This window comes from Podarcis pityusensis, assembly GCF_964106645.2.
Source record: "Podarcis pityusensis genome assembly, chromosome: 5".
NCBI classification, from domain to species: domain Eukaryota; kingdom Metazoa; phylum Chordata; class Lepidosauria; order Squamata; family Lacertidae; genus Podarcis; species Podarcis pityusensis.
The window spans coordinates 94,761,842-95,050,199 of record NC_138032.1 but is presented as its reverse complement, the minus strand read 5'-3'; the positions used below and the strand labels follow the sequence as shown (position 1 = coordinate 95,050,199).

Sequence of the window (288,358 nt, the reverse complement as noted above, 5' to 3'; positions counted from 1 at the left end):
TCCAAACGAACTTCTTCTTACTGCTGAGACAGTCCGTAATGGGCGCCGTCAGGTGGGCAAAGTTTCGGATGAACTTACGATAGAAGTTCCCAAATCCTAGGAACCTCTGCACATCCTTCCTTGTTTTGGGTGTTTTCCATTCCAGCACCGCCTGGACCTTGCCGGGATCCATGGCCAATCCCTTGTCTGACAGGCGATACCCCAGGAATTCCACCTCCTTGGTATGAAACTGACACTTCTCCAGTTTCACCCACAGCTGGTTGGCTTGCAGCCTGCTCAACACTTCTCTGACGTCTCTCACATGCTGCTCCTCATTCTCAGAATACACCAACACGTCGTCTAAGAAGGCCACACAATTCTTGTAAAGCAAAGGCCCCAGGACATGGTTCATAAACGATTGAAAGCACGCGGAGCCTCCTTGTAGGCCGAAGGGCATAACTAAATATTCAAATGCCCCCAAAGGGGTGAACATGGTGGTTTTCCATTCATCCCCCTTCCTTATTCGTATCAGGTTGTACGCCCCCCTTAGGTCCAGTTTAGTAAAAATCTTTCCCTTCCTGACCCTTGTCAAAATGTCGTCAATCCTGGGCATAGGGAAAGCCACTGGTTCTGACACTGCATTTAAGGCCCTGAAGTCACACACAAGCCTCGGCTTGTTCGTGTTTTTTTTATCCACAAAAAACACTGGGCTGCCCCCCACCGCCCTGGACTCTCTGATGAACCCTCTCTTCAGGTTCTTGTCAATGAACTCTCTTAGCTCCTGCATCTCTCTGTCTGACATGGCGTACAGCTTGCCTACAGGGAGCTGTGCCCCAGGGAGTAAATTGATTTGACAGTCAAAGGGTCTATGCGGGGGTAGTTGGTCAGCTTCCCTTTCGCTGAAGACGTCGCGGAGATCTGCGTATTGTCGTGGTACCTTCACGTTCTCCGTTACTTCAGTCCCTGCTAGGGTGGCTTGGGCCCCTGCCAAACCCTTTCCCTCTTTGCAGTGTTCTAAGCAATGTGCTGAACCAAAAGAAACCACTCTCTGATGCCAGCCCACCAGCGGATCATGTAACGCTAGCCAGCTCATCCCCAATATAATGGGAGCTCCTCCCAAGGTGGCCACATTAAACGCTATCAGTTCGGTGTGCCTTGCCACCTTCATTATCATTGGGACGGTCTGCAAGCTGACTTCTCCTCCCAACAGCTCCCTGCCATCGATCGTGGTCACCTGCAGGGGGTTGCTTAAAGGGATCGTCTGTATCTGGTGTTCAGCTGCAAACTCTTTGCTCATGAAATTGCAGGAGCTGCCTGAGTCCAACAGCGCCTTTATCTTTAGAGGGTGTCCGTTTGGCAGCTCTAGCGCCACTTCTATCACTAGGGCGGGTTTAGGAGGTTCTGGCGTGGGCACTTTCACTGCTCTTTGGCCTGGCTGCTGTGCCCCGACGGTGGCAGCCAGGCGTTGGCTTTTACTTGCTTCGGTATTTCTTCCTCTCTTCCCTCCACAGCTCCTACCATCCCTTGCCATTCCTTCCTCTGGGGGCAGACTCTGGCAAAGTGACCTGGCTGTTGGCAGAGATAGCATTTCCGGGCGCCTTTTCCCTCCTTCTTTCCCCCCTCACTGGGCTTTGAAACTGCGCGCGCGCGCGCTGTTCCGATTTCCATCGGCTCTGCCGGCGGGAAAGTTGGCTCTGGAATGTCTGGAATGCGGAACTCCTTCCAACGTTCCCCCTTCCCTTCCCGCCTCTCCAATGCTCTCGCCTCCTGGCGCGCTCCTATGGTCAGCGCTGATTTGGTCAGCTGGTCCATAGACTCCGCCCTGGGCGCCCGGGAAAGTTCGTCTTTCACAGCCGAAGAAAGCCCTTCTTCAAAGAGCATTTGAATGGGTTCCGCCGATAGATCCCACCCCAATTTATGGATCAACATGGTGAACTCAGTCCAGTACTCACGGACAGATCGGCTCCCCTGTTTGCAAGCCATTAACTGTCTGCGGACCACTCCCTGTTCAATATCGCTGGAAAACATCAGATCCATGGCGCGAAAGAACTTCATCGTGTCCTTTAGGACGTCACTATTCGCTGCCATCAGGGGTCTAACCCAGTCTCTCGCCCCCTTTTCAAGATGCCCAATCACGAAAGCCACTCGTGATTCCTCGTCAGGGAATTCATCAAACTGCAGATTGAGGGCATATTGCATCTCTGTCCGAAAGCCATGATAGTCTTTGGGCTCCCCCCCAAACTTCTGCACCAATCCTGGTACCTTTCTGACGAGCTGGGTGTCTTTCCCCTTTTTGTCTGCATCCTGAGCCCTCCTCTCCTCAAGCCTCGCCGTCTGCAGCGCTAGCTGGACCTCCAACACCCGGTACCTTTCTTCCAGGCTTGGACCCGCTCCAGCTCCTGCTTCTCCGGTTCCGGCTGGGTTGCTCATGATGCCTTCTCCTGCACAAGCTGCTCACGAAGACTGTCGGAAAGCTGTGATGGGACGATGAGCTGCTTGTGTGTAAAATCCTAGTCCCTCAGAGTTTGGTCAAGTTTGCAAACCTCTGTCTGTAACGGAGCCCCTTAAACATGGCTCCGTCAGTCGCTGGCAGATTCCGACAGTGGTTGCTTTCGGAATCGCTTCCAACATAAAAGCTCCTTAACGGAAACACGTCTTCTGGACTCTCTGCGTGACAGTTTCCGGCGAGGAGTGGGTGTCCCTACAGGAGGTCCTGAAACCTCCCCACTGTTTTCGCTGGAAGTGTCTCTGAGCCATCCCTCCAGCTCCCTTTCCCTCAGCTCAGCTCCTCTCCCCCTACTGGTTCCCTCTTCAGCTGCTGAGTCTCTCCCAACCTGTGTGAGCCCTTTCACTTCCCTTCCTTCCGATGGCAGTTCCCTGACAGTACCAAAACCCTTTTTTTAAAAAAAAAAATTGTTAAAGGTTACTTGTAACAACTTCATGGTGAGTACCATTCCATTTTTTCTATATTGAAAAGCACTGACTGCATCCTTCTTGTTGAAGTGTTTCTTCAAGCTACAGCTGAAGGCATAGGATTTTGGGTAAGCTTAACTCACTAAAGAAGAATATCCTGCCACAAATAATATATGTGCCACATGGTATTTCTCTAAATATTCCCCAAGCATGTTTTCAAAATATTAATGTGCTATTCTGAAGTTTCTTTGGGCCAATTCTCCCCGGTACCACGGTACCATTCAACACCAGAAGCTGGAAGTCCCCCTTCTAAGGTCTTTCCAAAGTTCCCCACTTCCTCTAGCATAGAAAGAGACCACATGTTTGGTAAGTTAAAAATGGTTTACTTACAAGCTCTTCAAAGGTCAGATTCATGTGCTTTTCCATACAGCAGCAAGAAAAGACAGGCAGTATAAATTAGTTTCGAAAATGGTAAGAGTTTCTAAATTACTTGTGTAGAAACACAAAAATGGCTTGCTAAAGCCATGTGGTCTAAGCTTGGAGGATTCAGCTTACACATCCTTACTGGTCAGTTAACATGGTGAAAAAGAAAGAGAGAGAAACAAAGGTTTTGGCAATGGTCTTAACCCTTTCATGCATTATTTAGAGTTAAACATGTTGGTTATAATAACAATTATATGAGGCTGATTTACATCAGATATTATTATTATTATTATTATTATTATTATTATTATTATTATGCCTCGGGTTACAGAGGCTTCAGGTTACAGACTCCGCTAACCCAGAAATAGTACCTCGGGTTAAGAACTTTGCTTCAGGATGAGAACAGAAATCACACGGCGGCAGCGGGAGGCCCCATTAGCTAAAGTGGTACCTCAGGTTAAGAACAGTTTCAGGTTAAGAACGGACCTCCAGAATGAATTAAATTCTTAACCCGAGGTACCACTGTATTTTTATTATTATTTATTGAGTTTATATACTGCCATATACCTGGAGATCTCAGGGCGGTTCACAGAAGAAAATCAAAATATTAAACCACAAATACTGAGGGGACTATGCAGAAAAAAAACAAGTACTCAGTCTCTATGGTTCTAAACTAAAATAGCATGTGTACACAGCCCTAGTTAAAATCTATAATCCCACATTTGACAATTGCAAAGTTATATCCAGTGAAAGAGACAAGCAGTGAGGAAAATAATATTGCATTCCCCTCCTTCTGGTAATTCTTCACCCACAAACTAGGATGTCAGATAAGACTTCTCCACAGAAATGTCAGATGTATTTGCTTTTGATATTCAAGTCATCTTGGTTTGGAGGAAAAGACTAAAGATCTACAACAATGCCGACTTCCCCTTGACTAACTGCAAATGAAAGCTACCCAAATTCTGCCTTAAGCAAAAGCAGTTTTTCTTATCTGGCAAAAAAGGCTTCACCTCATAAAATTTTTGCATTGGGAAGTCACCTTTTCCTTGTGGTTCTTAGTTTAATAAACACGTGTGATGAGTGACGTATCTAGATCAGAGATCATCCTATCCTGGTTTAAACCACATGGGAAGGAATTTTCAGCCCCTTGGAAGTTGTTTTCAGAATACAATTCAAAATGTGGAAATGACCAGACCTCAACTTGCACCAATACCACCATGTTTCAAAACTGGGAGTCTTAATGATCTGAACTTCCAAGATGAGGCTGATGACCCAGGCAATTTCATTGGATTCCAAATGTACAAATAAGATATCTTTATTTATTCATTTATTTCATTAAATTTGTATTCCACTCTTCATCCAAAGATCACAGGCTGGTTCACGGCATAGAAATACAAAATGAGAACACAAAATACATAATGAAAAGAAACCAATAACCGCTGCTCCCAGAAACACAGTTTGTGTGTGTGTGTGTGTGTGTGTGTGTGTGTGTTTTGGGTTCTGCTCCTGAGTGGAAGCATCCATCCCCATCAAAAATACACACCATAAGGGAGCCTCCAGTGGGAACTGCAGGTGGGTCTCCAAGTGGAATTCTGCATCTGCAATAGCATCACATGCTGAAGAAAACGTCCACACAAAAACACACACATGCGCGCACACACTTATTTGCTGAGAACGGGAGCTCTTATGCTCAGCGCTTTTATGGAGAACTTACTGAAGGAAAAGCCCTTCTCCCACTGGCAATTTTAGTGCTTTGGAGCAACTGCTTAAACTTCTTCCCAGTAATTAAAGCTGGCAGTTAGTACAGGGGAAAGATGCGGAGGGGAAAACAGAAATGGTCACCTGTTGGGAATAGAAACCGATGACTGCCGCCCATTAAACAAATCTGTTGAGCAGTCCATTAAGTGGGTCCCTTTAGCACTGCTTTAGGGTTTTTTTTCTCCCAACAATGGAGAAATGCAACAGCCTTCAAAAGTTACACTGGGAAAGGAAATGTGACAGAGGCTTAGGAAACTGTCTCTCTGAATTAACAGACCTACCTACAGAAAGCAGGCAAAGGAAGAGGAAAGACACACTTTGAGGCACCTCACAAGCTCCAACATATGTACTAAAACAATTAGGTTAGATTGTCACCCTTCGACCTTAATTTACTTATTTTTTGAGAAACCCACCACTTCCTGCAACTGTAAAATGAAAGCCATCTGTAATGAACAAACAACCTAACCTTGCACATTCACAAGCTTTTTATTCTATCTATTCTCCAGTTTTCCTGCAGAGGCCTGCCAGAAAGACATTCTCAGACATGTACCCATATCATGCCTACTGTCCAGAATTTCGTGATAACAAAATGGCAAGCAGCACCCCATCTCCAAGCTGTGAGGACCTTCAGATAACAATAATAATATTATAATAATTTATTATTTATACCCCGCCCATCTGGCTGGGTTTCCCCAGCCCCTCTGGGTGGCTTCCAACAAAATATTAAAATACAGTAATGCATCAAACATTAAAAGCTTCCCTAAACAGGGCTGCCTTCAGATGTCTTCTAAAAGTCTGGTACTTATTGCTCCCTTTGACATGGGGGGGGGTGCGTTCCACAGGGCGGGTGCCACTACCGAGAAGGCCCTCTGCCTCATTCCCTGTAACTTGGCTTCTCGCAGTGAGGGAACTGCCAGAAGGCCCTCGGAGCTGGACCTCAGTGTCCGGGCAGAACAATGGGGGTGGAGACGCTCCTTCAGGTATACTGGACCAAGGCCATTAGAGCTTTAAAGGTCAGCACCAACACTTTGAATTGTGCTCGGAAATGTACTGGGAGCTAATGTAGGTATTTCAAGACAACAGCCGATGTCCACATTTCAGTTGCAGTGAACACAGCAGAACTTTTGAAACTAACAAAACAAAAGCCATGCATGATGCTACACGTCAAGCTACATCACAGCAGAGGCAGATTTAAGGGAGCCCAACTGGTTCGGTCAGCTTGGGCCTGGCACCTGTGATGTAGAATGGAAAGCGAGAGGCAGGGGGTGTCGAATGTTGTCATTGCTCAGGATGCTGCTGAAATCACAGCAGAAGTGATGGAAATGGGTAAAACGAAGGAAAAGAGGGTGACCTGGCTTTGTTGAAGAATTACATGAACTTCCATCATTTCTTTTGTTTCCAAGCACCCTGTCCATGCTCACAACCATAGGCAAGCTATGTTCTTGCCTAGCCACATGGCAGGTTGGATTATTTTAGCTTTATAGGTGGGGAACTGGCTTTCTTTGGCAATGATCTGTGGCTGGGGAAGAGAGGTCAGGTCAGTAAAATGGTAGGACTGGAAAAGGGCAGAAACTGGTAGGTGAAAAGATGAAGGAGCAAAGGGGACTGCCCTGTGTCGACTCTTTATACTGGAACAGACTTGCAGGGTGCTTTGAAGAAAAAGGAAAAAGTACCTTCAGTTGGGATGGATTTGAAGGGTAGGATAGGATATTAATATCATTTATTAATAATATTAATAATAGGATATGATATTAATATTATTTATTAATTATCCTTCTTCTTCAGTTGAATAAGATTAACATCTAGTTTAACAGAGTTAAACATGTGCCGTTCTTTGCAGAATTAAAACAGAAACAAAGCTGTGTAGCTTTCTACAATTATCTAGGATGCTTCAGGCAGACTGAATCTTCCCCTTCATTCAACCCTCTAAACAGAAGTCTGTAATGCCGGAGATAAAAATATTGTTTACTTATATAACGTTGCAAAAAAAAAAAAAAAAAAGCAGTAAAATAAGTCAGGGAAAATATGCTTCATAATTACAAAATACATGGTGTCCGTGCTCAACATCCTTTTTCTATAGCTGCCTGAAGAAAAAGCGGATGTTCTCTGAGCAGGAAGGCAGCAGGAAGGATTATTTTCCTATAGTTCTCTTCCCGCCTTGTGCAAATACAAGGATGCACCCTCTAGGAATTTACAAGGAACGCCACGTGTCTTAATCCTTGGCTCAGCTAGAAAATGGAATTTTATATTTTGACTGGAGCATCATTTCCCCAAACCTTCTTCTATGACTGGCCTCTCTACAGTGTGAATAAATTATACTGCCAGCATTTATAAACGTAGCACTTTAGTGTCTCAGTCAGTTTTATTGCACATAGCCAAAGGCTGCCGCAATGTACACAGAATTATTTGACAATTAAAAGAAAATATACTGAATTGGTAAAAAAAGACTTAAAAGGACTTAAAACATTTATATTATTAAAACATTACGTACTCTAAACAAAGCTATAAAAGTACCCCAATGTACAAATAAAACATTAAACAATAAAATTCATAAGCTAAAATCATCACATGGTCACTAATGTTAAAAACAATATCAATTAATACAGTGTGCAATTTATACTCAGAGTTTGGTGACAAAGATAGAGCATAGCTTGAGGTAGATAGATGGGATGAAATAAATTCATCTCCTTTGCAATTAATGGCTACCTTGGCTATATAATTTGCTCTAATTTTCCTAGCAACAGTTGCAAAAAGTGCTACCCGCCAGGTCACATACTTATCTGTGTCTTCAAGGAGATATAACATCATGTCAAGGGGGTTCTGGCCAGGGGACCCTGTCACTATAGGTACCAAAAGTCTTTTTCTTGCATCATTATATAACGGACAGTGCAAGATATAATACATAAGGTCCTCTACTTCAGAACATCCCCTAATGCAAACACGTTCGTTTTTTGATATGCCTCTATGTCTCCCATCTCTATAAGCAGATGTGTTCAGAAGACTTGGCATACCTTGTTCCACATATTGCACCACTTGCGTGTCGAGGTCCCCGAGCCACTCCAATAAAACACAATTCACACAGAATTTTTGTTTAAGGTTTTTGGCATAATTTTGGCCACAACTTTATTAAAATACAAAAAATGTGAGTGATTGCTTAGGCATTGGTTGTGACTATCTGTCCCCGCCCGAGGACAGACTGACATTCGCACACCTGCGAAAGTCAGAAAGGGAAAACATTTTGGGGAGAAAGATGGAGATGGGTACCATGCCCTCACCTCTCCCCAAATGCTCCCAGGGGCTCTTGCATGTCCCTAGCCCCTTGACAGGGGTTCGGATAAAAGCAATGCGAGCCCCTGGATTCCTATAACGGAATACCCTTGCAGCAGCAGCATTGGAGGGGCAGGCACAGCCAATCCATGCCCCTCCACCAACCAAAAAATTAACCAATGCCTAACTGCAACCTTACAAGTTGTGACGATTTGCTACGCAGTAGGCAAAAACCAAATTGCACCAGCCAATCTGCCAAATGGACAAAATTCCTACCAGGCCCCTGCCCCAAAAGCAGACTAGCCCATGACAGGCATAGCAAGGTCAATGTGAACAACCCTAAATATAGAGAGGGTGGGCGGGTAATCTGATGCGTGCAGCGAAAAGAGGAAGCTCAACGCTGCATGCAGGGAATTAAAAACTTCTAGGCTGTCAATGATAAAATGGCAACATTGAATTCTCCCCAATGACAAAGAGGAGCCCAATCGCAATGGTGGCAAACAACAGTTACCTGCCCATTAACAGTGGGATGTCTTGTTAGACCCCATCGCAACACGTGCTCTCCATGAAGGAGAACATGCTATGTGGAAGGTAGGGCAGCCCTATTTTTATTCTGCATGTCACGGACGGGGTGTGGTGTGCAGAGGGAGAAATGGCAGGCTACCTCATGAATTCAGGGTGCAGGCAAGATCCAGACCAGTTCAGACTCTTAGCTATTTACTGCATGAAGCTCAGCTGAATAAGGGAAGAGAATAAATACAACACAAAGACACAGAAGAACATAATAGGGACACGGCTTCATACTGGTTGCTTTTCTGTTGCTATAAATAGTTTGATTTCCAGGATATTGAAAGGCTTCCTCAAAATGGTATTGTGATGGGACGATGAGCTGCTTGTGTGTAAAATCCTAGTCCCTCAGAGTTTGGTCAAGTTTGCAAACCTCTGTCTGTAACGGAGCCCCTTAAACATGGCTCCGTCAGTCGCTGGCAGATTCCGACAGTGGTTGCTTTCGGAATCGCTTCCAACATAAAAGCTCCTTAACGGAAACACGTCTTCTGGACTCTCTGCGTGACAGTTTCCGGCGAGGAGTGGGTGTCCCTACAGGAGGTCCTGAAACCTCCCCACTGTTTTCGCTGGAAGTGTCTCTGAGCCATCCCTCCAGCTCACTTTCCCTCAGCTCAGCTCCTCTCCCCCTACTGGTTCCCTCTTCAGCTGCTGAGTCTCTCCCAACCTGTGTGAGCCCTTTCACTTCCCTTCCTTCCGATGGCAGTTCCCTGACATCCACCTCCCCTCCAGGGCCCCCTTCATCCCCTCTCGCCCCCTCCTCTACGGGCGGTGAGGAGGCAAAACCCCGGAATGAACTTCCTTCATCTTCCGATGTCCCGAACACTTCTCTCCACCTGTTGCGGTTCCTGGTCTCGAAGTACTCCTCCTCCTCAGAGTCCATCTCCCCTTCCCCTTCCGAGTCCGAGAATCCTTCCAACTCCTCCTCCTCATCGGTGGTCCCAAAGTATTCCCTCCGGAACCTCTCCACAGGCTGAGGTTTCCTTGGGAACCTTTGATGGAACGTTTCTATCAATACCTCGTCATTGATATCTTCTGCCATTACCCAAGTGTTTTCTGACTCCGGTTCTCCTTCCCACGCTACCAAATACTCCACCTGATCCCCCTTCCACCTGGCGTCGAGGATTTCTGCCACATGGCTGCTGCATTCCCTTTCTTCTATGACCGGTCCCCGAGTGGCCATCCCTTCTCGTCCCCCCTCATACGGTGACAGTAACGACCTGTGAAATACTGGGTGCAGTTTCATGTGGTTGGGTAACCGGAGCCTGAAAGCCACTGGGTTGACCTGTTGAATGACCTCAAAAGGACCCAATCTCCTGGGTCTTAATTTCTTACAACCTCCTTTGAACGGCAACCCTTGGGTTGACAGCCACACCCTATCTCCCACCCTTATGGTTTCACCTTCCCTTCGGTTCTTGTCTGCCTGCCTCTTGTATTCTTCCTTCGCCCTTTCTAAGTTGAGTTGGAGCTGACGATGGATTGCTTCCATTTCTTCTACAAAATGCTCGGCTGCCGGGACGCTCCATCTCTCCCCTTCTCCCCCTGGGAAAGCCCTGGGATGACACCCATAATTAGCCAAGAAGGGGCTCATCCCTGTGGACACATTCTCGGCATTGTTGTAGGCAAATTCCGCCAGCGCCAACTTTTCTACCCAGTCATTCTCTCTGTCATTGACATAACACCTCAGGTATTGCTGGAGGACACCGTTTGCTCTTTCCGCCTGCCCGTTGGTTTCAGGGTGCCGGGCAGTCGAAAAGTTGACCTCCACCTGCAGTAAGCTCATGAGCTTCCTCCAGAACCTGGAAGTAAATTGTTTTCCTCGGTCTGAGACCACCCTCAATGGCACCCCGTGCAACCTAAAAATGTGTTCTACAAATAACTTCGCTGTCTCTTCCGCCGTGACTGCATGCGAGCAGGCTACAAAGTGGCACATCTTTGTTAGTAGGTCTACCACCACCATGATGGCTGTTTTCCCCTTGGACTTCGGCAGATCAGTCATAAAATCTATCGACACTGCCTCCCAAGGTCGTTCTGGGGTTGGTAAGGGTTCTAATAGCCCCGCCGGTGCCCGCCTCTCCCCTTTGGCTCGCTGGCATTGCTCACACCCTCTTACATACTCCCGTACATCTTCCCTCACCTTAGGCCACCAAAATTCCCTGGTGACCAACCACATGGTTTTGTGTTGTCCAAAATGCCCCGCCGTGGGGCTGTCGTGCAACTGCTTGAGTACCCTCCCCCTTAAGTCTCCTTCAGGGATATACAGTGCCCCTTTGTAATACAAAGCTCCATTTCTTTCCTCGAAACCCCCTGGTTCCTCTCCCTCACCCCTAAGACCTCTGAGCTTATTCTGGGCGTATTCATCATTCTCTGTTTCCTCTACCAGTTCTCTTTGTCCCACAAATGCCGCCCCACACACCCAGCGGTCCTCTGGAATGACATGTCTCTCTTCGGGTGCTCCCTCCCCCTCCAAATATTCAGGTTTGCGTGAGAGAGCGTCCGCCCTAATGTTCTCTGGGCCTGGCACGTAACAAATCTCAAAGTTAAATTTGGAGAACTCCTGGGCCCATCTCACTTGCCGTTGGTTGAGCACTCGTGCCGTCCTCCAATACTCTAGGTTCTTGTGGTCAGTGCACACTTGCACCTTATGTTGTGCGCCAATTAGCAGGTGCCTTCATCTCCGGAACGCCTCATGAATGGCTAGTAGTTCTCGGTCATACACCGTGTAGTTCCTCTCGGATTTGTTCAGCTTTCGCGAAAAAAAGGCACACGGTCTCCACTCTGACTCCTCCTTCCCTGGCTGCAGAAGCACCGCCCCAATCGCTCTGTCTGATGCGTCAGTTTCCACTCTCATCGGTTTTTGTAAATCCACATGCAGGAGTTGTTGTTCCGAGGCGAAGGCCCTTTTTAGTTCCTCAAATGCTCGCTCCGCCTCCTCAGTCCAAACGAACTTCTTCTTACTGCTGAGACAGTCCGTAATGGGCGCCGTCAGGTGGGCAAAGTTTCGGATGAACTTACGATAGAAGTTCCCAAATCCTAGGAACCTCTGCACATCCTTCCTTGTTTTGGGTGTTTTCCATTCCAGCACCGCCTGGACCTTGCCGGGATCCATGGCCAATCCCTTGTCTGACAGGCGATACCCCAGGAATTCCACCTCCTTGGTATGAAACTGACACTTCTCCAGTTTCACCCACAGCTGGTTGGCTTGCAGCCTGCTCAACACTTCTCTGACGTCTCTCACATGCTGCTCCTCATTCTCAGAATACACCAACACGTCGTCTAAGAAGGCCACACAATTCTTGTAAAGCAAAGGCCCCAGGACGTGGTTCATAAACGATTGAAAGCACGCGGAGCCTCCTTGTAGGCCGAAGGGCATAACTAAATATTCAAATGCCCCCAAAGGGGTGAACATGGTGGTTTTCCATTCATCCCCCTTCCTTATTCGTATCAGGTTGTACGCCCCCCTTAGGTCCAGTTTAGTAAAAATCTTTCCCTTCCTGACCCTTGTCAAAATGTCGTCAATCCTGGGCATAGGGAAAGCCACTGGTTCTGACACTGCATTTAAGGCCCTGAAGTCACACACAAGCCTCGGCTTGTTCGTGTTTTTTTTATCCACAAAAAACACTGGGCTGCCCCCCACCGCCCTGGACTCTCTGATGAACCCTCTCTTCAGGTTCTTGTCAATGAACTCTCTTAGCTCCTGCATCTCTCTGTCTGACATGGCGTACAGCTTGCCTACAGGGAGCTGTGCCCCAGGGAGTAAATTGATTTGACAGTCAAAGGGTCTATGCGGGGGTAGTTGGTCAGCTTCCCTTTCGCTGAAGACGTCGCGGAGATCTGCGTATTGTCGTGGTACCTTCACGTTCTCCGTTACTTCAGTCCCTGCTAGGGTGGCTTGGGCCCCTGCCAAACCCTTTCCCTCTTTGCAGTGTTCTAAGCAATGTGCTGAACCAAAAGAAACCACTCTCTGATGCCAGCCCACCAGCGGATCATGTAACGCTAGCCAGCTCATCCCCAATATAATGGGAGCTCCTCCCAAGGTGGCCACATTAAACGCTATCAGTTCGGTGTGCCTTGCCACCTTCATTATCATTGGGACGGTCTGCAAGCTGACTTCTCCTCCCAACAGCTCCCTGCCATCGATCGTGGTCACCTGCAGGGGGTTGCTTAAAGGGATCGTCTGTATCTGGTGTTCAGCTGCAAACTCTTTGCTCATGAAATTGCAGGAGCTGCCTGAGTCCAACAGCGCCTTTATCTTTAGAGGGTGTCCGTTTGGCAGCTCTAGCGCCACTTCTATCACTAGGGCTGGTTTAGGAGGTTCTGGCGTGGGCACTTTCACTGCTCTTTGGCCTGGCTGCTGTGCCCCGACGGTGGCAGCCAGGCGTTGGCTTTTACTTGCTTCGGTATTTCTTCCTCTCTTCCCTCCACAGCTCCTACCATCCCTTGCCATTCCTTCCTCTGGGGGCAGACTCTGGCAAAGTGACCTGGCTGTTGGCAGAGATAGCATTTCCGGGCGCCTTTTCCCTCCTTCTTTCCCCCCTCACTGGGCTTTGAAACTGCGCGCGCGTGCGCTGTTCCGATTTCCATCGGCTCTGCCGGCGGGAAAGTTGGCTCTGGAATGTCTGGAATGCGGAACTCCTTCCAACGTTCCCCCTTCCCTTCCCGCCTCTCCAATGCTCTCGCCTCCTGGCGCGCTCCTATGGTCAGCGCTGATTTGGTCAGCTGGTCCATAGACTCCGCCCTGGGCGCCCGGGAAAGTTCGTCTTTCACAGCCGAAGAAAGCCCTTCTTCAAAGAGCATTTGAATGGGTTCCGCCGATAGATCCCACCCCAATTTATGGATCAACATGGTGAACTCAGTCCAGTACTCACGGACAGATCGGCTCCCCTGTTTGCAAGCCATTAACTGTCTGCGGACCACTCCCTGTTCAATATCGCTGGAAAACATCAGATCCATGGCGCGAAAGAACTTCATCGTGTCCTTTAGGACGTCACTATTCGCTGCCATCAGGGGTCTAACCCAGTCTCTCGCCCCCTTTTCAAGATGCCCAATCACGAAAGCCACTCGTGATTCCTCGTCAGGGAATTCATCAAACTGCAGATTGAGGGCATATTGCATCTCTGTCCGAAAGCCATGATAGTCTTTGGGCTCCCCCCCAAACTTCTGCACCAATCCTGGTACCTTTCTGACGAGCTGGGTGTCTTTCCCCTTTTTGTCTGCATCCTGAGCCCTCCTCTCCTCAAGCCTCGCCGTCTGCAGCGCTAGCTGGACCTCCAACACCCGGTACCTTTCTTCCAGGCTTGGACCCGCTCCAGCTCCTGCTTCTCCGGTTCCGGCTGGGTTGCTCATGATGCCTTCTCCTGCACAAGCTGCTCACGGAGACTGTCGGAATGCTGTGATGGGACGATGAGCTGCTTGTGTGTAAAATCCTAGTCCCTCAGAGTTTGGTCAAGTTTGCAAACCTCTGTCTGTAACGGAGCCCCTTAAACATGGCTCCGTCAGTCGCTGGCAGATTCCGACAGTGGTTGCTTTCGGAATCGCTTCCAACATAAAAGCTCCTTAACGGAAACACGTCTTCTGGACTCTCTGCGTGACAGTTTCCGGCGAGGAGTGGGTGTCCCTACAGGAGGTCCTGAAACCTCCCCACTGTTTTCGCTGGAAGTGTCTCTGAGCCATCCCTCCAGCTCACTTTCCCTCAGCTCAGCTCCTCTCCCCCTACTGGTTCCCTCTTCAGCTGCTGAGTCTCTCCCAACCTGTGTGAGCCCTTTCACTTCCCTTCCTTCCGATGGCAGTTCCCTGACAGGTATGCATGATTTATTTATTATTATTTTTTTAAGAGTTAGGAAGACTAGTTTCCAAAATTAAATACAAGTGGCTAACCAACTTTGTTTTTGTCTTAAACTCCCTGGGGCTTTTATAAAAATGTCTGATCACTTTTCATATTTCGGAGGTAAGAAAAACCATCCAATGAGCTGTCTCATTGACATGCGTGGCCACAAAGAATGAGTCAATCTATAGAAACAGCCCGTTCCACAATGGCTGATTACTTGCACCACAAGGAAGCAGCATGATGAGGCTAAAGGAACAAGCTGTTTTCTTCTGCTCACAAAAGACTGAATTCAATATCAACATTTAAAGCCTTGAGGAAATTTTCCTCCTATACCCTTCCATCAGCATAATGGCGTAACGAAAATGTGCAATGTGCAACATCTTAGAAATCAAACTTAATCCCGAACTGAGTAACTGGAACACTGATCATGATATCAGAAAGGTAGAACATGCAGACAAAGGAATTTCTGCAGCAAATCCAAACCCTTCATTTGGAGCCAGGATTAAATTCCAAATGAGAGATACTAATTTAAATTAACAGGAAACAATTGTGAAATATGTCTGTGATGTCATGGCACTTTTGCTGTGTGGCCTCCAAAAATGCCTGATAAAATACATACATTTCTTTTATATCAAATAGTTTCTTACCACAGGGGAGCAGACAAGTAGTACAAAGAAGCCGCTTCCTTTGGTTACGGCAAACCTCTTTAATTAGCAAACCAAGGCATGCAAAGGGCCTCACTTCATAGATGACATCATGTTTTATTTGGGATCTTTCCTCTACCCTCAAAAACAGGCATGGGGTGAATCTGGGGTTTGAACTTGAGATGTAGAAAGGTATATAAAATTACCATATTTTTTGCTCTATAAGACTCACTTTTTCCCTCGTAAAAAGTAAGGGGAAATGTGTGTGCGTCTTATGGAGCGAATGCAGGCTGCGCAGCTATCCCAGAAGCCAGAACAGCAAGAGGGATTGCTGCTTTCACGACGCAGCGATCCCTCTTGCTGTTCTGGCTTCTGAGATTCAGAATATTTTTTTTCTTGTTTTCCTCCTCCAAAAACTAGGTGCGTCTTGTAGAGAAAGAAAGAAGTCCCCCCCCCCCCCCCGCTTATAGCACTAGAAGCCAGAGGCTACCCAATAAAGCTGGAAGACCCAGGACAGACAACAGAAAGTACTTCCACAGCAAAACTGTGGAATTTTCTCGTGCAAGAAGTATTGCATTGTGATGAATTTACAGCTTTCCTGGTCCTCTTGCAAATGAATGGTGGTAGAGAGATCGGGTCCTCCCTAGAAAAGGGCACGTGTTGCGGTGAGACCTCGCACCCAAACCCTGTGTGGTGGGTGGGTTCGATTGAATAGCCACAACACCCAATTGGTAGGTCCCTTGATGCTGGGTTGAATCAGGCCAATGGGACGCAAGCTAAACAGATCAAGGGACCTATATTAAACCCATGCACATGACCCAGAACTTCCTTTCAGTGCATGCATTGGAACACCTGCCCACCTCTCCCTACGCCATCGTGTGTCGTCTGTCATTGGGACAGGGCTACGGCAGGAATTTCCTCCACTTGGCTGATTGACTGTTGTCATTTGGGTTTTGCCTGCCATGTAGCAAATCATCACAACTTATAAGGTTGGGATAGGCACTGGTTCAGGTGATAGGGATGGGAGAACGCTCTCACCATCCCTATGTGAAGGGTATTCCATTAAAGGAATCCAGGGACTCAATGGTTTGGTCAACCCCTGAGAGGGGGTTGAGCCTGTGCCTGAGTCCAGGGGGACATTTGGGTGGCGGAGATAGCCTGTTCCCAGCTTTCTGCTTATCCAGGTGTTCACCCTTGGCTGACCTATGCTGGTGCCCTGGGTCAGCGCTACCTGCATGGCAGGGAGCTAGTCGAACCAGAGCCTATGCAACCACTCACCTTCTGTAATCAATAAAGTTGTGGCCTAAATTCTGCCAAAAACCAAACCAAAATTTGAGTCTTGTCTGAATTTATCTAAGGGGGAGGTTTAAAGATCTGAACACGCAATTGCTATTTGAACATCCTGCACGTGCATACAATTTCCGCATATTTTGTGTCCCCCCCTTTAAAAATAGGTTGAGCCAAGATTTGAACATCAAATGTAGAATAATGTGGTAGGAGTTGTACCAAATTTCATTCCAGTATCTCATAGAGTCATAGAATTCTAGAGTTGGAAGGTAACCCAGGGGTCATCTAGTCCAATATAGCAATCTCACTTTTAAAGTGTTAATGTGCCCATAATGTTGAGTTCCCCAGTTAAACTAGAGGCCTAATTTTCCAGGGACTTTTAGAAAGAAGATATCATGTTTACAGTTTATTACCATCTAGAACAGCACATATTTTATAAATGTCGGTAGTTCAATAATCCTTACTTTTCCATGTGTCCAATGAACCTAGCTTTCTAATATATACTTTTTCAGAACTTCATTTTATATAGCAACAAATCTATTGAGCCAAAGCCAAAGGAGGTGATATTCTGCTAGCAAAACCAAGCAGGTGGAGGATATACTCCATTATTAGCTTCACAAATCTGGCGCACACACAAAAGTACTTTCCAGATGCTACCTCAGCAGAAGTACTTTCCAACAGGCTAATCCAGCTGATGTGCTAACACCTATACTCTACAGTGGAGCCCTAGGCAACAACGTGAAGTTGTCTAACAGATCTGCCAAGAACCTCAAGCTTGTGATTGCAAGAGCGTAATGTCCAGTCATCCTTCATGTCCTTCTGGTGACTTCTACAATGACTGATTGTGTTGCACCCGTGAAATACTGTGTCCCATCCCAAAAAGAATCAGCCACAGGAAGCGGTGAAGGAGCTTGAAGTGCATAAATCTGAGCTTTGCTTTGCAAAGAAACCTGCACAGCGTGATGGCTTGGCACTGGGATGCCAGCTCTAACTGGGGAGCTGGATAACTGGGGAGAACGTCAAAACTCAGCTGCTCTAGAAAACATTTCCAAGACCTGTTTACCTTTCATAGGAGATTCAGTCTTCCTATCCATCTACCCACCCTCCTGCCCTGTTTCATTCAGACCAGATGTGATTAGGACTTGGGGTATTTCTGGCCCCTGTACAATGACTGATATGAAATCAATCAGCTTATATAAGCAGGCACAAGGAACACACCTTTCCTTCCAAAGAAGAGTGTCTGCTTGTCTTATGCTGATACATTTCCTATAGTTATGGGCTATTGAAAAGACAAAAAAATGTGACATTGGACCTACCACGTAGGTCTGCAGCGGATAGAAAGGATTATTGGATGAATTGTCCCTCCCACCTGCTCCACTAGGCAGGACTGAAGATTTGCTGCTCTTTCCTGAGCAGGGAATCCTTTCCCCTCTTCCACTTAAATAATCAACTATTTTAAAAGTCTGCGGTGTTTCAAGTTTAACTTGGGCTATATCTAAGAGTAGGGTGTAAGCCTACTCTTCTTACCTTGTCACTAATTTCAAAAACGATTGAGAATCTAAAGTGGAATTCTAAAGTGAAATCTAAGCCCTGAGCATACCATAAAGGTAGAATCATTATTCTCCGAGTGTTTTCATTCTTGGTGCTTAAATTGCCTTTCAGCCGCTCAGGCGTTATGCATTTGAACTTTGATCAGCCTGGAAAGCAAGAGAGAGGCATTTATAATGCAAATCATTATCCTGGCACATGTAGGTTCTGCAATTTCATCACAAACCCAGCTGAAACAAGAACCAATTTCAGGCTGCAGCCATGGGCACGTGTACCTGGGAGTAAGCCCCGCTAAATACAGTGGGACTTGCTTTGGAGTAAATGCACATAGGATTGTGTGGTACTTCTCACAAGTAAAACCATCTCTTTTCTTTTCTTTTTTATAAAATATTTATTAAAATTTTCAAAGTGTTACAAAGTAAAATAAAAGCAGAGGAAAATGCAAAATAAAAATAGTTAACAGAGTAGAAAAAGAAAGAAAACAAACCCCTTCCAACCATACGGATACAAATTCAAAAATAAGAAAAAGAGACAGAAAAAAAGATACAAAAATACACCACAGACAATTAAGAACATTTAAAAACAAATTCATTATTCTCAAATCCTCAACTGTCATTGCCTTCTTTCTTTGACCTCCTCCTCCTCCCTTTCTTTGTATCCTAGTTATTAATTATCCCAGCAAATCCTTTCATAATATTCTGTCATTACATTACCCTAAACTGTTTTAATCTTATCTTTCTATAAGAAAATAAACCTTAAAGCTTAAAACTTAAATCTTATCCTTACCAACTTCTCATAACCATAATATTCTTTCATAATTCTTTAAACATCTTTACTAAAGCCAAGTAATTTCATTCCAACATTTTTCTAACATTCATCAATTTTATAAAACAGTTCTAATAGTAGAAAAAAGAAATACAAACAGATCCAACTTCATCCGACGTCCCTTCCTCCTGGTTCCGGGTTTTGTCAGTCCTTATTATCCCATCGATCTAGCCCATTAACCTGGCAACCTTATATCCGAGGCCCTCAAGTCTCTTCCATGTCCCTTCCGCAGCTCTTCTTCATATTTGTAACTGTATTTTCCCTTGTCTCTTGCTCGTGGTAACTCCAGCTTGGCAAGATTTTTAACCCTTCTCGACAGATCAGCCCCATTTCCATATTCAGCACTGAATTCCATGTGGTATTTAAAAGCATGTTTCAAAGACCCTCCAAAATTAAGCCATCTCTTTTCACTTTCATCCTTCACAAGCATATGGGGAAATGAATACACTCATTTTGAGACAATGTTATGGTAAGCAGGAACATAAATATATACAACATGAATGGGATTTTTTTAATTAAAAAAATGCAGGAATGCTTTGCTCTTTTTTTTTGCTAAGCAAATGACAGTTTATATAGGAGTAACTCTCGTGCAAAATTGGTTTATGTATACATTGTTCTGAGAATCTGTATTTCGGATTAGCAAAGTAAGATATATGAATCTAGCTGTAGTCAGCCTGGTGACCTGGTAATTCATTTCAGGTCAAGTTAAATGGTATTAAACTCACATGTCAAACCATCTATTTGACTGATGTGTTGAAATATGAAGCAGATAGAAATCAGTGCAGAGGCAGGCAAAGAGAGTAACGGAAAATGGACAGATCTCAGAATTATCTCTTTCTCAAGCTTTCAATGTTGAACTCCAGATTGATATGGCAAATTATATTAGCATTTGATATACACACAGAGAACATTCCAGTGTCAAATGAAAGCCAAGCATTGTTTACCTACCAAACATGAAAAAATTGCCAAAATTTGCCATGTCTCCTAGTTCCCCACAATGAGAAGATCTTCTATCTTCACATGAAAGCACAAAGAAAGAGATTGAATTTCCCTCTCATTGTAACACAACATGATATCTTTAGAGGGGTGAAATATTCTTTAATCTGCTGGGTTCATACACAGTTTCTTGTTTCCAGCCATTATGATACTTAAAATCAGATAAGTATGTCAGATACATTTGTTGTTGTGCTTTACCTGAACAGCAAAAATGAAACATTTAAATAATGGGACATAGCTAATGTCAATCGCAGGAGGTTAAAAATAAATAGAGAGTTCATTATTCAACTGGATAACTGGGGTGGGGTGGAGAAATCAAAAGTAAGCCCAGAAGCATCAGCTACTAAGAGCTGCTGTAATATTGTGACCTCAAGAATTTTAAATCTCAGCTCAGCCAACAACTGAGTAGAGGACCTTAGGTAAACAACATAAAACATATCCAATCTACATTGAAATAATCCTGTGAACAGAGCTCCAATTTTCAGCACCCTTAACAAGCTACAGTTCTCAGGATTCTTCGGGAGAAGTTGTTGCTGAAATCCTGGAAGCCAAGAACCAAGTTAGGGGCAAGAACTCTTTGATGAGAGCACTCCAGCAGAGATTTAACATCACAAAACATGCACCACAGAAAAACATGGAAATATAGGCTGTAAAAACTACAGAGATGTGCCCTTCTAGTGAGTCCCAAAATGTCCCCTCTTTCGAAGCTATCCTACTTCCCTAGCACAGACACAGACCCCATGTTGGGTACCTCATAAAATGCTTTTATGAGTGGCGCTGTGGGTAAAACCTTTTTTTATGAGTGGCGTAAAACCTTTTATGAGTGGGTAAAACCTTTTTTTATGAGTGGCGCTGTGGGTAAAACCTTTTTTTATGAGTGGCGCTGTGGGTAAAACCTCAGCGCCTAGGACTTGCTGATCGCATGGTCGGCGGTTCGAATCCCCGCGGCGGGGTGCGCTCCCGTTGCTCGGTCCCAGCGCCTGCCGACCTAGCAGTTCGAAAGCACCCCCGGGTGCAAGTAGGGACCGCTTTATAGCGGGAAGGTAAATGGCGTTTCCGTGTGCTGCGCTGGCTCACCAGATGCAGCTTGTCACGCTGGCCATGTGACCCGGAAGTGTCTGCGGACAGCGCTGGCCCCCAGCCTCTTAAGTGAGATGGGCGCACAACCCTAGAGTCGGACACGACTGGCCCGTATGGGCAGGGGTACCTTTACCTTTACCTTTTTAAAATGCTTTACTTACAAAACTCTTCAAAGGTCAGATTCATGTGCTTTTCCATACAGCAGTCAGAAAACATGCACAGGCAGTCAAAACATTGCTTAGTTACAAAAAGTAAAAGTTTTCAAACTATTGGTAAAGAAAAACTCTAGTTTGAGACTCGGTTCTGGTGTGAAGCAAGAGAGGCTAGTTAATGCCATGAGGCTGGAGCAAACAACTCAGAGTGCCTTACATAATGAAATTGATACGGAGACATGGGCTCATCTACTATGAAACTAAGGATTGTTAAACTTCATGACCCCTAATCCCAGAGGGCCCCCAGAAGCGCCTATAGTCCATATTGCTAAAAAAAGATTGGATCTAGTAGACCCAATTTGAGTCACACAACTCAATTTGATTAATTTTTTGCTGTATATATTTCAACAATCCCAAAGTTTAGCACAGATATTGCAAAGATGGTGTGTCACAGTAAGTTGGCTGTTTTGCTGAAGAGTGCTTAAATTCTTTATGTATATTATCTCTAGAAAATGGCATTGCAAGGAAGCTCTCATATGATGAAAGTGTATGTGAATATGTTGCTAGGAAAACCAGAAAAAATAGTATTTTGTAAAATGTGTTTCATGTAATATGAGGCAATCCGGTACAGCAATTTTAATCAAAATCTGAGAAGTAGTAGATTTTTTAAAAAATAAATAAAAAATAAATTGTGGTGACCTGTCGTGGAATAACTCCACTGAAGAAGATAACAGGGGTTACCTAGCATAGCTGTCAACGTTTCCCTTTTCTTGTGAGAAATCCTATTCCCTATTCTTGTGAGGAATTTTTAAGGGAATTTCCCTTTAAAAAAAGGGAAACGTTGACAGCTATGGTTACCCAGACCTCATTGCTAGTTGAAAAGGGGCCCCCATAACAGTTAAAACTTCATAGCCCTCAAAATGTAGGTCCATCACTACATGGAGAAGGAGAGAAAACAAAGGATTGGTGACCCGATTCCTCTCAAGGTGAGGGGAATCAAGGTGAGGACAGCTGACTCTATGGTTTAACCCCTTCATACACAAATTAGATTCAAACATGCTAAAGTTATATGAGGCTTCAATTCTACAGTCATGTACTTTAAATATGAGTTGGATTACTTTAAGGGTATTCTCAGCCCTTCTGAACACTCTAAAGAACCATGCAAATGGCACATAGTATTAGTCCAATGGAATCTTCTTGTTGGTTTTATACAATAATACACTAATTTATGGCTAAACTAGAGAGTGGCCTGGTTTGCACATAACCCTAAACCAAGCCATGGCTTAGCATGAGTGTGTGAGCATGTGGGACCCCAGAGAAGGGAGAGTGGCTGCTTAGTGCTTCCCCATCATTCTGCTGTTGTGCTGAGCTGAGCTGTGCATGTTGCCCAAACATGGATTGTCAAATAAGAGGAAGAAGAAGAAGAAGAAGAGGAGGAGGAGGAGGAGGAGGAGGAGGAGTTTGGACTTATCCCGCTTTATCACTACCCTAAAGAGTCTCAAAGCGGCTAACAATCTCCTTTCCCTTCCTCTCCCACAACAAACACTCTGTGAGCTGAGTGAGGCTGAGAGACTTCAGAGAAGCGTGACTAGCCCAAGGTCACCCAGCAGCTGCATGTGGAGGAGCGGGGAATCAAACCCAGTTCACCAGATTACGAGTCCATTGCTCTTAACCACTACACCATGCTGGTGTAAATAAAACTTTAATAAACAAAGCAAGACATGCAAGATTACAAGTCACTGGAGATACACAGCACTGCAGTTCTGGTGAGTTTACTGGTATCTTCCTTTAGTTCCATACCCAAGAGGTCAACCTATCCCTTGTCTCACTTCTCCATGATTGGGATTGGGAGGTGTTCAAGAAAAGGAATTCTGACGGGAATTCTGCCTTTCTTCCTTCAGCCTGGATCTGCTTTGACTTTTCAACAAAGTGTGTTCTCCTTCATGGAGAGCACGTGTTGCGGTGGGCGCCGCCAGGACACTCCAAAGTTGGGGGCGGGCTAATTGTTCATTGGCCACTGATGCGATTGGGGCTTCCCTTGTTGTTGGGAAAAGTTAATGTTGCCATTTGTTGATTGACAGCCAGAAATGCTAAAACTCCTTGCACGAAGCTAGGGCTTCCTCTTTTTGACCGTGCATCGGATTGCCCGCCCCCCCTCCCTAGAATTAGGGTTGTTCACTTTGACCTTGCTATGCCTGTCATGGGGTCATCTGCTCTTGGGGCAGGGGCCTGGTAGGAATTTTGTCCATCTGGCTGATTGGCTGGGGCCATTTGGTTTTTGCCTACTGCGTAGCAAATCGTCACAACTTGTAAGGTTGCGGTTAGGCATTGGTTTATGGTTTGGTTGGTTGAGGGGAAGTGGTTGAGTGCCTGCCCTTGGTAGGTTGAGTGCCTGCCCCTCTAATGCTGCTGCTGCAAGGGATTCCGTTAAAGGAATTGGGGGCTAACTATTGCTTGTCCACTCTGTCAAGGGGGCTCGGGCCATAGCAATGAGCTCCTGGTTGCATTTGGGGTGAGGGCAGGTTCCCTGCTCCGCGTAACCCCCAAGTGTATTCCCCTATTCTGACTTTCGCATCGTGCGGAATGTCAGTCTGTTCCCCATGGTGGGGGCAGATAGTCGCAACCAATGCCTAAGCAACCACTCACAAATTTGTATTTTAATAAAGTTGTGGCCAAAATTATGCCAAAAATCTTAAACAAAAATTTTGTGTGATGTGTGAGTTATTGGGGTGGCCCTGGGGACCTCGACACGCAAAGGGTTTTTGTTCCAGTTCCCCAGTGTTCTTCTGGGCCAGAGCATCCAGCTGTCTCCAGTCTTCTGGATTTTTTGACCCACCCCTGCAGCACTGCTCCACATTTCCTGCTGCATCCTCAGCTACCACCGCCTCTCAAGTCACCATGGGTTAGCATGGGCATCTCCTGAAAAAGGCATGGCCTCTGCTCCCATGGCTCCTGGTGTCATAGTCACCTCTGGGAGCTTGCAGAGCCTTGGGAGCTTGCAGAGATGAGAATGTGACCCACGCTGATCCTTCACAAAGGCTCATCTTATTGAATGCTTCCTCATGTGAAGAACTGCTTGGAAAGTAAGATTCCAAACCGTCATAAAGAAGTCATAGGGAGCTCTCCTTCTCACAGCCGAAGCTTCTCATAAAAGCCATCTTCAGGTTTTTAATATAAAATCACAATATGAGGCTTCCAAAGCAAACAAGACAACATCTTTGAATAGGAATGAAAAATATGTTTTCTAATAAAAAGAAAAGAATAGCCTCCGGCTACCAAATGGTGCTTCTGCAATCCATCTTCCAAACTTCAAGCCTGGACATCTTGTTTCTCATGCAGCAGCCGGAAATCCAACTCATAACATGAAGCCACATCATGGACAAAGCTTTGTTCCCTGAGCAAACCATTTTTTAAGTCGTGTGATGGAAAGATTTTAAATTCTTATTTTTCAAAAACAAAAAAAAACCCTTTCATGTAACAAAATAATTAACAGAAGCAAAACTAAAAGTTCACAGGATTAGTTGTGCTGGTGACGGCAACTGTTCATTCTCAAGATGGTCAGGTAAATGTGTTTGTTCCTTATTCCTTCTGCACCAGCTAAACTCAGAGCTATCACATTGCTGCTGTGTTTCTTATGGAGAAAATTTATAAAAATGAAAGGGAAATGCAAATTTCTAATCACCCAGGAATCACATGTTAGACACACATCAGGGAGCTGTGATCGACTGTGACTCCCTGTGTCGCCAGGTCAGAAACATCCCAGACCCTGAGATTTCAGCGCCCAAACCTGAGACCTAGGGGTCCTTCCCAGTGATGTTGGGAAAGGGAGTGGACCCCCAGTGAAGTAATTAAGCATGGCACATTAAGCATCAACCATTTGAGAGAGAGTACATCATTCAAATAAAAAAATGCGAAGTCTAACAAATGAGCAACCATGTCGCTGGTTGAAATTAAGCTCAAGGGGCATAACTATTCTTGTTGTGAACTGCTGTTCTGAACAGACGGTGTTACTGTTGCAATAGGCAGTCACTACTGCATGCATTTTGTCTCCTTCTGACCGCACTGTGTATGCGACCCACACTGACGTACAGTCATACCTCATCTTACGTTTGCTTCATGTTACGTTCTTTCATGTTACGTCCCGCGGCAACCCAGAAGTACTGGAAAGGGTTTCTTCCGGGTTTCACCACTCGCGTATGCGCAGAAGTGCAAAATGACATCACGCGCATGCGCAGAAGCGCCGAATTGCAACCTGCGTGTGTGCAGACGTGCTGCTGTGGGTTGCACTCTTTTCATGTTGCGAACAGGCCTCCGGAACGGATCCTGTTCGCAACCAGAGGCACCACTGTATATTCTATGACTTCTATGGATCTGTTTTGTGTCTAGGCAGCTATTCCCAGGTCTATGGCTCTATGGAGCTGCTGCCGCAACAGGGGGCCATTCCTCCTCCAGCAGCTCATGTATCTTTGCATGCAGCCGAAGACTATGTCTGTGTGGAAGCTGCCTCTGCTCTTCTAGCTTCATTTCTCTCCTGGTTCTTAGAGGCATTAGAGGCATTGGACCCAGCCCTTTACCTGCCTGACCTGCCTCTTCCCCTTCTTCCTCCTGTGCTCCATCCTCCAGCTTGGAAGCGTCCCCTACCTCTGACTCTTGCCTCCTGACAGGTCCCTACAAATCACTGCCCCTCTCTCCGAAGTCAGACTCCAGCCCCTTGGTGCACACTAGCCAGCGTCCTGCCAGTCCCTGGCAATGACCTTTAATACGAGTCGACAGACCCTCCTGCCACCCTAAAGGTGCCTCAAGGAACTTACCCATGCTTATTTGCCAGCCTCATTTCCCATACTGCCCTGCTGCTGTGACCAGCCTATTTACAATGGAGAGCCTGTCTATACATGGGCAGCAGTGAGTGAGTGGTTTGACTCATAGAATCATAGAATCATAGCGTTGGAAGAGACCACAAGGGCCATCGAGTCCAACCCCCTGCCAAGCAGGAAACACCATCAGAGCACTCCTGACATATGGTTGTCAAGCCTCTGCTTAAAGACCTCCAAAGAAGGAGACTCCACCACACTCCTTGGCAGCAAATTCCACTGTCGAACAGCTCTTACTGTCAGGAAGTTCTTCCTAATGTTTAGGTGGAATCTTCTTTCTTGTAGTTTGGATCCATTGCTCCGTGTCCGCTTCTCTGGAGCAGCAGAAAACAACCTTTCTCCCTCCTCTATGTGACATCCTTTTATATATTTGAACATGGCTATCATATCACCCCTTAACCTCCTCTTCTCCAGGCTAAACATGCCCAGCTCCCTTAGCCGTTCCTCATAAGGCATCGTTTCCAGGCCTTTGACCATTTTGGTTGCCCTCCTCTGGACACGTTCCAGTTTGTCAGTGTCCTTCTTGAACTGTGGTGCCCAGAACTGGACACAGTACTCCAGGTGAGGTCTGACCAGAGCAGAATACAGTGGCACTATTACTTCCCTTGATCTAGATGCTATACTCCTATTGATGCTGTACTCAGTACAGGACATTTCGTAAACGCCAGCCTAGGGCTCAGGTGGCTGATGTAGCCCCAGGCTCCACTGCCTCCATCAGCTGGCATGCTGGTGCCATGGGCATCCAGCCACTCAATGCAAACTATGCATCAGACGGCTAACTTTTTCAGCTCAGTCAGTAGCACTAACTGACAATCACTCATTTAGACCATGAAGATACCATCAAATTGCTTTAATTACACATCTCCCACACCAAATTACTATTTCTCAAGGACTCTACCTTTCTATATTAACCCTGCTTGCTGCAATTATGCTGGAAAATAAGTTTTTAATCAGATCGAAATGGGATTTTATGCATTTTATTTTAAAAAGAAAGAAAGTCAACCTCAAAAACCTAGCAAGAGAGGGAACTATTATTACCTTGGAATGCAATGTTCAGAGATTATTAATGTATTAGTTACAATAATTTTATTTTTCAACACTTTATTTTTAAACTACCTCCCCAAATGAATCATGATGTGCTCCTTAATTCTTTCAAGATCTTCAACCACAGGGCCAGATTTAGGTTTGATGAGGCCCTAAGCTACTGAAGGTAATGGGGCCCTTTATATGTCCAGCTGTCCTTTGTCAACAACAAATTGTCGCTGTTTTTTGTGTTGAATAAATGCTATATAGTAATTTATGGACCTAATAGGCATCTAAAGCCATTTGCACGTAACAAATAGGAGCCTACACAACACAAAACATTGTTGCTGTATGTAGGTTTTATATTATTTGTTCTTTATCTTATATTTTGGAAATGCACATCCAGTTTTTTGTCCTTTAAATTTTTGGGGGGCCCCCAAGAGAGTGGGGCCCTAAGCTATCGCTTGTTTAGCTTATACGTAAATCTGGCACTGTTCAACCATGACTGTTAAAGTGGTATAAGAGTGCATTATAAGTATAGTGCAGATGTGACTGTAATACACCTGGCGCCTATTGGAAACATTTATATGAGATTCTTCTTACAATGAGATGTCCTTTCTTCCATCTGGGTACCTCTAGAACAAAAAGGGCATGATCACATTACCGCTTACTCCACGTAAAGTGTGCTCTTCCTACTACTTTGTGAAACTGCATTTACACATTATCTACAATCCATATCCCTCCTGTAGTTGACAAACAAGTGCTATTTGATGCACTCCATTCTTAAAGCAGCATCAATCCGGCTAGAACAGTTAAGCTGCATTCGCTGTTGCACATGTGCAGATGAGAACTTCATGAGTAAAAGTTTGGCGGTGGTGGTGGTGGTGGGAGCTGCTACAGCAGGGTAATGTACATGGGGCAAAGACATCTCTCTTTTTTAATTTTTATCAGATTTTCCACAATAATAACAAAAACCACAAAGCAGAATGATACACAAAAACAGAAAAAAATAAAAATACATCAATGAACGAAATAAAAGGAACAATAAACAGATAAACAATAACAACAAACTTAATTCTTTACAAATCCAACCTTTTAAACATCTTGGTTGACTTCCTCTAGTCCCTCCCTTCTGAGTTTCCTTGTAGTTGAAGGTAACAGCTTTCCTTTCCTTTCCTTTTTTTTTTAAATGATATTTATTAAAATTTCAAAAACAAAAAATTACATAGTTAAAGAGAAAAGAAACAAGGAAAAAAATAAAAAAGCAAAAAACATACAAAGTACAAAGTACAGAAAAAACAAAGATAAAAAAAACACTTAAAAACAAATCAATCCTTCCGTATCTTACATTTCATTTCCTTACTTCCCTGACCTCCTCTCACCTCCCTTTTTTGTATTCCAGTTCAATTGGTTAATTCAGCAATTCCTTTCCTTCTTTATTTTTGTCTTAGTCCTTTAAATTAATATATTATAACTTTAGATTCTCACTTATTAGCAATCCATTTTTACATACACCTTTAAGACATTGCTGCTAAAACCACTTAACTTCATTCTGACATCATTCTAACATTCATTAATTTTGCAATATTTCCGTAAATAGTCTTTAAATTTCTTCCAATCTTCTTCCACCGACTCTTCTCCCTGGTCTCGGATTCTGCCAGTCATTTCCGCCAGTTCCATGTAGTCCATCACCTTCATCTGCCATTCTTCCAGAGTGGGTAGATCTCGTGTCTTCCAATACTTTGCAATAAGTATTCTTGCTGCTGTTGTGGCATACATAAAGAAAGTTCTATCCTTCTTTGGCACCAATTGGCCGACTATGCCCAGGAGAAAGGCCTCTGGTTTCTTCAAGAAGGTATATTTAAATACCTTTTTCATTTCATTATAGATCATCTCCCAGAAAGCCTTTATCCTTGGGCACGTCCACCAAAGGTGAAAGAATGTACCTTCAGCTTCTTTACATTTCCAACATTTATTATCGGGCAAATGATAGATTTTTGCAAGCTTGACTGGGGTCATGTACCACCTGTATACCATTTTCATAATATTCTCTCTTAAGGCATTGCATGCCGTAAACTTCATACCCGTGGTCCATAACTGTTCCCAGTCAGCCATCATTATATTATGTCCAACATCTTGTGCCCATTTAATCATAGCAGATTTCACCGTTTCATCCTGAGTATTCAATTTCAACAGCAAGTTATACATCTTTGACAGAATCTTAGTTTTGGGTTCTAACAGTTCTGTTTCTAATTTCGATTTTTCCACCTGGAAGCCAATTTTCTTGTCCGAATTATATGCCTCCATTATCTGATAATAATGAAGCCAATCTCGCACTTTGTTTTTTAGTTTCTCAAAACTCTGCAATTTCAATCTATCTCCCTCTTGTTCCAGAATTTCCCAATATTTCGGCCATTTGGCCTCCATATTGAGCTTTTTCTGTGCTTTTGCTTCCATCGGTGACAACCACGTTGAGGTTTTGTTTTCCAATAAATCCTTATATCTTATCCAGACATTAAACAATGCTTTCCTGACAATATGATTCTTAAATGCTTTATGTGCTTTGACCTTATCATACCACAGATATGCATGCCATCCAAATACATTATTGAAACCTTCTAAGTCCAAAATGTCTGTGTTTTCAAGAAGCAACCATTCTTTCAGCCAGCAAAAAGCTGCTGATTCATAATAAAGTTTAAGGTCTGGCAGGGCAAATCCACCTCTTTCCTTTGCATCTGTTAGTATTTTAAATTTTATTCTGGGCTTCTTGCTCTTCCTACTACTTTGTGAAGTAAAGTGTGCTCTTCCTACTACTTTGTGAAACTGCATTTACACATTATCTACAATCCATATCCCTCCTGTAGTTGACAAACAAGTGCTATTTGATGCACTCCATTCTAAAAGCAGCATCAATCCGGCTAGAACAGTTAAGCTGCATTCGCTGTTGCACATGTGCAGATGAGAACTTCATGAGTAAAAGTTTGGCGGCGGTGGTGGTGGTGGGAGCTGCTACAGCAGGGTAATGTACATGGGGCAAAGACATCTCTCTTTTTTAATTTTTATCAGATTTTCCACAATAATAACAAAAACCACAAAGCAGAATGATACACAAAAGCAGAAAAAAATAAAAATACATCAATGAACGAAATAAAAGGAACAATAAACAGATAAACAATAACAACAAACTTAATTCTTTACAAATCCAACCTTTTAAACATCTTGGTTGACTTCCTCTAGTCCCTCCCTTCTGAGTTTCCTTGTAGTTGAAGGTAACAGCTTTCCAATATCATTATTAAACTAAAACAATTTCCAATTATAGTCCATCTTATTCACATTTCTTAATATTCAAAATTCCATTTATTTAATTATAACTTAGTTTAATCCTAGGCCTATTTGTTTCTTTCAAGTAATTTCTAATTTTTTATATTACAATATTTGTTCAAATAGTCCTTAAATTTCCTCCAGTCCTCTTGAAACTCTTCTTCTTTCTGGTTGCGGATTCTTCCAGTCAGGTCAGCTAGCTCCGAAAAGTCCATCATCTTCATCTGCCAATCTTCCACTGTTGGTAGTTCTTGTGTTTTCCAATTTTTAGCAAGTAATATTCGGGCGGCTGTTGTGGCATACAAAAATAATTTAACATCTTTCTTGGGCAATTCCAGACCTGTTATTCCAAGAAGAAAGGCCTCTGGTTTCTTAATAAATGTCTATTTCAACTTTTTTTTTCAGTTCATTATAAATCTTCTCCCAGAAGTCTTTCACCTTGGGACAAGTCCACCACATATGGAAAAAAGTACCTTCTTTTTCTTTACATTTCCAACAAAGGTTATCACTATTGTGATAAATCTTTGCTAGTTTTACAGGGGTTAAGTACCATCTATACAGGGGCAAAGACATCTAATGTGAACATGCCGTAAGTTGCTTAGCATTTTCCCTTAAGCTCAGCCATTTCCTTTTCTCTCTTCTATTTTACACCATTAAATGCGCAACAAACCATGAAGGAGTTGGGCCCGTTGTTCCCAAGGAAAAAGAGAAGACGCTGGCCAGAAGACCTAGGTTTTCACCTGCCTGCCCAAGAAAATAAACGTCAAGGTCAAAGTTCCTTGAATTCCTTGCATCCTGCTTTGCAAAGGAAGGACAGGATGCAAATGTAACAAACAAGCCGATAAATGTTTGCTTTCATTGACAAGCTGATGCCATGACTGGGATAAAATGGACTGCAATAACACCTGCTCTTAGCTCCTTGGAGGAGAAAACAACAACGGGAGAGAGTTACAAATGTTATGAACAAATAAAACTGAATACACGACTCCAGCCGAGAGAAGTAAAATGTTAGGCGTTGTTTTCAGAGCCTTGCTACTGCGATTTCGTTCCTACTCCTGTCCTCATCTACATTCCTGAGATCAGCTTGCACTTCAGTCTTGAATTTCCTTGTGGAATTGGGGAGTGCTGCTCGTTTCCATTTCCCCCAAGCCCCTTATCAAATGCATAAAAAAATGGCAAAGACTTTATTAAGTCATCAAGTCAAATTTCTTGGCATGTTTCAAGATTGTTCCCCAGAGGTAACGTCCTAGCACTTGTTTGAGCAAGTCCTGCGCGATAGAATAACCCAGTGACTCAGCCTTGGGAATAGATCTGTCATCTTAAAATTGTGCTGTCAGAAGGATTTGCATCATATGCAGCCAGCAACAGACATTACTTTAATCCCATTACTGAGGGTCAAACTAGAAGTTATACATGAGGCACATGAACACTCTCCAGTTAGTTTCTCTCTCTCTCTTTCTTCCTCCCACCCCAGGAAGTAGCAGAGGGATGCTAAAAGAGGAAAGCCACTTCCTGCACTTTCCCTGGGAATGACGCTGGGTCTCTGGGCCCAGGGCAGTCTGGGAAAGGAAACAGCAGCCAGAGTGTTGAAGAAAGAGCTTCTGCCACCCCAGAAAGCCAGTAGCACAGAAGGAAAACAGTCTTGATGGAAATAGCAGGTGCTGGAGGGATCTAACATCCCATTCCCCACTTAGCGTAAGGGCCCCACTTCTCTGCATTCCAGTTATACTGGCAAATAGTTGGAACAATGCTATTGTTGCTCCTCTTTATGTGTGTTGTGGGGGCAGTGAGAATACAGCGCAGGATGCACGGGGCTGTGAATGATAGACTCAGCCCAAACATTCCCACATGTGGTCTAAACCACTGAACCTCTTGGGCTTGCCGGTCAGAAGGTTGGTGGTTCGAATCCCCGCAATGGGGTGAGCTCCCATTGCTCTGTCCCAGCTCCTGCCAACCTAGCATTTCGAAAGCATGCCAGTGAAAGTAGATAAATAGGTGCCACTGTGGCGGGAAGGTAAACAACATTTCCGTGTGCTCTGGTTTCCTTCACCGTGTTCCGTTGCACCAGAAGCAGTTTAGTCATGCTGGCCACATGACCCGGAAAGCTGTTTGCGGACAAACGCTGGCTCCCTCGGCCTGAAGCGAGATGAGCGCCACAACCCCATAGTCACCTTTGACTGGACTTAACCGTTCAGGGGTCCTTTACCTTTTACTCTGTCCTTAACCTTCCCACATTTTATGGAAAGGATTCTAAGCAATGATGGCATATAATGGCCACTTAACCGTCTTTGCAGTGAGCAGCGGTTGTCTCCATCGCCCCCCAGAGCCTTGCCATGTGGGCCCTGACTGTTGAGAGGTCCTACCCAGCCACTGCAGAGCATCATTGGCACCGCGGCGGGGTGAGCTCCCGTCGTTCGGTCCCAGCTCCTGCCCACCTAGCAGTTCGAAAGCACCCTTAAGTGCAAGTAGATAAACAGGTACCGCTTTATAGCGGGAAGGTAAACGGCGTTTCCGTGTGCTGCTCTGGTGCCGGTTCGCCGGAGCAGCTTCGTCACGCTGGCCACATGACCCGGAAGTGTCTGCGGACAGCGCTGGCTCCCGGCCTCTAGAGTGAGATGAGCGCACAACCCTAGAGTCTGTCAAGACTGGCCCGTATGGGCAGGGGTACCTTTACCTTTTACAAGGATTCACAAAATGTTTAGGGATATGTGTACCCCTGCATCCCCCCAGACGAAAAGCACTGCCTGCATCTGAAAATCAATAAAGTTGTGGCTTTTTAAATCCCATATCAGTTGTCTTCTCTGTTCATTATTCCCTCTAGTCAGCTAGGCTCTCTGGGGCAGGGAGCCTGGGGCTGGGCACACAATGGGGTATAATGTTCTGCACCCTCTAAATTGAAGGCTCCAGGTGTAAATATGTGTAAAACAAGCCATATTTCTCTCTTTTTTTTAAATAATATTTGTTAAAGTTTCAAAAGAAGAAAAATCACATTAATAAAAAGATTAACAATAAAAAGGAAAAATACAAAGTAGAAAAAAAGAAAAAAGAAAAAACAGTTAAAAACAATTCCATCTTTTCATCACTTCTTTTACGTTTACTTGTTTCCCGGACCTCCTCATACCTCCCTCTTTTTGTATTCCAATTCAATTTGTTAATCCAACAATTCCTTTCCCTCCTTTTTAATCCTAATCTTTAATCTTGATATATTATAACATTAAATTTTTACATATTAAAAACCAATTTTTCCATATTCTTTTGTACCTGTACTGCTAGAAACCACTTAACTTCAATCCAACATAATTCTAACATTCATTAATTTTGCAATATTTCTGTAAATAGTCTTTAAATTTCTTCCAATCTTCTTCCACCGACTCTTCTCCCTGGTCACGGATTCTGCCAGTCATTTCCGCCAATTCCATATAGTCCATCAATTTCATCTGCCATTCCTCCAGTGTGGGTAAGTCTTGTGTCTTCCAATCATATTTCTCAAAGACACTAGTGTCCACTGTGCCATGATTTTCCCAGTGGAAACGTGACCCTAGGTAAGCACCTGGAACCCCCCTTGGAGTCGGCAGAGATTGGGAGTGGTGCACAATCTTCTTAACACTACTTTTCCATCTTTTGGATGAATGGAGGCTCCTTCTCCTTCTTTTCTTCTTTGTTTACCAGCTGCTTATTTTTGAGGCATTCTCTCCATTCAACAGATTGGTTTGGTTATTTTCTTTTGGGGTGGATGAGAAAATTGAAGTATTTTCCTTCTCCAAGCAAAACATATACAAAAATGTAATTTTAAAACCTTCCCCTTCCCCTCTCCATTCTAACAAAGAGCCTGAACTAAACAAATATTAGTGTAACAGAGCTGGTTTCTTTTCCGCTGCGGCTTTAAGAAAAAGATGGATTTTATTTTAAACCTGCTTCTGTGAGCCAATTCTTGTTTTTCATATTGGGTTTTGTGCCCAGAGGATCTGGCTGTGAGGCAACTTTTGCAAGAATGGGTTTGTGTCTATTCCTAGTATGAACCTAAAAAAGTCTTCAAAATCGAGAGATGATGGGCAAATGATAATTTCCTGAATTAACACTTTGGAATGAAAACCAGTGCAGTATACTAGCTGGGTTGGCGGCGCATACAGTTCATTCACCTTGGGCAAAAGAAAGTTCAGAGCCTGCAAATACTTACACACCTACTTGCATACACTTTGGCAAAAAAAAAGCCTCTCTTAGCTGTAATTTATTTATTAAATTTATTCATCACTTTCTACAAGATAACACCTCAAAATGACTTACCAATCCATAAAATAGAAAACAACTCCATGGTTAAAACAAATTGCATAATAAGTAAGATACATAGAGTAATATTTGCCTCCCAGGGGTTGGGTGGATGAGGGTTGGGGGATGAGACAGCCTTTCATACAACATTCTGAACATCATGGAGGAAAAGCTGGATTTTTTTTTTAAAAAAAAGATAAATAGAACAAAGCAGTGAGTGATTTATCTAGAGGATGGGCAATGTCTCCAGAAAACCTGAAACCGGAACTAAAAACTGATATGTAAAAGGTAGCTCAAATGCGACCCCCAAGCCAAGGAGATCAGTAACTATACAACCGTTAGAAGACATCTGAAGGTAGCCCTGGAGAGGGAAGGTTTTTTTAAAAAAATGTTTAATGTTTAATTATGTTTCTATACATGTTGGAAGCCACCCAGCGTGGCTGGGGCAAGCCAGATGGGCAGGGTATAAGTAGTAGTAGTAATAATAATAATAATAATAATAATAGAATAGGACATTTCTATTTCCCTCAGATAAATGTTGGAGGGTTTGAAGTAGGGATGGATGAATCTATCATGATCAGTTTCTCTCCGTTCTTCACCTCTTGACAGTCTTACATTCATCTCACCCGTTTCCTCGTTCACTCTCTCTGTCTCTCTCTCTCTCTGTGTATTGCAAACAACCTTCCCCTAATAGAATACATCGCCATATGTTTCTTTCATTAAGATAAGCATTTTTGTATGCATTATTTGGTTGGTGAACTGCAACTGTGGAATTTGGAGAAGTGTGAATTGGCACGGAATTGCAATGCCAGCTCCACATGCTGCAGAGGGACTTCCAGGCATTCTAGTCCTAGCACCCATGTCTGGCACCCCACCTAATCCAAGCCTGATTTGCCATTCTTCACCCTCCTCCTTTGCCCAGCCAGGAAGGTGGTTGCTGCTCTGTGGCAGCTGCTCAGGGTTTGGCACTGGTAGGCTGTGAGACAGGGAGAAATGTAAAGTATTGCACTTGGGCAAAAAAAATGAGAGGCACAAATACAAGATGGGTGACACCTGGCTTGAGAGCAGTACATGTGAAAAGGATCTAGGAGTCTTGGTTGACCACAAACTTGACATGAGCCAACAGTGTGACGCGGCAGCTAAAAAAGCCAATGCAATTCTGGGCTGCATCAATAGGAGTATAGCATCTAGATCAAGGGAAGTAATAGTGCCACTGTATTCTGCTCTGGTCAGACCTCACCTGGAGTACTGTGTCCAGTTCTGGGCACCACAGTTCAAGAAGGACACTGACAAACTGGAACGTGTCCAGAGGAGGGCAACCAAAATGGTCAAAGGCCTGGAAACGATGCCTTATGAGGAACGGCTAAGGGAGCTGGGCATGTTTAGCCTGGAGAAGAGGAGGTTAAGGGGTGATATGATAGCCATGTTCAAATATATTAAAGGATGTCACATAGAGGAGGGAGAAAGGTTGTTTTCTGCTGCTCCAGAGAAGCGGACACGGAGCAATGGATCCAAACTACAAGAAAGAAGATTCCACCTAAACATTAGGAAGAACTTCCTGACAGTAAGAGCTGTTCGACAGTGGAATTTGCTGCCAAGGAGTGTGGTGGAGTCTCCTTCTTTGGAGGTCTTTAAGCAGAGGCTTGACAACCATATGTCAGGAGTGCTCTGATGGTGTTTCCTGCTTGGCAGGGGGTTGGACTCGATGGCCCTTGTGGTCTCTTCCAACTCTATGATTCTATGATTCTAGGCTTTCCCTGAGGTGCTCAGCAGCTGTCTGACATCGCCAGCCTCTGAAGTAACATCTGCTTAGAATGGAGTTCTATCCCTATCTTCTAAGTCTAGAGACGCTGCAGTTGCTCAGGAGTGGTGAGGTTAAGGTAGTCTGCACATGCTTAGAGACACCTTTATTCAGTAATATTACTTCCAGTCTCTTTCAAGAAGATGGAAGACACCGGTGGTAGATGGGGAAAGGCTACAGGAGGAGATGCAAGGCTACAAAACCAAGTTTTTGTTGCCGTCGTTACCTATGCCCCTGGCTTGAAGAGAAATTAAAAGAGGGAAACCTTGGTACAAGTCCAGAAGAGAAATTAAAGAAGAAAAATTGCTAACCTGAAAGAGCCTGCATGCAGCCTAGAACAGTGGAGAGTTGTTGGACTAATCTATGGATGGGAAGATGAGAACAAGAACTTAATTAACTGACATACAGAGTTCACCATATTAAATTCATCCAGAGAGTTACTTATTTTCTAGTCCTATATAAATTGGAGAAGGGATTATTTTGGTTTTCATTAGCAAGGCTCAGTGTAATAAAGGAAGACTTCCATTAAGCTTGGTCATATATGATATGTTACTATTTGGAGCATTTTTTTTCAAATTGCATCACAATCAATCAAGCCAGGTAAGTCTGCAAGCAACTGGCAAAATTCACCCAGCAAGCATCATAGCTGGCTGGGAAACTAAAACCTTCAACTGTCTAGGCTTTACTTACTGCATTCCAGTTCCACTCTACCGTACACCTAAAAATGTAACATACATATCTAGCAAAGGTGCTTAGAAACATGTCTATCACATGCATGTGGAGACTGAGTCTCACTGTCATGTGTACATGTGGTGGCAGATATAGATTGCTGCCACCTAATGTGTAAATGGCCCCTACTTTGACACTTCCAATAATAATAATAATAAACATTGTTGTACTGTAGCCCTTGCTTTCCAAACTTTGATATGGTTTCCATTTGAGGTATATGTAACATACAAGTTAAAATTCAGATTGATAAACTTCCAAAAAGTAGAGCAGTGTAGTGGCTAATTACATCAGAATAATCAAGTGCCTCTGAGCATGTGCAAGGTTAATTCTTTGCTCCTGCCATGAACTGACTAGGCATGCCAATGTGTGTCGGCCTCAGCTCTCAGAACACATATGATAATAATGGGCTAGCTTGTTCAGGTTCCTGAGATATACAAAGTGCTTGAGCACTCAGAAAGTACTATGTAAATCCTGCATTACTATTTCAGCCCTATTCAACAAAGGTGACCATGACATGGGTATTGTGCATAAAATATATCGCATGGTTTCAACAAAACATTGTACCCTTTCTGGTCCAGTTCTGCGAAGAGACATATTTGATCAAAGCCAAGACTAACACATCCGTTGGCTATTATGGTTCTGAAGTGCATCCTTTGGATCCTAGAATGATAGCTAAATTCAAAAACCTGACACTGTGTTATAAATTGTATGAGACATATTTATTACAATGCTGTGTCCCGATATTGATATTCAATACCATGGCGAGTTGCTTTGGGGGTTGTTGCCTGTTCACTGAGGTAAAACATGAAAGCTGATATTTTCTAGCTACTTGTTATTAAAGGAGCTGTTGGTCACCGACCGCCCTGCCGTTCAACATTTGGCTTTCATTATGATAGTTAGAAAAAAATAGAAATCTTAGAGCAGGTAGCTCCACATCTACTCATGTTTGTTTTTTCTACGTTTTGCAGTAGGCAAATATAACTTGTGAACAGCTATTTAGAGTTGGCTTTCAGTCTGCAGAGTATCAGAGAGGAAACGGCCCATCAGTCTTCATCGCTTAAGTGGCATTTCATTAATAACATTAATTAAAGTGTAAGGAATACCTCATGTGTGGGAAAGCTTTCATTAGCTAGAACTATACCCAATAGTGCCATCTGCCCAGGTAAAGTATGTAGGATGTGTTGAACTGAAAATGAGTAAATGTTTGTTAGGATTATTTAATGATTTTGAAAACCTACCAGTTTAAGATTAGACTGAAGGCTGTCTCGTGATGGGTGAAGTGTCACAAAGTCAAGCAATGAAGGAGGAAGGAGATGCTCATTTCTCTTTATTTCTTCAGTCATCTCTTTTCCTCAACAGGCCAAGTGGGCAGAGGGCCCTCTCTGAAGTCCCTGGCAAACTTCTCTCTGGATGGGAAAGCCAATGGGAAGTTCATGAAGCAAGTGAAAGCTGCACACACAAAAAGGAACATTTATTCTATCGCTTTCTCAATGCTCCAGAAAGTATTTCAAGAGCTCCTTGCACGGGGGCTTTTCCAGAACAGTCCAGACAAATCCATTTTCTCATTTGCTCTAAAATGTCTACCTTTGAGTCCATCATTTTCTGAGCTCTGTAAATCTCTCTATTCAAAGGATCTTGATTTGAGCTGCTCCCAAAAACCTCATTATGAGCTTGATTTGAATGGGGGGGGGGGAGTTTCCACAGGATGGTGCAGCTGATGGAGCCAGCAATAAGAGCAACAGAAGAGCCCTGCAGGATCAGACCAAATCTTTCGGGTCCCCCCCCCCCCCCCGAGTAGCTAGTTGGATGCTTATGTGGCCCTAACAAGCTGGTATATAAGTACAAGAACACTCTTTCTCACTTTCCCCAGCAGAGAGACAGGCTGCCTCTGCTACTGGAGGAAATACACAGCCATTGTGACTAGTAGCTATTGGTAGCCTTGTGCTTCAGGAATTTGTCTATTTCCCTTTTAAATTAATACAAACCAACAAGTAAGTCTGTGGTAGAAAACATGACAACTTAAGTTGCTTTCCTGAATTGGGCTATAGTTACTATCAATATTCACTGTGGTTATTTCCAGACACTTATTAAGAAATAGTGTCTTCTGAATGTATTCAGCCAGAGGCAGTTTATCTAAGATTTGTCTCAGGACTTGTACCCTCTGGCTAGTTTGATTTTTTTTAAAAAAAGCAATGAACTATGAATGTTCCTCATTATAATTATCTTTCATAATATAACATATATATTAGTTTTTCAACTAGTCTCTCTCTCTCTCTCTCTCCACACACATACATCTTTCCTCTCTCCTGTCCCAGATTTCTAGCCAGAAAGAAAACAAGGGATTTTGGTCTTGCCCTCAAGTGATCTCTCTCCTGAAAGGCCATGGGTAAGAGATGCCCTCTGAGTATTTTACATGCTCTGCAACACCTTTCCCTCTCTTCTCCCCTCTCTCCTTCCCAAGTCTCCATCAGTTACCTGCTCTGGGCAATTTCTGAAAACACATCTTTGCATATCACTTTTTAAAATGATAAATTGGATCGCTAACTAGCTAACAAAATAAACAAACTCCCTACACCCAGTAACAGCAGCAGCAGCGGAGGCAGAATAAGTTTGCAGGTAGTTTGCTTCTGCAAGAGAGCTTGGCTTCCTAGAAGGGCCCACTAGGCTGGACTCACCTGTTCCTGGTTGCAGACACCTGTGTCTGCCTTTACCATCATTTCCCCAGGGCTCAGAAAGAGCACAGCTGCTGTGGGCCCTGGTCTGTTAGCACTACCTGCCTCCAGCAGAGAGGGACAAGAAGCCTGGCTAATCTACCCAGGTAAGGCACAAGGAGTGGACTCCAACATCCCTTGCCTGCTGCCTCTGCTGCGGTACTCGTGTTGGGCAGTTTGGGGAATGAGGAGAGGATGTGCAGGTGTTAAGCAGGCTGAATTCCTGAGAAAATGGAAGGGCTGCAGGTGGTTCCCATGTCTGGTGGTGAGGGGCATGGCCTGTCCTGGAAGTTGTTGCGCTCCCTTTGCCGGTGGGTGCTCTTGGGCTCCAACTGGTCACTGGAGACTCAAGTGGCTGCAAGTGTTTGTGCACAGCTTAGACTGGCAGGACACCCATGTCTGTTTGTGGAGCTGGTTAGCCATAGCCTGGTCTCTACAGCTAGAATAGGGGGCAAATGATCAGAACTGCGCAACTGTAGGAATGCTAACAAAGCAAAGGCCTATCTTCTTGTTACTTTTCCAGAGTATCTGCCTTTAAATCTGGGGTGGGGAAGCCAAGGCCTTTCAGATGCTTCGGGGCTCCAGCTCCGATCTGCTCCAGCCAGCATGATGGCCGATGGTCAGGGATGATGGGAGTTGCTCAGGTTCCTGAGCCAGAATGGTTCTGGTTTCATAAGGCTGTAACAAACAGATGCGAGAAAGGGGGGGGGGGGCACAGACTCATCCTCAAAGGTTGGTTGTGACTTAACTTTAATGCCAAAGCAGCAAGGATGCAGTTTCAATTTCCCGATGCAATTTAAGAAGGATTTAAAGCCAGTCAGGCAGGGATCTAAATATATTTGCTGGGAAGGCTTTGCCATTTCTGTGATATTAGAGATTCACGTTCAAGTTTCCCTCAGCGTCCACATTGGTGCTCCACTGAGAATCACTCCTGTGAACCAGATTTACTTAAGCATAATTTAGATGCCATTTTCCTGCAGATCATTTCAGTTGTTTTATTGGTGAGACATCAACTGAAGGACAATAACAGCGATACCTGTCACACCATAGCCCTAAACCTTTGAGCAAGTGCATTTGCCCCTTGCAATACTCACAAACATAAAAGACAAAGTTTGCAACATTCTTGTTGCTCCCATGAAAGAAGTTATGCAGTTCCACCCAGGGTTGAACTGTGTTAATGTGGGCAGGGAACTTGCAGGAATCTGTCCTGGTTCCATTGTCATTCTACATGGCCTCGGCCCAGTCTACTGAAGGAGCATCTCCACCCCCATCGTTCTGCCCGGACACTGAGCTCCAAGAGCCTTCTGGCAGTTCCCTCACTGTGAGAAGTGAGGTTACAGGGAACCAGGCAGAGGGCCTTCTTGGTAGTGGCCCCCGCCCTGTGGAACGCCCTCCCATCAGATGTCAGAGAAACAAACAACTATCTGACTTTTAGAAGATGAAATATACTCAGAGTCGCAAAGTGATTTCATGCTCTTTATTCAGCTCATAGTGGTGAGGAGGAATGAATAAATGTCCCCTCACAGTATCTGCTTTATATACATTATTTACACAATGGGCTGCACGTGATTGGCTAATTCTGGAATTCTACTGTAAGCCAATCAGGTTGTGGATTCACTTCTATCTGGAGCAGGATTGGGTGGTTCCTGCCAACCAATCATACTGCTGCATTGTTCTAGGACCAATCAGACTGCTGCATTCTGAATCCTATTGTTCTAGGACCAATCAGACTGCTGCCTTTTGGATCCTATTGAACTCAGTACATAACACCCCTCCCCTCTAAGTTCCAGTCCTGCCCGGGAGGTCGCATTCATAGTCCTCAAGGTATGCCGGCGGCCTACGTGTGCGTTGTGGCCTGGGGTGTTCCCTGGTCCGGGCTCCGGGTTCTGGCTCGTGTTCCAAGGATGCTGGCTGTGATGCGGCTGTTTGGTCTGGTGCAACCGGCTCGCTCAGTCGTGGTTCTGGTTCCGGTGTCCTTTCGGCCTCACGGGTCCTCTCTGTATTTACTGATTCTGCCTCTCCTGCTGGCCCCTCCTGCTCTATGGGCCTCACTGCCCCGCTGTTCCCTTGGGACTCCTCTGACCTGTCCTCCTCCTGGTTTTCTCCCGGGAATCGTCGCCGTATCTGGTCGCAGTGGCGGCGCCAGCATTGCCCCCCATCCGTTAGCACCTCGTACGACACGGGGCCAGTGACCCTGGTGATTGTGGCGGGTACCCATGCTGGGCCTGCCCCAAAATTCTTTGCGTACACTGGGTCCTGGGCCTCGAAGGTCCGGGGGTTCCTGCCTTCCCCCACCACTACCTCATCCTGAGCTCTATCGGGGTGAAGGCGGTCCAATCTGATTGCAAGGCGCCGACCCATTAGTAGTTCAGCGGGGCTCCGGCCAGTCGTTGAGCTGGGGGTGCTGTGCTGTGCTAGAAGGAATGTGGCAAGGCGGTACTCCCAGTCCCCTTGCGTCATGCGGCGAAGGGTGTCCTTGGTGGTCCGCACCATGCGTTCTGCTTGGCCATTGGTGGCAGGGTGGAACGGCGCCGAACGGATGTGGCGGATGGCGTTCTGCGCTGTGAAGGTTTGGAATTCTCCTGACGTAAATGCAGTCCCGTTGTCTGAGACGAGAGTGTCAGGGAGCCCGTGGGTTGCAAACAGCCTGCGTAGTACCCGGATGGCTGCGGACGTGGAAGTGGACGGTACCAGTGCGACTTCCAGCCATTTGGTGTAGGAGTCCACCACTATGAAGAATGTTTTCCCCTGAAAGGGGCCAGCGAAATCCACATGCAGGCGTGACCATGGTGCTCGGGCGGACTCCCAGGACTGGACTGGGGCCCTTGGGGGATCTGGGCGGGATTCTTGGCAGGCCTGGCAGTGTTTGACCCAGGCCTCTATCTCTCCATCGATCCCCGGCCACCACACATAACTCCTGGCAAGGGCCTTCATTCTTACTACCCCTGGATGTGTCTCGTGTAGGGCTGTGAGGACCCTTTTGCAGAGGGGCTGGGGAACAACGACTCTGCTTCCCCATAACAGGCACCCCTTGTGGGCCGACAGTTCATGTTTGCGGGTTGTGTAGCCGGCGAATTCTGGCCCGGGGCTGCTGCTGGGCCATCCCCTCCACACCCAGTCCAGGACCCGGGAGATGACCCTATCTTTCTTGGAATGGTGTGCAACTTCTTGTGCCTGAATGGGGCGGTCGGGAAGCAGCTCCAGGCTCATAACCTCTTGTGCAGGTGCTGGGTCAGGGCCTGTTTCCGGTAGTGGTAGCCTGCTGAGGGCGTCCGCATGGCCCATCGCCTTCCCAGGTCGGTGAATCAGTGCATACTGGTAGCTGGCAAGGAAAATTGACCACCTGAGGACGCGAGGAGACAGCACTTGGGGGGTCTGCTTTTCGGGGGCAAACAAGCCAAGCAACGGCTTGTGGTCAGTCACCACGGTGAAGGGCCGCCCGTACAAGAAATCATGGAATTTTTTTACTCCCTTTACGATTGCCAGACCCTCCTTGTCGATTTGCGAGTAGTTCCGCTCGGTTGTGTTGAGTGTCTGGGAAAAGTACGCCACCGGTACCTCTCTTCCATCCGGGAGTTGGTGCCCCAGGACAGCTCCAATGCCATAGGGTGAGGCGTCGCATGCTAGCACCACCGGCAGCCTCTCGTCGAAGTGTGCCAAGACCGAGTTTGAGACAAGCAAGTCCTTGACTGCCTGGAATGCGGCCTCCTGGCGCTGGCCCCACACCCAAGGGGCCCGCTTGTCCAGGAGTCTGTGTAGGGGCTCCGCTACCGCCGCCTTGTGGGGAAGGAAGGAATGGTAAAAGTTCAATAGTCCCAAGAAGGCCTGAAGTTCAGTCTTGCTCTTGGGCGCTGGGGCGTCACAAATGGCCCGTACCTTGTCCCCAGTCGGGTGGACCCCTTCTGCGTCCACCATAAATCCCAGAAAGTCCACCTGAGGCACTCCTAGTAGACATTTTTCCCGCTTCACCTTGAGACCCGCCGTCTGGAAACGGTGCAGAACGGTGCGGAGGCGGTCCTCAAACTCCTCTGGTGTGGGGCCGGCAATCAACACATCATCGAAGAAGGGGGTGACGCCAGGAATCCCTTTAAGGAGAGAGTCCATTATATTCTGGAATATGCCTGGTGCCACGCTGACACCGAATTGCAGCCGCTTTACCCTGAACGCTCCTCTGTGCGTCACAATCGTCTGTGCCTCTGCTGTGGCCTCATCTACTGGCAGCTGTTGATATGCTTGGGCCAAGTCCAGCTTGCCAAAAATTTTCGACCCAGCCAGGGTGGCAAGGACATGGCTGACCACTGGCACTGGGTATGCGTGGGCCGTGAGGGCCTTGTTTATGGTACATTTGTAGTCTGCGCAGATGCGGACCGAACCATTAGGCTTGACGGGTGTGACGATTGGGGTTTCCCAGGGAGCATTAGGCACCGGCTCCAGCACTCCTTGCTCTACGAGTCGGTCCAATTCCTCGTCTATACGGGGTTTCAAGGCGAACGGGACCCGGCGGGCCTTGAGCCTGACCGGTCGTACTGCGGGGTCAAGCTGTAGCGCAATGGGGGGGCCCGTATACTGTCCCAATTTCCCATCGAAAACCCCTGGAAATTCCTTGCATATGGCGTCCACGTCCACTTGTAAGCTAGTGTGGTTCACCCCGGTGACAGCTAGCCCCAGTGGTCCAAACCATGCCAATCCCAGTAAGCTAATGTAGGGGCCCTTGACCACAAGCAAGTCCAGTTGCCGCGTCCGCCCTCGGTATTGCACCCTGAAGGTCCCCACCCCCATTGTGGGGACCTTACGTTTCTGGAAGTCCCGGAGGGTGAATGGGGCTGGCCTGAGTTTGGGACCCCCAGTGGGACACAGTTTCCTTAAGGTCCTTGCCGAGATTATGGATAGAGTTGAACCCGTGTCAAGCTCCATGCGGCATGGGGCCCCCTCTATCTGTACCTCTACATAAATTTTCTCTACGTTGGGGTGGGGCAACTGGTATACCTGGAAGTCCGTGAGCTCCGTCGAGTTGCCTTGGTGCGTTGGGCCCCGGGACCTGGGGCTCTTGGATTGGTCATCTGATGCCTGGTGTCGGGTGGGCCGAGCCCGACACACCCGGGCGATGTGTCCCGATTTTCTGCACTGCCTGCACTCTGCGTTGCGGAAACGGCAGGTCCTCCTCTCGTGACTCTCCCCGCAGCTTGCGCAGTTCCCTCCTTCTCGTCGAGGCAGCTGTGGTCTGTGCGCTGCTTGAGTGCGCTGCTGTACTCGGTGCACCTCCTCCCTGTCGGATCCTGAGTCGTCGGTGAGGTCTTCATGGTGGACCCTCGGTTGGGATGGCAGGCTCGGCCGTGCCTCTTGGGTCGACCTCTCGGCAGCTTCTGTTGCCAGGGCCTCCTCCAGAGCGACCTGGAACGTTAGGTCCTTCTTAGCGTAGAGGCGCCGTTGCAGCTTCTCATCCTTCAGGCCACCGACGAGGCGGTCACGAAGCATGTTCTCCAGCTCTGAGAAGTTGCAGAACCGGGCGGCTTGGCGGAGAGAGGTCACAAACCCAGTTATGGTTTCCCCAGGGGCTTGCCGCTTTGCGTAGAAGGCATTTCGACGAGCCACCACTGAGGGCTGCGGCGAAAAGTGCCCCTTCAGCTGTTCCATTATTGTTTTGTATGGAACAGTAGCGACGTCTTCAGGCGCAAGGAGAGCCCGGGCGATTTCAAACGTCTCCTCTCCGCAGACGCTGAAGAATATCGCCCTCTTCTTGGCGTCTTCTTCGTCGGTGACCCCTTTGGCTTCTAGGAGGAAGGTGAAACGGGAGGCGTACGCTTCCCAGTCTCCAGATGCTGGGTTGAATGGCGAGAAGCTGCTGTTGGCTGCCATTCTGAGTTCCTTGTGCCCCGGAGCTGAAGCCTGGATACACGGTGCGAGGCAGCGGTGCGGCAGTTGGCGGTGCTGCGGTGCTGTGTGTGGCAGTCAGCTCAGCGGGATCCCACCCTCGTCGCCAGTGAAATATACTCAGAGTCGCAAAGTGATTTCATGCTCTTTATTCAGCTCATAGTGGTGAGGAGGAATGAATAAATGTCCCCTCACAGTATCTGCTTTATATACATTATTTACACAATGGGCTGCACATGATTGGCTAATTCTGGAATTCTACTGTAAGCCAATCAGGTTGTGGATTCACTTCTATCTGGAGCAGGATTGGGTGGTTCCTGCCAACCAATCATACTGCTGCATTGTTCTAGGACCAATCAGACTGCTGCATTCTGAATCCTATTGTTCTAGGACCAATCAGACTGCTGCCTTTTGGATCCTATTGAACTCAGTACATAACAGAAGACATCTGAAGGCAGCCCTGTTTAGGGAAGTTTTCAATTTTTGATGTTTTATTCTGTTTATAATGTTCTATTGGAAGCTGCCCAAAGTGGCTGGGGAGGCCCGGCAAGATGGGTGGGGTATAAGTAATAAATTATTATTGTTATTATTTATTATTACACTAGCAGTGTGGCCTTTTGTAATGAGAAGCCACAGTGCAAAAAGATACCTTCTGCCTTCAGACTAATTTCATAACTGTGCCAAAGCACTCTTTCTACCCATCCACCCATCTATCTAATAATTCCTAAATAGGGTGGGTGGGTAGATGATAGAAGACAGATTGTAAGATAAAATCTGGGATTACTGTATGAGCTGGATGGCTACAATTCTGCTTTCAAACCACGTGGAAGCGTTTGCCAAAGTGCTTTATTTCTGTCATTTCTGCAGGACAGAGAACAATCAATGTATGTATTCCGCTGAAAATATTTAGCTTCAGCCACAGGCAGGTTTGGCCTATTCCCTTGTCAATTTCTGCTCCACCCCTCGCCACGGGAGCTAGAAAATAGTCTTGCAAAAAGATGAAATTATCTGCATGACAATTCCAGCTCTGTATCCCTCATGAGGAACGGCTAAGAGAGCTGGGCATGTTTAGCCTGGAGAAGAGGAGGTTAAGGGGTGATATGATAGCCATGTTCAAATATATAAAAGGATGTCACATAGAGGAGGGAGAAAGGTTGTTTTCTGCTGCTCCAGAGAAGCGGACACGGAGCAATGGATCCAAACTACAAGAAAGAAGATTCCACCTAAACATTAGGAAGAACTTCCTGACAGTAAGAGCTGTTGGACAGTGGAATTTGCTGCCAAGGAGTGTGGTGGAGTCTCCTTCTTTGGAGGTCTTTAAGCAGAGGCTTGACAACCATATGTCAGGAGTGCTCTGATGGTGTTTCCTGCTTGGCAGGGGGTTGGACTCGATGGCCCTTGTGGTCTCTTCCAACTCTATGATTCTATGATTCTATACTTGGGAGACGTTACTTAATTCCCTTTATAATGGACTAAAAGTATCGGTGTCAGATTTTAGAGATTCATACATATCAAGTTGTAAGAAAGAAAACGGTAGAGTTCAAAAATACTGCTTGTGCCCAGAGATATTCTTTTTACCCAAACAGAACATCAGTTAACTTTGCCAGAGCTCATCTGCTTTTTCCATCAGAAGTGTAATGAATCTAATTTAGTATAGCTTTAGTAATCACCATAGATAATTACAAGAGAGAGAAGCCAGTCATGCATTGATTAGCAAGACTGGATTTTAATTTTGGTCACATTAAGAAACAAAGATCAGTTTGCCTTCAGTCACCAACTACTCTTAAATATATAGGCAAAGCCTTAGGTTATTTTATCAATTCCTGGTATCTTATGTTGCTCCAGAATTCAATGTTTAGGAGACAGCTGAACAGGTGCAAAGTTTTCTCACACTTTTTTCTGCACACCTGGCTGCTTAAAAGTATCATTGATTTCTTAGTTTGTGTCTTTAATTTGAAAGCTATGGGGCAGTTGACTTTAACAGGATGCTTTGTAATAAAAATATTTGCCTCTCCCTCTGTGTGCGCACACGGACACAAAAGTGTGTGTGTGTGGTTTTTTTTTTGTTACAGCATCTACAGTAACATCAATAGTTTAGTTTGGGTGTGTGAGCCACAGGCTTCCTGTGTTCCAACTGTTTTTCATGGTTCATGGTAAATTTTGTTTGCCATGATACCCAAATTAAGCAGGTTATGGTTACCACAACCCAGTTTGCCTCCCAACCCATCCTTCTGGATCTCTCCTGCTTAATCCATCACAATATCCAGTTGAATTTTAGAAAAAATGTAAGAAACGATCTCAGCAGGCACCAGAAGACCCATAGTAGGTGATGGCCAGGATGATGATGATGATGATAACAATAATAATTCTATTTACCGGTATATCCCGCCCTCCGCAGCCGAAGCTGGGCTCAGAGTGGCTAACAGCAATAAAAGTAACACAATTTACATAAAATCACAATCAAGTGATTGAAATGCATTCTAAAACCAATTTATTCTAAAATCAATTCAAAATCAAATTAATGGCAACCATTGGGCTAGAGTTCTGTGAGGATTACCAAAGGAGGGGGTCAGACTGTGCCTTGGCCAAAGGCCTGGTGGAACAGCTCTGTCTTGCAGGCCCTGCGGAAAGATGTCAAGTCCCACAGGGCCCTAGTCTCTTGTAACAGAGTATTCCACCAGATCGGGGCCACGGCCAAAAAAGCCCTGGCTCTGGTTGAGGCCAGCCTAACCTCCCTGTGGCCCGGGATCTCCAAGATGTTTTTCTTTGAAGACCGTAAGGTTCTCCGTGGGACATACCAGGAGAGGCGGCCCTGTAGGTACAAGGGTCCTAGGCCGTATAGGGCTTTAAAGGTTAAAACCAGCACCTTGAACCTGATCCTGTACTCCAGTGGGAGCCAGTGCAGCTGGTATAGCACCGGGTGAATGTGATCCCGCGGCGAGGACCCTGTAAGGAGTCTCGCCGCGGCATTCTGCACCTGCTGGAGTTTCTGGGTCAGTCTCAAGGGCAGCCCCACGTAGAGTGAGTTACAATAATCAAGTCTGGAGGTGACCATCGCGTGGATCACAGTGGCTAGGTCAGGGCGAGAGAGGTAAGGAGCTGTGGGTCCTAGCTTCCATACATTGGGGCTTCTGGGGCTTCCTGCTGTCCTCAGCTCCTTCTGTCCCCAAAACCATAGATTTGGATTAAAAACAAAACAAAACCCTGCAGTGCTGCAATGGGAAAGAAAGATCTGGAAAGACACAGGGCTGCATAGATGTTTCTTTCCTTCAGGCAACTAACTTTGTGGAATATACTTTGCCATCTCAATTCATAGGGTTCTTTGATGAAGTTGGTAGGCGTACCCTGGACTATTTTCAGGTATTTCTGCTTGTTCCTGAGAGGAAGACCTGCAGACGGTTGTGATAGGGAAATGTGCATCGCTTGCTCTTGACACTTCTTGTTGGGCCCACAGACTTCCTTCCTTCCTTCCTTCCTTCCTTCCTTCCTTCCTTCCTTCCTTCCATTTCCTCAGCTACAAGTGTCTGCTGCATGAAATCGCAGAGTGACAGGTCATCAGTTGTCACGTGGTGTATCTTCTTCCTGTATTGGAGCTTATACAGTGCCTGGCCATAACTGGAGGCTGGACATAGAGCAGCCTTGCCTAACCAAGCTATGTTGGACTACAAATTCCATCGGTGGTCAAGGATAATGGGAGTTGTAGTGCAAACATCTGGCGGGTGTCAGGTTGGGGAAGGCTGATCTAGCAAATGAAGTAATGGCTGTCAGAAGATTCTGTCAGGAGGTATGTGGACTGAGATACCAGGTTGGGAAGACTGTTGTCAACCTTGGCATCCTTCCAGAATCTTCATCCCTCCTCATACCCCACCCCAAATTCTGCTTAATGAAAACGTCATTAGAAGACAACCAGAGGTTCTCAGTCATGCTTACATCAAAATTTTGCAACAAATGTGTCTGGTTCAGGCAGAAAGGAAGCAAAAAACAAGCCTTCTTGTCACCTGTGACACACTTCTGAAGCTCCCCCTGGAAATAGTTCTCTCTCTGGTGCTAGCTTTTATGATAAAGCCAGCAGAAGGGTGGGATTTTGAGTGTATTTTGTCTGCTTGACTCATAGGCTCTATTATTCCGTTTGAATGTTTTTACAGGGGTACCTCAGGTTACAGACACTTCAGGTTACAGACTCCACTAACCCAGAAATAGTACCTTGGGTTAAGAACTTTGCTTCAGGATGAGAACAGAAATCGTGCAGCGGCAGCGGGAGGCCCCATTAGCTAAAGTGGTGCTTCAGGTTAAGAACAGGTTCAGGTTAAGAATGGACCTCCAGAACGAATTAAGTTCTTAACCCGAGATACCACTGTATTCTGTTTGGATGTCTTTTTACATGCTCTTCTGAATTCGTGTATTCTGAAAGCTGGCACAGGCAGACTAAATAAAAAGGAGTATGTAAACATATGTTTGGATTTATTACAGATGTTGGCTAAGATCACTGATCTCCCGTATTGGACCAGAGGGTGCTTCCAGACAGAGATTTATTGTAGAACTGGTGTTGCTTATTATGCACACAAGTTTGCTGTTCTTTTTTGCACTGTCCAACCACCGCCATCATAAAATATATTATCATAAAAAAATTGTAAAAGCCTTCCCCCCCAAAAAAGGCACCTCAGTTTTTCCTGTCCTGTCCCACACATGTTTTATACTTGAAATTACAGAGGTATAATTTATGTCCATCAGTTTTCTGTGCCACTTAGTCAATCCTAATCGAAAAGAATGGCTGTGGTGAAGAGATCCCTCTTATGAGTCTCTAGGCTTCCTCAACCTCGGCCCTCCAGATGCTTTGAGACTACAATTCCCATCATCCCTGACCACTGGTCCTGCTAACTAGGGATCATGGGAGTTGTAGGCCAAAAACATCAGGAGGGCCGAGGTTGAGGAAGCCTGCTCTAGGAGGACTGCCATTTTTTTAGCTCCAGAGAGAAGCTTCCCCCTGGCTCATTTTATGAAGGCAATCCACGTTCACTGCATTGACTGGGAGAACTGAGGCCCTTACAGCCCTACCAGGATCATACATACATTCTGAGCATGCTCAGAGCTGTTTCCTTGAAAGCCAGACCTTGTCATAAGAGAAGCAACAGGGAGTGTTTCCTACTTGGAGGAGCTTTTCGTTTTGTGCTGTTTGTTTTGTGAGCAAGCGACAGTTAACACAGTAGGAGTCTCCTTCCACAATAAATATTTATTTTTTTACTCATCTTGCACTTATTTTCATTGGATTGGGAGGAGAAATTATGGCTGGCTTGTGTGTGTGTTAGCAACCCTTTCCCCTTCATTAACCCTTTAGAAGTTGCAGCAGCTGTTGAGTGGGGCGTAGGGAAGATTGATTTGCCTATTCCAGAGCACCTTCCAAACTATTTCATAGAATCATAGAATCATAGAGTTGGAAGAGACCACAAGGGCCATCGAGTCCAACCCCCTGCCAAGCAGGAAACACCATCAGAGCACTCCTGACATATGGTTGTCAAGCCTCTGCTTCAAGACCTCCAAAGAAGGAGACTCCACCACACTCCTTGGCACCAAATTCCACTGTCAAACAGCTCTTACTGTCAGGAAGTTCTTCCTAATGTTTAGGTGGAATCTTCTTTCTTGTAGTTTGGATCCATTGCTCCGTGTCCGCTTCTCTGGAGCAGCAGAAAACAACCTTTCTCCCTCCTCTATGTGACATCCTTTTATATATTTGAACATGGCTATCATATCACCCCTTAACCTCCTCTTCTCCAGGCTAAACATGCCCAGCTCCCTTAGCCGTTCCTCATAAGGCATCGTTTCCAGGAAAAGTGCATGGATCTGCTCCCAGCAAGCCCCCCCAACCCCCCCCCCAGTTTATATCCAGAATTACTTGAATGCAGAGGAATGGAGGGCAATGTGGTCGCTGTTATTGTAAGCAAATCGAGACCTCAGCCGGCGTGTTTCACAGTGGAGCAGGAAAAGGCTTGCTGAAGTCTTTGCGGATGATTTGCGTTTCTCGTGACAGCTGGAGACAAGGCTCCATGATTTAGGGGCCTGGTGGCTTAAAGTTTGATTTCAGTGGAAAATTTAATTTTGTGTGCTTGAGAGCTCCTTCCACTATCTGGGGTCCCACAGCCTTCTGCATTTACTTAAGAAGCTATGAAGGAAGGGGGGGCATCTGGCATAGGATTAGACCATTTTCTCTGCTTCCCACTCTGTGGGCCATTAGTTTCCCCACATCACTTGGCCACTTACTGCTCTCTCCATCATGTCCCTCTGCTGAGTTGTCCAGCTCTCAGCTGCTTCCTTTGTGATATTTTCTTTACTCTGGCTCGTCTTCCAAACCAAGCTGTGTCAAATATGACCTGCCTTACTCAGTTATGCAGCCCATGTGGTATCTGAAATCTTGGCTACAAGTACATTTCCTCAGAAACCTTTTTGGGGAAAGTTCAGTTTACACTAGCAAATTTGAAAAGAAACATGTGGCTTATCCACCATGAAATGGCACTACCAAAAGCATACACACAAATTCGGTAGTATGCATAATATCAAAACAGAACCCCGGAGCTATTTTTGTAGATCGCAACCTGGTTTGCAACATTCTGACTCGTTCTCCCAAAACTCCATCAGACATTTGTGTGGACTATGGAGCAGAACACAGAACAGGGCCGTTAGATAGGAGCAGATAGATACTGAGTGTTGCTCAAGTGCAGTTACAAATCATAGCCTGTTGTATTATGGTTCTTTTTACCTTCCATTGCTTTTGATTGTAAGATGCTTTGGACTGACTCAGTAATATAAAACAGGACAAACTGTGAGAATCAAGCTGCCCAGCCTTGTGGAGAGATACACCAGCGGACACCAGCTGGACATCTTTGTCAGGCATGGGTTTGGGGTCTCCGGCAGTGCCCAAAACAGCTTTTCTGACTATTGTTAATGACAAACCGAGAAATAATAATAATAATAATAATAATAATAATAATTTATTATTTATACCCCGCCCATCTGGCTGGGCTTCCCCAGCCACTCTGGGCGGCTTCCAAGAAATATTAAAATACTGTAGTACATCAAACATTAAAAGCCTCCCTAAACAGGGCTGCCTTCAGATGTCTTCTAAAAGTCTGGTAGTTGTTGTTCTCTTTGACATCTGGTGGGAGGGCGTTCCACAGGGAGGGCGCCACTACCGAGAAGGCCCTCTGCCTGGTTCCCTGTAACTTGGCTTCTTGCAGTGAGGGAACCGCCAGAAGGCCCTCGGAGCTGGACCTCAGTGTCCGGGTAGAACGATGGGGTGGAGAAAGACACTAACATCCCTAGATTTAATCAAACCTACGCCAGCAGCTGGAACTTCCTGGGGATTTGGCAATACTTCTGTCCCCAGCATTTTCCTTTTGCTCAGGGCCAGCCCACCCATGAGGTAAAGGTGAAGCAATTGTTTCAGGCACTAGGGTCCACCTGGGCAGCAGATTCTGATGTCATTGAATCATAGAATTATAGAGTTGGAAGGGACCACGAGGGTCATCTAGTCCAACCCCCTGCAACGCAGGAACTATTGCACAAAATGGGGCTTGAACCCACAACCCCGAGAGCCTCATGTTTTACTGACTGAGATATTCCTATGTTGATCTTTCATCCCTTCTGGTTACTGTTATACATCTTCCCCAATCCCTTTCACGCTGGTGGGGATGGGGGTGCCATTTTCGGGGCCACCTCAGGAGCCAAAATGTCTAGGGCTGGGTCTGCTTTTGCTGCTCTCAGCCTCCTCTGAAGGAAAAATAAATGGGGGAAGCCACTGTATGCCCTCTAGCCTAGTGAGAGGACCCCGTCTCCTCTGAACTGTATTTAAGCCAGGCTGCTGAGGCCTTTGAATTGCAGCAAAAGTAGCACCTGGAACTTAAGTGTCAGTTAGCTTTCATTTTATACTCACGTATTTAAATTCTTTGGCAATGCTGTATTTGTTCCATAATTGCTAAATTGTTGGTTGGTTGGTTTTTGTTTTTGCAAAATGCACTCCTCTTAGCCCAGTGCTTGTGTTATTGTGATATTTTGAAGTTTGTGGCGGGTCTACACAGGGTGGGGAGCAGGGCTGGGTGGCTCGCGGTGCTTGGAAAGCCATGAGAAGCGTGTCACCAGAAATAGCCCCACACACCTGCAAGCCCCTGCTGAGGGCCAGAAGACATGACCAGGACTGTTCTGAAATCATGCCTGGCCTCCTGGGAGCCTCCACACCCATGGGGGGGGTGCTGGGGTCCCACGTGGAATTTCCCTCGCCCTCGTGGGTGGAGGACGGACATGTCTTGTGCCAAGAAATGGCTTTTAAAGGGAGCTGCTCCGCTGCATACAAAACACTGACACAGAACCAAGCTATCTATGGGCGATTTAGCTGTTGGCTCCCCATTCATATGCAGTGTGCTGCAGTAAAGAGGTGGCCTCTGTCTGGTATACTCCATTCCTGAGATAGGTGGCTCCCTCTGCACCATCAAATAGCTTCAAATGCACATTTCTGGACAAATCTACAAGCCACAGTTTTGGACAAACCCTACATTATTTGGAAAGGGTGTGGAGTCAGTTCCAAAGGTTTGAGAAGCACTGCGTTAAATGTAAGACATTTAGGAACACTCAAACATGCTGACCTCGGGGTGCTTACAACATTCTTCCTTCCCGCCCATGTTTCTCCTGGTTCCAAATTACTTCTTTCAGGAATGGGATCAATGTGTTAACAATTTTGAATCCCAGATTTTGTTCAGGCAGCGGCACATGCGCAAGTTTTCCAGCTGCAGATAAGGGTGCTGAAGTGCAACAGGGAAATTTAGGGAAGCTTTTAATGTTTAATAGGTTATTGTGTTTTGTTGGAAGCCGCCCAGAGTGGCTGGGGAAACCCAGCCAGATGGGCGGGGTATAAATAATAAATTATTATTATATTATTATTATTAAATGTAGCATGTCGGCATTTAATACCAAAGCAGTTGTAAATGACTGGGCTTACCTGATATTTTTCCTATTGCAATTAACCACTAGATGGCAGTGACGCACCTTTAAATGTTTTAAAGAACTTTTCATTCCTTCTTTGAGTCTGCAAAGAACCTATGCTTGCTTGCCTCCAGATGGAGGGTTTTTTCCTTGATATGCAGGTGCACTTAATCTTTTGAAAATATATGAAAGGCCCATAAAACCCTTCTTTGCTGCATAAGGTCTAGCACATTCCCTGGAACTTAATGTGTACCTAGGAGTACTTCAAGGCACCAGAAGAATTATATGGTGAAAGGCGGAAACCTTTTACCCTGAAGGAGCAAGGAGATTTGTCCGTTGTCTCCTTCAAACCCTGCCACCAAGCAATTTCCTCTTTCCTGTTCTGCAGTTTAATGTATGAGGAGCAAACTCCAGCAAGAGAAAAAACATGCTCTTTCCATTAATGCTTGGGTAAAGATATTATGGGGACATGGGTGGCGCTGTGGGTTAAACCACAGAGCCTAGGACTTGCCAATCAGAAGGTCACGGTTCGAATCCCCACAACGGGGTGAGCTCCCGTTGCTCGGTCCCAGCTCCTGCCAACTTAGCAGTTCGAAAGCATGCCAGTGGAAGTAGATAAATAGGTACCGCTCCGGCGGGAAGGTAAACGGCATTTCCGTGCGCTGCTCTGGTTCGCCAGAAGCTGCTTAGACATGCTGGCCACATGACCCGGAAGCTGTACGCCGGCTCCCTCGGCTAATAAAGCAAGATGAGCGCCGCAACCCAGAGTCGGTCATGACTGGACCTAATGGTCAGGGGTCCCTTTACCTTTACCTTTAAAGATATTATGCCCAAAGGACTTGGGTCATTTAATCCTCACTAGTCTTCTGAGGTGGGTTTCTACGGTTCCCATTTACAGATGGTTATGTCCACAAAATGGAAGCTGGCAAAATGGATCCGCAAAGATGTGCTCTGCAGGGAAGTGTCTTCAGGGACCAGGCCATTGGCAGATCAATTCATTTTTGTTTTTTTTAAAGTGTTTTAAATGCTTTATAACACTGTGACTCCAGATGCCGCTGTAGAGTTTGATCCTTCAGCAACATGATTTCCCATTATGAGCTCTTCAACGCGTTTTCCTGAAACGTTTTTTTGATGTGTCTAGATCCACCCCAAACCCTGCTTTACAATGATCTCTGCAAATGTGAGATTAAGGCTGGCAATATTAACCCTGCCATGTGGGAATCCCTTGCAAATGACCACAGTGCCTGGAGACAGGCAGGTCAAACATCCACAGCAGTGACCGGAGGAGGAATGGCCGCTGGGAAGAGTGTAAAGAGAAGAAACGCCCTGGCGCATCTGCAGCAGCAAAACCGGACACCTTCCTCTGCCCCAGCTGCAACAAAACATGTCTCTCCTGTATCAGTCTCTACAGCAGGGGTCAGCGAACTTTTTCAGCTGTGGGCCAGTCCACTGTCCCTCAGACCATGTGGTTGGCCAGACTATATTTTGGAAAAAAAAGAAAAATGAACAAATTCCTATGCCCCACAAATAACCCAGAAATGCATTTTAAATAAAAGGACACATTCTACTCCTGTAAAAACATGCTGATTCACGGACCGTCCGCGGGCTGGATTGAGAAGGCGATAGAGTTGCATCCGGCCCCCGGGCCTTACTTTGCCTGCCCATGCTCTACAGTCACAACCTTCCAACAGTTTGACTTCACCCCAAAGGCAAACTCTTCCACTGTCTCCTGTGACAACAACAAAATGTATGCTATCTTTGTGTAGGGCTTGGATTTGAGGGTGGGAACAACAACACCACGCATCACAACACCACACAACAATAGGTTGGATGTGCAAGAGAACCACTACACCCCTGGCAGAAGTGAGCACGACATAAGTGTATAAGATCCCATGTTCATTCTGCACCGTCTCCAGGTAGGGCTGGGAAACATTCCTGTCTCAACCCCTGCTAGGCTGCATCAAAGTGGACCAATGGCCTGGCTCATATGTCGGAGCTTCCCATGTCTCATGTTGCTATGCTTCCCTTTTGGGTATTCACCTGAGCACACGTGGGCTGGGGGGGTGCCAGACACACGCAAGTCCCACCCCCATTACTCCCAGACCTGTGGGCTCCGCTTTCAACCTGGCATGCTCAGCCTGTGCAGGGTTTCTAAGCATGAAATGGGACTGGCCCCTCCTGTAGATCCTGCACCTGGAGGTGAATAATAATAATAATAATAATAATTTATACCCCGCCCATCTGGCTGAGTTCCCCAGCCACTCTGGGCAGCTCCCAATGAAGTGTTAAGAACAATACAGCATTACATAGTAAAAACTTCCCTAAACAGGGCCGCCTTCAGATGTCTTTTAAAGATACGATAGCTGCTTATTTCCTTGACATCTGGTGGGAGGGCGTTTCACAGGGCGGGCGCCATTACTGAGAAGGCCCTCTGTCTGGTTCCCTGTAACCTCACCTCTTGCAATGAGGTGACTGCCAGAAGGCCCTTGGCGCTGGATTTCAGTGTCTGGGCTGGACGATGGGGGTGGAGATGCTCCTTCAGGTATACTGGACCAAGGCCGTTTAGAGCTTTAAAGGTCAGCACCAACACTTTGAATTGTGCTCGGAATCTTACTGGGAGCCAATGCAGATCTCTCAGGACTGGTGTTATATGGTCCCGGCGGCCACTCCCAGTCACCAGTCTAGCTGCCACATTCTGGATTAATTGCAGTTTCTGAGTCACCTTCAAAGGTAAACCCACATAGAGCACATTGCAGTAGTCCAAGCGGGAGATAACTAGAGCATGCACCACTCTGGCAAGACAGTCCACACGCAGGTAGGGTCTCAGCCTGTGTACCAGATGGAGCTGGTAAATAGCTGCCCTGGACACAGAATTGACCTGCGCCTCCATGGACAGCTGTGAGTCGAAAATGACACCTGGTCTTTCAGGGGCACAGTTACCCCATTCAGGACCAGGGAGTCCCCCACACTCACCCGCCCCCTGTCCTCCAAAAACAGTACTTCTGTCTTGTCAGGATTCAACCTCAATCTGTTAACCACCATACATCCTCCAACCACCTCCAGACACTCACACAGGACATTCACCGCTTCACTGGTTCTGATTTAAAAGAGAGGTAGAGCTGGGTATCATCTGCATACGGATGAACACCCAGCCCAAACCCCCTGATGATCTCTCCCAGCGGCTTCATATAGATATTAAAAAGCATGGGGGAGAGGACGGAACCCTGAGGCACCCCACAAGTGAGAGTCCAGGGGTCTGAACACTCACCTCCCAACACCACTTTCTGGACACAGCCCAGGAGAAAGGAGCAGAACCACTGTATAACACTATAATCCCAGCCCCTCTAGATGGTCCAGAAGGATGTTATGGTCAATGGTGTCAAAGGCTGCTGAGAGATCCAGCAGAACTAGGAAACAGCTCTCACCTTTATCCCCAGCCCACCGGAGATCATAGACTAGCGCTACCAAGGCAGTTTCAGTCCCATGGTGAGGCCTGAATCCTGACTTGAAGGGATCCAAATTGTCCGCTTCTTCCAGGCGTGCCTGGAGTTGTTCAGCAACCACCCACTCAATCATCTTGCCCAAGAATGGTAGATTTGAGACTGGGCGATAGTTGGCTATATTGGCCGGGTCTAAACAGTGGTGTAGCGTGGGGGGTGCAGGGGGGGCGGCCACACCGGGCGCAACATCTGGGGGTTAGGGTTAGAGGGCACAAATCCACGGGTTAGGGGGCGCAAATTACTTGCCTTGCCCCGGGTGCTGACAACCCACGCTACGCCACTGGGTCTAAAGATGTTTTTTTAAGAAGTGGTTTAATGACTGCCTCTTTCAGCAGGTCTGGGAAGTCTCCCTCGCCGGCTATCGATGGCCGCAGCCAGAGCGGCTGTGTTCTGCCTCCAGAGATAGGATACTTCTGAATGCCAATTTCTGGAAACTGCAAGATGGGATGGTGCTCAGCTCCTGTTTGTGGGCTTCCTATAGGCCTCTGGTTGGCCACTCTGCATCCTGGATGATGGAGGAGATGGGTCCCTGGCTGGATACAGGAGCCCATCTTATGTTCCTACGCTGTGATTTTTCTGAGTGAGGCAAAGGGGGGAAATGCTGCTTAGAACTTGGGCTGATCAAAGATTTCGCTGCCACTGAGTGGAAAGCTTCTGATATATGAAGCACAACATAGTTTGCAGCCATTCTCCCTGGCTTGGCTCCTTGGGAAAAAGGCTAAGCACCACCATATATCTCTGTGGTGGCATGTATCAGTCAGCCATAATAAAACAAACAGCTGCATCAGCTTCGTGCATTATGAAAAGACAATGCAAATTCTTCCCACAGGGAGTTGCAGAAGGTCACTGAAGATATTGCAACTGATTCTTTACAAAATGCTATTCCACACACCCCTCTCTCTCCTAATTCTTTGCACGCAAGGCAGCCATAAAGTGTGTGTGTTGGGGGGGGGGGGCGAACTGAGCTACCCTTCCATGTTGTGATTGACAGAAAGCAGCGGGAGAGCCTTGTCATCCAGCCGTGAGGAACAACTATATGATCATTGTGGAATTTCTAAGCCCTCCCAACCAGAAATGACCTTCTGTTGCGTCTGATGTGCAAATCCACTTGGATACCTGACTTCCCCCTAGTGAGGCTTCCAGCCCTTTCTCTCCTCTAGCTGCCTCCGTGCAGCACATCCCCCGCAGAAACATGCAACCCCCTCAAGTGCAAACCAAGGCATATGGAAAAATCATATTTCTCCTCCGTTTGATCAAACCTCTTTCTCAAGCCCATAAAGTATGTGCAATATAAGGAAAGAGTTGGCCAAGGCCCATACCACAAGTCATTTCTGCCATGGAACATGATAGCTTTCAAACCGAGTAATCATACCAAATATATGAAAATGTAGAGGACATTCATACACACACAGAGAGAGAAAGACTTTAATCAAATGACCTGTGGCATAAAAGCCTACCTGGCTTGATATTAAATATATTGTCTACAGTACGTATAGCTACAAACACACACACAGTCCTATGATTTATCAGTAGCACATGTGGGCAAACATGTGAAGTAAAATTGTAATATTCTCTGGCCATATCAAAATCTCCACTGCTCCCCCACCCTCTCAATATTTCCGTTACCACCATAGCCCAGTTAGGCAAGTGAGATGGGGCTGTTAAACTGGGAACTACAGGGACACGGGACCTTTATCTGTCTGTTTAAGACCATTTCCAAACTGCTTAATATCATTTTACGAAACCCTGAGTGGTCTACCGCAAGACTCAAATGTAAAATAATTCCATCCGCACAAACGTCAAAGGCGCAGTACAGGATCCTAAATTACAAGACAGCAGGGTCCATCTTTAGTTGTCGTGGGGATGCCTGAGGCAAGAGGAACATCTTCAGAGGACATCTGAAACTTAGGCAACTGATGGGGCTTCCCATATTGCAGGTGCAAGAGAATTCCAAAGGGAAGGAGCAACAGCAGAAAAGGCTCTTCTGTGATTCACCGGCATACAATGGCCTATAATACCCCATGCCATTAGTAGCTGAGATTACCTGGGGGTCTCTTATCTACCAGGTCTATAATGGGGCAAATAACATCCAACCCTCTAACGCATGGGTAGGCAAACTAAGGCCCAGGAGCCGGATCCGGTCCATTCACGTTCTATATCTGGCCCAAGGACGGTCCGGGAATCAGCATGTTTTTATATCAGTAGAATGTCACCTTTTATTTAAAATGCATCCCTGGGTTATTTGTGGGGCATAGGAATTCATTCATATTTCCCCCCCCCCCCAAAATATAGTCCCCCCCCCCACAAGGTCTGAGGGACAGTGGACTGGCCCCCTGTTGAAAAAGTTTGCTGACCCCTGCGAGTCTAACACTATTGCAATAGCTCAGTCTCCCAAGCAGCTGATATTTGGCAACAGCCCTGGCACTGTATGCCGCGTGTAAGGTCCCCTCTTTTTAAAAGAGGAAGCTGTCCTCTGCCCTTTCACCCTCGCTTCGCTCTTGGTGCACATTCCTGTGTTCCCTCCTAATCCAGCCTGAGCACCGTGCATGAAGAACTTCTCCAGATACAAATAAATATGTGTTTCTGTTCCTGTATTAATAGATTTACACCCCCCCTCTTTCTCCCTCATTCAAAGCATCTGAACAAGAAGCATAGAAGCAACACCAATCTGATCACTAAAACACAAATGAGCAAAACTGACAACAGCAGCCAAAGCACAAAGCACAGCTTTAACCAGCCACCTGCTAATGAGTGACAAAAGGCAAAAGCTTGTCTGTAAAGAAAAGTTCTCAATTGCTGGCAGAACACAGATAAAGAGGAAAATAACCTCACTTCATCTCTTTAGGGGCAGGAGGTCTACATGTGGGAGACCAGTGCAGAAAAAAAAGCCTTTAACTTTACTATTTGCAGGCACCTAAAATGCCAATTGTATATGTAAGTTTGTGAGACCAAATAGGCTTGCACAAGATTTGGAACACATGTTTCTCCTGCCCCCATTTGGATGTTAAATATATAGGAGGATGAGATTCAAGAAGCTGCCTTATAGTCAGCAACAGCCACCACCTTTTCTCTAAATTGTGAACAAAGGAAAGGAGAATGTCTTGGGACTGACCTCCCTCACCCAAGGCTTTGTTTGCCATCTACCCTAATAGCTGGCATTGGCTGTGAGCACTGGGCGCACTAGATGGGCAGCTTGGCTGATGCAATGAAGCAACAACTAATGCACTTACGTTTCCATCAAACTAAATGTCAGGAAAGAAGTTAAAAATAAACTCCAGGCTGGCTTAACATTCAGACCAAGCCTTTTTATGATAGGAAAATGGACTTCTTGGTAATTCAAGAAGCTCAGATTCCTAGAGGTGTTGGAATGGAAACCCAATTACTCCACGCAGTTTTCCATGGCAGACATACCTGCGTCTTTGAGAGAGGCCACCAAGCGAAGCAACACTCTCATTTGCCACAGCAGAAGATGAGCATTGCAAATACTAGCATTTTTGCATTTGGGCTGGAAGATATACGACGAGGAAAATCCAGAGTTGAACAGGAGTATAAGGTACCTTCTCTCCTTCCCCTGGCCAATCTCTTGAGAAAGTTTCGCCAACGTAATTCTGGAACGCCTTCAGCAAGATCTTATCCCAAGCTCCGAGGGCTTTTTAAAAAGCTATCCTGACCAAGCTCTTGTTTAAATTGGCTCAAGTCAACTCGAACCACATATTTATTTGCATCTATAATAGTTCTTCAAGCAGAGAGCTCTGTGATGACCACTCAGCCAATTCTGATCTACACATGTGGCAGAACGAGGCGCAAATGAGCCTTGGTGCCCTGTGCCCTCAATTTGGTCCTTAGCATAGGCACAGGTTCCATTCGGTCTCAGACATTCTGAAGTTGGATCTTGAACCAGAATTTGATATGCAACTGATACTGAATCTGACGCTGCTTGGGGTTGCCTATATTGCCCACCTGAATAACAAATAGAACCCTTGGCAGACGGTCTGTGAATCCGACCTCATTTTTTTAATAAAAAAACCCCTAACCACTGCATTCAGCACAGTATAATGAAGTCAGGGGTCACATATGAACAGAACCAGCTATTGCTGTTGCAAATGTAGCACACATTATTATAACAAGTTGCTACACCAGGACCACATAAGAAGATAAAATCTGGATTAGAATGTGGGAGTTCTCGGTTTAGTGACGCTAGACCACTATTCTAAATATAATCAACATAGAAGCGAAAAGCAAACACTTTTGGCTTAGCGAATGGAGAGTTAAAAGAAAAGTGACAGGCTTATATTGGCAGTAATGCACCCCACACTTCCATTAGGTTTACAGGGAATATTTCCATGTAAACAGTCAGGACAGCCAACTTCAAATATTTTGAAGAAATGTTTATTTAACAACTAAATACATGCTAAAAGAAATAATTTACAGCAGCAGTTTTATTACATTCCCTCCCTCTCACTTTTCTCCAGTTTTCTAGTTCCCATCTGAGCTGGAGCAATATAAATATAGAAGTGGCATTGTTTACTTGGAAGGAATGCACCTTGTGGAACGGACCAGAGCGGCTGTGATGTCGAAGCCACCCTTTTCCTCGCAGGAGGGGCAAGATCTTATATCTGAGCCTTCTGGCACCACAAGGGAGCCTTGTTGGAGAGCAGTGCTTCTTCACGCGGCGCCTCCTTGCTTGTTGAAAAGGATTTCCATCTCTGCTGGCTAACGGGTAGCTAGCAGAGACCGAATTGGTAAACTCATTCAATTGCTCTTGGTAAATAAATATTTGTAGAAAGAGGGATTCCTAACTGAGTATTCCTATGCATTGAATTTGCTTTGGGGATTTTTAATTAATATAGTGACACGATCCACTTTAGCTTTCTGAAACTGTTCACACTTAAGATTGCAGCAGAAAGGAGGTTAACCAAAGAACCTCTTTGAAAAATCTTTGGGTGCTCATTCCATGGTGAGACACCTCCCCCCTTATGTCTGCTCTTTTTATACCATCACGAAAGCAGGACAGGGTGGTGGTGGGAGTTTCTTGGAAGAGTCCTGCAGGATCAGGTCAGTGGGGCAGCTATTCCAGCAGCGATCTCTTACGGTGGCCAACCAGATGTTTGTGGGAGAGCGCCAAGCAGAACCTGAGACCAGGAGCCCTCTCTCTTCCTGGGGTTTCCAGCAGCTGGTAATCAGATACACTGCTCCCTCATATCGTGGAGCCACAGCATAGACACCCTGGCTAGTGGCCATTGATAGCTTTCCCCTCCATGGATTTCTCCAGTCCTCTGTTGGAGCCATCTAAGTTGGGAGCAAAGCTCCACAGTTGGATTCTGCTTCATCGGATGCCACAAGAGTCCAGAGAGAGGGAAAAGAACATTTTTCTATCCACTTTGCACAACCAGGCGGCGACAGCCCCAGCCCCAGGGATCATAAGGAAGCAATAAAGACTCTGACAATGTACCGTATTTTTTGCTCTATAAGACTTACTTTTTCTCTCCTAAAAAGTAAGGGGAAATGTGTGTGCGTCTTATGGAGCAATTGCAGGCTGCACAGCTATCCCAGAAGCCAGAACAGCAAGAGGGATTGCTGCTTTCACTGCACAGTGATCCCTCTTGCTGTTCTGGCTTCTGAGATTCAGAATATTTTTTTTTCTTGTTTTCCTCCTCCAAAAACTATGTGCGTCTTGTGGTCTGGTGCATCTTATCGAGCAAAAATACGGCATACGGAATTGAAATTAGGCCACAACTTTATTAAACTTCCGAATGAGGAAGACCTTGGCTTAGGCCTTGGAAGTGTATCCCTCCCAGCTAGGGGGAACTGGGGCTTATCAGGGTAAATAGGATATGGGGGTGCTCTGCGAGTTGTAAGTATAGCAGGCAGCCCAGCCCATATCCCCACACGCAGGGTAGTTCCCTGATGACCTTTCGGTGTATGGCCAGTGGCACCCATATATATATATCCCCTTTAAGAGGGGGACCCTGGAATTGCCACCACAGGGGAGTGAGTCACCACTTCATACCCCCCCCCCCCAATAGGGAAGAAAAGACTAAAGGATTCCACCCAAGGCCATAACCGGCAAAGTTGTGACGAATTGCTACAGGGAAGACAAAACCTGCCACTGCAGGAAAATTTTTGCCCGGTCCTTCAACAGCAACCAGTCAAAGACCGTAGCAGCGCCCACTAAACAGGAAGAAAAAGTTAACCTGCAAACAAGAAACATAAACAAAGGGAGGGTTGGGTGGGTGAAGCTCCTGAGCCAACTGCCTGGATACTGTCGGCTCCACCCCCTTATATATATATAGGACTGGCCCCACCTCCCAGCAATGAAACCTGCCTACTGAAGCTGGGCGTGAACCTCCAAAAATTAACACTGAGAGGCAGGCCAGTCCCTGTTTGCCAGTAAGTTCCCTGGGAACTGTAGCACCATGTGCAATCCCACAAAGGGCACCCACAATGTAAAGTGTGAGTGCTCATTCCCCATAATATGCATTATTTTATGAACTTCCGTCATGTCTCCTTCGACTCACCTTTGCTGGAGTGGGTCGATCTTCCACCAGAGGATCTATTATCAAAGGCAGGTTGAGATAAAGAGTGAGAGAGTTATCCTTATTCCATAGTGGGTGTGTTTAGGATCGCAGCTTGTCCGATTTCATTGAAACAATGGGCTGTCATCAATGTCCCCCCCCCCCAAGAAAAAATGTGTGGGAGCTCACTATGAAGTTGTCACAGTAAGTCACAGGGCAACTCGGGGCAGCCCTGAACAGATGCCAGTTTGACAACAGCCGCATTCACCACCCGTGGAGGTGCTAAAAATGACAATAAGTGGCTCCGTAGCTGGTTTGGGGACTGCTCCTGGTTCTGGGGCAGGTCAGATAAATGTGACTCTGCCTCTCTCATGTACTTAGATTCAGGTAGACGGTTGGGTGTCTTGGAAGGTTCCTCATGCAAATGCGCACATGTGCAATGGTAGAGGCCGGGCGGGAGAGCTTAAAGTCTGCTGCTGTTACACAGGAGATGGATTAAAGAAAAGGGAATATGAATTGGTCCCTTAGCACGGCTAGGTGCTAGGTCAGGGGTGTTCAAACATTTTTCAGAGAGGGCCAGATGTGATGAAGTGAACATGCATGAGGGCTGACCAAAGTTGCTGACACCTTTTTTTTAGGATTGAAGTTGCTGAGGTGTTTTTTGGATTTCCCCCCAAAGTTGTTGACCTTTTGTTAGGGTTGAAGGTGCTGAGCTTTTTTTTGGGGGGGGGGGGTTGCCCAGGAAATAAACTGCCACAAGGGCCAGATTAAACCGACAGGCAGGCTGGAATAGGCCCCCGGGCCAAAATTTGGACATGCCTGCGCTAGGTGGAGTGACAGATATTTTTAAAAGTGTAGACTTGCACATGCTGGCCAGCTTCTGTTTTGACTTCATATGTTTTGGGCTTTTCAAAAGTACGTAAATGCAAGAAGCAGGAGGGGAGCTCTGGCCCACAGTGGCACCCCCTTGAGAGGTGCCGGAACTGGTCTCTGGGGTGCTCTGGCTGAAGAAAAGCACTGGCTGTCATGTCATAATTTCCAGAGAGGCAGTCGTGTTTAGTCTGTTGAGGTAACAACACCACAAAGATTCTTGTTGCATTTGAAAACTACCATCCACATAAGCTCATGCCACAAGTCTTTGAGCTGCCGCAGGACTATGTGTTCTTTCTCTTATCGATGCAGGAGAAAAACTAATAGGGGAACTTCAATGTTCTTGTCGAAATTCAAACCATGTTCAGAGAGTTTGTGGTTACAAATAGTGGGCACTTTAAAGTCCAGTGTAGTTCAATGAGAGAATCATCTAAGTATGTGCTTCACCCTCAGTGAAATAACAGGGTCATAAAATGTCTTTGGCCTTCAGCTAGAACATGCTCTCCCCCCCCCCCATTTCATTCTGCTCTTCTCCATAAATTGAACATGAATCTAGTGATGTCTTACTAAACTGAAACAGTGCATTTATCTCAGCAAGGGTATCTTCCAAAATCTCATACCTGCTGGGAATTCGTGTTCTTTTGCATAACATGAAATACTCTGTGTGCACACAGGGCATTGCTTCTCCCACCTGCGAAACAGTCCTTTGCTTAGCAATTTGTGTCCTCCATCATGGAGAGCACGCATTGCGGTGAGATCACCTAAACTGCCTCCCTGTTGTGGGGCAGGACCGTTTGGATAGCCACAACTCCCCATTGGTTGCCCCTCGGTTGCTGGGGCAGAAATTTGGCCTGTTGGGTCATCTATTGGCTGCCAAGGGGCTGTTTAAGCTGCTGCATGTTGCTGGGAGCTCCTCTTTCTTACGACGTGCATCAGATCACACTCCCTCCCTCCCTAGATTTAGGGTTTCTACCTTTGGCCTTGCTATGCCTGTCTAGGGGTCGTCTGTTTTTGGAGCAGGGGCCCGGTAGGAATTTTGCCATCTGGCAGATTGGCTGATACCACTTAGTTTTTGCCTACCATGTAGCAAATCATCACAACTTTGTAATGTTGGCTGTTAGGCATTGGTTCAATGTTTTAGGGAGGGGATATGGTTGGCTGTGCCTGCCCCTCCATCGCTGCTGCTAGGGAATTCTGTTAAAGGAATCCAGGGGCTCGCCTTGCTTTTGTCCGAACCCTGTCAAGGGACTAGGGCCATGCCAGAGCCCCTGGGAGCATCTGGGGTGAGCTGTGAGATCGAAGCCAGCTTCTCGCTCCCCCAGGATGCTTTCCCTTACTGACCTCTGGTGGTGCCCAGTGTCAGTCCTGTTCCTGCCACTGTGCAGGTTCAGGTAGTCTGGAACCAATGCCTAAGCAACCACTCACATGCTGTAATCAATAAAGTTGTGGCCAAAATTTAATGCCCCAAACCTTAAACTAATATCTGTGTCTATTGTGTCTTCATTTGGGGGTCTTCACACAGGGCAGTGTTCCTCCCACCTGCAAAACAGTCCTTTGCTTAGCAAATGTTTGGAAGCTCCAGCGCATGCTTGCATGTGCTACCTGACTGCTAGCAGATTCAGTTAGCTGCTGTGAGAGGGAAATATACCTTGTGTCTGATGCACAGGGGCGGTTCTGGTCCAGGGATGCAGAATTCTTCTGAGTCTAGGCAGGCGCTCCTTCCTGTTAACCCTTCTTTAACTTGTTCATCAAGAACAATTCTAGCTGATTAATCTTTGAGGGTTAATTTTAAGTGGCAAATATAAATAACTTGCACTGAAAGGGCATCCATGGCTCTGGCTGCTGTTATCCATAGGGAATTAGAAAGAAATTAAAAGACAGCTTTCACTCATTACATTCTAACTGTTATTATACTTCAGCATCTCCAAAAAAAAAAGGGATACCAATATAGAGGCCTGGGTAACATGCCTGTTTATTTAAACTACCAGTGTAATTCTAGGCCTGAATACTATGAGGAAAGTCCCTTTGAGTTCAGTGGGGTTTGACTGAAGTCTGTGGGACTTATTTTCAAATAGGTCTGTGCCAGACTGTGCTCTAAGTGAGTCAAGGAATACCTGAATTACAGTGATACCTCTGGATATGAACGGGATCCATTCTGGAGCCCTGTTCACATCCTGAAGCAAACGCAACCCGCTTCTGCGCATGACGTCATTTTGACCGTCTGAGCATGCGCAAGTGGCGAAACCCGGAAGTAACGTGTTCCATTACTTCTGGGTCGCCGCGGAGCACAACCCGAAAGCGCTCAACCTGAAGCAACTTCAAGGTATGACTGTAGTTTCATGGCAGATGCTAAATCAACTAAAGCTAAAATCCTTTAACTGGTTGGCAGCTCTAGCTTAAAAGGCACCTTTGAAATGAAAGAAACAGAAATTGGGTGGTGATGATGATGAGGCAGCTAAACGGTTAGATGGAATTATTTAAAATATGCTTTTTTGTAATTCTGAGAAATAGGAGGACTAAAAAGAGGCCTGAATGGATAAAAGAACTATATGGAAAGCATTTGATGATGAATTAGTATCACATGTTTCTGTAATCTTGGTTAAGTTTTATAACAACAGTTTGGATAGGGAAATAATGGTTTATTTTATTTTTTAAAGTTCTTAGATGTAGTAATGTCTGTGGCACAACTGTGTACTATTGCAGTTCAATGGAAAGATGGGGAAATCCTTAAGGAATGGTGTGGCCACACAAACAGCAGTTTTATAGCCTGAAAACTAAAAAGGAAATGGCAAGTAAGTGTGTCTATAAGAAGGTGTTTTAGGGAATGGGGGAATAGCAGAAACATGCAAACGAGAGAGGGGGGGCAAATTCCAAAATAAGTTAGCAAGAGCTTTTGCGAAGCCTTGAGAAAGATTTATGCCAGTATCTTTTGATGCTGGAGGAAGAGGGCACTCTTTTACAGGGAAGGTAGCCTGCTAAGACCATGGTTAATTCTTACTTCTATTGTCACAGTTTTGGATTTGATGATTAGTAATATTAATTATTAGGGGACGTGGGTGGTGCTGTGGGTTAAACCACTGATCCTAGGACTTGCCAATCAGAAGGTTGGCGGTTCGAATCCCCGCGACGGGGTGAGCTCCCGTTGCTCAGTCCCAGCTCCTGCCAACCTAGCAGTTTGAAAGCACATCAAAGCACATCTGGCGGGAAGGTAAACGGCGTTTCCGTGCACTGCTCTGGCTCACCAGAAGCGGCTTATTCATGCTGGCCACATGACACAGAAAAACTCTCTGCGGGAGCAGACAAATGCTGGCTCCCTCGGCCTGCAAAGCGAGATGAGTGCCGCAACCCCAGAGTCATTCGCGGCTGGACTTAACTGTCAGGGGTCCCTTTACCTTTACCTTTAATATTAATTTCAGAATGATTGCAGCCAGTTCCCTAAGCTGCACATCAACAAAGAGGCTCAATGGTCTGGAGCAAAAGGAATTCTGCTTCAGTCTCCCTGGAAACTTTGCCCTTCTTTTGTTTTAAAGGAATCCACAAGGCCACAGATGGGTGTGTCAACAGCAGGAGCAATCTCTGTGCAGGTCTGAAGAATGGCTATTGGAGCAAGGAGAAGAGCTGAACAGGATTAAAGGGGGCACAGGTGAGTGTCTTCTTCCCACAGAGGAGCAAGTGCTGCATGAGGCTGTGCTGATTTGGAAAAGCGCTTCTTCTAATTAGGCAGTCTCTAATGTGCACATAGATAAAAGACACCACTGTCATTCGTGCATCTGATGCCTCATTTTGGCTTTTTCTGGGTGCAGGTTTGACTAGAGCAAGAAACAAATGTTGAACGTAGGGGCCATGGGCCATGATCCCTTTACACTTCCACCTCCAAGTTTCTGAGACCCTTTCATCAGTGCACAATTTCTGTGCTGGCTGGTTGACAATTTTAAAACATTTTTAAAACTGGGATAAAGTGGAAGATCGTGTTCTAAAATAACTGATTATGGAGGTAATTAATTGAATAGTTCAAACTGGAGGTATTGCTGTACTTTCTATTCAGTTGAATCAAGTACGTTCAGATTCCAGTTTAATATCTGTGCAGACTTGTTTGCTTCAGGCAGAAAAACCAGGAAAGTGCTAAAATTTTAGCACTTGCTTAAATGCCAGTGAAGTCAAATAAAATTGATTGAACATAAGAGTTAGCAAAGAAGATAGAAATCAATGTCTTCTTTAAAACTGGGTAGAGAACTTCTTTACTGATTGAGCATCATTAGAATACAAATAACCCACTTTAGCAGAAAAAAAGCATTGGTGCGACAAAAGGATTTGAATTGCCTTCGTGAAAGAATGTGTTTGTTATATAGACTTATATTTACTGCATTATGAGTCATAGGGAAAATGGATTATGGAGTGTCATGAAGTCCCATCTGATGGGATTGTATTGATTTATAAAACTGTACTTGGCAAACAAAAATGCTTGCCAGTGCACATTTTCTTCTGCAGTATTAAATAGATCAACCTTACTTAATGGTTGAAATGGGAATGAAGGGCCATTGTGTGAGTGGGGCAGGTGAGGGAAGGAATGGGGACCACTCTGAAGTATGCCAGGTGGGTGCAGAGCCCAGGAAACTCCAGAGGGCAGCTCCCACCATTTCCTCCCTAGGCGTAGGAAGAGACAAGCCATGCCTTCGATCTGCTCAGAAGCCAGTATAGGGGTGGTTTTGCCCAGGAGGCAGCAGATCTGGCCTACAAGGGGGCAGTGTAGCCGTGGCATTGGGCAATGTATTCCTTGGAGGCTGGATTCGCTGCTTTTGTGGATCCTGCCACCTGAGATGGTCACCTCACCTTGCCTCGTGTGTGGAATAGCCCCACATACTACATATAATCTATGTACCCTGAATTCTCCTCTGCTGTACCCTCCTTTTTCTAAAATAGCATTTCAAATCTGCCAACGTGTTCTATAGCCTGTCTATCCTCACAGCAACCCTGTAAAGTAGACCGTAGAGCCAGTACTAGCACCTTAGCGACCGACAAATTTATTGTGGTGTAAGCTGCCTTGGGCTGGGAACTTTTTCATCAGATGCACCATTCTTGGTAAGCCATGGCAGTTTATGCAATATTACATGACTTGCCAATCAGAAGGTTGGCGGTTCGAATCCCTGTGACGGGGTGAGCTCCTGTTGCTCGGTCCCTGCTCCTGACAACCTAGCAGTTCAAAAGCATGTCAAAGTGCAAGTAGATAAATAGGTACCACTCCAGCAGGAAGGTAAACGGCGTTTCTGTGCGCTGCTCTGGTTCTCCAGAAGCGGCTTAGTCATGCTGGCCACATGACCCGGAAGCTGTACGCTGGCTCCCTTGGCCAATAAAGCGAGATGAGCGCCGCAACCCCAGAGTCGGCCACGACTGGACCTAATGGTCAGGGGTCCCTTTACCTTTACCTTTTTTAAGGTGCTGCTGGACTATTATATTGTTCCTAATGTAAAACCACTGCTAGTTGGAAATTCAGGGAATGCAAAAGCTGGATGTAGATGGCACAAATTTGGCCATGGAAATACGTTTGCAGATACCAGTAGGGATAGCTAAATAGGGATAAGAGATCCCATATCCAGTAAGGAAATATTGCAAAATCCATTCTACTTGTGAGTGCATTCTGTACTGCATATATCTGTGTGGGCTTGTGTGTATGTGTGTACACAGTCTTTTGGTACCCCTGTTATTCTCTGGATAAAGGTCAACACTTTGCTAATCCAGCAGTTTTCAGACCTTCTACTTTTGGGGCATTGTTTTCACATTAACTTGAAAGCCCTGGAGGCTCTATTGCGTCAAAGAGATTCTGGGGCATGTTCCAATTTGTGTTGTCCACACAACCACTTGGCCCAAGTCCATTAGGCTTTATGATTGCTTTCTGTGTCATACATACCCAATATTACCCAGGTGCAGCTCTTCTCATTGAGATACCCTAGACATCTCCAAAGAATACAAGGCACTGCCAGAATGCCATCTGAAAACCACGACATTGACTGTATGAGCAGGTCAGATGGATTCTGCATCTTACAGTGTTGAGTTTTTGCCATCCACATAATGAGGTCATGAGCAGAGGAGATATTTTAATGCTATTCACAGTCTTTTGAAATTAAAAATAAAATATACAGCTTAAGTCAACCAAGTTTCCCTTCATTGCTTCAATCCATTTCTGTTTGTATCAAAGTATTATACAAGCTGAAGTCTTTCATACTGAACAATTAGGGAGGAAAAAAAGAAAATCTGTCCATGCAATACAGACTCTTTTGCCAGAAAAAAACTTGGTTTGGAAGGATAAATCAGGTTGGAAGTTACTCATCATAGAGAATGTCTGGCAAGGAGCTGAGTTTGCTGACTGTGTTGAACAAATGTTTGATAACAGACATTTAAAATTGAGCAACAGAAACCTTTGTTTTCCCTATTTAAAATAATTAAAAATTAGAATATTAGAATATTGTCAGACAAAAGCCTATTCTATTTCCTCCCCCACCCACCCACCAAGAGCTATCTTTGACTGCATATTGGTTGTGGTACATTTAAATAATTGTTTTAATAAAATACATCTTTAGGTCAAAGGTTAGGGGTGTCATCAGTAGTAGGTCAGAATGTTCCACTTGCTGCTGCTTCAGATAATTAATGGTTCTTGGCGCTCCGACTTCAGTAAGCAATCAAGCACAGTATTGATTTCCTTCTTCCAGTACATATCTAAACAAGAGGACTTGTAGACCAGAAAGGGGGGGACGGGACAAAAAACAGTCATGTGTACAACCAAGTGGGAAGGTGTTCATCAGCTGGATAAAGGTCCATGCAAGTTTTTAGGTAAGTTCAGGAAAATTAGCATGGCTGATGAGAGCTGTTCTGCACCTCCCTCTTTTATTCTTTTTCAAAATGGCAGAATGGCAGGTGACACTTTTATACCTCAAGTCCAAAGGGGATTGCCGAGACAGCCTTGCTGCAGATCCCATGAAACAATAAGTTAGTTTCGGAACAAGCTTATGTCCCCAAAATGCTGGAGAGTAGAGGTTCAGTGGTTTGTGTGTTTTTTTAACAAACAAACTGGGTTCATTTCAAACAAGATGGAAATTGTTTGAGCCTCCTAGCTCTTTGTAAACATCCACATAAAATGCCATGGGGAAAGTTCACGTATATTGCATTTTATTTCCAGTTATCTTGTCTATGCAAGTTTCTACTTGGATGAAGTTCCTAGAGGTAACTGTAGCTCAGACACTCCGTGGCGCCCTCTCAAACTCATGGGTCCTCCTATTCCTGCCTTTCTTGTTCTCTTGTAGATGCTTCCACTTGTTTGTGTTCGCCTGGGCATTGGCGGGCCTCTGGCGCCGTTGTTTGCGGTCCCTTTTCCACACCTGCTCACAAAACTCATCCATGGTGTTGAGGTTGGGGTGGTTAATGAGCTGCATGAAGTCTCTGTACCAGACCTTCTGGCTTGGGGTCATGCTGTTAGAAGCTTCCTTGATCTTGGAGGTATCTCCCTCTTCCTCTTTATGAAGCAGCTCTTCAAGGTGTTCCGTGTCGATGATCTCCAGGGTCACCTTGAGGAGAGTTTGCATGAAGCCGTGCTCCACAGCGTGGCAGAAGTAAACGCCTGAGTCCTTCCGCTGCAAGCTCCGCAGCAGTAGACCTTGCTCTGTCCGGATCAGGCGATCATCTACTTTGATCTGTCAAGGAGGCAAAGAAAGGGGTCACTGTTCTCAATAGTCCTCTCCGGCTCTCTCACAAAGCCTCAACACTGTGTGGCAGCATCGCGTAGTACACTTGGATAGCAGAGGACCAGGATTTGAAACTGTACTCAGCCATGAAGCTCACTGAACAAGACTTTAGGTGATTTAGCCTCAACTACCTAACAGAGGGGGGCGCGGGTGGCACTGTGGGTTAAACCACAGAGCCTAGGACCTGCTGATCAGAAGGTCGGTGGTTCGAATCCCTGAAATGGGGTGAGCTCCCGTTGCTTGGTCCCAGCTCCTGCCAACCTAGCAGTTCGAAAGCACGTCAAAGTGGAAGTAGATAAATAGGTACCGCTCCGGCAGGAAGGTAAACGGCGTTTCCGTGCGCTGCTCTGGTTCGCCAGAAGCGGCTTAGTCATGCTGGCCACATGACCCAGAAGCTGTATGCCAGCTCCCTCGGCCAGTAAAGCGAGATGAGCGTCGCAACCCCAGAGTCGGTCACGACTGGACCTAATGTTCAGGGGTCCCTTTACCTTTACCTTTACTGAAGGTGCTTTGATATAAAAACAGAATGCTACTCTAAGGTTTTTTGGAAGGAATGGGGATCCAAATATGATAAACACCATGCTCTCTGAAACCAGTCAAGAACTCGCTAAAACAACCAAGCATATTATGAGGCTGTTTGCCCTGAAATGGAATTTCCAGCACACCTCGTCGTATGTTACAGTGTTCAGAAATGGAGAAAAAAATGTTACAGGGCAGAAAAAAATGTTAGGATTTCAAATGGCTACAAAAATGAATCTATGGGAATCAGGGCAGTGAAAGAGACCTGCATGCATGCAGCTTCCCACTTCAAAAGTTTAATCGGAGCTTAGGAGATGTGGGGCAGGAGCTGGAGTCCTCTGGTCCAAATCTAGGTCTCTAAGTGAAACCATGTCTCAATGAAGAAACAAAAGAACTTTTCAGCCACAGCTTATGTAGTAATGGTACCTGGCCAGAGATCATTTTGGGAGACACGGACTAGTGAAGATACCTGCCTGCCATCTTCCATTTCTTTGCCAAAGGGGACTGTGTGTGTGTGTGTGTGTTTGTGTGTGTACATTTATAACACAGGCGCATACACTGGCTGCAATCCTGTGTACACTTACCTAAGAGTAAGTCCCACTTAACCCAGTAAGCATGATTCTGAGTGAACATGTGAAGGATTGCACAAATGATAAAATCCACCAACTTTATCCATGTGGCTAAAGAAGGGCAAATGCCAGATGCTATTTTGTACCATGACGGGTCTTATAGAACATGCTCTATTCTTCCCACCCCTTTTTTGGGGGGACACACACCCAACCCTCAAATAATGAGCTTTTAGAAACTTAACTATACAAAACCTCTAGCTGTGAATAAAATATGTCCCTTGGATTCTTCATGCAAAATAACATTTAACTGTCTCTTTCTTTCTTTCTTTCTTTCTTTCTTTCTTTCTTTCTTTCTTTCCTCTCCCCCACCCTCAGGTGGCGTCTAGCCAGCAGGGGAAAGGTTATTCTGTTAAAAATGAGGTGATGAAGTGGCCTTCCAGACTTGTAGGATGTCTACATTCCTACTAATCCCCCAGAGCACCTGGGGAAATGAAAAGCACAACCATATTATTATATAGGTAACCGTGCAAGGGCAGGAGCGGAGACACCGAACTCCTCACTTAACCATTTCCGTCTATAACGGCCAGGAAAGCTTTTTGTTTCCATGGGGATTACATCAGAAGCTAAGCATCCTCATGAGGGTCTCAGGGCGTCTTTGTTGCTGCTGCTGCAAGGTGCAAAGATGGCGCAGATTGAGGATACGGGAACGACATTGCTTTGAGCTCCTGAAGTGAAGATCATCATGGAAGCAAAAAGCAAATGACCACCATGGAGGAATTTTAAGAGCTTACACTAACAATGGGTTTAGCACAGCAGCTGAGTCCCTGAGCTCAAGCTATTTACTTCATAAGGATGGGAGAGTCGGGCTCTCTAGACATCTTAAAGCTGGTGCCCATCTAATCACTGTTCCTTATGAGGTAAATATTGGGCCTTGCGGCAGGGATATAGAAGCTGCCACCTCCCAAATGCCTCCACAGTCTCTCCTAAAACTGGCAGGTTTGGAAACAGCCCAATTTCCTTGAGATGTTTCCACACCCAACTCTTCTGCTTTCTTGTGGGGGGGGGGGAGTGAGCAAGAAGCAGGGTGGAGGTAGGAATAAAACTACAAACTTGTGCCTTGGTCATTTCAGACAGAAGCTGGGGCCCCACAAAACTGAATTTTGCTTTATTTTTATTTATTTTGTAAAGGGCCCAGCAACATGTCAGGGAGAAAGCTAGGCTATAGCCTTTCTCCCTGACATCTCATCTATGTAGAAGGGTGTTTTTTTGGGGGGGGAGGGGTGGTGGTGTTGTTGTATGCAGGAGCATTTAATCATGTGAGTCCTGCTGCTACAGACTGAAGTGAGACCTATGGGTCCCAGATTCTTGAGAACCTGGCCAGAGAGACTGAACACACTTTTGAACCAGAAAGTCCTGGGATGCACTTTCAAGAGCCCATACCTCTTCCTTTCGGTCATCGTTTTGCTTCTGGAATTGCCAGTAGACCAGAGCACGCTGAGATTTAGGGCTGCATTCCAGGAACGTGCTGCTGTTCTCCACTCCGTAGATGATCTTCTCTTCCAGCCCATGTCCACTTGGATTATCTGCAGGGAACAAGGAAGGAAAAACAAGGACATCTGAATGTTACTAGAAGAACTGAACGTCAGGCCCTGGATTGACTCTGCCCACCCAGGCCGGCCACTGCATCCTTCTGGGCAGGAAGGAGTAGAAAGGGCTTCCTGGTCCAGCTGAGACTTTCTTGACCAATGAAGACATCTGGTGAGTCCCTGTCTTTGGAGAAGGGCTGCAGCACAGTGGGACAGCTTGGCAGGCGCAAGCTCCTACGTTCAATCCCAGGCATCTCCAGGTAGGACTGAGAAAGACAGCCACCTCAAACCCTGAAAAGCCACTGCAGATCAGAGCAGGTGATACAGAGTAATATGGAACTGACAGTCTGACTCAGGATATGTATAGATTAGCGGTTCAAAACACAGCAACGCTGTTTCCCCGTCTACATGTCAAGTTGCATTAGCCTGCTGCACCAGAGCGGAGATGTCTCCACCTGATGCACATTACCTGCTTGGCTTCTCCACCCTTGAAACCTCTCCAGTTGTCACCTGTGCATGGACAGTGACTGTCTCAAACATACACACCTTGGCTTAACGGAACATGGCTTGAGTTTCCCTTTCGGGTTGAAGCTGGTTTGAGGGGAACCACCTAAAACAGTAGTATTTCTCAATAAACGACAGGGAAATGTCATGTGTAGACCAAATCCTGAGCCAGCAGTGGGAGCGGACTGGAGCCAGGGGAAAAGACAACATGTGCACAGCCTCCGGGCCATGTAGCTTCCTGGTCTTGCCTCTTCTTCAGTCCTGACTCGCTCTTTGGGCCCAGCTATTGGCTTGTCACAGTAGGGATGCAGGTAGCACTGTGGGTTAAACCACAGAGCCTAGGACTTGCCGATCAGAAGGTCGGCGGTTCGAATCCCAGTGACGGGGTGAGCTCCCGTTGCTCGGTCCCAGCTCCTGCCTACCTAGCAGTTCGAAAGCAGTGCAAGTAGATAAATAGGTACCGCTCTGGCGGGAAGGTAAATGGCGTTTCCGTGCGCTGCTCTGTTTCGCCAGAAGCGGCTTAGTCATGCTGGCCACGTGACCTGGAAGCTGTACGCCGGCTCCCTCGGCCAATGAAGTGAGATGAGCGCCGCAACCCCAGAGTCGGTCACGACTGGACCTAATGGTCAGGGGTCCCTTTACTTTTACCTTTATTGGCTTGTCACAGAGATTATGGTCCTGGGTCACCTCAGGCTGACATGGTCCTGCCCTGACCTTCCAGAATTTGTGTCCCAGAAGGGAGAGGGGAGGGAGTGCATGATCCCAGAGGATATTTTAACTCATTTATGTATTACTAAACCCTCAGGAATGACTGCACTAGTCCTAAGCATGCTCTTTTCTTAAATGGGAGTCAATTATATTAAAAACAAACCAAAAAAACCTCACATATCGTGGGCATTAATTAATTATTATATGACAAAGATTTTTAAAAACAAATATATTAATTCATGGCACAAGTTGACTCACTTTATCCCTTAGCTTCATTTCATTGGCTTAAAAGATGAGATATTTTTTCAAATGCGTGAACAATTTTTCAATAGTCTGGGTGTGGTGTCAGAAGATCTAATTGTGCCTCAAGAGGTCTATGATCTACTTCAACATAAAGCCATAAAATGTAAGGCTTTCAAAAATAAAATAAAATACCAAAGTGCGTTTAGGTTATATGGCACTGCAGTTTGCTGCTGCAGCTGTTAATGACCAGAAATCTTGTTTTTGTGGAAACATTATTCAATTAATCACTTCCTCTTGTAAGCCGTAATAATTTATGGAAACATAACAAGCCTAATAAACCAGACCTTGCGGACGAGTGAAAGAAAGTGAAATAAATTACTTCCTTTTTGTAACAACATTGTTTTCAAGTTATCCATCAATTTGCAAGAAATGTTGGCTTGCCTTTGGATTTATATGGCAGTTGCTTCTGCTGCAGCACCACAAAGGCATTAAGGTCTAAGATTTCAAGACTTCATTTTAACCGCCCCCCTCCTTTTAAAATGGGATTTAAATTGCAATGGCCCAATAACTATTGGGAGCAAATACACAAGAAAGGATAAGCAAAAACAGAAAGGCTGGTTTACACCGCGTGCTGCATGTTTTTCTACTTGCGAAATCGGTTGCCCAAGAAGCAGAACAATTACCTCCTTACGCCAAAGCATGAAAACTGCTTCCGAGTCCACAATACTAGCCCTCTTGGGCAAACATTTTGAAAAGGTGTTAATGTTCATTTCCCCTCTGCTCATGGCTCTTAGGCTGCCACAGAGGGCACATTGTTAGACGAGAGCCCAGGAAAATAAATGGATTACTCTAAAGTGTGTCATGGGATTGCTGAACATTTTTTGTGCTGCAATGGGCAACACAGCCCTCAGCAATGCCCAGGGGTGTTTAGATCGTGCAAGGTTACTTTGATTAAGATTGGTCTTTTTGGTGGTGGGGGGTTGCTTCAGGTTCAGAATCTTTACAGAACCCCATTTTTGTTTGTTTGTTCTAGAAATGAGGGCTATGTGACTAAGAGCCTCTTGCAGTGTAATCCATTGTCAAGTCTTGTTTGACTTCATGCTGGCTGTGCACTAATCTAGCAAACAAAAAGCTGTTTGCTAAACTGTGCTGCCAAAAGGAAAAAAGCTGGCAGGCCAGTTGCTCTGATGTTGACACAGGAATTGTACATTAACAACATGCAGCCATCCAGATGCAAGTGTGTGTTGGGGGTGAATAAAATGAATTATTGCCACCCAGCTTGTAAAAATGAAATATCAAGTCATCAACAGACACCAAATCAATAAGAAATGAATTGTTCCGGTTTTCTTTTCTCTTTGGGTTGTGATAACTTGATTCCCAGCAAGTAAATGGAATACTCCCTCAACAGGGGGATGAGCAGAGCGACCTTTGAGTTTCATCTTTGAAATGTTTCTACTTGAGAAGCATTGTGTCAGGGATTTGGAATGAACATCAACACAGAAAACTTTATTTGTAATGGCAGCAGAACAGAGTCTTAATGGGCTGTGTACACACTACAACTTTAAAGCACATCCAGAGCACATTCTCTCCCTCTAAGAATTATGGGCCCAATAGTTTGTTAAGGGTTGCAGGGAACTATGACTTTGTGGTGGATAAACTACGGTGACCCGATTTCTTTGAGTGGGTGGGAAGTGTGCTTCAAGCGTGCTTTGAAAATATTGTGTCCAGGGCCTGGCTGTCTGCCCATTCCTGTTTACTCTGCATCCAGTGTGCTCCCTCTCTTGGTTTGGGAAGTGGTGTGAGCAAGACATAAGCCACAATCTATATCTGTGGTGCTGGAGGAGACTCTTGAGAGTCCCATGGACTGCAAGAAGATCAAACCTCTCCATTCTGAAGGAAATCAGCCCCGAGTGCTCACTGGAAGGACAGATCCTGAAGCTGAGACTCCAATACTTTAGCCACCTCATGAGAAGAGAAGACTCCCTGGAAAAGACCCTGATGTTGGGAAAGATTGAGGGCACAAGGAGAAGGGGACGACAGAGGATGAGATGGTTGGACAGTGTTCTCGAAGCTACTAACAGGTGTTTGACCAAACTGCAGGAGGCAGTGGAAGACAGGAGTGCCTGGCGTGCTCTGGTCCATGGGGTCACGAAGAGTCGGACACGACTAAACAATAACAAAGAACATATCTATCCTGTATCTGTCTTCGTTTTTTTCTATTGCCTGCACATGAAGGATTATCTAGTCAGACTCTATGTCTAGCATAAAACCAGGAATAGCTGCATCTCTCCAGTAGAGGGCAGTGCTGCATAAGATCAAAAGCTGTATTTTCCACTCCTGTACTGTACTGGAATGTGAATAATTGGTGAACTGGGAAAAATGGTTTATGTCCCATCCTTTGCCTGGCCTGGGAATTTTAAATCAATAACAATATACTTTATAGCGCTCTTTAACTGCCCCAATACAAGCAAAATGAAGAGAGACAAGCAGCTATCAATCAACTAACCAGAGTGAACAACTGTGGAACCAACACAAGGTTGCTGGCTGGTTTAACCAACTAGTCCCAGTTAGGCTGCAACCCTCTAGGCTCACTTTCCTCATTGAATTCAGTGGACTTACTTCTGAGTAGGCGAGCACAGAACTGCGCTGTAAGTGATTTTATATGGCCTAGGACCCTTGTACCTAAGGGACCGCCTCTCCTGGTATGCCCCATGGAGGATCTTAAGGTCCATAAATTCTTCATCTTCAATAGGAGTTATTCCTACATAAGTATATCATAGAATTCTAGAGTTGGAAGGGACCCTGACGGTCATCTAATCCAACCCCCTGCAGTGCAGCCATCACAATCAAAGCACTGCAGCTTTAGGCTACAATTGTACACACATTTACTCAAGAGCAGGGCTTTTTCCCCCCTAAAAAAATGTTTATGGGTACTCTCAGGGCTGGATTTAGGTTTAATGAGGCCCTGAGCTACTGAAAGTAACGGGGCCCTTTATATGTCCAGCTGTCCTTTGTCAACAACAAATTGTCGCTTTTTGTGTGTGTTGAATATATGCTATATGGTAGTTTATGGACCTAATAGGTATCTAAAGCCATTTGCCACTGTTGCTGTGTGTAGGTTTTATTTTATTTGTTTTTTATCTTATATTTTGGAAATGTACATCCAGTTTTTTTCCCCTTTAAATTTTTTTGGGGGCCCCCAACAGAGTGGGGCCCTAAGCTATAACTTGTTTAGTTTATACGTAAATCCGGCACCGGGTACTCTCATTTTTACTCAAGAAAATCACCATTTTATAGTTCAGATTGGGGGAAAATAAATACAGTACAAAGATTCACAAAATGTTTAGGGGTATGTGTCCCCCTGTGTCCCCCCAGAAAAAAGCACTCATTTTGAACTCAGTGGGCTAGACTTCCAAGTAAGCATACATTGGAGGCTGTTATGCTTGTTTTCCTAGAGGTAAAGAGGAATAGATTTGCTCTGGTTCCATTCCTGATCCTTTCCTTTGGCTGAGTAAGGATCACGTAATGATCAAGCGTCTTACCATGATGCTGTAAGTCAGAGCAGTGAGTCAGAGGGTCACCATTTCGGATATCTTGTCGTCTAGTGCGTCTAAAGGAAACATATTAGAGAAACCAGTAAATCTCCATTGCATTCATTCACTGTATTTTTAAATATATATAAAAGCAATGACAAACATAGACAACATCTTAAAAAGCAGAGACATCACCTTGCCAACAAAGGTCCGTATAGTTAAAGCTATGGTTTTCCTAGTAGATATGTATGGAAGTGAAAGCTGGACCATAAAGAAGGCTGATCGCCGAAGAATGGATGTTTTTGAATTATGGTGCTGGAGGAGACTCTTGAGAGTCCCATGGACTGCAAGAAGATCAAACCTATCCATTCTGAAGGAAATCAGCCCTGAGTGCTCACTGGAAGGATGGATCCTGAAGCTGAGGCTCCAATACTTTGGCCACCTCATGAGAAGAGAAGACTCCCTGGAAAAGACCCTGATGTTGGGAAAGATGGAGGGCCCAAGGAGAAGGGGGTGACAGAGGACGAGATGGTTGGGCAGTGTTCTCAAAGCTACCAGCATGAGTTTGACCAAACTGCGGGAGGCAGTTGAAGACAGAAGTGCCTGGCGTGCTCTGGTCCATGGGGTCACGAAGAACTAAATGACTCAACAACAACAAAAAAAGGGGGGGGGAATGCTTTAGAAGGGCAGCCTGACCCACAGAAACTGAGCTGGTGAAGATTTTCTTGGCTTAAAAACAATTTGGGGAAATCCTGCTGGATGCCTCTGTCAGGAAAGCAAATGGGTCAACCAGACAACGCTAGGGATATTATTAGTTATATTCAGAGAGAGATGTCACCCAGAGATATGGATGCTTGAAGGAAATGATCCATTCCTTTTGTGAACAAAAGTCCTAACCATTTTCTGTCAGTGTTCGCATTCAGAAGTCAATAATTCCAACCCAAGGGAGCATTGTTGTTGCAGTAGCCAAGGCCCTGAGGGGTATTGATTGCAACTAAATTAAGTGTCTGAGATGCAGGCAGTTGGATTCAGGAGAGTTCGGCGTGCGCACCAGGGAGCCATGGCGTCCTTCAATCTAGAGTACGGCCATATGCACACAATGCCATTAAAGCACATTCAAAACACATTCCTTCCCTCCAGTAATTCTGGGCACTGCAACTTTCCCCTCTCAGAGTTACACCTCCTAGCAACCTGTATCAAATGGCAAGCACACAATTCTTTGAGGTAAATAACACGCTTCGAATGCGCTTTCAGTGTGTGGCATGGATGCAGCCCAATCTCAAATGCGGCATCTTCTCAGAGAAAGTGAGATCAGCCAAGATTTCTCTAACCCAGTCTCTTTAGATTATTTCATTTCATCAACAGTGATTCAGAGGTAGACAGGCTACGGGTAGCTAACACCTGGCCCAGGGAAGATCCACTCCCTCAAGTGGTTATTCCCTCTTCTTGGTAACCCAAACCCCACTGGTTTTGATGGCAACAAAATCTTTTTTAAAAATTAAGTAGACACAGTGCAAATTAAACCTCCCAATGACTGGGAAGGGGGCAATAACTGTCCTCTTCAGATGATCTGCATGGATCAACTGGGAGTGGGGGGGGGGCTGTGAGCCTGTGTGGGACACCCATTTCTGGCAACACCTGCTGCTGGAATGTGACCAAGGGAGGCTGCCAAAAATGGCTAAGCATCTGCATTCTAGACTGCAGCGTACGTAAAGGTAAAGGGACCCCTGACCATTAGGTCCAGTTGTGGCCAACTCTGGGGTTGCGGCACTCATCTCGCTTTATTGGCCGAGGGAGCCTGCATACAGCTTCCGGGTCATGTGGCCAGCAGGACTAAGCCACTTCTGGTGAACCAGAGCAGCGCACGGAAACGCTGTTTACCTTCCTGCTGGAGTGGTACCTATTTATCTACTTGCACTTTGACGTGCTTTTGAAATGCTAGGTTGGTAGGAGCAGGGACCGAGCAACGGGAGCTCACCCCGTCGCGGGGATTCGAACCGCCGACCTTCTGATCGGCAAGCCCCAGGCTCTGTGGTTTAACCCACAGTGTACATGCCATACCTTTAAAGCATGCCTCAAGTGTCCTGGGAACTGTAGTCTGCCCTTTGCAAAGCTACAATTCCCAGCACCCTTAACAAACGGCACTTCCCAGGATTCTATGGGAGAGAAAAAATGTGCATAAAAGGTATGAGTTAATAGTTATTCAGTATGGCTTGGCCACCAGTTTGGTGATGCAGAACAATGAAGTACTGATGACTAGAATCAGAATTTAAGTAAACCTCAGGTGCTTGGGTTAAATAATCTAAAGCAATGCTTGCCACAGAATAGGATGAATTATATGTCTTGGTTAGAACATTAGGTTAAAAACTAGTCAGTGGGTTGAATAACTACCAAAAATTATTATTACAACCCATAGCAACATGTCTTTAAGCAACACCAAACCACCTACTGGATCTCTCTTTCTTTGCTTTAATAATGTTTTGTACCTTTTCAAAAAGAAAATGTGCACTGTAGAAAGGAGAACTATGTCTGTGTTTGCTTTGTCCACTTCCTTTGTATCAAAACAGTAGTGGCAAAAAACTTCCTGTTCAACCCATGGAAAAGAGATGCCTTTGAGCAGAAGAAAGAACAGGGCAAGCAAAGATGTTGTGAAGAGGCTGAACACTTCGTTTGGAGAAGAAAAGAAACAGCGAAGGAAGAAGAAGTCAGGCAAGTGGGTTGTGGGGGAGAGAAGAGAGGATTAGGTGTCTGAGCAATGACGGAAGCTCATCACGGAAGCAGAAGTCAAGAAGCCAGGAAAAAACCTCACATTTTTCACCCCTGGCATCTGTTGTATTCAGTGAAGCTTCTTTGGATTTAGTCAAAATCTAAAAGATATTAGGTAAATCTAAAAGATATATTAGATAAATCTAAAAGAAATATTAGGCTGTATTCAGTCTAAGTACTACTTAGACCCACTGAAATTCATAGACATGGCCAACTTAGGCCTGTTGCTTTCAGTAGGTTTGCTGCTGAAACATAGCTGAATACAACCCAGTGGCTTTTGACATCAGTGAGCTAGGGTTATACCCATGGATCTAGTCCCACGCACAAATATGGGGGGAAATTATACTAATTAGGAAACCTGCTAATCTAAATCATTTGTAGGCTCAATATGAACAGACAAACTGCAACAAAACATGTCTCTCCCATATCGGTCTCTACTGACACATCAGGCGCTGCAACCTCCCAATGGTTTGACTTCACCTCCAAAGGCGGACTTCTCCATTGTCTCTCAAGACAGACAGATGCCACCATGAATGGTGTGTTCAGGAATTTTCTTCAGCACAGGAAGGCTTTATCTCTGGAAATTCTCAGGGACTTGCATGAGGGGATTGGTCCAATGTCCTCAGGTGCACAGACTCCTCTCCAGATAGTTGTATGCTTAGGTCTGAAGATGGTTTCTAAGTGAAAAGTCTGAGTGATCTGGAACCGTGACTAGACAGGGCTCCCAGGTGTCCAGCAGAGAATGCTCAGAAACAGTCTTCAGACCTTTGCGCTAAACATGCAAAGACCAGAAGTGGAGCCTGCGCAGCCAGACTCATTGGCGCAGACTCACTGGCACAAGACTTCAATGTGCCCCCCTGCCTCCATTCCCAGGTGAAGCCTTCTTGTGTTCAGGTGAACACCTGAATGTGGCCACAGTCTAAGCCAGGAGTTCCCAAATTGTGGTGGTTCATAATGTGTCCAGGAATCGGTGGTTGAAGATGCCCACTGAATATTTATACTGATTAGTAACTGCATGTTCACTGTGTTGCTTATTTCTATGCATTCTTCTGTGGAATCCGTCATAGCGCAATAGAATATAAAAAATAAAAACGACAATTAAAAATAGAACTAAGAATCATACAGCACTTAGCACAGCACACTGCTGCAATGGGCAGAAAAATCATGAACCGATCTGCCTTTTTTTTTTTTTTTTGGCAATTTTCAAGTGGTCCGCAGGGGGAAAGTTTTGGAACCAAGGGCCTAAGCAGAACCTGGGTATCACTTGAAACCAGTAGTGGAAGATGGGGCAGCAGCACTCACCTGACTGCTGGTCACAGGGCTAAGTGATGGTCAGGTGGAAAGCCTGATGGATTGGCTCCACCAGTGCATTTGCCTCATGCCATGCCACACACACCACACAGCAATGCAGGTGTCCGACGGTCAGGCGTGCGCTGCTGCCCCCCCCCCATGGGGCCCACTACTGCTTGAAACCGTCACTTAAGGAATCAGGTGAGGACCTTGAAGGAGAAGTGGAAAGACACTCAAATCCATCCTTACCTCTTAGCGGTGGGAAAGTAACGAGAGCACGAGGCACCATCCCAGGCGCAGTATGGGTCCCTAGCAAGGCAGCACTCTGCACATGCTTTACCATACACATCGCAGCGGTGCAAGGGAAGCTGTGAAACGCCAACAGCTGAGCCAATGTAGAGCTGTTGCTGTTTGTGGCAGGGGAGAGAGAGAAAGAGAGAGAGATGGTAAGTAAGCCTTCTTCATTCAAAAAGAATCTCCTTCATTTATCTCTCAGCACTTTTGGCCCTTACAACATACCGCACAAGTTCTAAAATTCAGAATCATTCGACTCTTGCTTCTTCCTTGTGTTATTATGACAAGAAAAGGATCAGAGTTGGTTAAGAAATTCCATTTGTATGGATTCCAGTGTGGACCGACCTGTCTCACTCCTCCCGGACTAATGTGCGGACCACAATTCTTGGCTCAAAACGTTTTAGGATAAAACATATTTAAAAATGCATCCATTAAGATAAAATTATTTCAATATGTGTTCTGCAATAAGATATGTAATTACAACTGTATTTAAATATTCTTTTTAAAAAACCAAATAGGATTTTGCATGCATTTTTTAAATAAAAAAAAAGGTAAGTTGCAGATAAATACGGAAACAGGATGGAATAGACTTTTAGGAACAAATATATGCAAATTTGATACAGACCAGAATCCATCTATCTTTAAAAAGGAATCTCCCATAGGGAGAGTCATAATTTCCAGCTGTGCCTAAAGCGCTGCAAGGCCCTTTTTGAACATTACATCATGCAGCTGAACATGGGGATGTGGATTCCTGTACATTTCCATAGTCCACACCTGCCTACCTGCCCATCCTCCCTTCCAGGTCAACTGAATCCTGAACACCACCTCCAGCCTCACAAATTAAGGTTCCTCCTGCATGGCAAAACCCTTTGTTGTTGTACCTGAACTATCACAGAAGTATCAAGCGTTTCATAAACTTGATTCATTTGGAAGGTTAACTAACAAGAGTCTTCTGCCACCACCTGATTAAGCAGAAAAACCTGGAGAAAAACACGCTGCCTCGACTCTGGAGGTCTGCAACTGCCCCTCTGCTCCCACAGAGCATCTGCAGGCTCAAGCTCCTCTGTTTGCTTCAGTGGGGAGGGAGGCAGCCAAGGGATGAGTTTTGGGAGGCTGCTTTGATTGTTATCTTTTGCTCTGCACGGGACGTAAAGTTCATCACGTCACTCCATGAAAAGCTCCAAGTTCACAAAGAACAATGCATTTAATATCTAAAGCTGGGAGTGCTCAAGAATCAGGAATCAACATGCTCTCAAAAATGCCTCTAATTCAAAGATGCAATCAATGCCAGAAGCTTGTCATAGTGCATCACCTACGTGTATTGTTTTCTTTCCTCCTCCCTTCACTTGGGGCTACACCAACACTTTATAGGCTTCACTTTACGTGAATAACTTAGCTGGAGAAAACTTTTAATATTGTAAATTTGTTTTCCGAGGGATCAGGGAGAATTGTAATCCCTTCTGAATACATAAAGGGGCCTTTGATCGAGAAGTTGTGCTTAAATGCATGGTTCATTATACAGTGTAATCTGCTCCTTTAAAAAGAATGTACTTGTAAAAATAATCAAAAGCAGAGCATTCTGGTACTGTACCATATGAATATATATATATATATCACTTGACAGCTTTGTTTTGAAAATAGTTTTCTCTAGAATAGCACATTCTTTTAAATCTCCCCCTACCCCTTGTTGTTTTAGGTGATAAACTGTGCGAGGGAAGTGGCCCCAAACAAAATATTTCATGTCAAACTCATTCATTTTAGGCAAGTTTCCAGTACTCAATGGGGTTCCTAGCTGGACTGCCCAAAATTCTGACTATTGAGATGGCTTTACCCCTTTCTCATCGAAAGCTATATCAGTGGCTGATATGATACACATCTGTTTTCATATCTTTAAAAAGAAGACCAAACATATGCATCTGAAAGATTTATTATAAATTTAGAAAAGTTACAGAAATAGAACATGGGCTTGTGGTGTATCTGCCGCTTGCCTCAAGATGTTCCAGAAAGGACACAAAAAGGGTTTCCAAACACCTATCCAAGTCTGTCTCACAAGTTTCATTTTTACAAAATGTGTTCGTTTCAGCCACCATTACTCTAGTTGTTGTAAGAAGATCCTGTGCCCAAGCGTGATGCTCCTTATTTACGTTAGAGACTCAGTACAATGCCTTCAGCAGCAAAAGAAGCCTAATTCCGATATGTAACTGTACATTATAAAAACAGCCCTGTACAAAGTCAGACCAACAGTCCACGGGTGAGTCTGCTGGATCTCCCTGGATATGCTGGGGATTTAACATGCAGAGCTAAGCTATGGCCCTCCCTCAGAGCCTTTGGCCATCAAGGCTCAATTTTAATGCAGCTTCATCTAATGGATAAGAGAACTCTCACATTTTCTCCCCAACAGATTCCATGGTGAGCAGCTTTAGAGACAGACAGGCCAGTCTTCCCATGGTGCAGAGGGTCTAAAGAAAGTGGCCTCACTCTGCATCTTCAGGCTGCTTCAAGGATATAGGGTGGTGCAAGGCATAGCTGTCAACTTTCAGATTTGAAAATAAGGGATCAGCAGCCTCAAAATTAAGGGATCAGCAGCCTTACCTGTCCTAGGGAGCCTCGAAAATAAGGGATCAACAGTCTCACCTGTCCCGGGGACAGTCTATGGGATATCTAACAATCTGGGATAGCAGCAGGAAGCAGCGGGAAATGGAATAAGGGAATTTCCCACAAAAAAAGGGAAGGTTGACAGCTATGGTGCAAGGTGCCAAAGTGTGCTATGGGAACCAAGCCCTCTGGGTTCCTTTGCCAGAATGGCCCCTCTTTCAATAATGCATTTGGCTGGCATGCATATTTGTGGTATGATAAGGTAAAAGTACATAAAGCGTTTAAAAAATCATATTGTTAGAAAAGCATTGTTTAATGTTTGGATAAGATATAAAGATTTGCTAGAAAAGAAAACCCCAAGATGGTTGTCACCAATGGAAGCGAAGGCACAGAAAAAACTCAATATGGAGGCCAAATGGCAGAAATATTGGGAAATTCTGGAACAAGATGGAGACAGACTAAAACTGCAGAGTTTTGAAAAATTGAAAAATAAAGTGCGAGATTGGCTCCATTATTACCAAATAATGGAGGCATACAATTTGGACAAAAAAGTTGGTTTCCAGGTGGAAAAATCAAAATTGGAAACAGAACTGTTAGATCCAAAAATCAAGAATTTGTCAAGAATGTATAACTTGCTGTTGAAATGGAACACTCAGGATGAAACGGTGAAATCAGCTATGATTAAATGGGCACAAGATGTTGGACATAATATAATGATGGCTGACTGGGAACAGTTATGGACCACAGGTATGAAATTCACGGCATGTAATGCCTTAAGAGAAAATTTAATGAAAATGATTTATAGGTGGTACATGACACCAGTCAAGCTTGCAAAAATTTACCATTTCCCGACAATGAATGTTGGAAATGTAATGAGACTGAAGGTACATTCTTTCACCTTTGGTGGACATGCCCAAGGATTAAGACATACTGGGAGATGATTTATAATGAAATGAAAAAGGTACTTAAATATACCTTCCTGAAGAAACCAGAGGCCTTTCTCCTCGGCATGGTCGACCAATTGGTGCCAAAGAAGGATACAACCTTTTTTATGTATGCAACAACAGCAGCAAGAATACTCATTGCGAAGTATTGGAAGACACAAGATTTACCCACCCGGGAAGAATGGCAGATGAAGTTGATGGACTATATGGAACTGGCGGAAATGACTGGCAGAATCTGAGACCAGGGAGAAGAGTCGGTGGAAGAAGACTGGAAAAAGTTTAAAGACTATTTACAGAAATACTGTAAAATTAATGAATGTTAGAAAAATGTTGGAATGAAATTATATGGCTTTAGTAGAAATGTTACAAGGAATTAAGTATAAATAGATTAATAGAGTATTAAAGGAAAAAATAAGGTTAGAATGTGTTAAGACAATTATAGGATAGAAAACAGAGGAAGATGGAAAGGAATTGCTGAAACAATTAACAGAAGTGGAATACAAAAAGGGAGGTGGGAGGAGGTCGTGGAAATAAGTGAATGAAAGGTAAGATATTGAAATTGTTTGATTCATTTTAAACTGTTTTTGTTTTGTTTTGTTAGTTTAATGTATTTAATGTGTTTTATGTGTCAATGTTATGTAGTGTTTTTTATTGTATTGTATTGTATTGTTTTTGTAGTGTTTAAATTGTTAGAAAAGTAATAAATATTAATTTTTTTAAAAAAACAGAATGGCCTCTCTTTCATGTCTTCCCTTCGTCATCTCTGAAGTGCCTCCCAAATTCTGAGTGCCAAAGTACTGTCATACATTTATGGAGGGCCACATTCCCCTATATTCCTGAGTCCAATCAAAGTAAGACTCAGTCAAGGCTGGGGGAGTTAAATCTGTGCCAAACAAGGGACCCCTGAATTTAGCATGTTAAAACATAAGCTAGGCTGGCTTCCTGCATCCTGGAAATCACCAGCTCCAGATGGGTAGCAATTGCTTGACATTGATAGCATGACAGGTCCCACTTTGTATAAAGCAGTTGCTATACACTGAACACTTCCATTGTGATCAATGGGTCTTTGTAAAAGTGAATTTTGCACATTCATTAGCCCCTAGTTCATGGGTAGGCAGACTAAGGCCCGGGGGCCGGATCTGGCCCAATTGCCTTCTAAATCTGCCCGCAAAAAAATATAGTTTGGCCCCCCACAAGGTCTGAAGGACAGTGGACCGGCCCCCTGCTGAAAAAGTTTGCTGACCCCTGCACTGAACACTTCCATTGCGATCACAGGGTCTTTGTAAAAGTGCATTTTGCACATTCATTAGGCCCTAGTTGGTGTTATAGAGGAAGAAGCAGGTGAGAAGGAAGCCCGGTAGTGATTGTGCCAATGCTGGAGAACAGGAGATTTGACCCTCATGACCTGCAGCCAGTGACTCCTGGGGAATACAACATCTCTAGAGCTCGGAACAAGGATCTTTGTTTCAGAGACTAATTAGGCAGTTCATTTCCACTTCATAGCTAGCGAAGCACACGTCAAGACTTTCCCTCTTCTTTGTCTGTCAGAATTTCCATAAGAAACTAGAAACATTTATGAAAAGGAATGGGAGGCAGCTGGCACCAATATCTTTTCAGGCAAGCAAGTTAAGGTCTCTGAAATATGGGACCCAATAACTATTTAAGAGTCTCAAGACTGTATGTACAGTACCTGCTTTGTGGAAATCTTCATGGCTGAAATAGCTGTGGGTTCCTGGAAAAGAGAGTTACAGTTATAGCAAAGATGCTTTAAATAGCTGCTTCCCTTAAGACGATGAGAACTGGGTGCCTCGCCGTGGATTGCTCTTACTGACTTTCACGCTGAAACACCGTTGTTGCTATGGATGCATTCAAATGCATTTGTGCCTGCGCAATTCTGCATGTTGAAACTCAACACAAGGATAAATCAAGCATGCATTCTACAAAGGTCCAGTGGAGGCGTCATAGCAGACCTGCAAAAATAGTGGTTTGCAAATTGGGAGCCAGCTTCAGGAATGCACACCTATGTCCCTATCTCAGTGGGAATTATCCCCCCCTTTAACCATGGTTTATCAGGGATGCTGGTGGTGCTGTGGGTTAAACCACAGAGCCTAGGACTTGCCGATCAGAAGGTTGGCAGTTCAAATCCCCGTGACGGGGTGAGCTCCCATTGCTCGGTCCCTGTTTCTGCCAACCTAGCAGTTCAAAAGCACATCAAAGTGCAAGTAGATAAATAGGTACCGCTCCGGCGGAAAGGTAAATGGCGTTTCCGTGCGCTGCTCTGGTTCGCCAAAAGCAGCTTAGTCATGCTGGCCACATGACCCGGAAGCTGTACGCCGGCTCCCTTGGCCAATAAAGCGAGATGAGCGCCGCAACCCCAGAGACGGTCACGACTGGACCTAATGGTCGGCGGTCCCTCTACCTTTACCTGACCATGGTTTAGCATCATACTGAAGCTAACCAGGGTCCCTCTTCTTCAGGGCTTATCAACTGCTGTGTGATTCCTTTGCTTCATAATATTGGCAACTGCTAGGGGGACAGAGATCATGATGATGCCGCCATACCAGTAAATATGCAAAATGGTATGTAGAGGGGTTAACTCCAAGCAGGGCTGCTATTTCTGGTAGGAATTCCACACTGAGGAATATGTGTAGATCTGTCTTATGGATTGTAGAACTTTCTATTTTCTTATAGTTTCTTCATACGGGCTCAGTTTCTATCAAGGTACGCTGACATAGCCTGCTTCAAGCTTTCACACTTCACCCCCGGCGAGCCTATGGGGAACTGGATATGGCTCAGTAGATGCTAAGCATGCAGACTCTCCAGTGCAAATGGGTTATTAAACTTGGTATTGGAAGGCATCAATTACAGGCCTTACCGAAATGTTTGCTCAGCTGTTCAGGGAGACACTGCACAAATCAGGTTAAAAAGGCATTTGTTATCAGTGCAATACATCTGGAATGCCTTCGGTTTGGCTGGAGCTGTCAATGGAAAGTGTTGTGTTCGGCATTCTGCAACTCAGGCTGTTAAATTCATTCTTTGGTGACATAAAATTAGATCCACCCACCCCAGGGATATGTGGAAACTCAAAAGTGATGGGTTGCACTGAAACTTCGTATCAGATTTCTACCTAGGACTCGATTCCTTTGGCGCATTAACCAACCCCCCTTCAAACTCCAGCTGCACCTGCAAGGAGAATAATTTCAACAGTATTTTATGGCAGCTGATAAGGAGCTCTTGGGTTCATGCTGAATGTTGAGGTGTGTGCATCCCCAGGCACCTTCACACCAGGATGTTCACCGCGGCAAGGGAGCAGAGGAATTGCAATGCCTCCTTCTAACGGTTTCTGGTGGTCCCTTCTTTCCACCTTTTCTTTTTGCCCTTAAAGGGCAAAGTAAGGGCAAATCTGCACTGCCACGCCAAATAGCGCCTTTGCCAAGCCTGTCTTTCTCCTGCCACCTTCTCTCCTGCTAAGCCACTTTGGACTTTGGAAGTAGCTTGGGACAAGTGGAAAGCAAGAGACAAGGAGGTAGCTAAGCACCCGTCCTCTTGCCCACATGTGCAAAGGCCACTAAGGGTGGAGTTTCAGCCTCAATGTCAGCTGTCAAAGATGTTTTTGCTGTCAGTTCCATCACTGAGTTCACCCGTTTTTTTTGGCTAAGGACTCACCTCGCCAGATTCTGCCAGCCTCTGTTTTTAATTGATCAGATACTGCTCTGGCTCAGCCCCAGACTTGCATGGGTCAACTACTAGTCACAGCTCCATGCCCACCCCAGCACAGGTGGTGGGACTAAAAACCAAAAGTTGGAAACCACTTTTTCAAGGCTGGAAAATGTGATACAATGGTCTCTCTCCCCCCCCCCACACATCTGAGTCACCATAGCCTACCCCTAGGCATCTGAAACGTAAGGCAAAAGCCTCCAGGACAGAAGACATGATTTGTTCCAGAAAGTGAGACAAAGCACCTCTCCTTTTAGAAATCAAGCTCTTGGCTTGTCTCTTTAATTTTTGGCTTAACGGAGCATGGCATTCATTTTGTTTCATTTGTAGAAGCTCATGCAATGGCCAGGTCCCTAGACTGCTTTATACTATAAGTAGCCGATTTGCTGCAAGCATCAGAGAAAACAACCACAGGCCACCAGCTACTCTTGTGATTTCATCTCATTCCTTGAGATTTATTTTTTGTTCAAAACCAGGGGTTCAGATACCCACTGCACAATTAACCAGAGCCTGACAATGAGGCACACCTCATTGAGTCAGTGACTCATTCACACACAGGTTGCGCTTCCGATGTAAAGCCCAGAACGTTGCATGCAAACAGTCCTAGAATACATGGCCCAAATAACATGGTGCCTATTCATAAGGCAAAGCAAGCAAGTGTTGGGATGGGTGGAAATCAAGAAGTCTCGCTTTGTAGGATGCTGCTTCTAGGATTTGTCATTTTCTTTCTTTTTAAAATCTTAGCCAGTTAAATTTTAACAGTGACAATTAATTAATTAAATTTACAACAATTTGCAGGTGAATAAACAAGAATTCTGATGAAACATAGGAAGCTCTCAGACGCTTGGTCCATCTAGGTCAGAAGCATCTACAACGACTGGCTCTGGCTCTCTGGGGATCCAGTCAAGGGATCCAGGCATCACACCTGAGGCCCTTCAATCTCTGTGATCTACCATTGAGCAAGGAAAACAAACAATTCCCTTTGTTTCTAGACAATGCTTCCATATGCTGCAGTTGGCATCATCTTTATAAAGGCATCTCTCGCTGCGTAGAAGAGATGTGGAATCCCACTTCCAAGATAATTTGTAAATTCTTACATTAAAGTAACTCCTTTTTAAAAAATCTGCCTGGCTGACTATGGGAGAAGTTTTTAACTGATCAAAATGTTTATTGAATCAAGTTGATTAATCGGCAGTACAACTCAATCTCAGCTTTATCTTCTCATTTTCTTCATACTCCCCAGGATGGCACGAGATCAAAATCCATTTAAACAAAAACATGCATTGGAAATCAGCTCCTAAAACCATGCCAACTTTCGCCTACATTGTGTACTTCTTCAAAATTATTCTTAATTGTCATGTCATAGAAACCCTCAATGTCAGATAACAGACTTTTCACTACGCCTTTGTCTTCATGTCATATGCCCAGATGTAGAATTAATTCTGTATATTTTTCTGGGGAGAAGACAGGCAGCAAGACCTTCAAATGTTACAGATGGTTTTCACTGTAAATTGCAAACAGTCATATCTATTGGTTTTAGCGGCCCAGTGAACAAGGGGGGGGGGAAGGAGGGGAGGAGAGTCAGCAATATAATTTTTGCTATTAGCTCACAACTGGCACTGAAAGCTGTGAGGTTTATTTTGACTAGTGCCTGAATCTCTAATTGAGAAGCTAATTAGAAAGGTTTGCCGGACTCTTCCACAATAAACCCCGTCTCTGCAGCTGCCTGCAGGGGGTGGCGGGGGCAGCAGCAGCAGCAGGGGAGCGAAAACAGATAACCAACATTTCAATCACACTCACCCGAAAGACTGTCATTTCTTCCAGCAAAACTTCCTCCAAATCATGCCAGGTCTCTTTGGGGATAGAAACTACTTTCAAAACTGTCCCAATATCTGAAATAAAGACAGATACCATTTTCCCCCTTGAGTCCAAGAGCAGTCCAATCTCAGATCTACAGAAGTTTTATGTTTCCCACAATACAAATTATCGTATTTCAAAAGGGGGATTATGCAGCAATGCGTTCTTTAGAGTCGGCTCCATACAATACCCACTTACCTTCAAAATGATCTCAAAAGTTCTTAAAAGTTTCCAAAGAAGGATTATATTGAAATCTTTTAATTGCAAAAAAACCCCCAAAATCTGAACCCTGAACCCATTTTAGCTGTCAGCAAATGAACAGGGCAGTGTAATGTTACCAATGAAATGTCAGCTGCCACAAATGTGTATTTAAAGCCAGGAATACACAGGATCAGCCAGGGCTACATTTTATGATTTATTCTCAAGTCCAAAGTATTCCATGTTTCCTTTTCCTTTTCCTTTCTTTTTTAAAATAATAATACAAGGGCAGATGTGAAAGTGAGACTTCATGGGGACGCACAGACAGCTGGAGGGTGCTGCCAAATTAATTAAGTTGTCAGATCTGTTAGGAATCAGCTGGTGATTCCGAACAGTGCAGAGTTTGAGTTGAGAGTCCTGCATTGGACTATATGACCCTTGGGGTCCCAAGTCCCAATTTTATATATATATAATTTCTATACCACTCTATACCCGAAGGTCTCAGGGCGGTTCACATAAAATATAAAATACATAAAATCAAAACAAAACCAGCAACCCAATCAAAAAACAAAAACCCAAAAGAGCCAGCATTTTTAAACAGGGTATAGGATGTAGATCAAGTCAGGCAAAGGCCTAGTTGAAAAGGTACATTTTTGCCTGGCACCTAAAGGTGTACAGTGGTACCTCTGGTTGCGAATAGGATCCATTCCAGAGTCCCGTTCGCAACATGAAAAGCCCACAACCTGAAGTGCCGTATCTGCGCAGGTGCGTGGTGTGATTTGGCACTTGTGTGCATGCGCGAAGCGTGATTTGGCGCTACTGCGCATGCGCAAGCGGCAAAACCTGGAAGTAACCCTTTCTGGTACTTCCGGGTCGCCACGGGAAGCAACCTGAAAAAGTGTAACATGAAGCAAACGTAACATGAGGTATGACTGTACAGTCATACCTCGGGTTGAATGTGCTTCGGGATGAGCGTGTTCGAGTTGCGCGTTACTTCCGGGTTTCGCCGCTTGCGCATGTGCAGATGCTCAGAATGACTTCACGCGTATGCGCAGAAACGGCGAAAAGCGACGCGCGCATGTGCAGACGTGCCGTCGCTGGTTACGTTTGCTTCTAGATGCGAACGGGGCTCCAGAACAGATCCCGTTCACATCTAGAGGTATCACTGTATAGTGATGGTGCCAGGCGATAGCTAGTCTGTTGCAGGTTTTCTGAGAACTGTTTGCAAGGGGCAAACTAAAGAGCCCAGAATTATAGGGGAAATAATTTCCTTTGGATGTGCTTTAAATGTATCCTGTGTGTGCAGGATTACCGACTTTTTGCCTTGCCGCTGTTCATCTGCCTCCAACGGCAGCTTCTTTTTTTTTTTGGCAGCCAGTGATAACATTTCTCCCTCTACTGTGAAAAGCTTCCCCTGCCGTAGGCAGACAAATCACTTCACCCAACACTGCAGAATAACTGACCTGCAAATTGTCAGTTTTTCTTAACGGAGTATTCCAGGTGGAAGAGGGGAAGGGGATAAAAACACTTTACTAAGCTTAGAAGTTGTGCGGGGATGCGGGGGGCAAAGGATGTCATTCGGAAGCTACCGTTTTAAACAAAGTCTATATCAATTTTGTCAGCATCAAAGACTGGAAGATTTAAGTTCTTGCAGCAGGAGGAGAGACCACTACAAAGTAATGGAGAACTGGATTATTGCCACGTTTAAAACATTTTGAATTCTACAACAGAGGTTTGACAAAGCCAAAGAAGTCAGCCTAGCAGATAGGCATTAAATCTTTAAGATAAATAGTTCTATTTTAAGATGGACCTCCCCCCCCCATTAGTGGTTTGCTGCTCTCTAAAGCCTCTGAGGTCAAATGCACAATGTGTTAAACCCTACAGTGTCTCTGATCAGGCCTCAGGCATCCAAAGCGAAGCTTTATCTGTACTCAAGATCAGACTTACGTGGAATAATATTTCAAACAATTTCACACAAAGTGAACCAGGCCCCTCATTTCAGATCAGCAAGCTTTGGCGAGTAACTCATCTTACAAGATAAAATTACTGTTATTAATTCACGTTTACTGAAAGATGGACTCGAGACTGTGTTAAATGATCCGCTCCTGCCCTCAAGTCAAATTATGAGGGCAAAAATTTGCATTTTGGTCTGCTGGAGAGGGATTGAAGTGAACCATCACTGAGGTGAGAGTTAGAGCAAAGTATCCAGATGTATACTTAAAACAACAACAATGCTGAATTAATCACATTTCCTTTCCACTAAGACTCAGGGAAACAACATACTTCCTCCTTAACTTGCACTAGACCTTGGGAAAAGATGGTGGTATTTTCATTTAGCATTTATTTTTGTTTAAGTGACGCTGCTGTGGCCAAAGCAACCCGATAATCCCTTGCTATAGTGGGAATTATAATCTCGCTCTCTGAGATTAATCAACCAGACCACATTGCCACATTGCCAACTGTCAGACTCAGATGAGATTTAAGATGGAAGCCTGCTGGCGCTCCTTGTGAGCTGGGTAGGACTGCAGACCGGAAGACAAGGAGACAGTCTTGCTTTTCCAGAGATCAGGATAAAAAAAAGACTGAAGTCACACACAGCTTGAACTTAATTCAAGCTTTAATTGAATTAGTATTAAATTGGGAGTCCCCAGGGGTTGGCAGCTGCTGGACCAGAAGGGAGAATACAGAACTAAAGGCTGCTGCATACAAGATAAAACAAAGTGTTTTGGACTAGTGTGCTCTCTAACGTGCTGTATTCAGGACATTTATTTTGGGGAAGTATTTTGGATATGGGAAATTATTCAAATGTGCAAGCCCCAAGCTACAAACTGAAATGGCATAGTCCGGACACAAGTTGATCATCCAGTGAGAAATTGGGTCTAGAGTTATTTAAATGGATGTGGTCATTACGTCAATCAAGTAAATTGCAGTCCACCCAAAATAGCGTCGAGCCTTGCTTGTAAACAATTCGGTGAGCCACACTAGAAGTCAAGAACAGGGCTCTTTTTCAGCAGGAACCCACCGGAACTCAGTTCCGGCACCTCTCAGGCAGGTGCCATTGCCATTCAAAGAGAACAAGGGAGGTGTTCATGGTGAGTTTTGGCACCTCTTGATTTAGAAATATAGCACTAGCTACTTTCCACCAAAAACTGCTTTGGTGCAAGTCCATTCATGTTGACGGTACTTGCACAGAAGGAATGCTAAACATCTTGGGCTCTTCTGCTCTGCTTTCCATTCACCGTCTAAAGAGGTTTGCGGAGCCTTACCTGTCCCAATGAACATGACGTCATACTGGCCATCCTCTGCATCTACCCGATCGACCACGATTTGTGTGAACTGGTAATCCAAATCTGTTTTGATCATTATGGGGCGATTATTGATGGGAAATACAGGGTTGTACATCGCTGGGTGGCTTCTTGCGAATGTGATGACTTCATCAGGAAGATCCTTGGTTGAGTCAAAGCCACCAAATGTTTTGCTTGGACACTGGGGAGGGGGATGGCAAAAGAGAATATTGTCAAGAGATTACAACAGTGAAATTCCCATTTCCTCGGTGTATATACTGAGGTCTTCACAACAACCTTATTTTTTCACATGCTGCTGCTGCATCATCATCATACTGTGTCCAATGCTAGTCCTGCTCAGAGGTTTTATTAGTAGTGTCCTTTATTCTAATAGGTCTACTCTGAGTAGGACTAAAGTTGGTTACAAGCTAGCATCGCCAATATAGAGACAGATGAGTCAATCTGTGTTGGGATATACAATCCCTCCAGTATATGCAAGCCAGTGACTTGCTGAATTCAAATCTCAGCATAAGCAAAAGATTGCCAAGTTTCTGTAGGTAAATTGCATTTTATGGGGATAATAAGAATACTGGCCTGAGCATTCAGATAAATCGTGCTGTTAGAGAGTTCCAATCAAACATCTGATTTGGCTTCCACTCTGCCTTCACCTCTTTCTCTAACTCCAAACAATTCTTAGCTTAGGGAAGGGGGAGGTGGTACCAGGTGAATTTGGACCAAGCTCAAAGGGGGTTTTATTTAACCTGAATTGGGGCAGCCCTGTTAAAGTTCACATTTCAAGCTTCCCTCTCGCCTCATTCCTAAAGACGTGCAAAGTGCTTTGAACACTTGAAGTGTAAAATATTGATAGCATTATTATACTTTATGTTCATTTCCTTTGATTTAAGAACACAAATGCCCTAGTGTTGCAATAACCTGCATCGCCTATGTATTCCTAAAACATACAGCACTTGAAAGCCAAAGTGTAATTAAACAACAATCCTGATCTTGCAACACGCTCTGTAGGGAGAAAAATCAATTATCATGGCTATCATCTTATTAACAATTCATCAGGGAGGACATTAAAAACAACAACACATGTCTTTTAAAAGAATAGGAAGGTGTCCTCCATTGCAGCACCAGTTCTATGTAGCCTGGTTTTTATCATATATTAGGTATCATTTTATTATGTGCTTTTTCCTAGCAACAAAACTCAAGTATCCACTTTTATTAGTGAATATCAGAGCCTGAGATAATTGTATATCAAACACAATTAAAAACCAGAAAAACTGCAGGAGGTTCCCGTCTTCTGTTTTTTGTTATCAATGCCACATTCTAGCAGTTAAATAATACCAACAATTAACAACAGCTTTTTTCATAGCTTATAGCAATTTTGCATTAAAAAAAAATCCATATTTCACATCCCAAAGGCAATCTTGATTTTCCAGATGGAGTGCAATACTGATTACTTGCATTAATTAGATAATGATTAATCGGATAATGTATGAGAAGTGCTTTGAACAAGAAAAGTAATTTAGAAGTGCTAAGTATTGTTAATGCAGCTGGGAATTCATATACAAGAACATGTGTGAATAATCTTTTTGGATTTTCTAAATGGACTGTCTCGGTCATTTTCAAGCAGCCATCTATAAACGTTGAATTTACAAGGAACGAACATACTACGAGGCGTCCAAGGACGCTGTGGGCATTTTCCCCTCTCAAATTCCCCAGTTCAATGGTGCACTGGGATCCCTTAGGAAACCTAAGTGCTAAATCATTTCAAGGAATTCATCCTTCATATACTGTATTGATTTCTTGTTTGCATCCCTAGTGCTTTAAATGGAAGCTGTGAAGCTAAAAATCCATGTTGCCTCTGGATAATCCAGGGCCTACCAAAAGCTGACCTTAGAGCAGATTAACATGGCCTGTTCCTCTGCAAAAGGTATACCATATTTTTCGCTCTATAACACGCACCCGACCATAACACGCACATAGTTTTTAGAGGAGGAAAATCCGTAGGAATGCCACCCGTAGGCATTCCCTCCATAACACGCACAGACATTTCCCCTTACTTTCTAGGAGGAAAAAAGTGAGTGTTATGGTGCAAAAAATACGGTGTTTGGGGAGGCACCAGCCTCGTCTTTCCTAGAGCTGAACTGTCCTTTCCCCCTGGTTGTGTGCAATTGTAATTATCATTTCAATGATTGCTTCATACCACTTTTAAATATTTTTTATCTTGCTGTACACAAGCCTGATGTTTTGTGAGAGGGCAGTAGACAAGAACTTTAATACTTCTGTGAACCACCCTGAGACCTTGGGGTATAGAGCGGTATATAAATTCAATAAATAATAACAATAAACAAACAAATATAAATTATTTGGCTGTGCAGACAAGCCTGTGAATCTCAATGGAGCACGGGTTTACTGCACTTAAGGGGGCTGGCAAATAAAAGATTACTAGAGGTGTGCAGTACAGTTTCATGCATGTTCACTCTGAAGTCATCCGCAGTACATTTAACAGGTCCAATGGCCAAATTACGTTTGGTTTTTGCTACATAGTTCTGTCCTTGGATGTTGGTTTTTTTTTTTGTTTTTATCAGTACAGTATACTAGGGTTGGGACACATATTCAGAAAAAACACATGTATGGATGCCACTTCATAGTATGTGGAAAAACACACTGTGTTATGGTTACAGGCAGGTAGCCGTGTTGGTCTGCCATAGTAGAAACAAAATAAAAAAATTCCTTCCAGTAGCACGTTAGAGATCAACTTTGTTATTGGTATCTGCTTTCGTGTGCATGCACACTTCTTCAGATACCACAAAAGCTCATACCAATACCAAACTTAGTTGGTCTCTAAGGTGCTGGAAGGAATTTTTTTATTTTGTTTCTAGACTGTGTTATGGTCCTCAACACCAAAAATCCCCTGCCCTTTTCTCTGAATGTATTGATTGACTCAGAATTTATTTTTATTTATTTTTTATTATTAGACTTCTCATCATAATATCTCAGGGTGGTTCACAAGATCAAGGCATTTAAATGAGATGTCTTTCACAGTTAGAAGGCATGCAATACTATTTCAATAGGCAACTGAAATTCCTGCACTGCTTTGGGTGGATGAAATCAATGGGCATGTTTCTAGAGCGATTCCTCAACAATTATCCCTACAGAGAAAACAGTGGTATTTCCCCCCAGATAAATGCCTGCCGATACTGCTTGGACACCACCTGACTGCCCAGTGAGTAGGGCACTTACAGTTCCTGGCCGTGGGTATGGGACTCTTCCTTGGTAGGGAACCCATTGATAGTTGGGACCATCTCTGTGAGCATATGGACCCAGAAACACCCTCCTCACGTCCGTCATGCTATACATGCACACAGCCGATCCTTTAAAGATGTTGCTAATAATAGACAGGGTGGAAAAACAGATAGGTGGAGAGAGAAAAAGAAGCAATTGTTTCTAAATTAGAGAGGTTCTAGAAATACCAGCTTTCCATTTATTTATTTTCTGTCGCCAAAAAAAGCCGACAGCAACCTTGTGCAATTGTCTAACCAAATCAAAATGAAATGCTTTGAAAATGGGATTCAGTCGAAACAATTTACTTTGATAGAGAATTATACCCACATTTTAATTTCCCCTTCCCTCCATGATCTTCAGGCATTTACTGCCCTTTAAGTCCCCTTCTTCTCCCTAGCTCCAGCACCAGACCAGCCCCCATGGGGCTCAGCTTCCTTGAGCGCTTACAAACCAGGCAAGTGACAACCCTCTGAAAGGGTCTGGAGTTGTTGCTTGTATGGTGTGTAAATTCTCTCTGAAGAGCCAAAGCAAAAACATAGGGACAGGATTTGGCTTCCAGGTCAATGGAAACAAAAAGTTTGCATTCAAGACGCACCAGACGCAATTAGGCCTCCTATACAACACATACTAAGAAAAGGGTTAATGCAGAAAAACACACACACACACATTCTTTTAAACTGTGTGGCCGCAGACTTCTGAGCGATTATATATATATTGCTCATAGGAAAACTCCAGTTCATTAACCTCTTACATCTACTACTTTTCCAGCAGTTCAAAGGTTGAGAAAATGCCTTCTCTTTTAAAGGACCATGTTAACAAAGAAAGCTTTTAAAAACGGGCAGCCTCCATGCTCTCCCCCACAAGAAGCAAAATGATATGTCCGCTACCTGGAAGTTGTAAACACTCCATAGATGATTGGGGTTTTAGGGTCCTTTGAGTTCATTAGAAACACATCCTCTGTCAAAATAAATAAAATAAAATAAGGGGCAAGAAGCAAAACCAGCCGCCAATTTAGTAATGAGCATGCAGCTGGCCAGGGAGAGAATGGCTCTGTCTTCAGAAACACTTTGACCACTTACGGAGCTCATCAAAATGAGTGTCAATGCCGTTGGGACCTGGCACCGAACAAATCAGGCGTGCTTTGAGGAAAGTGGTCCACTTGTTGACAAGACTTCTGTGGCCACCAAAGTCATTCTACAAAAGAAATAGCTCATGTCAGGACATCAAAACAGAGTCGCTTATTGTGTAGGAAATCTCGGACTGCACCTGGAAAGTGTGGAGGAAAAGTCAGTGTGGAGAAGCCCTCAGTGAAGCTGTAGTGACACATGGGAGTTCCCACTTCAGTGCAGCCATGTGTAGGGTCCCACCTCCTCCCAAATAAGCCTGCTCCTCACATGGCCTTGTCCAGTTAGGAACTGGAAGCGGCAATATAGCACCAGAGGTTTGTGACTCTCTGTGCAGAATCGCCATGAGGTTTGGAGGGGAGGAAGAAGGTTTGTAGCTGGCTACAATCCATCGGCCTTGGGTACAGGTAGCCTCTGCTGCTAGTTTTCCAAACTTTACCCCAAAGAGCAAAGGTATATCTCACTTAAAGACAACGAGAGCATTTCCAGACTGTTGCTGCTGCTCTACAAACATTACACCTGCTTTCACCACAAGCTTCCCAAAGGAAGACTGGAATATAAGCCTAAAAAGAGAAATAACTGTTCTTACATGAAGTTGGAGTCACAGGCCCAGTTCAGGTGAACAGAATGCCTCAGACCTGTGCATTACCATGGGCTTCTCTACTTCTTTGGCTGTGAGAGCAGGAAAGCAAAAGCTTCTGCTTTTATTTCAGCACAAACTGCAGTTCCATGTTTTGTTTGAACTCGGGAACTGTGGTTTGTTCGAACTAAAGTTAGTTTAAGCAAACCAGACTCAAACTGAGCCCAAAGCTCACCATTGTTAATTCCTCATCACATCACATGGATATGGCCATTGTTAAATACCTTCTTATACCTATTATTTGACACATTCACCCACAATACTAAATATACCGGTATTAGTGAAGTGATCTTTCTTTACAATTGGAAGAATATGATTGTGAGTGTATTCATCATCCAGTCACAGTTTTACCTTGCAGATCTGTCCTATCCTGGCATGTGTAGCTTTTCCAGAATGCTCCCCATCAATTGCATTTTCCCGGAAGAAAAAATAGATCTTGTCATCCTCTGGGTTGTCACTTTCAGGGATCAGGTGAGCGCTAATAAACCGAGGATCTGGAAAAAAAAGCAAGTGTGTACTACAGTAATGATAGATGGATTACAACAAAGGATCAGAGGGAGTTGGGGAATGGAGCTTATAAATATTCATTGCATAAGCTTTGGGTCATTCAGATTGTAGATCTTCCCAAGACTTGGTGAGGGATTTCACAGTTTCTTCTTCCACAAAAACTCTAGCACTTACTACGATTTGCCCACAGGTCCCTGAAGACTTAGCTACTACACTTTGAGGGTGATATGACTGAGCTGTAATTAATGTTCATGATATGGACAAAAACAAGTGGATGAAATTTTGAGGAGCAGCAGAAGATAGGGCAACGTTAGGACCAGCCAAAATTGCAAGTTGATTTATGATCCTTGGCGTGAGTTAGAGTGAGCAATCTTATTCTTCAGTTTCTAGTCATCACCCATTGCTGAGGAGAGTTTGCCCATCACTTTAGCGGGAAAATAAATAGGGAGACACCAATCACAGGGAAGTGAAAGGAGGAAACCTCCAGCAACATAAAGGGAAAAGGCTTCTATTAAGTCCAACCTGTTTCAAACCAAATTCTTTCTCAGGATCAGTGGTTTTTTTCTGGGGGGATGCAGGGGTACGCATACCCCTAAACATTTTGTGTGAATCTACATTTGCAGTATTTCAATATGAGTGGGAAAATGAGAGCACCCCTAAACATTTTTTAAGAAAAAAGGCACTGCTCAGGATCATTATGAATATAAACAGTATAAAACTATTAAACACACACACACAAACAAACACAAACACAATCTTTGGGGCACTTGTAATTTTATCAGCAAAGGAAAGAAAAGGGATTACTTTTTTTTTATCCTTTAGAATGTTCAAATTTCATACTAAAACACAATATTTCTTTAGTTATGCCTAACCAATGTAAATAACACATAAAGAAAATGGTGCAAATTAACTTCAGCAGCATGTGCTTCCTGGCCCTGATCCAGCTTTACTCATACACAAAAAGTCGCACAGAAAGAGAACCTCCAAATTTGCTTTGAATTTTGCTACTAGTGGCATCAGCTGGGAGGGCAATATGTCTCTACACCGTATCATCAAAGGGCTCAGCCAGCAAGTTTATTGGTGGCAGCTGAGCACTTCAGTCCAGATCTCTTCTTTTCATCAAAATCTGTTCGATTTTGAGTTGCTTAATATTGAGTTGCTGAAACGGAAAACAAATACTATGAGTTAGGGGAGTTCTCTTGCAAAACACCGGAATAATTTTAAGGGAATTCATTCTTAAAGCAAAATTTAAAGAAAATTTGGAGGTTCTCTTTCTGCTTTCATGGAATCGGAGGGATTCCATGGGAAACCAAGAGACTCACTACATTACGTAAAGAGGAAAGCTCCTCAGCTGTTCCAGAGTAACTATGCATGTCACTGCATGAATAAATGGCTTTGGAAAGCATTTTCACTGTTTCTGACTGGTCAAACTTTCGGGCAGTTTAGCCACCTGGATAAATCAATATATTTCAAATCAATGAAAGAATGTTTTCATGTCAGCTGCGCAGCCATCTGTGCTTTTGATCATTTAGTTTCTGTTCTCTGTAGCTCTGCAATTCCTACATAGAGTATAAGAAATAAACAAAGCCGATAGGATAGATCTAAAGACATGCATTTATAAGCATGCATGCATTGCATATGAAGCAACTCAACAGCACAACAGAAGCTTTTCACGTTTATGATGACCTACAAGAATGAAGAGAGCACAAAAAATATTTCAACATGTGCGCGCGCATGCACACACACACACACAGTCTGCTCTATCTGTTAGTTTCCATCATGTTGCATTCAAGCAATAGCAAAGCTCCAAACAGCCTCACTGAAAACAAAAACAAAACCATCTGCTCATAACTCTGCTTTTGATAAGCAACAGGAAGTGACCCCCAAGTTTAAAAGTCAGAATGTAAGGCATTTGGGGATGTATGAATATAATATTTTAAAAGTGATTTGAAAGGAGAAGAGTTCACTAGTGTAAACATATGCAGCTGCCTTATATTGAGTCAGATCATTACCCAGCAGAGTCTCTCTTCTTACTGGCTGTGTCTCTCCAAGTGCACATCAGATTCTGATGAATCCTAAATCCTAAGCTTAGGTCTCATGCCCAGAAAGCAGGGGGCCAAGTGGTTGTCCGCTTGTCCCGTGCTTTCTAGGTCCTCATCTGAGTTTTTCTTGCCACTTTCCCCTGGAAAACCCACTCTTTAGCGCTAAATTGGAACAAACAGCAATCCACACAACACCCAATTGCCAATTGTTCCAATTCAGAGAGTTCAACATTGGGTTCCCCTGGGAGAAAGCAGAAGGGCAAACAGAGGGGTGGATGGGTCCTTCACTGAGCTGATTCACAGAAATTCAGGATATGTCTGCGGTGAAAATGGTTCTCCTTCAAATCACTTCAGAATGAATCTGGGGGCACGTGAAGCTTTGTGAGAAATTCTGAGTCCACCGGAGCTGCTCTGAGTGTGATTTCCACAAACTCCCCATATACAGAAAATACCAGGGAGGGGAAGATAGGAGGGGGGCGGGGACAGATTTGTGACTGACAGCTCTTGCTTCCAACCAAGGGATAACTTTACCAGGGCTCTCCTTTTACTTCCAGTCACTGTAATTCTGGGAGAAATGCAGAAGGATGGAAGAAAACCAAAAAAACAAGCAAGCAACTGTTGAGCTGTTTATACACACACACACATATATATATACACACACATACTCTGAATAACTCCTTCACCCAGGCACTAATCCTTCTGAAATTTTGCAGGATACTTCCCTAGGGGCACATCAACAGTGCATGCTATTTTTCATGCAAAGGGGCACCCACTTTGACTTTCAAGTGTTATAACTGTCTTCACTGCACCTCAGCATGCCACGACATCATCCCGTATGGTAGTATCAACAACAGACTTGTACAAAATCCAAAACAAATACAACTTTAGAATTTCTCCTCCCTAGTCACAAACAATCTGTGTTGAAGTGCATTAAAAATAACAAACTTCAAAAAAAGAAAAAAAGAGAGAGAGGGGAAAATGTCTAGAACATGATTAAGCATGATCAAAGAAGGATAGAGCCACAGTGGTAAGCTTTCTCAACTTTAACCAGGTCTCTGATCTCTATGCCAAATCTAAAAATAGACCTTGGTTTACAACAATCAAAGCAAATAATAAAATAATGTATACTCCCCCCCCCCCAATCTCTTTTCTTTAACAGGAAAAAAAAAATATTTGTTGTAACTCTAACAGTATTTCCTATAAACACTACATTTTGGGTGCCTCACTTCCATTAACAGTTCTTCCCAATTTTTATTGGCAGAAACCACAATTAAGGCATTCTTGATCTAACAGATGCAACTTTAAGAAGAGGCACAGAGCAGACTCTAAGATTCATTGTTTTCTTAAGCAATAGCAACATGTTTTGCTTGTCTCAGCATTTCAAGCTCAGATGAAGCCAGGGATATATTTTTTTTTTTTAAAAAAATCAATCTAATACTCTTTCTTAAGTGTTTCTTGCCAGCTACATGACTAAACTACAAAAGGAAAACCAACACAAGAACATAAGGTAGTATTCCCAAATGAGTTGTATTGAGGATTTTAATTGTGACATATACAACAGATAATATGGACTTTTGTTGTTAGTTATCAAGGCATTCTAACAGTACTGAGCAAACACACATCCCGGAAGTCTAACAAGGGGCATCTCTTGTATGAGATGGCTTTCAAGAAGACTGAATTAATGTCCTCTTCATGGTCTGATTTTTGCCCAAGCGATAAATTAAGTAAAAGAATTAATTTTGGAAATGTTGTTTTACCATTTGGATGTTACAATTACTCTGGTTTAATGTATATTATTGGAGGTGCAGTTACAGTAAAACGATAGAGTGGAAACAAGACGAAGGCCAAGGAAGCAAAAGCCAACAGTGAGCAACAGAAACAGGAAGCAGCTTGGACGTACGAAATAGTCTCTTTTTTCCTTCTTTTTGATCTGGATTGGTGAGAGAGGCACGGAGAAGGAACCAAAGTGTCCCCAGAGAATCTGAAGGTGCAACTCAAGCTCAGAGGTTGCCAATGCAGTGAACAAATGCACCCACAAAGGTCTTCCCTGGCACCCTCATGGTTCTCTCCCCCATATTTGAAATTAGGGCTAAAATACGAAGTTCTCTTGTTTGCTAAGGGCAGCATCCAAACAAAGGGAGATCATCCAGTTCCAGAGATGCTACTTCCAGTCTATCTGAAGGAGCGTCTCCACCCACATCATTCAGCCCGGAAACTAAGATCCAGCGCCGAGGGCCTCCTGGCAGTTCCCTCCCTGCGAGAAGTGAATTTACAGGGAACCAGGCACAGGGCCTTCTCAGCAGTGGCGCCCACCCTGTGGAATGTCCTCCCACCAGATGTCAAAGAAATAAACAACTATCAGACTTTTAGAAGACATCTGAAGGCAGCCCTGTTTAGGGAAGCTTTTTATACTGGATGAATCATTGTATTTTAATATTCTGCTGAAAGCCGCCCATAGTGGCTGGGGAAACCCAGCCAGATGGGTGGGGTATAAATAATAAGTTGTTGTAGTTGTAGTAGTAGTAGTAGTAATAGTAGTAGTTATTATTATTATTACTGATGTTCTGAAAGGCACTGACTGGTTGCAAGTCAAACACCTCCATATAAAGCTAATCTCCCCCCACTGCCAGCACACCCTATAAGCCAGGGTGGTTCAACTTTTCATGCCAAGTGGACTGCAAGAGTACTTTGGCACAGAACACGTGGGCCACACACTGCCTTGTCGTGCGGGGGGAGGAGAGTGAAGTCAAAATTTGACGCTCCCCTCCAGCTCACTTGCTGCCTTCCCAAAGGCTTCGGGAAAGAAGCATGAGGCACTGGCAGGGTCCTAGAGCTCTCCCATCCAAGCTTAGGGAAGGAGGAAGGACGACTCCAGGGCCTTGTCAGAGCCCAGTGCCTCCTTCCCCAAAGCCCAGCGCCTCCTTACCTGACTTTGGGAGGCAGCAAGAGGGCAAGGGGGGGGGGGACAGGGGCATCAAATGTTGCCAAGCAAAAAAGGCTTTGAGGTCTGCATGCACTTTGGACCCCCCTATTATAAGCAATTGGCTATGAGCTTGAGGTTGCAGGTGATTTGCATCATATCCATTTCTCATTCCTGAAGACAGCAAATGGCACACCGTGGTTTGTAGGAATATTAGCCTTGATCTATGTTCTGCAATATAATTCTTTTGGCATTATTTCCTTCAGATATACAGTGGTACCTCGGGTTAAGAACTTAATTCGTCCTGGAGGTCCGTTCTTAAGCTGAAACTGTTCTTAACCTGAGGTACCACTTTAGCTAATGGGGCCTCCTGCTGCCGCCACGCCGCAGGAGCACGATTTCTCTTCTCATCTTGAAGCAAAGTTCTTAACCCGAGGTACTATTTCTGGGTTAGCGGAGTCTGTAACCTGAAGCATATGTAACCTGAAGAGTATGTAACCTGAAGTACCACTGTATTCTCAAGAAACACCATAATATATTGAATTAGAATTCATGGCAGATGAAAAATAGATTGAAATGGGTCTTTTTTGTACTTGTCCTTTCATTTCAAACATTCATCTCTACCACAACTGATGTATTTGGGCTATGAGGGGGATTGTTTAATCTACATTTTTACGGATTTTTTTACAACTGAAATCACTTGCTAAGGCAATGAAGAAGGGAAAGAGGAAGACTGGCCATTTAGGATTTCCGATTTGTTTTACTAGTTGGCGGGTGGAGGGGGGGAGAGATAATACTTCTTTGTCTGGAAAATTGTCAAATGCCACACTTTATATTCAGAAAAGCCTGTTGAGAAAGAAAAAAAGCAAGAAAGAAAATGTTGAGCTGTGGTATAATTATCAGTTCCCAAGGCCTTTGTTCTTAAAGAGACAACAATAGTTTTGATTCTCTGTAATGACTAATTATATGATGAAGAAAAAATGAACACAGAAGTTCAGTGAAATTATACTGTAATTCTCCAAGTAAATTAGGTTTCTCACAAAACATCCCATATCAGCTGCCTAGCTTGCTTAATTTTAAGAAGGTAATTATCAGTGCTCACCATGTTTAGATGTGCTAGCACACTCACTATATAAATAAATCTGAATTTACACTGCTGAAGTTGGGTGATCTGGCCATGCATGGCCAGATGAGATGACTTATTAACGATGAGATGATGCCTTGCATGTGTCAACCAGCCATTGCAGAAAGCATGTTCAGACTTGTGTTCGAACATGTGAATGTCAAAGTGTGCCATGCAAGCCCTGCCCTCAATGCCCTTGTGCCCATCTGCCCCAGACGGGGAGCATCTACGAGCGGCTTCTTCTCATGTTCACTTGACTGCAAGTAAAGCCCACCATGACACTGGCTCCCCGATCTTGCAGAGGGCTCCGCTCATGCTCAAGCGAATGTGAGCCATGCAAGTCCCATGCAGATCTTCCCTGCACACAACACAGGGAAAGTTGGGCACTAAGCAGCTTGACGGATGCTAAGATTCCTGCATTGCAGGGGATTGGACTAGATTAGGGGTCAGCAACCTTTTTCAGCCATGGGCCGGTCCACTGTCCCTCAGACCATGTGGTGGGCCAGACTATTTTTTTTTTTTTGGGGGGGGGGGGATGAACAAATTCCTATGCCCCACAAATAACCCAGAGATGCATTTTAAATAAAAGCACACATTCTACTCATGTAAAAACACCAGGCAGGCCCCACAAATTCTACTCATGAAAAAACACGCTGAATCCCGGACCGTCTGCGGCTGTATTGAGTAGGCGATTAGGCCACATCCGGCCCCCGGGCCTTAGGTTGCCTACCCCTGGACTAGATGATCCTCGTGTCCCTTCCAACTCTTCTATGATTCTATGCGCACAAGGTTGCTAGAAGTAGGGTTTGTGTGCATGCACCTGCCCCACTGTCCAAACTCTGCCATCTATGTGTTCTGGTGAATGCCTGAATATGCATATATTAGTCCCAACTGATTGACTTTTCTTATCACCCAATGGTGACTCAAACAGTGGAGTCAATTACTACATCTGGTTGTGTCTTGAAGCAATGAAGATGTATTCATGAAACAAACCCTTTATTGGCAAAAGCCTTTTGGAGTCCTGTGGGCACTATGCCCTGGGTGTGCCCACCTGCTTGCCCCTGTCATGACTGCCCCATTGCTTGTCCTCTCCATCTGAAGCACTGTCCACAATGACTGCCTATTAATTTATTTGTATAAAGGTAAAGGGACCCCTGACCATTAGGTCCAGTCGTGGCCGACTCTGGGGTTGCGGCACTCATCTCGCTTTATTGGCCGAGGGAGCCGGCTTACAGCTTCCAGGTCATGTGGCCAGCATGTCTAAGCTGCTTCTGGTGAACCAGAGCAGCGCACGGAAATGCCGTTTACCTTCCCGTCAGAGCGGTACCTATTTATCTACTTGCACTTTGACGTGCTTTCGAACTGCTAGGTTGGCAGGAGCTGGGACCGAGCAATGGGAGCTCACCCCATCATGGGGATTGAACCACGACCTTCTGATCGGCAAGTCCTAGGCTCTATGGTTTAACCCACAGTGCCACCCGCGTCCCAATTTGTATAGATAGCAGTATATTAGTATGTCTATATAATCTGCCCATCCATCCCTCATTTTATTTGGATGCCGCCTTTCCATAGTTCAAAGCTGCTCAAGGCTGCTTGCAACATTAAAACAATCACATAATTGCAAAAATAACCAAAGTACTCATAAACAAAACATAAAACATCAGAAAGTACACAACCAAACTGAGAAATTTTCACATAAAACATATTAATATTATTTTTTGTATCTTTATTTTTAAATTTTATTAACAACATACTCCGGCCGCTCAACAAAACCCCCTAAACAACGCTCCAGCCCAAGAGTCTGTTGAACAACCTCAGCTTTTGCAGCTGGAGTCAGTCTGGGCCCCGCCCTCCCAGGCCAGGTGGAAAATGACCTGCAGGGCAGAGAGTAGATTTTCCAGGACTCACAGCCATGATGCTCCATCACCAAACAGTCCCAGGGGAAGTTACAAACAGACAGCAATGAAAAGGCATGCAATGTACATTTAAAACTATCAATATCAGAGGAACCAAACATTGCCTGGAAGTGGCAGCAATGAGGGCTCTGGGGTCCACCAGCAGGTGTCCACAGGTACCAGCCCCATATGCTGTGGTGCACTTTGCATGTACCCCTTTGAATTAATAGGCATGTGGCTCCCTATTAATCAGAGGGCTGCAAGTGCCAAGCGCAATACAGTTTTCCTCTGGGTTCCTGGGTGGGTGTAGGTAAGCAGGAGTCCTGGAACCATAGATGGTATCTGAATGCCCAGCAACAAGCCCACTGAAAAGAGAGAGGATGCAATGAAAGAACTGAGGGAACATTCAGCACAATTCTCCCTATCACAAATCATATTTGAATGCATTTCAAAAAAGTAAACACACCAGGTATCTCTGAATGATACTGTTAAACTTGTTTTGAGATTGCTACATGATGATAAAACACCCCGAAGATCATGGCCACTGGTCCCATCACCTCCTGGCAAATAGAAGGGGAAGAAATGGAGGCAGTGAGAGATTTTACTTTCTTGGGCTCCATGATCACTGCAGATGGTGACAGCAGTCACGAAATTAAATGACGCCTGCTTCTTGGGAGAAAAGCAATGACAAACCTAGACAGCATCTTAAAAAGTAGAGACCTTGCTAACAAAGGTCCGTATAGTAAAAGCTATGGTTTTCCCAGTAGTGATGTATTGAAGTGAAAGCTGGGCCATAAAGAAGGCTGATTGCCGAAGAATTGATGCTTTTGAATTATGATGCTGGAGGAGACTCTTGAGAGTCCCATGGACTGCAAGAAGATCAAACCTATCCATTCTTAGGGAAATCAACCCTGAGTGCTCACTGGAATGACAGATCCTGAAGCTGAGGCTCCAATACTTTGGCCACCTCATGAGAAGAGAAGACTCCCTGGAAAAGACCCTGATGCTGGGAAAGATGGAAGGCACAAGGAGAAGGGGACGACAGAGGACGAGATGGCTGGACAGTGTTCTCGAATCTACCAGCATGAGTTTGGCCAAACTGCGGGAGGCAGTGGAAGACAGGAGTGCCTGGTGTGCTCTGGTCCACGGGGTCACAAAGAGTCGGACATGACTAAACGACTAAACAACAGCAACAACAACATCATGATGAGCTACCTAAAGGATTCTTGGGATATTGCCTACCTGCAGCTGTCTTCCACATTCAGTTTGTCTTGTGTAAAACCATCACACTGTATCTTCTCCATGCCTGCCTTAACTCCTGTACCTGAGATTCATTACTGTAGTTTCTTCATGTTCCACTTACCCTCAACCCTCACATCCCTTTCTTCATTCACATTTGCATTTTAAACATTTAGTGCTTTCTTCTTTGCAGACTCAGAGCTGCAAATCTGGGGTCACATTGAATATATTTTTGTGCATCTTACAATTAACTTTCACAGCTAGAGTAGACAAACTTGACACAAAATCTATTAAAGGAAGATTAAATCCACGGCGCCAGTTAAGTTTGAAATAAGCAATGGTTGAATGATTGTGGTTGGTTTTTTTTACACTAACCTGTCATGTTAGTGAAATAACACAAAATTCATCAAGAGATAGAAACAACAGTTGGCAGAGCAGAGGACAAAAAAAATATTCTTCATTACCCCTTTTGGTATTCAGTGTTATCACATCAATTATGACAGCCCTGTTTGGTATTCATGTGGCTAGAATGTGTAATTTCAAATTTAATTTAGCAACAGAAAATGTGAAGAATAAACACCGGTATTTTAGCTCAGAGGATCTCATTAATGGGCTTATCACTGATGTGATATTGCTGAGTTTTTTAAAAAATATATATATGAGCAAATTCGGAGGGGGGAGAAGGGGGAAGTTGTTTGAATCAAAAGGCAAAGATACAGAACAGGCTTGTTTGATCACACAGTCCATCTTCCTGTCACTGTATGAGTGTTCTCTCTCTTTTGTACTTTAAAGGTCAGCTCTAGTTTACTAAAGTCTGTCAAGTTTCTTCCCTAATGCATACATGGAAAAAATCAACACTGATATGCATTCTTGTGACTTTAGCAATGCAGCGATTTTGCAGCTTATCACAACCCCAAAGCCAGGTGTTATTTCTGCAAAGGGGAGTGTGTGCTCTGTGTGGAAATGTTGCATTATAAGTGAGAAGACAGCACTTGTGTAGTCACAAGACAATTGTGAAAAAGCCCAGAAAACAAATCGGCTCTGACTGGTTTGTATTTAAAGCAGGCATTCTATTTTTGTTTAAACCAAGTCTCTGCCATTGGACAGCTGCACACAGTTTAGGAGACACAGTGCAACTTGCTTCTGCCAGGGTCCTACTCGAGAGTAGGATGATCTCCTGACAACAACATGCACAGAAATGCACTTGCTTGCATGCTGCCGCTGGAACTGGAAGCCTTTTGTTCAGTTCCCCCCTTCTGTTTTGCAACGTGCCCTGATGTCCTAAGCATTCTAGTGCCACATCAGCCAGACATGAGGAAGGTGGCCAGGAAAATGCAGGATATTGTGACGCAGAAATATAGGCAGATGTATAGGTACATCCGAATATGGGCAGATCTGTGCTTAGCTCTGCCCACTGGAGGTAGCCGTACCCATTTAGGGCACCACCACCCTGAAAAGAAAGAAGAAAGTTGGGAAGGAGTGACTAAAGGATAAAGAGAGAGAGAGAGAGAGAGAGAGAGAGAGAGAGAGAGAGAGAGAGCGCACAAGAGAGGAATGAGTAATATGGTAAAAAATACCGTATTTTTCGCTCTATAAGACGCACCAGACCATAAGACGCACTTAGTTTTTGGAGAAGGAAAACAAGGAAAAAAATATTCTGAATCCCAGAAGCCAGAACAGCAGCAGTCCCTCTTGCTGTTCTGGCTTCTGGGATAGCTGTGCAGCCTGCATTCGCTCCATAAGACGTACACACATTTCCCCTTACTTTTTAGGAGGGAAAAGGTGAGTCTTATAGAGCAAAAAATACGGTAAATAAAAGTGAGCCCCATGTTGTCAGCTGAAGCAAAATATCAGACAATCTAGAAGACTGATAGGAAGCACCACTGTGGTATACAATTCTTTGTGTGCCTGAAAATGCATCCGCCTGCAGAATACAGATCAGGGGCTACATTATATAAATGAAAATATCCCCCAAGATTAGTAGTCACGTTGTATCCTTCCACCTCATCTATCTTGCTGCTAAAGTAATTGAAAATACATTTTCTTTACAAAATCAAGACAAGCTGTGCAAGCAAGGAAATAAATCATCATGTACATAATTCTGACAGCACTATTGTTGGCTAACTTGTTGGGCTCTAATGCAGAATGCATACGGATCATTTTCTCCAGGCTACAAGGCTAGGATACGCTGCTGCCGCTGCTCTCCCTCCCTCCCATGTTTGTAGATCTTATTTTAACCTTTTAAACTCACTTTAGGATACTTTTATTTGCCAGCTTTGCAAGACACTGTATCTGTCTGCTCCCCAATCCTCCTTTTTACAGTTATCTTTAAATTTTTTTATTATTTCCTGCTATGTTTGCCATAAAGTCAATCCCTCCTTTCATCTTTTGATTCCCTGGACTTTGATTTCCTGCATGGAATCCTCCTGGTCAATTTTCAGTCTTCCAACCAGTCAAGGAAATGCTGCCTTCATATTTCTATTGTGGAAGGGGACGATGGATCTGTGGTGACGCATATATGTTGCAGACAGAAGGTGCCAAGCCCAACCCCTGGCCGGTCCATTTCAAAAGACCGGCTAGCTGATTCTGGGAAAGTCACCGACTTAAGACTCTGGGTAACCACCTCAGCCTTCAAAAAAGTGTAGACTGGGTGAAGGCAGAAACTCAAAACTGAAACCACGTTCTGTAATTACCCTTAGAGTCCAGTTGTTGAGGCTGCAGCTTGAAGACAAAGGGCTTGTCCATGCTTTTGTTTAATGTGGATGGTAAGCTTCCTTGTATGCCCTTTCCCTACCAGGACAGACTTTGCTCATGTGCTCAAGACATCGATTCCATAAAACATATTTTGTTGCACTGTGCAAAATATGAGCAAGCCAGGGCTGAACTGATACTACCCTTGCTGGTACCTTTCCCGGGAAAATCAGAGGCTCACTATGTCAGGTTCCTATTGGAAGACCGGACAAATACTAGAACATTAGCAGTGGCAAAGTTTTTATCAGTGGTTACAAGAACCTATGATCCCTATATTCTGAACAAAATGCTTGTTTAACCTGGAGGTAGGCTGTATGAATTGTGTATTGCTTTGTAACAATTTGTTGGGTCTCTGGACCGTAATAAAGATTGTTGTTGTTGTTGTATGCCCTTTCATTGTCCATATGAGGTTCTCTAGATCACTGTTTACTCAAGCTTTTCCCTCCTTCGATCTGGATTTTCTCATGCCCTCTCCTTTTTGGAGTATCCCAAGTATGAGAAAAAGCTAAATTAAGGAAGGGGAAGCGTGGGAAGGCAGTGATGTAGACAAGAACATCGTATGGATAAAGAAGGTACAGGAAGCTTATTGTCCTCATGGCACATCAGTATGGATGAGGCCAAAGATGGGAGCAGGGGCCTCTTAAGGCTCTCTTCCAAGACTGTTCTGCCACAGAAAACCAAGCATTTGACCAAGGGGGGAAATAGTCAAGGTGTTTTCTTCTAGAAGAGCCTGGGTAAAATGTGAAGAAGCTCCTTTCTTTCCTATGCTGGTCTTCCATTCAGCGGCTGCATTGTGTAAGAAGAGGATTAAAAACAAAACAAAGCCCTAAAAATGGGACAAGTAGGAATTCCCACAGCGGAAAACCATTGGAGATTCTCTCTGATAAAGTAACCTTGAACCATAGTTTCACAAATGCCTTCTCCCTGCAATGCAGGAATCTCAGCTAGATCATACATCCAACCTCTGTTTATAAACCTCCAAGGATAATAATAATAATAATAATAATAATAATAATAATAATAATTTATTATTTGTACCCCGCCCATCTGGCTGGGTTTCCCCAGTCACTCTGGGTGGCTTCCAACAAAGATGAAAAATACACTAAAATGTCACATATTAAAAACTTCCCTGAACAGGGAGGGCTGCCTTCAGATGTCTTCTGAATGTCAGGTAGTTGTTTATCGCTTTGACATCTGATGGGAGGGCATTCCACAGGGTGGGCGCCACTACCGAGAAGGCCCTCTGCCTGGTTCCCTGTAACTTGGCCTCTCGCAGTGAGGGAACCGCCAGAAGGCCCTCGGAGCTGGACCTCAGTGTCCGGGCAGAACGATGGGGGTGGAGACGCTCCTTCAGGTATACTGGACCGAGGCCGTTTAGGGCTTTAAAGGTCAGCACCAACACTTTGAATTGTGCTCAGAAACGTACTGGGAGCCAATGTAGGTCTTTCAAGACCGGTGTTATATGGTCTCGGCGGCCACTCCCAGTCACCAGTCTAGCTGCCGCATTCTGGATTAGTTGTAGCTTCCGGGTCACCTTCAAAGGTAGCCCCACGTAAAGTGCATTGCAGTAGTCCAAGTGGGAGATAACTAGAGCATGCACCACTCTGGCGAGACAGTCCGCAGGCAGATAGGATCTCAGCCTACGTACCAGATGGAGCTGGTAAACAGCTGCCCTGGATACAGATTTGACCTGTGCCTCCATGGACAGCTGTGAGTCCAAAATGACTCCCAGGCTGCACACCTGGTCCTTCAGGGGCACAGTTACCCCATTCAGGACCAGGGAATCCTCCACACCTGCCCGCCTCCTGTCCCCCCAAAACAGTACTTCTGTCTTGTCAGGATTCAACCTCAATCTGTTAGCCGCCATCCATCCTCCAACCGCCTCCAGACCTTCACCACCTTCACTGGTTCTGATTTAAAAGAGAGGTAGAGCTGGGTATCATCCGCATACTGAAGGAGAGGTCCACCACATACTTTGAGTAATAATAATAATATAATAATAATTTATTATTTATACCCCGCCCATCTGGCTGGGTTTCCCCAGCCACTCTGGGCAGCTTCCAACTGAATATTAAAAACAGTACAGCATCAGACATTAAAAACTTCCCTAATGAGGGCTGCCTTCAGTTGTCTTTTAAAAGTAAAATAGTTGTTTATTGCTTTGACATCTGCTGGGAGGGTGTTCCACAGGGCAGGCGCCACTACTGAGAAGGCCCCCTGCCTGGTTCCCTGTAACTTCGCAATGAGGGAACTGCCAGAAGGCCCTCGGCGCTGGATCTCAGTGTCCGGGCTGGACGATGGGGGTGGAGATGCTCCTTCAGGTATACAGGACCGAGGCCGTTTAGGGCTTTAAAGGTCAGCACCAACACTTTGAATTGTGCTCAGAAACGTACTGGGAGCCAATGCAGATCCCTCAGAACCGGTGTTATGTGGTCCCGGCGGCCACTCCCAGTCACCAGTCTAGCTGCCGCATTCTGGATTAATTGCAGTTTCCGGGTCACCTTCAAAGGTAGCCCCACGTAGAGAGCATTGCAGTAGTCCAAGCGGGAGATAACTAGAGCATGCACCACTCTGGCAAGACGGTCTGCGGGCAGGTAGGGTCTTAGCCTGCGTACCAGGTGGAGCTGGTAGACAGCTGCCCTGGACACAGAATTAACCTTTGCCTCCATGGACAGCTGTGAGTCCAAAATGACTCCCAGGCTGCGCACCTGGTCCTTCAGGGGCACAGTTACCCCATTCAGGACCAGGGAATCCCCCACACCCGCCCACCCGCTGTCCCCCAAAAACAGTACTTCTGTCTTGTCAGGATTCAACCTCAATCTGTTAGCCGCCATCCATCCTCCAACAGCCTCCAGGCACTCACAAAGGACCTTCACCGCCTTCACTGGTTCTGATTTAAAGGAGAGGTAGAGCTGGGTGTCATCTGCATACTGATGAACACCCAGCCCAAACCCCCTGATGATCTCTCCCAGCGGCTTCATATAGATATTAAAAAGCATGGGGGAGAGGACAGAACCCTGAGGCACCCCACAAGTGAGAGCCCAGGGGTCTGAACACTCATCCCCCACAACCACTTTCTGGACATGGCTCAGGAGAAAGGAGCGGAACCACCGTATAACAGTGCCCCCAGCTCCCAGCCCCTCTAGACGGTCCAGAAGGATGTTATGGTCGATGGTGTCAAAGGCCGCTGAGAGATCCAGCAGAACTAGGAAACAGCTCTCACCTTTGTCCCTAGCCCGCCGGAGATCATCAACCAGCGCGACCAAGGCAGTTTCAGTCCCATGGTGGGGCCTGAATCCTGATTGGAAGGGATCCAAATGGTCCACATCCTCCAGGCGCGCTTGGAGTTGTTTTGCAACCACCCGCTCAATCCCCTTGCCCAAGAATGGTAAATTTGAGACTGGGCGATAGTTGGCCAAATTGGCTGGGTCTAAATATGTTTTTTTAAGAAGCGGTTTAATGACCGCCTCTTTCAGCAGGTCTGGGAAGGCTCCCTCACAGAGGGAAGCATTCACCACCCCGCGGAGCCCATCGCCCAGCCCTTCCCGGCTCGCTTTTATCAGCCAGGATGGGCAAGGATCAAGGAGACAGGTGGTCGGTTTCACTTGTCCAAGCAGCCTGTCCACATCCTCGGAGGTAACAGATTGGAATTGATCCCATGTAACAGGACTAGACAGAACTCTAGCACTCTCCCACCCTGGCCCTGCTCCCACGGTGGAGTCTACCTCCTTCTGAATCTGAGCAACTTTATCTGCAAAAAAACTTTGCAAAAGCATTGCAGGAGATCTTGAGAGTAAAATGGAAAATGAAGCAAAAGCAAAATGCTTTGGGGAGTTTCATCTGGAACTCTGTTATGGTGATCTGCCTGGAATGGAGTGCTCAAGGAGCAGGACAAAGTTGGTAGTGGAACACTTTCAATAAACTCTTGAAATTGATGCTCCATCACACACACACATCAAGGGATAAAAGCTCTGATAGGACTATTCCAATGAAAATGCAGCTGTTTCATTTAAAAAGCCCAATGCACACTGTAATTTTGCTGCCAGTTTTTCTGTAATGCCATGAAACTGTACAGTATTGTATTACATGATATAGTAATTGTTCTTCTTTATGGAGTAGTTAGCAGGTGGTCCACCAATAAGCCAATAAACTATGGCGCATCTCTGACTTCACCATAACATTTTAACTGTGCGATAAGTTTTATTTGGCTTTTTATGACTCAGGAAGATCACTTTTATCTCTCTCCTCCGCCACACAAATAAAACCAAAGGTGGGGTGAACATGCATAGATGTGTTTGCTGAACCATTTTGGGGAGCCTGATCATCTCTCTCTCGCTAAGGCCTGCCAGAGAGATGAAGCAGAGCCAGAGAATCGCCTCGAGTGATAAAATGGGAGGGGGGGGGAGATGCAGGTGGGAGTCCACATTTTAATGCTCCTGGGTAAAAAGAACCAGGCCATTTGTAAATGAGCACATACAGTGGTACCTCAGGTTAAGTACTTAATTCGTTCCGGAGGTCCGTTCTTAACCTGAAACTGTTCTTAACCTGAAGCACCACTTTAGCTAATGGGGCCTCCTGCTGCTGCCGCGCTGCCAGAGCACGATTTCTGTTCTCATCCTGAAGCAAAGTTCTTAACCTGAAGCACTGTTTCTGGGTTAGCGGAGTCTGTAACCTGAAGCGTCTGTAACCTGAGGTACCATTGTACCTCAGAGAGAAAGCTTTTATACAGTCTGAACCTCATATGTGTATTTTTACTTGCAATTCAATAATAATAATGCATGTAAGGTTTTTGTAACACTGAGAAGCACTCCAAAATTGTAGAAGAAGAAGAAGAAGAAGAAGAAGAAGAAGAAGAAGAAGAAGAAGAAGAAGAAGAAGAAGAACCACTACCACCCACACTCTCCCAATCTGAAGTAGTAAAGCTCAGAATGCTATCATTCCAGTCAGGTTGGTACACAAGAAGTTGTGGAACGGACTGTAAATGCTAGCTTTTAAAGGGTATAAAAAGTTATTGCAAAGAGAAAATTAACCACAGCTCTAGCACATCCCTTTGCAAATTCTGCATTTTAGGCAGTCTATGCTTATTTTTGTTTTACATAGGAAACCATGAAAAATTGTTTCCAGCACATGCAGTGAGAAGGGGTGATTCCCACATTACCACCTCATTTTGTTGTATGCATTGCTATTTTCCTAGAAAAAGAGGTGCCGGAACTCACCACAAACGCCTCCCCTGTTGTCTTAGAATGGCAATGGCGCCCACCTGAGTTCCAGTGACTTCCAGCTGCAAAAAACTCCCTGGTTGTGTGTGTAAGCTAGGTCTGTTTCTGAGGTAACCACATCAACATAAAAGCTATTTTCTGATTCGGAGTATAAACTGACATTCCAAAAATGCATTCAAAACTCTGTATAGCACAACTATCTGAATGGATGCAGATTCAGGTCCACAAGGGTATGTTTTCATTTAGTTTCCATCAATGTGCTGTGATGTCAAAACCCTCATGCATTGGCCAAATTCAGTTCTCCAAAGCATTCGTCGATGGAAGATTTACACACCCACAGATTCTTATGCTTTAAATGCAAGCGAGTTTTAAAGCAATCTCATACCAGCTATCAGTTTGATATCATCCATGACATTATTTGATTTTCAGAATGGCGAAGGTTGAGCTCACTGAACTATAAACAGTTTGAAACATGGAGAGCAATCCCATGACATGTCTCGGCACAAGCTGTAATTTAAATCACGTTGTATGCTAAGCCGAAAAGGCAGCACAGCTCTCAAAGGACACAAGGAAATTTGCAGTCATATTTCCGCTGCAATCCTGTAACTGCAAATTTGTTGTCTTCCTTTAATGCAAAAGGCAGACATCTGTAATTGAGAACAGCATTCAGTTCATGTTTATTCAGAAGCAAATCCCATTGACTTCTACTTGAGGGTGTACTCCTTGTGCTGTGCATTTACATATGGAAATGCTCACCCCCAAAGCACTGTCATGGTTCCTATATGCATTGTTATGCATGACTTTCATATGCATATTTCTCATCCAACTGATTGGGCCTGCTGTCTTCTACCTGGCTCAACCCAAAGGGTTTTGCTGATGGATGGCACCTGCCAAGTCCTGAGCCATCAGACCTGATGATCAGCTCCTTGTCTGGTCTTCTGAAGCCCCTTGCAAAGCGTTCTGTAAGACCTGACTACCCACTGACTGTTGAATCTTGTGGAGCACCTTGGTAGGTGCTCTGCAGACTGTGTGTTTGCCCACATGGTCTGGTTTCAAACTGCAGGCAAAAAAATTTCACCTGACACCACTGTGGTGTCAGGTGACTGACATGTGGGTGACCCTACCCACCTGTCAAACTTGGCCTGAGGTTGGGCTGGAGTCAGTTGCAATCTGGCCAGCAGGCGAACTTGCCCATCTCTGCCCTACAGCGTTCTTTTCAGTTTGTTATTCAGTACTTTGCAATGTACATGTGGATCAACTTAATATCTGTTTACAAAGCTCCCTTAATGAAATAAGTGGCAAGATTTAGAGGAATAATAGATTGCCACAGGGTAGGAAATATTTTTAAGCTGAGCACACTCTGTCCTGAGAAGAACTATTCCACGATGGAGCATCCTTTCTTATAGGTGAGTGATTGATGAAGGATAGGATAAGCCAGTGGTCTATGTCTATACACACAGACATAAGTACAGAAACACACACATACACACACAAGTTAATTTGTCTAGATTTCTTGGTAACGGGTGAAGAACTGAATTCAAAAATATATTCACTCTTTTTTTTATGCGAGTCATGGAAAATATTGGAGGTGAAGTGGGGTGAAGGTGCACAAAATTAAAAAATAGCCACTCTGGTCCGGTAAAGGATACTTGCAATGAAATCACTTACAATGAAATCCTATTGAAACAGTTTAATTAAAATGGTTGAAGATTTAAATCCCAATCGCAGGTTACTTTATATCGGCATTTCTTGTAAGGTAGAATCCAAAATGGGTTTGGAGGCTCATCTTTGGGTAAAAGGTGTGAGGAAGCTAAAACAGTTTCAATAAGACAAACAAAATATTCATGTGGGGAGGATCAATTTCCATAACTTTTGTAAACAGAGAATATGATGAATATCTTGAAGTGTTTACTTGAAGAAATCACCCACCATCAGCTATGGAAGTATGTTTAAAACATATTTATTCTTGTGTGGTATTTTTAATAATGTGCAAGTATGAATCATAAAACCCCATAGGTGCAAACCACATGAAAGTTTTATTCTGAGAAAGAATGCAAAGTTTGCACCCTGGGAATGTTATCTCCTGTTTCCTGTCTATTGTTGCCAGGTGGTGACCTCCTTTTTGCCACATGAATCATCCTAATGTTTTTGGAGGAACTGAATTTATTGACAAATAAGCTTTGTCAGCTCATTGCTACTTACAGATAGCAGCTTTACATCACACTGGGCAAAATTCAACAGGAAGCTGACCTGTGTAATGAATGGGAAGGATGAAAAAACACAGTAGGTCTTCACTGTGTAGCCTTTGCAGTTATATTTGGGTATTTTGAGTGTTTCTGAAAAGTATGGCCATGGCAGCTGCCGGTAATTTTCAAAAAGAAGGCAAGCTCTGGTGTTTCTGGTAATTACCGTATTTTTTGCTCTATAAGACTCACTTTTTCCCTCCTAAAAAGTAAGGGGAAATGTGTGTGCGTCTTATGGAGTGAATGCAGCCTGCGCAGCTATCCCAGAAGCCAGAACAGCAAGAGGGATTGCTGCTTTCACTGTGCAGTGATCCCTCTTGCTGTTCTGGCTTCTGAGATTCAGAATATTTTTTTTCTTGTTTTCCTCCTCCAAAAACTAGGTGCGCCTTGTGGTCTGGTGCGTCTTATAGAGCGAAAAATACGGTAAACAGAACTTGTCTTCTTTTTGTTTCCATTTTCTCAATACTTTTTCTCTCTTTCTGTCCACCCATAATTTTCAGACTGAACATATACACGCAAATATCATTTTAAAGGTTGACTAATGAGATGCCACTTAAATAACTTTACATAACCCCATACCAATTCCAGTAAAATAAATGCTCGGCGTAATATTGAAGTATACCTACACATTTTAAAAGGTAAAACCACCCCATCATAGGAGCAAGCTTCTTGGCTGCTACTACAGAATTAATTACCTGTCAAATTATTTTAGTATTTGTATTAAAACACAGATACAAATTTCAGCAATCGGGGACTACGCTGTTTTTAATTAAAATTACCTGATTGTGCCCATAGGCTTCAGACAGACTGTGGTTGCAATTTTATGCGCACTTGAAAGTTCTGCTATCAGACAGACATACTTCTGAGTGAGCAGGAAAGGGATTAGGCAATTAAACTAATTTCAAAATCCTTAAATTTGGATTGAATGTGTGCATTTCCTTTCTGCCTCTCTCGTATTTCCCTTTGGGACAATTTTTACTGCTCGATTAGAAGACATACCCCATTGCAGAGCCTCACACTCATCCATGTCTCTGCTGCTCCAAGAGTCAATTAGCATTAACCAGCTTCATGCAGATGAACATATCTAATCCATCTCTCCCCCACTCCACCCCACCTTTATGGCTCATGCGCTCCAGCCACATCACACTTAACCTTTGCCATGGTGTCTCCAAAGAAGAATTTGTTTTACTCCATTCATGTCCTACCCTGTTTGGCAAACCACACTCCGGTGTCGCCCTGGGCCTTTGTATGGAACACACTAATCTGATTGTTCTTCCACTCTACAAACTCTGGGTCAACAATCAGGCTCTTGCCAGAAACTAATTAATTTGCAAACAGTCCCTGTTTTCACAGAGGGGGAGCTATTGAGAGCGATGTCAGCAGAGGCGATTGCGCTACGGTGACATGCATTGTTTTCTGTGCAATTCTCCTCACTCATTTCAACCACACACATGAACTCCAATTATGCAGTCAACAGTAAATCTCTTAATGCCCACCAGACTCTGACCATGGTGGCCAGAAAAGAGGAAATTCATATTGACGAGGTCAATGCTAATTAAACTAATTGTCACAGAAGAAGGAGGGGAGGGGGAGGGAGTCAAGTCAGACATTCAAGATCCAGTGACGTCGTCGCCCATGATGCTTCTTCTCCAACTGAAGTCAACATGGTTAAGATTCACTTCTCTGTTTATGTCTTCAGACTACTTCCCTGGGTTCAGGAATAAACCACACCTGAGCACAAGCGTCTGACTCAAAGATACTGGGGGAACCGTTTCCCATTGGCAACTTTTGCTCTTTCTGGACTGCCTAGCAGAGCTAGCCCAGAAACTGACACAGCTATTAAACATGCAGGAGCCCAGTGGCTGTAACTTCAGATGACTTAGTCAAGGTAGCAGAGGGCTCTCATAATGTCCTCAGGGATCAACGGATCCAGAAATGGAAGCATTCCATAGACATCCATCAAAGGAAGTTACTGAAAAATATTGCTAGAAAGTGCTGTACACCTGAGGATCAAGGCCATGTTTCCCATCCCAGAGGCTGTGAAATTATGAGGGCATTCCCTCTCTCTCTCACTCACTGAATACTCACTCAACTTCTATAGTACTCAGCAGCTTAAGGACAATGTCTCTGGAGAACTTGGCATGGTTATTTTCCCACTTAGTTTTTTTCTTTTCTTTTTAAAGCCACAGAGAGTATGGTATAAACATCAAGAAGCTTTACAAAACTGAATAAAAAGCAAGGACATGATGAAAAAATCCCATAACATTTCTCTCTCTCTCTTTTAAAAAACCTCAGCTCTGCATAAAGGGAATACAACCATTTATTTCCTTGCAGAGAGAAGTGGAGGGAGTTGGACAAAAACATCTATCTGTCTGCCCCTAATATTGAAATTTGCTGAGCTTAAGATTTTTACAGTGAAAGCTGCCGGTCTAAAGATTAAGAACCTTTCTGCCCAAAAAAAGGAAAAACTGCAAAAAAGCAAAAAACAAAGTTTGTGTGTGTGTGTGTGTGTGTGTGTGTGTGTTAAGGATGAGGGAGGAATATGTTCAATCTGCACTTTGATGCAAACATACCAGATATGTCTTCCCCGAAGGAATATATGAAATGAGGCACAGTTCTCCTTCAAAACTAATCCAAATGGAGATGCAGTTCTTCAGCCAAAGAATGCATTCAAAAATGTGCACATTAATGAAAAGCACATACAAAGAAGTGTACATTAGTAAAAAAATAATGTGCAAAATGCATTTTATTATAGGAAAATTGCTTGCAAAAAGTGTGTTAAAATTAGCAAGAGTAGAAGTGTACATGAAAATGCATATGAATTTTCATAGGTTGTTGTTGTTTTTAAAAAACAACCTCATGCATAGGCAGATATGGGACATTTTATTACTATTATTATTATTATTATTATTATTATTATTATTATTATTTACCACTGGATAAAACAGAGGAACCAAACTTGAGAGATTCTTCCCTCCCTTGTATGCATGTGGATGGGAGGGGGGAAGAGAGGTCTCTCAGTTCCCTAAAGTAGCCGGAAAGGACTTTAATGGGGGGTGGGAGGATGTCCTCAGCCCCCACAGCCCCTTCAGCCTGCAGAAAGAGAGGCCTAACAGACAGCTGATTTCCCCCATGAACACAGAACTTGCCCTAGAAAGTGCTGTACAATGAACTGGGTTTCCAGGGCAGACAAATCGACCTGGAAAGGGTCCCCTGAGTTTGAAAACTATTACTCTAAAGGCACCACGTGCAAGGAGTATAACCCAATAGCCTCCCTTTGGTAAGTCAGAGGAGATACACACATTTGAATTCCATAAAAGCTTCCGGCTTCTAAAGGCTTTGATATCTAGAGGGGTTGCAAGAAGCTCTGGGTAGGTAATCTTACCCCCTCTCTGTCCTCAGGCCCTTTCCATTTCCTGATCCTCTCAGATGCATCCTTAGTGCTAACTTGGGAAAAATCAGTGCTCACATTCAACGCTGAGAGACTGGTGAGCGCAATTCAAAGGGAGAGAGGGGAATGCCACAGTTTCGGCACTGAGCCATGGGGACAGTGGACAATGACTGCGCTCTCTCGCTGCATAAATCCTCCTGACTCAGCTGTCAGTGTGTGGATCTACAATACAAAAGCAGCTTTTACTTGCATGACTGAGCTAGGGCAGGTTATCCTTGGGATCAATCAGCTGGGGAGAGTAAAGATAGTATTCCGGAAGATTCTTTGGTTATAGGTCCACAGAAAGCCAAAAGAATAATAATAATAAACATCTCCCTTTTCACCAGTTGACATACTCTGAAGTCCAGCTATCTTGACTAAAATTAGAGTGAAAGTAAAACCAAGGAATAACCGTTTCCAATGTATTTCTCACAAATGGCACACACACCGTTCTCAAGATGCTAACATCGAGCAGCGCCATATGTTTGGCAGAGGTTCATAGTTGTTATTTATATTGCGTTAGCGCCTACAGGGCTCCCAATCAGTGAGTCATTACGTCTGGCACAGGGTGCCCGTTGAATTAAAAGGCATTCCTGCCCCCCCCCTTCCCTCATTGCTGCTTCTGCCTTAGTTTACAGTACAAGTCCAAAGCCATTGTGGAATTTCCTTGTGACAGTGGGCAGCAATTGGTTCTCAAAGGCAGAGCTTTTGTGATTCCGACTTCTGCAGCTGGAAAAGTGTGAATTGAGAAAAGATGGAAGTGGGAACCCAAGAAGACACCAGTCTGGGGCTTTGTGTGGGGCTGCGTATGGCTATTGAAAATAAAAAGGCCTTTCCTCTCTGACAGCATGGTCCGGATCGGTGCAAGGAGGAGCAGGAGGAAGAGCAGGCACAGTTTGCACAGTGGGATGGAGCTGTGCCATGTAGGAAGGGGGGGCGGAGGGGGCGGGCTGCCCCAGGTGCCACTCTGGGAGGGGTGACAAGATGGCCCCTGCCTCCCCCCAGCTGTAGAGCGACCGAGGGCGCCTGCAGTCCGTATGGGCGTCTCCATCCTTCCCACAGGATTTAGTGGAAGGGGCACACTTCAGCCCCCTCCACAAAATCCCAATGCTTCATTTCCCCCATAGCAATGACTGGCAACAATTCATTTCTATGGGAGATAATAGTGTACTCCGGGATACTGGTCCAATTTTCATGGATCTTGGATTTTGTTTCTTGGCCATGTTAGAGAGCGACAGAAAGCTGGAGGATGCACAATATGAGTGGTAAGGGAGAGAGAGAGATAGTTCCTTCAAGCACCTTTCCTGAACACCTGCTGGGATTCAGGTCTCTCCTGGCTGAAAGGTCATGTAATGTTCTTCTTGTCTCATTCTGCATATATCTTGGGTATTGATTAAGAGCCAAAAACTATTTTTTATTTACTTGCCCTAATAATTTGCATGGATATGTATGGTCCTTGTCAGAAAAGAACTTAGTAAAGTTCTTCAGGGAAGACATCCTAGAAGAAGCCAATGTGTTGCCCAGCCTGAATGTCATGGGTGCAAAGCTTAATCCTTTCAAGGTGCCCACTGAAAAACATTGAACTTAATGCACTAGAGGGCTTGCATGGGAATATCCCAAGCTTAGTTGCTCTGTGTATGGTGGCTACTGCTGGTTGAAACTCTCCTCAGCTTGATTAAAAAATTGAATTGACCATTGTGAGCAATATTAGAGAATATTAGAAGCAAAGATTGGGTTTTCCCTAGAGTTTGGGACTAACACGTAATGTTGGCTGCCCTTATGCTGGTTTATAAACTTACTATTGTTTGACAGTCCCTTCCATTTTGTTTAAGTTATGGACACCATCACGGCTCAGAGGGAGCTAAGCAAAACACCCCCAAGTGGTAACTGAAGGGAACAGAAGGAACTGGAACCTTAGCAGAAACTATGGAAAGTGGATAAACGATATTCCTGACTTACCATTAAGCCACCGGAAGTCGTGCTGCTCTGTCCTGATTGGGTGATTGAAAATAAAAAGGCCTTTCCTCTCTGACAGCATGGTCCGGATCGGTGCAAGGAGGAGCAGGAGGAAGAGCAGGCACAGTTTGCACAGTGGGATGGAGCTGAAGGAACAGCCATGTAGGAAGGGGGGGCGGAGGGGGCGGGCTGCCCCAGGTGCCACTCTGGGAGGGGTGACAAGATGGCCCCTGCCTCCCCCCAGCTGTAGAGCGACCGAGGGCGCCTGCAGTCCGTATGGGCGTTGCTCGTGTGGCGTCCATACAGGCACCCGTACGGGCTGCCTCTTGCCATTGCGTGCGAGCGGCAGCCCGTATGGTCGCCACACGTGTATAGTCCATACAGAATGCTGCTCATGCAGCAGTCTGTACAGTCACCGTGCAAGCGGCAGCCCATATGGCCGTCCCGTGCGAGTGGCAGCCTGTATGGACTGCGCTTGTGCGGCATTCTAGACAGAGTGTGCATGCATGCGGCAGCACAAGCGCAGTCCATACGGCTGCGCTGCGCCGGGTGCCAGAGAGGGTTCCTCCACCACTGAGCAAGGGCATCACTATGGAAGGCAAGGGACAAGGCGGTGACAAAATCTGAACTTTGTGGGCTCCACTGGTGTGCCTGCACAGTCCCAATTCCACTGCTGCCTTTTGCCTCTTCACCTCCCCCTCCCCATAGTGATGCCTCTGCAAAGAGGTGAGCCGCAGCCACGGAAGAGGCTCTCAAAGGCCAGGCATTCAAGGCCACACTGGGGTCACCAGGATACTGTAAGGCCACTGGAACATAGTGGTGGTGGATAATATCAGGCCAGCCCCCCCTCCCCAAAAATGCTGCCCTCCAGTCTCTATCTGGGACTCATCTAATACAACAGCCCTCTCTGGCTAGCTCTATGTCCCTCCCCAATTTATTCCATTAGGTTCAACTCATTGTCTGCTGCATTTGGCCCACCAGAGGAGGCTGCATTAGGCAGATCACATACCATACTTTTCCATCTATAAGGCACCCCCATGTATAAGATGCCCCCTATTTTGGGGGGCTCAAATTTAAAAAAATGGGGGGAGATGGCACAGAGTTGTTGAGCTTTTTGGGGGGAGAATTAACCAGAGTTGTTGAGGTTTTTCTTTGGGGGGGGGGTACCCACAATTGTTGAGTGATTTTTTTTGTGGGGGGATGCTGAACCGAATATCACTCACCCAACTGGCCAATGCTAACAATCGCAAGCGACGCAATCCAAATTGCCAGAACAGCAGCTAATGCAAAGCAGCCATTTACACATCCACAAATAGGCCACCCAATTGACAAAGCAGCAGCCAATCTAAAGCAGCCCTTGCGGCAGACACCATTCACCCACCCAATCACTAGATCCTGCTCGCAGGTGCAACCAATTGCCAGTCCCCCCCCCCCGCACTACCCATGTATAAGACGACCCTCCCATTTTTTACTTTATTTTGGAGTAAAAAACCCTTGCCTAATACACGGAAAAGTACGGTAAGTTTCAACTATAATCTCAGCCGACGCTCAGCCTCAATCCACAGGTAACTGCACTTCACTCAGCTAATCCTGCTAAACGAGCTATTCTAAGGCTGGAAATGGATCCACCCTTAAATGTTAGCAGATCCCATTGGACTGGCTCAGGGGGGAAAAATGATCTACTTTTTTCTGTTTGGTGTGTCTATGTAAACAATCAACATAATTTCTGAGATCATCCAAGGAGTGCTTTAGAGTTGAAACAGATTATACTGAAACAGGAAAGGTCTTTTCAAAATCAGAGAATGGGGACTTGATACCAACAGCTTGCTCAATAATGCAATTCTCACTGGCCGTCCTTTTCTGTGTCTGTGGTGAAACTTTCCCCCAGGAAATTTGCTTGTCTTGCAGAAGCAGAGCTGCCTAAGGCCTTCCAGCACGGTTTAAAGGCAGGATAGTTAACTGGTGGCCTATGAACCAAAACTAACCCCTAAAAAGATTTTTATCTGATTCCTGGAGACTCAAAAAATTTAATCACAGTATGATAAAAGAAAAGAAGTTACTCATGGCTTTGTTAATGAAGAACAGAAAAGAATGTCTCCCAGTTTTAAGCAGCAGAGACATTCTACAATTGCATGTTTTATCTCTCGTTTTGATATCTGTATGAAACATGTACATCTAAATATTGGCATGTGATCATATGCCTGAGCCCATGTGCTTCACAGCTGGGAAGACCTTAGTGCTAAATGTGCCAATTTTATTATGCAGTCTGACTCCACAGTGCATGGGGATGTCGGGGCGGGGAATCGGTTTGCAGAAGAAAACATACTTTTGGTTCTCAGTTCACAGCTCTCAATAATACAGAAGCTGCCCATCTCCATATTAAGGCAAAATCCACACTCTACAAATAACAATGGAATTAAAATCAAAGCACACATAAAATCAAGCCCAATTAGTTTCATTCATTTGTGGCAATAGCAATGTGGTGCTGAGCGACTGTGAATGAGTGTTGCACATTAAAGTTAATTAGCCATCGTTTAAAACTATGGAAAGTGGATAAACGATATTCCTGACTTACCATTAAGCCACCGGGAGTCGTGCTGCTCTGTCCTGATTGGGTGATGGTGCCCCAGCGTACGGAAAATGGCAAAATCTCTGCCCATGAAATCTGCCGCCGTTCCGGAATAAAGCTCACCATCTGTAACATTGCATGAAATTGCACGGAATATCAGCCACTCAGTGAACCTATCAGAATTTATTACAAAGGAGCAAACAGAATGCCAATGCACAACACGCACGATGGTTGAAAGCTATTTGCACGGGCAAAGGTCTGGCATATACATTTCAGGACCTTCCGTGTTTACCGCTTTCATTCCAGCTTTTTGCAGAAAAACTTGAGGGGGGAATGTTGCCAATATATGCCTTGCTTATGATACCTGGTTATTTAGAGGAGGAGACAAGCATCTAGGTGGGCAACGTTATTTTCTGGTGAATCTCAGAGGTGTCCAAGTGATAAGCGCTGCCTGCCTTGCAGCCCAGAGACAGGAAATGTGTCAGCCTCAACAGAAGACTTCGCTCCTCACTTCCTGTTGAGCTTCAATCCATCTCCCATCTCAAATCATAGCACACACTCCTTTGGACTTTCCTCTCCTCACTGAGAGTTTCTTTTGACATCGTATTTTTCTTTGTCCCCCTCCTAATCTGTGATTCCTGCATTGAGGGGTTGGATTAGATGACACTTTGGCTCCCCCCCAACTCTACAGTTCTATGATTCTAGTTTCTTTCATTTCTTTTACAATCAAAAAAGCCCCTCCTTTTTACCACAGTTCCTTCCTTCCTTTATCCATCTTTTAGAACATGCCCGTATGCCACACTTACAATTTGGAAAAAAATTATCCATGTCGCAAAAAGGACAAGCCGAGGACATATGCTGCTAAACATCAACCACTTTAGGATGTGTGGTTCAGAGCTCCCAAGCGCACAATTTACGCTCCACTCACTGAAATGTCATGGGCAACTCTGTGCACAGACGGCATTGGCTTTGCGCCCGTGCCATCGCAGGATTAGGCTACAGTGATGATGGAAAATGTCTATGGACTGTGACAGAAGCAGCTAGCTGTTGCAAATTCTGTTGAATAGGCCAAGGGGCCAAGGTCAATAGGTGGTCTACAAGAGAGGGAGTGGAAAGAAAGTCAACAAGGCAGGAGCCAAAGCAAGGCACCACATTGCTCTAGCAAAACACAGAAGATTAGCCTGATACCTTCCCAGAACCAAGACTGAGGAACTGAAGCAGATTGTTGGAATGTAGTTGCATACCACAGATGCATACCTAGGCTCCCTTGCGCAAGGAGCTGTATTGGTGCCACACACCCACCCTGGCAAGGAGATGTCTCCAAAGCCAGAAGAGACCATGAGCCAGGAACTCAAAAAGTTGGCTTTTTTTCACCTCTCCCACTTGGCCAATGACTTCTGTGGCCAACGGTGTTGGGTCTGTTCTGCTCTTCCTTTGTCAGTCTGCCTGGCTTCCTGCCTCCTTCATTCCCTCCACTACTGATTTTACTCCTAGCCACTCTGAGCCAGAGTGGAGATTTTAGGGGCCCCTGAGCCTGCTCTTTTGGTGGGGCTATTCTGGCCATCCCCTAGGTATGCCTCTGGTTGCCAGCAGTCACTTGGCTTGGGGGCTCAAGGGTTCTGGCTACAGATTTCTGCCCAGATGCTTCTGAGTGTCTGCAGACCCCTTCAGCTCCCCTGGAAGCACAGCAAGTGGGCCTTGGCAACTGGCCTGCCAGAGTTTCAGGCCAACCCTGTTGGCCCACAGCTGAACCTGTTTCTTTAGTATACAGGGAAGTGCAGTTGACACTGGAATGACCGTGCTTGCTTTGATTCTGCTCACGGAGCACTGAATAAGGATCTTTGCCTTTCAAAGCAAAAATCATGGAATGAATTGACCGGTTATTAAAGTTCAGGTATTCCATTTATCACGGCCCCAGCAAATGCCCTCGACAGAATTTAATATGACTTTGTTGGAAACAAGCTTATTAGTTCCAAGGCATGCTCGTATTTTCCATGCCAATTTTAGAATACGTTTCCATGGCGGGGCAGCCATGTCTGATCATGCCTGCTGGGAAAGTTGAGCCGCTTTCCCTTGAAAGGCTGCAAGCAGGGCTGCGCGTCATAAGAGTCGGAAGGGGAGAAAACATGATAGTGGAAATAGGTGGAATGAGAAGAAGATTAAAAGCAACAAGGCCTCTTCTCCCCAGCAGGAGGTATAATCAAAATCGAGTGAAAGAGAACAGCACATTAATTACCTATTTATCATCTTTCTGTCTCATCTGCCACTTGCTATTTTTAAAAGGAGAGACAATCACTTAATTATAGCTCTTATTATGTACTGTGCTTGAGAAAATGCCTTTGATGCCTCTGTTAGCCTTTACTTAACTTTACCCCCATTTGCTTGTCAGCTCTCTCCAGAGACTTGGGAGGAATCAATATAAATCAAGGGAAAGACAAGGAGGCTGCTTTCATTTCATCGTTGTCAAAGAGGGGAAGAGGTCACCCAGAGCAGGAGATTTCAGAAGCCAAAGTATGTGCGTGTGTATATATATTCATTCATGTGCATTTGTATATGCATGTAGTACTTGTGTGTGTGTGCATTTAAAACAAGACGTTTGCAGTATTTTTTATACATTATGGGGCTTGTGTGTGAAAGGTTTGTGCTCTGTGCAAAGATAGACACTGAGGTCTCCATCCTTCCCACAGGATTTAGTGGAGGGGGCACACTGCAGCCCCCTCCACGAAATCCCAATGCTTCATTTCCCCCATAGCAACAATTCATTTCTATGGGAGATAATCCAATGGTGCACTCTGGGATACTGGTCCAATTTTCATGGATCTTGGATTTTGTTTCTTGGCCATGTTAGAGAGCGACAGAAAGCTGGAGGATGCACAATATGAGTGGTAAGGGAGAGAGAGAGATAGTTCCTTCAAGCACCTTTCCTGAACACCTGCTGGGATTCAGGTCTCTCCTGGCTGAAAGGTCATGTAATGTTCTTCTTGTCTCATTCTGCATATATCTTGGGTATTGATTAAGAGCCAAAAACTATTTTTTATTTACTTGCCCTAATAATTTGCATGGATATGTATGGTCCTTGTCAGAAAAGAACTTAGTAAAGGTATCCATACATTCAGGGAAGACATCCTAGAAGAAGCCAATGTGTTGCCCAGCCTGAATGTCATGGGTGCAAAGCTTAATCCTTTCAAGGTGCCCACTGAAAAACATTAGAGGGCTTGCATGGGAATATCCCAAGTTTGGGTGCTCTGTGTATGGTGGCTACTGCTGGTTGAAACTCTCCTCAGCTTGATTAAAAAACAGAATCGACCATTGTGAGCAATATTAGAGAATATTAGAAGCAAAGATTGGGTTTTCCCTAGAGTTTGGGACTAACACGTAATGTTGGCTGCCCTTATGCTGGTTTATAAACTTACCATCGTTTGACAGTCCCTTCCATTTTGTTTAAGTTATGGACACCATCACGGCTCAGAGGGAGCTAAGCAAAACACCCCCAAGTGGTAACTGAAGGGAACAGAAGGAATGAACCTTAGCAGAAAGGGAGTCACACAGTCTCTGTGTCTCATTAACCAAGCACAGAGAGCTTTCTCCATATCAAAGTAACTACAGCTGATGCAAGCTCTCTTATGTGTTCTGTTTTTTCAAGGCTGTTTTCTTTGTTCTCACTAACTTATGGTGTGACCAAAGGCGTCAAGGGTTTTTATATTCTGGTTGATGCTACTCTTACTCACTGAAGTTAATAGTCGTAACTAGCTTAGCTTCATTAATTTAAAGGAGTCTAATCTGAGTAGGACTTAGTGGAATACAGCTCAAGACATCGAATCCATAAAACATATTTTGTTGCACTGTGCAAAATATGAGCAAGCCAGGGCTGAACTGATACTACCCTTGCTGGTACCTTTCCCGGGAAAATCAGAGGCTCACTATGTCAGGTTCCTATTGGAAGACCAGACCAATGCTAGAACATTAGCAGTGGCAAAGTTTTTATCAGTGGTTGCAAGAATCAATGATCCCTATATTCTGAACAAAATGCTTGTTTAACCTGGAGGTAGGCTGTATGAATTGTGTATTGCTTTGTAACAATTTGTTGGGTTTCTGGACCGTAATAAAGATTGTTGTTGTTGTTAAAGGAGTCTAATCTGAGTAGGACTTAGTTGAATACAGCCCAAACATTTCTATATACATCTAACGGTAGGAGATTCAAATCTGAATGGGCGCAGTCCACAGGAAAGTTATTCTGCGCATCCATCATTGGGATGAATGGGCATTGAACAAGAGATTCAGAGCTCCTGCTCCACAATTCAGTGGAGCTTGCTAAAGGGAAGCCTAGGTTGTGTCCTTAAAGAAGAACAGATTGTGTAACCTTAGCTTTGTTCATTAATAAATAATCTCCATTACAAAAGTACCATAGAAAAATATGCAATTCCCTCCTCCCTTACTCTTGTTTGGTCTTTAAAATGTTCTCGTATTCTTCCTGGACCAGGTAAATTTGATGTGGAGACCTCCTCATGGACACACCTTGGGAAGATGTGCTTGGAGCAGCCTATTAATAATGAATTGCAGCTAAATGATGCCTGAGAGCTGCGCACATCTCTGCCACAGCTGGCATTTTGCTCAACACACCAGAGTAACGGTTATCATAAATGAACAGCTCTTAAAAGTAATGAAAATCATTTGGAAGGAGATCGAGCAAGAAACATTTAGGGCAGAGGAATTAATAGCTATGAAACATTTAAAAATATTATTGAATTAGGAGTGATTAAAGAAACAGCAGTGTGCCCATTTGTGTATTTCAAAAATGTTTTGAGCTTACAAGATTCAATTCCTGATGACGTAGCTTGGGGGTGGGGGAGTTTCTGTTTAGCTGAGATTCCAGTTCACATATTTGTACCTGGCATTGAGTATGCAGGACAGATTAGGGATTCTACTGCTCAATAGTTTTCCTACCTGAGCTGATAAGATACCACTGTTTGATGCATGTTTTTCTTAAACCAACTTCACATGGAATTGAGTCTTTAAGCTGTTCTAAATTTGCAGTGGCAACTGATAGCCAGTGAGACTGGTGGGGTGGGAATTAAGGAGCAAAAACAGAAGAGGGAGCCAGAATCATAACAGGTTCAGCTGAATGATTCTAGTTTTGTCCCCATCCTCCTCATTCCCGCAAGTATAAGACTGACAGTCACAATGACCCCCTGAATAGATTTGATGTTAGAAGGTAAGCAAGTGAGGGTTGGCTGATGACAGAGAGATCTTGGTGGTGCACAAGTGGACCAGCCTCCCCTGCTCATTCACCTCTAGCCAAGGCGCACGCTGCGCTGATGTGAATATCTATGGATGCGGGTGGCACTGTGGTCTAAACCAATGAGCCTCTTGGGCTTGCTGATTGAAAGGTTGGTAGTTTGAATCTGCGCAATGGGGTGAGCTCCTGTTGCTCTTTCCTAGTTCCTGCCAACCTAGCAGTTTGAAAGCATGCCAGTGCAAGTAGATAAATAGGTACCGCTGTGGCAGGAAGGTAAACGGCATTTACATCATGGTGTTCCATTGCTCCACAAACAGTTTAGTCACACTGGCCACAGGACCCGGAAAGCTGTCTGCGCACAAATGCCAGCTCCCTCGGCCTGGAAGTGAGATGAGTGCTGCTGTACCTCATAGTCGCCTTTGACTGGATTTAACCATCCAGAGGTCCTTTATCTTTACCTTTTTCCATGGGTGAAAGAGCTGTGAAACACACTGGCGCACAGGGGCGGGGGGACGAACGACTTCACTGTGCTCTAAGGCATCAATGTGGATGCCCTCTCAGGTAGAATAGACAATATGAGGCTTGATGGGTGAATAATCTGACCTAGTATAAGGCAGCTTTTTGTCCTCCTGAATACGTTAAAAGCCATCACCTCTGCTCTTCATATTGATTTCTCTCTTCCTTAACACCTTGCCTCCAATTCCATATGTCTTCCACACAAGAAGAAAGGATTTGTGAAAAAAGAAAAAAGAGAAGAAAATCCAAAAAACCCAAAATCATTGTATCATTGTAAGTCCACATGAAAAAGGAATGCGAGAAGACAGCACTCCATTGACTTCATTTGGCTACATGCCATGAGGTTTGCGTAAGACACCCTTGTCATCGTATTCTTTCTTGACTGAATATTAATGCAAATAGGGAAGTCAGCCTCTCTGGAGAAGCAGCACCACAAATTAAAGTTGCCCCAGGCACTAATTTATATACCCGTCTTTTCAGACGTACTTTCTCTCCCTTCTGTTTTGAGTAAATACAGGGTGCAAGTTGCAGCAAGGCCGGGACCTCAGGGGAGTAATCACCTGAACTTTCAGAGGCAGGAAAAAGCATCAAGCGTTGGTTAAAAGTCAGAATTACTCTTCTTAAGTGCAGAAGAAGAGACACTCATATTGAAATGCTTTCCGTCCCCTGAAGAACATCTAGAAAATAGGGAGCAATGTTCTTTCTTTAAAATGTGTATCTTTGTTACTCAAGTAACATCAAGCCACTAATCACTTTTTGAATTTTCTGTGCCTTCATGATAATGAAATACCAATTGCCTCCACACATGTTCAAATTCTAATTTTGTTGCATGTCCACAATTTTCTAGCAAGGGCAAGACCCTCTGAGGTTTTTGAATAGGAACCTTCTACAGCCTATTCAGGCACCATGGCTCACAGAATTATTCCTGGGTAAGGGGGTAGAGTGGGACGCAGGTGGCGCTGTGGTCTAAACCACTGAGCCTAGGGCTTGCTGATCAGAAAGTTGGCGGTTCGAATCTCCGCGATGGGGTGAGCTCCCGTTGCTCGGTCCCTGCTCCTGCCAACTTAACAGTTCGAAAGCATGTCAAAGTGCAAGTAGATAAATAGGTACCGCTCCGGCGGGAAGGTAAACGGCGTTCCCATGCGCTCTGCTGGTTTCGCCAGAAGCGGCTTAGTCATGCTGGCCACATGACCCGGAAAAACTGTCTGCAGATAAACGCTGGCTCCCTCGGCCAGTAAAGCGAGATGAGCGCCGCAACCCCAGAGTTGTTCGTGACTGGACTTAACTATCAGGGGTCCTTTACCTTTAAGGAGGTAGAGAATGGCACAGGCACTTTGCTTCCTCTCTCATGTTCCTTCCTGCCGCTGCTTATGCACGGGGAGAAGCACACAGTGAAGAAAATCTGAAGGAGAGAGTCTGCCCTAAACACAAAGACCATGTGCATGATTTAAGAACCAGAATTTTGCACCGTTGCCATTGTCCATAAGTTCACATTCATAGTGTAATGATTGCACTATTGTAAAGACTGGAATTTCCCAAGTGGCATGTCTATCATCAGAAATTATGGGTTGCTATTGTTGTGTTGGATTAAGCGTGTCTTCACTTGTGGTGCAGCCAAACAAAACCACATTCCATTTCTCCCTGGGAAGATGTTGAAATAAGGAAGCAGAGCCTCTGATAACCATCAGGAACAGGAAGAAGCAGGTACCTATAGATAAAGCCTATTTTATGAAAATAAACAAACAAATAAATAAATCCTACCTATTAAAAGAGAAGCTGTCAGCAGTTTGGGGTCATAGGGGCTTTTTCCTCTGCCGTTTTCATAATGTGAATCTTCCAGCTTAAAAATATTGTCCTGCAGAGGAAGAAGGAAGAAATAATTAATCTAACCAAGCATGGAAACAACTAGGTATGAATTATTAGCCCATCAGTTCAGCACGCAAACTTAATTTTGTTTGTTACCATGGTATGCATTTTTGTGTTTTTGTATTATATTGTATTGTATTATATTGTAGTATTGTATTATATTGCCCTGTGATTCCCATATAAAGTGTGGTTCAGAAATTTAATCAATAATAATAAAAGAATAAATCCCAAGTTTTATGTTACTTCATCTACACTTCATTTGAGTTGGCTTGTTTTTCTACTTCTGCATGCAGAACTTTTGAGAACTAGACTGGAAAGCCAAAGAACGTTATTTTCCTCCCAGTACCCTTAGCAGAAATTGGCCCTTTACTTGTTAGTGTAGAATTACCCTTTTCTACAGAGGTTATCCCACATTCACGACCTCATATGCATAGCTGCACTAATCCATCCCCATGAATTATGGGATGCAAAGTGCGGAGATAACGGAAGTGAAACAGTTGAGGGAAATGTAGGGCAATTGCCACAAAAGAGCAGTTGTCTCGAGTGTGTGGCTGTGGGAAAACACACCAAAACATAAGGTTAATTTGCACATTCTGTGGGTGATTTGGGATTGTTTAGGTTGACGTTTAAATGCCAAGGATTCATGTTTTTATTTAATTCAGTTTACCCATGTCATTAGTAGAACAGTAGGACTCACTTATTCAGACACCCCAGAAGGGCAAGCTGAGGTTTTTTTTTTTTTTTTTTTTTTTTTTTTTTGGAGGGGGGAGACTCATAAAAGGGAAGGGTGTCTGGATCAAAGAATGAACTCAACAAATTTTATTAATGAAAGCGCTAATGAGAAACAGCCATCAAAAGGAGGGAAATCCAGATTAAATAAATTTGGACAAGAGAAGCATTTCTGATGTTTGACTCAGTCTATAGCAATATGTTTCATTTTTGTTCTGGTAGTTAAAAAAAAATTACAATATGTACTATTTTCCAAACTGGCTTAAATGGCTGAAGGCTGATTTATATATTTAGTATAATCATATGGTACAGCCTTCTGGGGCTATTATTCTCCAGACTGTAGGTAATAGATTTTTTAATACTTCTTGGCATAAAAAACAGGGAGAGGACTTAGTGAAAACTTTTTTGCTCTATGCTAGTTTCCGTGTGTGTGTGTGTGTGTGTGTGTGTGTGTGTAGATAGAAGATAGATAGATAGATGGTCGATGTGGTCCCTTCTCATAATCTGAAGTGGTACAGGCCTGAAAAGACTGAATGTGTAGTTAGCTCTGACTTCTCAGGAAAGGTTCACCTGAGTCTTTGACTTCTAGGCCATACATATCTACATGCATGGTAGTAAAACACTAAAGAGGAATTCCTGCCTCCTCTTGGCTCTGATTTGCAGCAGCTCCTCCAATGGTTAGGCAAGAATCTTTCCCATCCAGATTTCATTTTCATAACCATGGACTGCAGTTGGGGACCTTCCGCATCCAAAGCATGTGATGTCTTAACCTATGGCCCAAGAGATCTCCTTTCTGCTTTGGCAAATAAATTAATAGTTGCACCGCACACAAAACACACACTCCATGTTGTAAATAAACTGCAGAATCTCACTTCCAATTTTTTTCACCCTTAGATTGATCTTACTCATTTTCAGTTTGTTTTCCCTTTATGAATCTAATCCCAAACTGTTTCCCACCCCCTGAATTTAGGAGCTGTTGGTGAGGTTGAGGAGGAGAGAACAAAGGAAGTTAAACTGTCTTCCCTCACCTGCATTTTTGGGTGGTGATGGCAAAAGTTGTGGTTGGGACATGGCTGCTGCCATTTTGTTTTGACTAGAATGCCCTTAGAATGGAGTTACACAACACAATTCTGGACACAACAAAATGCATTCGGGAGGATAGCTATTGACACCCTGTTCACAAAATTCACTCCATCTCCTGAAATAACTGAAATTCTCTCTCTCTCTCTCTCTCTCTCTCTCTCTCTCTCACACACACACACACACACACAGAGAGAGAGAGAGAGAGAGAGAGAGAGAGAGAGACAGACAGACAGACAGACAGACAGGCTTTTGTGGCCTCTGAATGGGGCTATGAAATTGGGTGGGAGGAAAACATTTTCCTGCAATAGCTTTTGCTATCCTGAGACTATTATTATCTTTATTTTCAAACTCTAGGAAGTGACTGGGGATTTCAAGGGTATGTTTTCTAATCTCTAAGCCTTTCAAAGTAAATTAATATAACAACATTTTATGTCAATGCCTCATGACAGTAATAGAGAATGGCAGAAGTCCTGCAAGCTGCTGTTAAACTCAACACCAATATTCTTTAAGATCTTTTGCATCACCAAGGCAAGTTATTGCTTGACCTCGGTTGGAATGAACTCTGAAGAGGGTGACTAAAACAGAGTGTTCCTAAAATAATGTAGTGTATAATGAAAGGATGAATAAGCCAATCTAAAACAACAATAACAGTGTGATACAGGAAGCAACAACAAACCACAGCCATGTGATAAAGGAACCTGGTCCTTCTTGATGTTATGTTGGTTTGATGGGGTGGAAGAACAGCTCAGTTAAGAGAAGAATACAAGGACCATGGTCAAAACAGTTACTTTCAGTATTTCCATGGGTTTAGGAATCCCTTATGGATGTTTTGTGTGTGTGCATAATCAGTTTTGGGTGTGGCTTGCCATTTGACATGATAGGAGGGAGTGAGCTTGAGAAGGTCCCTTTCTGGCCTGCAGTTTGCAGAAGGGGCCCCTTGTCTCCCCTGTTGTGTGATCAGTCGTGGTCCTTCATGGCCCTGAGATGCTATGGTGGCAGCTCCCTAAAGGGTTGGCCCCCAGCCATCCTCTCCAGCATTAGGCATGCCCACCACCCCATCTGTCCCTTCACAATTTTGCGGTATGATATCAGTCGCCATCTGGGACTCAGTAGAATTTCCCCTCAACTTTCTAAAGTCCTTTCCAGCACCCACTGACTCTGCACTGTTTTTTATTGTTTTTAATTCTGAATTTTAACCCAACATGTGAAAGGCAGGTCATCTAGTCCAACCCCCTGCAAAGCAGGAATCTCAGAGAGGCATCCAACCTCCAAGGAAGGAGAGTCCACCACCTCTGGAGGAAGTTCACTCCACAGTCAAACAGCTCTTACTGTCAAGAACGTTCTTCCTGATTTTGAGCTGGAATCTCCTTCCTTGTAACTTGAATCCATTGGTATGGGTCCTACCCTCTGGAACAGGAGAAGGAATGTGGGGAATGAGGGGTTGACTCCCAGCTCAGACTATCCACCTGGGTTGGTGGGGGGAGCCCAGAGGCGCATCCTCAGCTTAGCTTTCAAGGCAAGCAGGCAAATATCATTATTTCATTATTATTATTATTCATCTGAACATCACAGGGCAGTTTACAACATAAAAACACAAAATGTATAACAAAAACACCAAAGTAAACCAATAACCCCCCCTCCCACAAACGTGTTTAAAAAGCCATAGATTGTTTGACCAGTCAAAGGCCTGCTTGTAGAGAAACATGTTTGCCTGGCACACGTTGGTTCCAAACGACACCAATGTGATGTCACACATCTGAAGGAAATTGTGTCCTCCAAATCATGGAGAGCCACGTGTTGCGGTGAGATCACTAAACTGCCTTCTTGTTGCTGGGGCGGGCCCATTTGGATGTCCTCTGCACTTCATTGGTTGCCCCTTTGTTGCTGGGGTAATTTTTCTGTCTGTTGGGGTTTGATTGGCATCTAAGGAGCTATTTAAGGGGCTGCGTGAGGCAAAGTACTTTCTCTATCGCATTGTGTAGCGGATCTCCCTCCCTCCCTTTAATTTAAGGTTGGTTTTTGAGCTTGCTATGCCTGTCTAGGGGTCATCTGTTCTTGGAGCAGAGGCCCGGTAGGAATTTTGCCAATTGGCTGATTGGCTGTTGCCATTTGGTTTTTGCCTACCATGTAGCAAACCACCACAACTTTGTAAGGTTGCCGGTTAGACATTGGTTTATTCTTTGGTGGAGGGGATTACGGATTGGCTGTGCCTGCCCCTCATTTTTGGTTGCTGCTGCTAGGGAATTCCGTTAAAGGAATCCAGGGGCTTGATTTGCTCTGTCTGATCCCCTCTCAGGGGTAGGGCCATGCCAGAGTTCCTGGGAGCATCTGGGGTGAACTAAGAGGCGGAAATCTGCCTCTGTGCTCCAACAGTATGTTTTCCCTTACTGACCTGTCAGTCCTGTTCCTGCCACCATGCAGGTTCAGATTCAGGTAAAGGTAAAGGGACCCCTGACCATTAGGTCCAGTGGCGGACGACTCTGGGGTTGCAGTGCTCATCTCACTTTATTGGCCGAGGGAGCTGGCATACAGCTTCCGGGTCATGTGGCCAGCATGACTAAGCCACTTATGGTGAACCAGAGCAGCATACGGAAATGCCGTTTACTTTCCCACTGGAGTGGTACCTATTTATCTACTTGCACTTTGACGTGCTTTTGAAATGCTAGGTTGGCAGGAGGTAGTCCGAACCAATGCCTAAGCAACCACTCACATGCCTAAGCAACCACACTCAATAAAGTTGTGGCCAAATTAATGCCAAAAAATCTTAAACAAATATTCTGTGTCCTGTGCGATTTATTTTGGAGGGGGTTTGGGGGTCTTCACATGCAAAACAGCAGGACAGCACCCTCATGACTCTCACTTTAAGCATTAAAGAAGCACAGACTTTTTGGTTGCAGCTCAGTAGGTTTTGCAATGCTTTGCTTATTTCATACCCATGGAAGCTTTCATGAAGCTGTGGTTCCTTTTAACCGCATATATATCTTGTGTCATCATTCTGACATGTGGGGAGAAAACACGTCCAATGTTCCCTTGAGTGCATAGATATAGCTGCACAATTCTTTGGATTTAAGAAACACACACATTCCCTTTCACTCTGTATGGGAGTTGTGGGGAGAGGAGCCTGACAAGAGAAACGGATGGATGGAGCCTCTGAGCTAGCAGGCAGGACATCTCAGCAACTCATTGAATCAAAGTATTTGATTAGTTTGATATACTGTTGGCTTCTTTTTAATGGACTTGTCAAATTTCTTAGCATGAAAAATCTAAGTTGCTGAGATCTTATGTATATGTTGCTGAGATCATTTCAGAGAAAAAGGATCCTCCAAACGCCAAAGGATCTCATGCTTCTTCCATCTGAGTGACCAACTTAACCCAGCAGTAACAGAGCAATCCCAAAACTGCATGAATGTCATGTTATCCTTGACTGATTAGTAAGGACTTAAAAAATGCCATATTCTCGGTATTCCAGACATAAGATACCATCAAGGATATTGAACAATTCTCGGAGGACATTGAGAATTGGAATCTCTTTGTGTAGCAACATTCAGGGTTGTCATGTATAATATATCACTTGTGCTGCTGTCTGGCTTACATATGGTGACCTCTGGAAAAATAAATGCTATGCTTTTGCAGCGAGTGTTCCTTCTAGGCAAATTATTAAGTGGACAGCATATGCAAGCAATAAGATCCACTATCCTAAAATCAATCCAACTGAGCGCTTTCCTTATTAGCCTTGTACCTTAACTTATTCTCTTCCCCCTCCCCAGTTTTCATGATACATTTGGATGAGGAATTGTGGGCTGTAATTGCTTTAACAGAGAAGTTGCTACTTTGTTAAATAACTTATTGGCGTATATACAAAACTGCAATATCCAATTATTATTATTTTTTAGCTTTCAAGATCACCCCATTCCACTTTGTTTTTGGATTTCCTATGTACGGTGAGCCTATGGAGAGATGGAGAAAGCTCATGCATCACAGGAAATAACAGCAGAACCAGCACCAGCTTTTTATTAATTATTGAAATCTAGTGATTCAAGGGCTGTCTTTCTACAAGACTCTGTCTTCAGCCTTGTTGAAAATAAATGCATTTCCCAGGATGCAATTTTATTCAAAGTTCTGATAAGGCAGAAAAGGACACTTGTCAACACACCCAAGAAGATGTGAGGCAAGAAAGATGGGTAACAAGTTACAGTTATTAAAATACAGTATAACAACTATAGAATCTGCCAATCAGAATAATTCAACCAAATTCACCAAAACCAATGAGGTTTGGGTGGTGAGGTGGGTTGATGGGAGCATTTCAGCTCCCAAACACCACTGTGGCTCCAATATTAGTCGGATATTTTCTAAAATCCACTCACCCACCCAGACCAAATGACAATTAGCCAAATCCTAACCAAACACCACTCCAGTCATGGTGACAAAACCCAACAGTGTGAAGTAGGCAAAAATAATGTGACATGCACCAATTAGTGTTTACCCCCCCCCAAAAAAAATCCTACTCAGTACCCTCAAAGAAGGCAACTAGCAGAGCTCACACTGAAAAAGGGGTGGGAGGGTAGGTGTCTCAGTGAGAAGAGGAGGGAGTGTTGGGCGAAGCAGGCTTTCCCCCACTTCCCCCCATTGGGCAAATTGCCCCATGTCCTTGCCCACATTACCCCTGAGGGGCTGCCCATTTATCCTCTTCTTGCAGGGAAGGAGGGTGTAGAAAATGTGTCCCCTTCCCCAATACGGGAATTAACGGAATTCTCAAGAGGAGGGGATTCAGCAAATTTAATCCAAAGTTCAACCAAACAAAGTCAAAGTTGTTAGACTCAGAATTTGCACTGAAGGAGCAAAAGACCAAAATGTCCTAAATATGAACAAAAAGAAACTTAGGAGTAACGATGGAGGAGTAGTTCCTTGGGACTGCTTTCTGCAATCGACTGACTCCATCTGATACTCAAATTGCCTGTGGATCAGAATTGAACTACTAATTGGGTTATGAACTTCTCCAGATTTTATAATGCTGTTTGGTGCAGAGATAGTGCAAATAAAAATACATATTTTATGTATTTTTAAAAAAGGATCTCTCCTTTCATAGTCACTAGACCACATTCTAATAAAGTCATGAAATCATAGTCAGTCACATGTGGACTGGTCAATTAAATAATCAATTAAATTTGCATATTTTGTTTTGATTCATTTATAGAAGTATTTATATACCACCCACTCACATAAAATGCCATTGTGGTGAACAACATAAAATATGGCAAAAGAATATAAACACAAGAATGACTGGCCCATCTAAGAAAGGGAATTATAAAGAAATGAATAGGACTGTTGGCCTGAAAAAGTCTTACAGAGGGATGTTTCTGTATTCTACAACTTGGGCCTGGCGTCAAAAATAATTCTTTAGACCTTAATATTTGGGAGACACTCCTTCCTGAGATAGGAGGAGACATGTTTCTTTTAAGATGATGTAAAATACATTAAAATTATTAGTATTATTATTATTTTTAAAATCAAAGTTGACTCCCTAATTAATTATAGCACATCAAAGTTGTTTAGTGAATTAGTTTTAGCAGATTAATCAAGTAAATGTTACAATCCTAATATTTACAATGTCTGAAACAGAGATCCACATGTATTTTATGACCCTCCCCATTAATATATAAGGAATGTTGATAAATCCCTGCACACCAGCTAAGTTCATATATTAGTGACTGGGATAACCATTGCACCATGTGCAAAGAGCATGCTTCAAACAGCCTTACAACCTTTGATCTTCACACCTATTGTTGGTTAATTGCCAGAGGTGATAATAGGCAACAATCCACGATGATTTATTATTGCATGATAACATATAGAAGTTTCGCACATTCAAGCAAGACAACATTATCTTGTGAATAATGTAAGACAAGAACCATGGTGATCAAAAGTGCTGGAAATGTCAGTCCAATTAACTTAATAGCCACAAGATGTTAAAACATCATAAATTTGGGTTTGATTATTTCAGAGCACATTTGCAACTCCAGGGGCTGGAGGTTTGCATTTTAATATGGACAAAGCGATTTTATCAGCTGCAAGAAGAGACCTCAAGTCAGAGGAAAGTGTTCTTGTGGCATATGAGTCATAATGCCTTCCTGCCTATCACAAAAGCATTTGTCAAATTTGACACACCATCGTATCAAACGTCCTTGCTGCCGCTCTTGCTCTAATAGGAACAATTAATTTTGGACACAATTACGTGGCAAAATAAATTTAACAAATGTTACTATACAGCTAGTGGGCAATGGCAAGAGGCTAATTAAAACAGGAGATCCCCCTACCAATTGATCTTTCCAGGAGGTCTTTCATAAATAGAAATTCATTATGAAATAGATTAACAAAATTACAATCACTGACCATGAGAGAAAATTCATGAAGCTGTGCATAAGGTAGGCGCGTAAGATACAACATCAGTGTCTACGGTTTTCCTATGATCATCATTAGTCCCATCCACGTCTACTGGGCTTTGTCTTGTCAGTGGAAGGTTAACATCATGGGGCTCTTACTAAATCAAGTCATAATAACTTCACATCCTGTGTTAAGCAATGCCTTTCAGGCACAAGTCTTCATGAGACTATGAAGTAATACTCTGGAGTTACTTGGGAACATGTTCACACATGAACGTTCATCACAAATATTGAGACTGTGCACTGCCCCCCTGATCCAGCCCAGGGCCTCAATCTATGCCCCCCAGTTTGGGTGACCCATCCTGGGCAATCAGGGACCGCCTGCCCTGTATCCGAAGCAATCTGGAGGCAGGACTAAGGGTTTCTAACACCCTATTTTTAGCATGAGGTTGGAGGTGGGGAAAGGAGGAGATCCTATGTATTCTTCTTCCCTCCTCCCAAGCAAGAGCAGGCAAGTTCAATCCTGCAAGGGGCTGTCCCTTTGTGAGGCGCTTCACTGTGAGCTCGGAGGCTGCTCAGGTTTATTTTCCATATCGCCCCCCACTCTGCCAACGCCAAATTGTGAAATTTGTATTTACGAGACACGCTGCCAGCCCAGCTTACACCCAAATAGTATCCACTTTGGGAATGCAAAGGGTATGGATGTCAGATTTTGTTTTTTTCCCCCTTGAACTAATATAAAACAGCTTTCTCCTTTTGCTTTGTTTTTTTTTTAAAGAAATAAGGGGCAATAAAACCCCACGTACTAATACATGGTATTGTTGAAGAATAAAACTACCTATGAAAAGATGGATTCCATTGTGTGCCTGGAGATGTAGGTTCTAGTAGACATAATTATAACGTCTTTCCCTGACAAGTCACAATTACTCTGCAGAGTTTTAAGGAAGCCTATAAGGTCCCCCCTTCCCTTTTACATACATCAAGAGTATATACACATATTCTCCCCTGAGCAACACAAATGCTTCTTATTCAAAAACAGATGTTTTCTGGCACAGGCGGTTTGCTGTGATTGAAAAAATATTCATGTTAAGGACAGTTTCCTGATTCAGAAACCACCTGAGTTTTCTTCATGCATTATGAGTGGACCATTAGAACTGGTGATGGTTGAAACCAGTGCTTTTTTCTGGGGGGGACGGGACGCAGGGGTACACATACCCTTAAACATTTTGTGACTCTAAGTTTGGCCTCATTGAGGGGCAGTATTTCAATTTGAGTAGGAAAATGAGAGTACCCCTAAACATTTTTTTTTAAAAAAAGAGAAAATCACTGTTTGAAACACAGAGTTGCACACATGTATCAGAATTGATAAAACCATTCTCTCAATTCCACTCCATTCTGCAGTCCTGGGGCTCCCAGCAAGAAAGGGGAATATTCGGGATTTTGGCAAGAGATTTTGCACCTCCTAATCATGTTTGTTCCTCCAGATGTATGAATGCAAAAATAATTAAAGGTTGGCTTCCCCAGTATAAAACCTTTTTGCTGCTATTGCTGCCTTTCTGCAGAAACACACCACCTGGATTTTGCGGAGGGGGGAGGTTTATGTTGGCAATTATTTTCTGTAGCCCTGCACCAGCATACTGATGCACAATAAAACAACTAACCATCCACAACTCTTACTTGGGCTGATTTTTATTTTTTAATTACCTTGTCAAGCATATATTTCCCAAATTGGTATATGCCAAATTATCACAATAAAAGGGGGGAAGGAACAGGAAGACTTGGGGGGGAGGGGGGAGAAATAGTGCAGTGCCAACTGCCATTTTTTTCTCCCAGAAGGCAAGAGTAGCTCTCTTTAGAAGTATTTCTATGCAGGACTAAGAGTCACATTTGGGGGAAATCTCCCATTGGAGGGATCCCTTCAGTGGAGGGATTTCCCTGCAGACTGCAACGGGGGAAGAAAGGATTAAATTCTCCCATTTCAAATGCCTGCAAAGATGAATTTGACAAAACGTGTAGTGCTAAGTCCAGCATTGCACTTAGATGCAACCCTAAACCCATCTCCAAAAATGCAAGAATAGCCTTTTTACCCAGGTCTGTTTTCCATCTTTAAGTGACACATGTAAGTCCCTTAACAGGTAGAAAACAGGAATCAAGAGAAACTAGGAAGTCCTTATATTAGCAAAGGTGGAAATTAATTTTAGGTGGTGTGCTGGGGGAAAAGTCAAGAGCAGCCATATTGGGTAACTTTTTGCATTTTTTAAAAAAGAGGGTGACTGAGCTATTGTTATTTTTCATGTTTCTAGCAAGGCATACTACAAGCTGATGCCTATATCAGAGGCAGATTTTGGCAATGTGGTGCCCTGAATGAGGACAAAATTTGGCACATACCCCCCCCCCCATTCTTATTTTCACAATAATTCCTTTTCCTACAGTTGTTTTTTATGGATCTTCTCAGTAGGTACCCATATAAATATAGGTTTTTATTGATTATAATGATGATGATGATGCACCCCCTCTGGAGTTGCCTACATAGCACCTAAATGGCCTCCATTAAACACCTTCTATCTCGTCCCTCTTCTGTCTTCAAGTTGTGACCAGATGCAGAAGCCATGGCTTCAACAGGCGCCTAAACATGTTTCTTGCCTCCAGCCTGATGAGCTCTTGAAACCTTGCATACCGCCTTGTGAAATTTTGGTTGATGTAATGAAGGTATTACCTTAAAATTGATCTTGGAAACATGATTCTGTTAACAAAATGCACCAGGGAGTCATGTGTCCAGCTGAGCTGTTTTCAGTAGAACCTGTATGGTGTGTTAGAATTCCTGATCTATGATTGCAGTCATAGGACTGTTGTCTTTCACATGATGGTATATGTTTTGACTCCACAGAGTGGGAAGTGACGGAGACAGGATGTTTGTGTTACTGTGTTCCGTGAAGTGGAACTAATGTCCTTTGTTCTTTTTCTCTTTGCTGTCTGATGCTAGAGAGAGAGGGAGCCATGTTGCAGTGCTCCGTGTGTGTTTATATGCAAACAAAGTAGATTAGCCAAAATGCTGAGTTGCTGAGGTCTGTTACGCAACTGCGCAAACTCTGCGGATCCCTAAGTGTGCCGGTGTCGGTTGGCATCGGTCACTGTGATGTTCGGGCTGAAGAAAGCTTATGAAGCTCCCGAACGATCAACCAGGAAGGAGGGAACATGCCAGTCGGGCATGTGTCCCTGCCAGGGTCCTACTTGAGTGTAGGCTGAACTCCTGACATCGTGGGGGAAAAACCAGGCTCTTTCAGCCCACCAGCCCTGGTGCTGAAATCAGCTTTCAGCATGTCAAGGACACACTGTGATAGCATGCAACAACACCTTACATATGCACCTCACATGCAAGAACATGTACCTGGCTGGCTCAACAAGATTGGGAGTCAGTCCAGAGTCACCTGCTCCACTGATCACTAAGGAGAATAGCATCACAATCCAATTGATTATAAGGAGAATAGCATCACAATCCAATTGATTATATAGCAATGTGGGGTTGGAAATATCTTAATTTTTGTGCAGGGAAAATGAATTCCCTGCAAAAGAAAAGACATTACAAACTCATCTGAAGGTGAAATCTTCAAATTATGTAGAGTGCAGTATCCACAACAAAGGCACCTGGTTCTACAAAGCATCTGGTAAAGATATTTCAGGAAACAATAAAGGTTGACAATTTCAGATCCAGCCCCTCAACCCCCTCAACAAGTCTGTCAAGGCTGACTATGCGTCTGTTATTTGAACTGCTGTTTCTATTTCGGATCAAGCTTCACTTATTTTTGGTTTGAGGGTTTGTTTGCTTTTCTGCAGTGGTTAAACCAGCTTCAGGTAAGTTTAATAAATAAGCCATTTTCAAGAACTACTATTGTATTTTAAGTGGGTAGCAGGTTTAGTGCCCTCTGGTCATTCTAGCTAGGGGGCACCAACCTCGTTATGCAGCCTGGAATCTCTCGAGGGGACCACTTGTGTGGGGAAACACACTTCTCACCCCCAAATCACTTCTGGAGAGCGGAGTAGTTCTGAAGAATAAAATACGGCCCACCTCTACTGCAACATATAGAGAGCCAAAGGAAGCCACAAAATACTGACTCAGACCATTGGTACATCATGCTCAGTATCGCAAGGATTACAACCAAGAATCTCCCCTCACCCTACCTGGGGACTGAACCAAGTACCTTCTGCAAGCCAAGCAGATGATCTGCCACTGAGCTATGACCCATCCCTCCTGTAGAGAACTCTGCCTGAGAGCTCCTTAGAGAAAGAAGAAGAAGAAGAAGAGTTTGGATTTGATATCCCGCCTTTCACTCCCTTTAAGGAGTCTCAAAGCGGCTAACATTCTCCTTTCCCTTCCTCCCCCACAAAGCGGCTAACATTCTCCTTTCCCTTCCTCCCCCACAACAAACACTCCATTCTCAGGGCTTTCTGAGGAAACAGGAATTGACTAATAATAATATTTTTTATTTATACTCTGCCCTCCCTGGCCAGAGCCGGGCTCAGGGCGGCTAACACCAATAAAATCACAGTAAAAATATAATAGGGGGAAAAGAGAAGGGGGGAACCAATTTAAAATGCAGGTTAAAATGCAATTTAAAATGCAGCCTCATTTTAAAATAGTCGATAAATCAAGACCATAAGGGGAGGGAAACATAAAGGTCAGACCGAGTCCAAACCAAAGGCCAGGTGGAACAGCTCTGTCTTGCAAGCCCTGCAGAAAGATGTCAAGTCCTGCAGGGCCCTAGTCTCCTGTGACAGAGCGTTCCACCAGAACAGGGCCAGTGCTGAAAAGACCCTGGCCCTAGTTGAAACCAATCTAACCTCCTTGAGGCTCGGGACCTCCAAAGTGTTGTTGTTTGTGGACCTTAAGGTCCTCCACGGGGCATACCAGGAGAAGCGGTCCTGTAGGTACGTGGGTCCTAGGCCGCATAGGGCTTTAAAGGTCAAAACCAGCTGATGAAATCAGCTGATGAAATCAGTGTTCATCTGTGATGGAGACACGCTCTTTGATTTCAAATGCATTAACTTCACACATTTAATTCCTTCAAAATCACTTCCATGGACACTTATGGTAGCTCAGACTAATTATTTAGATGTTGCACAGTGCTGGAAAAGGCTCTGCACTGTTCCCAGCATTGGTTTCAAAATCTAGTCTTTCGAAATGATTTGAAAGCATCAACAGCTGGAACACCGTGGTCTGTTTAGCAACAGGGCACTTTCATATTTTCCCCACCCAACATTTCATATCTCTCCTGTTGCAACTGTTGACACTGAAGTCTGTGGGAGGAGCAGAAATAGTACGGAAGGCTGAGATGGAGGTTGGAAATAGAAGATAATTCTAACCAAAACATGACAAAGCACTGGATAAGGAAAAGAAAACCATCTGTATACTCTTGCTCACCTTTGAATATTCTGTTTATTCATGCATACACTGAACACAGAAAGCTGCTTTCTCGCGAGTCAGGCCAGTGGCCCAGCCTGCTCTGTGTGGCCTACTTTGATCTGCATTTTACCACTGAGCTTTCCTCTCCCCCCCCCCGACTCATTTTTTTCTTAGCCTTTGAGCATATGCAAATTGGCTTATGAAGTTCCACCTGTGTTTCCTTTCGATTGCAAGCTGCCATTAATTTAAGGCCCCTGCAATATTGTCTGGCTGTCCTCATAATGAGTTTAAAACCACTGGCAAATCATTCACTGTCTCATCTGAGGTCTCTTTGGGGAGAAAGCAAAATTAATTTGCCACTTGGGAATTGTTTAGAAGCTGCTGAGCGATTTAGGAACTCCCCACGACGACACCCTCCTTTCACAAACCTCTTTGAGCTCCATATTAAACCAAAGCTATTCATACATGCTATCAAATGGGGGGGGGGGAAATACCATTGCTATATGACATGTAGCTGCATTTGTTTTCTTTGATCCTACTTACTTCTGCTTTCCCACATTTTACCCCTTGGTTGTTTTTCCTCATTTCAAAAATTGAGGATAGTTTTGACACATATGCTGAACTGCCATTGAAATCAATGCGGTGAAAAGGGGTTGTGTCCAGTTTTAGTTGTATTCAGTGTAGACACCATGAAATTAATGGGCTATTAATTTCAATTGAAATTTCAGGACAACTTGGCTGAATACAACCCAAAGTTCACTGGGTTTTTGCAGTGAAGGCAACCCTGTATTGGGAAATTTTTAATGACTAATGTTTTACAATATTTTAGGTGCTGTAAGCCGCACAGAGTGGCTGGAGAAACCCAGCCAGATGGGCAGAGTATAAATAATAAAATAATAATAATAAGTTATTAGTTTATTTCATTGTCATTGTTGTTTTGCTTCCTACCCTTGAAGAGTGTAAGCTCCCTTGGGTCTGCTTCCAAGCCTTTGTAACAAGTACTGTACTATGTAGATTCACTGTAACACTGAAACATTAATTGCATCTCTTGCCTCTGGCATTTAACTTTCAGGGATGAAGCATTTTGCTTCTATGTCCTATGACCTGAATTCGGACTTGCCACAATGTGAAAAACATTAATGGAAGCCCTCTAATTTCCTCCTTTGCTTGTATTCCACCTACCATTTAACTATTACATCACCTTTATTTAAAACAAGTTCCAAAGATTTCAACGGTCATGCTTATGCTATATGGAAATTCTTGCTTTATTGGAGGAACTGGCAAAATTCTCAGTAGTATTCAATACAGTCAAGATTTCACCACTGAAAAATATATTACTTTGGGTTTCCTTTGAGTCGCTTCTTTCATAAGGCTCTGCTCAGACTAGAGCAAGAGCCCATAAATGCTTTAAATCTCCACAGTCCTGCCTTTCTGACACGATTCAGACATCTGTTTAGAAGTATTTATTATGTCTGACACTTATGGATATATACAGAACTTAAAAAATCATATAAATGGCCTAGCTGATTGCTAAAGGTCAGTCAAATAACTTTTTTTAGATGAGGTAATATATACCAAACTATTTAAACATGCCTTTTCTTTCAGTTTTCATACCCATTGCTGCAATTTGATTTAATGATATTAAAATTCCTTTCCTTCCAGTTCCATCACACGGTCATATACAGACTTTTAAACTGGCAGAACTATAGAGATGCAAAGTGTTGAATGCAGCCCCCCCGCCCAGAAGAAAAATGAAATAAAAAAAGATTATGTCACCTACTTAATTGTTATAATATTAAAGCACCCCACTGTGTTTATTACTGTGCTGGACTCAACTAGGATTACAGGAAGAAGGCAGGCTGCATCCTGGGTATAATCTCCAAAAGCAAATAGGAGTCCTGTGATCTCAACACATGCACATTTTATTAATGGAGTGTCACTTTAGTAAGTTGCTTTTGAGGTACCAAAGGTACTCCTCCCCCCTACCCTTTCCTGCAAACCCTTCCAGAGAAATAAATAACTCTCCTAATAAAAGCTGTGAATTCCTTTTACACCCCAAACCACATATTGAATTAGCACATTCTTCTTCACTCCTTCTAATAAAGTTGGTCACTTCAATTTGTCTGTTCTGCTTTTCCCTACACTCCTTGAAGAGCACAAATTAAATGCAGTTTATATTGCGTTAACATACACGGGCTGACTTTACAAGTATTTTCCATGTTAGCAGAGCATTCATTACTTTCCTGCTTTCTTACATATTATGAAGCATTTGCTTTACAACTCTCATGTAGCACCATTCCCACGTGATTGAATCAGGAACTGTGGATTACAAAGAACTCAAGGCTGCTTCTCAAAATGGCAGCTCCATGTCAAATTCCACCTTACTCTCCACAATGGCTTCCCCCGAACAATTCCTGCTTACCCATTCCTGTTTACTATGCATCCAGTGTGCTCCCTCTCTCGGTTTGGGAAGTGGTGTGTGCAAGACATTAGCCACAATCCATACGTATGGGGCTGGAGGAGACTCTTGAGAGTCCCATGGACTGCAAGAAGATCAAACCTATCCATTCTGAAGGAAATCAGCCCTGAGTGCTCACTGGAAGGACAGATCCTGAAGCTGAGGCTCCAATACTTTGGCCACCTCATGAGAAGAGAAGACTCCCTGGAAAAGACCCTGATGTTAGGAAAGATGGATGGCACAAGGAGAAGGGGACAACAGAGGACGAGATGGTTGGACAGTGTTCATGAGTTTGGTTCATGAGTTTGACCAAATTGCAGGAGGCAATGGAAGACAGGAGTGCCTGGCGTGCTCTGGTCCATGGGGTCACGAAGAGTCGGACACGACTAAACGACTCAACAACAACAACAAGGAATTGTAGCTTTGGATGGGGAAACTCTCAGCACCATTAACAAACCACAGCTCCCAGAATTCTTTGGGAGAAGCTGTGACTATTTAAAGTGGTATCGTAGTGCTTTAAATGTAGGGTGCAGATGTGGCCGATGTCTGCTTAAATTACCTCTGGTCCCCCTGCATTATATTTCAAGGTCCCCATTCTTTGGTGCACATTATAAGATCAGGAATACCAACTAGATGTCATGGCAGCTGTGGGGGGCAAGCAGCAGGAACACTTTTGGCAATGGGGTCATGTTTTTGTGGTGTGCAATACAACCCTTGGCAAATCCATTCAAGAAATGAAAACACGAAACCGCTAGTGAATTAAAAAATTATACAAGCATTTTGTGTTTCCCTGTGGGTACCTAGACTACTATGTCTGAGCAGTGGCATCTAGTCAAGCAGAAAGCTAAACTTGCAACAAGCTACTCCAGTGGGGGGGTGGAGACAATAAAGGACTTATTTGCGGCAGTTGACACATGGTTTGTATTTTAAGTGCAATCACATAACCTTTTTCAAAAAAGCAGTTGCAAGCTTGCTAATAAACAATGGTTGCAGAGGGCTTTGCAAACAGTAAAATACTTCCAGGTTTCAGTGGTGGTGCCATGTTTGCAAAAGTGTGTTTCGGTGGACTTATAAAAAGGTATAGTTATTGAGTAGCAGCTTTGGAAAATAATCAATACCATTTGTCATTAAGGTACAACAACACATTTTCATTTCCTTTTTGCAAAACGTAAAGGAAACCATGCAGAACCATTCATGATTTTAACTAAAAATACCTATGGGAAAGGAAACCCCCAACAGCTCTACAAAGTAAATGCTGCAGCCAGTGCTTTCAATCCTTCCATCAAGTTGGGAAACTTCTAAACACTGCATGTTTCAGGGATGGCTTAGTCTCCAAAAAAGACCTTCAGGGTAGAAGAGCGTCTGGTATCTCCTTTAGGAGTTATGTGACCATCTGCTTTACTTTTCTGTGTTTTGCCCCAATCAAACCACCTTAGAGGTATTATTATTGTAATTGTTATTGTTATTGTTATTATTTTCTGGAGGATGCAGGGGGATGCATACCCCTAAACATTTTGTGAATCGACATTTGACCTCTTGAGGGACCGTATTTCAATATGAGTAGGAAAATGAGAGTACCACTAAACATAAAGGTAAAGGGACCCCTGACCATTAGGTCTAGTCGTGGCCGACTCTGGGGTTGTGGTGCTCATCTTGCTTTATTGGCCGAGGGAGCTGGCGTACAGCCAGCATGACTAAGCCGCTTCTGGCGAACCAGAGCAGCACACGGAAATGCCATTTACCTTCCCGCTAGAGTGGTACCTATTTATCTACTTGCACTTTGATGTGCTTTCGAACAGCTAGGTTGGCAGGAGCTGGGACCGAGCAACTGGAGCTCACCCCGTCGTGGGGATTCGAACCGCCGACCTTCTGATCGGCAAGTCCTATGCTCTGTGGTTTAACCCACAGCGCCACCCATTTTAGAAAAAAGCTCTCTCTCTCTCTCTGCACACACACACACACACAAACGCACAAATGACCTGGCCGACGTGATTTATCCAGGCATAATTCACTGAGCCTCCACACTTGCATGTGGAACAAAATCAGAGAATATGAAGTGACCAGTCATTCACAACAATAGGATCCTGTCTGTGATAGATTATCTGTATCCATTCTAAAGGGTAATGGCATGGATATTCTGTGATTTTTCCCTTCATAAGCTTGAAGACAGTACAAAGAAGAAGAAAAATCAGTTCACACTTGTGGTGACCCAGGGACCAATCAGGTAAAGCTGGACGGATCCAGCATCTTAAGCAGCTTCCAAGCTAATTTGTAAAAGGGTCCCTAGAGATATCACAAATGGGCCATTGTCAACAGTTTGTTTTTAATTTATTGGGTTTTCCCAAGAAAGGTTATATCTGAATTATGTAGGATTGGGAGAGAAATAAGGGCTGGTAGCTTGATGCAAACAGCACTGTGTGACAGGGAGGGACATGGTCTTGCTGGAAAGGCTTAGGCAGCCTGATATGTCCTGCAAGCCACCTTGCAGAGAATGTCATACTGAAAATGCCTTTGTTTCATCTATATTATAAAAGCAACTAAAAGGCATAAGTTCCAAACTGTTCCCTTTTACACAATCTTTATGGGCAATACTGCTTTTCCCAGCAATAAATTGGTTTCTACAGACCTGGTAGTTAATTCCATTACATAAACACACAGAAGGCATGGCTGAAATAGTATTATTGAAAATAGGCCTCTACGGTAACTGTTAAATAGCCAAGTAACCTTCAGCTTTTCTGTAATCAGATGTATCTGCAACATACATCATTACTGTGCACTTTACCCCCCAAAAGGAATGTTAACCACTGGGTGGAAGGTGTCTACTTCCTTTGAGTCCAGGGAGGTTCTCTTGAGGAGCAGGAGAACTGAATGCTCCCAGGACACACCTTGGCTCAGCTGAGGAGCATTTATTGCTGGCATCTGGGGCAGGTGAGGAATGCACCCCTCAAAAAAACTGTGCCCGGGGCTATGCCCCCCCCCCCAGCCTCACCCATGCAATGCCTCTACCTTGGCTTCTTCTTATCAGCTAAGAAGGGCAAGGGTTGAAAAGGCAAGTGGTAGACCAGGCTATAGTAAAAGTTGAATTTGTCTATGGGGTGTGACACTATAGTGGTACCTCGGGTTACATACTCTTCAGGTTACAGACTCCGGTAACCCAGAAATATTACCTCGGGTTAAGAAATTTGCTTCAGGATAAGAACAGAAATTGTGCGGTGGTGGTGCAGCGGCAGCAGGAGGCCCCATTAGCTAAAGTGGTGCTTCAGGTTAAGAACAGTTTCAGGTTAAGAACAGACCTCCAGAACGAATTAAGTTCTTAACCCGAGGTACCACTGTACTTGAAACTGATCCAGCAGCATATGTGTTCTAACTGTCACATATATCTTTCTGCAGTGACGTATCTGCCCACAGCAAAGCATCACCAGGGACCTGTCTCAAGAAGGGTTGCTGCTGTGTTTCTTCTGTGATGGTGACACACGAAGGATGTGCTGGACTCACTGTAAGTGGTCTTCAAAGTCCACTTAGACTCGCAGTGGTGTCCAAAGTTTTCAAACAGGGCAAGAATTGATGAAATGAAGGGTTCTGAGGGCTGACCAAAGTTGACCAAAGGGTTGAAGTGGTTGAGCTTTTTTGGGGGTTGAAGTTGTTGACATGCCTGATAGAGTCTCTGAATTTCACCAAGGTGAAAAAACTTTGGGGAAACCTCTATCTTTAAGCACATTACAGTCCCCATCAAAGAATTAAACAGACCTAAAGGAATTCCCAGCCAAGACTGTGCCACTGAAAGAGCCAGCAATTTTTATAGCCACCTGGCAATTATATTTTCCAGGCTAAAATAGAACATGTCAGCCACAACGCAAATCCACTATTTCCTTCCATAACTAAATGTTTTAAAAGTCTCTTTGACAAGATATTTGTGGGGAGTTATCAACAGAAAACAGGTGCTTCCTTTAGCAGCACAAATTACATTTGAAATGTGATTTTAAAAATATCAAGGTCAGTCAACCTGCCTTTGTGGCACGATCCTGGAAGTTATATAATGCAGCTTTGGTACAGATAGCCTCAGTTATGTACTTCATAACTTTCTAGAGCCACATTTCTCTCTCTTACTGCCCTAAATCAAAAATCACTTTATCCTATCTATCTCCAATTCATTTCCGCAATTAAACCTGCCCATGTACTGTATCGTTGTCTTTTCATTAAATGGGTTTTGCCAGATGGTGGGTGGTGTTTGTTTTCTCTGCAGATCAAAGAGTTCAGTCAGGCTTCCCTGCAGTATCCCTAAGGTGTGTGAATGAAACTTTGCATATGTTGTACAAGAACAAGAGTGGGACGATGTTTTCAATTATTTTCCCTGCTCTGAAGCAACAGTGCTGAGGTTTTTGGCTGCTAAAGGAAACTCATGGCCTGTCTACATGAGTGGGTAATATATTTATATTTATACAAAACCTACAATACACAGAGCTACCACCAAATTTCACTTAAAGGAAAAGCCAAGGAAATTTGCAAGGGGTGGCAGAAGAAACTCATTCAGCCCACTCTTTCCAGCGGACAATCAGAAGGCAAATCTCAGTCAGATTACACACCCCAATGCAATTATGGGGTGCAATAAATGTGCACACACACACACACACACACACACACACATATGTATTTTAAGTAAAAGTACAAAATGTGTGCTTTATGGGTGAATTAATTGAGCGGTATTTTAAAAGTGCTTATTTTATATTAGAAATATGCATTTTATGTAAAATCTGTGTGCAAAATGTAGACAGTTTAGTTGTGGGCTGGTTGTGTGTTCTTTCAAAAATTCCACACAAAATGAGACCAAACTGACTTAGGATTGAGTGCCACTGAGACTGAAATGGGCTCGAATTAGGCAGCCTAATTCATCCCTAAGATATCTGGATTTCTATAGAGGCAAAGAAAATTAAAACTTAAGCAACATTTCTCAGGAGCAATTTATTTGCCCATGGAAATGTCTTGTACGATATCAGATCATTCGGTATTGTGAAGCCTACTCTGACTGGAAGCAGATCTCTGAAGTAACAACTTTCTCAGCCATCCTAACCAAGACTGCTTAACAGGATCTATGGGTCAGCAGGAATTAATGGAATTGGATGGAAACTGTGCAATTGCAAGACAAGCTCTGCAAGTTCAGACACGTGTCCCATTTAGCTGACTATCCTGCTTCTCACTCTGGTGAACCAGATGCTTGTCAGAAGCCCCCCAAGTAGAACATTTATGTTCCCCGTCAACTGGCATTCAGATACTGCCTCTGATTCCAGTGTAGAATATCATCATGGGGACTCGTAGTCATTGACTGGTAGCCACTGATAGCTGTATCCTCCATGAATTTGTCTAGCCCCCTGTTAAAGCTGTCTAGCTTGGTGACCATCATCACATTTTGTGGAGACCTCTCACCATCATTTAACTATGTATTCTTATGTTGTTATGCATCACACAGAAGCCATCGCATCATGTCATGGAGTAACCCTGAAGATGCAGCATGAATATTCATTTTCTAGGAGTCAATAACTCTATATATATCCTAGCTGGCAGGATAAATAATTAACACCTAAATTGCGAATACTGAGAGTGTTTCCAACTCTAGTGAAAAGGATGATGAGAATCCAGACTACTAAATTCTACAGCAAAACAAATAAGTGACATCTCTGGTGTGAGAGAGAAATATTGAAGTATGAGGAGAGTGCTTCTTTCTCCTCTCTTGGTTACTATGCTGCATAAAAGAAATAAAGCAACTGGGAGGGAAATAATTGCACTTGCAAGGAGCAGCACTGTCTGGGGTGGGGGTGGAAGGGTTTCAGAGAACAGCAAAGAGCTGTTATCTTCAGCACCAAGGGCTTCCACCATGAAGCTCTTATTGTCTGCCATCTTTTACTCTGGGAGGGCAGTGAAGCAAGGACTCACACAACTATGGCGTCATGTGTGGTCAAATGATAATAATAAAGTATCTAACCCACTGGAAGTGTGTGTCCCGACACATGAATTTGCTTTCATGGCAGCGCCTCCTCCCTTTTCCTGTTCATCAGCCTGGACAAAAGTTTTCCCACAGTTCTGGAGCTTGTTTCTTTGAACCTAATGAGTATGTTGACTGCCTTCACTTTCTCATTCATGAAAGCCATTCAGCTGTGGCATCCTGTATACAACTTGTAGTTGCAATCAACAAGCATTTCTGAGCACTGCAGAGGTGCAGTGTAATATACATTAAGGAAACAATGGCAGCAGCCAAAGAATTCTGGTGCAGAGACCCCATTCATTCAAAATAAATGTTATCTTACTTGACACTCACTTTTTGTTCCACTGCATTGTACTGAAAGGAGTGTCTATCTGATCTTGAGTGTCACTTTAGTCCTAAATGTGATTCTAGTGCATATTTTGCTTGTTCACATATTGTGTTTTGCAATGCTATTTCTCTTGAATAAATTCATGTCTATATTATTCATAGCTTGATTCCACCCACCACCAGCAGGAAACAAATTATATCCTTGTTCCAGCGCTAGGACCCAATTAACCACACACACTGTATGCAAACAAGGGTATTGCTTGTTGAGGGGTCCCCTGCATATGGGGCAACTTTGCCCAGCGGTGTGGTGGCTCAGAGAGCAGAGAGGAGCTCTTGTCTTCCCACAGTGGTCTGGTTAGATCCTGTGGGGCTGAGATTGCCCTGTGGGATCTCACAAAAGGGAGGCGTGGGGAGGTGTTCTCTAGAAGGTCTTCCTGCTCACAGGGGTTTAGGGCTATTTTGGCCCTGCTGTTTTGGCCCTACTTGGTTGCTCACTCACACTGTGCTCTGTCCTTGTCTCCACTCCCTGCAGACTGTCTCTTTTTGACCTTCTGGGTGGCCTGCACAAGTGACATTCAAAGTGACTCCAGCCACCAGACCAAACAACGGCGCTTCAGTTCCAACAGCCTTGATCCTGCTACAGTCACATCCAGCCTTAGCAAAAGAGGAAAGTGAAAACCAGTGAGCTCTGGTTGCCTATCATTGATGGTGCAGCAACTGCTCCAGCACAAACCCTTAGTTTGTGGGTATCAACTGCAAACTCCCATGTTATTTTAGCCTTCCTAGATGCACATTGTTCTTGTCTCCATAAATACATTTCAAGTTATACTTCAGTCTCTGCTAAAATACTGCTTGTCGAGGGAATGGTTATTTGGGTGGTTTTCACATTTTTTTCTGCTTAATAAACTTTCGCTTTCTAACCATAGCAACTGGGGTTTGGCGTTTAAATGGACAGGCTCTGAATGTTGAGCTTTACTGTAATTGTGGGGGAGGGAGGGAATAAATAAATCTCAATTTGGAAGGTTAAACAGAAGCAACTGTAATGAATGGAGAGTGTTACAATAATTTTAAAAGGGAAACCTTTTCTGCTTGCTATAATTATGACTAGAGCTGTAAATATAATGCCATGAAGCTGCTTTTCCTTTGAAAGCATCATCTCATCTTGGAACTGTTTAAATTACCTGTTCGCTGAAACGATTAGAGAGTGCCCCAATAAATGCCATGTACAAGTATCATAATGGAGTGAAAGCAGGTTAGCCTGCCCCTAAATGAACCTAGAGTAAAATTTAAACCATAATTTGAGCAAATACACAAGCCAGAAGCCGGAGCCTTATCTATATTGCTGCACTCATACTGATGGCACTTTGCAGATTTACATCAGATGAGCACAATAGCTCTATAATCTACATTATCTGATAATGCATGAAACATGAATATGAGCTGATAACACTTCACTTGCTCTCCGTTGTAGGACTGAAACCCTTTTGTGTGGATTCCAGGCTCCTGCCTTGCTCCATCATCACTGCAAACTATAAGAGAGTTCAAAAAAGCTCAGAGGAAGATGCCAATTTATCCTTTTTAGGGAAATGTATTCTGGCTTTCCTCTAATAGGAAAGCATTGGAAACACATACCGTGCAGTGCAAAACATGGCCAAATGTTGAGAGCTGTACAATACATTTTGCACAAGGAAAACCAGAAAACCAAAGAGGTTACAGGTGGTAATATTACAAAACTTCAGAGGCAATAAATTTAGTTTTATGTTGTACATAAAACTTGAGCTTTCCCTCCCCCCTCTAAATAATATTCAACTTATACAAGAAAAGGAACATATATGTGGCATTATATTTCTGCAGCTTAATTATGTAACTATGTTAATGTACAGTGGACGCTCGGGTTGTGAACGTGATCCGTGCGGGATGCACGTCCGCAACCTGCAGCGTCCGCAACCTGCAGCGGCACATCAGCACATGCGCGGGTCGTGATTCGGCACTTCTGCACATGCGTGACCACCAAAACCCAGAAGTAACCTGTTCCAGTACTTCCGGGTTTCGGTGTTCCATAACCTGAAAAAACGCAACCTGAAGCATCTGTAACCCGAGGTATGACTGTACATGTATTTTTATACAGCCATACACATGGTTGTATGTGCCTGTGTGCTTGTTACTTTGGGAAACCTGGAGGGTATAGACGTACTTACCGTAGTTTTCATCCTATAGGGCGCACCGGCCCATAGGACGCACCTCGTTTTTTTGGGGGGGGGGAAATGAATAAAAAAAATTATTCCCGCCCTCCCGCCGCGGCTGCCGCCCCAAGGCTTGCGGACACTCACCTGAAGCACGGGGAGCCCTCCGGAGGTCTCCCTGTGCTTAGGGCGACAGGCTGCCACCCCAAGCCTTGCGCGCTCGGCGGGACCTCCTGCTGGGCGCGCAAGGCTTGCGGACACTCGCCGGGGCTGCAGGCTGCTGCCTGCAAGCCTTGTGAGCCCGCGGGAACTCCCACTGGGCTTGCAAGGCTTGTGGATAGCTTCCTGAAGCCTGGAGAGCGAGAGGGGTCAGTGCGCACCGATGCCTCTCGCTCTCCAGGCTTCAGCAAAAGCCTGCATTCGCCCCATAGGACGCACACACATTTCCCCTTCATTTTTAGAGGAGAAAAAGTGCGTCCTATGGGGCGAAAAATACGGTACATCACCAAAAAAAATAACAACTGTCAAAAATATTACAACCTATTCACCCATGGCAGCTTTTTGACCAAATGAATGGTTTTTAAGTACTTACACTTTCCGTCAACAGCACTGGCATAAGTGAGGGATTACAAGGCGAAGTATAATCCAAATAAGACAGACGTACCGTGGATTTGGAATTCGGCTAATGTGAATGGAGGCTGACCTCTTACTTTGGTTGGGATCACACTCCCCCTAAAGGACCAAGGGTGAAGTCTGGGAAAGTTCCCGGACTCACAGCTCACTACGGAGGCGACTACGGAGTGAAGTCCATCTTAGGAGGGCTTTTTATAGGCTTAGGCTACTTCAGCAGCTATGGACCTACCTAACCTTAGCTGACAAAGCCACAGGACCAAATGCCTTGGTTGCATCCAGATAGGAGTGCCATCTAAGGGGGTATGGGGAACCAGAGGGCCAAGAGCAACCCCCAAAAAAATTTCAAGGAGGGGGCTGCTGCTTTTGAGGACTGCTCTGAAACAGAACAAAGCAGCAGGAATGCTTGTGGGAATGAGACTATATCCCACCTGTTCTGTGTCAGTCAGATTGGCAACCTGTTCATTTGTTGATTGGGCTGATTGGGCTTTTAAAGCCCTAAATCAGGCATAGGCAAACTCCGGCCCTCCAGATGTTTGGGACTACAATACCCATCACCCCTAGCTAACAAGACCAGTGGTCAGGGATGATGGGAATTGTAGTCCCAAACATCTGGAGGGCCAGAATTTGCCTATGCCTGCCCTAAATGGCTTGGGACTAAGTTATTCAACACATTGCCTACACCTGAATGAGTTTACCTGGGCACTGAGAGCAACCACAGACACCCTGCTTTCTGGTGTACCAGTGACAGCATCTAGCCCAATGGGGACCAGGGATAAGGGTCTTTTGGAATTTTCTCACTGGGTAATAGATATGCTCTCATTACTGCTGGATCTAAAAGAAAAAGAGTTCTGAAGTCATTTTTGTTCCAGTCTATATTTGGTTGAATTGCGCTGTACTTGAGAAAACCAAATTAGCTGCTGGTCGCTTTTAATCTATGTTTAAATGTCAAAATTGTGATTATTGTATTCTTACGTGTTTTGGAGCCTTGTAAACTGCCTTGCAGGGGCAGGACACTTTGATAGTTGGGTGAACACTCTTTCAAATAAACAAACAAATACAGCGTAGGCATGTTTACTCTGAAGTAAGCCCCAGTGTGGTCAGTATAGCACAGCCCCATGTAAATGTGCATGTGATTGTTGCAACCTTAATCTAAAATTAAGTGATTAAACACAACAGCTGTGGAAAGAAGGAACCCTTCCAACCAAAACAGTCCTAATCGCTCTTGCCACACATAATGTACAGAAAGGAGAGAGTTGGAGAGAGTATGGATAATGATATATAGTTCCATTTGACAGTATGTGCCTGGTGGAAAAAATTATGCTAGCTTCTCTTCTCTAATCTCTCTTTCCATAAATTGTTGATCAAATGCCTATGTGTGTGTGTGTGTGTGTGTGTGTGTCTGGGGGGTGATCTTGCATGCTTATAAAACTGTAAAAGTAAATGATCTCATATTTGCCATCTATCTGCAGACAGTCTTCTTGGCAGATACCCAATAATTGACTGACATGCATCTTACGGTACTAAGCTAATTAATACGTCTACCAATTCCCAAATGGGACTCAGGGGTAAAAAATCTGTTTAATGGAGTAAGCAGTGATTGTGTGTGTTTGTGTGTGTGGTCCAGAGACAACTGATAATTGACAAAAATACATGTTGAAATAAATCTCTCAAGAGTATAACAAGAACCTACTCTATAAAACTGTATGCCTGGAAGTAAGAGCCTTTAAAAATTAATAGATGTTTTAATTTGGAAGGGGGGGGGGAGATATTCGTAGTCCTTAAATCATTGCTGGAGGAATATGTTAATTTTTTCTACAAGATGGAAATCTGATTTTTAAAAACGATTAAGTGTAGCATCATTCACTTGAATAATGATGTCTTTATTTTTTGTAGCAATCTGCAGACTTGAATGTCAAATTCATGAGGTGGTCTCTGAGTAAATGCTTTTTTTTTTCTCAGGGGGGAAAAAACATAGGCAAATCTGTTTTATGGATTTGAAATGTCCTTGGAAGCATAAGTGGACAAGTTACTTTACGAACAAAAGTAAAACATCTTTTTTATATATCAAACATTTGTTAGTATAATACGATCACACTGTATATTAGAAAAACCTCAAAGAGAAAATGAAGTGATGGGGGAAACTCCAACTATTCCTAAGCATGTAAAAATTTAAATCCACAAATAAGTTAAGGTAACCATGCAGACCCATAAGGATTTTTTTTTTAAAAAACCCAAGATACTTTAGGGGAATGCCTTTTACGAGGTCTATTATGTTTCGAGTGGCCTAATAAATAGATTCCCTTAATATAGATTTTGGAATTTTAATGCTGCTGTTGTTTCAACAGAATGTGATTGGATCAGTCAAGTAAAATATAGAGAGCTGAGCATCTAGTCTTCCACCCATGAGCTGGGGTTGTGCATCCATGGGGTGGGGAACATTGAAACAAATACAGTGGTGCCTCGCAATATGAAATTAATTCATTCTGCGAGTTTTTTCGTCTTGCGAAGCACGGTTTCCCATAGGAATGCATTGAAAATCAAAAAAGGCTACCACACCTCAAAAACCTCAAAAAAGGCTACCACACCGCGTGCTATGAGTTGCTCCTCAAAGTCAAGTCGCAACTGCACCTCTTCAAGCAATGCACCCTGGGTATTAACGTTTTAAGAAAAAGGAAAGAAACTTGCAAGACGTTTTCGTCTTGCGAAGCGAGCCCATAGGGAAATTCGTCTTGCGAAGCAACTCAAAAAACAAAAAACTCTTTCGTCTTGCGAGTTTTTCGTCTTGTGAGGCATTCGTCTTGCGAGGTACCACTGTATGTGGGTCTTCTGTCTCCCCCAAGCAGGGGCAACCAGTCCTTACTGACAGGAGCACTCAGTTACTATTATTTATTGAAGATCTATGCCACCCTTCATCTGAGGATCACAGGGTGGTTCACAATATAAAAACACAAAAATGCATAACCCAGGAACAAGCAAAATCAATACCCACCCACCCCGCACAGTTTAAAAGGCCATGGGTTGTTTAATCAGACAAAAGCCAGGGAGAAGATGAATGTTTTCACCTGGCACCTAAAGATATGTACCAAAGGCTTCAGGCGTGCCTCCCTGGGGAGGGCATCCCACAAATGGGGAGCCACTCATGTTGCCACCCTCCGGACCTCATGTGGAAGAGGTGCACTTCAGCTGATGATTGCAGGGTCAGGTTGTTTCATATCAGGAAAGGTGGTCCTTGAGATATTGCAGTCCTGAGCCATTTAATGCTTTGTAGGTCAAAACCAGCACTTTGAATCGCACCTGGAAATTACCGTATTTTTCGCTCCATAAGACGCACTTTTTCCCTCCTAAAAAGTAAGGGGAAATGTGTGTGTGTCTTATGGAGCGAATGCAGGGGGGAGGCAGGCAGAAAAAGCCCCCAAGAGCCACACACAAGCTCCGTGCGGCTCTTGCGGGCTTTTCCCCAGGAGCGAGAAGGGACTGACACGGCCAGTAAGTCCCTTCTCCCTCCTCGTAGAAAAGCCCGCAGGAGCAGCGTGCTCCTTAAAGGGTGCATGGCACTTATGGGCTTTTGTGGGAGGTGGGAGAATTGCCATAGTCACGCGCAGTCTCTCTCGACCAGGAGAGGCTGCGTGCGGCTATGGCAGAAGCCAAGACAGCCAGCGGGATGGATCCCGCTGGCTGTCTGGGCTTCTTTGCTCTTTGGGACTGGGGGGGGGGGACGCGGGCTTCCCCCAGCAGCCCCGAGAAGCTCTCCCCCTCTAAAAACTAGGTGCGCCTTATGGAGCGAAAAATACGGTATTTGGCAGCCAGTGCAGTCAGGCCAGGACTGGCACCATATGCTTGAACCGTTGCACGTGGGATTCTTTTTTAGCGATCATTTGCCAATTATCTGGAAGTACTGTACGGAATGGGACTTACTCCCGAGTAGACATGTGTATTACTGTACTGCCGGTGCATTTTTTTTAAATTAACTGCTGCCCTGCTTGTAAATTCTTCTTGTTTCATTGCTGGGACTTGCGTTGTATTTTAAATCCCTTGTGATCCTTCTTGATGCTGAAGGGTACAATATCAATGATACCATCAAATAAGATGGAAAGACTTTAGCTTAGTGAAGAGTCAAGGCTAGTCAGCTTCCTCTGTTTCTAATACATACATAGTTTTAGGATGCCAAAGAGCTATTCATGAAGCCCAGCATCTGTGCCTATCACTCTAGCTGAATGGGGTTGCTCAGCTTCACCCCAGGTAGGTCTGTAGGTCATCAAAACAGCTTTTCCTGTTTTGGGATGTGGCCCTTATTTTCAAGGGCTTCTTTTAATACAGAACATCCTGTCCCCTCCCTCCCTGGGCAAATTCAGGAAGCTATAGGTCCCTGCTTTCCACAGAACACATGCAATTAGATTTATTCAAAACCCTGCTTATTCAGCTGAAAAGGCTCCCAGAGTGGATCAAAAGGAAAACAAGGCAGTTCTCAGGACATAACATAAAAGGGAAAAGGGATGGGATGGTAGAGGAGAAAAAGAAGAAGCAGGCACCAATTCTTAACGTTACTTTCCTTTTAATGACCAGCTGAGAGCCTGATGGAATGGCTCTGCTAAATGCTTAAAAAGAGCATGAAATCAGCTGATCACTTAGCAGAGTCAGTGCTTCCCTTCTCTTCCTCTGCAGCTTCATGGAAAAACTGTGGGTAGTCCCTGACAGTTGATGAAGGGCCAAAGACTGCCAGTGTCTCAGTAAAGCCCATGCCATAGTCCGGCTTTCCTTCTGTTGGTCAGTCTAGACAACTATGGTCTAACAGCAGCTCACTGAGCCTTGCTATCTAAGTTCTGGAGGCTGCAGAAACTGAATCTGGGACCTTTTTCAGCACAACATGTGCAGCGTAATGGTTAGTCTAGGACCTGGGAGACCATGGAGCTCATTGGTTGACCTTGGACCTTGGTGGTTATGGGGAATACTTGAAGAGGGGGCAGAACCATGGATGCCCCCTTGAGCTCCTTGGATAAAAGTTGGGCTAGAAATGCAATAAGTGTCACAAATAAATAATCGTAAGCTAACAAGCAAGCCTTTGGTTTCCATTGGCCTCCTTCATTGGTTATCTTCACTACTGGGGAGCTACACATACACACAAACACATCCCATAATCTGTGCTTGGTGTTATGTAGGTTTGGGCTGCAACTGACACTGAGGACAGCAGAGAAAGAAGTGGCACAATCTGCCCAATACTCTCCTGCGGGAAACCCAGTGAAATCTGTGGGAATTGTGCAAGAGCGCTGCTCTCATGCCTGAAAGTTCCAGGGTTGGGTGTGTGCACTAAGAACTGAGCAAATGAAACAAGCCAGGCCTCATTTGACTCGACAAAAACCATCTCCAGATAAATATGAAAACTGGGAAATGCACGTATGTGGCATGCTCTGTACACTCCAGATGGGGAGAAAAGAGCCGTGGTGTCAAACTCCACAGACTGGGAGGCGGCTCTTAAGGGGGAAACTGGCACCAGAACAAAGATGCTGATAATAGGACATGCTTAGATAGCTACCTATCAGTCATGAGCAGAAACGGAAACGTGAGCAGCTGGCCTTGGAAACCACAGAGGCTATGCTAAATGTATTTAATCATGAAGAAAGTCAGAAAATGGCTTATGGGTGTGATCTACCAGCTAAGGGTTTTTAAGGCCCACTGGTTTCATTGGGAGGTTAGAACACATGCTTAAAATGAGGCTTGGAGATGCTTAACTCCAATTACAGTAGGCCCTACATTTCTAAATTACGATATAGCTTTACCAGGACTGAAAGAAAAAGCTTCACTGTCATCCACAGACCCATCAGTATTCCTTTGGAAGACATCAAACTCATGACTGATTCAATGAAAATTTAAGTTGGTGCATTTAGATGCAGACTTACCTCAGGATGACCTCCAACTTCAATGTATGTGCACACGGGATGGAAAGCCCCAGTTCCACAGACATACAAATGAGTTTGGTTGTAAGCCTTAAGCACCTTGACGAAGTTAGCACATTCTTTCTACAAAGGGCAAAAATGGAGCATAAAATAAGTCAGCATAAATACTGAATCCTCTCTTTGTCACAGGCATGCTACATAACAACTTCTGCAGCTACTCACCATTGCTTTCTCATTTTAAACCTTCCAAGGCTCAATGTGGCTTTCCAACTGAACATAAATAATAATTATACACAGTCTGAAACAACAGCTTCACAAGCAGTGGCAAGAAAGGCTACAGTGCCTAGGCAGAAGCCATAGGCCTTTCAGAACAGGTGAGCTTCACATCCTTGCCAAAAGGCCATGTGAGCAGAACATCTTCCAACCTCAAGGAGGTGCAGAGCAATTGCAGTATAAAGTCTCTGCTGCTCAGGTGATGTGTCCTTCATGCCGGATGTGGACAGCAGCTGGGCTCAAGTGTGCTTTGAAGAAGTAAAAGGCAACATAAAATGATGGCTAGTTCGGGATATGAGGAAAACAAACTACTGTCCACGTTGCTGTAAGTTTAAACAATTTCATAATGGAACCAGCGAGGGTTGGGAAAGGAGGTGATGTCTCTCCTCAAAAGACCTCCTGGCTCCATCTCCTCCTGGCACTTCTTGTACATCTGTGGAAACTAATTGCCAGTTTGGAAGCCAACCCCCTGCCCCCCAGGCAACCGTCTCCTGAATTTCCTTCAGTTTCCCTCATCTGCAACACCTCAGCATTTGATGAGAATTTGGGAAGCCTGTCAAGCACAGTGAATCTGTCAGGGCAGGTGAGATGAAGCCTGGCAGGGGGGCTTCAGGCTATTTCACAAGCAAGCTATAAACAACCCTATCCAAATGAAATAATAATGCTCCCCTTTGAAGTACGCTGGTCCTAAGATAAGAAGTGAAAGCATTCATATTTTTTTTCCAGCTTTTCTTCTGAAAAATAAAATAAACGTTGTGATGACATATCGGGATGAAAAGATTGTTCCCTACTTTGAGCAGTGGATAGGAGTTCTTCAGGGTTTTTGCCCATTCTTGTTACCTAAGATCTTTTGAACTGGATATAATGTTAGGATCTTCCACGCGCAAAATATGGACTCAGCCACCAAGATATGGCCTTTTGAAAAAGTCACAAAGCAAGAAGCTGGTCTGCTTATTGCTAGATTGCCTTTAGAATTCTTAGATACGGATTTGCAGACCAGTTGCATTTCCAAAACTACAATGAAGTCAAGGAGACTGCAAGCCGTGTTAAGCGGTATGTGAATTGCCCCCTTAGGCTAAATTCTTCCATCAATTACCTCGGATTTACACAGTGTTGCTCTATTAATGTCAACAGAGTTTGTCCAAATTAATGCTAATATAACTGACAGCAAAATATGTATCCCACCCTCTCTTTTTAATTTGTTTCTCATCTACAATGCATCGTATTTTTAATGATGGATTATAGAAATAAAAGAGCTAATGAAACACTAGGAGAGGCTACTAAGAGCAATAAACCTTCAACTATAAAATAAATTTATTTACCATTGAAAGTTTCCATTCCAGTTGCAATGGCTAAAATAGCTTTCCTGTGTTTTACAGCTGTTTTAAAAGAGCCTTTAAGCTCCATTACAGCCGTATACAGCCATAGCAGATTAGTTTCCTTAATATATTTTATGCAACTGGGGAAAAAAGTGAGTGAGAGAGGATATTAAACCACAAAAATGACATAAAATTGATGGCAAAGATTTCATCTCCACTGAGGGAAAGAGTTCAAAGTGAAGTTTTCCCCCCCACTTTCTGTTTGATTCAACAAAACATACTGGGTGATATTCATTGTTAGTCGGACTCCTAGTAGTAGGTCTGCTGATTTCAATGGGACTTACTCCCAGGTAAATTGCATTAGGGTGGCCACCTAATTCTCATTCTTTGCTTTACTGGGCCTGTCAGGTCCTATGAATTATTACTTTGATGTCAGTTTGTTGAATGGAGTTTTTTCCTATAAAATACACACAGGAGCTCAACCTTAGTCATGATGAACGTTGGCTGCATTGTGTCTATTGCTGACATTCTCATAGGCTGGGATCAGACTATAGTTTCACTCATCTTCTCCCTGCATGTGGGGGAGACCGATATCATCACATGCAACCCACCATGTGTCTTCTGATCTGCCTCTGGCACCCCATTTGTCTGTGCATGAGTGTAAGTTGCTCATATCCCAAGTACAGTGGTACCTCGGGTTAGGAACTTAATTTGTTCTGGAGAAGAAGAAGAAGAGGAGTTTGGATTTGATATCCCACCTTTCACTCCCTTTAAGGAGTCTCAAAGCAGCTAACAATCTCCTTTCCCTTCCTCCCCCACAACAAACACTCTGTGAGGTGAGTGGGGCTGAGAGACTTCAGAGAAGTGTGACTGGCCCAAGGTCACCCAGCAGCTACATGTGGAGGAGCGGAGACGCGAACCCGGTTCCCCAGATTACGAGACTACCGCTCTTAACCACTACACCACACTGGCTCTCCAGTGGACCCCCAGTGGAGGTCTGTTCTTAACCTGAAACTGTTCTTAACCTGAAGCACCACTTTAGGTAATGGGGCCTCCCGCTGCTGCTGTGCCGCCGCCACACGATTTCTGTTCACATCCTGAAGCAAAGTTCTTAACCCGAGGTACTATTTCTGGATTAGCGGAGTCTGTAACCTGAAGCGCCTGTAACCTGAGGTACCACTGTATCTTATCCGAAACAAGCTATCTGTCTTCCCAGTTCCCAGCCACATGAACCTATCTACAACACCACCATCTTATCAAGGTTTAACTGTGTTTTTTTGGCCCTCATCTAGCCTGTCACCATCTCCAGACATCAGTCGAGTACATCTATACCCCATCTTGGTTCAGACAGAATGGAAAGAAAAAGCTGTGTCTACCATACTCAAAACAAAATAAAAAAATTCCTTCCAGTAGCACCTTAGAGACCAGCTAAGTTTGTTATTGGTATGAGCTTTCATGCGCTTGCACACTTCTTCAGATACCCCGTGTCCCAGTGTCACTCCAGTGTCACTCCAGCTGGACACCATGGTTAATGAATTGAAACCCACCAAAATATCAAGAGGAAATCAACACAGTAGTATTCCCCATGCCTCTCACCTTCATAGGAAACACTCAAAGGGCTTACATATTAAAATATGCATTTAATCATTTGCCAGTCTGATATCCCAGAGAGGCAGTCCTTTTAGTCTATAGCAGCAAAGACTCTGAAGCGACTTGAGGACCTTCACGATTAATTGTAGCATAAAGTTTTCTGCACTAGGCCCTACCTCAACCATTGTATAATCCTCTAATCTACAGTCCACAAAATCTTATGACACAATAAAAGAATTTATTGTTAAGATGCGATAAAATTGTTTGTTGTCTCAGACTAGAACGACACTCGGACTTGACCTTCTGTTCCAATTTGAAAGTCACCATTTGAGAGATAGGACCATGATGTCAGTTGTAGAAGATGCTCTACCTACCGCAACCCACCCCCTTTCCTTCTCTCTACAGGACAAGTTCTAACATTGGTTGCCACCCAAACAGCTATACTCCATTGGAAACAGGAAACACCAATAAAAACTGTATTGGGCCCCATAGATGCAGGCTGTCATAAAGCCTAATTAAATCTGCATTTGTGAAAAGATTGCCAAATGGTATAGGAAAGCCTCCCTGTGGGCTTTGTTATGACATAGCCAAGACTGAAATACTCTGCCAATTTTATTAGGGCTCTCCCCTTCACTCCACAGAGCGATGGTATGATGGTATTCAGACATGTCTTAGCTGTGAAACTTGGCAAACAGTGTTATTCTGGAAACGGGTGACAAAGTATGCCGACTTCAATGCAAAGCAGTTCCTCCCGCTATTCTGGCTCTGAGCCTGGAATGACTTAGCCGTCTTCAAAATGGGCTTGTCCAACTTGGCAGCAGCTCACTGTTGCTGCCTTACCCTCCAGCCGACAGGATATTTGTTCTTTAATGGGAGAGCCAATGCTAACAATACAGAGTAGTTAAAGCTTGTGTGATCTTGGTGTAAGATGCTGGCAAATACAGCAAAGGCTTTGTGCGTGTGTGTGTGTGCGTGTGTGCGCGCGTGCACGTGCGCACGCACACACACACAAGCTCTCTCTCTTTCTCTCTCTAAATATAACAGATGGGAAAATAAGGAAGCACATAATTTTGAAGTGCATGAACGCTTATTCCTGATCTACACAAATCCCTCAACAAACGGGAACACTGTTCCCAGGCTATGCCACTTCAAATTGCAAGTGGAAACCCATATAAAATTATCTCTGAAATAGAAAAAGATATATATCTGGGAGAAGAGTTCTAACCTAGACTTTATATTATATAATCATTTTTATATCATATATTTATATTATATTATATTATTATTATATTAATTTCTCAGAGGAACATTTGCACATGTAACTCCACACCAGTAATGATCTTTTGTCTAGCTACAATTGGGACGTTGCTTGTGAATGGAAAAATAGTGTACTGCATGTTTGTAGTGCTTTCCTTAAACACTCTGCATGCATTGTCTCATCTGCTATTATTTTTATAGATCTGGAGATGAATCTTTGTGCGTCATGAAGCATGGGTTTGATCCAGCCAAAGTTAAGGACTTTTAGTTCCATTACTTTCAGTGAGCGAGACCTAAGCAGGGATCACATCACACCCTTTCTACAGAAGGTGAACAAGGGCTGACAGTGGCTTGTCAAAAGTCCCCAGGATGAGTGAGAATCTGAATGCCACTATCCCATGTCCAATCAAAGTTATTCATCCAAAGGGCGTCATTTGCTCTATTAGGAAGAGTGTGAAAGGGTGCTGACTGCAGTTCAAGTGGAGATTGTTTTCATCATATATTTCCATTATTATTATTATTATTATTATTATTATTATTAACAACAGTACATTTACTTTGTGCTTCTTTTGGCCATGATTCAAACACACACAGATGCTTCGGAAGTGTCCAGAAGTTGCCCTGCTGCTTTCATCGCCCATTCACTCAGGTCCCATTACGTTTAAGACATGTGAGGAGCTCGTAGAATGGAGATGTTAGATAAAAAATATCCATTGACATCAGACAGATTTCTCATGACAACAGGGTTCCCAACAGGGTTCTCTAGAGAGAAGAAGAACCACCCTAAACCAAAGAATGAAGTGTTAGCACTGAAGTTTCTTGCCAACAGTCACCACTTGAAAATTCGTATGTCTTTCTCGGCAACAAAATCTCTCTATTATTAAGCGGCTCTCAATATTTGTGTATCAAACAGATAGAAGGGATTATATACACAGCCTGAGCAAACAATGAAAAGGTATATAAAATAAAAACTTAGGAGCCAAGCACAGAAGGATTAAAAAAACAAAACACAAAAGGTACATAATGCTGATTACGTTATATTACACAGATTTCTCCCCCTAGACGATTACAAAAATAAAGTCCACCCATCTGTCAAAACACCTGCACTGTATATGGAAAAATAAATAAAACAGAACTAGGTGTTTTCACTAGATTCTAGTCATTCTCTTTTTCTCCATAAGCTTGGAAATTATACATTCAGGCATTGGAAGAGTATTGCATTTCTTCTGAAGCAAGAACTGCCATTTCTTCTTATCAGAACCATTATCAGAACAGAACATTCACTTCTGCTATTTAAAAATAAGTGAATGAACCCACTTGCATAACCTTACAAGCATCTGGAAATCTAAGGGCTTTTATATATGAACAGTAGCTCATGGACTGAAAGTGGGAGACTGAATGTTGGAAGGCTTCCCCACAACTCCAGAAAACTTCGCAGATGTAGAAAAGTATGCAAAAAGTAGCTTTTTAGTGCAGCCTTTCGCCAACATGCTAATTCTTAGAGGTGCAGGGAGGGTGTTCCTTCTTGTGTTCAAGTAATTATTACCACCACTCCCTCTACCTGCAACTTCAAGTAACATGGAAGAGGAGGAGGAGGAGGAGGAGAAGGAGGAGGAGAAGGAGAAGGAGAAGGAGAAGGAGAAGGAGAAGGAGAAGGAGAAGGGGAAGGAGGAGGAGGAGGAGGAGGAGGAGGAGGAGGAGGAGGAGAAGAAGAAGAAGAAGAAGAAGAAGAAGAAGAAGAAGAAGAAGGTGGTTGATGGAGAGAAAGGCTACAGCTGACTCTCCTGTGTTTGAAAATAACTACAGTGGTGCCTCGCAAGACGAAATTAATCTGTTCCGCGAGTGTCTTCGTCTAGCGGTTTTTTCGTCTTGCGAAGCAACCCTATTAGCGGCTTAGCGGATTAGTGCTATTAGCGGTTTAGCGGCTATTAAAGGCTTAGCGGCTTAGCTGCTAAAAGGCTATTAGCGGCTTGGCGGCTTAGAAAAAGGGGGGGGGAGCGGGAAAAAAATCTCAAGACTCGCAAGACATTTTTGTCTTGCGAAGCAAGCCCATAGGGAAATTCGTCCTGTGAAGCAACTAAAAAATGGAAAACCCTTTCGTCTAGCGGGTTTTCCGTCTTGCGAGGCATTCGTCTTGTGGGGCACCACTGTACTTACATAGCTTGGCGAACTGGCCACACAATGAACAGTGCCAGGGCTTCATAGGGATGTATCCCACTAAGTCACACTCATGTTCTTTAGATTTCAGAGGGTTGGATTCAACTAAACAGTCGTGCTAGTGGATACCAAGGCAAGGAGTCCCATTGGTGCAATGAGGTTTTTACTTCTCCCTCTGTGTGCCCTCCTGCCACCCCGCCACCCAAACTGGCTCCAGAGAGTTGGCAGAATAAGAGAGTACAATGTGTGTGCTGGAGAATGTTTCATATTCATTATGCGTGTTAGCTGTCTGTGTTATTTGCCCTTTGAAAACAACAACATGTTAAATAGTATTTTTCTGCCTGTTAAAACAAAAAAAGCAAAGGAGAAGAAGCATGTCATGGAGATGGCTGAGCCAAAACCTTCCTCCTTAACCTATAGGGGTTTTATTGTGGGGGGGGCATTCAATCCTGGGGGAGCCCCTGCCTGCAGGGTGAAGTGATACAACCAAACAAAGGTCATATGAGAGACAGAAAGAGAGAGCACTAAAATGAGCCCAGTAGCCAACATGAATTCAGTGAGGCTGGTTTTGAGGCGAGATCAGAGCACACCTGTATCTTTCAATAAATGAGTTTCACCATAAAATAATGTTCCACTATGAGCTTTCTATCAGAACCTGTCTCTCCTACTCAGAGAAAATCATGTGCAGCTTTGGCCTTAAAGAGTTGGAAACATAGCTAAAATGGCGAACAAAAAGGAATGGTTAAATAGACAGCGTGAAACATTCAGCCCTCTTAGGAATGACATTACTCTTAAGCATGATGAGTATTGTCAAAAGGGAAGTAACAAAAGTGATAAACACAAAATTAGATTTCCTCTTTCTCTTGGAACGTCTCCTGGGAATTTTCAGAATGAAGCTGCTGACGGGGTGTGGACATTGATAAGGTATTTTTAGTAGCTTAGCCCATCCCTTTTCAAGTCTTGTTATCTCTCTGATTAAGTGTTCATTGACCAGAGAGACTCGAGTTATCTTTCTGATTTCTTGATAGAACAGAGTTCATGGGAAGAATTAGATTTCTTTTCTCTAAAGATACTACCCACAGCCAATTTTAAATGCATGCTGTTAAACAGAGACAGAGAATATATGTAGAAGAGAACCAGTCTGCAAAAAAAATTGTGGAGTATCCAGAGGCTTAAGGTAAAATGATAATTTCACACAAGCCACCTATGTAGAGTTAGACATTCCAGAGGTGGAGAATTTTTTTCTAGCTGGTGGGTCATTTTAACAGCTTTCCAATCCCCAACCCATGTGGGCCATTTTGACCAGTGGGTGGGCTAACAACCTGTCAATTGCCGGATTCCATAGCTCTACCACTGGACTCCAATGACTGGACTATAGGCTTTTCAGATGATTAGAAAAATCCCAAGAAGGTTTCCTCAAAGCAGTCCAAAACCCACTGCCTAGAAAAAGCCAACCGCTGCAGAAAAATGTACTGGCCCTTTAATTGGTCAGATGCACCATGGGTACAGTGGAAGGGCACTTCCATCTTGACTCTCTTACACTGACCATGAAACAGGCAGCCACTCCTAGACACTGCAGGTGCAACCTACATTTTCTTCTTCAGCTACGGGGTTGCTAACCATGGTCCTGAACCAGTACCTTGGTCCTTGTCCAAGGTCCTGCTGATGTCAATGCTGCTTAGGCTATCACTTTCTCTTGGTGGTGGACATCACCATGGATCACAGCATGGCCACCGAAAAGGCCCTGTCTATTGTGCTGACCAACCTGATTGATCTTACTAATTAGCCCATGAACATGGCCTCCATGGCCAGTCTTAGATTAGAATGAGGTTATTTGAAAGACCACTCAAACCTATGTGGGGTTTGAAGATTGTTGTTCTTTACTCATTTAGTCGTCCCCTTCTCCTAGTCCGACTCTTCGTGACCCCATGGACCAGAGCATGCCAGACACTCCTGTCTTCCACTGCCTCCCGCAGTTTGATCAAACTCATGTTGGTAGCTTCAAGAACACTGCCCAACCATCTCGTCCTCTGTCGTCCCCTTCTCCTTGTGCCCTCCATCTTTCCCAGCATCAGGGTCTTTTCCAGGGAGTCTTCTCTTCTCATGAGGTGGCCAAAGTATTGGAGCCTCAGCTTCACGATCTGTCCTTCCAGTGAGCACTCAGGACTGATTTCCTTCAGAATGGATAGGTTTGATCTACTTGAAGTCCATGGGACTCTCAAGAGTCTCCTCCAGCACCATAATTCAAAAGCATCAATTCTTCGGCGATCAGCCTTCTTTAAGGTCCAGCTCTCACTTCCATACACCACTACTGGGAAAACCATAGCTTTAACTATATAGACCTTTGTTGGTACGGTGATGTATCTGCTTTTTAAGATGCTGTCTAGGTTTGTCATTGCTTTTCTCCCAAGAAGCAGGTGTCTTTTAATTTCATGACTGCTGATCATGGAACCCAAGAAAGTAAAATCTCTTGCTGCCTCCTTTTCTTCCCACCAGCAAATTAATTTGTGCCTGGAAATGCACTGACAATCAGTGCTGCTGGCACAGAATTGGTGATGTATGTTTTGTTGCACAAACAAGGAATCAGTACCTGAAGCTTTTCCAAACACGGCCACAAACAGTGAATCAGTCAGAGCTGATAAACAGCAGCCTTGGTAACAGATGCCACCTGCAACTCAACAGATAGTGCCAAAATCAGGAGCACCCACATGGGTCTTCTGGGAGAGTGCAGCTTCACACATATGCAGCCTTCCCTGTCCATACAGATCATCATCTTCCCACTGTAGAACTTTCATGTTATCTAGATTAAGTCAGGTTGTTTGCCCTCATACACCCCCAAAGTGCAGACGTTTGTTCACAGTTTCCATAGTCTCCCAAGAAATAGCTGGAGGGAAATAGAGGTAGAGTGGCATGGTCATCTGCATTCTTGTCTCAGTGGCTTCATGTAGATGTTACAAAGCATGGGGGAAGAGTCAGAACTTTAAGGCACCCAAAAGGTCAATGTGGCAGATCAGGAGTTCCCCAGTACCACCTTTGGGGGTATGTCCCTCCAGAAGGGACTGCACCATGTCCTCAAAACCTACCCTGGCTAGGTGACTCAGAAGGAGTCCATGGTTGGTTGTATCAATGGTTGCTTAGGGGTTCAGGAGAACCAACATGGTTGCACTAACCCTGACCATTCCCCAGCATAAGTCACCCACCAGGGCTGTTTGGTCCCCAAACCAGGCTGGAGACTAGCTTGAAACAGATCCGAATAATCAGGATCAGCCAAGCCCACCTAGCACTGAGAAACCACCACCTTTCCTAGAATCTTATTCAAGAATAGTACTAGGCAATAATTATCCAGAGCCAAAGGACCCATTTTCCCCCCAAAGGAAGATTTAACTACTGACATAGCAGGGGGAGCCATGTCCTCCCTCAGAGAGGCATTGATCACATTGTAAGCCCAGGGGGTTCTTGGGATTGGCTTTTGCAGATCCCTATCTGATCTCATCCTCTGGCTCAAATCTCACCTGCATCGGGCCTAGGAGGGATAGTAAACCTCAGATCAGTATTAAAAGGTGGCACTTGCTATTAAGAAGCAACACCTGTTAATAAGGCAGACACAACTCCTGTCGGCCTGTTATATAGGCCTATAAACCACTTATAAATCAGCCAATCTTTGAAGTCCCAGTTCAGATCATTCATATCCTGTAAAGATTTCCAGCTGCAGCCATTTGTGATAAATGAACTTCAAAGTTCTCAGTCAAAAGTGGAGAGGGAATGTCGATGAAGGACGTGTTGAAAGGACACGACAGATTGCTGGAACTATAAGAGGTAGTTGCTTAGCAATGTGTATACGTTGTCAACAAACACACCACAGAAGCTCAGGCTGTGAAACTGTATGTGGCCTGCTGTATCCATTCATTTTTTTAAAAAGCTACTTTGATTTTGATTTTCCTTACCATCCCATAGGAAATACTAGAATGAAAACACCTTCACTGAAGGAAGTCTAAAATTTCCCTTCAATTAAAATCTGGCACACAGTATCGTTTGCGGAAACAAGCTTTGCCAAGTTGCTTTTTCAAACTTGCCTGTGTCACCCTTGCAGGATCTAGAAATCAGTTAGCCCTGGAAATCAGTTAATCAGGAAGGGATTGTCTAAGTGAGGCAGGAAGCAATAGGTGGGTTTGGGTGCAACAGAGACCAAGTTGTTCTGCCAGAAAAGTAGATAGGAAGGATCAATTTACCCTTCCTTAGCTCTCACATCTCCATTTTTTAAAAACAGAAAGTTTGCAGAAATCTGAAATGTCTTTTCCCCTTTCTGTGCTATTTATTATAGGCTACTTCAGCACATGAAATCAACACACCACCACGAGACTCTGATTATTATAGAAAATCTTACAACTTCTACACCCTTACTTTGGTTATTATTTTCATACCCAAACAGCAGGCGGGGAAATCTATGAAGTGCCTCTAGAGGGAAGTTCTGGGGCAACAGAATTACCAGCTGCACTTGGTCAAGACTGAACCAAGAGCTTACTTAAATGTGAACAGAATCCTCTTGCATGATCAGGGTCTCTAAGGAGTTACTTGTGTTCAAAGGAACATGTGCAGGAAGTGAATGCAGAATCTTCCCTGAGCAATACAGGAAAGACTTGAGGAGGCATAATGGTTGCAAAGGCGTTGGCTTGCACACCCCTAGCCACACTTTGAATGCTTGCATGTTCAGGCAACACACCTCATAATAATTAAAAATGGAATCCAAGCCCTCTGTGGATAGGAAGCAATACCTATACTCATCCTGGGAGCAACCTGTTGTGAGCAGCAAACCGAAATAATTTGGAACAGCAATTTCTCAATGAAAGATAGTCACAGAAAGATTTTTAAGAAGCCAGTCATCAATACATGACAAGCTAGGAGAGGACACCAAAGTATAGTTAATATTTCAAATATGAAAAAGAGCAAACCTTTTAAAGAGGTTTCCTTTTGCTCTACTGATTGCCAAATAATCTCTAAAACATGAAGAATCACTGGTGGGATTTTAAGCACAACTTCATTCCTATGTTGTTGCTGCTGCTGGTGTCTTTTTTTTTTAAAAAAGCTGTTTTTCTTTGTTGAATGTGAGGCTATCTCTGGAAACAAATACCTGTCGTTGTTCCCATAAATAAAATAATGAGCACACACACTATACATTGTGGGTGCCCTTTGCGGGATCGCTCATGGTGCTACAGTTCCCAGGGAGCTTACTGGCAACAGGGACTGGCTTGCCACTCTGTTAATTTTTAGAGGTTCATGCCCAGCCTCAGTAATCAAGTTTCTCGCTGGGAGGTGGGGCCAGCCCCATTTATAAATAGGGGGTGGAGCTGACAATAGCCAGGCAGTCAGCTCTGGAGATTCACCCTCCCTACCCTCACTTTAAAGGGACGAGGGTGGCGCTGTGGGTTAAACCACAGAGCCTATGACTTGCCGATCAGAAGGTCGGCGGTTTGAATCCCCGTGATGGGGTGAGCTCCCGTTGCTCGGTCCCTGCTCCTGCCAACCTAGCATGTCAAAGTGCAAGTAGATAAATAGGTACCACTCTGGTGGGAAGGTAAACGGCGTTTCTGTGCGCTGCTCTGGTTCGCCAGAAGCAGCTTAGTCATGCTGGTCACATGACCCGGAAGCTGTACGCCAGCTCCCTCAGCCAATAAAGCAAGATGAGCGCCGCAACCCCACAGTCATCCACGACTGCACCTATTGGTCAGGGGTCCCTTTACCTTTACCTTTACCCTCACTTTAATGTTTATTGTTTGCAGGTTAACTTTTTCTTCCTGTTTAGTGGGTGCTGCTACCATCTTTGACTGGTTGCTGTTGAAGGACTGGGAAGAAATTTTCCTGCATTGGCAGGTTTTGTCTTCCCCGTAACAATTCGCCACAACTTTGGCGGTTATGGCCTTGGGTAGAATCCTTTAGCCTTTTCTTCCCTATATGGGGAGGGGCATGAAGTGGTGATTCACCCCCCTGCATCGGCGGTTCCAGAGTCCCCTCTTAAAGGGGTTATATATATGGGTGTCACTGGCCATACACTGAAAGGTCATCTGTGAACTACCCTGCGTGCGGGGATATGGGCTGGGCTAGCTGCTACACTTACGTCTCGCAGAGCACCCCCATATCCCATTTACCCTGATGAGCCCCAGTTCCCCCCGGCTGGGGGGCTGGGATGGATACACGCCCAAGGCCTAAGCCAAGGTCTTCCTACCTTTGGAATTTTAATAAAGTTGTGGCCTAATTTTAATTCCATATACCTTGTCAGAGTCTTTATTCCTTCCTTATGATCCCTGGGGGCTGGGGCTGTCGCTGCATGGTTGCACAATAGCCTAAGGGCAGTAAAATGCACCCCTTATATTCATATCTTCCATTCACAACCCAAGCATTAAAAGAGATTCTCCCAATACATATCTCTAAGGTATAATAGCACTAGTTAACAATGGCTGTTTCATGCCCCTTCTGTTTTGGGTGTTTCGCTTTAGATCCATGTTGTGCAACAGAACACAATTATGCGTTCAGCTCTGCCCCTTCTCTTGTCCATTGGGTTGGCTTCTTAGCAACCTACCCCACTGGTAACTCACAGAGGGTGCAAGGTACAATTTTCTTTTCGGAACTGGCCGCCTTCTGGTACCCTTTAGGATGGAGTGCAGAAGACTGACTATGGCCCCACGTTCCTCTCTTTCATTAAACTGCAAAATGTTCCCTGCTGCACACCCCGTTTGTTGTTCTGCACTTTCTGAGTCTCAGGCAGTGCAACTGGCTCTAAACCAGAACTCATTTAGGGGAGAGGAGCATTGAGCGTTTGACCTCACAGAGTCAGCTCATATATTCATCAACTGATCACCAACAGTACAGTAATCAAGGGTAGATAAAGCAGGTGGCGGGACGCGGGTGGCGCTGTGGGTAAAACCTCAGTGCCTAGGACTTGCTGATCGTATGGTCGGCAGTTCGAATCCCCGCGGCGGGGTGAGCTCCCGTTGTTTGGTCCCAGCTCCTGCCCACCTAGCAGTTCGAAAGCACCCCTAAGTGCAAGTAGATAAATAAGTACCGCTTTATAGCGGGAAGGTAAACGGCGTTTCCGTGTGCTGCGCTGGCTCGCCAGATGCAGCTTCGTCACGCTGGCCACGTGACCCAGAAGTGTCTGCGGACAGCGCTGGCTCCCGGCCTCTTAAGTGAGATGAGCGCACAACCCTAGAGTCGGACACGACTGGCCCGTACGGGCAGGGGTACCTTTACCTTTACCTTTTAAAGCAGATGGCAGGCAGGCATTTGTGGACCAGATTGTGGTCTTCCACATACAGTGGATTCCAGAAATAATCTCAGCATTTAAAAAATGACCTTAAAAGCATTCTTCCACCCAGGAAGAATGGCAGATGAAGTTGATGGACTATATGGAACTGGCGGAAATGACTGGCAGAATCCGAGACCAGGGAGAAGAGTCGGTGGAAGAAGACTGGAAAAAGTTTAAAGACTATTTACAGAAATACTGTAAAATTAATGAATGTTAGGGAAATGTTGGAATGAAGTTATATGGCTTTAGTAGAAATGTTATAAGGAATTAAGTAGAAATAGATTAATAGAGTATTAAAGGGAAAAATAAGGTTAGAATGTGTTAAGATAATTAAAGGATAGAAAGCAGAGGAAGATGGAAAGGAATTGCTGAAACAATTAACAGAAGTGGAATACAAAAAGGGAGGTGTGAGGAGGTCATTGAAATAAGTGAATGAAAGATAAGATATTGAAACAGTTTGATGTGTTTTAAACTGTTTTTGTTTTGTTTTGTTAGTTTAATGTGTTAGTGTTATGTATTGTTTTTGTATTGTATTGTATTGTTTATTTTTTTGTAGTGTTTAAATTGTTGGAAAAGTAATAAATATTATTTTTTTTAAAAAAGCAATGATATAAAGAAATTTGCAAATGTATCATATATCATTTTTACACTCTTAACAAAACACTATTTACAAATGATCCATAAAGAAATCCAGAGTTGTAAAGATAGTTTCTTTTATGTTGGAATTCTTCTTCTATCTGATATACCTAGGAGAACATTGCCAAGAGCTCTGAAATATGGCAGCTCTCCAGAAAAACACCCACCTACAGCGAGGTCTGTATTTCAAATCTCACATTATTATGGGACCAGTAGAAACAGCCACACATTTGAATATTTCATTCTAGTTGCAAAAGTGTCATTTGTGGAACAAAAATTTAAAATACTTGCAGGAGTCTAAACAAACAAAAAGCATGCGTTGGGGATCACTCATAGATACCAAGCCTAGAAATTTGTGTTCTCGGCATAGGACTTATTCCCTCATTGTCTGCTTGCATTTCTTTTGCCAAAGTTTGTGTTCCTTGGAGATGTTCACAGGTATGTGTACAAACCCAGGGCATGCAGAGACAAGAAGTTGCAGTACAGAGGAATGAACCTTTAATCAAAATTATCTGTATGTGCAGAATTCCCTCTCCTCAATCCGCAAGAGAACTATTTTTATTTGCCTTGCTTTCCCTCTCCCCTCAAAAATGTAAGCTGATGGTGATTCTCCCTAGTTATCAATCTGCAGTACAATTCTGGCATGCTAAATGTCAAGACCTCAGACTATATCAGTTTCACGGTCCTGTGTGATTGACACCGAAGCGTAGAAAGAACCATTTGGACTCCAGCAGAGTGAAAATACAGCCTACAATCCAATACAGTTACAAAAGAAACCTTTAGTCTCAGGTCATGTTTGAGGTGACCGGTGGGGTTTGTATACACGGCATACAGTTAATATTCATTTCATATAAACAGCGCAGCTGTTGCAGCTGGCCTATTGCTAGGGAATTTGAATTTTCAGTATGATGGAATTGGTTGTGCCTTGAGATTAATAATCACATAGTTTAAAATAAAAATGGCTATAAAAAAAATAAAGAACTTGATTTATAAAGTTCTAGGCAATCACAAGAGTGCAATATCTGCTATCCTGATAAGGATATGCTGGTACTAATATGAAACATACACACACACACACAAACAACACACACACACACACACACACACACACACACACACACATGTACGGTATTCTCTCCTTAATGAAAGCCCACTGAGATTTCCTTGATCATCTATATGGGTTTCTGAAGTTGTGCCAAAAGAAAGGAGCACATACAAAGTAATTCCCAAAACTGTCTTCAGTGATTTTGAAAAACTATCATCGTATTTTACTTCCCCCTTGAAAACCCTATGGTTGAAGTAGAGTTCATTTCTAGTATTTCTAAAGTCTAGCTAGCCCAATAAAAAGCATCACCTGACTTGATTAGATTTTTATGGCAACTGCAACAGTAGAAACATGTTGAAGACGACAGGCAGTATACAATGGTGCCATTCAGCGGATGGCAAGATTTCCATCAGCGGACCAGAAAGGGAAGCAATTTTTGGTGATCTCCCCCTCTTCCCAACAGCTTCCAAAACCCCTCACTCCAAATCTGCTTCAGAGGACTGAGGGGTCCCCAGAGCATATGAAGACTCACGTCTTCATAGAGCTACAGAGGAAGGCACAATAATCACAAAGCGTGTTCTCCTTCATGAAGAGCACGTGTTGCGGTGGGGGCTAGAAAGACACCCCGCTGTTGCTGGGCGGGAAAGAGTTTGGCCACCATTAGCAGAGGGCTGGCTGTTGCTGGAGTGTATTATATGTTGCCATTTTTTGATTGACAACCCTAGTCTTTAAATGCCCTGCATGCAGCGTTGAGCTTCCTCTTTTCGTTGCGCGCATCAGATCACCCACCCTCCCTCCCTATTTTAGGCTGTTCGCTTGACCTTGCTATGCCTGTCATGGGGTTGTCTGCCTTTGGGGCAGGGGCCTGGTAGGAATTTTGTCCATTTGGCTGATTGGCTGGTGCCATTTGGTTTTTGCCTATGGCGTAGCAAATCGTCACAACTTGTAAGGTTGCGGTTAGGCATTGGTTTGGGAATAGCTTGGTGGAGGGGTATGGATTTAGCTGTGCCTGCCCCTCCAAAATGCTGCTGCTTCAAGGGTTTTCCGTTAAAGGAACCCAGGGGCTCCCCATGCTTTTGTCCGAACCCCCTGGCAAAGGGCTAGGGCCACGCAAGAGCCCCAGGGAGCATTTGGGGAGAGGTGAGACATGGTTCCCAGTCCCATCTCTCTCCCCGGGTGTCTTACCCTTTTCTGACTTTGCAGCCATGCGAATGTCAGACTGTCCCCGTGTGGGGTCAGATAGTCACAACCAATGCCTAAGCAACCACTCACATTGCTTGTAATTTAATAAAGTTGTGGCCAATATTATGCCAAAAACCTTAAACAAAAATAATGTGTCACTTGTGTTTTATTGGGGGTTGTCTTGGGGACCTCGACATGCAACAAACAGCATCTCTTCCTATTCTGCCTTACCATCAGTTGAGCAACATTGTTGGATGCAGCCCATATGTCATAAAGATTAAGTGTGTGATGGCATGGAATTGAACGTAAACATTCTGTTCTCCAGCTTCAACTTGGGCAATTTTAAAAACCTCTTCCTCTGTCTTAGTCCTGCTAAAATTCCTGTTATTTTAACCTCTCTCTCTCTCTCTTTTTAATAAGAGAATATATGGAGAGAGGCCATTGTTCACTGGAGACCAGGTTAAGGGTAGTGAACCCATTTTCACTTATGACCTGAGACACTATTGGGATGTGGACCTCCAGTGGTTGACATTATGAATATTTTAGTGAATTTTAGTGAATATTTTAGCTCCGTTCTCCCTTCAGCTATTGCAAACACTGTGATTTCCCTTTTGGCCTGTATGGAATGTATTCATTTTCCGTATGGTTAGTAAATGTCCCACATCTTTTTTTCCACTCAATACTCCTACAATTTGCAACCAGGTTTCTCTCCAATAGATCATATGGAAGGGATGAGGAAATGGGGGAGGGGAAAGAGTGATGGTAAGAAAATGAAGGCCTAAAATAACTGTTTTCATTTTCTTTCTTTCTTCTTTTTTTTTAGAAAAAAAAATCACAATGGGAGGGGGGGAATTAACATCACTTAGGCATCAATGTGTTCCTGTCAGGGAAGACCCCTGAGGCCTTCCTGGCAACTTCTTGACATTAATGAGGTTTATTGCATTCACAATGGTCTGTCTATTCAGCACACACTGCAGATTGAGAGCCTCAGTCATTACAGAAATGAGGTCAAACTTTTTAGATTCCTTAAATAAGGGGACAATTATATGCTCATTCCCTTATATGTAAGCCTACCTTCACAGGTTTACATGGGAAGAAAGAAAAAAACTGCCTTTACACAAAGCTAGCACAATGAAGCAATTCTTAAATAAAAGGGGGAAAGGGGGGAAAGAATCACAAGCTTTAAAATTTAAAAAGATGAGAGTTCATGAAATATTGACTAGCTTTACAAAGGACAGGAGAAAAGAGCGAGGCAGATTTGTACTTACCAGAATATCTTTTCCAGCCCACTGGCATTCGTCCCTCCGGGTATGAGATACAGGCCAAACAATCTAAAGATGTAACATAAAAATCACTTTAGGTCATTTCACGCTCCAACAATTGAGAATTGTGCATAATGTCCCCCAAATGCTACAATCTCTCTCTCTCTCCCTCACACTTTTCTTAGGCATTATCGATATCAGTATTTCTCCGTATCAGATTGCTATTGCTGTTGTACAGCAGAAAATATCATTGCACATGTTGACATTTCTCTTTGTCTTCTGCTGGCTTTCCTCTAAAGCAAAAGCCCTGGAGTCATGTAAATATAGTTCAAACCAGATTTCAAATCAGAAACCGGAGCACTATGTCAGAAGCAGCAAACCCCAGGCCAGTTTGCCATCCCATGTCTCGTGGTCACCCCAAGGTAGAACTCTACCTCAAGGGGCAGGTAGCTGACGCACCCCAACATTATGCTGAATTGTGGCTCTTTGCCATCCATCGTTCACCATTAACCTCCAAGGCTAAAAAGGGGAACCAGAACAGTCAACAAAAAAACTGAGGAGTTCTGAAGCCTGATGAATTAATGCTGTGTGTATTAGAGACTGTATATAGACAACATACTATAGACATATAACAAACTGAAAGTTACGTTTCTAAATATTTCTTTTGTTTTCTGTTAACCTAACAAAGCTTAAATACAAGACAATAGTAATCAGGTAGGGTGGTCCACCATTTAAAACAACTAGGAAGGCTGTGAGGCCCTGAATTCTGTCCCTGGGTGGGTCTGTCCCTGGTTGTTTAATGGCTTTTCCATGTTCAGAAGGAATCTCAGCCACTGGAACAAATAAGGGTCAGCCATTACCCCCAGACCCTGCCTGCAGACTCCCAGAGGCATCTGATTGGTCGCCTCTGGAAACTGGATGCTCAGCAAAAGGGAGCAGATGCACTAAGGCCATTCTGATGCTCATCGTGACCCATGGCTTTGGTGCCAATAATTCTACTGAGATTCACAATCTCAACCTCAGATTGCGTCCCTTATTAGTTCTTCTGGAACATCCATTTCGTCTTCTACAGCAAAAGCCCAAAGACCCTCATAGTGAATTATTCATGTATTTCAAAAAGCTTTTAGGAATTGCCTATAGAATAAAACATGATCTTCCAATAATGCCAGGCTAAGATTCAGTTGGGAGCCTCAGATAATGCAATATGAATGGGAACATGACTGGATCGTAACCTTCGTTTTAAAACAGTTTCCTGATAAAGCAGGAGAAGGTTTATTTAGAAAAATATGGCAGATTAAGGCAAAATTAGGAGGGGAAATATACAAAGTTCAGAGCTTCAGTCTGGATTTTTTTATGAGCATGAATATGTCTGATAAAATGCTTGAACACGAACAATAGGCTCTTGTAAACCTATGAAATGAGGTTGAAAATTCCATGAGAAGAGGCTCTCTCGGAAGCTTGTGCTTTGATTCCTGGCTAAAGAAGTGCTGGTGGGTGGAAGGTGGGTGAGAGAAGCAGAATGAATGAACTCTGAGCTGGAAAATATAAAGTCTTCTGATCCAGCTGAAGAATCCACCCGCACAAGGAGCCTTACACACATGCAGCAAATCAGGATACAGGTCTGTATCCACATTGGCTGGACGCATGTTTCAATAAGGAAAGGAACGGGCATCTCACACTGCCACCAAATGTGGCTTAGATGGTTTTAAAAGGATTATACAAATTCACAGAGCATAGGCATGTTGATAGCTCTTAGTCATTAAAATATTCTGCTGATTTCTTTTCCTTCTCATTCCACTTTTATCAGAATTCTGGATATCACACCATTTGCCCATTTCCACATTTACATCTATGGTATATCCCATGCACCGCGGGGGGTGCTGTATGCCTGAAAGTGCCTGTTTTGTTCATGCACAGACCTTCCCCTTTCTTCAGGCTTCCAATCATCACCTCACACGCACATAAAGTACTAAGCAGGTTATTGTGTGTTGTTGGGTTGTTGTTGTTTTTTAAAACAACTGTCCAGCCATAGGAAGTGCTTGATGAACAGTTGCACATGCATTTGAGGTTCACAAATGACTGAGCAGGGGTGGAGAGTGAAACTGGCAAGATTATTGTTGTTGTTTCCTTAATAGTTCCTAAATAAATAACCTAGAAACAAAACCCTAGAATAGGCTTTCTGATGCTCCCCAAGTACCACTCTGGTACTAAAAAAAACATGCACCGCAAGTTTGTGGTCTCCTTTCCCTTTCCACTAAAGGGAAAGCAACAAAAGCAACAATCTTCCCAGAAAGAACATGTCTCAGGTGTGCCCAGATGTGCCAAACAGGGACAAAAGTTGGTGCAGCAGTAGAATACATTCTGAACTAGATGGAGCTTTGATTTGAATGATGCCTACAGAATCAGACCAAACCTCCACAGAAGCCTCTTTCCAACAGTTGCCAACTAGATGCAAACAGAAAGCCCTAATCAAAGGTGAAGGTCCTTTGTCCCCAACATCTGGTATTCTATCTATGTCCATCAGTATACATACGCTCTGTGAATTTGTCTAATCATGATCAAGAACTACAAGTTGTATGTGAAGAGATGTGGCTCACAGCTCATGTGTGAATTTACCACCGGTTCTCACAACTTAGAAGAACAGGATTCCTCCCCTCCCATAGCAGCATGCTCTCTCTTTTTAATCATTCCAGATGTTTTCTGCATTGCACTGTGAATTCCACAGAACATCCAAATAAATAATCAGTTTCCTCTATGGTTTCCCAGCTTTGCCTTCATCTTGATCCTCAGAGAATACAGATGAATACCCTGAGTTACTTCAGAGTAAAAGACTGATGTATTTATTGCCATCATTCAAGAAAGCAAACAGGCCAAAGGTCATACCAAGTCAGAAATAACACCCCAGCATTGAAACTATACTTCTATTGTAATAAGGTTCATTTATAGATTCTGTAACTCTCTCTCACACAAACACACACATTTCAGTTCTTGACTGAAATGACATACAATTGCTGTATTTAAGCTGCATTTTAGCATAGGCTGAAGGGCTCATTAAAATATATTAAATGATGGATGTCTTTTTTATGTTAAAGGGGGGGGGGAGCACATATGCACCAAAGTGTACTGCTGAAACATGCATCAGCTTCCAATTTAAATCTGCAACTTCAAGTAAAAGCCAGGTCTTCCATCATAAGAAAAGAGCTCTCTACCCATCCATCATGTGTCTATTAGTGCCCCATCGATTATGGTTTATTAACAGAAGGAACATATTACATGGAAGTGCCTGGTGTCAAGGAAGGGAGAAATGGAACGAGGGCTCATGATCCCTTTACGTAATCTGCTCTTTTCATCACCCTGGTCTTGTGTAGTAAGGAATATTTAGAAGAGGATGCTCAAAAATTAGCTGTTTTAAGCCAAGAGGCTGCAGCTGTCTTGAGCTAATCCTAATATTAAGGCTTCTGAATAGACATGCATATAGGATTGCACTATAGGGCCACATTTATAAGCATACTACAATGAAGGTCCCATTGTACTCACCCAGTGGGATTTACTTCCAAATAAACATGTACATATTGTGCTGTGGGGCTACTGATAATATTTTTGCATTCTGGAGGTTCCAAATGAGGGCCACAACAATTGAAAACAGCTTCCTTGCGACACACAAAATCTCCAGGAATGGAACTGGTATGCTGACTAATGCATGCTGGATACCCATCTGTCACGGATGCTTTAGCTGAGATTCCAGCATTGCAGGGGGTTGGACTAGATGACCCTAGGGGTACCTTCCAATTCTAAGATTCTAGGAACATGATTAGCAACTTTTGAAACTATTAAAGCCACAAGAATGACCCACTAGCCTGAGAATCAGCCCTTGTCATTCATATTTTGTTTAGCAGATGCTACAAACGAGGGCTAAGCCAATGAGGCAGGTGTAGGCAAACTCCAGCCCTCCAGATGTTTGGGACTACAATTCCCATCATCCCTGACCACCGGAGTTTGCCTATGCCTACAATAAGGGTGGTGAAATAGATTGTTTAGCTGTAACAGATACCTGATAGTCATACAAGTGGTTCACAAGATGACCAGACATCTTTGGAAATTTTAAAATTATTTAGCTAAAGAGAAGACATACTTGAGTCTACTATTGAGCAAGAAAACTCCTGATATATACCTGCTCTATCACTTCAGTTCCTTCTGGCCAAGCATGAAGATGAAGAATAACAGTGAGGAAGCTATACAGATAAGACCTCCCCCTCCCCCCCCCCAAAAAAAATCAGGAACAGGTAAGCAATTTGCCATTCTGCTGTGAGATATATTTGCACAAATTCATATTTAGGATCCAGGTAGGGTGATCTGGGGAGAGGTGGAAGGAGACTAGGCTGGCATATGGCTTATCCACACAGGTACATAGGAAGGTCAGAGAAGATCAAAGGCATATTTTTTTTAAAAAAACTTTTTATGCTCTGCTATATACAAAGTACAATGTTGCCATCACACATTTCCTTTGCCCTGTGTATCATGCCAGCGGTTGTACACGGGACTTGGGCATCCAAGGCAAGAATCACTTACTTCAAAAATCAGTGTTTAATTCTAGGCTTTATGTATGTCCAAAAACTGTATTCACAGATATGGAAATCTTTTTCCTAGTTGCTGGTGTGTGGGAGCTGACTGTAGTTACTCACTATTGAGGGAAATGCACTCTGAGGACTCGGAGGCACTTCCATCCATTCTTAATTTATAGATTGTATGCCGAAGAAATCTGCCCCTCCAGATGTTTTAGAATACAGCTCAACCCCAGCAGCAAAGAGTCATGTTCAACAACATCTGGAGGGCACCAGGTTGGGAAAGGCTGTAATATAGCTAGATCAAATTTGAAAAGTACCTTTTGATATTCCTTGATGTTGACTAGGTTGAAAGAAAATATGTGATCCTTTGCTCCAACGAAGAGTCTACTTCGCTCCTCATCCAAAAGGAATGTGTGGTAACTGGAACTATTGATCAGTCCATGGAAAGTGATTATATTGTTGGATTCATACATTTCTACAGGATGAAAGACAAGAAACTTTCAATTAATTTGATGAACAAAGACCTTATCTCTAATCTAAACAATCTTTATTTTAGCAGACTTTGTCAGAATATTGATGTTACTATGGAACGGTGATGCTTGATACTGCTTTAGCTTTTAGTTCATTATTTTATTTACATCTTGCATTTTCTACTACGTTGTCTTATAATCTGTGGCAAACTTGACACTACCCGCACCCGCCAGTCTCTTGCGCTCCATTCTACATCATTGTTGCAGCAACCCCTGAGGCATCAGTGCCCACTGCAGCCGAATTGGTCCTGCTACCCTAAAAGAGCCTCTCTTGTTGTATTTCAAACCACGTGGGGTTTCTCAATAGGAAGGCAGACAGAAATTAACTACAGTACTCCCACCACCACTCGGTTTCCTCCAAATAATCCAGAACTGTGCTTTGGTCCCCAAAGAGTTTAAGAGATTGGTCCCCAGCAGCCTTAACAAAGTACAGTCCCCAGCATGTTTTGGAGAAAGTCACGTGCTTTAAATGCATGGTGGGCATGTGACCTGTGTTGTCCATTCACACAAGTAATGCATGAGAAGAGTTTGTGGATTTCAACTCAGATACCCCCAGCCCGAGGGACGCGGGTGGCGCTAAGGGTTAAACCACAGAGCCTAGGACTTGCCAATCAGAAGGTCGGCGGTTCGAATCCCCCTGACGGGGTGAGCTCCCGTTGCTCGGTGCCTGCTCCTGCCAACCTAGCAGTTCGAAAGCACGTCAAAGTGCAAGTAGATAAACAGGTACCGCTCCAGCGGGAAGGTAAACGGCGTTTCCGTGCACTGCTCTGGTTTCTCCAGAAGCGGCTTAGTCATGCTGGCCACATGACCCAGAAGCTGTACGCCGGCTCCCTCGGCCAATAAAGCGAGATGAGCGCCGCAACCCCAGAGTCGGTCATGACTGGACCTAATGGTCAGGGGTTCCTTTACCTTTACCCGCAGCCCAAAACTCTACCCCTGCTGTTGGAGGCAGCAAGGACAGACCTTGGCAATAATCCACCCTATGCAAGGCCAGCATTTGATGCCCAGCCGTTGAGGTGCTGGCTTACGTCAGACTTTGAGAAGGAGAGGCGAGGCTCTCCTAGAGGCTGCCTACTTCCTTTCCAAAGCCCGGTAAGCACTTGGCTGGCTTTGGGAAGGAGGCCAAAGAACTCTGGGACCCCGTCAGAGCCTTCACACCTCCTTCCTGAAGCGCTTACTGGGCTTTGAGAAGGCGCCGTTGGCTGTGTGCCCAGGGTGGCTGCACTGCTAGCAGTACCCTAAACCCACCTCTGGGGGCAGTATGAGTCTGAGAACCAGTTTCAAGAAGTGGCAGAAAGATATTTCCAGATTTGTTTGGCAGGGCAAGAAGCCTCGAATAAAATTTAAGATACTAACTGATGCCAAAGAAAGAGGTGGATTTGCCCTGCCAGACCTTAAACTTTATTATGAATCAGCTGCTTTTTGCTGGCTGAGAGAATGTCTGCTTCTTGAAAGCACTGACGTGTTGGATCTAGAAGGTTTCAATAATGTATTCGGTTGGCATGCATATTTGTGGTACGATAAGGTAAAAGTACATAAAGCATTTAAAAATCATATTGTTAGAAAAGCATTGTTTAATGTCTGGATAAGATATAAGGATTTGTTAGAAAAGAAAACCCCAAGATGGTTGTCACCAATGGAAGCGAAGGCACAGAAAAAACTCAATATGGAGGCCAAATGGCCGAAATATTGGGAAATTCTGGAACAAGATGGAGACAGATTAAAATTGCAGAGCTTTGAAAAATTGAAAAACAGAGTGCGAGATTGGCTCCATAATTATCAAATAATGGAGGCATACAATCTGGACAAAAAAGTTGGTTTCCAGGTGGAAAAATCAAAATTGGAAACAGAATTGTTAGATCCAAAAATCAAGAATTTGTCAAGAATGTATAACTTGCTGTTGAAACGGAACACTCAGGATGAAATGGTGAAATCAGTTATGATTAAATGGGCACAAGATGTTGGACATAACATAATGATGACTGACTGGGAACAGTTATGGACCACAGGTATGAAATTCACGGCATGTAATGTCCTAAGAGAAAATTTAATGAAAATGATTTATAGGTGGTACATGACACTCGTCAAGCTTGCAAAAATTTACCATTTGCCCGACAATAAATGTTGGAAATGTAATGAGGCTGAAGGTACATTCTTTCACCTTTGGTGGACATGCCCAAGGATTAAGACATTCTGGGAGATGATTTATAACGAAATGAAAAAGGTATTCAAATATACCTTCCTGAAGAAACCAGAGGCCTTTCTCCTGGGCATGGTCGGCCAATTGGTGCCAAAGAAGGATAGAACTTTTTTTATGTATGCAACAACAGCAGCAAGAATACTCATCACGAAGTATTGGAAGACACAAGATTTACCCACCCGGGAAGAATGGCAGATGAAGTTGATGGACTATATGGAACTGGCGGAAATGACTGGCAGAATCTGAGACCAGGGAGAAGAGTCGGTGGAAGAAGACTGGAAAAAGTTTAAAGACTATTTACAGAAATACTGTAAAATTAATGAATGTTAAAAAAAATGTTGGAATGAAGTTAAGTTCCCCACAGAGGAACTTACGGTCTTCAAATAAAAACATCCTGAAGGTCCCAGGCCACAGAGAGGTTAGGCTGGCCTCAACTAGAGCCAGGGCTTTTTTGGCTGCGGCTCCAACCTGGTGGAAAGCTCTGTCACAAGAGACAAGGGCCCTGTGGGACTTGACATCTTTCCGCAGGGCCTGCAAGACAGAGCTGTTCCACCAGGCCTGACTCCCTCCTTTGGCAATCTTTACAAAACTTTAGTTTATGGTTGCCATCAATTTTGATTTTAATTAATTTTTATAATGTTTTTATAATGTTGCACTATTTTAGTGTTGTTAGCCACCCTGAGCCCGGCTTCGGCTGGGGAGGGCGGGATATAAATAAAATTTATTATTATTATATGGCTTTAGTAGAAATGTTATAAGGAATTAAGTATAAATAGATTAATAGAGTATTAAAGGGAAAAATAAGGTTAGAATGTGTTAAGATAATTAAAGGATAGTAAGCAGAGGAAGATGGAAAGGAATTGCTGAAACAATTAACAGAAGTGGAATACAAAAAGGGAGGTGTGAGGAGGTCATTGAAATAAGTGAATGAAAGATAAGATATTGAAATTGTTTGATGTGTTTTAAACTGTTTTTGTTTTGTTTTGTTAGTTTAATGTGTTAGTGTTATGCATTGTTTTTGTATTGTATTGTATTGTATTGTATTGTTTAATTTTTTTGTAGTGTTTAAATTGTTGGAAAAGTAATACATATTATTTTTCTTTTTTTAAAAAAAGAGAGAACCAGTTGCAGGGATTCCACAGTGGGACGGCTCTGCTGCTATCTCACAGGCATCTGTTTGGCCCCTGTGAGAAGGAGATGCTGGTCTAGATGGGCTCTAGATGGCCTGATCCAGCAGAGCTCTTCTATTTCTCACCATGGGGTTTTAGTCATCTTTCAGCTTTTACATTTTTTTAAAAATAGCTCTTCAATCAATGCCTGCTAGAATGCCCATGAAAGGCAACTGAAGAGCACAGCAATGCCACAATTTCAGTCGATGCAAATCCAATCAAGTTCAGTCCACTTCCATAAATTAATTAGTTTCAGTGCATTGTATTATCTAATCTTGATTTTTTTTAGCACCACGAGGACACAAGCAATAGCAAGGGAAAACTCAAATGCTAACGATAAGACAAGTTTGGGGAGAAACAAAGATGGCCTTTTTAAACAATGCTAAGTTTATAACAGACCAAACCAGGCAAGAGCCCCAAATAATGAATGCCTTTAAAGAATCACTGGACTTAATGTTGATCTTCTAGGATCTCGTTTTAAGGATGGAGACATGCTGTGAACATGACTTGTACAAACATTGCCCACCTGTTCACAAAATCATTCACGGACTTCCTCCATGCTTTCCCCAATTATTTCTCCTAGTGACTGTAACTGTACTCCAGCATTTGCTGTAATTAGACAAGGGTCGTTTCTGGAAGAACAGTTTGAATATCATTTCCCTCCATGTAGCATTCTTTTGACGTGTTGAGAAAAGAAACCGCTGAAAAGGAGGCTAAAGAATTAAAAATGGAGACTCATAAGCTGAGCATTAAAATTAGAGACTTTGGACCAAACTAGACAGGGTAATAAAATCATCTCTTAAAATTTCCTGCAAACAAAAATTTCCTCCCCGGGGGAGGAGGGGGGAAGAGGGTGATAAAGATTAAAACCCCATCCCACAGTTTAGTATTTTTCATAGAGGAAATGGCATGTGGTGGAGGGAAGGTTGAATACTCAAGGTCAGGCTTCCTCAACCTCAGCTCTTCAGGTGTTTTTGAGACTACAGTTCCCATCATCCCTGACCACTGGTCCTGCCAGCTAGGGATGATGGGAGTTGTAGGACAAAAACATATGGAGGGCCGAGTTTGAGGAAGCCTGCTCAAGGTGGTATTCAGCTAAGTTTTACTCAGTGTAGACTCATTGAACATGATGAAGTTATGTCCATTGATGTCAACTGGTCTACTCTGAGTAAAACCTAGCTGAATAGCAGCCCCTTTCTCCTCCCCATCCCAATTGCTGCTGCAGATATTGTCAGATCTACTGAAATGGAACAAAAATGGCTGCAAGAAAGATTGGTGCTTTGAATGAAATGGCTTTCTGCTGATAACTTTCTGTTTTTGTTCTCCGGTGATCTAGTTTGACAAAAATGTAAGCTGTACACAAATCCCACTACTTATTAACATAATTAAATTCCTTCTTGTCTTAAATGAGAATTGGATTTGGTCCAAACATATTACTGTAGTTGATCAAGAAAAACAGCAGCAGATATTAGGTGCATAAGTTAAAACTTGCTTGCGACCTAAACAGGCAGGCCGTGCCAGTTGCACTCATTTCCCCATCCTCCCTGCTTTGCTTCTGGCACTTTTCCTCATTGTTATGTTTCTTCTCGAATTAGATAAAGGATCAGTCAAGAAATACCATTACGCAATCATAATGGGGATTTCACTAAATTGCTTCTGATACTTTCTCATTCAAATATTTCCTCCTTCAATTCCCAGGCTTTTGTTTTACTGGCAGTTTATCCAGTGGGTCCTTCCTTACTACCTGCAGAACCTTAACTTCATTAGCATGCTGTTTTGCCTGACAATTAGATCTTCTTTCTGTAGGTGTAAATTAGACCACTCCTCTGGCCATTTCCTTAGCTCAAAGGTATGAAGACCCTGCAGGGGACACAGAGGTGTAAAGTCTATTTCTTCCTCCTCCACTCTTTCTCTTTCAACATCTTAGAGGTGAAAACATTCTTGGATGCTTGCAAGATAAGACCTCACTCATCTCACAGGGGGTGGCTGCTGGAAGCTTTTGCCTCTTACTATGATGAATGGTTAAAGACTCTACAAATGCTGTGCGCTCCAGTCTGTAATAACTGGTCCTGAACTTGCTATGGAAGCAGGGCATGTTGGTAAGATGACCATAATAAGTTTTCTTTAAGAAAGGAGTATGACAAGGCTGTATATTGTCTCCCTGCTTATTTAACTTATATGCAGAATTCATCATGTGAAAGGCTGGGCTGGATGAATCCCGAGCTTGAATTAAGATTGACGGAAGAAAAATCAACACCCTCAGATATGCAGATGACACAGCACTGATGGCAGAAAGTGAGGAGGAATTAAAGGACCTTTTAATGAGGCTGAAAGAAGAGAGTGTAAAATATGGTTTGAAGCTCAACATCAAAAACTGAAGATCATAGCCACTGGTCACATCACCTCCTGGCAAATAGAAGGGGAAGAAATGGAGGCAGTGAGAGATTTTACTTTCTTGGGGTCCATGATCACTGCAGATGGGGACAGCAGCCGCGAAATAAAAAGACGCCTGCTTCTTGGGAGGAAAGCAATGACAAACCTAGACAGTATCTTAAAAAGTAGAGACATCACCTTGCCAACAAGGTAAAGGTAAAGGTACCCCTGCCCGTACGGGCCAGTCTTGCCAGACTCTAGGGTTGTGCACTCATCTCACTCTCTAGGCCGGGAGCCAGCGCTGTCCGCAGACACTTCCGGGTCACGTGGCCAGCGTGACAAGCTGCATCTGGCGAGCCAGCGCAGCACACGGAACGCCGTTTACCTTCCCGCTGGTAAGCGGTCCCTATTTATCTACTTGCACCCGGAGGTGCTTTCGAACTGCTAGGTTGGCAGGCACTGGGACCGAACGATGGGAGCGCACCCCGCCACGGGGATTCGAACCACCGACCATGCGATCGGCAAGTCCTAGGCGCTGAGGTTTTACCCACAGCGTATAGTTAAAGCTAGTAGGGATGTATGGAAGTGAGAGCTGGACCATAAAGAAGGCTGATCACCGAATAATTGATGCTTTTGAATTATGGTGCTGGAGGAGACTCTTGAGTGGACTACAAGAAGATCAAGCCTATCCATTCTTAGGGAAATCAACCCTGAGTGCTCACTGGAATGACAGATCCTGAAGCTGAGACTCCAGTACTTTGGCCACCTCATGAGAAGAGAAGACTCCCTGGAAAAGACCCTTATGTTGGGAAAGATGGAGGGCACAAGGAGAAGGGGACGACAGAGGATGAGATGGTTGGATAGTGTTCTCGAAGCTAACAGCATGAGTTTCACCAAACTGCAGGAGGCAGTGGAAGACAGGAGTGCCTGGTGTGCTCTGGTCCAGGGGGTCACGAAGAGTTGGACACAACTAAATGACTAAACAACAACAACAAGAAGAAAAAATCTTAAGGAAGTTAAGTATAGTGTTTAATTTCACAATGGACTTGGTTGTGCTCATTGCAGGAGAGCTATATTATTATTATATTTACTATATTATTATATAATATCATCATCATCATCATCATAGATTGCTATCACTTCAACTATACCAGCTATGCACATGGTACTTTACAAGAGAGAGAAAGAGAGAGAGAGGTGTCTCTTCAAGGCACATGAAGCCATATGGCCTGAATGCACCTGAGGCCACCCCTTTCCTGAAGCTAAGCTGGTCTAGTCCTGGTGGTGCTTAGATGCGTGAAAGCCTTCTAAAAAACAACCCTTCAGCTTTTCTATCCCAGTGCAGGAAACTTGGATGTGGAGATGAAGCTGGAGGTTCCCTTGTGTTCTCTAGAGAAGGCTAAAATCTTGAAAGTGACTCAAACCCTGAGAGCTACTCCTTTCCTTTCTCCTTTCTGCACCCACTCACCCACTGCTGTCTGCCAGGCAGGAGGCAGGTGGCAGTGGGCAGGGCACATTCATGAGGACACACACAGTCTGGATCTGCCACCCTGAGGCAACGGCCTCACCTCCTGGCTTTGTAAATGGTAGGTTAGACATTCCAAAGACGAACACATTTTCTAGATCCTTCTGAAGGTTGGGGGGATTAAAACTTCTGTACAATCTTGAAGGATAATCTCTGTGTGGAAAAGCGTAAGGGGGCGAGCCACCCTTTAATTCTCCCAATTCTGATTCTGTACACACACACAGGACAATACAGAACATTTATAACACACAGGCACAACGTGAAACAGCTAATCAACATCTACACTGAATGTGATTTTTCTTTCTTCAAAATACTTGTTCTGCTTCTATTATAAAGTCAATGGCTGCTTTCAAAATTCAACTTGCCATAGGCTAACTCAGAAGTTCCCATTTCAGTCTCTGCTCAGTCATTTCTCATGCCAATCTATATGCAATAAATAATTCAGAAATGTGTGTTTAGAGGGTGGGGAGCATGTACATATAAATATAGTAACAACAAGAGAGAGGGGAAGCAGAATTGGCCGTATGAGACACTGATTTGAACAGCACAAGGTTTTCAGGCATATCCCAGAGATCCACAAATGTTGTCAGGTCATTGTGAACTTCCACTGATAAGAATAGTATCACCGTTTCAGGAGCAAAAAGTAGCACATACCCAAGAATCTATTGAAACAAGTCAAGTTCATTCTGACCTGAACGGAACCTGAATATTTTGGCTTATGTTCTCCTCTCAACTACGACTGTTTACAATGCCAGATTAAATGTCCTAAGGACTAGGATCTTAACCTAGCCTTGAATACATTTTACATGGAGGAACTAACTAGACATACTGGTGGCAGCCACGTGTGCTTAGACCATGGATAAATCAAACCAAAGGAAACTAGATTTAACATCAAATGGGATGCACTGTTGAATGGTCACTGTAAAATGTGAAGGTTCATTATTATTTCACAAGTTGTGTATGTCTTTAAGGGCCAGGGCCAGGGCAAATAACGAGACCCAGTCTTACAGCTGTGAAACATAGCAGGTGCTGCTGAGTTGTGTTAATCAAGCTGTGTCAGCAATTGGGTATAGTATATAAGGAGCAGCACCTAGCTCTCCCATTACCCTGGAGGATGGGTTGGTGGTTGGGTCTGGCTTGTTGTTGATGTATTTAGTGACATCTTTCCGCAAGGCCTGCAAGGCAGAGTTGTTCCACCAGGCCTTTGGTCAGGGCCCAGCCTGACTCCCTCCTCTGGCAACCTGCACAGAACTTTGCTTAACGGTTGCCATTAATTTGATTTTAATTAATTTTTATAATGAAATGTTTTAGAATGTTGGATTATTTGATTGTTTGATTATTTGTTTGTTGTTAGCCGCCCTGAGCCTGGCTTTGGCTGGGGAGGGCGGGATATAAATAAAATTTATTATTATTATTATTATTATTATTATTATTAGTGTATAAGGAGTTTTTGTTTTTGTTATTAAAACCTTGTTTATGTTATTTTTGAGTCCCTTTTTAATGCATGGTCTCCCCAGCAAGCTCTCTGCAGCACTACTAAACTGCAAATAGCCAACATGCGCAGGTGAGGAGAGCTGAATCCTCCTCTTCAGGCACATTTATCCCAGTTTGCCAGCATGTGGGGCAGTGGGCAAGGAGAAGCCTGGAGCAACATTTGGTACCCATTCCCACTTTATACTCAAGGGCAGAAGCATGAACAAACATGGCTGCCACCATCACATCTAGTTTGAACCTCAGAACAAGGGACTAAGTTCCCTTGCCCTAGTCTTAGACCTGCACTGCTCATCTCTGCAAAATGGTTGGTCATCAACTTGAAGCACTTGTGCTGAATGTAACAATGTCCGTCTTTCCATTTGTATTTTAATATTTTGTTGGAAACCACCCAGAGTGGCTGGGGAAACCCAGCCAGATGGGCGGGGTATAAATAAATAAATTATTATTATTATTATTATTATTATTATTATTATTGATCTGCCTTCATGTGAGCAAAACAAGGCGAGGCACTATGGGTAGATGAGGGGCCATGTCGATGGAAACTGCCTGAGGATGGAAGGGAGGGTAGAGAGCAGTCTAGCAGAAGGTGCAATGGAGGAGAGAGAGAGAGAGAGAGAGAGATCTTGCAAATGTACTGGGGATGGTGAACAACCTGTAGGCATTACCAAAATGATGGCCACAGTTGGAAAACAATCACAGTGTTTTAGACAATGAATATAGATGATGCTATTTGAATTTTAATGTGTTGTTTAAAGCAGCAGAAGAATGTGGTACACCACCACCCGTCTGGGTGAATATTAGAAGTTTATCATATGGGTGAGGAGGAGCCCTTGGAGTTTATGCCTCAGGCACCAAATCTCCTTGGATCAGCCCTGAATTCAGATGAGTAGAATCAGATGGCAAAGTGGGTGGGTGCCTATACAAAGAACAAGCACCAGAGTGGCTCATGTGATCCTCTACAATGTTGAGTATAAATGCGAAGGGCACACAGCCAGATTTGCATGTTGAGAAACGATGTTGTCGAGGGATCCAAATCACTTATCTATTTAGTGCCTAAAATGGCCAGGGGCTGTTAAATATGACACACAGCCAAAAAATCGACAAGACACAGAGGGTACAGGAAAGTGGATCAGTCAGGGCGAGCAAGGAAAAGCAGGCACACTTTCAAGGGTGCGTTTTAAGTACAGCAAAATGCTCAAGCCATTTACCCACCCAGTTAACTCTCAACCACTGTGCAACCCAGCGGTGGCTCTAGGGATGCTCAACTGGTATGGTTGCATCGGGGACAGAGCTTCTGGGGTGCATAACCACTGTTATGTCCAATAGAAGGTGAGAGGTGCGGGGGGCACTGGACTTGGGCATTACACAGGGCACCCCTGAAATCTGAGACACCAAGGCCCGCCATTGGTGCAACCTCACTGTTGTTTCTTAACAGCTCTGCAGCGACTCCACCCATCTTGGGCTGTATATACTGAGCTACCCTGTTTCCCCGAAAATAAGACCGTGCTCCCAAAGATGCGGTAGGTCTTATTTTCAGGAGTTGTCTTATTTTTCATGAAGAAGAATACGGTACACATTTATTGTCTAATTGTGAGTCAGCCAGACTCCGTCAGGGCAGAGCGAGCAGCCGGCAGCAGCTTGTCTTGGCGGCGGCGCGGGCTCTCTGATTTAAAGAGACCTCACACTGCCTGAACAGCTCCGGCTGCGCTGCGGCCAATCAGTGAGCTGCGTGGCGGCGCCCGCCGCTACAGTCCAGAGGAGTCAGGTGCCTTACGGTCGCTTCGGGGGCCTTATATTCCAGGGAGGCCTTATGTTCGGGGGAGGCCTTATGTTCGGGGAGGTCTTATTTTTGGTGGATATTACAGCGAGAGGCAAAACTGGAAGTAGGTCTTATTTTCGGGGGGGATGTCTTACTTTCGGCGAAAGACGGTACCAAGCACGAGCAATTCTGTGTCCCTGAAGTCAAAGTCAGGCACACATTTAATAAGCTCTCTGCTTTAAAGAAGCAAACACATTAAAGAGTTTTGAGTCAGACATGGGGAACATGTGGCCCTCCAAATGGCCAATGGAGCTGTAGCCCAACACCTTGGGGAAGATTGCAGGTTCCCCACCCTTGGTCTGAAGCACTGAGCAAATGATATATAAAAAAGGTAATTCCTAATACTGAGCAGGATAATTAATGTCCCTGAAGTACATATGTTGGAATCGTTCTGGAATCTTAATCAGACCCTCCCAGCTGAACAGTTGCTTGACTTTTCATGACTTTGGAGGTGATTTTTTTTTTATTGACCTCAGAAATCTATGTGTCTTGCAAGTGATGATTTGCTTCAAATACATATATTTATGTGAGAGGACTGGGATGAAACACACGTGCTCAGCAACCCTTAGGAGTCCATACAATGACAGCAGCCACCACTCATCTTGTCTGTAGGTAAATCACTATCCTCAATAAACCAGCTGGCCTAGATGGCACATGTCCAGGTTCTCTCCCAGGAGTGCAAGTCTGTGACTTCGCCCCCCCTCCATGACCTTCCTATCAGCGCCATTTCCTAGGTTAGAGTCTGGTTCAGCCATCCCTATTCTGCTCTCTGATCACATATCCAGCACATTGAGAAAGTGTCATTTTTAATTATCTTGAAGGCCAGCTGAAATTTACATCTTCCAAGTCTCCTGGTAACTTCTATATATTCTCAGTTACAGCAGAATTTGGATGAATGTCAGTCGTGGAGAGACCGACAGCATGGGCTCAGTCCAGAGAAGGGCTTTGCAAGCAGCCTGCTCTGCTCTGGTAATACACTTGACTTGAAATGCACAAAAGAACGGGGAATTTTTGCTTTGAGTCACAGACCTACGCAGAACTGAGCAAGATGCCAAGTTTCAAGCAATGAGACCCAGCTCGGTTCTCTGTTAAGACAAGGCTGGAGCATAAGCCACCAAGGAAAACCAATTCTGTGACAGGGTGCAAACTGGAATCAGGGATGAAAGACAGTTAATGTAATAGCTTGTGGGCTTGGGGAGGTTTTCCTCCACATACTGCTTAACCACAGACTTCCTGTGTTTTGCACATCATGGCTTTTAAAGAGGCTTTGGCTGAAACCAACTTTTGCTTTCCTTTTTAAGCCTCTTTGTGATCAGCATTCATCAGGCTACAGGCACATCAAATGCTGGCAGCATCTAGAGTGGACCCCTGTTTTCTCACATGCATGTCTGATGGACAAAACATATGACAGACAGACTGACATGATTCCTCTGGACTGCAACACTTTACAGACTCCCAAGAGAGTAGGACTTGAATTGTTTGGTCGCTTTTCTACATTGAAACATTACAACAACCACCCTGAACATGGGAAACTACCATGCGCTTGGGTTAGCCTTCTGTGCTCTACTTTCTTAATGGTAATCCGTAAACAGACCCCTGTGTTGCAATATAGACAAGCTGAACAATATAACACAACACCATGGCCAATAACAACGGCACTAAACACTATTTCTAGACTAATACAAATGATCAGAAATTACAACCAAAGTCTTAAATCTTCTTCACCAGTCACGGTAGAATAATTCAAAAGTTCGATATATACATAATCTGTCAGCAAATATCGCCGGAACAGAGTTTCCGGATAACCAATCTGTTTCGTTCAATGCTGATCAGTGACTACAGTATCATATGAGCACTGATCCAGAGCATATTTTCTACAGCGTTTATATTTGCTTACATGTAAGATTGGCTTCAGGACGCGGGTGGCGCTGCGGTCTAAACCACAGAGCCTAGGGCTTGCTGATCGGAAGGTCGGCAGTTCGAATCCCTGCAACGGGGTGAGCTCCTGTTGCTCGGTCCCAGCTCCTGCCAACCTAGAAGTTCAAAAGCACCTCAAAGTGCAAGTAGATAAATAGATACTGCTCCGGCAGGAAGCTAAATGGCATTTCCGTGTGCTGCTCTGGTTCACCAGAAGTGGCTTAGTCACATGACCCGGTCACATGCTGGCCACATGACCCGGAAAAACTGTCTGCGGACAAACGGCGGCTCCCTCGGCCAGTAAAGCGAGATGAGCGCCGCAACCCCAGAGTCGTTCGTGACTGGACCTAATGGTCAGGGGTACCTTTACCTTTACAGAATGGCTTGTTAAGAAATTGAACTGCATCCTTCTCATATTAATTCTTACAAGTCTGGCTGATGAAGAATTGATCAGGATTGGCTGATGAAGCATTGAACGAAACAATGCCCAATCACCTTCTAAATCCGGCCTGCAGGTGGTCCGAGAATCAGCGTGTTTTTACATGAGTAGAACATGTCCTTTTATTTAAAATGCACCTCTGGGTTATTTGTGGGGCATAGGAATTCATTCATTCCCCCCCCCAAAAAATATATATATATAGTCCGGCCCCTCACAAGGTCTGAGGGACAGTGGACCGGCCCCCTGCTGAAAAGGTTTGCTGACCCCTGATTTAGGGTGACCACACTGCTTTATTTGCAAGAGGGGCGTGTCCCATGGTGTCTTCCTAAAATTCTGTTACTTTTCACACTGTTATGTACTGAAGTTCTCACCCTGGGCCAGCAGGGGGATACTGTAGATAGTTATGCAAATAAGGGATCAAAAGTGACGTTCAGTGATTGGATAGTTTTAGAAAATTGTTACAGTTACGTTGTACTGGAGCTCTATATAAGCAGGCTGACTGAACAAATAAAGAGCTGCTTTGGAGAAATCGCTGCATCGTCTGCTGTGTCTACCCACAACTTAACACACACCATATTTTTTGTCCCTCCAGATGGCAATAATGCATGACAGAACAACTAATAAAATAAAATGATGGTCGAGGATAAATGCACCACTAATGCACTATCATTGTGAAAAGCAACATCAGCAAAAAACACACCACAGAGATCACAGAGTGAACGTCTTCTGACAAGTTTTGTGCAATATATTTTCATATTCTCTCAAGAAAGGTGTTGTGAAAATAAATAAATAAGATGTGGCTGCATGGTTAAGGAAGCCAGACAGAAGTCCAGATTTTCAACCTTGGTGTTCTGCAATTTCACATGTGGCACATAGGAGATCTAATTAAACTGCACATGAGCCTCAAAGTGTGGGAAGTGTGGCTCAGCTGAGTTTCTTCCTTTCAGTGTTAGAAGCTGAGATGTGAAAGCTAGGAGCTAAATGGCGCCTTAAACATAAGTTGTGGGCGGAACAATGGAATGGCTAGGTGCACTTTTTAATAACAAGAATACAAAGCTGAAAATGAATGAACTGTAGCTAAAATCTTATGTTCATTTTTCACATGGTCTAGTCCTTCCTCTGCCCACCCCCTTAATATTCTTAAGAGGGTCTCATCTCCAGTCTTTGAAGAGTAGCTGGGAGGCAGAAAAAGGTCCTCCTTTCCTTCCACCCTGCAGTTTTAATCTGAAATCTTAGGCGTGGTACTGCACCCAAAACTCAGAAACTGTTCTCCCTAATGAAATTCCCTGTTGCAAAATGCATCTAGAACAAGGGGAGTTTTGAACACTGCTTCCTTCAATGCATTTACATAGCACATGATACAACCCTTGAGGGGTTTCCCACTGGCCAGTTGCTCCATTTGATGAAGTCGTAAATGGGAAGTCAGTCTTCTCCACTTACCACTGCTGCCTTGGAGGGAAAAAATGTATTTCCATAGGCACTGCAATGTTCTGATTCTAAATGGACATTCATTTAATCTATGTTTCCATCAGACAGCCAAAGGACTGAAGGGATAACATTTTTTGAAACTCAGCCAAAATTTTCCGCCTGCTGGGATAATTGCCTCTTGGCCCTTCCAGCAGAGTTCAAATTCAAATCTCCCACTGGTGGAAAAGCAACCTTTGGAAATTTCTCTTCCCTTTACAAAAATGGAAAATGATTTTTTTTTAAAATCAGTGAACCAAATCTCAATGAAGTACAGTACAAAGGAATTACTTAATATTAGACTTTGGTCAATGTTATGATCACTTCTACAAGAATGCCCTGGGAATTGATGACTAACCAACCAGCTTCTTTTACAGTAGTTGGAATTTTAAAAATATACATCCAATTTCTTGCTGTCATGTTGGGACCTTAAGTATTACTTCAGCAAGAAATCTAGGCTTCTCTCAGCAACTATACCCATGGATACTTATCAGTCTTATTATGTTCAGAGGCCTGGGGACTGCCATCAGTGATCCATAATTCCTATTACAGTATTCAATCATTAATTTCATTTATTTGTCTAAAACTGGCATCAATTTTATCACACAGCATATGGTAAAACAATATTCAATATTTATGAAAGTCTGAGCATCTCCTAGCTTCTATTCTTCATAGCTGTGCTGAAAATGTGTGTGTGTGGTTTCTGTTAAATTCTTTAAAAATAGATTTAGTTTTTCAGCATAATTCTGCCCCGCCCCTCAAACTGCCCATCTACATTGATTTATGACCTGCCTAACCAGGCATCTACAACCCAATCTTTTATTTTCAAAATTGTGGCTTTTAAAAAACAACAACAAATGCTGTAAAGCAAAATGGTGTAAGCAAAATATAGATGGGTGAAAGCTTTATGTATTCATTCATTCATTCAGTCCATATTGTAATATTTATAAGCGGTTAGCAGGGAGTTCCACATACCCACATATATATTTTGAATGAGAGTGTAGATGTTAAACCTGCGTAGACAAAGACATCACTGTGGCAAGATTCCTCCCTCTTCTGTATATTTCTTAACAAAACTCATTGGCACATAATTCCTGTTGACACTCCATGCAAACATAAATCCCAAATACAGATGGATTACATCTGCAAGAAGAACTGAAAATCAAGAGTGAGTCAGTGTTTTCCTGTAATACCAAAGAAATACTTAGGGATTAAATGGCTCCCTAGAAGAATTTCCCAGATACCAAATAAAATATTTTTCTGCAATTCTCTTTTACTAATATTTTATGAAAGGTATGACCAGAATACAGTGTAGTTACTTCCTGGGCAAATCTAACATTCTCTATTGTACATGTTTAAACAATCCTTTTAAAATATAGATTGGTACAGGGCTTTAAAAAATACTTTAGAAGTACGGTAATCCTCATGCCTTCCCTCAATTATACGACTCCTGTCTAACTCTCCAGCAGGTGGTATCCAAATCATTAAGGTTCTCTCATGATTGATGAAAAGATAAGAATGTATGTGTACATAACTGAAGACTAGAAAATGGGATACTTTTACATCAGATACATTGGCATTTGCTACAAGGGTGTGTTTTCAAACACTCCAGCAAAATGCAAGTCAGGCACACATTGAAATGTTTCCTTCTCATATGGAGCCAGCCTTGGATTAAGAAGGACTCAGAAGATTTGGGCTGCAGTCACGTAACAGTTTGTTCCATTTTGTTGACATTGCCCCAACTGTAAAAAGCCACATCATATTTGCATGCTCACACACTGTAAAAGCCACTTCCAGAAATATAGAGAGAAACACAGTGCAAGTTTAGACCTCATTTGTGCATTATTTGCTTCCAGATAAAATCCATTTGGTAGTGAAAAATGGCAGAAAAGAGAACAGAATTTGCTCCGCAGAAGTACAGGGCTTAGGAGCTCAGGGATCTCAAGCAATTGCTTTAGGAGCAGATTTGAGAGGAGCCACTATTTCCCTGCCTCCCGGCCTATTTCTCTGTGTCATCTGCAGAATGAGCATGTGTGAGTGTCATCTTGGGTCTTAACCTCAGGCGGCTATGGGGCAGAAGCTTCAAGTTGCTTCAAGCCTCAATCTCTGACAGCTCAAAAACAAAGAAAAAGAAGAAAAGGATTTGCATTGCAATATCTAATCTGGTCTGCTATGATGTGTGTGTCATGCCTTTTACACAGGCGGCCAACACAATACTCAGGAAAAAAGAGAAACGCAGACCGCAGCCAGCTCAGTGGACTGGTCACAGCCATCAACAATGCATTGAAGCAATTGTCATAGGCATGAAAAGAGCAGCTCAGTAATGGAATGCGGCGTGAATAAATGCCTATTCCAAAAGTTGCAATTGAAATTTCGGTGGCAGTTTCCGTGTATCGATCTCACCGAGGACTAGACAAGGCCCATGGGGCTCACAAGCGCCGGCGAGGCACACTTCTTTCTCTACAGAGTTTGCTGCCAGCTTGCCATTTTAAAAGGAGAGCTTAAGAGCATACTCTGGATAGTGCATCCACCAAAAGAATTTAATAGGAAATTTGTGGTTACTGCTCTGAAAGCAGGCATGCTGATACACAGAGGCAGTGCTTTCCCATTTCGGTAATCCACATGGCTGCTTGGAATAAGGCACATGCCACTTGCACCCAGCCACATCCAGACAACATGAGCACACCATCAACTCAGGCCTGTTCGGATATGCTGCTGGCACACTTGCACACATCTGGGACAAGAGCCCAGGAGATGGGAATCATGCAAATGGAAATGCTCCCTTGGCTTTTCCTGGATGGCTGAAGATATTCACTTGGTCACAGAAAGCTGTTCAGTACAGATTGTAACTCAAAAAGATGCTACAGAAAGCCAGGGACGGATTTAGGTTTGATGAGGCCCTAAGCTACTGAAGGTAACGGGGCCCTTTATATGTCCAGCTGTCCTTTGTTAACAACAAATTGTTGCTTTTTTGGTTTTGAATATGGGTAAAAAGGACCCCTGGCAGTTAAGTCCAGTCGCCAGAGTAGTACCTATTTATCTTCTTGCACTTTGACGTGCTTTCGAACTGCTAGGTTGGCAGGAGCTGGGACTGAGCAACAGGAGCTCACCCCGTCGCGGGGATTTGAACCGCCGACCTTCTGATTGGCAAGCCCTAGGCTCAGTGGTTTAGACCACAGCACCACCAGCGTCACTGTTGGATATATGCTATATGGTAATTTATGGACCTAATAGGTATCTAAAGCCATTTGCACATAACAAAATATGTATTTTATCAAAGTAATTGTTGAACTGAAAAACAATTGGAAATCCCCGTCACGGGGATTCAAACTGCTAACCTTCTGATCGGCAAGCCCAAGGCTCAGTGGTTTAACCCACAGTGCCACCCGTGTCCCGTGAAGTAAAAGAATAACTTCACATAAAAACAACAATGAGCAGATCTGAGAAACATGGCAGACTACTTCCTAGACTTCCTGTGGATAAGGAAAGCCCAGCTGAGGACATCATGGAGTTTACAGAAAGTGTGGGCATCAAGGAAGACTTCAGAATGGAGACCTAAAAACATTTCAACCCAAATGCTAAATTCTTCAGAACTGTGACTAACCCATCCACAGTACTGCTATGCTTTGGATAATTTGCTAATGACCATGAGTAAGTAAAATGCAATTGTTCACTTACACAATATTTTAATTTAACTCTTGTCTACTTTTTTCAACCCATGGATTCACAAAACCTTGGCTAGGTCTGTAGCGCTTTAAACAAAAATCTAAACATCACACAGAATCTCATTAAAACATTACATATTACATGTTTTATATCCCACCTCCGCTTCCACAAGAGCAGGGGTCAGCAACCTTTTTAAGCTGTGGGCCGGACTATATTTTGGAAAAAAAATATGAACGAATTCCTATGCCCCACAAATAACCCAGGGATGCATTTTAAATAAACACACACATTCTACTCACATAAAAACACCAGGCAGGCCCCACAAATAACCCAGAGATGCGTTTTAAATAAAAGGACACATTCTACTCATGTAGAAACATGCTGATTCCCAGACTGTCCATGGGCCGGATTGAGAAGGCGATTGGGCCGCATCCGGCCCACGGACCTTAGGTTGCCTACCCCTGCACAAGAACATCTGCTACTGTTCCAAATTACACAACTGGTCTTAGCATTTGCACTAAAACAGCTTCATGATCACGAGAAGCTGCTTCTTCAAATAAACAGACGCTACCTTCGGGTCCTTATTGGATTACTGGGAGTAGGATGTTTACATTACAAAAAATAGTCACATAGCCACTGCTACTAACAAGGGAGGAAATTATATTTAAACTCATTTTATTTCAGTCAGTGTATATTCTGGTACTTGGATCAGTTCTCCTGAGAGATCAGCTAGGCGCAACAACCCTCCTCCTGAAGGAGCCCATTTTTCATATTCGCAAAGTAAGTTTTAAAACACTATGTATTCTGTGTGTGTGTGCATGCGCGCACACACTCAATGAACACTAGCAGTCTTGTTAACAACAATAATGACGATGTTGCCGTTCTTCACATGATTTAGTGACACTGTAAAAACAAGTCTGATTTAATTTAATGCAAAAGAAATATTTTGATGCAGAGCAGTCTGCAAGTGTGTGGAAATAACAGATGGAGCACTTAAGGAATTGACCAGAAGAACTGAAAGGAGAAATAATTCATGAGCAGTGCAAAAATAACGCATTCAGGTTTATTGGTTCAAATCTATTATTCTAATTTTGCATTTTGTTTTATTCTGCTCACTCTTTATTCCATCCCTCCTTTCGCAGGTTCTACCTCCTTTTCTTCTAATCAATTTCACTAGAATCACGAAGTGCAACTTCACTATATGAGGTCAGATCAGTCACATCCTGTCTGCTTAAACTGTCCCAGAGGGTTTTGGGGAAATAAAAATTAGGGGGAGGGCAACTGGGTATATATGGGAAGCCAGGGGTGGGGAGGAAAAGGGGAGAACAGACTAGGTTCACACCAAAATAAAAAAAATAAAAAGATTAATACCTGTATTTTGCTTCAAATCTTGGGTTCTACAAATGCTAGAATCTAACTCTTTATTTTTAAAAGAAAAAAGGGAAATAAATATTGTTTTGGGGAGTAATTGCCCCCTTAGCCTCTCCACTTCTACAGGTGTCCACACCTTTGCTGTTTGGAGAAAAGGTGGGTCTAAATTGTAATACAGTGGTACCTTGGGTTAAGTACTAAATTCGTCCCAGAGGTCCATTCTTAACCTGAAACTGTTCTTAACCTGAAGCACCACTTTAGCTAATGGGGCCTCCTGCTGCTGTTGCGCCGCCAGAGCCCGATTTCTGTTCTCATCCTGAAGCAAATTTCTTAACCTGAAGCACTATTTCTGGGTTAGCGGAGTCTGTAACCTGAAGCGTATGTAACCTGAGGTACCACTGTAAATGCTAATAATATTGAAGGTCAGTGTTTAAATGATTGCTTTTAGTGAGCCCCTTGAAGGAGAAGCAAACATCTGTAGATCAATTTAGCTGATGGGTTAGACAATTCAAAGCTCACGTTTACAGATAACAATGTCAATACTAGAACAAAAATAGAAAGCTTCATTTAAAGCCAGGATAGGAACCCCTTCTCAGGGCAATGGCCATGTTGACTTATGAGGACCCCGTGTGGGGGCCTCATACCAATGTGTGTGTGGTTGAAATGTAAAAGCAGGCATGACTAGGTTTTAAAAATCTTGTGCATGTTTTAATAATAATAATAATAATAATAAACATATATTATCTGTAACATTTTAAACAAGTTGAAGCCACTTGTTCCCTCTAAACTTGGTACAGAAGTACCACGGATGCCAACTTGAATAAAATATGGGGGTAAGCCCTGTCCCATAGAATCAATCACATGACATGGCACACACACAATGCCCATCAACTTTGGGGAGGGAAGCCCCCTCAAATATTTTATTGGGTGGGGGGCAAAGGGACCTTGGCACCTTAGAGATGGCTCTTTTGAGGAGTACTGACTACAGATGAGAGCTAGAATATTTTTGCTGCTCTAATTGTAGAAGCGGCCTCACAAGTGCTCCACTTACTGGCTGAATTATAGTTTTTGCTCTTTAGTACCCATAGTCACAGGGACGCGGGTGGCGCTGTAGTGTAAACCACTGAGCCTAGGGCTTGCCATTTGGAAGGTCGGTGGTTCGAATCCCCACAACAGTGTGAGCTCCTGTTTTTTTTTGGTCCCAGCTCCTGCCAACCTAGCAGTTCAAAAGCACGTCAAAGTGCAAGTAGATAAAAAGGTACCACTCCGGCGGGAAGGTAAATGGTGTTTACATATACTGCTCTGGTTTTGCCAGAGGCGGCTTAGTCATGCTGGCCACATGACCCAGAAAAACTGTCCGCGGACAAAAGTTGGCTCCCTCAGCCAGTAAAGCGAGATGAGCGCCGCAACCCTAGAGTCGTTCGCAACTGGTCTTAACAGTCAGGGGTCCTTTTAACCCCTGTAGAAAAAGGACCTACCAGAAAGCTCTGGAGGAAATTAGGGCTCAAGGGACGATTCCTAGTGTGAGTTCCCTTGGGACAGTAAAAAATGAAATTTTTATTTTGGTAATCATTTCTTCATCTCTCCCATGCCTCAGGATCTCACCCCTGTCAAATATAGGTATCTCCTTCCCTAGCACTCACATTTAATCTGTTAGTTGTCCCCTATAACCGGAGGAGGGTCTGAGATAGCAGGTACAGGAAAGCTATAACTTGAACCCAACCAATTCAACAGTGAAAATCTCCCAGCAAATTTAGGAATAGGAACAACAGCAGCACAATCCTACACAGTCTCTAGTCCTGCAATGCCTAAAAGCAGGTGGGTGATCAAGGTCCTACTGAATCTATAGCCTGCAATCTGGGAGATGTGTGGCTACCTAAAGTAGAAACCCCTAGGCTTGACTTGGATTAGTCAAGCACCTGCTGCATCGCCCTCAGGGATGGAGACAAAATACCTCTCACACCAGGTAATTGATCACAGAAGCTTGTTCATTTCCTCATACGGGTGCGCAGAAATAGGTTCCTGCCATTTACCACCAACTAATTGTGTGAAGCCTGGACTATAAGAAATCCTAAACTGCAGGAATGGGCACATCGTCAGCTAATTCTGCACATGTGGTATCTGTTGCACTTATTTGTGAAGTAATGACAGAAGAATGGAAAATCGTATCTTCCATCATGGAGGGCACATGTTGCGGTGAGATCACCTAAACTGCCTCCCTGTTGTGGGGCGGGACCATTTGGATAGCCACAACTCCCCATTGGTTGCCCCTCAGTTGCTGGGGTAGAAATTTGGCCTGTTGGGTCGTCTATTGGCTACTGAGGGACTATTTAAGCTGCTGCACATTGCTGGGAGCTTTCTCTTTCCCGCGACGTGCATCAGATCACCCGCCCTCCCATCCTATATTTAGGGCTGTTCTTTGGCCTTGCTATGCCTGTCTAGGGGTCATCTGTTTTGCAGCAGGGGCGTGGTAGGAATTTTGCCATTTGGCTGATTGGCTGTTGCCATTTGGTTTTTGCCTACCATGTAGCAAATCATCACAACTTTGTAAGGTTGGCTGTTAGGCACTGGTTCAATGTTTTGGGGAGGGGACGTGGTTGGCTGTGCCTGCCCCTCCATCGCTGCTGCTAGGGAATTCTGTTAAAGAAATCCAGGGGCTCGCCTTGCTTTTGCCCGAACCCTGACAAGGGGCTAGGGCCATGCCAGAGTTCCTGGGAGCATCTGGGGTGAGCTGTGAGACTGAAGCCAGCTTCTCGCTCCCCCAGGATGCTTTCCCAGTGTCAGTCCTGTTCCTGCCACTGTGCAGGTTCCGGTAGTCTGGAACCAATGCCTAAGCAACCACTCACATGCTGTAATCAATAAAGTTGTGGCCAAAATTAATGCCAAAAACATAAAACTAAATTCTGTGTCTATTGTCTTTATTTTGGGGGTGGTTTGGGGGGGGGTCTTCACAGGCAACCATCAAGCTGGTGTTGCATCAAGGCGATATTACAAACTCGTACATGAAGCTATCATGACCTGAACCCTTGTTGCTTTCGTATTTCTGCTTCACTTTTCATTGTTGTCATCACTGGATTATCCACTGGATTAATTTCAGATATCAGATACGTTTTGCAGCCTTGATTTCTTTGCTCACAAAATATATTCACTTCTGAGTCTCATTAGTTCTAATGGAACATATCTGCTAGCAACAGATTTCAACAAAAATGGCTAGACTTGCAAGTTAAAGAAAAGCATATTTAATATACTTATGAAAGGGCAATTCATGAGACATGCTTTTATTACTGGAACAGTGCACAGAACAGCAGGGTGAGATAGCTCCGCATAATTTTGTGGGAACGAAAACCGATGGACAGTTCCAATTACCTTGTCATCATAACCTCTATTCAAATGTCGCATGAATAGAGCTCTGGAAGCATCTAGAGTTGCAATGATACCCAAGCGTAGGATGATATGTCAAAGAGACACACAGTAACTAATGTGCTTTTAGGTAAATACAATCTTTTACACAGAGGGTGATTATCTTACGGAGTTTCCCATTTAATACAATTTTAATACTTTCAAATGTAATTCTTATGCTTTCATCTACAACATGAGCATTTAGTCACTAACAGTGCAAGCCACTGCATGTTTACTCAAAAGTAGAGTTCAGTGAAGCTTATTCTCACATAAGTATGTGCAGGAGTGCAATCTACAGGTGTCTCCACAAGCTATTTCAATGAACAGTGTCTATTACAAATAAGAGGACCACATTGCATACTACTGTATATATGCCATCTGCAAATGTTCCCCACCCATATCTCTATCTGTTTGTAGATAGCCTAGTCTTTATCGATGGCCAGTGGAGTCCTGATTTAAAGGCCTTTTGGTGGCTCCAAATACAGAAATCTCATCCTACCTTCCTTTATGGAATACTCTTTACATCTCCACAATGGCTGCAGAAGACTACTCAGTGGTTTCTGCTGGCAGGAGCAGGTTCTGTGACACAAATGTTGCTTTGGAACGAGTATATTGCCTGCCTACTCGCTTGCCATTTGCTTAACCTGCCCATTCGACAACAAACAAAAGCATCCAATATTTTCACCTTACATGGAACTTCTAACATCACTGTCCTTGGAGCTTTCTATTACTTGAGGAAGTGGATGACGTAAAACAATATTTCACTCACTGGAGGTAAGTGGAATATGAAACATTGCCTGGGTCCCATCAAAGCATCATGAGAAGAAGCAAAAAGGTGGTGGTGGGGTGTTTCAACAATATAAAAGATTTTCTTAGCTTTGTGCAAATATTGACATTGGGGTTATATTCCCTTGGTGTAACAATCACAGGCACACTTATATTGCTGCTTGCCTTTATCATTCAGAGCAAGGCTCAGGAATAACCTGAATGTGACAGACAAGAGAAACCTCATTAAATACACGGCATGAAATCATTTCCCTCTGGATCACCTGATTACACGAACATTTCTATTATCCAATTCCCGATTAAGTGCTACCAGCTGTTTTGGGGACTAGTAAATATTATTTTGACACAGGCAACCCAGACCCCCCATTTAACCTTTGGACTATGTCTAAATGTATGGAGTGTGACCCACTTTTGATATACACATCCTAATACTTTTGCAGCAGTCAATGTAAAGAAACAAATGGCACGAAACAAAAACACCATTCAGAAAAAGCACACTTCCCTGGTTCAGATCTAAATCAATATTCACACAACTTTGCTTTTAACCAGGTGGATGTCATTAGTTGGGTTTATAGCCTTTGCAATTACAGATACACCACCAAAATGAAGTCTTAGGCCGTTGCCACAAGAATATATATAAATTGGTTTTTCAATCTGCCGCATCAGGAAAAGCCTACCCTGACTAGAGAATTCCATCCACATCCCATTTTTCTTCCTGTCTATTAAATTCTAAGGGGGCTTGTGCTTTTCAAAGTTCATACTTTAGATGGAGAAGTAATCATTTATATAAATTTAATGAAGGTAATGTTCCACATTGCATAGTGTGTTGAAAATTGTTTCAACACACAGTATCATCTGCATTTGGAGGAATATGTTTTCAGGGCAGCAGCTGTTTCAAAATCGCTTTTTCACTGCTTTAAATATTTCACCCCCAACAAGTTAAAACAGGGATGGGGAAGCTGTGGGCCTCCGAAGTTGTTGAACTACAACTCACATCATCCCTGACCATTGGCCATGCAGGCAGGGGCTGATGGGATTGGGAGCCCAACTGGAAAGCCACAGGTTCCCCATCCCTGAGTCACAGGTTCTTCAAAGCACTAACAACATCACAATGCAGCAAATGTCTGTCTTTGCCCCCAGTTTTTTCAAATGGTCCTCTTCTGCTGCAACATTCATGTGACCAGCGGTATGCAAACACACTCCTCAGCTCTATATTTAAAAAATGGCAACTGATACAAATAGTGAGAAGATACTCGCATGAGGGTGTCTAGCATGGACTTAACAGCAGTCAAGGAGAGCAGTGCGATAACATTAACGTGCAGGTGTGTGCATGCCCCAACAGAGTTGCCCTGTCCACCTTAAGACCAACCAGACATAAACCTCATTTTACCTTCCAAGTTAGTGCACAACTTCTGGTCTCCACCACAGCCTAACCAGGCATTTGCCAAGAAGTGATCCAGCTATGTTGGTGGTCTACTGATTTGCATTGCATTTTTTATTTGTTTGATGAATGCAGTGTTATCATTGATCTCCTGCTGTTCACCACCATGATATTTTTTTCTTAATGTTGACTGTACAATTTTTTTAATTATTTTTTTTTTGCAAACAGCATTGCAAATAATTTAAAGGATAGCACATTTCCAGTTGCTTTTTGTGATGTTTTTGTTGTTGCCATCCACTGAGAGAGAGAACAGAGTGCATCTCCAGGGATGAAGTCAAACCACTGTGTTAGCAAGCACCAAAGTGACCTCCCTGGGGCATTAGCCAGTGTGTCTGGAGGTCCTGGGCTGCCCAGACAACAAGACACCCCCCCTTGGCCTCGCGGATGTGGTCCAAAGAAAGCAGAGCAAGATGTTTGGCATCGACTGGGCTGCAGGAATTGCCAGAAGGAGACATACAAGGTGCCATCCAACCATCTTAGGGACTCCGAATTTGTGTAGGGTTTACTCCTTAGCCTTTTCGTCTCCCAGAGACATCCCACAAGGCAGTGGATGTTTAGGGGCAGAGTTTTTCTTCTTCTAGATGTGCTGTATTTTACTCAAATCAGGGAACTTAGATTTTTCTGCCCTAGGCACAGAAATGTCTCAGCTTCATCTCTTCCCCTCCCCAGAGATCTCCTAGCTGCAGAGAGGTGACAATCACTTTATGAAGATAAAGTAGGAGGGTCTGTATCTTAGTAGAGCATTTGCTTTGCAAGCAGAAGGTCCCAAGTTCAATTCTCAGCTTCCCCAGGTAGGGCTGGGGAATATTATGTCTGGAGAGCCGCTGCCAGTCAGTGTAAGAAATACTGGGCTAGATAAACCAGTAGTCGGAATCAGTTTCCTATGTTCCTGATGTGAGTTCCAGTTTTGGCTTTCACACACCGTTGCTTCATTATATTTTTCTTTAGGACAGGCTTGCGGTAAGTTAATATTGACCTTCTTGCTTTGATCTTAAGGGGGGGAAATAGACACTCCTCTGTGCTACAGACTCTTATTTATACAGTCAATTAAGAGAAATTTGATGCAGACCCGTCTGTAAAACTTAATATACTTTGTCATTAATGTTGGCCCACAATTTCACTGACATGCATCTTACCTTTTGGAAAGGTATGTAATCTGTCTTTATCTGATGGCCTCTCATGATGGAGAGGCTTCCAAGTGACAAATAACATGCATTCCAGACTTTCATGTTGTAGGTCTTATCTGGACTGCTTTCATTGAATGCTGTTTTTGAGATGTGCAGTAGAACGTGACATGTTGAGTCCATTAAAGTAGCCTCTGAAATGGGCTCCTCCCCCCACATTTCTGTCAGCTGCGGATCTAACATAAGATACCCAATTCCAGATAACAGAGAAAGCAAAAGACCAGCAGAGATGTTAGATAAAGAAAAGAAAAAACCCGCAAATACAGACACAACTAACAAGCGAGGATGTGGGAACCTTATCAGTCTGTCCAGGAAGATGAATAGGATTTTCAAGTGAAAACAGCACTCTCAACTCAATCCTGAAAGGTGTGCAATAGAAACACGCTTTTGGCTGGTGGTTTTGAGAGAGGGATGTGTCTCATTTGCCACTGTAGTATAATAGGTAGACCAGCCCTGCATATCTGGTGATCTCTCGTGACTTCCAGTGACTTCCTCGACTGGAAGGGTCATGAATGAGACATGAATCTCTCCTGGAAGTGCTCAGCTTTGAACCTGGAGCCTTCATCACACAAAGCATGAGCACCATAAGGAGTTACAGCCCTTCCCAAGAGAGCCAGTGTGGGGTAGTGGTTGGACTAGGACTAGGATGTAGGTGACTAGAGTTCAAATTCCCACTTGGTCACAAAGTTGACTTAGTGATCATGAGCCAGTCACAGTCTCTCCCAGAGTTGCTTTGCAGACAAAAAGGGGAGGAAGAGAACCATGTATGCCACACTGAGCTCCTTGGCGGAAAGATGCTCTATCAGTGCAATCAATCAATCAATCAAACTCATTTTTGCTGCCTACCTGGGACTGCAAGAACAGAGGGCTATCAAGTGCCACTCAGATCGCAATGCATCACTGTTCGGTAGCATGTGAGTCAGTGGGTCAACAAGGTTTGCTGGATCTTGATAACATTTTGGGGACACCTGTATGAAAGTCCCCACTCTGATCTCTGGGGTGACACCTCTTCCAGCCCAATTTAATTCACATGTTGCAAGGATAAAATGGGATCACACAATATACACTTTCCTAGGGCTTCTTCGGAGAGAGGAAGGGATATGAATGTGAAATGTATATAAATAAAATAATGATGCAAGTGCATTTCCCCTGTTTTAGGATTATCTTTTTATTCACTGAGTGCCTGCAAAGGTTGTGTGCACTCTGTGCTCAATAAAAGAAAATAAAAATTACAGTGGTACCTCGGGATGCGAACGGGATCCATTCTGGAGCCCCGTTCACATCCTGAATGGAATGTAAGACTCGACGGCATGTCTGCACGTGTGCGGGTCGCGTTTTGCCACTTCCGTGCATGAGCGTGATTTTGAGCGTCTGCGCATGCGCGAGCGGCAAAAACCAAAAGTAACGTTCTCCATTACTTCCAGGTTGTCGCAGAGCGCAACCCGAAAGCGCTCAACCTGAAGCACATTCAACCCGAGGTATGACTGTATGTGCCTAGGTAAAGGTAAAGGGACCCCTGACCATTAAGTCCAGTCACGGACGACTCTGGGTTGCAGTGCTCATCTCGCTCTATAGGCTGAGGGAGCCGTCGTTTGTCCGCAGACAGCTTCTGGGTCATGTGGCCAGCATGACTAAGCCACTTCTGGTGAAACCAGAGCAGTGCACAGAAACACCGTTTACCTTCCCGTCGGAGCGGTACCTATTTATCTACTTGCACTTGACGTGCTTTCGAACTGCTAGGTGGCTATACCTAGCTAGGTATCCTACCTCTGAACTATGAGAAAAGCTTCACTTGGCAACATGTAGGACAACATGATCCTAAATAGAGTTTGTGGGGGAGGGAAATGATGTGGCAGATCCACACCCGCATTCCAAGCCATGCCAGTTCATGCTAGCCAGGGCAGAAGGTTTGGACATTTTCACTCAACTTTCTGCAGGAGATCTAACAGTGATAAGAATCCTAATCCTACAGCAGCCAACCATCTGGAAGGTAGGGCAGCACTGTGCAAATTAAACTGAAAAACAAGAAAATATTCATAATTTCTCTTGGGTTCTCTTAATAATTGAGATATGTAATTTATTCTGCAATGTTAATTCTTTTGCACAATTTACTCTGTCTTTGTCAGGCACGGGTGGGGGGAAAGACCCACACGGGAAACTGAATCCCTGGTTTCAGCTGAAAGGTAGGATTTGGCTACCCTTCTGGCTACTGAGATTTTTGCAGGCATTAAAAACACCAACTCTTAAAATCTATACCATATTTTTCGCTCTATAAGACGCACCAGACCACAAGACGCACCTAGTTTTTGGAGGAGGAAACAAGGAAAAAAATACTCTGAATCTCAGAAGCCAGAACAGCAAGAGGGATCGCTGCGCAGTGAAAGCAGCAATCCCTCTTGCTGTTCTGGCTTCTGGGATAGCTGCGCAGCCTGCATTCGCTCCATAAGACACACACACATTTCCCCTTACTTTTTAGGAGGGAAAAAGTGAGTCTTATAGAGCAAAAATTACGGTATTTTATTCAATCACAAGGGCTGTTTCTTTTTTAAACAATTCGTGTGATTCCTCAGAAGCCGAATTCTGAGGCCAGTCACAGTCTCTTTGCAGACAAAAAGGGGAGGAAGAGACCCATGCATGCCACACTGAGCTCCTTAGTGGAAAGATGCGCTATCAGGGCTCATCCCGATTTCTGCTTGTTATGCCACTCCCCCCCCCCCCCCGGGAAACCTTCCATACAAAACCGTATCACACACAGCCCTTGTGAAGGCTGAAAAAAATGAAAGAACCACAGTCTACCTTTCTCATTCATTTCACCAGCTCCTTTTATTATGCCTGAGCCGCCCCCTTCCCTCTCAGTTAGGTCTGTGTTACGGTTTTGGGTTTAAGAACCACTTGGCTTCAACAGATGGTTGCAGTTAGCAGAATTAATTTATATGAGCAATTCTCTTTTCTTTTAAATTTCTGCGGCAGGTCTTATCTCCAGCACCATTTTGTCTTAACTGTCAGGTTCCCTGCAAAAATTAATCATTACCACTGACTAAGCTTCTCAGACATCCCTGTGTCAAATTTCTCTTAATTGCCGATCCATTTAGGAGTCTGAAGCACAAAAGCTGAACTCGAGAGAGAGCAGAAAATGTGGGATCTGAATTCTGGGATGCCACGGATGCGCCAGCTCCCGTGGCTTCGTGGGCACCCATGGTAGAGACAGCCGCAGAGTTGGGAGCTTGCCTATGTCATAAAGTCAGGTCTTGTGATGTAAGCCAACGAGTGAGTCATGCTGGAGATTATAAGTGTTTCCCGTTACAGCCCAGTGAGATTATTGGGGAACCATTCACTGAAATAGGAATATATATTATTGGCCCAATGCCACAAGCCACAAAATCTGGCAAGAAGTATACTTTAACTGTTATTGATCATTGTGAAATGATTCTGTTATCAGAAATTAGTGCCCCTTTTGTGGCAAGAGCTTTATTAAGCATATTTTTTGTCACTGGGGCTTACCAAAAACTATCGCCAGTGACTTGGGTGGAACTTTCATGTCCCGGTTAATGCAGCATATTTTTGAAATTACCAAAAATGAACTTAGGGCAAGCCTGGCTTATTGTCACTGGTCCAATGGCTTAGCTGAAAGGGTGCATGCTGCTGAAATATGCTTTAGCTCATGGAAAAGAATGGGACCAGCACCTTATGTTTTTGATGTGTGCGTGTCATGATTCAATGCATGAAAGTCTGGGGTACTCCCCAAATGAACTAGTATGAGGGAGGTCTTTGCACAATCCATTAAGTTTGTTAAGACAACAGTGGGAGGGAGTGTTGCAAACAAGCCCTTTGTCTGTTCAAGATTATATGCAGAAGCTACGAACAGCCTTGAGTGATGTTTGGAAAACTTTCCAAGAGAGTCTTAAAGTTGCCCAGCAGGTGCAAAAAGTTACTATAATAGAAATTCTACAGTGAGGGAGTTTGTTCCTAAAGATAAAGTGTTGATTTTGCATGGAGTTAAACCATGCAATTTTTGTGTGAATTGGGTGGAACCTGGAGAGGTGGTCAGGCGCCTGAGTACAGTTGCGTGTTGAGTCCCACAAAGCCACCCCCCCAAAAAAAAATTTCACACTTCACACATCAATTTTTGTTTAAGGTTTTTGGCATAATTTTGGCCACAACTTTATTCAAATACAAAAAATGTGAGTGGTTGCGTAGGCATTGGTTATGACTATCTGTCCTTGCCCTCAAGGACAGAGCTGGCCTTCCGGACACCAACGGAAGCCAGCGTGGGAAACAAGTATTGGGTGAGAAAATGAAGCTGGGCATCAGTCCCTCACTTCTCACCCTCATGTTCCTGTGGGGCTTGCACGGCCCAAGTCCGATACCAGGGACAAGGACGAAAAGAATGGCAAGCCCCTGGATTCCTTTAACGGAATTCCCTTTCCGCACCATTTGGAGGGGTAGGCACTTACCCCTCCAAGCACCAATTTAACCAATGCCTAACTGCCAACCTTACAAGTTGTGACGATTTGCTACGCAGTAGGCAAAAACCAAATGGCACCAGCCAATCAGCCAGATGGCAAAATTCCTACCAGGCCCCCGCTCCAAGGCAGACGACCCCATGACAGGCATAGCAAGGTCAAGCGATCAAAAAAACCCACCCTATTAAAGGGAGGGAGGGCGGGTGATCCGGTGCAAAATGGCCAAGAGGACGTGCCAACGTCTGGCTCCTGTATTTAAAGCCTCTGACCCCTCCTCCAAATTGGCAACAATCAAAACTCCCCAGCAACCCAATTTTTTCACTTAAAGGCTTGGGTTCCTCCAAAATCTGCCCAGTAACAGGCGGGGTGGCTTGTTCCCCCAACCGCAACACGTGCTCTCTGTTAGGGAGAACACGCTTTAACTATTTAGTAGCCTGCCCTCAGGAACACCCTAAACCTAAGATTTACCATGTGAATAGTTTGAAGGAGTATCACGTGTGTGCTTTGACTGAGCCGTTTAACTATCCTGACCAAACTGTTGATTTGCTAACTGAAATTATAAATATGGGAGGTTTAGAAGATGAAATTTTTAGCCCTGCTATGAGGTTGTCTCAGCAGCAAGAGCTTATGCCGTACTGGAGAAGTTTAATAATTTTTTTTTAAAGTAAACCTAGTAGTACACATTTAGCTTTATTACAGAATCTGCTTCTCTCATTGTAAATCGCCCTTATTGTGTTTCAGAGCAACATTGTAAAGAAATTGATGATGAGATTCAAGCTATGTTACAACAGGGAGTTATTAGGCCCAGTACTTCACCATGAGCAAGTCCTAAAGTTCTGGTGCCTAAGAAAGATTGGGGTATAAGATCTTGTGCACAATATAGAAATTTAAATGCTATTATTGTTCCTGATCCTTTCCACTTATCATGTCTTGATCTTATTGAGTGTTGAGGAAGTGCTAATAAACTGACTGTTTATCTAGAATTTATGTGGATTATGAGAATTAAAGCTACTTTGAAATGCTGTATTTTAATCTGGACTTATGTATTACGGATATTTTCTCCTGTTTTGTAATTTGTTTGCTTGGTTATCATTGGTTGTAAAATGGTTATAGTGAATATATTGTTTATGGCCCTGGTCTACTTGAAGATGAAAATTCTAACCTCAGAATTTCATCTACAGAAGAAGAAAAAAGGGATGCCATGAAGTAGTGATTCTGCAAGCAAGTATCGCTGGGTGGGGCCCCTCATGCAGGTGGTAATAATTAGTCCCCAAAGTGGGAGCAGGTGATGGGGCTGACCAGCTACTATAAATCTTCCAGCCCCTATAAATCTTCAAGTTAACTCGCCAAAAAGGGGGGAGAGAACCAGTGGTGTCACAACGGGGGTGCGGGGGAGCGGTGTGCCGTGGGTGCCATGTCTAGGGGGTGACAAGAAAGCACCCCATGGGGGATCGCGGCGGTGCGAGCAGCCATCGTGCCGCCACCACCGCCACATGTCGAGGACCCTCCGTTCGCAGCAGCAGCTGCGAGCAGAGGATCCCGGCACCGTCCTTACGGTGCTGGAGCGCCGGCGCCGGCAAACCACTATGTACAGCACATGTGTGGCATCACTACATACAGCGCATGCATTGTATGTAGCGATGCCGCTCATGCACCCTATGTAGCGACGCCCCACCTCGGGCGTCACAACGCCTTCATTCACCCCTGGAGAGAACATGCTGTAGATTAGACTGCTGTTTGATGTCTGTAGCTGGTGCCAGAAGAGACACCAATAAAGCCTGGTAAGCCATTCGGTGCCTACATGTGAGTTATTAGCAGTTTGGAGGGAGGACTCGGGAAAGTGACCCAAGGTGTCCATGTAGAAGAACAACTTGCTTTTTTCTGAGGAAACTGAATTGTGCTTTGAGCAAGTGAGAGCACTTGCACATCTTAGAAAGGCTGGCGTAAAAAGGCACAAAGAATGGGAGGGTGTATATGGGAAGGGACAGTATTTGAAGAGGAGATATTGCTTCCTTGAGCAACAAGAACTACAACGGCAGTTCCAGACATTGTCACCTTCCCAGAAAAGTGCAGCGCAGCCACCTACTCAGCAATTCCTTCCAAGACCCACAGTGAGTGGTGCATATCTACAAACCAGTGCTGCTGAGTGTCAGCTAGTGTGCACAGGACCTTCCCCTGAGGGATGTCTAAATTTGAATTTGGAGACAAAACAGAGTGTGGCAGGAGATGCTTCAGCTTCACAGTTGGTAGGAAATGGGCAAGAAAAATCAGTATTTGGTGAGACTTCCGTAGGCAGTGCTTCAGTTACACAACCAGTTGGAAATCTCCAGCAGCAACCAGCCTTGGCTTCTACATCAACCAGACCCTGTGAATAGGCTGCATCTGACAGTCACCATCATGGAGAACAGCACTTAGATCCTGCTCATCAGGAACTGCAACACTCCACCAATATCAGATGTGGGAATAATCTACTCCACCCTGCTGAGAGCCTGAGGGCCCTGCTCTTGCCTCTCTCCACCTGGCCTAGGGGCGACAGGCTTTTATGGACTGCTGCTGCTGCCCAGCAAGGACCACCCTGCTGAGAACCTGAGGGTCCTGCTCCTGCATCTATCTACCTGGTCTAGGGCGGGGACTGACAGGCTTTATAAAGACTGTTGCTGCTGCCAAGCAAGGACCACCCTGCTGCTGCTGCTGCTCAGCAGAGAGGGCTTCTTCTTTTAAATTGTTTTTATATCCTTTTAAGTTCTTTTTTAGTGTTTCCACTGTTTTTAACTGGGCTGTAAGGGTACTTGCTGGGATGTGCTTGGGAGGAGAGGAGCAAGGGAGAGCAGGGGGAGGCCCAGTTACAGTGGTTCTGGGTAGGGGGAGATATGGCGTGGGAGGAGGGGCAGGCTGGGTTAGGGTCACGCAGCCCAGGCAGCTAGTGACTGAGCCGTGTGCCAGCCCCTCTTCCAACCTGGGGAACTGTGTTTGTCATATCAGCCAGCCCTCGGGTCTGCGACTGCTGATGTTGAATGCCAGGGCAGCCCAGAATAAAATCTCCCCATGATCTGATTACGGATGAGGAGGCTGATCTGGCATGTATTGTTTCAAAGAATTTATACATGGCTTTATTATATATATAAACACCCACACACCTCACAGTGGTATACATAAAGCATAGAACAGTAAAATTATCACTAATTAACATTAATAACAATAATGTAAAACTTTTGAACGAGCAGGAGGGGGGGACGAGCGCCTCTTCTCCCTGGTCTCCTAGAACTCCCTTCTGCCTGTCCGTGGCACCTTGGTTGTGGTCAAAAGTGGGATACATACCTACCCTAAAGAGCGATGCCACAGATAACAAAACTGCACCACAGTAAAAACTCGTTCCTAAAGTTGAATCTCACTATCGGCAGTCACAGCTCAAACGAAGTCACTTACTGAACAGCTCGAGTTTAATGGGCGGCATTTATTTATTTATTCCTCCCTCCCGACAGCAGACAGGAAGAAAAAGAACAGATGGTGCAAGAAACAAATTAGGCTGCCAGTTTTAGAATACAGTATCACACCAAGTGATAAAAGAAAGAATCCCTTTAACGAAGCATTAGTATACAGTACTCCATTGTGCAACCCTTTATCTGATCGTTTTGAAACCTCACACATGGCTTATCTGCTGCTTTTCAAAGGCTGGAAGCAATATTTCTATTCAAACAAAATTCTGGATGGCAACACAAGGTAATTTTGTGTGCGTGAAGCATGCAGTGCAAGCCTACATTGGTTTACTCGGAAGTAAGTCCAAGCCCTGTTGAACTCGGTGCCACTTATGCCTGACTTGTGGCCACAGCCCACCCCCTCCTGCTTAAGGTTAAGGATTACAGCTTCCCTGGAAGGTCTGGGCACCTCCGTCTTTTTAGATAAGAAGTACTGAGGGCACAGAAATACTGATCTGAGTTTCAAAGGATCTCATGCATGCAGCCGTGCAGTTTCAATTAAATGCTGTCACTGGAAATCACCTCAAGGGGATGTCATTTGCTGTGAGTGTACAATAATTAGACTTCAGTGGAACCCTCAGAGTGGCATTCATTAAAGCCAAAAACAATTAACCAAGGCTGCATTTTATCAATTTTAACAAACACAAGCAAAATCTTGTATGTTAATAGCAACAAGAAACACAGCAACAAACGTCAAGGGAAAGCAGCAGGAAAACCAAGTTGCTACTGCAAACAGAGTGCTTCTTTCCGTTTAAATTGCAGCTTGCTTGGGGGGAAAGAGAAGTCCGAAAACCTACGCAGGGTAATGTCTTGGGTTGCAGATGTGGGAGAACCAGCTTTAAGCCAATATAAATCCCAATGGCTTTGATCCTGCAAACCCATGGATCAGTCTTGGAGCTTAGCCCAGATTGACCTCATGTCGTGATACAGTAAGGCTACATCACTGCCTTATCTTGATAGTCTAAAAAGGAAGCTCACATGGTGTTACGCAGTCTAAAAGGTCAAAACAGTGCAATGGCTGCCTATTCAGCTGATTCAAGACCCTATGCGAGCCCTGTATAAGGCATCTGTTGAATGGTCACTGTAAAATGTGAAGGTTCATTATTGTTTCACAAGTTGTGTATGTCTTTAAGGGCCAGGGCCAGGGCAAATAACAAGGCCCAGTCTTACAGCTGTGAAACATAGCAGGTGCTGCTAGGTTGTGTTAATTAAGCTGTGTCAGCAATTGGGTATAGTATATAAGGAACAGCACCTAGCTCCCCCATTACCCTGGAGGATGGGTTGGTGGTTGGGTCTGGTTTGTTGTTGATGTATTTAGTGCATAATGAGTTTTTGTTTTGTTATTAAAACCTTTGTTAAAGTTATTTTTGAGTTCCTGGTTATGCATGGTCTCCCCAGCAAGCTCTCTGCAGCACTACTATACTTCAAATAGCCAACAGCATTAAGGAGACAACTTTTGGAAACCTATTATTATTATTATTATTATTATTATTATTATTACTATTACCATTACCACCCTTCATCCTAAGGTCCCACTGGGCAGGGGGCCATTTTCTCCTCATAATCAAAATATGTTTCCACGTATTTCCAGGACACCCCCTTCCTTGCTTTGTCTTAATGCCCAAAGCTGCCCTCTTCTCTCTGTCAAATGACCTGTGGTAAAGTGAAGCTGTTAAGTTTACCTCCAAGCAGAATGATGGGCAAGATTTTTTTGCCAGAAACGACAACAAGCATCATATGCAGTCCTTTAGTCAAAAGAGAGCACATTTCTATGCATTTGGTTTAATACACCAGCTGAGTCCCCAAAGACTTAAGGTGAACCATAACATAAGTTATTTCAAAGTAACACATAGCTTGTCACTTGCTATTACTGAAATGGGCTATGCCGAAGCAAAGCGAGGATACCTGCGAAAGCATAAATCCTGGAAAGCGGAACTCAAGTCAAGGAGCAATCCTCCTCAGGTTTTCCACATGGAAAATAAAGGAAATCTTTTCTAACTAAGGACCATTGTTCCAAATTTAACTCCTGCAAAAGGTTAATCCATTTGGAACAAGCAGATGCCTTGACTTACACATACACACAGCATGAGTTTATATTTTCAGAAATGCTTTCCATACCTCGCAGCACTCAGCAGAAACAGGGATGCTAGAACCACGGAGATTACCCAGCTTCTTTTGGGAAACAACAGTCCTTATTGTGTGACCCCTCCTGATAATAGCAGGTCTCCAGTTTATTGACATTTCTAAGCACACCTGAAATATCAGGCTTATTAAAGGAAATAGGCATTTCCTATCGAAAAACAAGAACACCCCTAACGGAATAGCATTCACTCACTCACTATGAGGATCTAGCAGGGAAAATGCAAAGGAACTTTCTTAAATTCCCTAATATATTTTTATTATTTTCCTCTTGCCTATTGGAAATTAACACATAGCATTTCTATGGGACTTTATTAATGTACTCATGGGCTAATTTAAGAGCATCTTGCATACAATATCTCAGCAATCCTTAAAATAGCTCTGCCGCGTAAGTCAGTTTTGTTATCGTCCTTCAGTTGTGAGGGAACATCAGCTCACCTAATGAGCACATGACGGAGACAACATTTAACCTAGTTTTCCTGTTACTGTGCACCACCTCAGGAGACAGGCCACTGATCCTCTGAAGAAGAGACGAAGCTGGAGAGAATGGCAAGCTGCTGACCACACATGGCTCCCTTTACACCAGGAAGGAGGAGCTGCTAGCCAGTCCAAGGGGGAAAGGGCTGTTAAGATAGGGTTACCAGACGTCCCCGATTCCCGGGTACAGTCCCCGGATTTACAAATTCTGTCCCCAGAATGTCCCCAGATTTGCAAATCTGTCCTTGGGAAACATGGCAGCAGCAGCCTCAGCAGCCCGGAGCCAGCCTGGTAGCGCAGTTGGCTCTGGCTGGCTTCAGGAGCTGCTCGCTACTGTGGTGCCCGCCATTTTTCCTGCGCCACGGCAGCGAGAAGCGAGCAGTTCCTGAAGCCAGGCAGAGCCAACTGCACTACCAGGCTGGCCCCTCCTGGGCAACGGCCGCCCGCCCGTGACTCCCGAACCTCTCCCGATCTGTCAGAACAAAGGGAGAAGGGGTTTCACAGGGTGTGAAAGAAGGGCTTTGCACCTTTATACAATATGCATGTGTGCTTGGGCCCAGGGTCTTTTGCCTCGCCATCTCCACTACTGACTCCCTGTTGCTACTCAGCTTCACCACACAAAAAAAAAGGGGGGGTCCCCGGACTCATTGAAAAAAAAAATCTGGTATCCATATGTTAAGAAGTAACATAATGACCAAGTTTCTTCTAGACTGGGAGGTAGAGCAGCAGAAAGAAAATGAGGCTGGACCTAGACCCATCAAAGAACCAATTCAATTAAATACGTTGTAAACTCATACAGGGAAATCTGGTTGGGAAACAGGGGACTCCACAGCGCCATCTGGTGTCATAGTGTTATATTGCATATACAGCGCTTACAAAAACGCTTTTTCTTTACCAACTTAGCTAAGTCAATAAGGGGGGGAAGAGCCAATGACTACTTTCCACCTGAACGTTTGACTAAAATCTCACCCAGAACTAGCTTCTCTGCATACCCACAAGGACTGGTACAACGTTTCCCAGGGCACAAGACAAGAACAAAAACTGCATCTAGAGGCATGAACAGAAGCACATGCTCTCAGCCATGGTCTATGAATCATGTGGCAAAACATATTAACATCTATATATGTAGCATGTTATCGAGAGATTAAAGGTAAAGGACCCCTGACAGTTAAGTCCAGTCGTGGACGACTCTGGAGTTGCGGCGCTCATCTCGCTTTACTGGCCAAGGAAGCCGACGTTCGTCCACAGACAGTTTTTCTGGGTCATGTGGCCAGCATGACTAAGCCACTTCTGGCAAACCAGAGCAGCACACGTAAACACCATTTACCTTCCCACCAGAGTGGTACCTATTTATCTACTTGCACTTTGACATGCTTTCGAACTGCTAGGTTGGCAGGAGCTGGGACCGAGCAACGGGAGCTCACCCTGTTGCGGGGATTCAAACCGCCAATCTTCCAATCGGCAAGCCCTAGTTTCAGTGGTTTAGACCACAGCGCCACCCTCACCCCATTATTGAGAGATTAGACAGTTGTAAAATGGGATATACCGTATTTTTTGCTCTATAAGACTCACTTTTTCCCTCCTAAAAAGTAAGGGGAAATGTGTGTGCGTCTTATGGAGCGAATGCAGGCTGCGCGGCTATCCCAGAAGCCAGAACAGCAAGAGGGATTGCTGCTTTCACTGCACAGCGATCCCTCTTGCTGTTCTGGCTTCTGAGATTCATAATATTTTTTTCCCTTGTTTTCCTCCTCCAAAAACTAGGTGCGTCTTGTGGTCTGGTGCGTCTTATAGAGCGAAAAATACGGTATATTTTTCAGCCTGTCTTGGAATTTATTTATTTTTTTACCTAATCTACAGACAGAATACATTAGCAAATTTATGACTAGTTCAAAAGGAAGCAAGTGAAGCCATGAAGATTTACACACAGAGAACAGCAGAAATTTGAATCAAGCAGCCACACACTACAGACCGGCTTCCCATGCACCCGTGCCATTGAGTCAAGGAATGAAGCATGCGAATCAAGAGGTAGGAGTCTGAGGGCTGGGTGAATCCACCCAAGCTTTTCGTTTCATTGCCTGAACATTTTAACTTCAAGCTTTGCCTCCTAACTTGAGTTTGCTCATACGGAACCACAAGAGCACTATTATTATAATTATTATTTATTGAATTTATGTATCGCCCTATACCTGGGGATCTCACTAAGCTGCAATATTCCTGCTGGAAATACTGCAGCAACAACTGAAATAAAATATGGGCAAGTGGTTAATTGGGCAACGCTGAGGAAGTTCCAGACAAACGGATCCTGAGCATGCTTTGCTCGCCAGCCAGCAAAGACCCAGCGATTGGATTTGCCTCAAATGAAGAGCTTCCATGTCTGGCACCTCGTCTTGTTTACAGTCTTAAGAACAGGTTGGCATAGGATTTGATCAAAGTCAAATTAAAAGTCAAATGAATTTTAATTGTCTAAGTGTTAGTATTGTTCTCTGCTAACCTAACACAATTTAAATGTGAAGTAATAGGAACATAACACAAGTAACCTATTAAACACATGACAGAGTACCTTTCATTAAAAACCTGAGCTATGTTTTTAATGGAAGGTGATCTATTATCAGCTTAATAGGTAACAGACCACATTTCACTTTGTAATTTAACTTAAAAAATGTGTCACTTTCTATAAATAAGCAAACAAAACTAGGCTGCTTAGCTTTGTTTTGTTCTTGCCACTCTGAGCAAAAGGGAGAGATGTACATTCTTGGCCTGAAGGGAAAACCTGCAAGTTCAGAAACGCAGGCATGGGCCCTGAGAACTCATCTGAAGGTTAGTTTCATACCCTGATTTTCAGCACTTCCAGAAACTAGTTTAAAACATGGTGAAATACCAATCTGATTGTCAGATATGCCTTCACTGCAGAAGCTCAAGCCCAGGAGAATGTCAAGGGGAAAACATGAATATTACCCATCAGAAATATTCTGAGTTGCGCATTTTTGTTATTATTGGTCATTTACATGCCTAAGCTTGTAAATACTAGACTTACAGACCCTTCCCTGCTCCCAGGATCCCTTTGGGCACCATTTTTGGTCTCCCCAGAGGAAACAATAGATAAATGCAAGGTTTTAGAGGAGCAGGTGAGGTATAGATTTGAAGCTGCAAAGCCTATAAAGCGGTTGCATTCAACCCCTAATCATCAGGGCAGCATGGGCCAGAATGCTCCAAGATAGACGTATGTCCTGTAGCGGCAATGGGTGCAGTGACATTTTGACCGGGAGGAACAGAAGCTGCAAATACAGTGGTACCTCCGGTTGTAGACGGGATCCGTTCCGGAGGCCCGGTCGGATCCTGAGGTTTCCGCAACCTGAGGATCGCTTCTGCGCGTGCGCATGGAGAAAAACCCGGTAAAATACTTCTGGGTTTGCCGCTTTCGCATCCCGAAGTTTACGTAACCAGAGGGTTACGTAACCGAAGGTACTACTGTAGTAATAAAAGCAGAGGAAGCAGGCGACAGTTAAAGCACTGTGAAACATGCCTGTGATTTCGGCCTGTATGATTCCCAGCCCACCTCACTGGCCTCTTCTGCTGACCTCTGACTGGCTTGGTCCTTTGGCTTTTGCAAAGGAGCCCAGGACTCTATATAAAGAGCCCATGTCTGTTGGTTGAGCCCTAATAATGTTTTGACTATGGTCTGGAGAGTGACCCTAGTCATCAGCTGATCTGTTTCATTTTTGAACATAAACATACAGTGGTACCTCAGGTTACATACGCTTCAGGTTACATACGCTTCAGGTTACACACAGCTAACCTAGAAATAGTGCTTCAGGTTAAGAACTTTGCTTCAGGATAAGAACAGAAATCGGGCTCCGGCAGCGCAGCGGCAGCAGGAGGCCCCATTAGCTAAAGTGGTGCTTCAGGTTAAGAACAATTTCAGGTTAAGTACGGACCTCCGGAACGAATTAAGTACTTAATCCCGAGGTACCACTGTAATGTAGATTGTTGAAATGCGGAACTGACAGTCCATTCATATTTCAACCAGACTTTTGTCTTTCTTCATGTTAATTATTTCTTAACGCAACTATTTCCCCCCCCTTTCCTCCCCCCCTGCATTGCAGGGGGTCGGACTAGATGACCCTTGGGGTCCCTATACAATTCTAAGATTCTATGAAAAGGAAGAAGCCCAATCCATTTCTCATTGCCACTTGGCAACCTTAGCAAAAGAACACTGATGTCTCTCCCCACTGCATGGGCTTTGTTTCAATAGCTATTTCCCTTGCACTTTGGCAAGCTATCTCTATGGCTGCACAAGGGCTTAACAACACAAATTCTCTCGGCAGCCCTCTATGCTCACTGAGCCTGAAAGTCATCACCGCCAGAACTTCAGATGACTTCATCAGCAAGTGGCTCAGGCAGCCTTCACTACACAGTGCAAACTGTGCAAAACTGGCTTCCTTAACACTTTAAATGAGCATTTACCCCAGAAAAGAAAGAAAGAAGGAAGGGAAGGAAGGGAAGGAAGGAAGGAAGGAAGGAAGGAAGGAAGGAAGGAAGGAAGGAAAGGAAAGGAAAGGAAAGGAAAGGAAAGGAAAGGAAAGGAAAGGAAGGAAAAGAAGAAGAAAGACGACGAAGATGAAGATGAAGATGAAGATGAAGATGAGAGGGATTAAATTCTTCCATTCTTTGGAACATCTTGACAATGTTGGAGTTGCTTACTCACTCCAAACATCTTGCTGGAGGGTTTGGGATGCCTTTCATACTGTAGCAAGAGAAATGTCCCATTTCTAAGTCACTCAGACATGGATTCCTTTGTGTGGACATTTCTATTAGCCAGAGATTTATTACAGTTGATTTCATACAGGAGTAAACGGCAACAAATCTCATGCAATATAAGGATCGATGGGCCATAAAACTGCCATGTTTTATGACAGGTAGACATCTAAAGGACAGAATGAAAAGAATGCTTTCTATTAGGAAAGGGAACCCAAACTAGCTGTGACATAAACCCCAATAAGAAACATATTGCACTGTCTCTTATCTCTGTGGCATCTGGAAGCAAAGGCTTTGGCAAACACAAACAGTTGTCTCTGCATACATGTTGATATGATTTTCACTAATTTGATCTACTTTAACTGCTATTGGTTCATTGTAACATTTTAGCAAAAGGGCCTCCTTTAGGCAAGTAGCAGAACCAAGCACTGAAGTTGTCCCTGGACTGCCTTGCTTTTAAATGTACAGTGGTACCTCGGGTTAATAACTTAATTCATTCTGGAGGTCCATTCTTAACCTGAGGTACCACTTTAGCTAATGGGGCCTCCCGCCGCCGCATGATTTCTGTTCTTATCCTGAAGCAAAGTTCTTAACCCGAGGTACTATTTCTGGGTTAGCAGAGTCTGTAACCTGAAGCGTCTGTAACCTGAAGTGTATGTAACCCGAGGTACCACTGTAGAAGAGAGAGTTGCATATTTGAGTGTTCTTCCAAGGAAAGCAAAATGACATGCTGGAAATAATCAGATTGATATGGTCAGCTGTTGCACACAAGACAGCAGACGATTGAGTAACAGCGTCCACACAGTCACTGAAAATCAAAATTCATGTGGTGGCCAAACATGAAAAAGTATGTTAAGTAACAGATGATAAGTAATTAAAAGATTTCCCAGGGGAGCCTATTACATTCCAGAAACGGAATGACCTCTACAATGGAACGTTTAGTATTCACTGAACACATCTATCAGGAACTTACCCTGTGCAAGCTCCATCAAAATGCTGGAATCTTCTGCATGACCCATTCATTTCAATGGAATGAATTTCCTCTTCCCTGGGAGCGATGGGGCTTGATGATGTTCCATCAATCTCAGAGGGAACTGTATGGCAAAAACATGGGTGCCCCCTTATAAATACTGCAAGCAGCCATGCTTCTGCCATAGGAGTGATGGAATGTCATCAAGTCCTGTCCCTCTGGTGGGTCGCAGCTCCTCTACTCTTTTCAAAGCATGTGCTACAAAGAAGCCCCTAGCAGTTCAGCTGCTCAGGTGGTGGGTGGCTTGAAGACTAATCTGAAGCTTTGTAAATGGAATTTTAAAATAAACCAACAATTGCACTGCTGCAGCACTCTGGCTGCACTGTGAGTAATTACCACTATGACTATGACTACAATTGTTTTACTTTTCTATTTCCACATGGATTTTACAGGGTATTCCCTTTAAAATCCACATGGAAACAAGACAGAGTGGACTTAGTCCCATCTTCACGTTGAACTGGGATGTTCATTCCTAGCCCGAGTTTTCAAACAGCTCTTGCCTCTCTGCTGTTTTATATTTTTATTTCCAGAGCCATTGTGCCTCCCCAAAAGCTCTATGAAGCACGCCATCCTTTTAAACTGATACCTAAAGTGAGTGATGCTGACCAAGTCTGAGAAGGGTGGAGGTGGTCAAGATGGAGATGGGGAAGGTTCAGAAGGTGAGCCAGGGAATTTTTTCTTCAGAGGGAGGTGCAGAGATTTCTCTCTTTCTCCTTCTCCCCCCAGTCTCTCAACCACCCAGCTTTAAAGAGTGAAGCAGGCTTCCAAATAGGATATTGGGAAGTTCACAGAGGGTTGGATAATCCTTAAGACCACCTGGTCTCAGACCATCCAAAGTCCCAAGGGAAGGGGAGAAGAGTGACGCTTGGAGAACTGCCACCATCCAGCTCCCATAATGGACCTCCCCTCCTCCAACGGTCACCAAAGGGGCTTCTGAAAACCCATCTGGTCTGAGGGGAGCTAGAAGAAGCAGCAGCACTTTCTTCTAAACACAGTTGCCTGTCCTACCATTGTGAAGGCTGCCTGAAAGGCAGTACATAAATACGACCATACTGTCAACCCAAGCACTTTAAATTGTCCCAGGACACAAAAGGGAAGAAAGTCATAAGTTCTGTGCAGCACACCCCTGTCAATAGACTTTGCTGCTGCATTCTGGAGCTCTCATTTCTGAACATTTTCCCAGAACAGTCGCAGGTTGAGTGCATTGTCCTCAATCTAATCTGGAAGTGTGAATGACAAACAATTAGATTACCAGGGTGTGAATGACAAACAATTAGATCTTCATGCAAGAAGCTGCAGTTGGCTTACCAGCCTGAGATGCTACAAGCAGAACTGAGATGAAACCTCTCAAAAGTTTGGGGTGTTGGGGTCTATAACACCCCACCCTGCGTGCCATGCACAGACAATGTTGCAGAACAATGCTAAGTCTGGGGCATTGAGGAGCGTGCAAAATTGTAGCCAGGCTGCTGCTGCTACTAGTAAGGTAAAGGTAAAGGGTAAAGGGACCCCTGACCATTAGGTCCAGTCGTGGCCGACTCTGGGGTTGCGGCACTCATCTTGCTTTACTGGCCGAGGGAGCTGGCGTACAGCTTCTGGGTCATATGGCCAGCATGACTAAGCAGCGCACGGAAACGCCATTTACCTTCCCACCAAAGCGGTACCTATTTATCTACTTGCACTTTGACGTCCTTTCGAACTGCTAGGTTGGCAGGAGCAGGGACCGAGCAACGGGAGCTCACCCTGTCGCAGGGATTCAAACTGCCAACCTTCTGATCGGCAAGTCCTAGGCTCTGTGGTTTAACCCACAGCGCCACCCGCATCCCACTGGTACTGTTAATAATAATAATAATAATAATAATAATAATAATAATAATGATTGGGAAAAGCATTTGTACCACTCTCCCTACTATTAGTGAGTTCCACATCCCTGAGAAACTATGGGGTATTTACCCACCTGGTAAAACAATCTCCCCAATTCTCTGCTCACCCATAGAGTGGAGACCCATGAAAGGTCTTTTGGGCATAGCTCTGATGGAAAGCACTCCTGGGCACGGATGCCATCCACACATCCAGGAGCAGGCTTGGGTCAAAGAGCAACGGTGAACCCGATCTTTAAAGCCCCATTCAGAAACGATTGAGTCCTGGCCCCAAAGGCAGCCGCTCGCCCAGCCATTAACAAGTTTGCCTTCACTAGGAAAAGTTTTACAGCGGTGCCAACTTGAATAAAATGTTGGGGTGGGGGCAGGAAAGCCCCACCCCACATAATCAATCACATGATGCGGCACACACACACCATTTGAATGGCAATGCCCATCAACTTGGGGGCTCCTGCCCCCTCTCCATCATTAGATGCCTCCCATGTGACCAACATTAGCCAATCACATGAGAATTACTAGAGAACTCTCTAGAATTCAGTTACCAACCAATCACATTTAAATACATAGTAATGCGTACAATTTCAGTGAATTAAATTACTCTCTATATATAATTTTTCAGTTTTCACAATCTTACAAATACACACCTTGCAAACCCATATTTCAAATACAATTCCATATTTGACCACCCCCCCTTTTGTGGTTCCTTTTCTAGTTTAGATTTTTAACACTGCATGTTCCACTTTACTCCATTTTTAAGTTATTCTTCCTTTTATCTTAGTGATGTTTTTAACTGCTTGATTTAAGTTAGTCCTGCTAATGAACTTACTTGCATGCCAGAACTTTTCAGATATTCTACAAATTTTCCCCATTCTTTAATAATTTTTCCCTCTTGGTTTTTCATTACACCTGTCAGTTTTGCCATTCCAGCATAATCCATCAATTTAATTAGCCACTCTTCCTTAGTTCTTTCCATCTCCGGGCAAACACCATTCTGGCTGCAGTTGTGGCATACAAGAACAAATTTTTTAAGTCCTTCAGAATCTCATTGTTCACAATCCCTAAGATAAATGCTTCTGGGGTTTTTTTTTGTTTTTTTTTTACTAAATGTTATCTTAAACATTTTTTTAAATTCATTATAAATCATTTCCCATAAAGCTTTTGTTCTTTTACTGGGTCACCACATATGATAGAAATTACTTTTCTTTACACTTCCAGCATGAGTTTGATTTTGATTTGTACATTTTCACAAGTCTACTAGGAGTTAAATACCATCTATACATCATTTTCATAAAGTTTTCTTTCACTGTGTAGCATGCTGTAAATTTTAAATCTACATTCCACAACTTCTCCCATGCAGCCATTTCAATAGTATCTTATTTCACACTTACTTAACAGGTAAGTGTGGAATTTAGCAAGGCTCTGACATACAATATGCAACTGCTGATTCAAAAAAGAGGTGCCCAGTTCCAGTTATCAGCTGGAAAAAAAGAACAATAACAAAAGTGTCTTCAGGCACATAAAAGACCAATATTAAAGATGAAAACCTCATTCATTGGAGGTTTTCAAGCAGTGGTTGGATGGCCATCTGTCATGGATGATCTAGGTGAGATTCCTGCATTGCAGGTGGTTAGGCTAGGTGAGACTCTGGGTCTATGAGATTTTTTTGTGTGTGGCATTAACTTTCATGAACTACAGCCCAGATTGTCAGATGCATCTGAAGGTGGACTCTAGTCCACACAAGCTAATTCCATAGTAAATGTGTTAGTCTTTAAAGTGCCACGAGGCTCTTTATTCTTTCAACCACTGGCCATTAATTATTATTTTTTAAAAACCATGATAATGCAGACCCTTAAATGTTAAGTTCCATTCCTGGTGTGGTTTTAAAATGTTATAAGCAGACATTTCCTAGCCTGGCAATTCCACCTCACCTTCTCATATAGTTTCCATACACTGATCACCTCCATATGTCTGGCAGAAGGGAAAATACGTAGCTCATGTGGCTTCATAGTACTGGTGGGGGAGGCCTGTCCCAGGGAATGCAGAAAGATTTCAAAGGTCTCTCCAAACTTATTTGAGCTGACAAAACACATTACTTCAAGCAGCGTATCTTTCAGAAAGAGAGGAATTGTTGTTGTTTATTCATTTAGTCATGTCCGACTCTTCGTGACCCCCTGGACCAGAGCACGCCAGGCACTCCTGACTTCCACTGCCTCCCGCAGTTTGGTCAAACTCATGCTGGTAGCTTCAAGGACACTGTCCCACCATCTCGTCCTCTGTCATCCCCTTCTCCTTGTGCCCTCCATCTTTCCCAGCATCAGGGTCTTTTCCAGGGAGTCTTCTCTTCTCATGAGGTGGCCAAAGTATTGGCACCGGCTTTGCAGTTATGGGAGATTTCAGGTTCCACTGTCAGGACATTGAGTTGAAAGCCAGGCCTTCAAGTGTAGATACCCTGTTGTGTGTTTAAGGGCAGCAGGCACCAGGCAGCAGTTCATCCCTGCAGCCATCTTTCACCAGCCAAGAGAGCAAGAAGCTGGTTGCATCACTGCAAGATTCTTCCCCACGTTATCAGGACACATCCACTTATTGAAATCAATCCAATAAAATATGAGAAATCGTGTCCTCCAAATCATGGAGAGCCACGTGTTGCGGTGAGATCACCAAACTGCCTTCTTGTTGCTGGGGCGGGCCCTTTTGGATGACCTCCCCACCTCATTGGTTGCCTCTTTGTTACTGGGGAAAATTTTCTTAGGTTGGGGTTTGATTGGCAACTAAGGGGCTATTTAAGGGGCTGCACGAGGTGAAGTACTTTCTCTTTCACATTGTGTAGCGGATCTCCCTCCCTATAATTTAAGGTTGTGTTTTTGACCTTGCTATGTCTGTCTAGGGGTCGTCTGTTTTTGGAGCAGGGGCCTGGTAGGAATTTTGCCACTTGGCTGATTGGCTGGTGCCATTTGGTTTTTGCCTACCGTGTAACAACTTTGTAAGGTTGGCAGTTAGGCATTGGTTCATTATTTGGTGGAGGGGATTATGGATTGGCTGTGCTTGCCCTTCATTTTTGATTGCTGCTAGGGAATTTTGTTAAAGGAATCCAGGGGCTCGATTTCATAGAATCATAGAGTTGGAAGAGACCACAAGGGCCATCGAGTCCAACCCCCTGCCAAGCAGGAAACACCATCAGAGCACTCCTGCCTCTGCTTAAAGACCTCCAAAGAAGGAGACTCCACCACACTCCTTGGCAGCTCTGTCTGATCCCCTTTCAGGGGTTGCCAGAGTTCCTGGAAGCATCTGGGGTGAACTAAGAGGCAAAAATCCACCTCTGTGCTCTACCAGTATGTTTTCCCTTACTGACCTCTGGAAGTCCAGTTATCAGTCCTGTTCAGGTAGCCCGACCCAATGCTTAAGCAACCACTCACATGCTGTAATCAATAAAGTTGTGGCCAAATTAATGCCAAAAATCTTAAAACAAATATTCTGTGTCCTGTGTGATTTATTTTGGAGGGGGTTTGGGGGTCTTCACACGCAAGGTGCTGCATTGGAGACCCCAACTGGACTTGCAAAATCTACTACATCTACCCTGGAATGGACTTCAGACCAGCCTGTGTTTCTATGTCACAATTCTCTGGCCAAGATATGAAACTGGCACATATTATCCCCATATCAAACAAAGAGAAAGGGCTGGTGCTTTTGGGCTTTTCTTGTGATCATCCGGCTGGACGCTGTTGGGAACAGAATGCAACAGCCTTGGTCTGATCAGGAAGAGCAGCTCATTATGGTTTCAGCACTTCTATGAGGTAACGTGTCTAGGAAATGGAAATTTGCCCATAGCCAGCTTTATGGCTGACTAAAGTATTCAAGTCCACCACACTTTTCACTATTCCAGAATTTGAAATTGCTCTTTAGTGAGTATTTAATAGCTGCACCAGTTAGTTTCCATATCACTTGCATGTCTTGAAAGAGGCCTTTTGTGGATCAAAATAAGGGAGTGGAGGGAAGAATGAGATGAAAGAAACAACCTCCTCAGATTGTACATTTAATTTGCTTTACTTCAAATAAAGACTTTTATAAAACAAGTCTTTAGCCGTTTCACTCCTTTTGGGTTGTCCATATTTAGCACAGCAATCATAAAAGCAGATGCATTTACTGTGGAATAAAATTCTAGTTTGAACATTACAGCACATCGTGGGATATGAGGTAAGCACAGATGCAACTATAACCAGTCTTTTCCTGGGGGTTTTCATTGCATTTAAATGTAGCTGAACTTATGGGAGACATTAGGCAGAATGACAGCTTGAGACCCCAAGCCAAACGTCTGAAACTGGGCGTTTTCTTATTCAGCGGGCAGATCTTTAGTGAAATTTATGAATGCCACAGGCCTGAGGTCTGTGGCACCCACCTTGATTGTGAGGAAGTGGGATTTTAAAAGGATCAGAACCAAGGTCCTGATCCTACTGAATCTTGTGAGATTGTATAACAAGTTTGTGTAATGGGGTGGAGTGGGGTGGGGGGACCAATCCAGCAAAGAATAATATGCAAGGAAGAACATCAGGAGACCCCTGCTGGATTTGACAAAAAAACAGCCACCTAGTGCAGCACCCTGCTCTTACAGTGGTGAGCCAGAGGCCCAAGGAAAGCCCACAAACAGAACCTCAGGGCAGGCAACTCCCGGTTTATTCTTTATTCTTGAACGCAGAATTTACTTTACTGCTCCCCTCTGAGTCTCTGTGCTGCCCTGCAGCTGAACCAGCCCTGACAGCAACTAACAGAAGACCAACTTTACTGCTAGGAACAGTCTAGAAGAACGGTATAGCAGACTGCCTTGGAACAGCAACGTAACAGGGATAAACCCAGCAGTATAATACAGCTTTTTGTGTGCGGCTGCGCTACTCCAATCCAGATCTGCACACGACTTGTCTTCTTTTCTCTCTCTCTTCCCCCCAGTCTGCTTCAATCCTCTTCAGCTGATTACCAAAGGGGTGTTCACATGAGTGCGAAATTCAAGGAGTGTCAAATCTGTTTCCCCCCTACACAAATAGCTGAGCTGTAGAGTTGTACAGTTATTCACATGTAACGTTCAACAAGTGTACAGCCTGTGTACCTGCTTTCGCAATAGTTGAGCTGTTTACACTCTTTCGCACAAACTCTTGTGCGAAATTTGTAAAGGGAGCTAAAATGAATCATGAACCATTCCTACCTTCACATTTCCAAATAATATGTGGAACCGTAAACTGGATCCTGTTTCCAGTTTTACAGCAAAGCAGGTGGTTTCACCAAAGTATACAGCTGCCTCTCAGCACTGTCATTATAAATGTCTTTCTTTGGTTGTTATTACCATTCTGAAAATAAACTAATTAACACTTAACTGAAACACAGATATGGAATTCATTGGGACAATGTCTAGAGCAAGGTGTTATTCAATGTTAAATTTGGGAATCAATATATAAACCCTAAGGTAACATATGTAACTGCTTGCTATGTGAAAGAAAGATTGGTGACTTTTCAACCAAAGTAAATTGCACTTCTCAAATTTCTGAACTTCTAAAAAATTAAACATTAAATGTAAATGTATATATTAAATTAAGTCTTATTTTAATGAATATTTTGGGGTATTCTGTAATCTTAAAATATATGAGGGCATGTTTTATTAGGAATCTAAAGCAATGTATGTGCAGTTCTAAAAATAGCAGTTTGTTGCTTTTGCTCTTACACTTCCACTTATTCTAGTTATTTAGTTATTTATCTGGCTATACATGACCTTTTACACAGTAACACAGGGAATGATAGGCCCCTATCCTGAAATGTTTAAATCTAAATTTTGACGGTAGCTGAGAATATAAATGTGCCCAGTGACATGTAGCTGAATAGTGCATGAGAATACTGAATACTGACTGTCAGTTATGCAGAGAACATTTCCCTAGGGATGAGGAGGAAACTTCAGCTGGAACAGGCAGGAGATCTTCCAACATGTGCTCTCCTCCTACGTATCTAAAATAGATTCTCCTGACAGATGTGTTCTGGTACTTGCTGAGATATCAGGTATTTGTGGACTTATGTCTATGGAAGATAAAATGGAAGAACCCGTCCCCACACCCAGCCCACACCTGCACACCTTATTTAGGTGGCTTAGCTGCTCATTTTACATCCAAATAGATTTATATAAAGCTCATGCCCAGAACCAATCCCAGACATTTTCCAGACTGAAGTGAAACAGCAGGGCTAGGCTCTTCCTCGGCTCATCTCCCACTTCTCCCCAGCAAATCCTTACTGCCTGTTTGCTCTTCGGTTGTTTCATCACTTCTACTGAATTGATACTAGGTGGATCAATTTAATATACTTTCTGGCCAAAGAATGCCAATTTGAACCCATGAAGAGTCAATGAAGTAGCTCCTCACATAATCTTACCATCAGAAAAATTCAGAATTAATGAGGAATCTGCGTCTGGTACCGCTTTGATTCCTAGCAGTGTAAACTCAATCCGGAACATTCAAATAAATGAGTTGACCGCCCCGTACTAAAAGAAAAGAAAAATAACAAATCTGTCTCAGGTTGTAGAAACATTTCTAGATTTGCATAAATGCATATGTATGCTTACATGGAAAACACAGTACCGGAATCTGGGTCATGCAAGTGTTTTGTATAACTTTAAAAAAGTAGTGTTTGAAAGATAACTCTTTTAGTCTTGGAAGATGACCTGATTTGGAGTCTATGAATTATCTTCCAATGGTTTATGAGAGAAGATTCCATGACTTATTGTAGAACTATTGCCTTGAAGAACTATGGCTGTTAGGAAAAGGTCTGTAGGCACAACCAGACAGAGACAGCAGCCATCTCTGGATCTGGAAGAAGGAGCCAGTAAAATAAATACAGCTCTATGAAAAATGAAAATTGCAAGAATATTCCCAATATCCTAACTTTGAGCAATACTTAAGCCATATGTACACAATAGACTTGATTCTGAACCAGGACCCAAGCCTCTCTCTTCATGTTATTGTTTGTGATGAGGGGGTGTCAATGCCTTTCCAATGAAATGCTGCCCAGATATCATTCTTCATATGGATAAGCAGCAGAAGAAACTGATGGAGAAGAGAATCTTCTCAAACCCAGTGGTCCAGGCCTGTAGCATCATGGCCATCCCCGAGGACTCTGATGAGGGCAAGGAAGAGGCCATGGAAAGGGACCCTTCCACTCAAGACCCCAACTCAGAGCTGAGCCCCTCCACTGAAACTTGCCCTCTGGAAGTCTTGCAGGCACCCTCTTCCTTCGCTCAGAGTGAGGAGATGCCTAGGTGGCTGCTTGTACATCAGATGTGTGTGTGGTGGAGAGAGCTCCATGGCGCAGTCTCTTGAGGCAACAGTGGCACCTCAACAGGCAGGAGCAGAACCAGTCCTCAAGAAATAACACCCAGGTTCAGACCAGGAGTTACTGATATAGCAGACATTCTCCTGAGAAGCTGGACTTTAACTGTCTCTCTTTAAAGTGTGGTGGGTAGTCAAGGCCAATTGTTGGGACAATTTGACACTCCTATGCAATTTCCTGACCCTGGAGTCCTGGCTCTGGGCTTTGTCCCTGAACTATGTTTAAGGAATCTCCTTCCCTAATTTGGTTTGTTTCTTGCTACACATCTAGAGTGTAATGACTGGTTTCTGCTTCTCTTGTCAGTCTTCTGGGATGGCTTCATTATTTACCACAAAAGTGCACCTGCTATTGTTCTTGGGCGGCAGCAGGACATCTAGTTAGAAGGAGCCATGTAAACCTTGAACCATCATACTTTTAGAATGCAGTCAGGTACATGAAAATCTCTTTCACATCTTCTCATAGGAAATTAGTTAACTATTTTATCAGCAAACACTGTTGTAATGACGTTCACCTAGCTGAGCATTTGAGCAAAGCAGCACAAAGACAGCAAATATTTTAAATTATACAGAAGCAATCATACTTCTTGCAGAGTTCCAGTGCTGCTATATTTTGGAAAGTCTTTGTTTATGGCAAATCTATAGGATCAGTGAAGAACTCATAGACTGACAAAAATAGGTAGCAAATACCAGATATGCCAATACCAATTTATCATGGTTTACAGTAGAAATAATTCTGCATGAAGGGTATGTAAAGCTGAAGCCTAGTGCCTCTATATTATTAAATGCTCCAGCAATACAGGTTCTCTCCCCACCTTCCCTGATTTTGCTACAAAATTTCATCAGCAAATGAGTAGCTGACCTAATCTAGCCCAGGTATCATTGGCGGCCAACAGTAGACCTCTGAGATGCCACCTTTTCAAATGCCCAATGAAAATCCAAGACTGAATAACATGACAACATCTTTAAATATTCATTGGAGCTTTTTAGTCCTTTAATAGTGCTAACCAGGAATTGCTTCAAGCCTCCCTTCTGCAGTGACAAGTAGTCCTTGGTTGAGGTCCATCATTTATTGCTTGGCCTTTAAGATCCAGCTGCTTTGGAATTTGAAAGGATTTGGAGACTTTGTTCCGTTAGTTGCAAAGGTTTGTTCAATGTCCCCCTTTTGATTCTCATAAAGGAGGACTTTGTTTCTTCTTCCTTTTAAAAGTTGTGGGATATAGACTGTTTTCCACCCTTTCATGTCACATCTTTGGAGTTTGTATGTAATATCAAACCTGAATGCACACTTACTCTGAATTGACAGAATTTATCATGAGGGGAAAAGACTATGTGGCAGAATATTCTCCTGGGCCTTGAATCTCTGTCTAGGGAATAGAGCAGCCTCTGAAAATATAGACACTGCCATTCCTAATGTGAAACGCCAGAGTTAATTTTGCATGATTGTATTTGACACTCTGTTTTAGGGGGGAAAGCAGGAGAAAGAAAGAACATGAGAAGAATCAGGGAGGAAATGAAATACATTTGCAGCCTCCAAAGAACAAATAGGAAGATCTGAAGCAACTGGAAAGATTAAAGTCTGCACGTCGAAGCAACAAAAGCTCATTCTAAAGATGTAGCGATCAGACCGAAGAAAGATAAAAGTTCAAAACCGAAACATCACACAGGAATCTGAGCATCATAGCACAGCACTAAAGAAATCCTGGAAAAGAAACCTAGTTTGAAAAGGAATCCCAAAAATAGAGAGAGTTGGTTGGCAGTTTCCTTCTTTGATGTAATTTCACACATACACACAAGTAATAGATTGCCCTGAAGAGCTGGCTCACATTACAGTTATCCCACAAATATGTTGCTTGTTTTAAAATGTGGTCATGTCATCTATATAAACAAGCATGGAAGAGAGAGAGAGAGAGAGAGAGAGAGAGAGAGAGAGAGAGAGAGAGCAGGAAGCACTAGGGCCTCAATATAGCCCAAAGAGTCGGCCTGTTTCACACGCTAAGCCAAGTCTTGGCTACAGCTGGTGATTAGCAAGAGAGAGCCTAACCACAAGGCCCAGTTTAGATGACACACCAAACCAAAGCATGGCTTGGCTTGGCTTGGCATGGCATGGACTAGCAGCAAAAAGGGCTAGCTAAGGCAAAAGGAGTGTATCTGGAAAGCTCCTGTCCAGAAGCGTGCATGCTTCTGCGGTTTAATTTAGCAAGTTGTACAAAGCAGCTCTTAGGGTAAAATCCTGCTTTCCATTTGCAGAGAGCAGCTGCAAGAGGGGAGGTGCAGAGGAGGGTGTTGGAAGGGATTGTCTCTCCTCTTCACCATCTCCTTTTGTAGTAGTTTTGTAGTAGTTTTATGTAGTTTTGTAGTAGTTTTATGTAGTTTTTATGTAGTTTTTCAATTTCATTGTTCTGCATGGGACAATGACAATAAAGATATTGTATCATACCGTACCGTACCGTACCGTACCGTACCGTATCGTATCGTATCTCCTCACTGAGTGCCAAGCAAAAGATGGCAAAGTCCAGCAGGCTCACCCTCCTCCTTTCCCTGCTTCTAGTGAAAAGGTGCCACACCATTTCACTGTTAAAGCTACCCATCAGAATGACAAGCCCCTGTACTGCCTTCAGAAGTCACAGGGTTGTTTTTAGTTTATTGAAGTTATAAATCACTTTCCAAAACAGAATGTCTCCTTGCTGCCTCACTCTTCCTCTTCTCGGCAGCGCCCCTGGTGTTGGGGAGGCAGGTGAGCATCACACCCCCAGAAAGAAAAGGTCACATACGTCTTAGGCAGATGTGTGTGCCCAGACCAAGTTCCATGGTGCTGGAAAGTACAGAAATGAAGGTTTATGTGTTTCAGTGTCACTGTTTTAACAACCAGAGATGCAAAGAGGGCCGATGTCTTTTGGCCTGTGCCTTAACAACTGAGCCAGCAGGTCACAAGGATAGGGAAACTTGCAGCAACCTTTTCACCCATATGAAGAAATACATCTATGCTGAAACTGCATAGAATTGTCATATGGAAGATGGAGCAAGCTTGTTTTCTCCTGCTCCATAGGCTAGGGCCCAAACCAATGGATTCAAGTTATAAGAAAGGAGATTCCATGCCCTCCAACATTACTCAGATGAAGATGGGGATATTTCTCACTCCAACCCCCCTGACCCTCCTGGACCCACCCCCATTCTCCCCCCACCTGCAGAGTATTTCCTATCAGAAGAACGGCAAATGCCCTGCCCACTTCACCAACGGGACACAGCACACACACACACTCCACTGTCCTGAGAAAACTCCTTAATCCCGATCTTATTTTATTCTTTAGTGGATTAAAGTAAAGGTAAAGGTACCCCTGCCTGTACAGGCCAGTCGTGTCCGACTCTAGGGTTGTGCGCCCATCTCACTTAAGAGGCCGGGGGCCAGCGCTGTCCGGAGACACTTCCGGGTCACGTGGCCAGCGTGACTAAGCTGCTCTGGCGAGCCAGCACCAGCGCAGCACACGGAAACGCCGTTTACCTTCCCGCTATAAAGCGGTACCTATTTATCTACTTGCACCCGAGGGTGCTTTCGAACTGCTAGGTGGGCAGGAGCTGGGACCGAAAGACGGGAGCTCACCCCGCCGCGGGGATTTGAACCGCCGACCATGAGATCGGCAAGTCCTAGGCACTGAGGTTTTACCCACAGCGCCACCCGCGTCCCTTTCTTTAGTGGATTAGAATTTATTAATTTTGGTCACAGACCAGTTCCAGCTCACATACAACATCAGGGAAGTCATAAAACATGATAGGGATACATTTGAATTTGCAACTGGGTATACCAGGGGCAATACAGATATAGCAGCAGTTAAAAATATGTAAGTTAAATCTTAATCACGAAAATATAACCTAAAATTGTCATTTAAGGCCTTAGTCATTATGGTAGCACAGCTTGTTCCCTACGTTTTATGGCGGTCACACAGAATTTGACCACCCTTAGTGTGATCTCAGGATCCTTGACCTCTACCAGGGATTTTAGACATTGAAGTTCAGACCCATTCGGAGATTTCTGTATAACAGTGATGATAAATGCCGAGCGTATATCCCCGTAGAAACGGCAGCGGAACAAGGCATGAGAGACAGTTTCTACCTCCATTAAGCCGCAGGGGCAGACTCGTTCCGCGTATGGTTTACCCTCGAATCTGCCCTGCAATAAGGCAGATGGCAGCACATTGAATCTAGCGAGGGTAAACAACCGCAGGTATTTAGTAGATGGTTTTTTAGTAGATTTTAAAAAAGAAAAAACTCACACCAATTAGAAAGGAGCAATATTAGATATACATGCACAAAGCATTTTTTTTCCAAAATCAAGACTCCTTGAGACCTGCTCTGCTTCCCCTTTCTCCCCACCCAGGGCAGCACTGCCCTTTGCCTGCACCTCAGGGCTGGCGCGTCACACAAGGCTGGGCTTCGGGAGTGGGAGCAGCCTCTGCTCCTCCTCATCCACTGTCCAGAAGCTGCTAGGAGTTGCCATGGGGAGGAGGCTAGCAGCAGCAGCCATGGAGAGGCCATAGCAAGCTCCCTCGCAGCCTCCACCGCCACTGCCGCCCAGGACAAGTGCTGGCTCATCCTCTTCCCCAAGTTCGGTGGAAATAGGGACATTTCAAGATCAAATCCGAAGCCAGGATGGCTTTCATAATTCCGGGACTGTCTCTGGAAAATAGGGAGACTTGGAGGGATGCTTTCTGACAGTGAGAGCTGTTCAACAACAGTGGAACAGCCTCCATTGAGAGGTTGTTTTCTCTTATTCCCAAAAATCCTCATGGGGCTAAGACACTACAAGCATCATGTCCTTGGATGCCCTGACTACATTCTTATTTTCTACAAAGGTTCCAGTCCTTTTGCATTTCTCCTGTTGGCCATGACTATGTAAGGGCAGTCAGGTGGCGGCGGACAAGGGCCACCTGGCTCGACAGGGAGCTGCTGGTGACCGACAGCCACTCATTCTCAGCCTAGCCTTCCTCACAGGGCTGGTGTGATGATGAGCAGAGTAAAAGAACAGTCTAAGCCACTTTGAGCTCTCTGAATGATAGGTGGTGTATAAATGTTAAAATAAAATAAAATACCAGTCCTACCATGGTGCATTCCTTGTTGTAGCCACAATTTACATTGTTTGGTTAACACTTGTGAAATGTGATCTGTGAAATGGATTACTGTATTAATGTTTTAATAATTTTATACAAAGTGCTTTGTAAAGTTTCCCTGAAAACTTGTAGGAACTCATGAAGTTGTACTGATCTGTCACCTGATAGGAGATTTATATGCAGTTTTGCTAATTTTGATCTAAACTGTGTCCATTTCTTGAGGTTCAGGCTGCTTACTCTTTGCTACTTCTCACATCTTGATCATTTGTGGACAATTATGAGCCAGAGTACTTTATTGTAATAAGACTTGAAAGAAAGATTGTGAAAAGAAGAAATGAATATGCAGGGAATCATTTTCCCGTTAATTGTCCTGAAGCGATGTGCATTCAATTGTGCAACAATAGCAGCAACAATAACAAAAAGAACCACACATTTACTCTTCCCAAACATCCTTAAGAGAATTGAGAAATGTTCAATAAACAAATGGGATGAGACAGATGGATTTGAGAAACTTTTGTTTAATGCGTGCAGAGACTGAATGTGGTTCACAGACTTAAGAGAGGTTCTGAGAGGTAGAAGAGTTTGCAAGTCAATTTAAGTGGATGTCAAAAATCTGGCTTTTTTTGTATCTGCTGTTTTCTTGGGCTCTAAAAACAAATGCAAAAAGAAAAAGAAAAAGAACAGAAAAAATCTACATATAGATACTGGGTTGGCACAGCTCAGTAGAGGGAAGCCCAAGTGAGTAATCTAATTCTCCAGGTTTAGCTCTTGGGACTCTCCCTAGTCCACGTTCTCTGGCAGCCCTGCTCCTCGCTCTCCTTGACTGGTTCTCCCTCATTGAACTGTGTCCTTGGACTGTGACCATGCCTCTTGCTTATTGGGAGAGAAACCTCTGCCTTTTGCATGACTGGACAGACATCTACTGCGCACAGGTCACCTCCCTTGCCCTGCCCACTTTTGCCTACCACCAATGGGAAAGGAAAGGCGCTCCCACCCAGGGTAAAACTCAGAGGGGCCCTGCTGTCACCGTCACGTGGAAGCACTTGGCCATCTGTGAGCAGAGCCAACATCGTGAGTCTCTCTCATCCAGCTGGCACACCGTCGGAGGAGTGGTGGCAACTGCCTGGTGATAATCCATTCGCTTGGCCACGCTCACCACAACTTTGTGATAGAGAGGTTGTTGCAGCTTTGCAAAGCTGTGCGGTGGAAGTAGTGGTGAGGGCTGGGCTGGTGCAGCCGCAGGGGGCTCCCTCTATGCCCCACATGCTGTGCGCCTACCCCATGTGGCATTAGCAAACACCCTTCCACTGAACTTCTTGGCATGTGCTAAAAACATTTAGACAAGCCGACCCAGATGCTGGGACACGGGTGATGCTGTGGTCTAAACCACAGAGCCTAGGACTTGCCGATCAGAAGGTCAGCGGTTCGAATCCCTGTGACGGGGTGAGCTCCCGTTGCTCAGATCCTGCTCCTGCCAACCTAGCAGTTCGAAATCACATTAAAGTGCAAGTAGATAAATAGGTACCGCTCCAGCGGGAAGGTAAACGGCATTTCCGTGCACTGCTCTGGTTTGCCAGAAGTGGCTTAGTCATGCTGGCCACATGACCCGGAAAAACTGTCTGCGGACAAACGTCGGCTCCCTCGGCCAGTAAAGCAAGATGAGCGCCACAACCCCAGAGTCGTCCACAACTGGACCTAATGGTCAGGGGTCCCTTGACCTTTACCTTACCCAGATGCAGAAAGTTGAGGTAATTTTAATCAGTTTTAGTATTTTAACTTTTATACTTTTTAATGTAGGGTTCTATTTTTTTCTGTTTTATCTTCTGTAAACCACTTCGATGTTGTTGGGTTGTTGTTGGTTTTTTTTACAATTAAGTGGTGTATAAATTTCATGAAACAGATAAAATAAATATGGATGTGTGAATAGGCTGAGAACAGAATGTGCATATTAACCAATGTCAACCCAAGAACAATACTTTTCTGTTGAGTCAGCTCACGATTTTTTGCAAAATAATCATCAAGGGGCAGTGACACTTCAGCCATGTGTGCTGTTCATGTGGTGAACATTTCAGTTTCAAAGAAAAGGGCTTTTGTATTATCTCTCCACAATATTATGGTTTTCGTAGAGTTAACTCATATGTTATTCTCTTGTTAATTATGCTGCTTTAGTTAATTTATGTTAATTTATTAACATAAATTTATTTTAATTTATGTGCACTTTGTGATTGACCTCCTTTGTAATGTTTTATTTTGAAATCTTTTAAGATGACATGTTTCCTGTTAATTATGTTGCTTTGAATGTATACTTTAAATTTGACTTTCTTTAGTAGTGTTTGATTCTGGATTGTTCTATTTAATGTTTTAATGTGTTGTAAACTGCTTTGGGATTTTTTCCTCAAAATTGTAAAGTGTAAATTGTAAATTGTAAAGTGGTGTAGAAATTAAGCCATAATAATAATAATATGGTAATTCAGTTTTGAGACAAGTTATTGGGACTCAATTAATGTACACCCCTTGAACACAATGAAGCTATCCTTAAGCACAGTGCAAAAATCCATTCCAAAGCCCATTACTGGGGGCCTAATCCGGCCCCTTGGCTGGTTTTATCCGGTTCCTGTGGCAGTTTATTTATTTGGCTCAAATCCTTTAAAAAATTGTATGAAAAGCTCAACAACTTTGGTCAGCCCTCATGCACGTTCACTTCATCAAATCTGGCCCTCTTTGGAAAAAGTTTGGGCACCTGTGGTTTATTGGGAGGGAAGTTTGAGAAACAGCTGGAATCGCCTATACCAGATCATAGGAATTTGCTGGAATCCACAGCAAGAGGTATATGCTGTCTCCTTTTTCTTCTCCAAACCCAAGGATATATGACTCAGGATTATGGTCAATGTGTTGAAGACCACCTTGTTTAAATAAGATTTTGAGTGTGTACATGGAAATCACCTTAGCTTACCATAAATTCTTATGTCAATTCTTCTACACCCAAGTCCAATTTCCCTGGGAATAGTTTGCAATTACCCTGAGCAGAAAACAAAAGAGCCCCCCACACCTGTGACTGTTAGAAACTGCTGACTTTTAGGGCTTAACATTTCCTCTCCTCACTTTACATCCAGCATAAAGAAGAGCTTCGAGGAACTTGGAAGCTTGCTCACAACTTTATGACATTTTGGGTGGTTATATGAAGCTAATGAACCCAGATGGCTATCTCTAATTTATGTGTGTTCTGCTGAAAAGTAAGTGTACATTGTGTATGTACATTGTGTATTACAGCATTAATTGTACTGTGGCTGCTTTAGAAAAAAACAAACGGGGATTTGGGACAAGATCCTATTTACATAAAAACTTAGAACTGGGCTCCAAAGAACAACTTTAGCCTTAACCAAGGACCTGCATGGGCTTACTGAAATGTTTGCCTTTCCCCTCCAGAAGCAGCTGAGACCCTACATATGGTATCACAAGGAGTTTCTAAAAAGCTGCACCAAGTTTCAAAGGGGTGTGTGTGTATGCACGTGTATGTTGAGGGTGAGAAAAGCTAGTCTTAGAAACCTGTTAGCCTCATGGAACTAGTCATATAGTTATTTGAATCCTGGAAACCTAGATATGTCTTAGCACCTGCTATTTCCAATAAAAAGTCCATGACTCTGAGCATCTAAATGCATGCTCTTCATATCACTCCCTCTCATAATACAGGATGGTTCTAATTTGGTACAAGTCTGAATGAAAGGAAGTCACAAGGATTCAAGAAAAGAGAGGTTGCGGAAATTTCAATCTCTGGCAACCTGAGAAATGGCAGAGCTAATGGCAGACCTTTGAAAACAAGTGACCGTAGGAAATTAACATTGGCGGGGATTTAACCCTTCATGAATTACTCTTTTTTTTTAAAAAAAAGTTTCCAGCAAGCCTCTTTCCAATAAGTGGAGTTAATTTTGTTGTGGTGTTTTACATCTTTGCAAAGTGCCTTGGGAAGGCAGGTTGCCCAGAAACGCAGGTTAGAAATCTTTCAGAAAAATAAACAAATCTATGAAGTTCAACTGCGCTTAACACCTAATAAGTCAGGAAGAAACAAGCTGCTTATGAAGAAACCTTTCGCATCAGTTATCTGACAACTGACTGCAAGACAGCTGCTCACGTGTAAAACAGAGAGTGTGTGAGAAAAATATTAGTCCGTAAGACAGGAGAAGGAAAATGGCTTGGCATGTTCCTACACACCCACCTGCTCATTTCACAGTTTATGTTATTAAATTACTCAGCACCCTGTGCCTAAGAGAATCCTGCTGGGTAGCCAAAGGGCAATATCTTCACATTGTTAGCAGTGTCTGGAAAAAAGAATTTCCCCCAACCAGAGTTAGCCCTAGTAGTAAGAAAATGCCTTGTGGTGCTGTCATAGAATAGAACCACCGTGCTCATTTGCAGCATATTAATCTCCTGCTCAACAACATCTCTCTGTTAATAGAGAGCACTTACAGCGACTGCTGTGCTCATTTCACTGAGGAAATATTCACAGCGTGCGCATTAGAAGGACAATTAATTATCCAAAGCTTTATTAGCTCCTGTTCTTTATTCTTCCATGTCCCTTGGTAACTAGATATTAATGGCATTGCAGGCACTGCTAGAGCACATCCCTCACTCAGGCTGCCAGCCTGATCCTGTAGCAAAAGCTGCACAGAGGTAAGCAAGTAGATCAAAGAAATAATAATGCTGGCATAGTGTTTATGAAGCGTATTAAGAGTGTTTCAAAGTATTTCATGTATGCTGCCTACTGGAGCATGTGCTTAAACACTCGATTTGATTTATTAATGAAGAATAGAGATTTGGGCACTAAGGTGGTTCTTTGGTTGGTTTTGTTGTTGCTCATTTAGTTTTCATATTAGATTCAGAGCCAGCATGTTGTAGTGGAGAGCTTTGAGCACTGAGCAGAGAAATATAGATTTGACATTGTGGCTTCACCCTGGAGCTCAGTGGGTGGCTGGGTTCAAATTAATATCATCACTAGGATCTAGCCTCCCACAGAGGGTAGTTATTGGAAAGATCATCTGTTGTATCCCATCACGAGCTCCATGTAAGGCAAAAAGCAAAGGTGGGAAATAAATAACAGCCCAAAGCAGAAAGATCACCAGGGTTGCAATTGTACACAAACTCACTTGGCAGCAAGTCCTTACTTTGTGGTAAATAAGCATAGGAAGCTCATGCTGAAGATTCTCCAGTGTCCTGTTTGATGTCTAAGTTGATGAATATTAATGGAAAAAGCAAAAGCAGGAAACCACCGTTCTGGTATAGTTTTCATCAAAACATGTATGAAATGTATTGAAGCAACACAACAACACTGATATCTCAGTCCGCATGCCAAACCCATCAAGATAAAATAACCACGGGATACACCACCCAAACCCATGGAATAAATGGTCTTTCTTTCTGCTGAGAGGTGGCAGAATTAGGACTTCCACTAAACTTTAGCAGCACGATCCAATGCTTGTTCACTCGGAAGTTAGTCCTCCTGAGTTCAGTGAGGTTTGCTGCCAGGTAAGTCTGCCTAAGAGTGCAGGCTAACAGTGCACACCTATGTATGTTTACTCAGAGGTACTGTATGTCCCAGTGGATTCCAAGGGACTTGCTCCTAAGTAAAGGATTGTCACCTAAGAGAGTTAGAAATAGTTTTGATGAGACATTGTTCTTGTTAACAGATCAGTTTAAACCAGCTACTTAAATAATCCCTGCTGTACATGCAATTGCAGTTCAATAGATGCATTAAAGTTAATTAGATCATAAGCAATTAAATGTCAATTGGAATTTAGGGTCTGATTATACAGTGATGACTCATATTAGAAAGCAAAAGGTAACTTCCCTGCATTCTTATTAGCTATCTTTTCATGGGAAATTAATTAGCATATTCCAAGAACAACAGAGTGTTGCTTTCATACATATGAACATGCACACACAGGCATGTTCCCATACACTGATTTCACTCTTAAGTCAGAATACACATATGTCATTGTTGTCCTGTGTGTGTTTTTTAATCAGCCTTTAGGTTGCTCAGCCAAGGCATGTTGGTGTTGTCTGCCTGGCATCAGTCAGTCCCTGAGCAGCTAATGGGCAGGTTCCTCCCATCGTCTCCTTCACCATCAGTGGACCTACCCCAAGGTTTATCAAGCTTGAGTTGCACAACTTAGGCTGCAGTCCAAACCCTGCAGTCCAAACCTGCGAGTAAGCCCCACTGAATTCAATAGGCTTTACTTCTGAGTAGGCCTGGTTAGGAGTGTGCTTGGTCCCAGAGACTTTGCTGGACTTTTCCTTTATTCGTTTAAACAAACTGGTGGAAACAAGGACATAAATCTTCCCCATTGGAAGTGGGAAACTGGAAGACACTCCCCCCCCCCCTTTCTCCTTTCACTGCCACAAACTGCACAGACATAAATACAACATGCCACGAGGGACGCCTATAACCATAGACACAAGCTCTTTCTTTTCTGCATTATGGGAAATAAGCTATGCGCCTCGTTTCCCCGTCTGAAGCCAGAGTGATCTTCTCCCCTATTACAAATTAATAACGAGCTGATATTTTTTTTTTAATCGATTCCTTAAGACGGAGCAATTCTGTCTTCTTCCCATCCGTGGACCAAATGCAAGTGCGAGGTAAACCTCCCACGGCACGCAGCCCTTGCGCTTTCAAGCCTTGGGAGGAAGGGGGGGGGAGGAGCAGGGAGGGGTGTGACTAGGAGCCTGAACTTGCAAGAGCAGCTTAACTGCTGCGTGCAAAATTCTGCACGACGGTGTTGTTCTGCGGGGTCCGGAGAAGTTAAGGATCACGTGCCAGTTTCCTCTCCTCGCTGCCGCTTTTGCGCCCGGATCCGAGCCAGGCGGGCGACGTGTCCACACCAGAGAAGCGCCCGGGTATGAAACGCAGTACAGTATATAATCCTCGCGCGCACCTCTCCAGTACTGCGTTTTTGCGCTTCCTCGTTTTCCTGGCAAACGGCCCCCCGCCCCACCAACCCCGCTTGGGCTCGGCATCCGACTGTCAGACTTGTGCCGCCTGAATATGCATGGCGACGGCTTAACTCTTCCCTGCTCGCCACCATCCCAGCCGAAGTCAGGCGCCGAGAGAGAGCGCTAGGAAGCCTGGGCAGCCCAAACGATCAATGCAATGGGAAAAGCAATGCAGAAAGGGGGTGAGGGGGAGATAGGAATGCTGGGGACCCTGCACTGGCCGGAAGTCCGAGGGAATCCACCGCGATCCAGTGGCAGCAGCGTTCTCCGCGGAGAGCCCCAGCTGGTTCTCCCGCCCGGCGCGCTTTAGTGCCCGGGCGAACTCGCGCCTCTTTGTCTGCCCGAGCAGAACTACGAGACCAGATACCTGGGAGGAGGAGGCTGGTTTTGGCCCCGCCAAGCAAGGAGCAACCTCGGGGGAAAGGGGGAAACGGCACGAGCAGGAACCACCAGCAGGAAAGAATAAAAAGAGGAGGAGGGGGAAAGGAGCAGCCTTACCTTTGTAGGATAATTTGAGGCGCGGCACGTTGTCCTTCTTGGCATGTTGGCAGCGAGCGCTTTCTGCTAGTAGAAATACTCCCCAGACAAGGCAAGCCGTCCGGCGGGTGCAGCCCATGCTGCAGAAGAGCGCTGGATATTCCTCCCCCCCGGCGCTCCCTTCTGGTCTCCTGGGTGTAGGGAGTTTGGGGGGGGGAGCGATGGGTCCACGCAGAAGTTCAAAGCGATCTAAAAACTGAGAGGTAACAGGTGACCCGGATCAGTTTCGTTCAGGAGCGCAGGGTGATCCAAAAACCTCATGGCCAGGTTTGTAACATCTCCTCCTTCTGTTAAGTCACCGGAGCGGAAGGGGACACGCACAGACACACATGGGGGGTGGTAGACACACACACACAAAAACCAGCTCGCAACGATTCGCCACCCTCACCCCACGCATGCAAACACGCGCGGCGTGGAAGGAGAAGGATGGCGAGCCAGCGCGCAGCGGCTCCGAGAGAAGCGCAACCGGTGCAGGGCAAAAGCGGGAAAGGGACCAGAGTGGCGGCTTCTTGGCGCTTTCCCCCGCCAACCTCTCTCGCCTTCAAAAAAGAAGAATCATAACCAAAGCCCTGCTCGGCAGTCGCCTGGTGCCCCGAGCCAATCCCGCTCTGGTGCTCCCCTCCGGCTTCAGTTGCAGACAGCAGGAATGCCAAACGGGGGCAGAGAGAGACGCAGCAGCAGCAGCACCGAGTTTTCCTGCGCACATGGAGAGGCAGAGATGACACAGGAATCTGCAGAGTTCTCTCTCTCTCTCTCTCCCTCTCCCCTCCTCCCTTCCCCTTCTTTTTAACCCAACACTCTCTCCAGAGTGTCTGACAATGGGAGAACAAGCACAGCACAGCCCACTTCCCTTCCTCCTGCTGTCACCAAGCACACATGCAAAAAACATCGAGCCAAGGATTTGCGGAGGGACCAGTTCGGGAAAGGCAGGGAGCAATAAATTTCGCCATCAAATGCGCGAGCTTTCTCTCCCACTGCCGTTTCTCCCTCCCCTATCTTCAGGAAAAGTTTCTCCCCCCCCCCCAAACGGTGTTAGTCCTTGACTCTTTCTACTGTCATAAATAATCCATCTGAACGATAAGTGTGCTTTTGTTTTTACTCCGTTGCTGATAACAAAAGGGAAAGAGAGAGTTAGAGAGCCTTCCATCAACGTAACTTTACTACTGGAGTTTAATTTAAAGTCTTGTTAAGAAACCCTCCTCCCCAAGAACCTCCCAGCCAGCAAGAGAAATTCCTAGTAAAAAAAAAAAAAGTCCTCGTCAAGACACATATAAGCCCAATGAGACTTGTAAATTATGCAGGGGATTCTCTCAAGATCTCTCCCCCCCCCCCACCTTAAATTAAAAATATCCATTTTTCCCCCTCTCTTTGGGGAAGCTCTGGCTTTCTGAAGCAATCTGTTAGTAAACTTGCTCCCCTCTCTCAAGGGGCAAAGGAAGATCCAATATATATGCACACTTGAACATTCATTTGGTGAGATCATGGATTCAGTTTTGTCAAGAATCGAGAAAAGATTGGTTTGATATCTATTTGTGCTGATGTCTGTTAATGAAATATTGTTCACATGTCCTCATCAGGGCACATATTCTCAAGGAACCATTATTACTGAGAGTCAATGTGGGGGTGTGGTTCGATGAGTATCACACCAGGGCTGGAAAAGCATAGGTTCAAATCTCCATTTAGCAATGAAACTCATTTCATGTGAGTCTTGGGTAGCCTTCAACTAGTCACTGAATGATATTCAACTATGTTTTACTCAGAGTAAGGTCACTGAACTTAATATATGTTCACATTGCCACTTACTCCACTTTCAGTGTGTGCTCCCACTGCTAGTTAATGAAGGCATATTCATACGACTTCAGCCACAATCCATATAAATTATGTAGTTACTTGACAAATACTGCTGTCCGACATGTTTCTTCTCCAATTTAAGCCACATTCTCTTAAGAATGGTGCAGACATTTGATAATGAAGTTTTATTAAAATTTTCACAATACAATAAAGGACACTCAAGCTGAAGCAAAGAATAACAAGAAGAAGAAGAAAAGAAGAGAGGTGGAAAAAGACAAGATTCTCTCTCACAAGTGTATCCCAACTTTTGTCTCATACAGAAAAATGCACCCCTCTCTTCTCCCAGCCTCTCACCCTGGGAAGAACTCTTACACAAGGTTCTTCAAACTGCCCATCATCTTCATCTCTATGCAATTATTACCCAAAGACAATATGAAAGAATATTAAGAACGGTGCAAACATTTGAGACAACCATCGCACATGCACAGATGAGCATGCATGCACAGATGACAGCTTCATGTATAGGCGTTCTGGGGTGTGTGGGTTGCAGGGCTGAGGAAACCAAAAAGGTTATCTGCATCAGGTGAAAGCCTCCCTGTTCCTTCTTTGTGAAATTGAGTTTTCTCAGACTGAACCAATGAAACTGTTTGGACCGTGTGTCCACTGGCCAAGTCAGCAGTGGGAAGATCAGGCTGCAGTGCCTTCTTCCACGCCTGTATCTGCACTGATACCCCACAAAGAAGCAGTGGATATCAACCTCGCAGCACCAGAAGCTCCCTCTTCTGGCAAACCACTGCAGGATGGTGCAGGGAGAAAGCTGTCAGAGACTCCTATTTGAACCTCTCATTTTAGAGGATAACTTAATGAAGACATCTGGTCTCTGGAAGAAAGCCTCATGCAGACATGCTCATACAGAATGTTCTATTTTTGCATTCCCAGATTTTCCAGATCGTTCACAGCATAAGCAAATAGATGCGAAGCCAGCTTTTTCTAAACATGCTTGTTGTCCAAAAGTGTTTATGGTTCCTTGCCCCGATGTTTCCTTGCTCCAATGTTTCAAACTGTTCCAGGATGAAATAATTGACATATGTTTTAGGCTAGTTAAATACAAGGATGCAGAGACTGCATCGGTCGCAACGCAAGGTTACTCACATAAGGGGGAACATCTATTGATTTTAATCACTTTTTTAAACCTTGTCTTTAAAGTCAGAGAAATCTACACGAGAATGTGAAGGTTTCAATGTAACTGCAAAAATGATTTAATGAGAAAGGAAGGATTCTGTGTGCAATTTGGATTGAATTTGGAAGAAAAAGCTATCAAGCCTCTTGCAACTTTTCTGAAATATAATAGAATAGGAAAGAATAAAAAAGGAGATGGAAATTTGGATTCTTTTGAAAAATAAAGATTGATAAGTGTGGTTGGAAGGAAATGAGACTGGGAGACATGGACTTGGGTGTGAATTAAGGACCATAGGAGCTAACCTAGGCGCCATGGGGACTTTGGCCCCAACAATAAAATATTTGAGGCCAGTTGATTGGCATTCCCATTCAAATGGTGTGTGCATGTACTGAATCATGTGATTGATTATGTGGGGCGGGGCTTACCAGGCCCCCCACAATATTTTATTTAAGTTGGCACTGCTGTTAAGGACCATATAGTAATTAAATAATTATGCATTGATGCCCTAATAAATAAACACAGCGAAAAATTTTTTTTGAGAATATAAAGGAGAAGGATCGAATGTTTCCTGATATTTTAGGTAATGCTGTGATGTTGGAGAACTATTGTTGATTCTTATATATAACAACAATGGGAGAATCTTCTTTGGACTTCTTGCATTGAAAGAAATGAATGAACTGGAGAGTCTCATATAGCAGACTGGAAAAATATCACCTAGCAGAGGGAGGAACAGCTGAATATTAATTTAGAGTGAACATTTGACTGTCTTGAAGAATTATTGTATATATAACTGACAGATGGATAGTTGGGAGTTCTTTTTACCTATTTCTTTCTTTTTATCTATCTTTATCTCTTTATTCTTTTTTTACCCTCTTTAATATTCTCTGTTATTGTATTTTGAAAAAACTTCAATAAAACTGTATTATTAAAAAAAGAAAGAAGAAATGGCACAGTACTGGTACAGGTGTTTTAGCAGAGTTACTGGATGGTAGTATTACGCATGGGTTGTGATGGGCTGCATGCAGTCAATTTATGCAGCATCCCACAGCAGAGACAATATTCAATTCAAATTTTAGTCTTGATTTTTTCCACATTTTTCTTTCGAAATTCATCTCTGAAGGATTTTAAAAGCTTTAATCACGTAACTAATTTAAAAGCAAGAATGACAAGCGATGGAAAACAATTCAGATTAGGAAAATATAATCTGATTTCTTTGAAGGTTAATTTGAGTTTAACCCCTGCCCCACCAAAAATAATAATGCATTTAATCTTTGTCCTTAATGGCATTTCAGCCACCACAAAATCAGCTATACTGGAACAATGCAATCAACAATTTGATGGAAACTTCATTATAATTGTACTCTGAGAAGCAGAAAGAAAGGATGGGGTTGGTACATTAAACTGGAACAGAATGCCATTCTAGCTTTCTCCGTACACACTTCTTTGTGTGATGGCGCAGTTCATTGCTTCATTTTACTCCTGATTCCAACTATGTGTTGTGGTTTCTTATTTTGCAATGAGGTTTTAACTGTTATGAAGCAAAACCTTAGCATTTTGTTGCTTCCAATTTCATTGTTTAATAGACAGCACACCAACGGGATACAAAGGAGATCTCCTTGCATGTTCAACAAACCCCTTCTGCTTCCTGAGTTTAATTCATTAATCCCACCACATCTTATCTGACACACTCAGCAGTTCCATTGATCTCTGGCATTGTTGAGAAAATAAGATCCAAACATAATGTTAGTTTTGGTCATTCCCACACTTGTTATCCTTGTGGACGCTCATGCTCTGGGGGCAATGGATTAACACTCCAAAATGACAAGAGACACCTGTCTGTTTTCCATGGATTACTTACTGCAGACATTCACAAAACAGAACAACCCTTGACACAATGAGATTATCTGGAGAGGTGGCTCAGTGAATTACACTTTTTATCTGAGGGGCACAATGCAAACAAAACATGAAATCAAGACTTGACCCACAATCAAGACTTTGTAAAATGTGCCATTTGTACCATGCTGTTGGTGTATGTGGAAATTAAAATGCTTCAAGAAAAAAAATAGTATATTTCTAGCTTCACTTGCTCAAAGAAGGCAATGATATTTAAGCATTTTCGAGCTGTGGTTTTCTAACTTGTACCTTCAGGAAACCATTTCACACTGGTTTCTCTGCCAAGAAACATATACTGCGGAGGGTTGAATCTGGAACCTTTTTCCTAGGGTTTGCATGGGTTACTTGGTCACATCTGCTGGGTTTGACTCTCTCCATTCCTCAGCTGATAGTATACACTGGAACCTATGCAGCGCTCCTTCATTACTGTGCATGCCAGAGCAAAACCTGTAGCGGTTGGGCAAGCTGACCTTCATACATTTCCCCCCACTATCCTGATCTTCAAGGAATGCCAATGAGCTCCCAAGGAACTCCAGAGTTCCTATGATTAGAGCACACCGCTATAGAGTACACAAAGATTTTCATTTAAGTTATCTCAGATTTGCACGAAGGTTGAACAGTTCCTGTATTGCAGATAAGTGGGTTGAGGCTGATGGAAGCCACCCAGTGAGTTCCTGGTTGAGATAGGATTTGATCTGGAAACTCCCTGGTTCAGAGCTCAGCATCTTACTGGTCTCAAATTCAGTTTGCCACATTTCTGCACCATGAATTCCTCATGAAAATTCACCTGCATTCATTTCTTCTGATGCACAGTTTTGTATGCAAACTTATCGAACATACATATTTTTGCAGACAATCTTCCTAATATAAGGTATGTCATTTTTATCAATATACACTACATGGGGCAGTGGTGGTTGTGCACACCTTCCCTTAAGAGACACAGCTTTGTAAAAGAAAAAAAGAGTGTTGAGAACTGTGTCATAAAATTCAGAGAAGTGCAAATATCTACATAGAGCTGCATCTCAGTTCACATTATGTTTTAGGAAGTGCAAATTAGGTAGGTGAATGGCACCAGATATTTCCCCCATTGCTTTTAGTCATATATGGTGTATCTGAAAAATGTGGAGATTGAGACACTTTGCAGCTTCCCTACCTGGTTACCAGGACACAATCTTCTCTTATCACAGGCAACTAGGCAAGTGGTTATAAACAACTTCAAATTCTTACTCTGATTCAGAAACACCTTATGTGAAATCATATCTCCCCCCCCCCCAATCTACAGACCTTATTCCTCATACTATGTCTGGGAACAGAGTTATTTTAAAACAGAATGTTCTGAATCTGCTTCAAAGCTGAATATGTCTTCCTCAAAGTTTTGTTTCCAAAAGATGTTAACATTTAAAACATGCACCTGCGGCTATGAGGTAATGCACAATACCTCTGAGTTTTGAACAGAACACACAAACATAATGTTGTTGTGTTGGTGTTGTTAATGACTGAAGGCTCCCTGTTGGGGGGGGGGGGAGCACAAATAGCCCATGTACAGTTTTTAAATAATCTAGACCACAGGGGGGCAGAAAGCTTCCTTTCCTCAGCCCCACATCAGCAAAGTACTTAAGCAGATGCTCATCATTTAAACCCATTTAAAGGTCCAATGGAAGGGGAGGGGGTAAAGCTTGGTTGAATCAGGATATTAATTCCCAATCACTCTGCCGCCTTTTTCTGGACCCAAAGCTAAACCTCAGAAGATAAGGAAGCTGTGGTCCTTCCTTTTAGTTCTGTCATCAACATGGATCAGGGGACTAACTAAACAGGAGACAAGCATAACACAACCACCAGTGTTTTTGAGTGCATGCTTAGGTAGGGATTAATTAATTTATTCAAATTCCTTCCTACCTCTCCTAAGGTGACTGCAAAGGTCACATCATTCCAATAATTAAAATAACAGGGAGGGCAACCCAAAATAACTGAAGCAGATAACGTGGTAGAAATTATGAAGGATCTTTGGCGCCACCTCCAAGGAAGCACTTCCCATGGATGTTCTGCTCTTCTTCAGAAAGAGACCAAGGCCCTTCTAGACTATTGGGGGGGGGGTATTGGCAGTACTGTACAGCTCTTTTTTTTGTCAGGATCACAGTGCATGCAGAAGGGAGGTTTAACTCTTCTTCCTGGTTCCTGTCCCCATTAAATTGCAACCCACCCAGTGTAATTGTTAATGGAAGGGAAGCTTCTGTTGGCCCAATGAGAGCTTTTCTTCCAGGGATTTCCATTGGATTTCCATTGGGACTGCAGTGAGGGAGGAAAAGGTGAATACTGCCCTCCCCAGGCACTGTGGTCTGATGGATATCCCCTCTCACCTACTATTAGTTTTAAAATTAAATGCAGACATAGTTGCTAATGACACTGTTAGTGATATGTCTCATTTGTCCCTAAGTCACTCCTTAGATCTTAGAACCACACTAGTACTGCCCAGTTTGCTTCAACTCTCCCAGCTTTGCCCAAGGAACTTTTGTTGCCGTATAATACATGCTTGAGAAGAAGATCCACTCCGTTTGTCCATGTCTCGCACTTTCAGTCTCTGAAATGATTGAGGTGTGTTTGAGACAAAATCTGCACAAAACCCACAAGAGAATCTGAGCACAACATCTGCTCTTTTCACTGCTTTTTCTGTTGCTACCCCTCCTTCTCTCTCCTCCAGAATGGTTCATTAGTATGTGACAAAAATACTACAACAAAATTATAATAACAGGTTGTCATCATTGCACATATCTGCTGTAGTTGCTTGCCTTCTCAGGCTGGAGAGAAGAACATTTTTTTTTTAATGAGGCATTTTCTGATATTGAGAATTAGAAACAGTGATTCTGTTAAACTGTGTGTGGGTTTGAGAGTGCAATGTTCTGAAGAAGATCAAAAGAGATCATGCAGAAAGGAGGAGAAAAATAGTTGGCAATAATAATAATAATAATAATAATAATAATAATAGTTATTTAATCACCCCAAAGACATTCAGATGAAGTGAGGAGTAGTAGGTAAACTGTAACCATTCAGGAAAACTCAAAGCAAACTTTTAGTAATTTGATGTTCCAGTAATAGGTGAAAGCAAGAATGCTGGCAGTGTGAGCTCTGTGATCAAAAAGAAAGCAAACTCAATGATAAAATGATAACACACATTATCTGTCTTGCTTTTCTTGATAAACACCACAAGGATTTATTTCTTAAAGAAAAGAAGGAAGGAAGGAAAAATAAAGGAAAGAAATGCTTCCTTTCTGCTGGGCTAATTCTTCAACAAATTGGAAAAAGCTACTTTCTTGCTTCTTTGTGTACAAGTGCTTCCTGTGACATTAAAGTTCCAAACATTTGAGATAAACAGGGATAAAAGCATCAAAGCATCTTTTCAGGGATGTTATATAATAGTGACTCCAATGAAGAAGAAAAGGGTCAGGTTAGTCACAAACCCCAAAGAAGTGATATGCTTCACAATTTTACTGGAACCATTTATTATCAATTCCTGTCTTGCCATTCAAACAGAAAAAAGTAATAATAATTAGATGTCAGGGCAACATTATCAGCGTCACGAAGACATCATTTGAGCAGTGCCTTCCTACTCAGGAGTGAGCCCCATTGGGTTTAATATGGGGCTAACTCTTGGGTAAATGGGTATAGGGATGCTGCCTAAAACATCCAACTTGTTTATGAAGATGACTTGATTTGTGAAGCTGCATAAATTTTGAAAGGAATACTCAAGGGGGGGGGGGGATGGAACGGACCAGAGCTCAGTTTCCTGCATCTGTCCAGTATCAGTGACCACAAGATCTGGAATACAGTGTCCACTCCTGGGTGCCACATTTTAAGAAAGACAAAAGTGGAATGGGGCAAAAAGGAAGGTGGATGCTTGGAAACCAAGTCCCACGAGGAACAGCTGAAAGACCTGGGTATGTTCAGCTTGGAGAGGAGGAAATTAAGAAGACACACGATAATGGGCTTCAAATATCCAAAAGGCTGTCATTTAGGACACAGGTCCCCCAACTCCAACCCCATGGACCATTTGAAAATTGTTGAGCGTCTTGGCTTCTCCAATGCAAAATGGAGCCGAGAAGGTACAATCTGTAGCAGAGAAGCTTGGGATGGAAGGGGGTTGCTTCCACAGAACTTTTTCCTGACTCACTAGTTTCCCCTACAAGTCCCACTAGTGCCTTCCCACCCTCACTTCCAACCAAGATTTCAGAAATGTGTTTGCAGTAGGAAAACCCGCAGGCAGTAGGAGGACTAACTAGGAAACGTTATTCCCTGACAGTTCAGATTTGCACAGGAGGAAGAAGAAGAAGTGAGGTTTTAAAGGCATGGAACTGAGGTGGAAGCCTAAAGTACAAGTCTTTGAGAAAAGGGCAGGATGCAAATGGGAGGAGGGAAGGAATATCTCAGAAAAAACAGAAATACCCCAATTGCTCTGCATACTCCTTCAATGCAGGCCAACATTACTACATGGAAATTGCTTGGCTGATTTCCCTTATGAACATAGGAGTGTAAAAAGAACCTGCTGGATGAAGCCCATGGCCCATCTAGGCCAGCATCCTGTTCTCACAGCGGCCAACCGGGAGTCTGTGGAAAACCCACAAACAGGATTTAAGCTCAAGAGCAGTCCTTCCTTCTGTGGCTCCCAGCAACTGGTATTCTTACACCTGACTACTTAGTTAGGAGAATTTGAGGGAGCATCATGGAGTGTTGTCTTTCTTGTTCTGTTTTACCACACACACACACATTTGAATATACAGCAATGTTTCTATAAAAAAAGAGAGAATGTTCTTGTGATAGTTCGTGCACAGGCAATTATTCTTCTGTACTTCGATATCATGTCTAAAATTATTTAAGAACACATATAAAGAATACCACTTTACATCTGTTATTCACATTAAATAGCCTTTTAATGTGTCCATTTAAGATTATTCTGCAAATCATTTCTCTTTCATTTCTTCCTCCCACCATCATTTCAACTATATCCATCCTACAGTTACCACATATCAAAGTTATCAACAGTTTCTGAAAGCTTTCTGTATTTTTCTTTAAAAATTATAATTACCTCCCTGCGCATTCCCCCTCCCCGTAAGTGTTTATCTCCACCTTCAAGTGAAATGGAACAAGAATACATTCACGAGAGACAAAACTTCCATTGTTTATCCTCATCAGTACAGACTAGGCAGTGAGGAGGAAAAAATGAGGCATCTGTTGAATACAGATGAAGGCAGCAAAGTTGTGGGCCTTGAAGATTTGAAACTGGAGACTTCATTTGCTTTTAAGCAGACAGCTATCTCGTCTTATTTCCATGTAGACACACTCCAAGTACCATGTCGGACCTCTGGCTCCATCCAGCTCAATATTGTGTCTTTGACTGGTAGATGCTCTCAGGGTTTTCAGACAGAACTGTGCCTTCAGATACTTGAATTAAAAATGCCAGGGAAGGACTGGGAATGCCAAGGATTCCATATTTAAAATAGCAACTGGAAGCTCTTAGAGATGCTGTTGCAAAAATATATATATGCAATTTTCTGAAACCAGTATAAAAATTATGCATGTCCTCTTACAAATCAGTTTGAAAATATTATCAGTGGCATCATCAATGACAAAAGGGGGAGAAGTGATGGGATGTACTCACAGATGTTCACTGCAAAAGCAATTTGCTTAAATATATGTGCAAGAAAGAGAGATGTATCTCAAAGATGCTCAAAGGGACAGCAGTTTATCATTAAATTATGGTAGTTCAATGCATTGTCCCAAGTGCCTTTTCAAAGGCTTATTCACTCACTCCCCACCTTATACAAAATACTCAAAAATCCCATTTCAAAGACTTTGTCCTCTGTGAGAACTGGCCTACAACACAGAGGGTTCACACTGACTGTCCCTACATTTGGCACCAGACATCGTTGTGAAGAAAAATTAAATGGCCAGAAACACACAGACCGTGCAATCCTAGAATTAAGTCCCATTGAACTCAACAGGGCTTACTTCTGTGTAGATATGTATAGGATTGCACCGTGAGATTTGAACACTTTATATCCTTCTTTGCATCAGGTTTGCATCAGAGAGGGTGACAACAACCATCTCTTGTGCCTTTAAGCTGTGCTGCAAGTCCTCTTTTTGTTCTTTTAAAGAAAAGGATGCAAGATTACGACCACCTTAATTTCACCTTAGGAGGTCCTTTGAACTGCTGGTGAATAACTTTAACTTCATTGTGCTTCAGTTAGAAGAGTGCGTGGAAAACTAGAATTAGCTTACCCAAGGGGCTTATTGTGTTGGCAAAGAAGCAAAGTGTCTACAAAGCTCCTGAGCTGCTCTAAGGTTTGGGGATTTTGTTTTGTTTTCACTTTGGCAGAGGGTGGGGAGGAAAAGGAAACATCTTCAAACAAAGATCTTCAATTTTCTGCTCAGATATTTAACAGACACTGTCTCTTAGTTCTCCCTCCAGTGACTAGGGATGGGGAGACATTCAATTCGCTTTGCGCTTAAAGCGAAGTCATCAATTTCACCCTTTCCAAAGCAATATTAGAACTGAAACAAAGCCATGATTCGAAATTTGTACTTATCCAAATTGTGCAATGTTCACAAAATGCATATATTGAAGGAAAGGGGGCCTTAAATGAAAATTTCTGAAAATAACTCAAAATATGCATTGCCGTTAATAAAAGTATTGCAAAAATGTGTACATGAGTCAAAGCTACAGCTAAAGCAGGCATAGACAATCTCGGCCCTCCAGATGTTTTGGGACTACAACTCCCATCACCCCTAGCTTAACGGGACCAGTGGTCAGGGATGATGGGAGATGTAGTCCCAAAACATCTGGAGGGCTGAGTTTGCCTGTGCCTGAGCTAAAGTATGTTTATTAGGAGAAATGAGCAGTATAATGCTAAATAATTTTAACGAGGGTTTTTTCAATATGAAGGCTTGATTGCTGGTAATAACGAGAGGCATTTGTAATGCACCTGAAAAGCATGTTCAATGGGGTGTGTGCTTACTTTACAAAGCAGTATATAGGAGGATAGCCCTAAGCATTAAATTACTTTTATCTCTCATCTCTTTTGTATTTGTATAACATTTTTCTATGTGTACTCAATTTTTTCTCAATAATCCTCACAACAGACATCTAAAATAAGTCAGAATGATTATCAACATACTACAAATACTGCAAAAAGACAACCCAGTCAGTTTTTGACTGAGGTGAGATTTGAATTCGGGACCTCCCTGCTTACAGCTCCCTGCTAAATCCCTGTAAGAGATTTGAATTCGGGACCTCCCTGCTTACGCTGCAGTACATTATACCATTCGTATAGGATTGCATGGTTCATCCCTATGCTAAACTGGTACCGTTAGAATGATGTGAATCTGGAATAACAAATTCAAAACAAAATGTGGCCCTTGAAACAGCAGCTGTTGCTTAACGGAAACTTCTGTGAAGGGGGGAAAAGTATATTCTGTTAAGGAACAGGAGTCCTTTTGTAGCCAGCACAGCTTATTTACTCTGGCTCCCATTTTTCATTCTGCCTTTTCACAAAGCCAGCGCGTCAAAACAGAATTGCTGTTGTTCCATAGGAATGTATTGGCTTTTCCTCCTTGTTCCCCACCTGACATCATAATCCTCTGTTTGTGACATAGTAATCATTTCCACAGTGCCCAATTGTGAGAGCCAAAAGCAAGGGTTTAAAACTTGATCTGAAAAATTCTGTTTGCTATGATACCTCCCCTAATATCGTATTGACTTACAGTCCTGGCACGCTAATTTCAGCCAAGTGACATGAAATATCCTTGCATATATGGGAGTGGTGCACTTGGAACAATTCCTTTCAGAGAATCCCCTGCAGAGCTTATGGCTTTATCAGTTTCCCTACCACCACCATCCAACCCCAAAAATATTTTGTGGTTGCTTGTTTAAGACATGTCAAACTAAGAGCTGGAACATGATTCAGTACAGCCTTGTTTTTAAATCACGCTTTAAATCTCTCTTTCACACTCACACACTGCTGCAATGGTTTGCATAGCATGCTGCCAATTTGTGTGGCGATGACAGCCACCTGCTCAGAAATAATTATCAATGCAATTTTCAGGTATGCTTTTATGCGATGAAGGTTTCAAATGGCAGTGGCTGAGCTACCGACAATCACATGGTTTGGGGCTGGGGCAACCAATGTGGGATTCTCCAGATGTTGCTGGCCTTCAGCTTCCATCAGCCCCAGCCAGAATGGCCCATGGTCAGGGATGGTAGGAGTTATAGTCTAAAGTCCATGAGGGATGGCTCAGTTGGGAAATAATGAGACTCTTTATCTCAGGGTGGTGGGTTTGAGCCACACAATGCAATGCAAAAGATTCCTGCATTGCAGGGGATGGACTGCATGTTCCTCATGGTCCCTTCCAACTCTACAATTCTATGATTCTAAGTCTCTATGACATCTGGAGGACACCATGTTGGATACCCCTGGAAAAGGGGAAGAATTTCCATGGGTTATATAAAGGGAAACTGTCTGAAGTCTAGTTCAAATTGAGGTCAAATTGAAGTCTACCTGAGCCACCCTACATAGACCAGGGTGGAGGATTCCACCGCTTCCCCCTGTCCAGCTTCAAAGATATGGGAGTTGCACATATCTTTCCGTCAAGGGTTGTCTTTGCAGGGAATATTTACACTTCAACTGTTGGGTGAGGTTGATTTGACACCCCCCCACCCCGTTCCCATTGTAGATCTTCACTCACCCCTTCCCTGGTGGGATGCCTGTGCCATTTTGTGGTTCACCTCCAGTGCCAAAATGTATTGGCCCTGGGTTTTACAAATAATATTGCTGCACACACCCCTGTCTCCAAGCAGAAAAAGACTCCAGGGGTTTCAACATTTCCCCAGGGTTTGGTTTCCTTGGAATGAAGGGGACTGTGGTGTCTTTATGATAACTGCTTTTATTTGCAACATGTTGTATATACAACCTGAGCGTAGGATGGAAGGACCGCACCTTTCCTGCTGGCACCTAAGATGACGTGAAGGCCCTTCTTCAGGTACCTCCTCACTCTGATGTTCAAGGAGAACTTAGAAGAGTTCTCTGTAGTTTTGGAATGCTATCTCCAGTTTGTTTGGAGCTTATAATAAGTATCTTTTTGGTGTCGGGCAAAGACTTTTCTGTTCACCTAGCTTTCTTAGGATTTAATTGATTGAACACTGTCATACTTTTCATTTACTACTGAACTGTAGTCTCCATCAACTGGATTTGTGTTTTAGCCTTATGAAACTGTCCTTGCTCTTCTCACATCAGTGGATGTGATTAGAGCTGCATTGTGCTTCCTCAGTTATTGCCTTCTCAGGTTTATTTTCTGTAATGTCATTAAGCTGCTTGATTTGTTCACTCTTTAGAGAACATTGCTATTGAATGATCTGTAAATATAAAAAATAAATGACTATCACCAAGCTACAATACTTCCCTTGTTCCTTTCCCATTTCTATTACGTTCAGCCTTAAAATATTTTGCAAAATCTCAAATAATGCAAATAGAATATTATATGAAGGTTATAAAAATATGTACAGTACATTTTCTTTGTCAGAGAAAGCCTGCTAGGCTAAGCTTCAGTCCCATTCTGTGAGATTCCTGGCTCTTTCTCCCAGTAGCCTTGGCTTTATATTCACAACTTGTTTCGGAAAGAGAAACCCGTATTTCTTATTTCAAAAAGTGAACTCTGCAGACTAGTCTTTTAGAAAGCCATCGATTTTTCATAAGCCATGGTCTTATCCACATATTTTGTAAGAGTTAGCGATCAACATATGTTACTTTGAAAAAGTAATGATACTGCGGGAAGATACTGTCTAGTCATATCACATTACAAAGCTTTGTGTGTGTGTCTTTTTTATATTAAAAAAACACACACTCCCCAAACCAAAACTACAGTGGAATTAGAGCTACCAGTTCTGCTTGCCACACTTTGTCATACTGTGAAAAGCCACCATAGATTTATTGGTTGCAAATTACTGGGAACGTGAAATAAATTAGATGGAAAACGAAGCCTATCTTTATGGCTATCAGCACATTATCGGTGGAACCAGCATGAAAACAAAACAATACAGAAAGCCTTCAGCCAAAGAAGGGGCTGCCAAGTCACAAGGCTGCAGTGCCAGATAAATGCACAAATGGCAGGAAGAAGTTCCACACAACCCTTTAAAGATACAGCAGCCCTCTCAGAGTCTAGCATGCTATGCCCCCTGGGCTACCTGCTGCCCAAACCCCCTCACCTGTTCACTTTGCTCCTGCTAATAGTTTCACTTCTCTGTGTCTTCCTTGTTACATCCTGCTTCAGGGATGTTGAACATGTCAGCTGTATTGATAGTTTCACATCGATTCATCCAGATGTCAGCTTCAGATTGGCTGGGGAATGATCACCTCTGGAATGTGCTTTCCAGAATCAAAGTTTCACGAAGCTGACAGATGTCTAACCATTTACTAGTGACACTGGTTCTACTGTCTTTGCGACAGAGGAAATAAACTGTGTACCCAGTGAGTGAAATGGTTGTCTAAAATATTCTGGAGGCAAATGTTGAAATGATATAAAGGTCATGCATTTCTCATTATTTTGAAATTAGAAGGAGAATATATTCCACACCATGAAGCTTACATTTTTTTCAAGAGCTCAGCTTAGGCAGCTCAGAGCTGAAAGTAGTTATCTACTATTAGCACCGAAATACATAGAAGGCCTTGAACTCATTAGCTTTCAATAAAAAAATAACTTTTAGAGGCATGGTTAATGGCATACTTATCTTTCATGTTAAGTGAAAAAGTTGGCTGTGATTCACTTCCTATGCTTTTTTTTTTTTTACACACTTAATGTTGATTAAATTATTTGCTTCTGGCAGTTTTTATCAGGACAGGCATTCTGAGTATGGAAGTCATTACAACTAAACACCTTATTTTCTCTTTCTTCCTTTATAAATTTTACTTAGATGTTATTGGTTCAGATTATGGCTAAAATTAACCTTGAAAAATACAAGCAGAAATATTTAGGAAGCCTTAACAAAGAATACCAAGAGATGTGAATTGCATTCTTCACAATAGCTGTCAACTTACAGATTTGAAAATAAGGAACCAGCAGCCTCGAAAATAAGGGATCAACAGCCAAAATAAGGGATTTTCCGGGCACAGATATGTTTAACTTCTGAGCCCCTCCGAGCCAAAGGCAGAAAGCCCAGCCAGCAGCCAAACGAGGCCTCAAGCGGTGGTTACCACAGTGCAGCAACCCGGCAAAGGGGATGCAGCAAGGAAAACCACCGTCACCTCTCCGCTGGGAAGCGCTGAGCAAAGGCGAGTCCCCAGGTAACGCGGCTGATTTGATTGGCACAAGGCATGCAAGCTTCACCCCCCAGTCGTTCTTAGACTCCTTATTGGGTGAGCAACACATCCAAGCAACACAGTTGGAGCCTCCCTCCTCCCTGGCCGGCAAGGAGGGGAGCTGCTTCCTTTGAAACCTGGGAAATTTAAGGGACATCATCAAAAAGGGACAGCAGCGGGACACGGCGCTGGGATAAGGGACTGTCCCGCCAAATAAGGGATGCTTGACAGCTATGTTCTTCACCCAAGTTAATAAAACAGAAATGTCAGAAAATCAAACCCATACAGGGAGATTTAATTTGCAAATTCTTCATATTTATAGTTGATTTTTAGTACAACAACAGTTTGAATGGCTTAGATCTGAAAGGTTGGAAGTAGATTCACCTGGCCCTACAAAGAGTTGAATGTCGTAAAATTATAATCTTTGATTATGGTACAGATGTGTACATTCAGTCTGCTCTACCATTCTTAATTTTTTTTGCACATTTCAAAAACCTACAAAACCTGTTGACCAGAGGTTAAAATCTGCTCCGAGACTCTACAGTCAGTGCAGTCCACACATGTCTGAATATGAGCCCTCCTGCTGAGATGTTTGCAGATAATAATATTTGCAGATCAATACAGGAACTAAAATGGGCCAAGGTGAGATAGGATGTTGTCTTCAGAGGCCACAACGCAATAAAATCGGCTCCCTGCCAAAAGGTAAATAGATTTCTTTCTTTTTTTAAGGAAGAAATGTGATGTCTATTTATTCTAGTCTAACTTTCAAGAACTTACTTTCCATTCTACTGCTGCTATATTTACTGGCTTAAATGCCCCCCCCCCCCCGGCTTTTCAATTCATGGATATTTTATTGACTGAAATGTTTATTCTTTGTCAAATATTTGAGGAAGGACATACATTTTTAATACAAAAAGTAACTGTAGGGAGCTAATGAAACTGTTACACTCTCACTTAGCTTGTTGTGTCTTCAGCCCCTGCTTGGGGTCACCAGATGGGGCAGGGAGGGCTGAAAGGATGCACAGGTTTTTTTTTTTGTCTTCCCTGCGGCTTTAGAGAAGGTTCATATAAGTCTAATGGAGTTGGCTTTAATTGCCTTTTCTTTTTGTGGCAGGTGGACAGGTGATGGAGGAGCAGCCAGATTAAAGCTCAAATAGAATCACTGACATCGTCTGACATCAAGTAGGGGGATTTAGGATGGCTGCCTGAGCTGCTGACCATTAAATGTGGGCAGAGAGAGCACCGTCCTTATTGCTTGTTCTGGGCAGTGGCTAACAGGCCGTTCTCCATGGATGGTAAAGGTAAAGGGACCCCTGACTGTTAGGTCCAGTCATGACCAACTCTGGGGTTGTGGTGCTCAGCTCGCTTTACTGGCTGAGGGAGCCGGTGTACAGCTTCCGGGTCATGTGGCCAGCATGACAAAGCCGCTTCTGGTGAACCAGAGCAGCGCACAGAAACACCGTTTACCTTCCCACTGGAGTGGTACCTATTTATCTACTTGCACTTTGACGTGCTTTCAAACTGCTAGGTTGGCAGGAGCTGGGACCGAGCAACAGGAGCTCACCCTGTAGCGGGGATTCAAACCGCCGACCTTCTGATAGGCAACTCCTAGGCACTGTGGTTTAGACTGTTGAATAGTGGGTAGACATGGCAGACGACACAGCGATTTCTCCAAAGCAGCTCTTTATTTTGTAAGCTGGAACAGAACTGAACAGCAAACAGCTCAGCCGGCCTGCTTTTATAGGCAGCCGGCTGTCAACATTGTAGCAACAACAAGCCAGGGTTTCCCGCCTAAAGTAACTGACGTGGACCTGAGTGAAAACTATCTACAGTATCCCCCTGCTGGCCCAGGGTGAGAACTTCAGTACATAACACCGACCACAGCGCCACCTGTGTCCATAATCATGTATGGCAGCTCACTATTAGGTAAGCCACACTACGGGGGTTCATTTGCCAAGATCAAGGCAGGATCTTTGGTATTAAAGATGTTAGGGCCCTCTTCTCCATTAGCGGTGTTTAATTCTGCATTTGCAAATTGTAATGTTTTGCATGATTTCAATTGTTTACTTACAATGAAATCTTGATCTATTTTATTCTGAGCACTACTTTATCCTAGAAACCAGCAGGATGTTGTAGGTCTTCACTGGAATTGACAGCGATGCACTAGTAAACCATGGTTTATGTTTTTCCCACTGCTGTTTGTGGATCATCTGGTCTGGAGACTAACACACCCCTTTTGTGTACCAAAGTCCATAGAAACTGGCGTGGCTTTTGACACAACGGCCCTCATGGGATGGGTGGCTTTGTTAAAGCAACGCAACTCTCTTCGTAAGTGACCTTGATTATTTTATTACCCCTTTGGTAGGGGAAGGAAGCATTGGGATGAGAACATACAAAACGAGAGGTCAGATTATAGTTCCCCTGAAGTCATTAAGACTCATGCAAGTGACTTCAACTAAAAGATGTTCAAGGCCTAATGAGGAAACGGACTGCCCTAGAGGAAACATGACATCATTTGACAGCTTGAAATTGATGACACATAGATGCTCTGATGAGGTCATCAGCAATATGTGGTTTTTTTAAAGAAATTGGGCATCTTTAAAAGTGGATTTTCTTTCTTTCTTGGGCAGATGATTCTTTTCCTTCTCATCAACAATAGGAAGGAGGGAAATATAAAAAAATCATTGAATGTACAGTTGGAGGGGAAAGCAAAGTGTTTGAGCCAAATATTCTTGGAAAGGCCATAAATCTAGATAAAACGCAGTGAAGACTATAGCAAAGTAGCTGAATTATAAATAAGCAACTGTGTGTGTGTGTGGATCATTGCACTTGTTTGTTATTATTGTTGGTATATTTGTGTGTTTATATTGCAAACTGTCCTGTGATGTTCAGGTGAACGGCAAGTATAGGAATTTAATTAATTGATTAATTAATTAATTAATTAAAACTTGCAAAAGCAGCCATTTTTTTACCTTAGGATACATGTGATATACTTTCTAGCACACAGAAGAGCACAGGTTAGTTGAATCCAAATGTCTGGACAGAAGTACAAAGATATGTTTAAAACAGAAAAACATACAATAAGAAACATCAGGGTTTTTAGTTCTTTTATGCAGAAACATAATCTGTAACATTCCCCCCACCCCACCCCACCCCCAAAATACAGCAATAAATCTAAAACTTCCAAAGCAGAATGGGGCCTGTATTTTTTATTTGATTTTTATTTTAAAGATATTTAAATTAATACAGCTTTCATTTGGCTTGGTGATTCACATAGGAGCTTGTGTATTTTAGCAAGATTTCTTAAGCAGGAAATGAGCAGTTCCTACCTTACATCAGTGACAAAGGTTGCTCATGCTAGGGACATGTCTAGATGTCAAACATTAATTTTAGAAATAATTCTGTTTGATTCTATAAAAAGCTGACCTCATAGGGATTAGATCTGAACTTAATTGATTACCCCTCCTGCCAGAGATCACCCCGCTGTCAGAAACAAAGTATGGCTGATGTAAGCCTAAAGCATCCCTATGTCATTTCACAGCTACATGGAGTGGCTCAACAATAAATTTCTCTGAGTGTGACCACATGGAATCACCCAAGTTTGATATTGTCAGGGGTTCAGGAGCAGAGGCAAGGGCAAGGGAGGAAACAGAGAGCGAGGGAGAGGAGGCAGAAGAAAAGATGAGTGATGACGACGACCCGAGATCTCCGAGTCTTTCCAGTGAATCAGAAGATTCACAGAAAGGAGCACCAGTGGCCAGGGCAAGGGGGGAGCCTAGGGGGACACCCCAGGAAGATAGAGCCAGAGGGGACTCAGAGGGGAGCAGTTGGAAATCAGGACCAGCGTCACCGCCAGAGAGCAGGGAAGAGGAAGGGCGCCAGGGATCAAGCGCTGGCAGCTCACAACAGGGGGGAGGGCACGAGTCAGGAGTGGCCACACCTCCATCGGGGAGCGAAGAAACGGTCAGACGGAAGGTGGAAGGTTGGGCGCGCGTGCCAAGTTCAAATGCACAGGAAGGTGGCGCAGTAGGCAGCCCGGAAAGGGAGCCAGGTCCTAAAGCCCGCCGAAAGGAGGGAGAAGAGTCAGGGGGGTCAGCGTCAGCGTCAGAGGAATCCCGGAAGGAAGAGACCCCGGGGGGCAGAGGGACCCAGAGAAGAACAGTCAGGCGGAAAAGGTGGAGCAAGGCTAGGATATTAAGTTGGTGTACAAGGGGCGGAGACTCAGATGGAGCTTCGCCGATCTAACCATGAGACGTAGAGTTGCACGCAGCAGCTTGAGAATGGAAACTGTAACTCAATAAAGACTTTTATTTAATGATCGCTGGCTAGCGTGATCCTCTGTGAGCTAGGATCTGGAAGCAGCTCTGACAGTAAGCTCCATCTCCCTAGATTGTGGGCATCTACGTCCTCGCGGAGAGGAGAGAAAGCGGGTGCCTACTAGCGAGCTCACGAACGGCAGACAACATGACGGCCGAACAGCAGATAGTGGAACTCAGAGAAGCAGTGACACGACTGAATGCCGAGGCTCTTGCATCCAGGAAGAGAGAGGAGGACGCAGCTGCCGCCTACAGGGATCTCCAGGTCAGGTTGGAAGTGCTTACGAAGCAAGGGCAACTGACACCCAAACCGGAGGGGATTGGGTTGGGGAGACGAACAGGCGGTCTGGTCTCTCACTTCGATGGGAATTTGCAACAGTACCCCAACTTTAGAGCAGATGTAATGTGTGCACTGCAACTGCTGAACAAAGACTTTAGAGATGAGCAAGAGAAGGTGGGATTCATCATGTCCCATTTGCATGGAGATGCTAAAGCATGGCTGCGCAATTTGTGGAGAGATAAGGATCCGGCGCTCCAAAATGCGGATGCCTTTATTAAAGCGATGGATGGGTGCTTTTTATCAAGCATTGACGTGGATCTTGCTCGGCAGGAGATACATGGACTGAAGCAAGGGAGGGCCAGCGTAAGGCAGTACCATGCCCGCTTTTTCGCTTTGGTCAGTGCCCTGGAATGGGACAGAGATTCGGCTCCTGTAAGAGACCTGTTTTGGGAGGGATTGCACGGCTCGGTTAAAGATGAAATTGCGAGGGGGAAGAGACCCCGGACCACGCAGGAGATCGTTCAGAGGGCGCTGGCGGTGGGGGTGCGGCTGGAAGGACGTCCGTGGAGCAGGGACGAAGGGCGTGGAGGGCGCGAACCAGCCAGGGGCTCCTCCTTCCTTCCCAGAGAAGCAGCGCGTGCGCAATCCACGCCTCTGCCAGGAGGAGGAGCGGAACCTATGGAGGTTGGAGGTGCAAGGGCTCAGTCAGCAGCCAGAGCCCTAGCACCGGCAGCAGTGAAAGCGAAGCCTCCTAGAGGGAACAGGAAGTGTTACATCTGCGATGATCCACAGCATATGGCGAAAGAGTGTCCCCAGAGGCTCCACAAGCACACTGCAGCCTCAGCAATGGTAACTGCAGCAACGCAGCAAGGACAACCACAGCAGGGAAACGAAGGAGTCTGGTTGGAAGAAGAGGCACTGGGGCCCAGCCAGACGTGTCAGTGAAGCAGTCCCCAGAGATTTTACAGCCCATGGACCCCCTCCCGCCCAAACCGGTAGTGAAGCTCACCGCGTCGCTCCAGCTGCCCAATGGAATCACCATGGACGTGCCAATCACCATTGACTCCGGAAGCAATGCGGACTTTATAGGGCAGGACTTTGTCGACCGGCACGCTATACAGTTGCTGCCTGCCACGCTGCCCCTGCAGGTTGTCACGGTGGATGGCAGGGAGCTGCTAGGGGGGCAAGTGGTGAAGCAGACGCCACCAATGGTGATGCGACTTGGGAATCACAGGGAAATCATCAGCTTCAATGTCACTCAACTATCGGACACGCCCATTGTATTGGGCATGAGTTGGCTGGACAAGCACAGCCCGACGCTGGCTTGGTACCAGAGGCAGCTGACCTTCGGCTCTTCCTTTTGCGCTGAACACTGCATCGTGCCCAGGCAGGAAGGAGGGGAAGAGGAGTCACAGCTGCAGCTAGGCACGCTGCAAGCGGTTCCCCACAAGTACGCAGAATTTTTGGAGGTTTTCTGCGAGAAAGAGGCAGACAGGCTACCCCCCCACAGACCATATGACTGCAAAATTGACCTGCTGCCGGGGGCGGCGCTGCCCAAAGGGAAGCTGTATTCCATGTCTGAGGACGAACTGCAGGAACTCAAAGAGTTCATAGATCATAATTTGGAGCGCGGTTTCATCCGAGAGTCCAAGGCAGCGGGGGGCAGTCCGGTATTCTTTGTTAAGAAGCGGGACACGCCCCAAAAAAGACTTGTAGTGGACTTTCGCATCTTGAACAGTGTGACCAAGCCATCGGACTTCCCCATGCCCCGAATCGACGACCTCCTCGCAAAGGTACGGAAGGGCAGAGTGTTCACCAAGTTGGACCTGCGAGGGGCATACAACCTCATTCGCATGCGGGAGGGAGATGAGTGGAAGACAGCCATGTTCACGCCCCTGGGCACCTACGAATATAGAGTTATGCCTTTTGGATTGCAAAATGGCTCCCACGTTTTTCAAGCTTTCATGCATCACGTGTTGGCGGGGCTCCTCTACAAGACGTGCGTCTGTTTCTTGGATGACATCCTGATCTTTTCGGAATCGCAGCAGGAGCATGACAGACACGTCAAGGAAGTGCTGAGCAGGCTACAGCAACATAGGCTTTACGCCAAGCTGGAGAAGTGCCAATTCGACGTGACCGAGGTGGATTTCCTGGGCTACAAGTTGTCTGATAAAGGGCTCGCCATGGACAGCGCCAAGGTCCGAGCAGTGTTGGATTGGAAAAGCCCACGCAACCGGAAGGAGGTCCAACGGTTTGTCGGCTTCGCGAACTTCTATCGCAAGTTTATCAAAGGATTTGCGATGCAGACAGCGGCCATCACGGACACGCTCAGCTCCAAGAAAAAGAAGTTCATCTGGACAGAGCAGGCGGAGCAGTCCTTTCAGGCACTCAAGCGTCTCTTCGCGTCGGAAGAGCAGCTGCTTCATGTCAACCCCAGCAGGCCGATGAGGGTGGAGACAGACGCTTCGGACAGAGCCGTGGGAGCAGTCCTGCTGCAGAAAGACCCGCAGGGGGTTTGGAGGCCGGGAGCGTTTTACTCAAGGAAGCTCAGCAAGTCCGAACAGAACTACACCATCTGGGACAGGGAGTTGCTGGCCATTCATGCAGCGTTCAAAGCGTGGAGGCACTTCCTGATCGGCGCCAAGCACACGGTGCAGGTCTGCACGGACCACAAGAATCTAGAGCACTGGCGCACGGCACAGTTCCTGAACCAGAGGCAGATACGTTGGGCTGAGTTCTTTGCGAATTTCGACTTCCGAATAGAGTATGTCCCGGGGGACACCAACATCATGGCGGATGCTCTCTCCCGTAAGCCACAGTATCTGGAGGAGGCAACGCCAGCGGCCACCATGCACATCTTCGCACCGACAGTGTGGGCGTGCGCGGCGGCAACAGTTGACCTGGATGAGGTGCGACGAGCGTTGCAGGATGACTCCTTCGCGCAAGCAAAGATGGCAGAGGTGCACAGGGGCACGGCAGCGACCGACGAGTTCCAGCTGCGAGATGGTTTGCTCATCCGTAAAGGGGCCATCTACGTGCCGGGAGACGAACTTCGCGCCAAGGTACTGCAGCAGCTGCACGACGCGCCCACTGCCGGGCACTTTGGCAAGGAGAAGACGGTGGAATTAGTAGCCAGAGACTTCTGGTGGCCCGGAATGAGAGGGGAAGTCGCGGACTACGTGGCGAGGTGTGACACCTGCCAGAGGGCCAAACCAGTGCACAGACCGCCGGCCGGACTGCTGGAACCGCTGCAAACTCCGTTCGAGCCATGGGAGAGAGTGGCCCTGGACTTTGTCACGGATCTGCCCAGCTCGAGGGGCAAGACGGCTGTGCTGGTGGTGGTGGATTTGTTCTCCAAGATGGCACATTTCATTCCGTGTGCGAAGGTGGCCACGGCGGAACAAACCGCCAAACTGTTCATAGACCACGTGTTCAAGGTTCACGGTCTGCCGCGGTCTATTCTGTCCGACCGAGGGCGACAGTTCATCTCAAACTTCTGGCAGAGGCTGATGGGCTTCCTGAACGTCAAGATCAACCTGGCGTCGGCTAGACACCCGCAGACCAACGGGCAAGCGGAGCGGGTCAATGCCATCATGCAGCAGTACCTGAGATGTTATGCGAATCAACAGCCTGCGACGTGGGTGGATTACCTGCCTCTCGCTGAGTTCGCCTACAACAACACGAAGCACGTGTCCACGGGGGTCACGCCGTTCTTCGCCAACAACGGGAGGCACCCTAGAACCTTCCCGGGACTGGAAAGAATGGGGGAGGGGGAGCCGCAGACAGCAGATGTGTTCGCGTCGGAGTTGCAGGAGGTCCACGATCAGCTGCGGCGGCACCTGGAGCTGGCTAAACACGCATACAAGGTACAAGCGGACAAACACAGAAGGGTTGGCGAAGAGATCCATGTGGGAGACTGGGTCTGGTTAGCAGCCCACGCAGTGCCGGCCAGGTCGTTGGCGAAGAAGAAACTAGGGCATAAACAACTGGGGCCCTACCAAGTCGACGAACAGGTCAACCCGGTGGCTTTCAGGCTGGCTCTTCCGGAGGGTTCCAGAATGCATCCGGTGTTCCACAGATCGGTGCTCACTCCCTACAAGGCACCTCACAGGTTTCAGGAACCAGGAACGGCACCGGGTCCGCTCCGAGAGAGAACCGGGCAAGGGGGAGTGGCACAGGAGGAGCGCATCAACGAAGTCACGGAGATTTTGGACTCCAGATGGGGGGAAGAGGGGGTAGAATACCTTCTCGCCAAGGAGGGCACCCCGGCCAGTGCCAACAGCTGGGTGCCGGGCTACGCTTTAGACGAACCTCTGCTCAAAGAAGAGTTTCATGCCCTCTTCCCACATAGGCCAATGCCAGCAGACTTTTTCGACGACTGGCTTTTCACGCCCACGCTTTCAGCCAGCACGTTCCGGGGGTTCGACTCGGACGAGGAACCGACACGAGACGCCCGTTCCCCAGAGGGGTCACCCTCGGGATCTGCTTCAGAACCCTCGTATTGGTGGGATGATCGACCAGAGGAGCAGTTCCGCAAAAGGTGGCTGGAGGGTCCAGGACGAGCAACGTCTCCAGAAGGCAACGAGGGAGAGACGGACATGGACATTTTCGGGGACGACCCGGGTTTCGAGCACGGCGGCACAGAGATGGAAGCGGAGGTGACCGTCGTCAACGAGAGCAGGGAGGAAGAACCGGAAGACTTCGGATGGCGGCCCGCCACGGGAAGCGAACTGTATCCGACATTCGTCCCCCTGACACGGCAGCACCCAGATCCCGCACCGGAAGGAGGGGAGGGGGGAAGAGGGGGCTTCGAGGGGGGGATGGATGTCAGGGGTTCAGGAGCAGAGGCAAGGGCAAGGGAGGAAACAGAGAGCGAGGGAGAGGAGGCAGAAGAAAAGATGAGTGATGACGACGACCCGAGATCTCCGAGTCTTTCCAGTGAATCAGAAGATTCACAGAAAGGAGCACCAGTGGCCAGGGCAAGGGGGGAGCCTAGGGGGACACCCCAGGAAGATAGAGCCAGAGGGGACTCAGAGGGGAGCAGTTGGAAATCAGGACCAGCGTCACCGCCAGAGAGCAGGGAAGAGGAAGGGCGCCAGGGATCAAGCGCTGGCAGCTCACAACAGGGGGGAGGGCACGAGTCAGGAGTGGCCACACCTCCATCGGGGAGCGAAGAAACGGTCAGACGGAAGGTGGAAGGTTGGGCGCGCGTGCCAAGTTCAAATGCACAGGAAGGTGGCGCAGTAGGCAGCCCGGAAAGGGAGCCAGGTCCTAAAGCCCGCCGAAAGGAGGGAGAAGAGTCAGGGGGGTCAGCGTCAGCGTCAGAGGAATCCCGGAAGGAAGAGACCCCGGGGGGCAGAGGGACCCAGAGAAGAACAGTCAGGCGGAAAAGGTGGAGCAAGGCTAGGATATTAAGTTGGTGTACAAGGGGCGGAGACTCAGATGGAGCTTCGCCGATCTAACCATGAGACGTAGAGTTGCACGCAGCAGCTTGAGAATGGAAACTGTAACTCAATAAAGACTTTTATTTAATGATCGCTGGCTAGCGTGATCCTCTGTGAGCTAGGATCTGGAAGCAGCTCTGACAGATATAAATCTCAGTTATCGACTGCAGCCAACAGCAGTCATCATGTGCAACTTGTGATCCCAAGAGACAAATACAGCCATTTAGAGCATGTAACCAAAGCAGGATGGAAGTGAAAGCTGGGCCATAAAGAAGGCTGATCTCCGAAGAATGGATGCTTTTGAATTATGGTGCTGGAGGAGACTCTTGAGAGTCCCATGGACTGCAAGAAGATCAAACCTATCTATTCTTAAGAAAATCAACTAAGAGTGCTCACTGGAAGGACAGATCGTGAAGCTGAGGCTCCAATACTTTGGCCATCTCCCTGGAAAAGACCCTGATGTTGGGAAAGATTGAGGGCACAAGGAAAGGGGGATGACAGAGGATGAGATGGTTGAATAGTGTTCTCGAAGCTACCAGCATGAGTTTGACCAAACTGCGGGAGGCAGTGGAAGACAGAAGTGCCTGGTGTGCTCTGGTCCATGGGGTCACGAAGAGCCGGACACGACTAAATAACTAAACAACAACAACAACAAACCAAAGCAGGACATTGTCAGGCTGACCAACACCTAGAAAAGTGTGGTATCTGACACATGTGGGATCACTGTGTTAGTTTTCCTGGTTATAATGCTACAGCTTCTTTCTAATGTTCCTTTTACCTATTGCACAATGAAACTATGGATTTTTGATTGATATGCCACCGTGCCATGCTAAGAAAAGGCAGCAATTCCTATTTGGGAAAACAGCTCGGGAGCGGAGGGTCTTTGGAGCAGAGAAGTAGCAAGACGAAGGAGACATTTCATTCCCATTGTCCCCAGCAATTCCTCCTCTCACTGCTTTTCTTGCAAGTTTTCCAGACACATGTTTGTGAAGGTAAGGTGGAGCTCACCCCAAATGCCCCCCCTTATCATCAAATCTGCAGGCAGCTGAAATGGGAGGCTCTTCTGCTTACTGTGAGGGGAGCTGAACAGCGCAGGAAGGTTTGTGGTGGGGCTTACCGGCCAGACAAATTATCTCAGTGGCCATGGGCCATGACTTTCCCCTTCAGAAGTCCTTCTGTTTGGAGCCCCAGAGGGGAAACATTTGGCGTGGACATCAAAGAGGCTACAGTGGAAAAGTCATGAGCAGGAGAAAGGAGAAGTCAGATGTGAGGAGCTCTTGGCTTTCCAGATGTTGACTACAGCTCCCAACATCCCTGGTCATTGGCCATGTTTCCTGGGGCTGATGGAAGTTAGAGTTCACCTCTGCCACTTCTCACCTCACTCCAAATCACTCCCCCTGGAAAGTTACTTTTCTCTGATAGAAGCAGCCCAGGAGAGGCTCCAGCTCATGTAATGAAATGTCATTTATATCCAAAGAGGTGTGCCATACATCAAGGGGTAAGAGTTCAGCTAAAACTCTGCCATCCAAATATCATTTGACGCCACATGGACACAGTTGCATTCATTCATTCTGACATTAAGTTTGCATTATCAGCTGTTTTCGATCACGCTGTGAATGAAAACTTTTACTTTACATTAAGAAAAATACAAAATAGAAGGAGTAATAATACGACTTCTGTCATCATCGTGTCTTTCAGTAACCACAGCTTTTTGAAGGCTTCCCCGGCCCCCAGCCATTTGGTTGCAATAGAAGTAATTTTGCAGATCCACCACAAAATTCAATAACTGAGGGAGACCACCATTACTCGTACTTGCCAACATCTCTCTAAAGGGATATGAAATGTTGCCTAAACCATAGAGAGCACAAAAAGTGACTGACATTGCTCAGAGATTTAACTGCTTGGGTGGAAAAGGGTGTGGAAAAACCCCATATAATACCATTCTTTTGTCTTTCCCAAAGCCCAGGCAAGCAAGCTCAGGGACTGTTCAGCTCCCTTGTTCTCCAAGGTAGGTTGCTGAGGAACTCGGGAACAAAGAATCATAATATATTTTGAGGGACACCTGAAAACAAAGCACTGTGATAAGGTGCAGCCAACATTACGAGCCACGACAGAACTGTGAGAAAACAAGAGAGCTTTCCCCCATTTTCCCCCGCCCGAAGTTCTTTGAGGAAGCTCTTAAATAATAATCTGATTCTGAATCAAGAAGAGCGGATGAGTCTGGCAGTCTGCTCATCAGTAATTATTATCTTCCACCTGCTGAAGTTTAATAGGCATATTCTCTTTTCTCTCCTAGCACTAATATTAATTTCTCTCATGGTAGTGTTCTTTTTTTTTTTTTTTTTTAAAGACTTATTTCTGTGCACAGTAATAAAGTAAGCCGGGCTCTGCCTCATTCAGTGAAAATTATTTCCATATTTTCCACATTATTTTCCTGCCTGGATGCTTCTCTTTGCAGCTGGCAAGAACCGCTTCTCCTAAGCCTAAGAAACCTCCCACAAACCTTAAACCTAAGCCTCCCCTGTCAAAATCCAACGCTTTGGCTCAAGGAACTCACTGGGCAAAACATTAGTAGAAATGGGAATGGAGTATTTAAAAAAATATATATGAAAATACATTTTTTAAGAAAACACATATTGTATATACATTGGTCCTCAGCCTGGTAAACAACTGAACACAGAGAAAATGATATAGATTGACTGATTGATAGATAGAGATATAGCACTAAAATGCCTAATTTGGGGCTCACCCAGGGTTCCTTTTGCATTACATTGTCCAGGCACAGGTCCACTTTTTAAAGTTCCACGTTCAAGTAGTTTTTGTTTTGTCCTGGCACTTTTCCCGGGGAAGCCTGTGTTTTATCTCTGAATCAGAGCAAATGGCAATCCACAGAGAACCTGTTTGCTCCAATTCAGTGCTAAAACACGGGTTTTCCTGGGGAAAGTGCCAGGACAAAACAAGCAAGCAAGCAAACAAACAAATGCTTGGACTCAGAGTTTTAAAGCCTAGAAATGCCACACAAAAGGCAGCCTAGATGAGCCATGGTGGAAATGGTTTCTTTAAACCAGGGGTAGGCAACCTAAGGCCCGTGGGCCGGATGCGGCCCAGTCGCCTTTTCAATCCGGCCCACAGACCGTCTGGGAATCAGCATGTTTTTACATGAGTAGAATGTGTTCTTTTATTTAAAATGCATCTCTGGGTTATTTGTGGGGCATAGGAATTTGTTCATTTTTTCCCTTCAAAATATAGTCCGGCCCACCACATGGTCTGAGGGACGGTGGACCGGCCCACATCTGAAAAAGGTTGCTGACCCCTGCTTTAAACACTTAAAAAGAAAGGGGGAGAATGGACAGTTAAGATGTATTAGATTAAGTGGATAAAGCCTAAAGTTAGCTCTTAGGTCCCTCTTGCAGCCTCCAGCAACATCACTAAGACCCAACATAGGAGCCAATTCCTAGGGGCCGTGGGAGCTTCAGCCCCACAATAAAATATTTGAGGGGAATGGGCCCCCACAAAGTTGATGGGCACTCCCATTCAAATGGTGTGTGTGCACTGTGTCATGTGATTGATTACTTGGACCCCCACAATATTTTATTCAAGTTGGCATCCCTGAGACCCAACGTTCTGAACCTATAAAACTGTGGTCACTGCAACTCCCTGAAAAATGATGTTTTCTTGCTCAGTTGTTTTCTTGCAAATCCTACGGAACAAGAAACTTTCCACACCTCTGCAGTTCCAAAACCAAGCAAGTTGTTATATTTCATTTTTGCTCTTACTCCACCTTCTGAGAATGGCAACTCTGGTTGACAATGGCTGTCTTGAACCAAGGGTGGAAGAGGCTCACAGGCTTTGCTGCCCCCTGATTCACTCTTGCAAGGGCCGCCAAGTTCTTTCTTAAATGTGAGCAGTAGGAGGGGCTCTGGCAGAGACCGCCTCTTATGGCTCCCCTAAGCTGCTCTTGTCTCTGTATGCGCCAGAGAGAAGCTTCTGCTCACACCCATGTTATTGTTCCCACAAAGGGTGTGGGAAGAAACGGTAGAGATTAGAGACGGAAGAGACATTCGATTCAGTATGCATTTAAAGCTGAATCTGTGAAATTCACACTTTTCAACATAATATGCTTAGCAAAACACAGCTATACTTTGAAATTTACACTTATGCCAATTTTGTGGTGCAGGTCTCCAGCCAAGCCATGCTTACAAAAATGCATTATATTTGTGGAAATTACTGGGGGGATGCGTTTGTCAAAACTGCATTTGTAAAGAAAGAAAGAAAGAAAGAAAGAAAGAAAGAAAGGAAGGAAGGAGTGTCTATTAGGAGAAAATTCCACTAAAATGCTGATGAATTTTCAAGAGAACTTTAAAACGATAAATTGCTGCAAAATGTGGATAACTGAATATAAGATTGGGAATATATAAGATATAAGATTGGGAAAATTGAGAAACTGAGAACTGAATCTGATGGATCCAGACCTAGCTGAGATGTACCTAATAAGGGCAGGTCCTTTTAAGGGGGGGGGTGTACAGATGGAACGTGCTGAAGGCCCATCTAATTTCTGTGGTGGTGACTAGATATCTGTGGGAAGCCCACCATTGGGCATGAGCACCACAGCCCTTTCCTGATGGCCTGTCCTAGTCTGATCCGGAAGCCATTCTCCTTCATCACAGACAAGTGAGTCTCTGGCTGTATTTACTTTTGAGTGATGAAGAACGGACCCTCAGAACACACATAAAGCAACTGTTGTTGGCATCTATCTTGAGAGGCAATGGAGTTTCATTAACAGTACTGAAGTGACCGCCCTGGGACACAATCCTGGGCCGGTGTATGGAGGTCCTGGACTGCCCAGATGACAAGACCCCTCTCTCAGCCTCACCAATGCG

At 44.2% G+C, this 288,358-nt stretch overlaps 1 protein-coding gene across 1 annotated transcript; it reads right to left on the bottom strand.

Annotated features, from left to right (window-relative positions):
• Positions 1-71,775: 71,775 nt before the first annotated feature.
• Positions 71,776-258,131, bottom strand: SEMA3A (semaphorin 3A). Its single transcript, XM_081005480.1, has 17 exons — positions 257,197-258,131; positions 192,584-192,741; positions 187,708-187,770; positions 169,684-169,803; positions 138,514-138,607; positions 131,007-131,126; positions 103,458-103,600; positions 102,422-102,536; positions 102,230-102,299; positions 101,301-101,445; positions 98,031-98,250; positions 94,510-94,601; positions 90,683-90,724; positions 85,409-85,566; positions 81,113-81,180; positions 75,970-76,112; positions 71,776-73,390 (listed from the first exon to the last, which is right to left on the bottom strand). Exons 1-17 carry the CDS (start codon positions 257,312-257,314, stop codon positions 72,935-72,937), a joined length of 2,325 nt encoding a protein of 774 aa, XP_080861606.1. The 5' UTR covers positions 257,315-258,131; the 3' UTR covers positions 71,776-72,934.
• Positions 258,132-288,358: the final 30,227 nt, after the last annotated feature.

Bases quoted from the DNA above. Each gene is read 5' to 3' on its own strand.
- SEMA3A (XM_081005480.1), bottom strand. From the start codon at position 257,314: ATGGGCTGCACCCGCCGGACGGCTTGCCTTGTCTGGGGAGTATTTCTA. The intron at 187,771-192,583 runs GTACTTTTCAAA...TTACATCTTTAG, and splicing joins ACATCAAGGAATATCAAAAG to ATTGTTTGGCCTGTATCTCA. The intron at 138,608-169,683 runs GTAAGTCTGCAT...CTTCCTCTGCAG, and splicing joins AAGTTGGAGGTCATCCTGAG to GACAATATTTTTAAGCTGGA.